The sequence below is a fragment of the Ricinus communis genome, chromosome 5, assembly GCF_019578655.1.
Source record: "Ricinus communis isolate WT05 ecotype wild-type chromosome 5, ASM1957865v1, whole genome shotgun sequence".
In the NCBI taxonomy this organism is placed as follows: Eukaryota; Viridiplantae; Streptophyta; class Magnoliopsida; order Malpighiales; family Euphorbiaceae; genus Ricinus; species Ricinus communis.
This window is the reverse complement of record NC_063260.1, coordinates 31,219,676-31,451,456: the sequence shown is the minus strand read 5'-3', so window position 1 is coordinate 31,451,456 and position 231,781 is coordinate 31,219,676. Positions and strand designations below refer to the sequence as shown.

Below are 231,781 nucleotides of genomic sequence, written 5' to 3'. Positions count from 1 at the left end.
CAACAAAAATTCAAGGGACGTCATAATGTTGGGTGCCAAAAGTTGTATGTCGTTTCTTTATATGGAATAAGGTTCCTCAACTTATTGCAAAACCTCAATTTGGCCCTTTTATTACCTTTTTCAGCAAATCTGACCCAATTGACTGTATAAAGCACTCGACATATTTTTCTAATAAATAATTCACTTTTCAAATAAACCAAAATAAAAAAAGTTTAATTTAAACATAAATATTGATTCATCATCTTCAAATCAAATACACACTCTATATTTATTTTAGAGGACAATGAATCAATTAATATAGGCTTTGGATAATTTTTTTACAAACATTTGAAGTTTAATGTAATAGAGAGAAAAAGATTAATTCAAAAATATATATTATTCTTAATTTTTTATTTAAAAATATATAAAAAAGGATTAAAATGATAAAAATATAAAAATTTATACTAAATTATTCAAAAAAATATAGCAGGACCAAATTAAACTCTTGAACAAGGAGGGTCAAATTAGACTTTGTTCCTTTTTCTTCATCCATTATGTAATGTCGTAGGTTACTTTGCAGGATTCGGTTGAGACCTTTAAGAAGCTTCAGAGGTTCACCTATATATATATATATGTGGGTTTATGCAACTTGTATAAATGGTTGTGAAATGGAAGAAAAGCAAGTTAGTGCATGAATGATTTGGCAAACCAATGTCTTGTTGTTATTCAATGAATCTTGAAGATCATATATCCTATCCTTTCATACTTTCATATCTTCCAATTATTCTTTTACATTAATTTTTTAAAAGTTTTATAAAATATGAGACTATTAAATTAGGTTAGCACATATAGCAAAACATGGTTGTATGTGTAGGCCTTTTCAAGTTACACAAAAATGGCAAATATAGTCCAACAAACAACATGTGACATCCAATTAAGCCTTGGAGCCCCAATCTTGGATCTATAATAACAAAAGTATCAATTGGCGGCTTTAAAATATTCTTCACATGATATGCAAAGGAAAACCATCCAATATCATTGGAAACCCATGATCATTAATTGATAAAATATTCATTTTAAAAGTTTATTTTTTTCTTAAGAAAAAGAAAAAAAGAAAAAGAAGAAACCATTTCAAGATTGAAGGTAGCCCTCCTAGTCCCTAAACATTGGATGACCCACCACATGTGTCCTTATATACCTCAAAAAACATGACAACCCAAAATACTAGTACAATCATAAGCTAAAGTTATACGTCATGAAACTTGAGTTTTTAACATAAACTAACTAATTTTATTAGGGTTTAGACCAAAAGACAATCATTAAAAAAAAAAAAAAAAGACAAGATCTATATGTCTCAATTTTTTTTGCCAGAATCAGAATCTCACCTGCTATTATGCCTATAGCTTAAGCCATAAATCCAACCACTATTACCCTATAACACAACTAGTGTATTTCATGTGAAATCATGCGTTCCAGATGGATACTAGCTAGCTAATTGTACAATGCTTTGTGTAGGAATATATATATATATATATATATATATATATATTTAACTGCAAGTACCCTCTTTGGCTTTGGATGGCTATTCTTTATTTTGCTAATTAGATCCACTAAATCAAAAGCTTTGGTAATGATTGTACTTGGGTGGATTATAAAGAATTCATCCATTCCTATTTTTTATATGATTAATTATTATTAATTTAAAGCCTAATGATTCAAACATTTACATGTAATTGTAAATTTGGTTCTATCTTTTTAATTTTTGCTTAGATGGCATGATTTAGTTAATTAATTACGATTATAACTAAATTAAAATTTCGATCAAAATAGGATGATGTATCATTATCAATAACTTACACTTCACTGCCATATATATTTAGTAATTACACACGAGTTACCAAAGTCAAGTTATAAATGAACAAGTAAATGATAAATAAAAATTATGAATCAACAAAAATAATGAAAGATTGAAATGTGAAATTATTTTTTTACTCACTTTCATCATGATTTTATGTATTCATTTTAAGAGAAAAACGATATTGGTAATGTAAAAAGAGGTCAGTATATAATTTTGATCGAAATTTTAATTTGACTGTAATTGTAATCAATTAGTCAAATTGGGTCATTTAAATAAAAATTTAAAAAATAAATTAAATTTATAAAAAATATATATATATATTTTAGGACTTAGTTTAATTAAGAAAAAGAGAAAAAGAAAGAATCATATACCAATTAAAATTCTATTTTGGAGGGGGATTGTGGTGGAGAAGTGAAAGTATAAGGTTGTTAGGCCCATCCCCATCCAATGAAATAGGGATTCCTGCACTTGCAAGAGAAAGCTACTCCTCCCATCAAATATTGCAGAGAGAGAGAAAATTATGGGGTCCATTTTTATTTTTTTGTGTTCTTTGATTGTTATGATAAGTTAAAATCTTTATCTTATATATATATATATATATATATATATATATAGTGCGTGTATAGCACACTCTCTTCTCCATTTTGACTTCTAGTGATGATCAAAGTTAGTTTGTTTTTGCATGTCATGAAAGGACATAAAAGATAAACCAGTTGATGCAGGACAAGTAAAAGAAAGAAATATCCTCCTAATTTTCTGTATTTTTAGTTTTAAATATACGTATTATTTTGTGATAAATACATTAAACCGTATGATTTTTTTGATTTTCTCAGGAAAAAAAAAAACTAATGCACTGGAAGATAAATGAAAAGCATAATTTGTCTGCGAAAGTCCCATTAATTTGTATGCTATTCTTCAACAGCACACACTAGGATTCAGCAGAACAGAAGAGTCACAATCAGAGAGATAATGTCAACACAAGAAGAAGAGGTGTCCACCACCACTGACATTGAATTGAAATTCTGGGAACAATTTTAGTGGTGGCAGCTGAGGGGTAAAGTAAGGAGGGATAAATCCTTCCTTTCTGTCTTTTTATCCCTTTGACAGGTTAAACAGTCACTATTTATTTCTATTGATTCCTATCTGGAATTGTTACTTTCAGATTGGGCCATCTTTGTGACATCTCTTTGAAGATTGATAATACCTTGAACACCTTGATTTTAGAACACTTATCTTATGTATATAGTTACAATTAGCATGTAAATATTATTCATCTTTCTGCTATTTATGTACTGTTTTTCAGGTCAGAGTTTCATTTCCGCAAGCCTTTCTGCTCATATCATTCTCTCTTAAAAAAAAATAATTTTCTGAATCTGCTGCCTACTTAAATTATTAATAAGTGGTTGGCAGAAGATTCACTTATATAATTTGAATCTAGATATATACTCTTCAGTCTGGCATTTGCAACTATGTAATCTAACTCTAACCACAACAGCAATCACTGTTATTCATTACATCTTTTTTTTTTTTAATTGTTCAGCAGTTTCTTGTTTATTTCAGAGATTCCTGCTAAGAATTGTATATTCTACAATTATATATCTTGGTCATCATCTCTTTGCAATGATTAAAAGCAACTAGAGGGAATCTTGCCCTTCCAAAACTGAAAGGGGATTAGCATTGCCGCGTCCCTATCAAGTTTTTCTCTACCAGCTAAGCATCCATGGCTCCTGCTTTCTTTGGTCAGGGTAAGGACTTGTTCTAGCCAAAACAGGAAAAAAAGAGATGAAAAACAAGAAAAGGGAAAGAAACGCTTAATTCAACAGAAACCCAATTCTTTCAGGTGAAAATTCTTTTAACTGCAAGAATGTTTTGTTTTATTGGTGAGAGATTACTGCATGAAAAGGACAAGTTTATTTTGTTGGCTACTGGGTCAAAAAAAAGAAAAGAAAGAAAAAAAAAAAAAAAAGCTGATGAAGCAAGTTCTTAGATTAGGTAAAAGGTCAGTGTCAAATTATGTAAGCCAACTAATGGAGTGATGTTAATAAACTGTTTCCCTTGGTTTCAGTTGCAGCGAGTCAGTGACAGTTAACAGAAAGCATGATCTGGAGATTAAATGAGGTTATACATAGTAGCAGAAGTGCTTCTCCCACTCTCATAAAATCATACCCTGAAACTTGTGGTTCCAGTTGTTCTTCAGGCCCATTTCTGAGTCAGGTGGGGTTCTGTTTCAATCATGAATTGGCACTGTATCTATTTATGTATATCTCTAGAGAGAGAATGAAAGATTGATATGTTTGGTATCTTTATAATTTGAATATCAGAAAAACGTCACAAGATCCAATTGCAGTCCAAATCAGAGTCACTTTGAAGCTAAAAGGTTGCGTCATTTTCATGATTTCATATTGGTCATAGCTTCAAAAGATACTTGAGAGCATAGACACGAATCAGAAGTAGATATAACACAATATGCATGATTAAAGGCCTTTGTCCAATTGGGTCATCGTGAAAAATTAATATAGAAGAACTGAGATTTTATTGATTAATAATGGTTTGGAATTCTAAATTACAAAAGAAATGTGTATTCTGTTATATACACTTGTAGACTAACGGTAATTTTCTGTGTAAGGAAAGGTAGAAGCAGCCTTTTTTTCTTAGGGGAGAGGTGTTGCTCCTTTTCCTTAACTAAGCCTGTGATGATCTTGATATCTGAGGCCTTGACCAACAGTCAAAGACTGTTGGTCTTTAATGTCGGTCTTTGCCTGATGAGTTTTGCAGGTATTATATGATTTGGGTACTTCAACACTCCCCCTCAAGGTGGGTTCGAATAAATTGATAGAACCCATCTTGCTAAGAAGTCTTTGGTGGCTTGCTTTGTCTGGGGCCTTGGTGAAGACGTCTGCCAGCTGTTCGTGGCTTCTGACAAACGGGGTTGTGATTTCTCCGGATTGGACTTTTTCTCTTATGAAGTGGCAGTCAACTTCAATATGTTTAGTCCTTTCATTAAAGACTGGGTTTGATGCTATGTGTCTGGCTGCTTGGTTGTTACAGTACATCTCCATTGGATCCTTGCACTTTACTCCCATGGCAGTGAGCACTTGCTTAATCCAAATAAGCTCGCTAGCTGTTGATGCCATGGCTCGGTACTCAGCTTCAGCACTGGATCTTGCTGTTACTGATTGCTTTTTTGCTTTTCCACGTTACTAGATTTCCTCCTACAAAGACACAGAACCCATAGGTTGATTTTCTGTCGCAACTGTCTGCCTAATCTGCATCGGAGAAACCAGCAACGGTGTTAGCATTATTATTATTCTTCATCAAAATACCTTGGCCTGGAGTACCCTTGAGATATCTTAGGATTCTGTCAACCGCATCCAGGTGGGAAGTACGAGGAGCATGCATAAATTGGCTAATCATGCTTACGGCATAGCTAATATCAGGCCTGGTGACAGTTAGGTAGATTAATTTTCCTACCAACCGTTGGTAGTGACCTATGTCACTTAAAGGGTCGCCATCCTCTAGATTGAGACGAGTTTTCGTTTCCATTGGAGTATCTACAGGCTTGGCTCCTATTTTTCCTGTTTCTTGCAGAAGATCCAAGACATACTTTCTTTGAGATAGGAATAGTCCTTTATGAGATTTGGCTATTTCTATTCCGAGAAAGTAAGTTAGTTGACCGAGATCCTTGATATCAAATTCCTTCTTTAGAGCTTGTTTTACTACCTTAATCTCCTCATTACTATTTCCTGTAATAATAATATCATCCACATATACTAAAATAATTATGGTGTGAGTGTGAGTGTATTTAACAAACATAGAAGAGCTAGAGGTACACTTGCTGAAATTAATTTTTAAGAGAAACTGACTAAGCTTGCATACCATGCTCTCAGTGATTGTTTCAGCCCGTAGATTGCCTTTTTTAATTTACATACCAGGGAAGGCTCAGAGGCTAATGTATGGCCTGGTGGAAGTTTCATGTATACCTCTTCGGCTAGAGACCTTTGAAGAAATGCATTCTTGACATCCATCTGAAATAAGCTCCACCCTGAGTTAGTAGCAACAGACAATAAAATACGGACTGTGCTCATTTTAGCTACTGGAGCAAAGGTCTCCTGGTAATCTACACCATAAGTTTGGGTAAAACCCTTTGCTACTAGCCGGGCTTTGTACCTTTCAATGGTACCATCATGCTTGTATTTGATCTTATATACCCATTTACAACCAACTAGTTTTTTATTTGATGGTAGGGTAACAAGATCCCATGTTTCATTTTTCTCCAGAGCCTGGAGTTCCTCTTGCATAGCCTTACACCAATTAGGATTGGTGTTAGCGTCATAGAAGGAGGTGGGCTCTGTGTGTGATGTGAGAGTGTTTAAATAAGCTTTGTAGGAAGGTGATACTAAAGTATAACTGATATAGTGATGAATGGGATATAATACCGAATTGGACACATAGTCCTTTAGCCGAGTAGGAGGTCTGGTAGGTCTAGTGGATCTCTGTAGGGCAAGTTCTTCTGTTAGTGACTCATGATTTCCCCCTGAAGAAGTTGCCATGGGGATGGAAGTATCTCCCCCTGAAGGGTTAGGGTCGATGACAGGCATATGAGTGCGCTCCTGTGCAGAGAGAGTGTCCTGAAGTATGCTGTCAAAAAAGAAAAAATTAGAGGGAAACAAATCGGTTGGGGGTGCTGTGGGAAGAGAGGGATCATTAGGAAAGTAAGGGATGGTTTCGTTAAAGGTCACATATCGGGAAATATATGATTTGTAAGTAGGATCATAACATTTGTAGCCCTTTTTTTCTGAGGAGTATCTAAGGAAGATGGTTTTGACACAATTTTTTTCCAGTTTATGGTGACGTCTAATGTGGACAAAGGCAGTGCAACCAAATACTCGAATATGACCTAGATCGATTTTTCTTTGTTTGAGGAGTTCTAGGGGGCTAAGGTTGTTAAGAACGGAGCTAGGAAGCCGATTAATAAGATAGGCTGCAGTGAGGAGGGCATCCGTCCATAAAATGTGGAGAACATTGTTTTGAAAAAGGAGAGTACGAGTAACCTCAATAAGATGTCTATTTTTTCTTTCTGAAACTCCATTCTGTTCAGGGGTATAGATGCAGGTAGTTTGGTGCAGAATACCTTCTTGGGAAGAAAATTTAGAAATTTTTTTGTTGATGTATTCAGTACCATTGTCTAAACGGAAGATTTTAATTTTGGCATTGTACTGATTTTTAATAAAGGTATAAAAATTGAGAAAACATGTAAAAACATCATTTTTCCCTTTTAATAAATAGACCCAAGTAATTCAAGAGTAATCGTCAATAAAAGTGACAAAATAACGGAAGTGATTATAGGAGGTAACGGAAGCGGGTCCCCAAACATCAGAGTGGATTAAATCAAATAATTTTTCTGATTTAGTAGACGATGATGGAAAAGGTAATCTAGTGTGCTTGGAAAATTTATAAACATCACAACAGCTGGAGTCTATTTTAAAATGGAAAAGGTGATTCAAAATTTTGTCTGACGGATGCCCAAACCACCGATGCATCAACAGGCCTTGGTTGGAAAGTTTGGTGGTGGTCAGACACTGACTGGGAGTGGTAAGATAGTATAGGCCATTGTGAAGGTATCCTTCACCAATCGTCTTCCCGGTGATTCGATCCTGAAAAGTCACAGCAGATGGTGAGAAAATAACGTTGCAATTTAAAGTCTGAGTTATTTTACCAACAGATAATAAATTCGATTTAAAATTAGGTAAAAGAAGGATATTTGGTATAGGGTGATTCAAAAGGTTGGAGGAGCCAAAACCAGAAATTTTGGCTCGATCCCCATTGGCAACGATCACATGTTGGGAATTCACAGGAGTAAAATTGTGCAACTGTGTCGAATCCCAAGTCATGTGGTCGGTCGCCCCAGAATCAATAATCCAATCAGAATATGTAGGTAAAAGATTTGTGTAATTGTGAGATACTAAACGTGACCCACGGGATTGCTGAGACTGTAACATGGACTGTAGCTGAGAAATTAGGTGTGAGAGTTGGGAATTGTCAACTGGGCCGGATCCGGGTTGTTGGCTCACCAAGAGGTCTGGTGGTTTGGCTGGATCGCCCAGGCTATTCTTTGGATCACAGGGCTAGGCCAAGACCCCGTCATTGGTCACGGACCGCCTAGGAGCCGCTATTCTTTGGATCGGGGACTAGACTAATGGTCATTCTGGGTTGGGCCGAACGGAGTTGGGTTTTGGCCGGCCAATCTTTGCCATTGGTCCTGGACGTTGGGTCGGATCGGGGCAAACAAATTTGACCCATTAATGAGTCCTCCCGACCCGACAAGTGTGTCATAACCCATAGGGTCAGACACACTTAATCCTACGACGCCACCCACTCTATTCTCCCATCTCCTTTCTTCTTTCTCGCGCCTCCCTCTCCCTCGCTCACCTCGGTGCTGCGCCGGTCGGAGGTTAGGGTGCAGGTGCCAACAACGAGCGGTGGTGTGACCCTGCTTGTTGCAGTGGTGACACTGCTCGAGGTTGATGGGCATCCCCTTGCCTCGGGCTTAGTCTCCCGAGAGTGCAGCAAAGGCTCGGCCTTCATTCTCTTCGGGGTTCGATGCTCCCATTGTAATGTGTCGAGTTTCTTCTTGCTGAACGAGTGCTATGACGGTGTCGAGTGGAGGGAGGCTGCTTGAGAGAAGTATTTGGGACCGGAGAGCTTCGTAGCTCGTATCGAGCCCGCCGAGGTAAGTGTACAATAAGTCTTGTTCCTGTCGCTTGCGTGCTTGATCGAGGTCTATTGTGGGTGGGAGGTAACTCTGTAATTCCTCCCACCGGATTAGTACTTCGGTCGCGTAGCTTGCGCTGGACCTAGTTCCTTGCTTGATGTGTGCTAATTCTTGTTTTAGACTGAAAATGTGTGCGAAGTTGTGCTCTTGTCCATACAGGTTTCTCATCTTCTCCCACACAGCCTGTGATGATGCCAGAAGCATACATAGTCTGGCAATCTGAGGCTCCATCGTGTTGGTAATGAGGGACATGACCAAATGGTCGTTTATCTGCCATTCTTCGATGGTTTCAATCTCCTCTTTTGTTGGTTGGTTCGGATTTTGTATTGTTGGCTTGGTTAGGGTTCCTGTGATGAACCGTAACTTTTTTCTGCCACTCAAGCCAATGTAAACTGCTCTTGACCACTCGAAATAATTCTGATTTCCCTTTAACATAATGTTTGTGAGTTTGGTGAGATCATTTTGTAACATGATGAAAGAAAAAATTTCTGATTGTTGGGTAGATGATGACAGGATCAATCCTGCTCTGATACCATGTGGAAAATTGATTGTAGAAGAACTGAGATTTTATTGATTAATAATGGTTTGGAATTCTGAATTGCAAAAGAAATGTGTATTCTGTTATATACACTTGTAAACTAACGGTAATTTTCTGTGTAGGGAAAGGTAGAAGTAGTCTTTTTCCCTTAGGGGAGAGGTGTTGCTCCTTTTCTTTAACTAGGCCTGTGATGATCTTGATATCTGAGGCCTTGACCAACAGTCAAAGACTGTTGGTCTTTAATGTCGATCTTTGCCTGCTGAGTTTTGCAGGTATTATATGATTTGGGTGCTTCAACAGTTATTAACTCTAATCTGTATTATCCATGAAAATTGTGATTTTTCTTACAAGTTGGACTGACGGGGTTGAAATTACTAACTTTCATAGGGACTGAACCAAGAATCACTGACTGGTAAAATGGCCTTTTACTATTAAGCAGGGTAGTCATGAATTAAAGTGCTGACAGTCTTCCTATCCAAATGTCTCCAACTTATATGGAAAAGATTCTCCTTAATTTGATGTATGTTTTTCCCAACTTTTCTTTCTGATGCATGTGCTGCAATCAACTTGGTGAAAGCTGTGTACGCACTTGCTGCTAGGCTAATTTGCTATGACCTGCCCTCTTTTCTTTTCCGTGATTTGTCAATTCCATTTAAGAGCAAAGCATTTAATAGTACCACTTTCTTTCAAAGGGTTTGATATTCTGTCTCTTTCCTTCATTTTCTTAGCCATGATTATGGCAACTTAATTATTATGGGATAAGCATAACATGTGAATATTTGTAATCCCACATTCTGTAAACAACTGGAGCTAGAGCTCATTGCTATGGAAGGGAGACAATCACAAAACAGTACAGAGTGGAAAGCCCCTTTGGATTCTTGTTTCCAGAACTGTATAGACATGAACAAGCCCTAAACTACTTTTAACACAAATATGGTTCTGGCAAACCTACATACTGATCTATCAGTCCAACACCACCTTTCTCGTCCTTCTTCAAACATGAGCCCAATAATGTACTAGTGTAGTTGGACTTTGCCGAAACTATATGCGGCCTCCAATGATAATATGGCAACTTGTACTCAACGATCTTATAATTGCAGTTAAATTCTAAAAGATTGCTTGATTGGATATCTCAGAGTAAATAATCATGAAAATAATGCACACTTACCATCATCAGTATCTCAAAATCAATACTTCATCACATTTTTTTTTTCATTAGGCTACGAATTGACATATGTAGAACCGTAGTTGCAGAGGTAGAGGGCAATAGAAGTACCCATTTATGTTATTCTTCCTCAACTATCAAGATAATAATCCGTTCTAATGGGTCCAAAAGTCCCAATTAATTGCAACACTTTGTCCTACGAAACTTTAGTCGATGCAAGTGCTTATTAGATAAATACAAATCCAGTTACTTCAAATAAAAAATTGTCCTAAAGGCAAAGGGTACAATACATTTTTACCTTCTTCAGCTGGTGTGATTTCGTTTTCAAGGCTTCATCTCACAATTTAATGCCAAGTTTCATATTAGCTTTCTTGTTTGTGTTGCAAGTGACTGATTTGTTTGGCATCCACTTATTAGACCTAAAAATTTTCTTGCTCGTATTCTGTTGGCCATTTGTCTAAAAGTCTTTTGTCGTCTAGTAACAGTGAAAAAAGACGGAAGAAAAGAGAAAAGGAACTTCCATTTCTCAGGGGCTCTCGATCTTCTTCCTCTCTATCCTTTTTCCCAATTCAAATAGTGTGCAAGGGATGATATGTATTCCACCATCTTTACTTGTCCAGATTATCTATATATATTAACAGATACTTGAGCGACAAATTAGGGTTGGTCATTGAAATTTGTTTATTAACTTCTTATCCGATATCTTAATGGATTATGGATGTTAACCACAACGCCAAAAGCAGCTTAACTTGTAAAAGCATCACCTTCTTTGGTTTTCTTGAGGTTATAAAACATGATATGTTTATGCTTCCAATTGCTCTAATAAGGGGAGGCTTAGATGGATTGTCAAGGGATGTAATAAGGGGAATCAAGTTGGTCATTGCCACTCTTTTTCACTCAGAAGCAACATATTTCTAAGACAACGGTATGCAAAAATACTCATTCCTAAAGAAGGATGTAATTCACTAAATGAATTTTCTTGATTGTTGTATTATGCATCAAATCACTACAAAAGCGTGTTGGAGTTCCTGAGATTTTTGTTTAAGAATCTAATCGAGATTATTCAAATTTTCATGTAATGTTAATCATGTTTCATTGATGTCTCAGCAATATAATTAGTTTTAGGTGAAAAGGAATGGTGATTCTTGTTAGTGTTAGATTATAGCAGGTTTTTGACTAAGGAAAGCTAATCTCTCTCTATAAATGAAGAGGTTGCTGGAACAAGAATGTATATTGGAAAACGTAGAGAAGAAAATGAGTAAGAAAAGAAAGAAAAAAAATGTTTATATTTTTCAGAGTTATAGCTTTTGTTTTTTCGGCAATTTGATTATATTTTCTGCTCCAAATCTTTGTTTAATTTTCTTCTTTTTCTTCCTACCAAATCCAACAAAGGGAAAGTATAATCACTCTCTAATGGATTAAATGGAACTTCAGACAAATACTCCTATGCATTTTCGCATTCGGGATTTATATGTTGACAGGAATTTCAGTAAGTAGTTTGCAGGATCCCTTGCCAGATTCCAGGGCTAGACACGACCTAACAAAGTATAGCAGCTTTATGGTAAAGCGTATTCTGAACAACTCTCGTCTAATCAAACCCTGAATTTTTCTCCACCACCTCCCGCATTTAACAACGCATTCATGGAGTTAACCGCAATTGTTCTGGTCGCGAATGCTGAAAACAATAAACTATAAGAACATATCACTTCGTCTTCTTTTTAAGAGCACTGCGCAATTGAGTTCTCTGGCTTTCTATCCCGTCTTCCAAAATCTTGGCCTTCGAGCTATTCTTTTGGATGCCTTGTGGCCATTTAATGCATCCTTTCAACGTGGATTCACCAATTCCTGAGAACTCCACTACCCCTGCAAGATCCAGGTTTCCAGGCCTACCTTCACATGATTTTCTTTTTCCGATAACTTGTGCTTGGGACAGTAATTTTGCTATTTGAGAGCCTTCCATCACCAGCAGTATCCAATGTTAACTTGCAGCATATGCCATTATTTGCGCCTGATCCCTGAAGCTTACCTATCGAAGACGGCCCCTGCAATGATCGTTCTACCTCTGCTGACCAACCTTACTCATATGAGTGTTCGGAGAATCCTGAACTCTAGTCATCCTACACTCTTTTGCACTCTGCCAAGCAATTTTACTTTGGCTAGGCTCATCAACAGAGGGCTCACTCTCTTCAAGGAAATGACTTGAATCCTGACCCTCAGCGTCATTTGCGGATTCCGAGTCACTTCTGTCGTCATCAAGATGACTGCTGCTATCACTAGAGCCATTTGAGCGACGCAGCAAATTCTGCAGGTCATTATAATGATTTATCATGGAGATAGCGTTCTGTATTTTGGAAATATCACTTGCAGGCCTGTTATCACTGGACGGTTCATTTACCCTCTCTTTAGCTTCAATTTGTCGAAGTTCTTATAAAATAGAGTATATGTTATCTAAGTCGGGAGGCGTATCAGAAAATTCCATCATGTCTTCAATTTTCACTGATTTAGCTGCTCAGCTTTTTGCCTGATTCCATCGCATCCAAGAAAGCACTTCCTGAGCCTAGAAAAGTTTCAAGATCACCTAATAACTTGTTCGTTTGACTATACTTATCTTCCAGAGAAAATGTTTGCATCAATCAGCTCCATCCAGGCGCGTTCTTCACGCCACACCTCAGCAATCTGCAACATTCTCCTCTCTTCTTCTATTTCTTCCTGCATTTTGATTGATGCCATTTTCAGTGCTTCAACTCTCGCTTTATCTTCAGCAATTTTATTTGCTAATTGTTAATTTTTTTGAGAGGAGGAGAAAGAGCAAATGCAAGAGTAAAATGCTTAGAACTCTAGCTTTATATTTAGTGCATATTGCTACATATTGCTCTATATTCTTATTGACAAGATAAGCAAATATATAGTGTTTTTACAATGATTAAACTAAAGCAACTAACACAAGTTAGCCTACTAAATAAAGCAATCTAGTACACTAAACAAGATAGTGTTACACATGCATTGGCTTAACTTAAACATGACATGCTTATCCTTTTCATACTCTTAACCAAAAAATAGATTATTTTCACTAGAATGAGTAATTTTCATGCACCATATGGGACAATGCACATAAACAACAAGAGTAAATTTTTCCATTGTTGTTATGACAACCTAAGTGCCATTTCGCACTTAACAAATTCATTACAAACTTCCTCCATTAGCTCTCTGCCCTTCTTCTCTTCCTCATATTTTTTCTCGAACTTCTTCGCAGATAATTTGGCGTTTGCCAGCTCATTGAGAATTTTCATGCACTGGTGGTTTTTATTTTCCCTGCTTTATTCAGATTTAAAATCCTTTATAACTTCATGGGTGTCCTTTCGTTCTCTCCTCCGTCATAAGGTTCTCTTTTCTCCAAGCTTCCTCAACAAGGATTTGTTTTGCTTCTGAAAGGACCGTACCTCAGCTTCAAGCTCATGCATACGCAATTGGGCTTGCAGTGTTTCAGCTCTAATGCAAGAAGCAACAGAAACAGAAGGGATTTGATCTTCAAGAAGTTTCATGCGGTGATTAAAATAGTAGCCCTCGTTGGATTTCCTTGGATGCGTAGAATAAGGTCCCATTTTGTTGCTCCCTCCTTCGTATGTTCAGAACACGGCGAGCAGAACTGAATCTAAAAACACAAAATGATAAAATGAAAGATTTAAAGCTTGAAATCCAAACAATAACAAGAAATAGTAATTGGGTTTCATGTATCTTCTGATGAAATCCATGCTTCATACTCGAGCTAAATTCAGAAGTCCATAAATAATACTTTCCTGTACCACATTCTCTGGCCAAACAACAAGAAGAAACACGAAATCTATAGACCAAATACCAGGCTGAAGAAAAAGCCTAATTATCATTACATGCTAAGTTGCATGAAAACTTAAAAAAGGAGTTACATTTTTAGTGTCCGATGCATTTTAGATACTGAAACTTTTTTAAAATTTTCTGAATGCGTTTCAAAAACTTAAAAGAACCGTTTCTAATTAATTTTTATATTTCTATTCATATTTTAAAAATTTAAAAAAAAAAATTAAAAATATTTCTATTTAATCGGATTTCCTATTTAGAAAATTTTTTACTGTTTTTTTTTTCTATTTATAAATAATTATTTTTATTATATAATTTTCTTATTATATGAATATATTTAATTCTTAGTTATTTTATATTTAAGAGTTTGTATATAAATGTATGTTTCTTATACATTTTTTTTCTTATTTTATAGTAATTATATAATTGTCAACATAACTAGTTATATTAATTGTATTTAATTTATATCTTTTATGATAATAAAGACAATAATACAGTAAAAAACCTAGAATATATATATATATATATATATATATACTCATTTTCTAATTTTTTTTAAAAATTTGGTATTTTTATATCATGTTGCGTTTTTCATTTGCATGCAATTTAAATTACAGGACAAACACATACAGAATCCACATATCTAAATTCCTTTATTTTAATTTTAATTACTAGTTGTGATTCGAAATGTATAGCAAGAGCTTGTATCATTGAAGAGGCAGTGGGGATGCATAATGATCAATAATTAGACTCGCACTATTGATTAAGAACTTAAATTAAAAAAGAAATTAGCTTCAATAATGGGATACATACATCTAAATGCACCCAAAGAAAAGTTCACGATCACATACTCCAAAATGACAACAAATAGACAATGCATCTTAGCCCATACAACATTTCTATATATCCCTATTTCTCAAATATTTACACGCGTCTCCAATGAGTATAATAAAACATCGCAAAAATAACAAAATTTAAATATAAGCAGAAATGCTCTTGTATATATAATTTTCATGCTTTTACTTTTAATATTATGTTTTAATTAATTAATTAATTTTAGATATATAATTGTTGAAAATATTATTTTAATTTTAATTTTTAATATTAATTTATAAAATATAATTAATTTATTAACTAATATTTAAAAAATACGTCATATTGAAAACTCTATTAAGAAGAATGTTTCTCAAATATAAGATTTGATGTAGGACCATTTATTATATTTATTTAGTTATAATTAATTAGATTTTATACAAGTATTTTAAAGGAAGGAAAATATTTATAACTAAAAAAATAACAACAGTTTATGCGAAAAGTTTATTTTGGGTACTGCTCGTAATTAATATAATTTTTTAAAAAAATTTCTTTCTTTTATAAAAAGAAAAAAAAGAGTTTATTTTCCTGCATGAAATCTAGTAACAAGTTGGAAAAAAATAAAAAGGAAGGGAGCATGGAGTTGGATTTTTCTGGCATCTTGTAATTCAACATCATTTTGGTTTTAATTTCCTATAATGATTGCTGAAATTGGTGTAAGTAGAAGTGATTAACTAAATCATTGGTTGCTTGAACTGTTATTTAATATAATGATTGATATGTGATTTTGAAGTTCAAACTTGTCAGGTAACAAACATTGTTTTTGAAGAAAAGAAAAATAAAATTAACGTATTGTTAGATCATTGTAAGATTTGATCTTTAACATATACATAAATGTGCAGCAGAAAAGAAGTTACAGCAAAGAACAGAATATTCAATTCAAGCCACAATGTTTTTAGTTGATAATTTCACAAAATCAAGCTTCTTCTTCTGCTACTCGGACAAAGTTTCATATAACATTTTCTTGGCATAAATCTGACGAACATTTTCTTTTCTTGTGGCATAGACCGAAAACATTAAATGGAACACAAGAAAAATATGAATTTAAGCATAAAAAGTATTGTGCTTGGACTCAATCATTTTTATAGATCATTAAATCATTAGTGAGTTTCGAAGATTATATCTTGGGCCATGATCGGTCGATTTCTTTCAGGGAAATCAAGGCTCACTTTATAACAAAGATTAGGATTTCCTTTTTTATTAGAACAAAAACTACGTCAATATTTTATGTAAAGATTAAAAAAGACTATGTGATAAAGACTGACTGTGTATTAACATCAAATGATATACATGGACAGCGTATATATATCTAAAGAATCTGGAACCCTCTCTAACCAATGAAAAACAAGAGGTAAACCAAAGAAAGAAACAATATATACAAAAGAGAAAAAAGGAATTGGTTAAATCTACTCTGGAATACTCTGCAAGGCAGGTTTCCAAGACCTGTGATGATGGCACTCCATTTCAAGATTTTTATCAGCTGATGATGAGTTAATCAAACTAGCAAGAACTTCTTCCATTGACAGACCTTGCATGTCAACTCTTGCCATTAATTCTTCAAGCTCTTTCTTCGTAATCTTGATTTTTACTTCCCTAGTTGAAGAAGAACTTGAACTCATAAACCCTCCCATCATATCTAGATCTTCACCAAGCAACCTCTGCCTTTCGGTGATGTCATGATGATGGCTATGATCAGACGACGATATCTTCTCTTGTCCCACCGATCCCCAGTCGTCTCCGGCCCAGACCACCGAAGACGATGAAGATACACGTCTGCAGCAATTTCCCATATATACTTTACGTACGTGTGTAATGAAAGTGAAGAGATTTGGGAGAAGGAGAGGGTGCGCTATATATAGGAGGAGATAGATCGGGAGAGAGAGAGAGATGTACCTAGAAATGAAACCAGGTACACGTAGGATTATTTTGAAGCGGCAACGTACGGAGGATGGCTGTTTGCTGACCAAAACAAGAAGAAGCAAAGTTGCACTACAATGCCGTGTAGGACCCAATATGTCTGAAACCTGGCTTCTACAGCTTAAGCCGGTGGTGACGGTGAGGTGGCAGTCAAAAGCTTGCCCTGGCTTTTGGGTAACAGGACCTGACCTGCCTGGGAGAGAAGGGTCATAGTTTTTTGTGAATAAACAAAAGGTTTGTATTAGTGTGAAATGGATAAGGAGGTGGCATCTTTTGATTAGGTAAGAGTGTGAACTCTTATTTGCATATGGAATCTTATTACAAGACTTAAAAGAAAAAAAAAAACTCTATGCTTGTTCAACTATATATTGAAATATTAATTTTATCAGATTTAAAGTTAATAAATGGAATTTATTATTTAATAAATACTTATTTATTATCAATATTTAAATTTTTTAATAAAATTTGAACCTTTTACTCTAAAAATAAAAATGAAAATATAATAAATTATGTTGAAATTAAATATAAAAGAAATTCAACACATATCAAATAGAGGGTCCTTCTTCCACGAAGCCTATTTCAACCCAACCCCCCACGTGTGGAAATTTGCTTTGCTTACTCCATTAAAATATTGTACGCTAATCACATTCTTTGGTTGTTTATGTTTGTTTCTTACACTAATTAATTCCGTTCTTACTTAGAAAAGTAATTATAAATACGAAATCTACGCTAATTCAATCTTTTTCTTAGCTATCTAATCAATTTTATAGATATATTAACTTATTCACTTTCAATGAATTTAAAATATTATTTTATATTTATATTTAATTCTTAAATACTGTTTTTCTATATTAAAAAAGGAATAGCCCAAGATAACAGGATACCAATTGTAGACGTATGTGTCATAGATAGTCATCTAGTAATGTTTATCTAAACTTGATCCAACATAACTAATAAAATATTATAAGTATTTTATACTTTAATAATAGATTATTAACTCATATTTATTTATTTAAAATTAATAAATATGTATCAATCATCTATCAGTTTGGTGTATATATATATATACGGGGACATACACCGAGTCTAAATATAAATTTTTTAAAATTTAAAAACTATTATCAAATTTTAAATAATAAAGTGAAAACAACATTAATATGATTAGAATAATATGAAAATAGTATCTATAAACTCAATTTGGCAGCAAATGTATATCTTAATTTGAATAAGTGTGAAATTTAAGTCTGGTTTGAATCACTACAAATGCTTGATGATGTAATAATATATCGACTTTGATGTTGGTAGAAAATAATATGCAAACGAGAGCAGTGTCAAGCCCACTGATATGGATAAAATCCATAGAGTACTGATCTGAGAGAGAAACGACGAATTAAGAAACAGAAATCTTATGAAAGGCAGCAAAGACAGAAGGGTTACAGCCATTATCTTTAATGGCGATCGATATAAGAGAAGAGAGTCAAGCTGGTTGTTGAGTACCCATTCTTGCCTATACGTAACAAAGGTTTGAACTTACAAGCCACATCTTCATTATATATCACAATTTTAATTAATTGCCAATATTATTTTCCATTATAGCTGAGCATGAATTTTAATGAGAATCTGAAATTATTAAAATTACAATATAATCGAATTAACAAATAATTTAGCATCATGTTTTATTTTAATTTCAGACCAACACTATATGAGTAATGTATATATAATTATAGTGGCATATAGAGAACAAAATGTATCACTTGCCTGCTAGCAGGCATCATTATAGCATGAAATGATAAATATATTCTTGAATCAGTCAGTGCCGTTTTAAGCTTATATTTTCTAGAAAATAACTTTCAAAAACCAGTCATTTGAATTCCAATTCTATATATCTAATGATGTGAATGAAGAGACACGTGTGAGATTAATTGGTCCAGTCATGCATGTGATGTTCTAGATGCACTTGTAATTTTCTGCTATATAATGTCATCATCATCAGATAATTGAGAAGGTCAAACCCTAATTAAAGAAGCAACTCACTGAATTCGTACTTCCACATCCATGTAATACTTTTAACACTAAATAAAGGCAGTTTGCATATTTTATATGCCCATCTTAATTAATTGTATGTATATCATAGTACAATAACATTATTATATCCATTCATAAATAAAGCAATATTAATATCACTACAATTCTCTTAACATTATTTTCAGCCAAAGTGAAATTCAACCTCTAACTTTTAGATAGCTCAACTGTGTCTGTAAAATTTAAAAAATAGATTATTAGGGCTAACTTATTTTTTTAATTAGTGACGATGGTGTTTATTTTTCTTTATTAAATTGAAGAAACAATATTATTTATGATTTTTACCCATTAAAAATAGTATTAATACTTTCTCGCATATAAAAAATTGAACTGGTATCTTTTAACACCAGAACTAACTAGTCATATGCTGTTGTAATGTGAAATAAACAGAATTAGCTTATTCTATTTTCAAAGTTTAAAAATAAAAGTGAGCTATTTTAGAGTTGAGGAGGGTTTAACTGTGCTTTGACCCTAAATTCAAGGGCTTATTTGGATGTGTTTTTCCAATTTTTTGAATTGTCTTCAAATAATTGCACTCGTATAAAGTCGTGGTCTCTTTTCCAGATCATGGGAAGCATGAGATTCGACCCCATTATTGCGGTTGCTTTCTTTAAAAAAAAAAAAAAAAAAAAAAAAATCAAAAACTGGTTCTTTTTATTATTATTATTATTATTGCGGTTGCTTTAACGATAATATTGGTCAGTAATTTTTATAATTACATAATTTAGGTTGCACCCTATCTGTTGTTTTAAAGATTTTGATCACTTAATTAGGAAGCCACCGTTGATCCCTCAAACTCCCTTTATCTATATTACAATAATAAATTCTTTGTCTCCAGATCAGAGATCTCTCTCTTCCTTTTTAAGTCAAGCTTTCCGCTTAATGAACTAAAAAAAAAAAAAAAGATAAAAAATCTACTTACAAAATCTCACATTAATTTCAGTAAAGATTGCATCATTAAATGGAAACCCAATCACGATTGATCCCATAATCCTACCCCCTGTTTCTTCTCGAGAAAATTTAATTATTTTGAGAGGATTTAATTCCCAATATCCAAATATCTCTTTTTTATATATATTTTATAGAAAATTATTTTTTTATTTTTTTATTATCATGAATAATACTTTTTTAAATTCATTTCAACGGTTATTATAATTTTTCGCGCATTATCATTTTACATATCTATAGTTATAGAAATTGAAATATCAAAAAATTTATTTTAATTTAATTCACTTTTAATCTCCTAAAGGATTTTGTCCGGAGAATTCGATTTCAATTTCACCTGTTTTTACTGATTCAAACTGATTTAGTTCTAGTATTGAACCAGTTTATGCTAAGAGTTAAATGCTAGTAATAGGATTTTGGCACCTTTTTTTTTCTTTTTTCTTTTTGTTTCTTTGTTACTACCTATGATTGAAGTTGACTTTATAGAGCTTTGTGTAGGAATTCAAAGCTAAGGCCAAAATGATGCTTGAACATAGCCTCTCACACCTAAAATCTTAGCAACAACAACATTTGAGCCTGCCTAATTCCTAAATTTGGTGCCCAAAACTCACAACCATAAACAGAACTGAAGCTTGAGTAGTTATAATTCTAAAAAAATCTAATTTAATTGGTAAGTATGTTTTTATTTCCCTGATATATAAAATGTTATAGTAAACGAATTTAATATTTTCTTTTAATAATCTAACCGATAAATTTGTGAACAATTTACAAGTAGCTCCAGTTGTTTATAGGTATAAATGGGAGTCAGAAAAGAAGTGTTATTACCATACATTATAAACAGACAATTAATAAATGAGGAGGAAACAAACACCAGAAAATTTAATTTCATCAACCCACAGTACACCAACCATTCATAAATTAATTTTTTTTTTTACAAACCATCACCCAACTGCCACGTTATCCTTCACACGTGCCAACCCCACCCCACATGAACACGACCCTCACTCTCACGTGCCTCGCGTGCCAAAGCGACCCAGAAATGCCAGGGTAGTGGTGCAAAAGGTCATTGATGGCATTAATGGCACTAGTGCTAATTATATCTCAGTCTTAATGTCTTTGTGTTGTGGGTCCCTTTCTTTCTCTCTCTAAAGAGTTACAGCTGGTCTGGTCTTGCTAGCTACTACTATAACACTTGAACAACAGAAAGGTTTAATTTTTATCCATCTCCTTCTCTTTGTTTCTCCAATCATACCCAATTCCACTTCTGTACTCTGAATTCGAAGCTTACAAACTTTTTTAAACTTGTGCTTTTCTATCATCCATTTCCGGTGTCGTTGTTGCAGTAGTTTTTTTTTTTAATTGTTCTTTTTTTGTTTGGGAGTGATAAAGGTAAAGAGGCATGAATGAAGGAGTGTCTCTCAAGTTGTTCAGTTCAAGTATGGTTCTTATAGAGGTGTTTCTGCTCTTCTTAAGTTAGTATTCACCTCTTATTTACTGTTTCCTTTTCTGTTTTTTTTTTTTTAATTATTTTTTTATGTTAATTTTAGTATGATCTATTAGTTAATTCAGTTGGGTCATTTTCTAAATTGCTCTACTATGGACTATGTCATTGGGGTTTTGGTGAATTTTAGTTCCCTGTTGTGCTTTTATAAATTGGTTTTATGGAATTTGAAAAATTGATTCTTTTGGGAGGGTTATTGAGTTTTATGTTGATTGTTGAGGTGCATTGGCTCTTTAGCTCGTTTCCTACTATTGTCTGGGGCTGTTTTCTGTTCACATGCGACTTATCATCACTGTTTGCATGTAAGTAGTGTATCTTAGGCTTTTCTTTCGCAATGGATATTGTGCTGCTCCTCTTGTTTTACATGTTTAGCATTTACTATTTTAACGAAAATAAGAATAGAAGGCTTTGCAGAGCTCCAGGATAAGGGTTATTTAGTTCAGTCAAACTAGTGATATAAACTTAGACTTTACCGTGAGATTTTCCATTGTTTACTGATTATGTTACTACACTTAGCAATTGCCCAAGGATTTAGTGGCTTGGAAGGAGCACTAAACAATGAAGCATTTCCATTATCGATTTGATACCCTAAGTTGTTTGCTAAGCTACATACGTGCCTCCCTTCATTGAACCTTTGCTCCAGTCCTGCAATACATGGCATACAATTTAATTGTATAGCCAACCTTTGCTCGGGTCCACTCTGTCATATATGCATGCCCAGCAATCCCATTTGTGTATGTGCATTTTCATTCTATGACAGAGTGTCTTCTTGTTTGTTGCATCCTAATCATCTCTTTTGGTAGAACTTTTACCTGGATTGGAATATTGTGGTGCAACAGAATTTGTATGTTATCATTACATATTACCTCTATTAATTTTGCTCATCTTTCTAGGTAAACATGGTTATCTGTGTCTCTTTGAGTGCACTTTTACTTCAACTTACCTCTGAAACTATGGCTATGAAATACATCTGTGGATAATATACATTTCTTTTGGTCAGTAGCATTATAATTTCACTTTTAAGGGTACTCATCATGTTGACCTATTCTTCTGCTATAGGTCTAAATGAATCTTACTTTATGAGAGGCTATGCATTGATCAATAGAAGACTGGATGACTTTCTTCCTGAGATCTCGCCAAATGCAGGTCCTCAGCCATTTCTCCCTATTCTTGCACCTTCTCCATTGCAACCTTTCACAAATGGTTCTATACCAAAATTATCAGGTTCTTCTTTTGCACCATGGTTTCATTAGACTCTCAAGCCATCTGAAATGCCCAATTACACTATAAACTTGGTCCTAACCTCTTTCTTTTAGGACTTTGTACGTTGAACTTCACTGCTGCTGAAAGTTTGATGAGCATGACATCAATTGATTGCTTGGGCGTCTTCGCACCATTGTTGGCTAATGTTATATGTTGTCCACAGTTGGAAGCCACCCTTGCAATTCTTATTGGCCAATCCAGTAAAGAGACTAACGTGCTTGCTTTAAATGGGACTGTTTCCAAGCATTGCCTTTCGGATATTGAACAAATTTTGGTTGGTCAGGGTGCTGCAGATAATGTTAAGAGAATATGCTCAGTCCATCCATCAAATCTCACTGAAGGATCTTGCCCAGTTAAGGATGTGAATGAGTTTGAAAGCACTGTCGATTCATCTAAGCTTCTTGCTGCCTGCATGAAGATTGATCCTGTGAGAGAATGTTGTGACCAAGTATGTCAAAATGCCATATCAGAAGCTGCTACAAGAATTGCATTAAAAGCTTCTGAAATCTTGAGCCTAGGTGGGGCACATGGTTTACCTGAGCATTCAACTAGGATTAATGATTGTAAACATATTGTTCTCCGATGGTTGGCAAGTAAACTTGATCCTTCTCATGCAAAGGAGGTTCTCAGAGGACTATCTAATTGCAATGTTAATAAAGGTAAGTTGGCAAACTATGAATCTAGAACACTAGCTTTATCTTTTATACGATAATCATTGTTGTGCATTGATTCAGTTGCTGAGTCCTGTGCCATTCGGCCATTTTCAGATTTTTAGTTGACTGTTCTGTTAAAGAAATTTCTGAACAGCAAAAACACTTATTTCTCTATTATTCTTTACTGAAATATCAAATAACATCTATGAGCATTCATGTATATCTTAAAAATCCCCACTAGGAAGTCATGTAGGTCATCACTGCCATGCATAAACCAGATTGATGGGACATTTTGGTGTTCAGTTCCTTACAGATAACATCGTCTAAAGCATATTATCTGTACCACTCCATATTTGCATATTGATCCTCTCTGTTTTAATTTAATGTACAATTCAGTTAGCCCCATTGGTTGCTTAATCTGCTCTCAGTTTTTCTCTTCTGATTTCTGCTTCAGTTTGCCCTCTGGTTTTCCCTGACATGAGCCATGTTGCAAAGGGCTGTGGGAATGGAGTAAGTAACACTGCAGGGTGCTGTAGTGCCGTGGACAGCTATGTGTCTCACTTACAGAAACAGACTCTTATTACCAATTTGCAAGCTTTGGATTGTGCTACAACTCTAGGAATGGAGTTACAGAAATCAAATATTACTAGAAATGTTTATAGCCTTTGTCACATAAGCCTCAAGGATTTCTCACTCCAAGGTTAGTGTTCTTATGAAGCGGAAACGTTTTCCTCCTCTTCTCTTTTTCCCTGTTTGCTTTTGGTCTTTTAGTTTACCTTAAAGCAGAAACTAATGCAGATTCTTTTCTCACTTTTGTATGATACTGGTGATCAACAAATGGCATACATCAGTTGCAAAACAAGGTATGAATAAGGTTAACATGCATTGATCTACCTCTCACCCCATTTACCTATTTGCTATTTTACATTATCCTGGGTATAGTTATTGTATACTTAACCAGTGTTCGCATCTGTGATCTAGAGCCATATTATGGACTGGACTAGATTTGCATAAAATATGTTGGATGGCGTTTAGAATTTTGTTTCTACTCGATCTATACTTCATTCTTTGACCTTTTGTTCTGTTCCCCCTCCTTTTCCGGAATAGAATCTGGATGCCTTCTACCAAGCTTGCCTTCTGACGCAACACTGGACAAGTCTTCAGGGATTAGCTTCATCTGTGATCTGAATGACAATATTCCTGCTCCATGGCCCTCTTCATCTCAGTTATCAGCATCATCGTGCAATAAAAGTATATCTCACTAATTAGGGCTATTTAATTGGAGTTACTTTCTGTTGTTTGAAAGGTGTAATTTTTTCTCTTCCATGTTTGTTTTTATATAAACCTGATTTACTGATTTGCAGCTGTGAAAATTCCAGCACTTCCTGCAGCTGCATCTGCTCAAAGTGGTATGATGGTTTTATACTTCATTTTGTAGAAAATGGGTTGAAAATCTGCTTTATGCCTAAGAATTGTGAAAACAAAAACTCTGCTTCACTACTTCTAGGACTGGACACCTGTAGGGCATTTCTTCTCCCGAACTCCCCTGTCTTAATGCAGTGTCTAAACTAGGGCATTTGACACCTGACGAGTGTTCTAGATGAATTTCAGAAATCATTCCAGGCTGTGACATGGGAACTTCCATTTTAAATCCTCAATTCCTCCACTAAATCCCTTGTTCCTGATTTGTTGATTCATAATTGCTTGCATTGAATTTCTCTGCTCCCGGGGGAGGGATTTGCTTCTTAGCTATGCCCCAGATGTCCAAGTTAGCCTAGCTAGTAAAAGAAAATGGGAAAAAGGAAAAAGCAGAAAATTAATCTTGTGTGTTTGTGCCAACTTTGAGTTGCCTCTTCCTGACTCAAATTTCGTGTTTACAGGGCTTTATAATGAAGATGTCGTATTTTATGTGCTATTTGCTGCCTCAGCCACTATGATGATGCTGTCATAGACTTGTAGTGTCTTCTTTATTCGATGGGATCTTGCTTCTTCTCCAAATTGAGAAGGCTCCCATACCTGATACACATTTACTAGTTCTTGTAGATTAAAGTTAATTATCAGATTGAGCTCATGTCAAAAATGATTCACGTGTCTGACCCTTGTTCATCCAAGTGTACCTGGCAGAGTCTGCAAATTTCAACCTGAGGTGAATTTGAGTTTGCCTCTGATTGTAGTAATTCATGATTCTTGCATGCTTGTGTAATAAAACTTTTGTGAAGTACTGGAAGATCAATATCTGTAGAAAAATCACGATATAGTATTGTATGTCCACTATTTGACTACCATGTATATGCGTACTGGAGAGGAATTGATTTCTCTTTTTTTTTTTCTTAGTCAATTCTGGATTAGATTTGTACAGATTAGGATGATCGTGCAGATATATTATAGACATAAATATTTGGTCCCATTTTCTCCGAATGTTCTTTGAATCCTTTGTTTCTCTTGTGTTGCCAACGGAAACCTAACCTAAAATTGGAAGTTAGCAGGCTGCATAATGAGACATCATTATATGGACATAATCCATCACATTATCAATTTAACCAAGAGTATGGGGACATTTTCAACTTATTTTTCCATGTCATCTCATGCATTGTCTTTTGATCAACTTATTAGTAAACTTCAACACAGAGAAATTTTAAATGAGAGCCGAAGAAGGTTGTTAACAGGAGGCCATCGTCAGTTTTTTTTTTCCTCCAGGTAAATTTTTCTGGAAAAGTTTTGGAGGGTGCATTTTATGTGAAGTTCTTTTAAGATTATGTTTGGAAGTTTTTTTTTTTCCTGGATGCACGAAATCATCACTTTAGTTTATTTTAAAGCAGGTTTGGTTATCATGAATTTGTTTCAGCTAACTGTATCAAATCAGAAATAATAAATTTGGGTATTGTTCGTTTTGTTTCTATGTTTAGTTGCCCGGAGTCAACTTTATAATTTCTAAAAGAGGATAGATGGGCTAACATAAAAAAGCAAGTTAAAATTTCTCTGATTCTCCAATATTGTTTACTTCCATTTTTATATAACCCCATCAAGACAAGTTTTAACTTAAGTAAACTATGTAAAAAACCCAAATCACACCGAAAGCAATTAATCTGCAACAGAAAAAGAAGAAAGGGAAGCCATGGCCTTGTGGAGAATACTGGTTTTGGAAGTCTTGCTTCAGTACCCTTCTATCTTTGTCGTACTAGCATCAGCAACAGCAACAGCACCAGCACCAGCACCAGCACCAATACCAGCAGTTTCATTGCCACTTGGATCGAAGTCTACTTGCCAGAGCAGTTGCGGCAACCTTAACATCCCTTTCCCATTTGGCATGGAAGAAGGGTGTTACTTAGACTATAGCTTCCTGGTATTGTGTAATGACACTGGAAATCCAACCTTAGCTAAAAGCATCATTATCCAAGCCAATAGGAACATAAACCTAAAAGTGTTGAATATATCCCTTGATGGTGATCTACGAGTTTGCTCCCAGTTTCTTATGATTGTTATAACAGTTCTTGGAATCAAATAAATTGCCATGATAATCACTTTACATTCATTTTCCCCGTCTCATATACCCGAAACAAGCTTACTGCAGTAGGTTGCGATACTTCTGCATCATTGTATGGTTCGTCCAGCGCTGAAGTTGATGGCTATGCAAGTGAATGCTCCTCCCAGTGTCAAGGATTCTCTGATATTGTTAATGGATCTTGTTTCGGCACCGGATGCCGCCAAATTTACATTCCTAAAGAAATGAAGAATTTCTGGATAACTGCTTCTAGCGATGATGATGAAGTCCATGACAATATTTCTAAATTCAGTCCATGCAATTTTGCTTTTTAGTCGAAGAGGGTAAATATAATTTCTCTTCCTTAGACCTTGTCGATTTACGATATAAGAAAGAGTTTCCTGTGATTATGGATTGGGCAGTGGGGAACACAACGTGCGAAGAAGCTAAAAGGGTTCCTCAGACTTATGCTTGTCGCAGCAATGATAGTTTGTGTAATGACTTTGACAATGGAATTGGTTATCGTTGTAATTGATCTCAGGGATATTATGGGAATCCTAATCTTCCAAGTGGTTGTCAAGGTACACTACTTTATATTATATAATAGTTTTTAACTTCACGTGCGCATTCTGATTATGAATTAATTATTCTGGTCTTAGTCATTCTGTTTTAATTTGTTTATTTATTTAATTTTTTGCAAGTTTTGTGGTTGTATTGGTACTATTTGAGTTTGTATGTCTCTTCACTTTTGGATTGTATAATACCTTGCTGCTGTTTTTTCTGTCCTGTTCTCTCTTTATATGAAATCTGTGGCTTACCAAGAGGGAGAAGGAAAAAAGAAAGGCTGTCTTCAACATTCTGATGTTTGATTGTTCTTTCAGTTTTGGCATGCTGGTTCAGATTCTGCTGTTAACATACTGATACGCGAGTACGCTGCTTTTTGTTGCTAATACTTAAAACTGCTTCTTTCTTGGTTGGCATTTGTATTTTGGCCCTCCTTTAGTATTCTTAGTGGCTGCGTTTTTCTTGTATCTGGTCTGCTCTTTGTTCTTTTGGCTTTCTTTGAGTGTAGCATGTGTTAGTTTCATGCTCTTCTTCCTCTTGCTTAGTGTAAGCGCATTCATTTTAGTATGAAATGTTTGATGAGTTTATGACACATTATTAGCAGAGTAATGGTACTTGATTGCCCATCTCAATCAATTTATTGCACATTGTACTTTTAACTAGCAACCCCTTATTGCCTTTGACCCTTGGTTTTGTTGGTGTCCAGATATCAATGAATGTCCAAACTCAAGCCTCAATCTATGTGTATTATCCGAATTTATGTGTCAACAGAGTGGGAAGTTATGCTTGTTCCTGCCCTCAAGGCCACCATGGAGATGGTAGAAAAGATGGACAAGGTTGTATCTCTGATCAGTGGCCTTGGGCTAAGATTACTATGGTATGTATATAATTGAATTTGCTTAGCAAGTTCTAAATACTTAATCACAGCCAGAATCATTAAATGAAGAAAGAAATGAGAATGTCCTTCTGATTACTTCTAGGTGCGAGTGTGGGCATTCTAGTTGCATTCGTTGCCCTTTCTTATGTGTGCTGCGGAATTAGACAAGTCAGAGAAGGATTTTTTAAAGAAAATGGTGGATTATTGCTTCAAGAAATTCTATCCAAGACAGATCAGTCTAAAAAAAGTAGCCAAGATTTTCACTGAAAAGGAACTCAAGAAAGCAACAAACAATTTCAATAAGAGTGAAATTGTCGGTGAAGGAGGTTAAGGAACATTGCAAGATGGAAGAAGAGTTGCTATAAAAAGGTCAAGAATGATGGATCGAGCTCAAATTATGTTGAAAAGAAAACAAAACAGGGGACATGGTCTCAAAGACTGCACAAGCTGGATTGCTTGTGCAAGCTTCTTATCCCTGACCAAGGGTAAAAGGGAGCAACCTTTCCTGCAAAGCAGGAAAGGTCACTTCTACCTTTCCCTTCCAGAAAGTAGCTGTTAGGACATACTTCAGCATCAGTTCGCATTCAAAAACAATGGCTCACAATGAAACCACCAAAATCACCAATATTGTGCTGCAGGGTAGTCACAACTACTTTGAGTGGTCAAAATCCATTTTCATTGCCCTTAGTGCCAGAAAAAAAATTGGTTTCATCACATGTAGCAAACAAAAGCCAAAACCAGCAATTTCAGAAGCACCAACAAAGGAAGAATTAGAAAAAATAGAAGAGTGGCAATCATCTGACCATTTGGTCATGTCCTTGCTCACCAACACAATGGAAAGTAAAATTGCTCGGCTATATATCCTTATGGAGACATTAAGAGCAATATGGGAAAAAATAAAGACCCTCTACGGCCATCAAAACAACTTCGCACATATATTCAAGCTAAAGCAGGAACTGTCCCAGATCGCTCAAGGGACCAAAAATTCAACAGAATATTCGATAGAAATATTAACCAGGTGGGAGGAGTTACAAAACTACCTCTCACCATCAAATGATCCGGAAGAACTACAGAGGAGAGCGGAGCAAGATTTAATCTATACTTACCTAAGGGGTTTGGATTCAAGCTATGAGGGCTTGCGATCGCAGATCATGCTGGCCCCTTAACTGCCTTCAATCAAAGCCATAATAACTACGATCCAGCGTGAGGAAACAAGAAGGAACTCGATGAACGAGACTCCAGAAACCACCGATAAAGGGGGAGGAGTCAGCGCCATCGAACGATGTGACCACTACAAAAAGCAGGGTCACCATTGTGATGGCTGCTGGCACCTCCACCCTCAGTTGCGACCAACACGGGGGTGGGAAGGCCCGGGAGCATGGAAGAAAGGAGGAAGAAGAGTTGGAGAAAAGAGGGACGAAAACCCTAGGCGAAGGGGTGTGGGTGCTGGGGTGTCATATGCTGAAACGTATATGACGCCCCGACCCGAAACTCGACCCGGTAACATTGGACTCCACCGACCCGAGACATGCTCATGCATCGAAGACTTAGGCATCCCTCCGACCATGTTCTCAACAAATTATTTTGTTTCAACTTGGATTCTAGCCATTGTGATGTATGCAAATTTTCTAAGCACACTCGGCTACCCTTTTCCTTATCTTCAAGCATGTCTGAAAAAGATTTTGAATTAATACATTCCAATGTTTGGGGACCTGCTCCCGTTACCTCTTATAATCATTTTCGATATTTTGTTACCTTTATTGATGATTATTCTCCCACTACATGACTTTATTTGTTAAAAGGCAAAAATGAAGTCTTCTCACGATTTCAAGAATTTTACCACTTTATCAAAAACCAGTATAATGCTCATGTAAAATTTGTTCGCTTCGATAATGGTACGGAGTACATAAATCAAAATCTTTCCACCTTTTTTAAACAACATGGCATTACTCACCAAACCACCTGTGTCAATACTCCCGAGTAAAACGACATCTCTGAGTGAAAGAATCGCCATCTCCTCAATGTCACTCATACTCTCTTATTCCAACATAATGTTCCCTCTATTTTTTGGTCGGATGCCCTCCTAACTGCTACCTATCTTATCAATAGACTACCCTTTGTCACCTTAAATCATATGAGTCCCTTGGAAATCCTCAAAGGTCGGAAGATTGACTTAGGTCACCTACGGGTCTTTGGGTGCGTATGCTATGTGCACGTCACCCGCCAACACAAACTAGACAAGTGCTCGGTTAAAACTCTTTTCCTTGGATATTCTTCCACCCAAAAAGGTTACAAGTGTTATGATCCGTTGACTCACAAAATCTATGTCTCTCCGGATGTCACCTTCCTCGAGATTGAGTCCTACTATACCAACCCTACCGGTGTTGAACTTAATTCTCTTTTTCCGCTTAACTCTAATATTTCTCTTAGCAGCTTTGATCAATGTCCACTCCAGGAACAACCACCTGGCATCTCAAGGCTAATTCCTTCAGGGGGGAGATAACCACTAACAAGAAGCCCCATTTCACGAAGTCACAGAGGAAGCAACTGCCTTGAGACGCTCTAGTCGACAAACTAGATTGCCTGTGAAATTTAGAGACTATGTGTCTCATACGGTGACGTATCCCATTCAGAATTTTATTTCATATAATGTTGTATCTAACCAATATCATAATTATCTATGTCAGATTTCCAATCACTCCGAACCTACAAACTTCTACGAAGCCAATGCCGATCCCAAGTGTTGTAAGGCTATGGAAGAAGAACTCCTAGCTCTTGAAAAGAATGACACATGGAGCATTGTTTCCCTTCCATTAAATAAGAAACCAGTGGGATGCAAATGGGTATACAAGATCAAATACAATAGTGATGGAACTATTGACAGATACAAAGCCAGACTCGTAGCCCGAGGCTTCACCCAAACTTACGGAGTTGATTATCAAGAGACCTTCGCTTCAGTGGCCAAGATGAACACAGTTAAGATCCTACTTTCAGTAGCAATCAATCAAGGCTGGAATCTATTCCAAATGGATGTCAAGAACGCCTTCCTTCAAGAAAATTTAGCAGAAGAGGTTTACATGGCCATTCCCCCTGGATATAAGTCAAACTCAGACTCATCCCTGGTATGTAAGCTCAAGAAAGCAATCTATGACCTGAAACAATCCCCAAGGGCATGGTATGCTAAACTCAGTTTTTTTTATTAAGCATTAACTTTAATAAGTGTGATTCTGATTCTTCCATGTTTGTTAGACACACTCACACCCACACCATTATTCTTTTGGTATATGTTGATGACATCATAATAACCGGGAACGATAATCAAGAGATAGAGAATATCAAACAAAGTCTAAAAAAAGAATTTGACATTAAAGATCTAGATAAGCTATCATACTTCCTAGGCATAGAAATAGCAAAATCCAGCAAAGGTTTATTTCTATCCCAGAGAAAATACACCCTTGATCTATTAAGGGAAACTGGCAAGATAGGAGCCAAACCTGCTCTCACCCCAATGGAAACCAAAATTAAACTCAATATAGAAGACGGAGATCCACTGACCAACATAGGACACTATCAACGTTTAGTCAGAAAATTAATTTATTTAACTGTTACTAGACCTGAAATTTCTTTTGCAGTTAGTGTGATAAGCCAGTTTATGCATGCTTCTCGTACCAGCCATCTAGAAGCCATTGATCGGATCCTCAGATACCTTAAGGGAACATCCGGACAAGGAATCTGGATGAAGAAAAATAACTCTACTAATACAGTTGGCTACTCGGATATGGATTGGGCTGGAAGCTATGATAGAAAGTCAACCACTGGATTCTGTATATTCGTCGGAGGAAACTTGGTGACATGGAAAAGCAAAAAACATAGCGTAATTGCTAGATCAAGCGCCGAAGCAGAGTATCGTGCAATGGCATCCACGGCTAGCGAACTCATTTGGATAAAGCAAGTCCTCAAGGACATGAAAGTAGAAACCATGGAGCTTATGAAAATGTTTTGTGACAATCAAGCTGCTCGACACATAGCATCAAACCCAGTGTTTCATGAAAGGACTAAGCACATCGAAGTCGATTGCCATTTCATCAGAGAAAAGGTTCAAAAAGGGGAAATTGAAACTCCTTACATCAAGAGTCAAGATTAACTGGCGGACATATTTACAAAGGCTCTTGACAAACAGAATTATCGGTCCATTCTCAGCAAGATGGGTTCAATAAACCTATATGAACCCAGCTTGAGGGGGAGTGTTGAAGAAAACAGAATAAGGGACATGGTCTCAGAGACTGCACAAGCTGGATTGCTTGTGCAGGCTTCTCATCCCTGACCAAGGATGAAAGGGAGCAACCTTTCCTGCAAAGCAGGAAATGTCACTTCTACTTTTCCCTTCTAGAAAGTAGCCGTTAGGACATACTTCAGCATCAGTATATATGCACATCACATTTGTAATATGAACTCAGAATTCTCAATCTATGATAAATGTTCGTCACAGTTCATCAATCTAAATTCTACAAATTACACAATTCATAAACGGAGTAATCGTTCTTTCCCAAGTGAATCATCCTAATCTAGTAAAGCTTTTGGGGTGTTGTTTAGAGACACCAGTTCCTTTGCTGGTTTATGAATTTATCACTAACAGTACCCTTTACCATCACTTACATAATGAAGGTAAAGCATCATCGAAATCATGGAAGACGCGTCTAAGAATAGCAACAGAAACTACAGCAGCACTTGCACATATGCATTCTGAGGCTCCCATGCATATTATACATAGAGACATTAAGTCTGCAAATATTTTATTGGATGATAATTTCACTGCTAAAATTTCAGACTATGGGATTTCAAGATTGGTTCCTTTGGATCAAAAACAGTTCTCTACCGCGGTTCAGGGGACTATTGGGTACATAGATCCTCAATACTATGAGACAGGTCTGTTAAATGAAAAGAGTGATTGTTTACAGTTTTGGAGTTATTCTTGCAGAGCTCTTGACAGGGAGGCAGGTTTTCTCTTCACGTCCAACTTCCAGCAAAAACAAAGTTCTAGCTACCCTTTTCACTTCTTCGTTAAAAAATGATGCAGTTCATCAAATTATTGAGGAAAGCGTAAAGAATGAAGGAAAAAAGGAGCAGCTGACTAAAGTTGCTGAGCTTGCAAACAAGTGCTTGAGCAGAAACGAAGATGAAAGGCCAACGATGGAGGATGTTAAGAAGGAGCTTCAGGAGTGATGAAAGTTCTGTTTGACAATTAGTTGAAAGTTCTAGATTTTGTTACAAACAATCAATGCTCTAGATATTATCACTTGAATTAGGTTTTTCATAAGAACATTCTTTTGGTTGTGAGAAATATTATAGCATGAAGTTGATATATGAAATTGTGGTATTATTCTGTATGCTCTATTATATAGCAGATTACCATTCTAACATAGAATTATAATGATTAGGCTTTTCTTTTCTTTCTTTGAATTGCCAAAGGGTTTTTCTTTGGGCCTAAATGAATCGACTCTCATGTAAATAGTTTGACATTCAGCACTTTTGTCTTCTTGCACTTATTTATTTGAGCTTGTAAATATAATTATGTTTATAAATGAATTTCTCTTAAAAAAATTTATAAAATTTATTTGCCAACTCATTTATACTTAATATTTAATTTCTCTTTTTCTTATTTCTTCAACTCTAAATTAGTTTTAAAACAAATTCTATATTATTACATATCACACCACAAACAAAAACAAAAAATCATCTATAAATGAAGTCTGTAAGAAATCTAATTATAAATAAAATGAATTTCTTATAAGGTTTAAACCAAACATGATCTAGAAGGGCATTTGGTGTGCAATTATATTCAATAGCAGTATCCTTCTTTTAGTCAGATTGACGCATGTAACGTCCTCTGTAATAGAATGGATTGAAGTGAGGTGACCTGTTGGATCAACCATGTGATCCTGTGGTATGCAAGTTTTCTTTCCACTTCTTCAGGACAGGTTTTGGGAAATTCGGAAACTTTCCATGATGTATCAGAAAATATCTACTCATCGTCATTTGGTGTCCCGCCTGAGATTGACATTAGATTATAAAGATTTAGTTTAACCTTTACTATTCATATGCACAAACACATACGTAAAAATTCATCAGAAAGAATATATAGAAATTGATGAAATTTGTAGTCAAGAATTGTGGATAATTGTTTATTTCCTAGCTGCCGAATCGTGGACTAAAGAAAAGATTCTTTCTTGCATTTATGAAATCATGGTTCGCAAGCTTCTTCTTCATGTCATGTAATGACTGAGTAGACAAAACACAAAAGTAAAAGTAGTATACATTGGAAGTATGTAATAATTAATGGACAATAAAAGGACGTCTAAGGAATAAATAGAGTGGAGAGAAGATACAAGTTTTGTCTCTTGTAATCTTGGCTGTGCCACTTGCTTTCTTAATGGCATATATATATATATATTGCATTTCATTATCATGCCCAAATAGCAATATCAATCCAAATTCAACAATCCAAAATGTTCTGTTATGATATAGGTAGATGAGGTAAGTGATGAGATATGGATTTCGTGTAGATGTAAATTATTTGGATCAAGCACTTACACCTTTTCCGATATTACCAAACAAATAAAATAGGATCACATATTTATAGACATAAATCCTAAATTAGAAATCTAACTTATTAATCAGTAAATTAATAAAAAATTATACATAAACTTTAATTTTATGTGTCAAAAATAGTACACATGTATCAAATATTAAATACATATATCAAAAGAAATTTAGATCTCATAAAGTAATATATATAGATAGATAGTTGTGGTTACTGCTTTTGATTTTAATAAAATTAGCTCAATTTTCTGTTTTCATTTATATTGGTTAAAATTGAATAATATGGCATTTAACATAGGAATTGAAGTCACATCATTTAATTTTAAACATGAAAAACTGAATTAATTTGACTCAAAAATTACATTTAAATATAAAAGGATGAAAATTTATTAATTAAAATCAGAATAGATAGACTCTCTAGATATACAAGTTAATATATTATTTTATATTAAAAAATAGAAAATCTGTTCTACTGAAATAAGATGAATCTTCACAAGAAGAAAATGCTCAGGGCGAAAGCCAACAATTTTGGTCCCTTAGTTTCTAATTAAACCAAACCGGTCAATATCGTGCAAGTGGCCAGTATTCATTTTCTTCTTTTCAGGATGGAGCTACATTCATATCATAATTACCATTTTTATTTCTTCTTTATAATGCTTATCGTTAATATTTTGCAGAATGTGAACTCTAATATATATATTTTAATTTTTATATAAAAAAATAATTTTTCTTAGTTTTCGTAATAAGTAATAAAATATTCTTTTTTTAAGAAAAGAAAGTGAGAGAATATAATTAGTCAGCATGACATGTAAGAGTTAATATGATTTTTTATTTTTTATATTATTTTATTTAAACTTGAATCATGATGTCTTCTCAATCTTACCCAACCAAAAACAGTGTAGTTTGTTTTTTCTTTGTATTAATTATAGAGATGCAATTGCAAACAAATTGATTTGGACAAAACAGCAAATTGATTACTTGGTTGATAAATAAAACAATTCAGTTGTGTTTTTTCAAGGATGGTTTCTTGAATACTAATCAAATTTTTGTTTTAGTTACGTTTTTAGTCAAGAAAAAACAAACTGGTCCCCTCATTTGCTTAAGAAACAAAAAGAAAAGAACTAATCTCCGCAGCCTAGCATTAATGGAGAGCAGGCCAACCTCATCTGTCGTAGAATAATTGTTTCCAAGGAAAGTTTAGATTCAGATTCTTTTCTAGCGGCTAATTGTTTTATTTATATTCACAATCATAACTTTGTTATAGAAAAAGAACAATTTTAATTTTGAATCGGACGTTATTTGAACAAAAATTAATGGGAAATTTATACTTAATGTAGATAATATATTTTCGATTTTATATATTAAAAAATAAATATATATTATTTTAAATAATTAAATATGTGTGGCCGATTATGCCTGGTGCTGCGTAGTTAAGAAAATTGCGATGATTTGAAAGTTGCAGTAATTGACTATTCCACCGCCAAGAATTGGCAGCTTATGGTTATCGCCAACTTCAGCTTGAACACAAAAATAGAAACGCAGATGCACTTCCTATAAAAACCGAGTTTGCAACAGTCTGATAAAAGGAACAGGAAGAAGCAATACTAGCTATGAGCTCTCAACCCTTGCTAGAAAGCTTCAAATCTGGCCATGAGGATGTGGACTCTGAGCTAGAAGAAATACTATCAGATACCCAATCATCGCCCTTTAAGCGGCTAAAATCAGCATCCTGCGTTGAACTTAGACTGCTATTCAAACTTGCAGCTCCAGCAGTAGTAGTTTACTTGCTCAACAATGTTGTTTCAATGTCAACTCAAATCTTTTGTGGTCATCTTGGAAATCTTGAGCTTGCTGCTGTTTCTCTTGGCAACACTGGTATCCAAATTTTTGCTTATGGCCTATTGGTACGTAATACTTGTACTTTAGTTAATTCTGATATTTATTAAAATTCGATTCTTTCATCTTAAATAAACTTAAATTTTGGAAGAAATAATGTGGTTTTGCTATTTTTGCAATCATTTATTCCAAAACACAAGGCCTAAAAACATGTGTACTGGTCTTCAAATATATGCAGCTTGGAATGGGAAGTGCAGTCGAAACCCTTTGTGGCCAAGCATATGGAGCTCACAAATACGAAATGTTAGGCACATATCTTCAAAGATCAACAGTTCTTCTCATGGCAACAGGGATCCCTCTAACATTGATCTATGCCTTCTCCAAACCCATCTTGATCTTGCTAGGTGAACCAATCGACATAGCATCCGCAGCTGCACTTTTTGTCTACGGGCTCATCCCTCAAATTTTTGCTTATGCTGCTAACTTCCCTATTCAAAAATTTCTGCAAGCACAGAGCATAATCAGCCCTAGTGCATACATTTCACTAGCTGCACTTGCGGTGCACGTCTTGTTCACCTGGCTAGCGGTGTTCAAGTGGAACTGGGGCTTGTTTGGTGCAGCCCTGATACTGAGTTTATCTTGGTGGTTGATTGTGTTGGCCCAGTTTGTGTACATTGTAACAAGCAAGAGGTGTAGGAAAACATGGGCAGGTTTTAGCCTGCAGGCATTTTTTGGCCTTTGGGGTTTCTTTAAATTGTCTGCTGCATCAGCAGTAATGTTGTGCTTGGAGGCTTGGTACTTTCAAATTCTGGTTTTGATTGCTGGGTTGCTGGAAAATCCAGAGATTCAATTGGATTCTCTCTCAGTTTGGTAAGTTATCTACTGATTAAGGAAAGTCTTGGATGGACCTGGAAAACTCATATCAGTTATATTGAGTAGGACTAAAACATGTATGGACCCTCTCATACAGGCACGTTGGGTGAGTCCCACTCGCTTGTGGGAGGATGACTGGCATATATATGTATTCTGTCTTATATAATAACTCCCCTAAAAAAAGAAAAAAATTCCTCTCTCGTAAAAGATAATGTGGTTCTTGTTGCAGCATGACAATATCAGGATGGGTCTTCATGATTTCAGTTGGATTCAATGCTGCTGCGAGGTCCGTTAAATATTGATTCCTATTCTCTATTTTTATATACCAAAATATTGGCTATATTAATGAGTGACCAATTGCATGATGATTGCAGTGTAAGAGTAAGCAATGAGCTAGGAGCAGGACATCCAAAATCAGCAGCATTTTCTGTTATAGTGGTGACCCTATGCTCTTTCATTATAGCTGTAATAGCAGCCATTGTTGTGATGGGATTGCGCGACGTCCTCAGCTATGCTTTCACTGATGGTGAAGTTGTTTCTAAAGCAGTCTCCGAACTCAGCCCTTTCCTGGCTGTTACTCTAATTCTTAATGGAGTTCAGCCTGTCTTGTCTGGTAATACTGTCATATTTCTTCTATCTATCTATATATATATGAATTATGAAATCTAAAAATAGTAAAACTCTTGAAGGGGTGGCTGTGGGATGTGGATGGCAAGCATTTGTGGCATATGTAAATGTTGGATGTTATTACCTGATTGGTGTTCCATTAGGGGTGCTTCTTGGCTTTAAGTTCGACCTAGGTGCCAAGGTAAAAAGATTCATTCTAATTTTTGATTGGCTATTGGTGAAATTCATCCATTTATTATGAGAAGGAATAATTATAAATTTAGTATAAATTTAATAAATTCAAATATTTAATTAAATAAAAGAATAATTTGAATACTAAATTAAAAAAATTAAAACATCAAATTTATAATTTGTTTTTTGATAATGCCTTTTAAAATGGTATAATTTGCAGGGAATATGGTCAGGAATGATCGGGGGCACGTTTCTGCAGACTCTGATTTTAATATGGGTAACTTACCGAACCGACTGGAACAAAGAGGTCAGACTTAATTTGTCTCCTTTTATTGTCTTAGCACTACTCCTCATTTTAATTTTATTGTCTTAAATCACTACAAATAACTTCTTTTAAGGAAATAAAACAAGCCACATGATATATATTCTCAAACAACACCTACCGTTGGATTAAAATATATTTGTGAGAATATTCTCTTTTATCCAACGTCGGTATCAATTTCTTATTACCCTATTCAATTCTTTTAAAGTTTTTTTTTATTTTATATCCTTATATATAAAATATAAAATACTTTTATATTAATATCATTTTATTTATTTATTGTATTATATTAGATTAAATCTAGATTCAATATTTGCTAGGATTTATGGCTATTAGTGATTTAATAGAAAGAACTCACCAGCAAATAGTTTTCAGCCAGTAACTCAGATTTTGCAGGATTTCCCACAAAGATCACTTCATCTATATATATATACCTACTAACCGATCCGTTGATCACAAACAACTCCAGCATTCACATCCCTTGCAGATATCTTTTCCATAAGCTACTATCAGAAATTCTTTTCCCATCAAAAAATTATAAAATGGGTGTTCTTGCTAAGCAAAATTTCCGCCAGTCTGTATTTGTAGCCAGTAAAGCATCTTCAGCTTCTTTGGATGTCTCAAAAGAATTCATAGCAGTTTATGTTGGTGATGCCCAAAAAAAGAGATTTCTAATATTTGTTTTTCTCTTATTTTATTTTTAAATCTTCAGGTGGAGAAAGCAAGACAACGGTTGAATTCATGGGAAGACAAAAAGGAACCACTTTTGGAGAATTAGGTTTTGTTGGGTTGGATAAGAGAAGGTCCAAAGGGATTTGCATAGAATACATTGGACCATTTTTTTCCTTTCATTGCTCTTATAATTTTGGGCCAGCAATAGGAATACAGATTTAAGGCATCCATCTAATCAGAAAACTTTCAGAAAAGGAAAAAAATAAAAAATAAAAATAAAAATAAATAGAAGCAAGCATCTGTTATTCAACTGTGGTTCAAACAAGTAATACAGGAAAGACTTATGTCCTTTGTACACTCTACTGCAAGAATTTGGCAGTGCATATGAAAGCCAAACACAAGTTCCAATATAGAGATTATCGAAGGGAAGAAATGAATGGCTATCGTCTTCTTGGCCATTTCTGGTTAAATATTCATTCAATGCCAAACATTTCAATCGCTACCACTATTTCTTTTGGTACCACTTTTTTCAGCCTACTTTTATATATGGCCATTGATATTTTTAATTAAATTCTCATATCAATAATATCATCTCACTTGGATTTATCTTTAACTCTTTTTAAACTATATATTTAAGAATGGTTATATGTATTTAGCAGCGCTAATGTGGTGAATCAATTAAAAATATTTTATTTTAATAATTAAGCTGAAAAAGTTATAAATACTATAAATTAAAATTAAAATATAAATATTGGTACTAAAAATAAAAAATAAAATATTAATATACTAATTAAATAAAAAAATTAAAAATTTAGTACTAGTAATGGAAAAAATTGTGGAATGCTATCACTTGGCTTTGGAGGCTTTAAAAACATAATGTTTATGAAAATTAGGAAAAAGGAATATAAAGACGTACTTAATCTTTATATACTATTAATAAATTAGTCTCCTGTGTCAATTCTTTAGCTGGAAATTCTATAAGAGTATGCTACTTTTGTGTTATAACAATTAATATGTCAAATTAGTAAATATAAGAAAACTGATAACTCATTTTTATGATACAACATGCACATATGGAGATTTTCTATATCACTTGTGTCTATATGGTATCTCAATTCAATAATCACAAAAAATGATATTTTAAGTCACTATTAATTGAATCAAGCGAAAGTACTTTTATACTTTTCGACCATTTTATGTTGATGCAATAGCTAGATTTTTTTTGTAGTTTACACCGTCGCCACCGGTCTGTACATAATTAATTTTAATAAATCTAAAAATCATAATCCTCTAAATGTAATTGTAAGGTATGAGTTTAAAGTACATGAACTGAAAATATGTTTAATATCTAACTATAATCAGTTATGTCCAAATAAAAAGTGATGCGATAGTTTGTAAAAAAATCTGGCTATCACATTATTATATAATAATTATAAAGTATAATATAATTCATTGTTAGCCGGTTAAATTATTATTTTTTTAATTATTAAGTTGAGATATTAAATAAATATAATAATTATAATTACAGTACCATTTATACATTTTAGCCGAATTTTCGAATTCCGTGAGGAGAAAGCTGGAACAAGAAGAACCACCCTCCAAATCGACTCTAGCAAGTTGATTATGAAAGTTGGTTGTGAAAGATATATGGAATGTTTTTTGTCAGGAGTACGTGTATACATCGGATGATTCACACGTAGTCAATTATTTCGACCAATAATGACAAAGTGAATGCAGTAAAAATAAGGAAAGTTCGTACAAGTGCGGACAGAAAAATAACAAAATTCACAAATTATTCAAGTTCGGGGAAACTTATTTGGTGTACATGTATCTTATTTAAGTAGCTCTTCTATTTGAAGTCGTAGAAGCGAGAGAGCATGGCGGATAATGAGAATTCAATACACAACCTCGAGAACGAGGAACGTCAACCTGAGTTGCTTCGCAAGCAATCTTCGGTGTCGCCAGTGAGCTCTGAACTTGAAGAAATATTATCCAACACAAACTTGTCATGCTTCCAAAGACTCAAAAAAGCTGCCTTGCTAGAGCTAAAAATACTCTTTCGGTTGGCAGGGCCAGCAGTTTTTGTTTACTTGCTCAATAATGTTGTTTCCATGTCTACCCAGATCTTCTGCGGCCATCTTGGCAATCTTCAGCTTGCTGCTGCCTCTCTTGGCAATACAGGAATCCAAGTTTTTGCATATGGCCTTATGGTAATCTCGATAAACATCAAACTAGATCTATATATATGATGAGTTACTAAATTACAAGTTCCAACACAGCTAGCCGGAACCCAGTTAACTTTAAGGAATAATTTGAAATTTTTTTCTTGCAGCTAGGAATGGGTAGTGCAGTGGAAACATTATGTGGCCAAGCATATGGAGCACACAAGTATGAGATGCTGGGAGTGTATCTTCAAAGATCGGCAATCCTTCTTGCGGCAACTGGGATACCACTTACGATCATATACTCCTTCTCCAAACAAATCTTGCTCTTACTAGGTGAATCAAAAGAAATTGCATCAGAAGCTGCAATTTTCGTCTACGGACTTATTCCGCAAATATTTGCCTACGCAGTCAATTTTCCAATTCAGAAGTTCTTACAAGCTCAGAGCATAGTTTTCCCAAGTGCATACATATCTGCTGGAACGCTGGCAGTGCACGTCTTATTAAGTTGGCTTGCTATATACAAACTGGGTTGGGGATTATTAGGTGCCTCACTTGTTTTAAGCTTTTCATGGTGGATTATAGTTGCTGCCCAATTTGTCTACATTGTTAGTAGCCCAAGATGCAAGCGAACTTGGACTGGGTTCACTTGGAATGCCTTTTCAGGATTATGGGATTTCTTAAAATTGTCTACTGCATCTGCTGTAATGCTTTGCCTCGAAATTTGGTACTATCAAATTCTAGTCTTAATTGCTGGACTGTTGAAAAATGCTGAGATTGCCTTGGACTCCCTCTCTATCTGGTAAGAAAATTAAGTTCCATTTATTAACCTTGTATGATTGTAATGAATCTAAGAAGCTAACTATAAGTTTAGCTGACACATTTTGCTGTACGGTTGGTGCTATAACAACCGCTTTTTGATCGACCTACCAGTCATTAAAATTTACGATCTTGTCTGTATATGCGTTTTGACCAAAAAGAGTTAGTTGTATACTTTTGCCTATTAGGAATATATACTTTTCATTTCGGACACTGTCATCCTTTTCTTGTTGTATCGAAAAAGCACATCATGTGTGGAATTCAACTTTGGCATATTATCTAAACCATGGAACATCACATTTCTTAACAAGTTAGTCATAATAGATGTAACCAATCAATTTCTAGCCATTTTCGCTTTTATTATATCAATGTTTGATTATAGTAATTGCACCCGTTTTTTCACTTTAATGATTCACTAAGTATAATACTCATCATTTTTTCACTTGAATGCAGCATGGCTATTGTTGGATGGGTGTACATGGTAGCAGTGGGTTTTAATGCAGCTGCAAGGTTAGTTAGTTTGCATTTTTAACAATTATTTTCTTTCTTCCAAAAAGAATTTAGGGTGACCTTTGCTAATGAGACATGGGTTTCCAACTGTCGTAACAGTGTTCGGGTAAGCAATGAGCTAGGAGCTGGACATCCCAAATCAGCAGCATTTGCTGTTGTGGTCGTGACCTTAAGCTCGTTCCTTATAGCTTTGATATTGGGCATTGTGGCGCTTGTACTTCGCAATTACCTGAGCTATATCTTCACTAGCGGTACAACAGTTGCTAAGGCTGTGGCAGAACTATCTCCTTTTCTTGCACTATCCATCGTACTAAGTGGTATCCAACCTGTTTTATCTGGTAAGATGTTGCTTCACTTTTTACTTTCTAAGTGACTCTGTCTTTAATTTCATAACCTCATGAAAGAGTTTTTGACATGCCACCATCACAAACTATAAAGAGGTCAAGTAATTTGGCTCATGCAAATGCCGTTGGTTGTTATTTTATGAATATTTAATTAGTTGCAACCCCCATTCTTTTCTCCTAATAAAATATTTTGCCAACGAAAAAAGAAATGCACTAACATGAAATAATTAGTTACTGTTGGATCAGTATCTCAACAATAGAATGCCTATTTTAGGCCATGCCAGTTACAACTCTGAGGCACTGACTACTGAGAGAGACAGGCAGTTTCAGACAAAGAAAAAGGCTGTTTGTATTCAAGTTGGATTTCGTATTCTCGAGAAGCAGACAAGAGATTCAGTGATATCACAGTACACATTAGGCTTGCATATATATCCATACTTGACCAGTACTTAATAATGAAATATATATTCATTAAACATATATAATACCAGAAGGCAATGCATCATTTGTTTGAATTATAATTAAAGAGTAAGCAGCACCCATCGGCAATAACTAACAGTCAATTTGTGGCTTTTTGTCTCTGAATTGTAGATATCTGAGCGGTATCCTTATCTCTTACAAGTCTTCTTAATCACATGTATTCTTTGATTGTGACTCAAAATTCTTTTGCTTTGAAGGGGTTGCTGTCGGATGTGGATGGCAAGCTTTTGTTGCATATGTTAATGTCGGATGTTATTATTTTGTTGGTATACCATTGGGTTGTGTTCTTGGTTTTACTTTCGACTTGGGTGATAAGGTATTTAAACTTATCAACACTAATCACCGTAATTTCATTAATTTCCTAATTATATATATTTTAATAATATCCATTTATTTAATATATACAGGGAATTTGGTCCGGAATGTTAGCAGGCACTGTTTTACAGACTCTAATTTTATTATGGTTTACATATCGTACCGACTGGAAAAAAGAGGTAACTAAAATAATCTTTATAGTAAAAAACTAAATGAGGAACTAGCTTATGGGTGAGAAGGGGTCATGGCCTCCAAAATTTGTGAAAACTATCAATATTAGCCTCCTCAAAATTATATTACTTTAGTTGCTCTATTTTTAATTAAGATTTCGTAATTGTTGTATAACATAATTCAACTTTCTCCCTCCAAATAATTAAGTCTGGTTCTGGCCTTGGACGAATCCTCGGTTCTCTCTCCCAGGCCCATGGCTCTGGCAGTGATTAGAACTAACACAAGAAACTGCTTAGTACTAAATTAGTAGATGATGGTGCAATTAATTATAAGTATATTACATTACAATTGACATGATAGAGAAGTTATTGATTAGATATAAAATCAAAATTGATCGATAAGAAAAGATTATGATACTTTTGGGTATGTTGATGGTAGACAAATGTATGCACCTTTCTAAAAGCATAATGATTTTGTTAAACGAAACTTAAAATATTGGGAACTTTTCTGATTATTGTGTTTAAAAACTTTGTTCAGGTTGAGAAAGCACAGAATCGTCTAAAGAGATGGGATAACATTACAGAACCACTTCTGAAGGAATAACAAGAAAAGAAAGTGAGCTGCACTGCACCCTCATTGTGTTCGGGATTTACTTTGCATTGGCATGGCATCAAGAATATCAAGCTACCTGCATGCTGAAGATATCATAAATTTTACCATCTTTCCTTTTCAAGCCCCAACTCAGTAAATCTCACCATTAATTTACTGAAAATGACCTCCTTGGGTTGCTTCTTTTCATCTAACGGTGGAATTTTCAGGGCTTTGCTTCTTCTTTTCTTCTTCTCCTTCTTCTTCCTCTTCTTCATCATCATTATTATTATTATTATTTACCTCTCAGAATATATTTAACAGCATTCTTTACTTTAAATAGTATAATTTCTATAATAAATAATATTTTAAAAAAGTTAAATATAAAAAATAAAATAAATTCAAAAAACTTTTTATAATTTACTTTTAATTTCCACAAACACTAATGGAGTTTAATTTTTTTGTATTCCCTTTTAATTTCAACCAATAGTAAAAATAGAATCAAATATATTAATTAATAAAGTACCAAAGAACTTGTAATGTATTTATAGTAGTCGAGATATAAAATAAAAGTCAAATTAACTTTTTATTTTATATTGTAAGAATAAAAAATTTATTATAGTTTTATTTTATTAGGTAATAATTTTTAAAATAAAAGATTTAACATTAATATATAGTGTTAGAACATAGATGAAGACAATATCTGTCCATCTATCCTGCAAATGTGTTGCTATTATGGCAAATAATTATTGTGCATTCGTTTCTACGCGTACTTGCATACTCGCATCTGAAACTCTCATACTTTCGTTGACTCGCATGATTTATTTTTTCCATTTCATCTAATGGTCAACGGTATTCTCTCCCAAATCAATCAGAATGCTCCATTCTGTGGAACGGGATTGAGTCTCTCCACCACTTTTTATGCCCGGAGAATTATCTGTCGTTGCCATTTTTATGGAGCCGCTATAACTGTTAATGGGACTTAGTATATGTTTAGCCTATTTAAATTTCTTCAGAAATTTTCAGTTTTAAATATGTATTATTCATTTTAGATCTGTCTAGTCTCGAATTCGAAAGAGTATCATTATTATTCAGACAAATATGAAAATATATTTTCTTAAGGTTTATTAATAAATCTAGCTCAATCCAAAATTTATAAATTAAAATTTTTATTTTTATTTATGATGCTCGAACTTGAATCAAACCCATTCCTGCTCGAAATTTAAACAGATCGTCTAATTGTAGATAGAACAGTAATAAAAATTGATTCATTTAAACCTTTTTTATAGAAAACAAGATTATGATTTTTATTATTATTTTCTCTTAGAACTAATACATTTTTATACTGGAAGAATCTTCAGATGAAATAACCTTATATTCATTTCGGCAAAATTAATTCTTATAAAGAAGCAATAGCAAGTTCCAATCTCAATTCCCTGAAAATGAACAATAATAATAAAATAGGAAAACCTGCTGAAGAAAATGGTATTGCTTCTTCAAGATTGGTTTTGCCTGGCATGTTCCATCGATTTGTTGATTTCTCAACCTGAGAAATGTAAGTAGTACTGGTTCAAATTGGTCCTGATAAAGCCAAAGATTATTATTATTTTGGACCAAAAGAATCATTTCCCCTTTCATATATAATGCTTTTCCGTTTTCCATTATTTAGATTCCTATCAAGAAAAGGGGAGATTATGTTCCCATAATAAGAGGGAGACAGAGAGACAAGAAAAGAAAAGATAAAGGAACTAGAAGTCAGGGTCACACCAGCAAAATTAAGTAATTATTAACAAAGCTCTGCGCACCACACGCACAATCTTGAGGCAATTTAAGCTTAAGCATAAATTCTTGAGCAAAGCAGCAATTAGATCTCTGAAAGCACCGAAACTTTCAAATCAAAGCATTACAGTCAAGTCAATCCACAGGGGAACGCCTGTAAAGATAATATTAATATAATATGCATCATCTTCAATGTTTATCTATGGCCTTAATTATTCCATAACTATTTGCGTACAGAATCAGTTTTCCAATCCAAATCACAGTATTACTTTTCCAAGTGCATGTACATCAGCATGCTACGCTAGCTTGTTTACTGTCAAGACTAACCCATGAATTAAACGACAAAATAATGGGAAGTGGAAAGCATGATTCAAACAATTTGATTCTTTTTGGATTTCCAGAGTCTTTTTATACCACATATTGTTGGATCAGTATCTCAACAATAGAATGCCTATTTTAGGCCATGCGAGTTACAACTCTGAGGCACTGACTACTGAGAGAGACAGGCAGTTTCAGACAAAGAAAAAGGCTGTTTGTATTCAAGTTGGATTTCGCATTCTCGAGAAGCAGACAAGAGATTCAGTGATATCACAGTACACATTAGGCTTGCATATATATCCATACTTGACCAGTACTTAATAATGAAATATATATTCATTAAACATATATAATACCAGAAGGCAATGCATCATTTGTTTGAATTATAATTAAAGAGTAAGCAGCACCAAATTAATTGCTGACTGTAATGCTTTGATTTGAAAGTTTCGGTGCTTTCAGAGATCTAATTGCTGCTTTGCTCAAGAATTTATGCTTAAGCTTAAATTGCCTCAAGATTGTGCGTGTGATGCGCAGAGCTTTGTTAATAATTCAAACAAATGATGCATTGCCTTCTGGTATTATATATGTTTAATGAATATATATTTCATTATTAAGTACTGGTCAAGTATGTGGTATAAAAAGACTCTGGAAATCCAAAAAAAAAAAAGTAAATTAATTGAGATACATATAAGACTAACCTAAACATTATTTGGATGTTGATATAAATTTTTTTTTTTTTCTTAAAATTGTTGTGCCTTATAATTATATGAGGCAACTTTGTACTTTATTATCCGATATCGATTCGAATTCAGTGGAGCACAATTTAATAATTAAAAATTAAATAAATAAATAAAAAGATGAATTGGGACCAATGATAAGTCGGTATCTACCTCTATTGCTTCGTTGTGTTTATATGGAAATAGCCCACTGGTAAGGCATACCAGGAATTTTCGTTGCTTCACCCTTCAGAAGGATGAAATCCGCAGAAGAACACATGATTACGTCCTGTGAGAACCCAAAGTATCTTCGTCTTCAGGAACCCCAAATTCAAATAAAAGATTTTATGGTTCCTTTTTTCTTTTAAGTTAATGGGCTCTGACTGGGAGAGATATTTGGGTCCATGTGGTAGCTGTAATTATATAGTTAACCCATAACTCATCAGGATAGTTGCAGGAGTACCACTGCCACACAGCTTGGCACTGCTAGTATACAGTAATAAACCCATAACAATCCTCCTTCAAAAGTTACATCAGTTTATTTTCTAACCCTTTTCTTTTCCCCCAAAGGAGGTCTCTGCACTTCTGGAATAAATTTTGGGTGCATATCACTTGCAATCCCTGACTTTAAAAGTACTAAAACATATCCAAGTTATGATGCCACAACATTTTCAGTGGAATCGAGTTAAAACATTATCAAAATTAAAACTAGAAGAAATCTTTACTATGCAGATTGAAATTTAGATACCAAAAGTAAATTTAGGGATCAAAGGTGAAATTAGGTGAGAATTCTGTCACATTCCAAGAACATTAGAAAAAAGAAATCCATGTCGGCTTTATATATAAATGTATTCAGGAAAATTTTAAGTAATGGGAGGCCCCATGGTTGGACAAACCAATTAGATGAAAGATCAAAAAAGATAAAAGTAATGCATAGCATTACATCTTCCACATAAATGTCCTTGTTTTTTTCATACTATATATAAGTGGGGGCTGTGTGTTTATCTTCTGAGCATAGAAAAAAAAATATGTCATAATAATCATTTATAATATAAAGTATATCTAGTGCGTCTGAAGATCCAAATAAAATATGTCATAATTTATCGTAGGATAGTACATAAATGAAATCATTCTTTATAGTTATTACATAAAAGTATCCATGTAATTTATGTTATTTATTTACTAACAAATATGTATATCTTTTAATTTATTTCGAACAATCCTTTTTATTTTAATAATACCAATATGAATTTATTTGCATTATGAAAAATTATATTATGTGGTTTTACACATAAAATGTTACATCAATTGGCTGCAATTATTATCAAGTATGAAAATTGTCAAAATTAAATTATGAGTTATAATAGTCAAAACACTCAAACGTCTGGCTTATATGATTATTAGGTGAAAAACTTTTAAAGATTCAACACGGCTGCAGATAGATAAACAAATTAAAATAAATTAAAAAGAAAAAGGAATGGCTAAAAAAAATTAAAAAGAACAAGATAATGAAAAGTAGCTGCTTGAAAATATAACAATAATTCCAATTAATTTTAATTTTTTTAATAAATCTGTCTGAAATATTTACAATACCCTACTGATTTAAAAAAAAAAATTGTCTCGGCGTAGTGTATATCTCCATCTATACACTAAATCGATAAATAATAAACATATATTTATTAGTTTTAGATGATAAAATATGTGTTAATCATCTAATACCAAAATATAAAATATTCATACATATGTGTTACTTTTTATTAATTATGGTGTATATACTAACTCTATATAAAAATCACCATTAATTCTTATTTACGAAAAATATGTTTCTAGTACTAATGTTAAAGGGTCTGAAATAATTTAAAAATTTCAAGTTATAACAAAAAGAGAGAAAAAAAAATATATTTACCATAAATATTATTATTTAATCCTCCCTTAACGCTTACTAAACAATGACAAACAGTACTAAAAAGCTATAAAATCTAAACTAAAAGAAAAAGACAAGAAATATATATATATATATTAAATGCAATCAAATCTCAAAATTAAAACACCAAAAACTTAAAAAGCAATGAATTCAATTAAGAGAAAAGAAAGTCCTGATGAGCCATTTCAGATGAGGTCAGTGGACCAATCGATGCTCAGCAAATGTAACTTTCTTTCTTCAAATAGCATATATATATATTATATATATGGTAGCTAGCATAATCAAACCAAGCTGCAACTCAATAATAAAACTTATATATTGATTGTTTTGATATTAATTTTTGTATATTTAGAGCCTCTTTGACTTAGCTGATGGATGATAGCTGATGGTCGATAAATTAAATTATTTGGTAAAATTTTATTAACAGTTGTTAGTATATTAAATGACCATTAAAAATATAACTTATTGTTAAATAAATTATATTATGTTATATTATATTTAATGATACAAATTAATAAAACTAATTTATAATAATTAAAATTTTAATAATTAATTTTTTTAGCTCAATTGTATTTATTATTAAAAATATTTATAAAATTTATTTTAAAAGTAAAAATTTAAATTTAAATTTTATTAGTAAAACCTTTTAATTTTAAATACTATAGTTCTAAATATTATAGTTATTTAATTATTAAAAATTTTAAAATAATAATTATTTATTTTAAAATATAAATATTTAATTATTTAAAATCAATTAAAGTAATTTATTATTGTTAATAAGTTTTAATAAGGATAATAATATCTAAATAAATAAAAAATCAAATCAACTATTAATAATATTAATCACTTGACGTCTCTCTGACGTATAGCTGATAAAAAAAAACTCTAAAATATAGCTAATGTATTCAGAAGCTAATTGAGACTAAATAAGCTATCAACTGCTGTTTTTTAAGTATTTATCAAACGCTTTAATATAACTGCAAGTGAAAAATAACTATCAGCTGTATCCAACCTCTGAACCAAATATTCTTTCAAAAAAAGTATAAAGATGAGAATTAAAAGTTTAATAAAATTATGCTATTTCTTTTCAGGAAAATGAGAGAAAGAGAATTTGAGATTAAAACAAAAGAGTAAGAAAGATAAAATAAATAAATAAAAGAATAAATACTCTCTTTCTTAATATGCATCACTTGCTGGCAAAAGCATGTGCCAATCTTTTAAATCAGGGTGAATCCACCAATTCTGCAAGTATCCAGGGAAAATTGGCCAAGAAAGTTAGTTGGAGTTAATTCGACATCACGTACAAGTTTAGGGGGCAAATTGCTTCTTTAACCTCCAGAACCCTTAATAACGATATTTGTTTCTCCGAGTGATCCATTGAGCAAGCAGGCTGGCGCCAGTTATCTCTATCTTTTCTTACATATGGCGCCTCGAGATGAACTTCAGGAACCCATTTTACCCTCATCTCCTGAACCTGAATTACATGCCCATTGCGAAGTGAACTCCAGGCTTGAAAAGATACTAAATGATACCCAGTTGCCGTACCTGAAGCGCCTCCGATTGGCATCAGTAATTGAATTGAAGCTCCTCTTCCGCCTGGCTGCACCAGCAGTTTTTGTTTACATGATCAACAATTTTATGTCCTTGTCCACTAGAGTTTTCGCCGGTCACCTTGGGAATCTTGAACTTGCTGCTGCTGCTCTTGGAAATAGCGGCATCCAACTCCTTGCCTATGGCTTCATGGTAATTTAGATATAGATATGATTATGTATCACAGATAGAGTTCAGGTGTTTTTCTTATTCAATTTTTCTTTCTTCCTTTCTTAATAGTTGGGAATGGGAAGTGCAGTAGAAACGCTCTGCGGCCAAGCTTATGGCGCACATAGGAATGAAATGCTTGGCATATACCTACAAAGAGCAACAGTTGTGCTAACGATAACTGCCATACCAATGACTGCAATCTACCTTGTATCAAAGCAAATCTTGCTCTTACTCGGGGAACCAACTTCAGTGGCATCAGCAGCTGCAGTCTTTGTTTATGGGTTAATACCTCAAATTTTTGCATATGCTGTGAATTTCCCAATACAAAAATTTCTACAAGCACAAAGTATAGTGAACCCAAGTGCTATGATATCAGCTGCTACACTTGGAGTGCACTTATTGCTAAGTTGGTTAGCTGTATACAAGCTAGGATTGGGGTTGATAGGCGCATCACTGGTGTTGAGCTTGTCGTGGTGGATTATCGTGGGCGCCCAGTTTGTTTACATAGTGAAGAGCAGTCGTTGCAAGCAGACATGGACTGGTTTTACCTGGAATGCCTTTTCAGGGCTTTGGGAGTTTGTAAAGCTGTCCGTAGCATCTGCAGTAATGCTGTGCTTGGAGACCTGGTACTTTCAGATTTTGGTTTTGATAGCAGGGCTACTCGAGAACCCTGAAATTGCCTTGGACTCCCTTGCTGTATGGTAAGAAATGTTTATCTCTTCTTTTTTCTTTTGATAATTTCTTTTAGGGTCATGATAAAGTATATATTATAGCGCTTAAACTGTATTTAAAAGATGAACTCAGTCTTGACAGATTGACTAAGATATTATGTTTTGGCACCAATAGCAAACTGACAAGCATTCAACAAAAAGTTGAAGAGAAAAACTAATATTACAAAGAATTGTAGACTTTTCCTATAATATTTTCTTGTTTTGTTTTCACTTGTGTCAAAGTTCTAACTAACATTCCAGGATATCCATAAATGATTTAGCAGAGAACATTAATTATAACATGAACAAAATGGTTTTTGTTTATCTTTTCTACTCATGTTTTCTTAGCCTTCTCTTCCATAGAGCAATTCAAATCATATCCCAATAATGGGGTATGTCCACACTTAGCTTTTCCTTTCCAAAAGACTTGGCAAATAAAGTTGCTTTTTCTGTTTATTTACTTTTCAGTCTAGATCATATGCATTAAGTTCTCAAAAAGATTCCAGTACAACTTACAATATAATTATATATTATATCACAAATTATGAAGTGAAACAATGCGATCTTAAGTTTTTCTCTGCAAAGCATTTATGTACTAATTGAATTATTAGTTTTGTACAATTTGAGTGTGTACTCCACAATTATTAATGCTTTTTCTTTTCTTTGGGCAGCATGTCTATAATGGCACTGCTGTTTATGGTCTCAGTCGGTTTCAATGCAGCGGCAAGGTTTGATTATAGTATACTTTTTCTTATTCCAATTATTGAAAAATGAATTCTATTCTACAATATAAATAAAAAGTCTAATTAACGAAATGACATCAACTTTTTGTCTTACACTTAATCTTGGAACAGCGTGAGAGTAAGCAATGAATTAGGAGCAGGAAACCCAAAATCAGCAGCATTCTCAGTTGTAATAGTGAATCTGATATCCTTCGTAATCTCAGTGATAGAAGCAGTCATTGTCATTGCCCTACGCAATGTCATCAGCTATGCCTTCACTGAAGGAGAAACTGTTGCCAAAGCCGTATCAGAACTGTGTCCATTATTGGCCGTCTCCCTCGTGCTTAATGGCATTCAACCTGTCTTATCAGGTAATTATTCCTCTACCATCGTCCATTCTTTTTTTTTTTTTTCCTTTTTTTCTTTCTCTATTTTAACTCACTTAAAAAATAATATATCAGTTTATACCAAAATACTAATAGTAATAATATATCAATTGTAGTAATATTATATAGGTAAATATTATTTATTAATGAATAAGATTATTATCTTTCGTAATATCATTTATTTTTTAGTAACTTGTAATACTATAAAATAAATTGTATAATTTATGCAAGAAAATAAAAAAAATTATCATCTTTCGTAATTTAGCAATATATTTCGCGATTACGAAAAATTTAATATTTTTTATAAATTTTTCAATTTTTTGATAAATCATTAAATTTTTTGAAAAGTAATTAATTTTTTATAATATCATTCATTTCTTCTCAACTAGTAACACTTATGAAAAATTAGTATAATTTTTGAAAAAAAATAAAAAGTAATGCCATTTTTCGTAAAATATTAATTGTTTTCACAATTATAAAATTGTAGAGGGTTCAACAGGTTGCGAATCATCTTTACTTATAAAATTTAAAAAATACAACTTAAGCTAATTAAGAGTCAATTGTAATTTACTTTGTTTTAAACTTAGAAAATACTAAATTAATTATATATAATAAATATCTATATTAATTAATCGAATGAATATTCTATAATTAATATGAAATTGATAATTAAGAATAAATATAATTTAAAATGAATAAAAATAAAAGTTATATTTTAAGATATAAAAAGTAACAAGCTTAGATGGAGTTATAATAATAGGTGACGTGTATAATATTGAAGGTGTGGCAGTTGGATGTGGATGGCAAAAGTTTGTTGCGTATGTAAATGTGGGATGCTATTATGTGGTTGGAATCCCAATTGGCTGTCTTCTTGGCTTTAAGTTCCATCTTGGCGCACAGGTCTAATTTCTTCAATTTGAAAATAAATATTTATTATAAAGATAATAGCACGTTTAATATATTTCTGAATTTTCAAATTTTTATTTTTATTTTTTGAAAAGATACAATTATTATTTTATTGACATGCATGAGCGCAGGGAATATGGTCTGGGATGCTCGGAGGTACTACGATGCAGACCATCATCTTACTATGGGTAACATTTCACGCTGACTGGAATGCTGAGGTAATACTTTTATATGTATATATACACACACTTAATTAATTAATTTTGTATATTCTATTAATAGATTTGTTGTATTATGAATATCTTTAATTAAAATAACAAATTAGATTAGATTATAATAAATTGTAAGGAGTTAATGTTGCTAAATATAAAACTACAGGGATTCAATATTAAAAAGAAATATTTAATCCAATCATTCATTCATTGATTAATTGTAACAACATTATTTGAAGATCTTCTTTTTCCTTAATATGATGACATTGACATTTGAGGCTATTGGTAATCTGTCTTGATAAAATATAAGTGCCACTGCACTGCTGACATATATATGTGTTTTGGTATCAGGTGGAAAAGGCAAGGATGCGATTGGACAAATGGGAAGACAGCAAGGAACCACTCTGAAACCTTTTCATTGATGAATTGGGAGGAGCCATTTTATGATATGCCATACCTAATTTACCCCAATTTTTTTTTCCTTTTGTGACATTGACATGCAACTATCTAAAATAAATTTGTTAACAAGGCTTTAATTGGGCGTCTCATTTCAAGTGCCTTTGATAAACTAGCATCCTATTCCTCCAAGCTCTAGTTTTTGAACAATTAAAAGAAGAACTAATATTAAGGGGCCTTCAGACCCAAAACAATAGAAAGCACCCCAGTACAAGCCCAGTCATGTAGAAATCTATTGGACCTAAGGTCCAAACATAACTTAACCTTCAAGGGGTTTAAACTAAAGGGCTTCATGCCTAAAATTACAAAATTACCAGGCTCAAGGCCTGTAGCAAAGTCAGCCCAAAGGCCTACACCACCATCAGCCGGAGGAGAGAGGCAAAAAAATTCACGGTATAGAACAAGGGATTGAAAGCTGGGTTTGAGGGGAGAAGCTTCCAGTTGAAGATTTGGTGGAGAAATAAGTGACATCCATGACACACAGACACACAAAAAGAACATTAATTATTCCAGCTGTTTTTCATTGGTTGGTCTTATTAACAAGCCGACCAATGCCCATTCTGCACACTAGTAGCCAGCAAATCAATTAATGCAAAGAAGAAGAGAAGAGAGGACAGTAGAGTACGGCAAAATGTTATTCAGAATTGGACTCTGGGGAGTGTTTGGGGTGCCACTTACTATCTTTGAAATATTTGCCAATTCCAGCAAGCAAACATCTTTGAACATTGACATATAGTCCATAATTTTCAACATTAAAGTTGCCAAAATTTAGGAAAACCCTAGATGCCACTAAAACCATATATCCTGTTTTTTTTTAACTCTTTTACCACTATATTAAATGTTGATTATTTGCTTAAATTAGTTTCTTGATAATGAAAAGTAACGGTTCAAGCCCATGATGTGCTTTCTGAATCATTGTGCAAAATTAACATTAATTGTTGGATCTTCCTTAGACACCCATACAGTTGATTTCAAATTATGTAAGAACAGAAAAATTTGCACTTACATGAAATTTAACAAGCAAAAATACCATCTTGTAGCATTGATATTTATATCTGTATAGTAGAGGCACACATTCCAAATCCGTTCAAAAACAAAAAGGGAAAGAAAAACTTTGAGAGCTTCATCAAGGTAAAGCTAGCAGGGTAGGAAGAGTGGCAATGGCATCTCCACTGCTAAACAGGCGTTTCAATTGATTGACAATCTGCTTATAGATTCTAATTCTGGCAGCAGAAATGCTCAGCAGCATACTCTTTCTCAGCCTCTTTAATTTCCTTCCAATCTTGACCTTTAACCTGCACATTCTGATCCTCGAGAAAGATGGTTTTCTTCTTGAATCTGCTTGTTTAAGAGCTTTGTAGATCAAAAACTGAGCTCTTCTATGAATTATCTCTTCTGGGTCTTCTTTATCCAACTTGGAGTAGCCATATGATTTCTTCATCATCACGGCAGTACTCATAATTTTCCTTTCTTCCTTTCCTCTCTAAAAAAATTAAAGACTAGTGAAGAAAAAGAGAAAGAGAGAATTATAAGAGGTAATTAATTATAGTAGCTAGAGAAAGGAGGTAATTAGAGTAATGATGATACGAGTTGGGAATGGGATTTGAGTAAGTATTTATAAGGCATTGAAATAGGAAAGAGTTGGTGATGGATGATGGGTGATGTCGCAGTGCATGTGCACTAATGTTCTGGTAAGAAAAATGGTGTGGAAAGAAATGGAGTGTGAGTTGTCCTTACATCTTGAAAACTACAACTACATTAATCATTTTTGTTGCTTAATTTAGGACAAGTACATTGTTTAATTTACTTATTCACAACCAGATTTTCAGAGGACTATATTATTAATCTTAATCATGATGATAATTTTATCCATTTAATATTATATGTATTATATATGGTTAATTATTGATGCAAACTAATATCTATAATTGACAACTTGGCATAAAATATAGAAATGAATGGTACCCAAGTTAAGTTGTGAAGTATGAACATACTTGAAAATGAGACAGCGTTTGCTTTATTATTATTATTGTTTTAAAGTCAAACGAAGAAGCATGCCTTGTATAAAATAAGACCAAATTATCCACCGGCGAGACTGAATCTTTGAAAATGAAAATTAAAAGAAAAATTTAAAATATAAATAATATTAGAGTCAAACATAGAGTGAGTCAGGAGACAAAAATAAAAATAAAATAAAATTATTTTCCTTTTTCTCTTTAATTACTTACCGCATGACACCTTCCTTCTTTCTTCATCAATCCCCTAAATTTCTATTTAAGGCTTAAGAAATAAATAAAATTTTAATTTTTATATTTTATTTTATTTTTACTATTCTCTCTTTTAATTTATAATTCATAAAGGACGGATCACTATTTATTATATTTATTTAACTATTGAAACCATATTTACTTGAAATCAATTCAAATTTCTTTTATTATTATTTTTTAGGAATTATTATCATTAGTGTTGCCTTTATGTTTCCGCATCCATACTTTTGGAAAGTTGGTTTGCCATGACGTAGTTTAGTCTAAAATTAAGTTTTGGCTCTTCATATTTGATTTGCAACTCCAAAAAGATAAGATTATAAAGGATAAGATGTTGTTTTGAGCTTTGATGAATGGTTCAGGAAGGCTAACACAGAAGTCAACTAAGAAATTTCGAGTAACATTAAAAGGTGGCGTTGAGGTTGAGGCTTGCCATTCATAACCTTACACCACTCCTAACTCCACTTCTCCATTTATGGATGATATTTCTGCAAGAGTATTGTTAGTGCTTGATGCTGCTGGTGAGCCATCAGATTCATACTTTAGTTGCGGGGCCTAAATTGTCTGTGTTCTAGAGGTAGGCCATTTAAAGGAGTTTGAATTCTGTAAGCACTTGAAAATTGGTTAGAACTTGGCCTCACCAGCACAGCATGATTGCGCAATTTGTTCTTAGATAGACCATGCAATTTGATTCGTGAATAAATATAAATAGTTTGTCCAAGTGAAGTGATAAAATAAATATATGTCTGCATGAGAGACGCACTTCAACCATCAGTTCTTATGAATCAATAACACAACTTTTGCTTTTACAAATCAATAGAAGCCTCCACCCAGCGTTGACCGACCGAGAGTGAGGATGATGCTTATCTTTATAATGAAGCGCATTAGTCGCTATCTATAACAAATAAATGATTTAAGAATTAAAACAAACTTGTAAATTGAACAAACAAATAGACAATTTCAGGAGTGTAGAGTTGACGTCAGCTTGAATTAGTATAGAACTTACCTAACACACTTGGAAGTTTCTGACATTGTAAAATTGCGTAGAAGACATGGAGAGCACACCTCATGAAGAAGAAGTTGAATTCCGAATACCAAATTAATGGCTTGTGGGATGATGCATTTGGTTGCTTTCAAAAGGCAATTGCGTTTGCGTTTTGCACGCCCCTTTCTATTTCATCATCATCACATCCAAGTATTTGATTATTATAATTCACCATTCAGCCACTTGACATCAACGTCTTATCATCAACATTAAAAAAATTAGGTAGAAAATTATATCCACATGCTTATTATATGTTTCAGCTTTAAGAAAAACATGTAGATAAGTAATTCCCAGAGATGGGAAAGCCATGCTTGCACCAACTCGAGGCTTGGCTTTGTTTTTTTATTACTATTAGTGTTATTTCAGCTCGTGGAGGACCAAGAGCTTGCCAGATACCTAATGTTAAGGTAAAACAAGAGGAGATGTTGCGAAAGGCGTATTCTGTGGAATCCCTTTCTTCCAAACTTAAGCAGCCCATCGCTACTTTTAACAGAAACAATCATTCATTAACACAACCTTCACTCAACACTCTCAAGCATAATGTCAAATCTCAGTATTAATACCATTTATTGCATTTATTATAAATTTACATAAGATTTCCTAATTTTATTTGTCCCTTTTTTTTTTTTGGCTAGACAAATAGTTGCAGATGGTTCATGAGTTAATACGGAACTACCTAGTATACAACTCTTTACCGTGGTGCATTTACAAATCAAACCTTACAAACCTTTTCTCATCATCAAAAAAAGGTCAGGATTTCCAGCTATGTCTCTCTTGCATCTTAACCCACTGATCCTTCAAGCTTCAGGCTCATCAGCTGGTTCACCTCAGCACCAAATTCATCAGGAAGCTCATTGAATACATCCTGACAGAACCCAGAAATCATGGCAGCCATGGCCTTTTCATAGTCAATTCCCCTCTGCTGAAAGTAAAACAGCTGATCTTCGCCAATTTTGGAAGTGCTGGCTTCATGTTCAACACGAGCTGTGGGATTCTTCACCTGTTAAATAATAAGAGTAAAAACCATCAGGCAAGAACCCATGGGAGTTCCAAAATTCTAAATGTAGTTTGTGAGATGAGCATGTGAGGTGATAACACCGTCACAAAATTACATTCATTTACATTCTATTGCCTCAAGTGTTCACCACAAAGTTAAAAGGACTAGTAATGGAGAGTTGCTATTATCATTGTCATAAAGATTTAAAACTAGGGCAACACGACCTTTAAATGCAGTTTCCAAGTAACTCAATCACCATAATATGTCACTTCTCAGTAGAGCAATTTCTATTTTCATATTCCAATCGACATATGAAAGATGTTAAGGGTCTGTTTATTTGTAGAGAATTTTTTCCATTTTCATTTTCTAGTTTCTTTATAAAAACTTGTAACTTTATAAAAAATATTGTGTTATCTATTTAGGCAATATTCTAAGTATGAAGGGTAAACTTGAAATAAACGAAGTGAAAACTCCTTGTTTCCATTTGAAAACAAGTGACTTCTTATATAAAGAAAAACATAAAAAAACACGTTAAACTTGTTTTCAAAAGTTTTTCAAAGTTTAGTCATAATTTTGAAAACATAAAAGTTGTTTCTATTTACATTTTAGAAAAATAGTTCAAGTAAACACAAAATTCTATTTTCTGTTTTTATTTAAAAAAAATTCTAAAAAAATGACATAATTTTCTATTAAGAAAACAGGTCCTAAGCTTCCAAGCAAGAACAGCATTTTGAATTCTTCAACTCTTTAGCTTCCATTGCATGAGAAGCAACTATCTTGCATTGGTAAACCGCTACTGAGGCTCTTTCTTTGATAGCAAAGGAAAATTTTCAAGCTGGCTGCACCACCATGGAGAGATATGCAAAAGCTGCAGAGGGCCGAGAGGGAACACTAAAGGAATTACAACTCCTCTTTTGGGGTTCTAATGGATCAGTCTAAAAAGGGCTTTATGTTCTACCTCTCTGCCTGACAAATCCACTAAAAGTATCTAATCCAGCATTTGATTGCCATGCAAGGCATATGGGTCAAAATTAGGGCTCATTTGAAGGAGAAGAAACATAGATGAAGATAACTGCAATCATCAAGTATCTTGTAAATTAAAAATTCATCTCCATAACTTTGCTAGCTCACGAACAACCAGGATGTCTTAGATAAGGAACATAGATGACAAAGAACTTAATGAAAGGCTCCTCTACAATTCAGCAATTGCTCTTTGTTTGCAACTGCAGAAATTGCATTCGCGTTAGTGGATTTCTCTATTGACAGAGAAATTTCATGTCTAGCAGTCATATGAGGAGAGCAACAGGGCAACCCATCATTACATTAGACTTTAATCACCTCGACTAGATATAACAATTAACAGCCAAACCAGACTATTAGAACTCGTCGATATCGCCAACAATTGCAAATGGCAGCTTCACCATCCAACCATCCATCATGGTTTTTATCACTTCGCTTTCTACATAAACTAAAATGTCGGAGCCAATTGAGCGCCTTCCTGCATGCAAAACCCTCTCTACTGAAAACGAGAGAGATAGAGAGAGGACGGTAAAGTTTGCACCTTGAACCTCTAGACACAAACACCAGGCCCACCATGAGACTCTCTTGTTTCTTGAACCTCTCATAGTTACTATTTTCCTAAGTTTTCTTGTAGCTTAAAATCAGGCAATAGTGACAGCTGACTTTCTTCCTATACTTTTCTTAAGGAGTAAAACTGTAAAAAAGCAGGAGCAGCTCCACATGGACTGGAATAAGACAACAGGTTCTAGACAAGATAGTCACAATTTAATGTTCATCTAAATTGCATATTAACATGGCAATCATACTCAATATGGCAGATGTTAGATAAACTATGCTGAGCACCACTCAAAACAATCAAATGAAGTAAAACCTACATGAAGATAATATTAAAAAAAAAGCCTTTTACTCTATGTAAGAATATTAGCAATTAAGTACCTGAATATAAGGATAGGTATTGGCAGCTGCAGTATCACCGATAAGCATTGAATCACACTGTGACAAGTTGCGTGCATTCTCTGCCTTTGATTGAATCTGAACAAGTCCCCTATAACAGTTTCTAGAATTTCCAGCTGATATACCCTTTGAAATAATTCGACTCCTTGTATTCTTTCCCTTGTGTATCATCTTTGTCCCTGTATCCGCCTGCTGATAATTATTAGTCAAAGCAACAGAATAGAACTCTCCGACAGTATCATCCCCCTCTAAAACGACACTGGGGTACTTCCAAGTAATTGCAGAACCTGTCTCCACCTGAGTCCAGGATATCTTAGACCTATCCCCAGAGCAAAGTCCTCGCTTTGTAACAAAATTGTAAATCCCGCCCCTTCCTTCCTCGTCACCAGCATACCAGTTCTGCACTGTTGAGTACTTAATCTCAGCACCTTCAGCACAGTACAACTCAACTACGGCTGCATGAAGCTGGTTTGTATCATAAGATGGTGCAGTGCACCCTTCTAAATACTCCACAAAACTCCTATCATCAGCAACAATCAAAGTCCTCTCAAACTGTCCCGTTTCCATAGCATTAATCCTAAAATAAGTAGAAATCTGCATGGGACACTTTGTATCCTTTGGTATATAACAAAAAGACCCATCACTGAAAACAGCAGAATTCAGAGCAGCGTAATAATTATCCTCACTAGGCACAACTCTCCCCAAATACTTCCTCACCAAATCAGGATACTCCTTGATGGCCTCGGATATAGAACAAAAAATAACACCAGCTTTCTCTAAAGTCTGCCTATGAGTAGTAGCTATTGAAACACTATCCAGAACAGCATCAACAGCAACATTAGCCAATCTATTCCTTTCATTCAAAGGAACACCAAGTCTATCAAAATACATAAGTAGTTCAGGGTCAGCTTCATCAAGGCTATTCAAAGTTGGTTTCTTTTTAGGAGCTGAATAATAACAGATATCTTGAAAATCAATTGATGGGTAACGATTATCAGACCATTTGGGCTCTTTCAATTTCAAGAATTTCTCAAAAGCATTTAATCTAAATTCAAGCATCCAATCAGGTTCTTCTTTAAGCGAAGAAATTAACCTAATTGTTTCCTCAGAAAGTCCCTTAGGGATTGAATATGAATCAATATCCATAGTAAAACCAAATTTCTTGTCGTAATCACGATTACGGAGAATTTCACGGATTTTATCATCAGAACTAGTTGTTGAAGTTGAAATATTATTACCTGAATCTGTATTTCGGGTCTTGGAATCAAACCCGACATCAGCTCGGATCTTGACAAAATTAGCCGGTTTTGGGGCTTTGTTAAAGGCAGGTTTAAGAGGAAGCGAAAAGGGTTTGTGTAGTTTAGCTGAATCCGAAATGGGTTGTGGAGAAAAGCGAGAAATACCGTTAGCTAACAGAGAAGCCATGGATGATTCCAGTAGAAGGAAGTGTGTGGTCTTTTTCTTTCAGTTTCGTGTTTTAAGGTAATTATTGATTTTTATTGAATTAATATTTTTTGTTGGCCATATGTTCCAACGGTGGCTCGTGTATCCCACACGTACTCTTGTGCTATTAATGTCGGCTTTTAATTTATTAAACTAAATTATAGAGTTGCCAATTTTGAATATTATATCATAAAATAAAAATATATGAAGACACTCTCTTCCATAAATAAAGGCCAAATGTGCAATCACGCCCTTGAATAACTTCTTAACTTTTATATTCAAATCCCTCTATGTTACCTTTATTTTTAACTTGTTCCATAATGGACATATTCATTATTTTAATTGCTTAAATTGGAAATCTCTTTTTTTTTATACCAGTAACTATTTACAGAGGTTTGGGTTTTAAATAAGAGAAGGGTATATATGTATGTCTCATTTTAAAAGAAAAAAGTTCTTATTAGGAAAAAAGAAAAGAAGAGTCAAAATGATCCAAGGGTCATAATTTGAGGGGCTGCTCATAATTCTGGCCATAAATAAATGAACAATTAAACAGGTAGGTGCTATGCTCTAATGAGAAAGGACAGGTATACGGAGCTCAGTGGAATTCGAACCCCTAGACCACTGCTCTTATGTGACATTTGTTTTATTTTGATTATAAAAATATTTTAAATTATAATATTTAACTTACATTAAATTAAATATATATAATAATAATTTAATAAAAAATATATAATTAATAATATATTATACACGTTGAAATTTTTCTATTAGTTTATGTGAAAATCAATATAAATTGATTCGTTTAAAATACAGAGTTGAATTCCTTAAACATAATAAAACACCCATAAACTAAAAAGAAATTATCACCATTTTATATTTTCTTATTCTTTCTAAGGTACTATCTTTTAAATAAAATTTAAAATTATCTTTGATTAATTTACTTTTATAGATAGTAAATTATTAAATTAAAAATTTTAATCCAGCTTAAAATTTTAATTAAATTAAAAATATTTGTTTTTGTTTGAATTTTAAAATCAAAGTTTTCTTTCTAAATAAAACATGGAAAAAGGAGCTGCTCTCAAATTGATTATGGTTTGGGTTCTTATTGGGTCAGGAAAAATGGATTAGTGTATAGAAGCCCAACAAGATTCAAACCAAAGAGCAGTACTGCGCCTGCTTCCCACTTTCGAGCTTCTTCTGATTTCAGTTATTTTTTCTTTTTCTTTCCTTTCTTTTTACACAAACGATAAACTCCAAAGAAACAAATCAAATCTTAACGCAAATAAATGTAAATTAGAATCAAAGGAACACTTTCGAAGACGTAACCGCGTCACTATTTCGGTACGTGATTCTTTTTCGTTTTTACCTTTTAAATGCTCGTTTCACTATGCTGTGATTCTACGACATTCTCATTGCAATTACCTGGATTTTCTTTTTCTTTGTCTTTTTGTTTTTGTTTTTGTGGGATGTGAACGTGACTGATAACAGTGGATTGTAATTTCCTTTTTCCAGTTTGTCAGAGATTTACTTGGATGATTTTTGTAAAATCTCTCAGATGGGTGTCTTTATTATTTTCTTCTTCTTTCTTTTACTAAATTTTCGTGGTTTGAATCTCGATCTTACATTTTTCTACTTTGGGGATTATATGTCTATCTCTTGTTTTTTATTTTGTGATGGGATTAAACTTGGAGATCTTCCAAACTGAAATGCGGCGAAAATTTAGCATCCTGGACATCTGTGCTATGCGTGCAAAATTAGGAGTGAGATATGGAAACATACTAATGATTAAGTCTCAATAAATGTAGGTGTAGAAGTTGGTATACCTTCATATAAAAATATAGATCCTGATAAGGTGGTTTGCTTTTTCATTTTTATATTTTTTGTCTATCTGTGATGTTTGTTCTTTTATTGCTTTGTCAATTTATGTTTTTGCTTAGACTGGGCAAGATAATGATTTATTTTTTTTTTAATTAGTTCACAGGATAAAAAAGGATCATCCTAGGTAATAGAATTGTGGTTGCAGAAATGATCATTTTATTACATTGTGCTATCAAACTGTTTTAACTATTTCAAGTTCTGCCCATATTTTCTTATTCTTTTGATATTTGTCTTCGTTGATCCTTTATCTTATTCTATACTGGACAGCAGGTCGCCTGTTGTCTATTTGTGAATTTAGATAAAACCTTATGAGGTCTACTTGGAGTTGCCTTTTTACTGTAGTCCTGGTTATTTTCTTGTGGATGAATGAGGAAGTTCATTTGAACTTTAGCCTGCAGCCAGTTTAAATAGCATGTGAGATGTATAGGAAGTGTATGATATCGGATGTGCGTGCGAGGCTAAAATTGTGCTCATATGACTATGTCCATCAAAGGAAGTTAAGATTTAATTTTTCGCACCACAAGTTTTGGAAGTAGTAGCTATATGATGTTCCTTCTAATAGCCATATTACCCAACAGGAAAGTCACCCTAATCCAAGTTTATATCTTTTCTAGTCAGATTCTGATAGCCAATGGATATTTTGTAGCTTAATTTTACACTTGAGTTGGTTGTCCCCTTTTTTTGCCTCAGCCACAGTAAAGCAACTTTTATGACATTAGCAATGAGTTGGACAAGTCTGTTCAATATGGTTTCTGATAAAAAGAATCAGAAAACAGAAAAGAAGAGATTTTCTTTAGCACCCAAGAAATGATGGGACCATGAGCTGATGCATATTTGGAAAAAGGCTTAAAGTAGCAGTTTTATTTAGAGAGTGATATCTATGGTTTTCAGTTGAGGAATCCAGAAAAAAATTCAGAAATAACTGTGTTATATGCCACCTTCTTTGCAATGCTCTACTATTACTATATACCCTTTTAACTGCTTGCTTGGCATAGATAAGGGAAGATAACGATCATCATTTTGCTTGTTGCAGAAAGTCTTTAGATCTGTGTAAAATCTGTTATCTTCTGTCAATTTGCAAGATGAACCCACAGAGTCAAGGAACTAGCTCTTCTTCTCCAGCGGACCCCCCGTTGAAGCGCAAACGTGGACGTCCTCGTAAGGATGAGAGCATGGTACAGGGGGAGAACATGCCTGCAACTGCAACTCCTTCAGCTGACAGTTTGAAGAAAAATAAACAGTCTGTGGGAACGGCTGGTGCTGTTAGTGACGAAATGGTAGGTAAAGTGGTTTCTGGTGTCATTGAGGGCTCATTTGATGCTGGGTATCTTCTTAAAGTTAAGGTAGGAGATACTGAAACTCATCTGAGGGGTGTTGTGTTTCTACCGGGCAGATTTACTCCCATCACAGCCTCAAATGATGTGGCTCCAGAAGCAAAAATGTATAGAAGAACAGAAATGCCAATACCAGTACCAACTAGACCAAGTCAAGTCCCTGGTCCTGTTCCTTCATCAGAAGAAAGAGATAAGCAACCTGTTGAGCTACAACACCTTGCACCAATAAATCAAGTCAAAAGCTTATCATCTGAACTTCAGTCCAGTGTTCCGCTTGCTCAGGAAAACCAACCTTCTTCCAATATGCTTCCTTTGATTGATAACCTGCCACCTATGAGTACCACAAAATCTTCCTTGGGAGGTGGAGTTGCATCACAGCAAATTCTGGAGTCAGTAACTGGAAGCCAATCTGCCTCTGTTATGGCAAATATGGGGCATGAAAAAGTAACTGGGCGAAATGATATGCTGAAAGAATTTGAAGCTTCATTAACAGAACTTCCTAATGTGAATGTGGAGGCAACTGAGCAATCAAAAGCAATGCCACATTCTGCGCCTCCTATTCATAGTTTTCCTGGCAGCGGAACTATTAATCCTGAGCAGGAAATCCAACCTCAAATTGTAAGTAACAACTTCAAGCCAAGTCAGGTTTGTGACGGAGTAAAAATTCCTAATCTTGAGCATAACCATGTTCCTGTAATCACTGAACCCGGAATTATGTCCACTGAACCATTTGGAACAAAAGTGTGGGCAGAGAAACAGGCTTCTCCAAAGAAAGTTGAACCACCAGAGCTTCCTGTGAAAATCTTTAGTGGAACTGACGCAACCCAGTTAAATGGGAGGCCTATAAGTCATGCACCTAAGATTACAAATGCAGAAACAGATTCTGCTCCATCAACCGGCCTTCCAGCAATACTGTTTGAGAGAGAAGCTATTCCATCTGAACCCAAGCTTACCAGTGAAGGATCTTCTCTACAAAGGATGATTGAACCCCAGCTGTGTAATTCTGGTGGCCCGAACATCACGAAGGAAGATTCTGATTCTGCACCAGTGACCGGCTTGCCTGTGATGCTGTTTGAGAGAGAAGCTATTCCATCTGAGTGCAAGCTTGGTATTGATGGACCTGTTCTTCCTAGAATGACCGAGCCTCAGTTGTGCATCTCTCCAGGTGTGAGCAATAGTATGGATTGTAACTTAAAGGATGCAATTCCTCCAACAGAATCTTAGCTTATCTATTGGTATAAAATTTGGCTTCTGTCAAACTAAAAGAAAGAGGAAAAGAAACTGATGGAAGTGGTGTATTACATCGCATTTTTTGGAGAATAAACAGGCAATATTGCCATGGTCCAAAGTATTAGATAGATGCTCAAATATAGACTCAGATTACCATCTGCTCTTATGGTTTTGCAATGTAAACTGCTGCTCTCTACCGTTTATGTTAGAAATGGACTACTGGAGGCAGATTTTGATGACAGTTTCTTTGCATATTCCAGAAGCAACTAAGCTGAAACTTTCAATTCTTTTTTCATAAGTCTTCTGTTAGACTCTCTACATCAAGTTGCTTCCATGACTTTCTTACATGCTTAGTAAGCTTAATGTGTTGAATTTCTATTGCTAGAACATTCATACTAACATTTTATCCTTATTTATCCTTTAAAAAATGTTGTTAATCTTCAGCATTTTTGAATCTTCAAGAGAGTTAGATTGTGAAGAATACAAAATAGATTTTCCATGTCAACTTTACATAAACCCAATTGATGGAGGCTTCTGATTGGGAGTCGACCAACGAAAGCTCTTTGTTCTCCAGGAGAAGAAAAGAAAGAAAGACGATAAAGACAAGCATCTGATATATACGTACCTGCACCGCTCTCTTCCCCTACATGTAAAATGGGATTTGGTTTTAATAATAAGAGAATAAAGGAACTCTTGTAGCTATTTGCAAGATGTGCTATGCACTTAAAAAGTTTTACCAAGACTATTTGTGAGGGTCTAATAAAACTGTGCCAGTGAACCAGGCTGTCAATTACAGTCGCAGTAGCTAAAACACATTCAAAACCGAGTCAAATACATAATACAGAAACAAAATAATAGCAAGTTAAGATAGTAATCAACCAAAATTTGGCAAACTGGAAGTTCCTACAGTGCATAAGCTATTAGCACACAGCCTGAATTGGCTTCAGCCTGAAAGGCACACAGATGGAACTAGCACCAATCCATCCAACTAATAATATAAAATGAAGCACGCTTAGACCAACACTTCTCAGCTATATCCCACTTGCTGTTGTTGTTGTTGTTGCTGCTGCTGCTGCTGCTGCTGCTGATAATTCCCATACCCAGGATAGTTCCCGTAGTACATGTTAGGATCCTGTGGAGCAGGAGCATAGCCATAATTTTCATATCCTTGTGCGTATCCATAATATCCGGCATTCCACTGATTGGCATCTGGTTGAGGCTGTATAAGAAGTACTTATCAGTTTCAACCTTCAAGGACTCAAGAGATAATTTCACTGCAAAAACAAAAGCAGGAATCAGGTGACATAAGCCAAACCTGTTTGTTTGAAGGACTGCGTCCCCATGACAGCCGAATACTTTGTCCACTCAATGAAGTTCCATTTAACAACCGCAATGCTTCCTCTGCACAGCTCCTGAGTCATGCACAAAGAAAAGCTAAGTACTCAAGTTTCTAAAAGATACCACTCCAGTTATTCAAGGCATGTATTTACCTGTCAGCAAACTGAACAAACCCACATCGTTTGCCAGCAGGTATCTTCACATGCAATAATTGTCCATAACGGCCAAAAAGCTCTCTCAGATTGTCATCCGTAACATTGGAATCCAAATTACCAACAAATATCTGTATTGAAATTTGTGAGTTGCAAAAACATTGCAGAGAAATAGATTGTATGTGAAAAAATATGAGGTACTCACAGTTGTATTATTTGGGTCGTTCTCGTTCTCACCCTGAGTTTGAGAATTCTGATAGGAAGCTGCATATGAAAAATAATGTGTAATAAAAACACAGGAAAAAAAAGAATCCAAAGAGATAAACTTCTTGCAGAAAGTTACAAATACACAGGTGAAAAGCCAGTCAGCCATTATGGTCCCTAGAGTAAACAAAACATCAGGTAGTTTTAAGTTTTGAGAAATAGGAGCAAATATAATTGGAATAAAGAAAGATTACAAACAGATCCAAGTATTTTGAATTACAGTTGAGCAAAAGTTTAAAGTATTTTAACCATGAAACTAAATGGAACAAGGAACATCTTACTCTTCTTATATAGAGTATCCACTGTCAGAAGCAAATAGGCCACCACCATAAACTTTTCCTTAACATGACTATTATATGTACGAGCATAAAATAAAAACTCTTTCTGGCACAATGCAGGTAGCAAATCAGTCAAAAGTCATATGCGGGTAAGATTGATTTTTCGATCAAAAGTACTATGTGAAATCTTCGGTTTTTTCCTCTTTCACTATCCCTATCCCATAGGCACAGCATTTGAATCAATAAAGAACCTTTTCTTCTATATCTATGAATCGATATTATTACATTCCGATTCCTTCCTGGCACCTCCCAAGGAAAATCCCGAATTGGATCCCAAATTGACGGGTTAGTATGAACTTATCCATGAGGTTATGCACTCTTCGAATAGGAATCCGTTTTCTGAAAGATCCTAGCTTTCGTGCTTTGGTGGGTCTCTGAAATCCTTTCGATATGTAACAGATTTTGGGGACAATGTCAATGTCTGGCAATTCAGTTGACCTCTATTTCCAGCAAGAAAGCAACAAAAGTACACCAACCATTGATAAACATTATGCCATATCAAAATTGGGACACAAAATCTTGAAAAATTGTTAAAATTCATCATCAGTCTTAATGGAGAAGCTGGTGGGTTAATACCAAGAGCCACTAGTAACAATTAATCTAAACAGAATGAACATTTTTTGGGCGGAAATTATACCAAAATAAAAAGAGGAAGTCAAACAGGAAAACAAGGAGCGGTAACTTCCCAAGACAACTATACTCCAAGAATTATGAAAGTGCAAGATGTGGCAACATTAAATTAAAAACCAATCTATCATGCAGTTTCAAACAATACTGCATCACCATTTATACTCCTCAAAGTATCTTGACATTGACTAAAATCTGGAAATATCCACAGCCATACAAATTTAAAATTATTAATTCCTGTTTGAGAAAAATGACGAAAAATAGGCATATCAATGAAATTCTGGAAAAGTGAAAGAGAAATATAAGTAAGACTAAACCTTCTCTAATAAAAAGAAAGACACGTTGCTAAACTGATAGATATTCAGAAACCCAGAGCAGTAACAAAATGCAACTGGACTGAAAGCTCAACCAACAGAATGGACTGAAAAGATAACTTGAAGAATGTAGCATAATAAATGCCACATAAAAACTTAAATAAACGACATGACAAAAACTAAAAACTGACCTAGAAGAGGCACGCACTAAAGGTAACCAATTCAGCTGAAATCAGTTCCAGGCCCATAGATGATAGAGCCTCTTGACGCCCTGCTTCGAGACAACAGGAGTACTATAAGTTTTTGCAATTTTTAAGATTTTAGTACGAGTCTATGGTGTCCAAATTTCAAAGGAAAGTACAGGAAGGAAAGGCTTGGGAAACTGCTGCCTATCTTCAAAAAGGTGTAACTGAAAGAATGCAAACTTAAACAAAAAGTTCAGCATCTAAGCATATCATAGTATTGGAAAAGCGTATACATAACCATCCATTCAAATTGGCAACCAGTACTAGAGAACAGCCATTCAACTAAAGCAACAACAAGAACTTGCAATAACCATACCTTTAGGGTATTGCTGGCCCGTAACTGCATTCTTGTTAGTAGCGAGTCCAATCCGCATAGGCCTTGTTGAACAAAAAGCACCATTCATATCAGTCATAGCACGTACCTGTTCGCTTTCGTCACCAAACCGAACAAACCCATAACCTTTTGTCCGCCCAGTAAGCCTATCAATAACAACCTTAGCCCCCTTAACTGATGGATAATGAACCCTAAATGTATCTTGCAGTATATAATCAGTAACATCAGCAGCCAAGTCTCCCACAAAAATGGTAAAATCTGGCGTATCATCGCGCTTATCACCCCCACTAAAAGATGCCCAATTCAGCCTAAAATTCTGCTCACCATTGGGCATAGGAGTACCATTATAAGTCTGCAATATTCTCTCCGCAGTCCCATGGCTGCCAAACTCAATAAATCCATACCCTTCTACTTGACCAGTTTGCTTATTACGAATCACTTTTACAGAAGTAACCTTAAGAAAAAAAAAAAAAGAAGCACCTTCAGTAACCGTAGTTTATCCCTATAGAATTAACAGACACACACACCACAAAGCAACGAACATTTTTCCTTTATTTTTTTTAAAGAAACCCTAAATTACTCTTTCCGAGTTAAAACAAAATCCTAAGCTTGCTTTTTCTTTTTTCAAATTATAACAAAAGCCTAAGTTTCCTTTTTCGATAAAGAAAAGCAATAAGGTAAGTTTCTTTCTTCAATAAAGAAAAGCATAAGGTTTATATATATATATAAATCAAAACAGAAACCTAAAGTTTCTTTTTCAATTAAAACAAAACCCTAAACTTTTATTTGTGAATTTTTAAAAGAACACGAAGCTTTACTTTTTCTTTTGAATCTTGGTTTAAAATTTTACCTCGCCAGTGTGAGCGAAGCAGCTATTTATATAATTTTCATCCATCCAATACTGCAAATCTCCGATCCAAAGCGTACGGACTTCATCGGCATTAGTGGGTTGACTGGGTTGCTGTTGTTGCTGTTGTGGAGCCGCCGTGGGAGGCATGGAAGCCTGGTGGTGGCCCCACATACCCGCCGGTGGAGGAGGCTGAGGTTGAGGTAACGGAGGCATCATCATCATGTAAGGTGCTGGTGGAGCCTGCTGGTATTGCTGCGGCGGTGCTGGAGCCATTGATGGCGGTTGTTGTAGGGGTGGGCCGCCCATCTGTGGTGGTGCGCCGGCTCCTGGCTGCTGCATCATTGTGTATGGAGAATATTTCAGAGAGATGAAGAGAGAATTTTAAAAACCAAAACCAAAACGAAACCCTAATTTTGGTTCGGAATACTGAAAGGAAAAGTTGTGTACTCTTTTATTAGCTACGATTTTTTTAATCAATTGCAAGGGGACACGTCACTACAACTAACGAACACGTGGCAGATGCTTATTGAAGTTTTCTTTTGAGGGTTTCTTATATTTTGCGGGCGTGCCTTGAATTTATTTCTTGAATCTTAGTTATTTTGACCGTTCGATTCTTATACCAAAACAATCTTATATTTACCTTAAAATACCCTTGTCCTTGTCTTATAAACAGTCTCCGGATTCCACTAGTGTCTTCTGAACTGAGTTCACTGTCTCTCTCGTTTCAAGTTAGCAAATACAATTCGGTATGGAGCAGTGATCGTTTTCTTTACAAGTCTTTTTAATTAATTATCTTTAGTGTTGCTTCAAGTGAATGTTGCCATGTTGTTAATGCTGTGATTTTGAAGATTTCCTCTGGTTGGATTAGACTTGTGCAATGTCTTTTGCTTAATTATTCCTTCGAGATCAAATTCATCGTCAACTTTCAGTTTTTAGGATATATATATATATATATATATATATATATATATATATATATAATTTTTTTTTAATTTATCGCAACTATAAAGGGTAGTGCTTTATTTTGGACTTACTGTTTTAAGAGGGATTTAGAAGTTTCATAAGAATTTTTTACAGTTAGATCTGCTACAAGAGGTCTTAATGGATTTGCATTTAAAGAGCTTGTTTGGTAGATTCCAGGAGCAATTTGGGTCTGGTCCTGGGCTTGGTCCTGGATCAGGGACTTGCTTGATGAAGGTGGAGGGCATTGCTCCTAATTTCATCAAGTCATTGTATAAAGCTTGTGCTGCTCTTTATAGAACTGATCCTTGGAGAAGATTGCGTCCCCCCCATCTTTTTGGAATTCGGGTGGGAAAGGACTCTGATTGGTCTGGCAAGAAACAACTTTTCCCGTGCATTCAGTTCATAGGAGGTGATGGTGGGGATGTTGGCTTCTATATGTTTCGATCTGTAAATGATGCTAAGAAAATGACAGGGTCTAGAGAGACAATTTTGGTTCCTAATGTGGAGCTTTTGAGGGTTACATATGAATCTGAGTCATTGATGTTTCCTTCTAATAGGAAAATGATCAAGTCTTTGTCATTGGAGGTGTCCGGTACTGATAGATTTCCTGTAATTGATGTTGCACGTTTTATGTCTTCTGGTGCACTTCAGTTTAGGCATCCAACTCTAGAAGAATTAAGATTTGTGTATGCATTCATGAGAGCCATCTCTCTAGTGCATACATTGCTTCAGGAAGATAAAGAAGGCGGTCCAAAGTGGTCCAAGTTGATATATTTTGAACCATTTATTGAGACTGTTGATGTCCAGTGGCCTTCAGAAATGGCTAAGGGCTATGATCTTGTTGCGGTTACAATCTCACACCCACCTGGTCAGGCGTACGAGGAAAAGGCAAGCTCAACCGCTAGCTCAACTCCCACCAAGTATGCAGAAAGACCCAGGGAGGAGATCTTTGTTGATATGAGGATAAGCTCGAATTCTGGCTTGAGGCAGTGCACAATGTGTGATAAAGAAGTTCATGGAGAACAATCTCCCTCTTGTGGGCATTGTCGAGCGGTTATCTACTGTAGTTCTCAATGCCAGAAGCAGCATTGGAAGGAAACACATAAGAGCATGTGTGGTCTTTACAAGGCTATGATGGAAAGGGAAGAAGAGCTGGCAATGAATATATTTATGTTCCCTTGTTCTGCTGAGCAGCCTTGTAAATGGCTGGAGTCGTTGGGTATCCATCAGAAGGGAATGTGGAGGAGAAAGTGCAGTTGCTATTCTCACTGCCCATTTGGTCTCCTCCCCGTTAAAGGTGGTTTGTGGGATTCATGGGGTGGGCTGGACGATGAAGACTATCCTTGTGATTCACCTTTTCACAACCATTTAAGAGATGGAATATCAAGCCCAATCCTTCTTTCTGGTTGGTCAGAGTACTATAATCTCAGGTCATTGCCATTGTCAAGCCCTGTTGCTGACATTCTTTCTCATCCACTTACAGTTTATTACATATTGACTACTCTGAATATCAGTTCAAAGAACCTGTTACTCAAAGGGAAAGAGGTGATTCTTCATTACCTGGGGCCTGAAGGGGAGTTGGATTGGATGCCAGCATTTGCAGAAATTAGCCATTTGCTCAATGGATCAGGTAATATACATATTGTAATGGTGGGACCTGAAGTTCCAACTAATTTGTCTGGCACAACTTCAGGAGTAAGTAGTAGGGTGAGGGTGAATCTTGTGAGGGGCATTTATCAAGAGGAAGCCACCTACTTGCCTTCTCCCCATGTTATAGTTGCATTGAACTGTGGATTAGACAACCATACAAGTTGGGGTGGAGCACTCGAAGTGATAAAATCTGCAAATGTTCCAGCCTTCATCACGGAGCAATCGGAAATTTCATGTGCAAATGCAAAGCAAGTCCTTCGTGGGGCAGGATTGCACATTACACATCCCGTGACACCAAATCCTTTCCGTTCTCCTCTGAAGATTCAAAGCACTTCTAGCAATCTTCCTTCATATAGCAACGGCTTTGTGCTTGGAGTGAATACATGAGTTGGAACCCTAGAGGACTGGACTTGGGAATATTTCTGTCATGTTGTAGTAATCAATAATCACATGTGAAGGAGATGGCAGCATTGCAATTTAGTCCGAGGTAGTATAGTACAACTGTTATTGAGTTTGAGCTTCAAGTTTATATTTGGACCTTTATCAATGGCTATTACCATTGTTATAGGCAGTTAATTTATTTCCATATTAAAAATTCCTGGTAATTTTTTTGGTATTGTAATATTTAGTTTCCTTTACAGTAATGGAAATCTGAGTCAGTGAAGCTGCAAAACTAGTATGAGCAGTCATATAGTAGCAATAACTCGCCCTTTTAGAGGAGATCAAACTAGGGGCTTGGAAAACCTTGTATGTGTTTTTAATTGTTGATACAAAAGTATGAAAATGAATATTTTGAACTAGTCAATCTGAACTGGAGGCTGTGAATACTGAATTGGCTTATAACATTACTATTCTTGAGCTGCTTGATTACATAAGACTTCGGTCATCATCTTTTGATTTGTTCCTGATATCTAATGAAGTTTGTGTTTCCAATGTGCTGCAGTACGGAAAGCAAAAGTAACATGTTTTCTGCTTATCAGCCTAGGAGAACGGGGGAAAGAAAAAACGACAATCATGTAAAAGCATGCTTTTCTTTCCTTTTTTACTTTATTCCCAGATGGAACACTTGAGCTCTTTTCTAAATCTTGAAATAAGCTCAACCAGAAATCAAATATCATCTGCAGGACTGCACAAGTCCATCTTTCTTTATATTCCCAAGAAATAAATGAAATACCTTCTATGAGGAGTAATCTTTTACGACTCGATTATTTTATTTTTATGATGTTCAGGATTGATAGAATAGAAAAGTGAAATTCAACAAATATGAGAGCCTAAAGTTTAACCAAATAATTCATGGGAAGTGATATTGAAGGGTAAATTTGTCATTGCAGAATGAGATATTAAGCCAATCAACTGGACCTTACATTTTGACATTCATCATTTTCCTTGTATAGAAGGAAACCTCTGTAATACTAAAATGGCCAATTAACTTCTCAAAAGAAGAAAAAGAAAAAAGGCCAATAACTTCCATGCCCCGACTCCAAAACCCCAAACTTGCCCACTTGCCCTATAAAAGAACACTCAACTTGTCTCTCTTTTTCCTCTCAACAAAAACCAGAACCAAAGTTCTCTCAATTCCCTGTCCACAAGAAATTATCACAAGGCAATGGAGTTCCCCATGTATCAACAACAAGCTTTCCCTTGGCACTATCTTCTTGCTTATCCCTCCCCTTTCTCCTACTCTCTCAGACCAGAAAACTATGTTCATTGGGTCCAGACCCCTGAATCCCATATTTACTCAGCTGACCTTCCTGGTACTCGTACAATTTGTTTTTGTCCGTAACTTCCCTTTAACATTTTCTTTCATTTCCTTTTCTGCAGTTTGGTTGTATTGACAAAAGTTTCTTTCTTTCTTTCTCTCTTGTTGTTGTTGCTGCAGGTGTGAAGAAAGAGGAGATAAAGGTGGAGGTTGAGGATTCAATATACCTGATAATTAGAACAGAGTCTACTGATGAAGCAACTAGGCCGCCTGCCAAGAGCTTCATGAGGAAATTCAGGCTTCCAGGTTCGGTTGATATCGATGGAATATCAGCTGGATACGAAGACGGTGTATTGACAGTTACTGTACCAAGATCTTATAAGAGGGGACTCCTTATTGACCAATCAGCTTTGCCTGAAAGGCTGGAAGTTACTGCTAGGGCTGCTTGAATCAATAGATTAACATGATACATATATAAATGATTTGATTGATCAGGAACGGAGACTTGGGTCTTGATTAATTGTTTGCATGACTACACTATGCCATGCCATATTTGTAAACTTTGATCATTCTTAGTGATGGAGTTGATGTAACAAAAGATATGTACTTGCATGAATATCTACTTTTGTCCTTTCAGACTAGATTTTCAAGATGATCCATGGTTTTTTTATTTTTATTCTCAACTGCTTTTTACAGTTTTGGGCTGCTTTTTTGGGTATCCAAACAGACAGTTGATTAGTTGATAAAATAATTGTTGAAGGTGGAATCTTATCTGCATCTCATTTCCCAAAAGCAAACGTCACGTGCACCGCAGCCATTGAGGGTAGTCCCACAGTCAACAAGAGCCACAATTAATAATACCTAGAAAAATTTTGTTAAATTAAAAGAAAGAAATTCCAACTTGAGAACTTCATCAGAAAAGAAAAAAAAAAAGTGTCAACAGGAAATATACACCTAATATCAGACTAAACTTATAAATTTAGTCTGATACAATACTATTTTCTTCCAATCCATAAGATTTAAAAAAAAAAAAAAAAGCACAAAATGTGTTATATTTTGTTTCTGCATATTCTTTCTTTCTCCATGTTTTCATATTGTTTCAAATATGCAAAGGCTAACCGAAACTATATGAGAAAAGGATAAGTTTGCCAATTTAATAAAAGAAAGCTTAATTAATTGCAAGTTGCCAAGCACATAAATCTTTAAGCTCCATCAGAAAATATATTTTGTCTGGCAACTTGAAAATTAATGGACAATGAATCCATTATTAGCTTACTGTTATAAAGCACAGATCAAAAAGAGCAACTTGCATGATTTGTAGAAATGGGCATTTTCTTTTTGTAAATAGCAGAATATACTTTGTCCATCAACAGATAATCGTTGACAAGCTCAAATCATTCTGTATATCCTCAATACATTCTATTTTCTCTTCCTTTCGTGTACAGGGTTTACACAAATCATACACAGTAAACAGGAAACGACTATAACAAACAGAATCACTTAATTGTCATCAATTTAAGGATTCCAACAGCCTCTCTCAATCTTTTTTCTGTTTTCTCTCTTGCTGCTACACCCTGAGGATTCCTGCAAAAGAAGAAAGATAATGTGGACTTAATCCTCTGCTATCTATCGTTGTTCTGATATTTCTCTTGCATAAAACGTATAGAAGAAAGACAAAAATTTCCAAACGCCTGTATGTTACCTTTTCTCAATAGTTGATTTCCTTGTTAGTTCTTCCACAAGACTATGTAACCTCTTTATGAGGGCGGGTAACTTGCGCAAGGACTGACCACCTTTCTTATTTGAACATATCTTCTTCAGAATCTCTGAAGCGATAAAATAACCGTCTTCCTTGTTCCTGGAAATAGATTATGAAGAAAAACAGAATTTACTTAGAGATCATAAATGAAATGTCTTCTGAATTCTAGTCTAAAAAGATAAGATGCACACCTGAGAAATTCCCAAAAGATGATTTCTATTGATCCATGGCTGTCAATTAGAACTTCAGTCAAGTGTTGATAGCGGGTAAGATTCCTGATAGTTGAAAGTGCATGCTTTAAAATCTCCTGATCCGGTATGCTTCGACTGACTAACCGAATCAGTTTCAATAAAATCCCTATGGCCCCTGCGGCCACAAGCTCCTCGCAACATTTCTGAGAATGTTGTGTAGTCATATCTGCAATTGAGACGGACATGAGTACAAGCCATCTATAATACGATATTAGGAACATAATGGTTCGTTATTTACAGGCCAAAGGACAATCTCATTATAACTTAATCAGGTCGAAAATTTAGCCAAATTATACAGGAAAAGTAAAACCTCTTACCTAAGGTTGCACAAGTATGAAGAATCCCGCTGATGCTTTTCATACTCAGTAGTTCCGAAAGTGCCACTTTGAGTCTGTTAATTATACGCATGCTGTCATCTATATTTTTAGCGGATTTCTGCACTCTCAAGCGCAAATCCAATAGCTGTCCTCTTGATTCTTTACGCACAAGGTAACCTTTCCAGTGAGACTATCAAATTTATAAAATATGAGATATTAAACAGATGAACCAGTAACATTTCGATTCAAGAAAAGGAAAAAGATATACCCATAATGGAGCAAAATGGTGAATTGTATACAAACTAATGCAGCAACAAATTCTCTGGTAGTTAAAGCCTATAAAACCAATGTAATTGTTTTTTCTTGTTGCTCAAAGAACCAATGTAATTGTTTAAGCCATTCATCATCCAAACACTAAGCTAGAGGCCAGCAACTAGACCAGCAGTTTGACAATTTTCTTTTGCAATGTCCAAAAAAGTAGGTAAGAGTTTCTTCAGCAAGAAATATAAGCGATATTCCATGAGGAATATTCTTTTCTTACTTGGATCATAACAGCATATCGCCTTTCTGTATAAACCTTTTGCCTGCTGACCCAACCTCGAAAATAAGACTGTATAACTATTGCTGATCTTGTTCTTAATTTATGCAACAAAACACATCTCCACCACCTTTGCAGCTTCAATATTGCAGATAGTATTACTTTCAATTCTGGACGAGGAAAGCAGCCAGAAGTTTGGAATTTGCAATAAACAGTGGTGCATATATTAAAATGAGAAGCTCCTGTAACAGCCCAAATAAAAATATGTTTAAGACAACCAAATTATGGGAACAAAGAAAGGCAAAGAAGAGCAAATTAAAGACAGCTTAAAGAACTAAATGTTTTGGACACTTTCATGCAATACCTAAGAGCCTTTTTCGAGCGATCTGTCCCCTGACAAACCGTTGAATTTCAATAGCAGCATTCTTTCTGCAATTAAATGCCTTCTGACAATTTAAGCCCCGAATAACGTTTTGAATCTTTTTTACAGCTTCTATTTGGTGCATAAAGTTCCTCCTTATCAGCCAACCACGGCAGCATCTCTGAACTTTTGTTATGAATTCCTTCTGTTTCAAAAATTTCTTTCTCAACTGCCAACATTGGAAATGATGCTGAATTTTAATTGCAGCTAGATGCTGATTGCGAAGACACCTGCCATCAATATAATTCTTCCAAGATAGCTGGATTCGAATGGCTGCTTCTCTTTCAAGATTACTACGGTGCATTTGGCACATGTGTGGAGCATTCATCATCTGAATGACCTTACACTTAGACCTTGTTATCCGAACACGAAAATATTTTTGAATAATAGTGGCAGCACTGACCAGCTCCATAGTGGACATATCATGATTTCTAATACTTGCAGCCTGGATTCTTTGCATCATCCAAATCCTAGCTGCTTGCTGGATGAACACCACTGATTTTCGTACCTTGACAAAGCTATGTCTGTCAAAAATAAAGTTGACATATCTCCAATCTCTTTCTGACTGCTTCCACCTTTCTGCAAAAGTTAACCAATCCAAAAGGATGAAGAAGCTCATTGATCTTGCAATGGAAATTAAATTTAATGGCATAGAAACATAGATACCATAGATAGAGTCCTGAATCATGTCATCACAGAATCTGTAAGGTGCAGATATCCGCTTCACCATAAACCAAGCCCGAATAACTGTTTGCAAAATTAAAACTGCATTTTTCATCTTCAAAAAATGATAACGTGCAATTGACCTTCTGAAGTGCGATTGTATGAGTGTTGCTGCGTTGTCTGCAATGAGCATCTATAATAAGCAACTAGAAGCGAAAATACTGGAAACAGATAAAAGATGCCAATCAACTCAGATGTAAAAAGAAGGGAAAATGCAAAAGCAAATACACAACTGTTGTAATGATGGTTTCCAGAGACAGAAATTAAGCAGGATGATGTGCTACTTCTAATTGAACCTTCTGAAGGGGAAAAAATAACAGAGTTAAGCTGTAACTAGATCAAACACACAAAAGGCCAACTGTTTAATGGCTCAACACTGACATGGAGAACTCTATGCTCAAAATAAAACCCATATTGAAAATTATTTTGTAAATAAGCAATTCAAACAATAATTGCTTTAGTTAACAAAACAGAGGAATGTCATAAGCATTTTATAGCAACCAAAGACAAGGACTTTTACAACTCATGAGCTAGTTAGAATCTGAAAACTGAAAACCCCTCACTAAAAACAAATAAACAATAAAAGTAAAAGGGACCCATGAGATGACCTTTTTGAAAGTTGATGCTGGATTTCTTAGTTGAGCAGTGCTGCAAAGTAGATATTGCAGGCTTTATAACAAAGCTGTTGTTCCGTTCTGCCATATCTTGCCACCAAGCTTTAATAGCGTTAAATCTTCTAGCAGCATCTGCAATTTAAGAGGAAGCAAAACAAGCAAGAAGACAAAGGATCAGCTTTTAGAACTATTATATTTATTTTATCACCTGGAATTGCAGCTAATACTTTGTACCATTTTCAATAACACTACTCATTTTTCATAAGCCAGACATGTTGTCCTTCTATGTGCTTATCTTTCGTCCAAAAGTAATGCTAGGAAAAAATACTTCTCAAATAGGGAAATCACATCATAATCCCTGTCAAATCCTGAAATATGGACTGATTTCAATAAATTGTAAAAGCTTACAACCTTCTATCACATAATTAAATCCAGATTCAAAGAAGGAAAACTGGATGAATCCTAAACCTCAGCACTTTTTATTGAAGTCTTTACTTATGATACTTAATCCCATATCTTGAAATGAAATTAGAAACAATGGAAAGGAAAAATTAGCTGTGTAATAACAAATTTTGCACTAAAAGAGATTTATATCTAAAAGAAGACAATAACCTTCATTACAGTGTTCATCTATTTCCTCTTGGTCTAGCATTGCATTCAAACTCAAGCCACACTGTTCACTGATTGAATGTCTCCTCTCTGGACTTTGACAATTACAACACAAGAGCTTATGAAAATTCAGCTGATCCTAGAAGACAAACAAACAGTTCATTAGATAATTCCTCAAGTCTCATCCAGTATTTTCAGCTCATAGATTCCAACATTACCATAGATTTCTTTGCAGTCAGCTGCGATGCAAGAAATACCAATAGAATCACCACACTCCTTTCACTAATTGCACCACTATGTTCAAGTATGTCACTGATTTGCAGAATCTGTAGAACAAGTTATACTGTTCTCAGAAAATGTCAAACTGGTCAATTTTTTCAGTTGAGGGCCATGATAAGTCAATATCAAAATTATATGAATTTCAATCATACCCTAATACCAGACACATTCTGATCCCTCCAATAAGATTTTTTATCCAATACAGATAAATTTTACGTGTCCAACCTATTTGACCTTTTCTTTCATGAAATACCTGTCAGTACCTTATCAGCTATCAACCAAGCTCTCTAATACTTACCTCTGGAAAGTTCCCCAACAAGGTTATCAGCTTCTGTGATAATATGAAATTATGCACTGCATCTGTATATTCAGAAGCAGACATAATTGATTCTTCCCCTCTAGTATCAGTAGGGTCCTGTGACAAAAAATAAATGTGAGTGGAACAAAGAAGAGAGAAAAATACAAAAGCTAAAGCAAAATATATAGAGGTTGAAAAATAAATAGCACCTTAAGAGAACGAGAACAGCAAAGTTCTTTGCGGAAGTAATAGTCAAGCAAACACCATACAGCTTTCCCATCAACCAAAGAAGAAATATTGTCAACCTTATAATCATACTTATCACAGACCACCTGCAAACAATGCAATATTTTGTGAAGCACATAAAACCCCCACAAGAAAAAGAATAAAGAGGGCGAGAATAAAGCAATTTACACATCAAAGAATGATATTCCTGCTAGCATAACAAAGAAAGGCAAAATGTAACATGAAAGAGATCAAATAAAGGGGAGGGAAGAATGGAGGAAGAATGAGAGAGGTACAAAACACAAAGGCATGGTAATGCAATTTCTAAAATAGCACTCTACCTGGATCCAGTTCAAAAGCAACTGCAAAGAAGCTGAACTAAGATTAATGTTTTTGGAGGTATCCTGCGAAAAAGCAGGGAATGAATGAACCTTAAATACCACAGAAACTTAACAAAAGATAGAAAGAATCTACAGAAAACACGAATTCAAGAAATCAAATCTAGTTAATTCTTTTAAATCAAAGCTTAGCTGGTGCTAAAAGAACTAGGAAACTTCATGGAATACTAGTCCGCCACAATTTTTTTTCTTGATTTTCTGGATAAATGCAAGATCAACAAAGTCAACCATACCACATTGGTTCCATGAATTTTCAGAATCTCCTCAACTAAGATTTTGCTGTTGATCAGGAGTGGCAGCTGCAGATTTAATGGCAAGACAAGTCATTAATTAAAACATAAAGGACGTCAATAACTCCTAAACCAACAATACAGTTTTAGAACTTTCGCAGTAGGAAAGGAAGCCAACACACCTGTAATTGAATAAACATGCTCCAGAGCAAGCTAATGGTTAGTTCCTTGTCTCCGTTAGCAATATCATCTTCCATAATCATCATGCCGTCATCATCACACAGTCTAACACCAGCATGTTTTAGATATTGCAGAGCAATGCCACAGTTGACCAAGTTTTTCTTGCGAGTATCAGATGGAACTACCATTTTCTGCCAGATAATGAGGCTAATACATTAAATTGGCTCCTCTTGGATTTTCTTTTATAGCCAAGACATTTTAAAGAAAACAGGGAAAAAAGAACACCAACCATAAGAATAGATGAGTCACTTCTCAAGAGCTGAATGGCTCGACAAAGACGTAGTCCATCTTGTAGGTCCTCAAATAAATCCGTCACTCTAAAGTCATACTCAAAAAGAGGACACTGCCAATTTATTTTTTGGTAAATTAGATAATTAAAAAATTGCCATGTTTCTAAAACTGACTTTAATTTTTGCCTTATCACAAGAACATAAGAACCAGAGGTTTTCAAGGTGAAAGATCAAAAACAATCTTAAATTTCACTGCCTTGTTAGCCCTAAACACAGGTATGCATGTGCACAATTAGCTTACTATGACTGGAATAAAACCACATACCTGCTGGTAAGAAACTCTGTAACCTACAATCACTAGATGTGCCAGAAGGTTACCTTCTCCAAGCATTATCTCCGATGATAGAAAATCTAGTTTTATATCAAAGAGATAAAAAGTCAACCTACAATGGATAAAGTACAGTCATAACTCAATCTACATAACAATAAAGTGAAAAGTGATACTAAAATTACCATTAATCATTTGACGACTAGACTTGATACTTGACTGCACCACAAATAAAAGAGGAGAGCCCCCATCAACTCCATCAATACCATACTTTAAAGAAAGAGCGCTACTAGATTTTGCTCTATCAAGTATAAGAACCAGCAGCAGAAATCTCTTCAATATTATATTACCCAAATATTCATAGTAACCTGGCCTGTATAACCCTTCAACCATCTTATTATAAGCATAAGCTTTTGCTAGTCCAGCATGAGAGAAAAACTGCTTTTCAATTACCATCTTCAAAAAGGCAATTTCTTTATCAGATTTAACATCCCCGCTAGGCAACAAGGAATCACCGCCAAAAATAATATGCAATCCAATTCGAATCCAAATTGGGTTATAACACATAAGAATTTGGATCGCCTTCTCTTTCATTCCTACATCTGTTACTATGGGGCAATGTGACTTCATTTTCAACCTGCCTTCATCAATATTCTGAGAAACAATATATTAGAAAAATTTAAAATCCCCAATCAAACTAATCTACTCAACTAAACTTGAAAATTTTCATATTTTTCTTCTTTAAAAACAACAAAAAAATTGAACATCAAAGCAGACCTTAACGACATGAGACATGATATCAAAAATCTCCTTGCAAGTAGCCAAGCTCAAATGAAGCCTCATTCTGTGCTTCAAATCATCCAAACTACACACATCTTTCAACGATTTCCTTAACAATTCATAGTTCTTTGAACTTGAAAACCCGTCAGTTCCATTAATCTCCACAAAATCACCGCCTCTCAGCCTCTTCGGACTCCGCCATTGAGCATTCCTCTGTCTCTTCCCCCCTAACTTCTCTGGAAAGCTTCCATCTTGATCATCAATTACGGTTAAATCACAGCCGCAGGATCTCGGGTTTTGGAGGAGGAAATTAAGCCAAGTAGTGAGAGATTTTGAAAGTGACTTAAGAGACTGTTCTTTTTTAGTTTGGACTTTGCGCGAGGATTGTGATTGTTCTAGCTCAAATGCCTTTAGACGACGGGCTGTCGCGGTTTTATGTTTAGGCCGGGAACTGCGGACAGAAGAAGACAGTTTTGGGGTTTGTTTGGAAGCGGTGAAGAACTGAGGATAAGGAGAAGAAGAGGTGAAATTAGGGACACGAGAAGCGCGTTTTGGGGTTTTGAAATTTGAAATGTCTTTGAGAAGAGAAGCAGACGGTGGATATGGCGAGGGAGGTGGCTGATCGTTGCCCTCCATTGCAGGGTGTCTCAGTAGATTCTGAAGAGAGAGCGAGAAGTTTTCTTGGTTCCTGGTCGTTTTTGTAAGGGTTTCGACAGAGAGAGCGGGAGGGGGGTTTTGAATTTGAAATGTGGACAGAACGGTGGCAGTGATGTTATTGATTATGACTTAAGCATAGAAGGAAAGCGGGACGCTGATATTTTCTTTTTTTAATTCAACACTAAAATTTTAATTATTTCGTTGCTACGAAAAGTATTATCAAGGGATTTTATACTAGCCGTCACATTAGGCGACGAGGGCTAAAACTACATAAAATAAAATAAAATTACAGGGGCAGACCAAAGAGAGCTGTCGCCAAAGAATGTGACAATGTTGTCACTCAGTTTAGCAAGGATTTATAAACTATCGCTTTTTCCACTCGCGATTAAGTTTAGAGTTATAAAATTTGATTGAAAATTATTATGCGACCATAAAAATATTTTACTATAAAAAACTAAGATGTACACTTTATAAAATTAGTTTAAAATATAATTAGTAATAAAATATATATCTCAATTAAAAATATGTTTCTTTCTTTCAGTTTAGTTATCCAGCACCGCAGTATTTTATTTTACTGAAATTGTGACGAGCATTGCCGACAACATGAATGATATTTTTAGTGCATTTCATTATCACGTTACCCTCTTCTGCTTTTAACTTTTGTCTTCAGTGTCCTTCTATATTGTTAAGATTGCATATTTATTGGATGCAAATACTTGGATATTCCTTCCATCTTAGTCCAATCCCTAAGGGAAATTGCCCATGTTTCGGTATTTCAAGGTTCTAATCCCTCGTTACTCATGACTGTGACGAAAAATGACAATTTCTCATGCAAAAAATTTTGAGCTGACAAGAAGAACAGACACTCACAAGCTGCTATTTAATGACGATATCATTTAAGGCAAACTCTGTTGCTCCAGTGCTGTCCTTTTTCCATGGACAAGATCCAGGAGCATAGTTCTGATTTTAGCCCTTGCGTTGAGGCTTCTGTTGAAACGTGTAAGAGGCAAATTGATTGGTCTACTAACTAGTTTGCTTAGTCTCTGAGATTAGGACAATGCAGTACTGTTATCTGATGAGGAAATTGTAGATAATGCTACAATTAATATGATTGCAGGACACGACACAACCTCCATCCTCCTTACTTTCTTAATCAGACTTTTAGCAAACGATGATTCTGTTTATGACAAGATTCTTCAAGGTATCCTAATTAATTAATCTGCTCACAATAGAGATGAATATCACACAAACTCTTGGTGACGATCACTAACATTTGAACCTGCAGAACAAGACGAAATAGCTAAGAATAAGGCCCCAGGTGAACTCCTGACATGGGATAAGCAAGAATGCAATATACATGGAGAGTAGCAATGGAGAGTTTAAGGATGTCTCCTCCTGTGTTTTGCTCCTTTAGGAAAGTTCTTAAAGATTTTGAGTATGAAGGATTCCTTATTCCCAAAGGATGGCAGGTCCTTCCATAATGGCTTATAACATTACTTTCAGGAAATGGCATAATCGATCAAAAGCTTGCACTCAAACTTTCATTTTTCAGATAATATGGGCAGCTTGCATGACCCATATGGAAGATTGCATCTTCCCAAACGCGTCCAAGCTTGATCCAACACACTTTGACAAACAGGCACCAGCCTACAGTTTCATGGCATTCGGAGGAGGACCCAGAATTTGTCCGGGAAACGAATTTGCAAGAATTGAAACTCTAGTTACTATACATTACCTAGTGACCCCAGTTCAGGTTGGACCTCTGTTTCTCAGACATGTCATTCTCCAGAGATCCAATGCCAAGTTTCAAGCAGGGACTAGAGATACAAATAGAGCCAAAAATCTCTTCCGAAGTCAACTAAAATGTACAAGTAGGCATACATACTTCAACGAAAGTTGAAAAAAGACATAATTGAATGAAATCATTGTAAATAAAGCTTTCATAATGCACGAAACTGTATGTATTGCATAGAATAAAAACAATGGCTACTGTGTGTTCTTATTTCCACAAGAATTTATGCAGAACAATATGCAGAATACTGCCTGATTTTATTTCACTCTCACAAATTGTGTTTGGTAGCCAACTCTCCTAAAATTTGCTAACAGATAAATTTTCTGCATCATGATTGGTTCATTATTAAATAAAACCTTAAAATATTTGGCTCCAGTAACAGGGATAGAGACTGCATTGGAAATTCCGCCTACCTTAATCCTGCCGTCAAGAAGAATTTGACAATGTAGAAATATTCAAATCCTAATTGCTATTAATTTCTGTTACAAAACATAGAGATATAATAACATGTTTCAGAGTCGACGACTAGAGAAAACAGAAGAATAAGTCGGGACAATAATAAAATCTTAAATCAAGTAGTTCCAATGTTCTTCCCGACCTGACCCAACAATCCGAACTTCAGATTTTGATAATATCCCTCCTGAAATAATAAAAAATGTTACTGATTCCGGAAATTCATGATTCAAAATAAATAATAACAACTGCATCTCTACTTAATTAGAAATTGATCAAAAGTGATAAGATACAATGAAACAAAACTTGAAGAAATCAAATCCAGGTAGTTCTTTTACATCGAAGCCTAGCTGGTGCTAAAAGATTTAGAAAACTTCATGAAATACTTGTCTCCCGCATAATTTTTTTTTTCTTGATTGTCTGGATAAAAGCAAGATCAACAGTACCACATTGTTGATTGTGGCAGCAGCTGCAGAATCTATAGTTTTAGAACTTTGGCAGTAGGAACAAACATGCTCCAAAGAAAGCTAATGGTTAGTTCCTTGTCTCCATTAGCAACACCATCTTCCATAATTATAATGCCATCATCATTCACACAGTCTAACACCAGCATGTTTTAGATATTGCAGTGCAGGGCCACAGTTGACCAAGATTTTCTTGCGAGTATCAGACGGAACTACCATTTTCTACCACATAGTAGTCTAGTTATCTAGTGACCCACTTCATATAGAACCTCCGTTCCTGATGTGATTCTCCAGAGATCCAATCCCAAGTTTCAAGCAGGGAGTAGAGATGCAAATAAAACCAAAGATCTCTTCCAAAGTCAACTAATAAAATGTCCAAGTAGGCAATGCATACTTCAGGGAAACTTGAAATGGGACAAAATAGTATGAAATCATTGTTAACGAGAAATTTAGGCATAAAAAACCCCCTTTGGTAAAAAGAAAAAAGCCTAACCATTCTAATCCTATAATAGAATGATTCTGTTCAGTAGTTAGGGAAGTTTTTATTCTTGTTGTAGACTGTGTATGGATTAAGTGTGAGAGAAGTATTAGGATTTAGATCTAAGATCTTACATTTTAGTTATAACCAATTGCTTTTCCTACCCTAAAACAAGTAGTAAACCAGGAATTTATTTGTTTTTAAAAAATACATTTTATGTTTTTTTTTTAATTTTAAATATATTTTACGCTCTATCTTATTTTTAAAATTATTTAATTCGTAAATACATTTTATGTTCTATCCTATTAGGAGAAAATAATTTTAAAACAAATTATATATTTTTTAATCAATGTTTTTTTTATAGAATATTTTTTTAATTGACTAAAAAGAATTTAGTTTTTTCTAATAGAATTATTCATCTAAAATTTAAAATTTTCATCTCTTCTACGCTTAATCCATATGGAATAAAATTATTGTCATTTTAATGGACAACTAGTGAGTGTAAAACTTAACTAGTAGATTTGAATTTGGATTCAATCATTTTTAAAATGATTAGAACTAATCATTTGATTGAATTTAATTTTTAAATATTATTTATATATTTTTATTCTTTATTGATGTAAGATTTGTAATAATGGAATTTCTATAATTCACGAAGCTGAAGGTCAAAGCGAAATCACACGGAAATTAAAATTTAAAAATATATTTATTTTTAAATTTATTAACTTTTGAAAATAATTTAAAAATTTATAGCTTAAAATATAACAGACAGTGAAATATTATCATTATAAAAATATTTTTATAGTTTAATTCAAAATAATTAAAATTCCTAATTATGTCCCTGCGGATCATATTTATTCTGATTTCCCATATCACTTTCTCTACGGCAGACTTCTCTTTTTTTCCATAACAGTTAAGGATTTTGATCAAATTCTTGGCCTCAGTGGTGGGTGTAAGTCACTCGCTATATCATTCGTGTGGGTTAGTCACAAAAACAAGGGCGCACACTTTTTCTTCTTTTTTTGAACACTATAAAGACCACAGCACGCACTAATTAGATACATATATTAGCTGTCCTGGTAAAATAAAAGTCCCCTTCCTTCCTTTCACTTTTCTTTCTTCGATTATTCCAAAACTCTCCCCTTGTCGATCTTCGATTAAAAAATCCCACTCCAATTTCATCTCAAATCATTACCTTTTCTTTTTAAAATTTTAGCTAAATCGTTTCATTGACGAAGAGACAACAAAAAGGAAAAAATCTATAGTAATATGGCTCAAGCAGTTGAGGAATGGTACAAGCAGATGCCTATTATAACCCGCTCGTATCTCACAGCTGCTATTGTCACCACAATCGGTTGTTCCCTTGAAGTATGTTTATCTCTCTCTATTCCTTGTTATATTTGATGGGTTTTTTTTTTTGTTGATTAGTATTTGTTTTGGAGGGTTAATAAAGTTTTTGTATTGATTGCTTAATGCTTATTGATTCTGTATTTAGGCCAACGGGTAGTCTGGGCTTTAGCTGTTTCTTACTGGGTTAGCGTTAATCTTTTAGATGGTAACCAATTTAAGTTGGGTATTATTAATTGTTGATTTGTTATTTCTGATTAATGACTAGTGCTGGTGAATTTGATTAGTCTATTGGATATCATGTTGGATTTTATTTGTATCTTGTGGAATAATTGTATTTAACAGTGAGATTTCAACTGGATTGCGTGTATTTTTCTTTTTCATGTGATTGGAGTGTTTGAAAAACCTTTAGCAACTAAATCCTTTCCTTATTTTTGTTTTGGCAGATAATATCTCCTCATAATCTTTACTTGCATCCTACGCTGGTGGTTAAGAATTATCAGTTCTGGCGTCTCATCACCAACTTCTTATACTTCCGGAAAATGGGTATCTTTTTGGACTTCCAAGTTATGAATTATGAGTGTAATGGCTTACTGATAGAAATGAGTATGATTGTCCTATAATAGGCAAATGCATTCTTTTTTTCATGTATTTCATATACATCTGTAGTTTTAGTACTAGATAAGTATGACACAAGTGTAGATATGTGTGAATTCAGCTACTCAATTTTGCGTTTTAATAACAAGCATGGTCATGGAATGAAATTCCTACTGAGATCAATGACCACTAAATTTGCTCATTCACTTTTTAACTTTGCTGCATTAAGGTGTGAAACATAGGTTTTGAATCAACTTATGCAGAATTGGCCCTTCTATTTTCTGAAAAGTTTCTCTTTTGGGTTGCAAGAGGGTCTTTGTCGATTGCCGAGGTTCAATAGTTGTTTTTACAAGCGAGGTTTTCACATTATGAATAAACTCCTAAGTCTATCCTTATAAATAATTGTATGCAAGGTCCAAATTGTAAACTTATGTTAAAGCAATTCATTACAACTGTTGCAGCAATATTCCTGGGAGAAGTGTAGAAATGACATATTGTGGTTCTTCCAACATGAGATATATGAATCCCAGAGCAAAGTTTAACATTGAGCCTGTTAGTGTAGCCATTGATGTGAATCTCATCCTTACATCAAGGATGCCTTTATGTTGAAAGTCTTCTCCTTTATCTTCTTGTAATTGCTTAACATTGCAAATGTTGAGCATCTGATTTTAAAATGATGTATATGCATATGTAGAAGTTACCTCTTTGCCACCTACTTCTGTTATTCTTAATGGTGTTCGTCATTATAACAGACCTGGACTTTATGTTCCACATGTTCTTCCTTGCTCGATACTGCAAACTTCTTGAAGAGAACTCTTTCAGGGGAAGAACTGCTGATTTCTTTTACATGCTCTTGTTTGGTGCCACTGTTTTGACTGGCATTGTTCTTATTGGTGGGATGATACCTTATTTGTCAGAATCTTTTGCAAAAATCATATTCCTTAGCAACTCATTGACATTCATGATGGTTCGTAAGTTTGTCTTTCTCCTGCCTAAAACATCATGTTGTTGGTAAGTCCTTTTGAATGAACTCTCACATAACTCTCACCTCTGCATTTTCAACTTTTCAGGTTTATGTCTGGAGCAAGCAAAATCCTTTTATCCACATGAGCTTCCTGGGCCTCTTTACTTTTACAGCAGCTTACCTACCGTGGGTGAGTGGGCTTATGCTATCCTCATTTCATCATATTAGTGCGATCATAAGGAATAAGTCGGAACTATTTTTCAATCCATCTATAACTGCTCTTCTTGATGCAGCTTTCATTGGTTCTAAAATAATGACATCTTCCAATTTCTCATTAGTATAAAATGTTTTGTTCCTCCTTTGGGTTTATGCAGGTTCTTTTGGGATTCTCTGTGCTTGTTGGTGCTAGTGCTTGGGTGGATCTACTGGTGCGTTTTCCTTAGTGCCTTTCATGTCATTGTTTCTATTATATTTTTTAAATATCATAGGGCACATTGAGAAATTCCTAACCATGCACTCCCAAGCCCGGTAATGTTCAAATTACATATTTGTTCTTTTATCATGCGCACCTGCTGAGCAAAATTCTAGATATTGAAGTTTAGAGCATACAGGTGGTAATATTTTAGCCTTTTCTGGGATGGCCAGATGAATGAACTTGGTTACTTCAGTAGTGTATTGTTTTGAAGACGTAGTGCCATTGACAGCTAAAGATTATGAGCAACTTAAATATATACGAGTGAAACTCCTAGTAACTTGTTACCAAGCATTGGCCTGCACACATAATTTCTTGGAATAAATAGGATCTTCTTCCAATATTTTTGGAGTGATCTTCCTCACCTTTTGAGTGTTGCCTAATGTAGAGATAGATTTAAAAATGTCACTAACGGGAATCAATAAGTTCCATCTTCTCTCCATATACCTAATTAGAAGGTCAATATAATTTTTTGTAGTCTATCTGTAGGTTTCTCTCTGCGTGCAAGTCAGGGCTACTTCAGATATAATCTTGTGTAGCATATCAAACATTCTTATCTTTTCATCACGTTATCCGCAAATTGATTCTCACCAGCAAATATCTCATGGTTTCCTTATTCAACAACTTTTTTTGGTTCAGGGAATGATAGCTGGTCATGCCTACTATTTTCTTGAGGATGTATATCCACGAATGACTGGTCGCAGGCCCCTGCGAACCCCATCATTTATCAAATCACTATTTGCTGATGAGACTGTTGTAGTGGCACGTCCAGCAAATGTAAGATTTGCTCCCCCGCCTGCAGAGGAAGTGCACCAAGATTGATGGGATTGGATTTCTGGTGACATAGGCTAGTGAACGGTAGCTTTTGGTTTGAATTTGTGTGCTCTTACTGGAGAGTGAAGAGGGAAGTCGGTACAGCACTTTGATATTGTCTATCCTGACTTGTGGCATCGTTTTAGAGGTTAACTATGTATATGATAATTACTATTACTGGAGCCATGCAAAAGTTGGATACGAGTTTTTGTAATTTAAATCAAGAAAGAAAGCTTCTAGCGGTCTAGATGACATGGCGGCTTTTTTGTGCTTATGTTTCTGTCAATGCAAATATACCAGCTAAGTAGTCATTGATGACTTCTGTTGCCTGGCTAATGGGAGATGTGTTGTATCTTTTTTGCCCATTTGTTAGTAGGATCAATTCAAATTTCGGCTGCATGACAGAATATAACTGTCCTTTCTTTATAACTCCTCTAGAGGACCATTCCTTAGAATAAATTTTCAAGGGAAAGAAAAGGAATAATGGGGCTCAAAGAACAACAAATTCTGAAAACTGCTTTCTGGCTGGATATATCTTTTCTACCTCTAAAGTGTTGTCAACAATAATACAATCGTTACTCCTAAAAAACAATGAAATACCAAGTTACCTTAATAAAATAATAATAGTAACAATATCTATATATTACTTCAATTATGTTGAGCAGGCGATTAACATTAAAGTTGGCCTAAAAACAAACTGAAAGGCAACTAAGCACAAATTACAGAAAATTTTGCTTGCTCCAAATTTTTTGATTAGAGAAGCTACAGATGATTTGTCAAACAACCAATGCCTCAAGCTACATAACACATGAAGAAATCAATTCAAATATCTTCCCTACAGAAAGCTGCAACCAGCTGTGTAATATACATGCAAAAAGAATTGCCGCAATCATGAGCCACACTAGAATATGAAAAATCTGGATTTCTTTATCTGGCCCTGCCCTATCTCCAATATGACCTACTTCGGAAGCATGCAAAATCATTTCTTGGAGGAGAATACACTGCTAGAAAGGATCATTGTGGCTAACGAATTGGGTGGTATTGTGCTGATATTCTCTTGGGAGGCAACTTTCGCAGAATGTAGAGCACCAGAGCTGAGGGTAAAATCTCAACCAGCTGTATTTTCAAGCAACAAAAATTCGACAGAAAATAAAAGTTAAGACATACCATTATGTATTACATGAAGCTTCATTATATGGACAAATATACCCATTTGAATACCATGTAATAGATCAAGTTCAAAACTGGATGATCCAAAACATCAAGTGATGCATCTGAATCAAAAGCCGAAAGTAGAACCTGCAGGTTGAAAATAAAGTTAAAAGTATAATTTAAGCCTATTGTATTTTCGTCTTGAGGCAAACAATGCAATTTTAACTGCTGAAATTCAAGATCTCCATCTTTTGTAAAGGTCTCTCATGCTTAGAAATCGAAAAATCTATTGAAGAACTACCCTTGCCTGTATGCATTTGTGCATTAAGCTAATTTATTCAATCATTTGAGAATTGAATAGTTATTTGCTTTCCCTCAAAAGAAAATAGTGATTTGCTTGATGTTTTACTTATATGATTTAGTAAAATTGAAATTTATTAGAGAAATTATTTAGAATATTGATGTGAAGATAGCATGCTGGAATATCAATTTCTGCTGTCATTGAGGGCTCTTACAGTCATATGGCATGATATGGAAGTGATACATAAATGACCAGCAGTTATTTAAAAGTTTTGCAGCAATTAGTGCATCAAAACATTTCCTCAACATTTAAAAGATAGCTCAATTATTTCAATCTTACCACAAAACATCTTATAAGGAAGCACGTGAAACATATGGCTGTAACTGATCCAACCTGCCATAAAGCAAATATAAAGTCAACCGAACTTAAACTCAGAAATAGCTTTTCCCTTCCTTTTCCTTTTTTCTGTCTGTGCACATGTGTGTGTGTGTGTGTGTGTGTGTGTGAGAGAGAGAGAGAGAGAGAGAGAGGCAATGCATGTGTTTGCAAATTTTACTTATACTTTTATCATAATTTGTAAATACAAGATAATTTGAGTCCCTCTTCAAACTATAGTTAGTACTTTAAAGCTCAAGATAGTTTTTCAGGAAAATCATGTAAACAAATTCGAGTATGGAAATAGATATTCAAATTATATTATCAATGGATGAGCTAATTCAATAGCACGTATTCCCCCAGAGATCACAATTTGCTCCTTCGAATATAGCAAACTTGCAACCAATTATGAATTTCAACTCTACCATCTATACAAACATGAAGGCAGTGATTCCTTGAAAGGTATTATCATAAATAGTTGCTGTCATCTAACAACATTGTAAGTGGCGAAAGAACGGTTGACAAATTTAAGAATATTGACATCAGGGATGCTAGCATTCCCAAAAAAAGCCAAAGTTTGTGATGTTTGGAGAGGCAACAGGTGTTCATTACCGGATCCAACTACTTTATAACAGCAGAGACTTGGGAATATATTGGAAGGGATTTTCTTGTTAATGAAAGCCAAGAGAGGATTGAATGGTCAGGTTCCAGGAGTGGGATCTTTTCTATAGCCAGTACTTCGGAACAGTTGAGAGAATATTTCCCAAAAAGTAGCTGGGCCAGAATTATTTGGAGGAAGAGTCAAGTCCACAGAAAGAGCTTCATTCTGTGTCTAGCACTTAAAAATGGTCAAAACCAGTGATAAGTTGATAAGGTGAGGTATTGTGAATGAGGATAACTGTGTTTTCTGCAATTCTGAAAGCCAAAACATCGACCACTTGTTTTTTCAAGGTAGCTTCACTTCTCAGATTTGGAAACAAGATATGCAAGCCTGTTTAATAAGTAACAAAGAGCTCAAATGAAGAAGAATAGTTAGCCGGTTTTGCAGGAGGCACTGGAGATAAAACGAGATTAGCAGATGTTCACATATCTGCTCTGGCAGCTACAGTTTACTTTGATTGGCGAGTCAGGAATAACAAGATTTTTTATAATAAACAGATTTGAGAAAAAAGAGGATTCTTAGATTAGCATAGATGTTATATTCAAATGCATAGTTACTAATTCTAGTAATATCATTATAAATATTGATTCAAAACATCCAGATACTAGGATTGTAATTAGCGGTCATACAGGGCTTCCCTGAGGTGTACTATTTTCTGGCTTTAGCAATAAAATTGACTCTTTTGGTGAGTGAGCCAAAAAAAAAAAAGCTTGATTTTGTGTGAACTTTCCCTTGATGACTCGCCAGTAAAACAAGAATTTTTAATCTAACATGGAATCCATCATTCCATATTCCAAAATGATAAACATATGTAATTCACCTTCCACGACTTGTTACTATTATAATTTTTAGCCATCAAGAAGGTGTAGAAAGACTAACAACGACAGTGCAAATGTGATAACAATAAAGGTAAAGGAGAGGCATCAAACCTCATGGAGCTTCTTTCTTCTCCCTTTAGACTCAATAGGGAAGCGTCTCAGCATGAAAAATAATCTGAAAACAATGTACATGACAATCTTTTACAGGAAGAAGAGTCAATAACAAGAGAAAAGAAAGAGAGTTTCACATTATTAAACTTACGTGTGACAGTTTCAGATACAATAATTACCAAAACATTTAGCATGATAATACTCACCTCCCTCCATACAACAAGAAACCTAATGCAGCTATAATTGACACCCCTGGGAAAAAGAAAAATTTATTTAATTAAGTATAAACATGTCCAAGAGCTTCAATCTTCAGATATCAAAATCATCAGAATCCATGGGATAGAAAGATTTACCTGCAATAAATATCTTTCCAATGAATTCCACAATGCTGTTGTCATCTATCCAGAGGTATATCCAGATGCAGACCTGATTCAACCCCTCATTTTGATAAGACATTATAGAGAAATATGGCATAAACTATACAAAGTTCCAACAATAAGCCTCACAATGCCTGGTCAGCTGCTTCTGCCAGGAAACCATGAATGGTATCTTTACAAATAAGCTGATATTAAGTCCATGCTAACAAACCTAATCTTTTTCCCAAACCGTTGCATCTCTCCTCCTTCCTATGGTAGGGCAAGAAGGGTTGCACATTTAACCAAAATAATTCAAACTACTGTGGGGTCTGTGAAAATGGAATCCTGCATGTCAAATAGACGGGGGGAACATGTTTGCCCGGACATCAACATAATATATTTGCCAGATTCCCCAAACCCCGTAAAATCTTGAAGTGTTTTTTGTTATACCTTTACCCAAATCATACTGTTTCCACACGCATCCCTCAGCCCATAAACTAAAAATTCACAGAAGCTATACGTACATGGGAGATAAGACTGTATAAGGTGAACACGGCATAATAGCAATGATAATTGCTAATAAAGGTCACAGTAGATGCAGTAAAATAGATGGAAACATTAAGCATACTGCATACCTGTACGAAGTACATTGCAGCATTGACTGAAATGTAAACAATTCTGAGTTTATCTGTTGGCAAACTTCTTGCCTGCTAGTCAAAATAAGGAAAAATCAATTTCCTGAGACTATTTAAAGCCGAAAAGAAGAATCACATGAAGCGAAGACTGTGAGTGAAACGCCTATTGTTCATATAAAACCGAAATCTTGTAGATACTTGCCTGGTGATATATCTCTGCCCAAAATAAGACAAGCAGTGTATATGTAGAAAAGAATAGGAGTCCCGGGAGATCCAGTAATATCAATGTCAGCACCTGATTAGCAATACATTAATATTCAATCCAAAGAGAAAATATTATGCTAAAAGTAAGTAAAATGAACATTGTAAAGCAACTTTTGTTCAAGTAGAAAAACTGATAACAAGGATACCTACTGTATGAAGGTACGTTAAAATAGAGAACTGATGTCTTTCAAAGTTTCATCAACTAACCTTGGGATGCAAAACAAACACTTGCTTGTGGAATCCAAACACAATCGCACGCACTACAAGAATAAGAAATTTTGAAAAGGAAAATTTACAACTCCAATAAAAGTTATTTAAATAAGAATCCAATCCGTCAGAGGGACTCTAAGCATTACCTCCATTAACTATAAAGTTCATCAAGTGGAAAACTTTCTGCGTTGTCCAACCATACTCAGGCACTCTCAATTCAATCCGTATTAATTGTATCTGATAACCAATTAAACACAAAAGACTTCTTACAAACTCATTTGACCAATTTCATGCAGACGAGAACCATAAAGAGTAGAAAGTTCCACAATTAGCACTTGCAAGTGGACTAAAGCTAGGTAAGCAGACTATCAGTTTATTTTACTCGAAATGAACCCTGCGGAGCTCATAAGCACCAACTTAACTATTTCCAAATATTCAGCACAAGAACATCCAATACCATAGTACAGATAAAGAGAAAGAGAAAGCTAACTGACTAGCAAACGGAAGACCTCAATTATTAATTGAAGCTCTGCCAACGTCTGACGTTCTTTTAAAAAAAAAAATGAAGTTATCAGCAATCATTTTCTTCAATTGTAAGCCAATTAAGTACTCCTAACACATCAATAGTTGAAGAAAATTGAAGAATGAATCCAATATTTCAAGCAAACAGAGCTTCTTCTACTTCATTACAATGCCAATACATTCATATCAACTAAAAACACTAGCTTTACTAATCACACTTATAAATCATGATCCATCAAAGCCACTCACTCCATCAAAGACACAAACTTTAGCATAGAACAAACATCATGAGATAAAGAGAAAGAGAAATACCAGAGCAATAGAAGAAACAAGTGCATAAGCAGCGCAAAGAGCATAAAAGATCCCATCTTGCCATTCAGCAGTATCATTAATCTCATCCCACCAATTCCCAACTAGACCAACAATCTCCATAGGACCCAATTCAACTGACATTCTCCTCATTTTCACCATCTCAATAATTTTCCCGAGAAAATGAAAATCCGGGAAATTTTTATTTTTTTTAAAAAAAGAAGTCAAAATCCTTCTTCCCAAACACCCCCCACCACTGCTACTAACAAGTTCAAAAAGAGGAATCCAAAACTCAAAACTGAGAGTTAAGTTCAAAGATTGAGTCTTTTTTGTTTAATTTGCTCGCTTCTCTTCTCTACCAGACGGTCCAAGTAGAGAAGAAAGCACCTAAGCGTCTATTCTAGTGACATATCATCAAATTTGGTGGTTGTGCGTAGTAAAACAATATTTCTTTTTCTTTATTATTATTATTTTTTAAAATAAGTTGTTGATTCAATTATTACTCACACGTGTTACTGTTAATATTTTATAGAGTGAATCTTTTTATATGTAGTAATTTTTATTAAATATCCTCAAAATAAATATTAAACTAATTCCATCAATAAAATTAATATATTTAAAACATTTATAATCATTAACTTAGAAATCTTTTTATTGAGAAAGGTTAAGATTAATATATTTATGTAATATTAATTTTTAAAATTTAATATTTATTTGAAATATATATTTAATTTTTAATATATAAAATGTCTATTTTGATATGTATTTCTAATTTTACATAAAGAATATAAATTTATATTTATTTTTATACTTTTATTAATTTGTTGATTTATAAATTATATTATTAATTTAAAAAATAATTTTAATTTTTGTATTAATTTTAATTATAATATTTAAAATTTAATTTAATTAAAATAGAATAACGGAAAATAATTACTAATTTTTTGTAAATTTATTTTATCTAAAAATAATATATATTAATTATATTTTAATATTATATTTAACTAAATAATAATTTTTTATTAATAATAATAATACTAATTTTATCATAAAAATAATATATTATTTATATTTTAATATTTTATTAATTAATAAATTAATTTTATATTATAATAATTATGATAATTTTAGATTTAAAATAATATTTAAATAATATTTTTAATTATATTTGATGATAAATTAATTTTTAATTATATAATAAATTTTTAATTTTAAAAATATTAATATTAATTATATTGATATATTAATTTATATAATATTAAAATTAATTAATAGATAATTTTTAAAATAATTCTTATATTATCACATTAATAAATCACATCCCGATTCACGTGATGTAGGAGAGAGGATAGATGCTGCCGGAGATTCCTTATTACCTTCGCTTGTGGGCCTACCAAACAGAATATATATAAGAAGTACTAGTTTTAACTGTTTGTGATGCGAAACTTCTCACTGCCTTATGTGGCATTGGGCGGTTGGCCGGTGCTTGTCGTGTTTGATCTGCGAGTGCACTGCCTGGACGTCCCATGTAGCCACGTACACTTTTGCAATAAAACAAGTAAAATATCAATATATATCATTTCATTTATGTAATAAAACCGAAAAAATAAATATATTGACCTTCTTATCACCACTAATTAGAATTTTAGTATTTTTTATTTTTAATTTATATATTGCATAAACTTTTATGTATAAATAAAATCGAATTTAAAGATAAAATTAAGATATATATTTTATAATAAATATATTAATACAATATAATTTTTAATAATAATATATAACAATTAACTGCTATATTCAAAAGATTATACATAATTATAAAAAATAAATAAAATATTTAGTTTTTAATTTAATAAATTAATAAAATATAAGTAACATAATAAAATAATTTTATATTGTCTAGCATAAAAAAAATATTTTTTTTTATTTTTCATATTTCGGTTTTCTTTCACCTCTAACAATTAATAATTATGAAATTTGTTATTAATATTTATTGATTATTGAATGAGATAGCTAATAATCTTTTAAATATGAATGAAGCTATTTTCTTTAGATTTTATCAATTAATAGAAATAATAATTTATTAAATATCATATGAAAGGCTGGCGACGTGTTTAATTATTTAAATTAATGATAAAATGGGGAGAGAAAAGGTAATAGATAAAATAGGGAATTGGTGAGTGGAGGAGGAGTGGCTATAACTAGAAGTACAAGTTTGTAAATGATAGCACGTGTTACTGTACTGTGCATTTGCTTTCAATGGTCTTTGTATGGAAAGGCCGGTGGGGTTAACGATCTTCCTCTTTTATTACAGTGCCAACACTTAAAATCAATTCCTTGTGCAAATTAATTTCAGCACCAATTTTAAATATTTTTATTCTTTATGTTGCCATTTCTATATTTAGAGATGTATCCATATTTCCTTTAAGACTCTTATTCCTAAAATTATTATATTTTTTCTTCTAATAAGATTATAGATCGAATAATTTTAATAAAAATATATGCCGTAGAATATAAATAACATTTTACTTCAAATAGTTTAATAGATAAAAAATATATATATATATATATATATATATTAAATATTATTTATAAAAAAAAAATTCAAAAATAATTAGGGTTTAGGTCACTTGGTTATCTATCCTTATTGATGAGCCCTATTTGCCATATTAATGGATTGGTAGTCTCTCTTTTTCTTTGTGGGATTTTTGTGTTATCTTGTGTCTGAAATATGAAACCAATAAAACACTATTTAACTAAAACTTTTTAGTTTCACCCATTTTTATAACAATGGCAAATTTAGCATTACAAAATATACAATGAGTCTAGCTACATCCACTAATTCACTAAAAATGGAAATTTGGGTTGGCCTAACCAATAATCAATGACAGCTCTAAGCTAGTTTCTAATATTATATAAATAACAACAAAAGAACCGTCAAGGATCCGTGGCGCAATGGTAGCGCGTCTGACTCCAGATCAGAAGGTTGCGTGTTCGATTCACGTCGGGTTCAGTTCCCATAAATTGATCGATTTTTTATTTGTATTCTTTTGCAAATTCTATCAATCACAATCTACAATCACTTGCAGCTAAATTTTACCCTAAACCCTTCTTCTCTAAATCCTTACATCTCCACTCAAAACCCTAACACCTCCATTTATCGACTTAACTACGTTTCTGAAACAAATAAAAAATGGCGCTGTTCTTTCGTCTCAGAATCCATTCTCTAATAAAAGTCCGTCGCGAATTCTCAACAACTCCACTTTCATCCAAAGAAAGAACAAGAGCAGCAATCTCTTTGCTCAAATCAGAAGAAAACCCACAAAAAATCATCGAAATCTGTAACTCCGCTTCTCTAACCCCAGAAGCTCATTTAGACCGTATCGCCTTCTCTGTCGCTATTACCAAGCTCTCCAAATCCAACAATTTCTCTTTCATCCAACAATTCCTCGACGACCTCCGTGTTTCTCGACCGGATCTTCGTACTTCCGAACGATTTGCCGCTCACGCCATCGTTCTATTCGGTCAAGCTGCGATGGTTGATCACGCTGTCCGCACTTTTAAAGAGTATCATACTGATGTCATTGGCTTGGGTAATAATGGGTCTGTTAAAGTTTTCAATGCTCTACTTTTTGCTTGTTATTTGGCTAAGGATTACAGTGAAGTGAAAAGGGTGTTCCTTGAATTTCCTAAAAATTATAATATTGAGCCTAATTTGGATAGCTACAATACTGTTATTAAGTCTTTCTGTGATTCTGAGAGTTCAAGTTCGGGTTTTTCTGTTTTAGCTGAGATGGATAGGAAGCGTCTGAAACCAAATGCGACGACTTTCGGGCATTTGCTTGCTGGGTTTTACAAGGAAGAGAAGTATGAGGATGTTGGAAAAGTATTGGAAATGATGAAGGACAAGTACGGGATTCGGCCGGGTGTTAGTACTTATAATATTAGGATTCAAAGTTTGTGTAAGCTGAAAAAGTCTGCAGAGGCAAAAGCTTTACTTGATGGAATGTTGTCTAGGCAAATGAAGCCGAACTCTGTGACATATGCTCATTTGATTCATGGGTTTTGCAATGAAGGTGATTTGGAGGGAGGAAAGAGACTGTTTAAGGATATGGTTAATAGAGGGTACCAACCAGATTCTGCTTGTTATTTTACGTTGCTGCATTACTTGTGTAAAGGTCAGGATTTTGAGACTGCATTGAGAATTTGTAAGGAAAGTATTGGGAAGGACTGGGTACCAAATATTGCAACTATGAAGTCTCTGGTCAATGGGCTTGCAGGTATTGGGAAGGTGGATGAGGCAAAGGAGCTTATTGCAAAAATAAAGGAGAAGTTTACCAAGAATGTTAGTACGTGGGAAGAGATTGAAGCTGGTTTACCTCGGTAGGGAAGAAAATGTTTTAAGTTTTGTTTGACAAGACCAGGAAGCTAGAAAATCAGGTGAGAGTACTAGAATAGCATATCTGCCAAATTAGAGCAAGTAACAGTTTTACATTTACTTGGTGAATTGTTTCATTTTTGAATGAAAGTGGTATTTAGTTTCAATGTTGCCGGTTTTCATTTTCATAGTCTTGATAACAATAGAGGCATCAAGCTTGTAAAATTATCTGAGAATCTGAGCATTCAAACTTGTTTGCCTGATGGCTGAATATATGCTCTTTCATCACAAGACTTCAATTAATAGCTAGCTGCAATTGAGGTTTCTGTCATTGCAATTAGATGTCTGCTCGATACTTCTTGAGCTTTTGCTCTAGTACTTTATTTGTTCATCTGAATGTTCTATGATAAAACAACTTGATCTATCTTGGTCACCCATTGACTCGTGCACCATGATTCAATATTTGACTGACAAAGAAGCTTTCACTGCCAGTCTCTGATACGAGTGTCTGTCATTGCTTTCAGGTTCTTGTTGGAGCATGCAAATGGAAATTGATTGTTCAGATACTGCCTGCATTTGCTCAAATGTGCACATTTTCTGTTAACAGATTTCCTCAAGAATGATGTTCTGCGTCCACATCTAGCAAGTTTGTAATAATGCTGAACTGAGGTCAAGACAATATGGTCTGCCCTTGAATTCATGGGAATACAATTGTTTCATTTTTGCATGAACTGTCATGGATTAAGCATGAACTTCTAGCAAAAGGCTGAAGCTACTAGAGTGATATTCGGGCAACTTTCGAGTTTCATTTTATAAAATGTCAATCTGCGACAGCGATTGCATCTTCCACTTGTCCCGCGTTTTATTAACAGGTTACTGGTGCAAATGGGATGTAAAAATCCAAAATTCCTCCTAACAGAAAAGGATTAAAAGGAAAAATGAGCGGCCTTTTATAACTAATTGTAAATTGAGTGACGGGAGAAATAAGCAAAGGGCTTCCTTTTACTAGGCCGCCACAAGGAACAAATCAACACTGGAGATGAAAACGCTGTAACTCAAGCTCATACTGTATTATCAGAAAGAAAATAAAAAAGCCTCAAGCTCATACTGAGGTAAATATGTTAAAAGATTTTGTTACTTTTTATGCTTTGATTTAATACTAAGAAAACCTCCCTTGTTTTTTTTTATTACAAATCTCTATATTAGAAAACATGCTTTACAAGTTAGGTAGCTCAAACTCATACGTTATGCAATTGTTCCAGAATTCCCGTCATCCATTTCTTTTCAGCTCAAAATACAGACAATCCAGTTGCTCCTTTCCTTCCAAAACATAATTTAATGTCATAACCCAACTTGAAAGATTTGAGCTGAAAAACCAGAGCTATGATTTACTGGCAAGCAATGAGTATCTATTCTTCATGTATTGTACTCCGTATCCAGCTGTAGAAGCCACTGTTGTGGTAGCCACCAACCAGCTGCACCACATTGGGGGCAAAAATAGACGTGTGTATCAAATATTTATTCACACGGACTATCAGTAATTACTTAGAAGGAGAAATTAAGAGGTACTTAAGTTACCTCAAGTATGTTATGTATGATTGAGTCTCCTCAGTTCCAAACTCTGGCTGAAGGAGGGCAGCAGCAACTAAAACCAACTGGAAAACTGTATTAACCTGTCAATGTCCTGGCCCTTGTTAGAGAACAGAGAAAAAGGTTTTTAACTGGTATCAATCTCACTGACTGTATTGCCATTTCCCTTTTAAATCAATCACATGCTGATGAATAAGAGAGCTAAAACTTTCTTCTCTTGGCCAGTGATAATATATTAAGCACAAACTACTTTTACTTTTTGTTATAGAACAATAGGAAACCATCCATTAAGCCAATGTTATTAGGATATAACAATTTCCACTATCCCTCATGACGCGTTCTAGCTTTCAAGAGCTGCTTAAATTTTTAAATCATGAAAAAATTTGGCCTATCTCAAGTTCGTAAATTTTTAAAAGGTAACAGTATATTACTCTCCGTAACTTCTCCTTCTATATGCACTCCTATATGAAACAAATGCTGGCTCAAATGAAGGGAGGAAAACTGTACCAGTATTCTGGTTCAACTAACATTGTCTAACGGCTTAAACATTTGATTTCCATAACTAGTAAGGTCAAAATTATATGAAACAAACCTTGCTTATGAAGAGAGGTTCGACTTTCTCAGGGCGGGTTCCGTCAAGATTGAAGAAATCATACCAACTATTCCACTGAAAGAAAAAACTCAACAACGTGAGATATTTTAGCCACATTAAAAGAAAAGAAAAAGGATCATGTTCAAGTTGGTCAACTTCACCTTCCAACCCAAGCTATTAGCTCTGTGATATATTGCACCACCAACAAGTGCAATATCTCGCAACACAACCAGTCCAACAAGTCCAGCTTCACAAGGAAAAGAAATAGACCAGATGGATTACCCTCCATATGACTTTTTGAAAATGCAATGCTGTTACTATGTATGTTGATATATAATATATTCAAACAGCTAATAAAGCTATCCAGTAGTCATGTTATGCCAAATGCCAGCAGCATTGGGTGGGTTCCTAAAATAGTATTAAGCTGCTATAATCTTCATTTATTAGTTCGGTGATTCTATAAATCCAAAGTGGCCCTAATATTATCAGTAAAAGTTTGAGTCTGCGAATGCCAAAGTTGGAAGTTAAGAACAGAATATTAGACACAGACACAGGAAAAATAACATGCTTAACCATAGAGACAACTTACGGTGTAGAAGATCCATATGCACCATTGCCAATGCAACAGAACCAATAAGAACCTGTAATTAAGAAAAATAGAATCCACTACAGAATTAATTAAGAACCTGTCATCAACAAACAAGAATTAAGACTTTAGAGCTCTAAAGTTACCTTGTCAGCAAGCGGATCAAGGTAGGAACCCACTACAGAATTAATTCTCATCTTCCTGGCAATAAAGCCATCAAGCTACAGTATGAAATAATAAGAGAATGAAATCCAGTTCAATACATTCTTAATTCTAATAGCTATCAACATAAAGCGTCAAGTTACGATTACCCAATCAGTAGCCCCAGAGATAGCCAACCCCACAAATGCAGAAGAATACATTTCGTTTGTAATCATCCTGCATACAAGGAAAAAAGGATAAATATTCTCATATAACAGATGATGAAAGCTCTAAATCAGAAAGCAAAAGTAAACCAAAATGTACCATCCAATAACAGGACCAGAGACCAGACGAGTGAAAGAAACAAAATTAGGCAAATTGATGAAACTCTTCCAAAGCCCCTCATCTAAATGAGCCTCCTTTAACTCTTCTTGAACACTATCTACCACTCGTTGATTGATCAAACCCGGACCGACTCGACTCCTAAGCAAATTCAAGGCTTCAACTTTCTTCAAAACGACAACGTTTTTTCCCCTTAGGTAAAGTGGGTTTGTAGATTGCAAGAGCTTCCATGGTGGAAAAGATAGAAAGAGAGGACCTTGACCCTGACATTGAAATTGAGAAACCCATTTAGACACAAAGCGAGAGTAATGTAAAGGACTAGTAGTGTATGGAGATGGGATTATAGAGTTTGCTGTTGCTGCTGCTGCTACTGTTACAAAACTTCTATTTCTATTGTTGCAGTTTTTAGTGATTAGGGTTCTTAGTGATTTGTAGATCACCATTGATGGCGCATGTTAATGTTTTCTTTTGCTTTTCCCGGTCTATCGATACAATTGTAGGTTTTTGCTGGGGTTTAGGTTTAGGACTTAAGAGAGACATGTGTTACGTGCCTCGACTTGACACGTGTATAAAAAGCTTGACTTTTACCTGTGAAAGTTTGAGCGGTCTGCCATGGCCTTATAGCTAAAGAAAGAATTGGTTAGTGATGTCTTCTGTTTTATTAATTTGTTAATTTTTGTTTTTCTTGTAAAGCCTAATTTGTTAATTAATATTTCTAGAATCCATTACTCAGATTTTCTTTTATATATAAACTTAGTTTCTAAGGATTGTATTTATAAGAATATACCCTAAATTTATCTTAAGAAATGAACTAATTGAGATGCCTATAAATTTGATTTTGAACATATAATTTTTAGTTTAAATTAATAGAAAAAGCAACACCATTTGTATTTTTATTATTATTTTACTAACTGAATTAACCTCCACAAATTTTAAATTAAAAATGGTGTATGCATGCTGAAAGTAGGATATATTATATATAGCCGCCATGTTAGCCTTACTTATTTTTACCATGGCCAATTATAGAATTGAGTTGGTGAAAATTAGTTTAACCTAAAGAGTAAAAGAGCAATAGAACTACTGGATAAGAGCAAAGGAAGACTTAACTAAATATACCGAAATTCAATGGCTAAAACAAGAATACGTGTAATGGTCCTTGTCAGTTCTTCAGTTTCTTTTAACACATTTCAATCTCAAGTACCATTGATTTTCCCAGTTATAGCATATGCACATGTTTATATATGTATATATTTTTCATAAGGTTTATTTAGTTTAAGGAAAAGGGTGGCGGACATTAGCAAAAGAAGAGTAATGAGTTGTTTTTCTTGCTGTAGATTCGAAAAGAGTAATTCATTTAATCAGAACATAGCCTACTCCGGTAATGCAACCAGTAAGCATGGAAGCACATTTTCCTTCTTCCTGAATAATATTTCGCGTAAAACAGGTACCCTTTTGTTTTTAATCTGTTCAGAAATTTTTCTTGATGATCAAAACCTATCAAATTCACCTTAGAAGCAAGTTTAACGTAATGGAATGTTATATAATGGCAATGGAACCTTGTATTCTTGATGTCTAGGCAGCGTCAAGCAGAGACTTATTACCGAGGAGATAATGAGAGTTGGGAATGCTAAAGTTTCTGCTAAGGTGTACACATTTCATGAAGTTGCTGCTGCAACCGGTGGCTTTAATTCTAGTTGTGTTTTGGGTGAAGGTGGATTCGGGAGAGTGTACAAAGGATATGTTCAGAACATTCATCAAGTGTGTTTCTAGTTTCTCAATGTGGGTATTAATTATCCTTGCATAATCTTGTAGTGATATGTGTTTGTTTCTTGGTTTTGTAGGAAGTAGCAATTAAGCAACTCGATAGGAATGGATTGCAAGGAACTAGAGAGTTCTTTTCAGAGATTCTTATGTTAAGTCTGGTTGAACATCCGAACCTTGTCAGACTGGTTGGTTATTGCCTAGAAGGAGAGCAGAGAATCTTATTATATGAATATATGTTCCATGGATCATTGGAAAATCACCTCTTTGGTATGTCTAAATCAGTTTTGTTCTGTTTATCCAAACATATGCTGTTCTGTTTATGCAAATCTTTTGATGAACGACTTTTGCATTGTCGTAGCATGCACATTAGGTAGACATAGTTTTGAAAGAAATATTGGTAACTTTTTCAATATTTCAGATTTAGCTCCAGAACAGAAAGCATTGGATTGGAATACGAGGATGAAAATAGCAGCAGGCGCAGCGAGAGGACTAGAATTCCTGCACGAAGCAGACCCGCCAATCATTTATCGTGACTTCAAAGCATCAAACATATTATTAGATGAAGATCTCAACCCAAAGCTCTCAGATTTTGGACTTGCTAGGCTAGGTCCAACAGGAGAGAAAGATCATGTGTCTACAAGGGTCATGGGTACTTACGGCTATTGCGCTCCAGAGTATCAACGGACAGGAAAGCTGACGAAGAAGTCCGACGTGTATAGTTTTGGTGTTGTTTTTCTGGAGCTAATTTCAGGAAGGAGAGTCATTGATATTGAAAGACCAACCGAAGAGCAGAACCTAATTCAATGGGTACGTTGATCCTCTTTACAATCTCTTATTGATTATAATTAGTAACTATGAGGAACCTGATGATTGGTTCTGATTTCCAACTTTTAGGCAGAACCATTATTCAAGAACAAAAGTGAATTTACAGCAATGGCAGATCCATTGCTTGAAGGAAACTATCCTTCTAAGAGTTTATATCAAGCTCTTGCCATTGCAGCAATGTGTCTCCAAGAGGAAGCTGATGTTAGACCCTTGATGGCAGATGTTGTGACTGCACTCGAATTCCTTTCCAGGCCAAAGGTTGAGGAGGAGGGACGTGATTATTATGGTGTATCAAGAAGCGCTACTATTGGGTATTTCAACTCCATCAAAGGAGCAGATTTCAAAGGAGACTTAGAAGCTTAATTAAGACCAACTTCGGACACCAATGAAACCTGCAGTTTCCCTGAACCATTCTTTCAGAATTCATGAATGTGCCGGAAGCCGAATTTACTGATGCATTTGTTATATGTAACCCAAAATAGATTAGCAAGACAAACATTTATTCACCATATCAAAATTAAACTTTTGAGTGGGTGAAATATGAAATAATCCTTTGTATATACACAATCTCTATGGAATTGGAAATTAAACATGCTAACATCAAAGAAACCTGCAATTTTTGGAATTAGATACAAGCTGCTAATAGAACCTGTGGAGATCATTAGCAAGCCTTAAGATCCTGACGACATTCCTTTGAACAAAAAGCCCCAATAGATAAGAAATTTGACTACAGAATCTACTAGCACTGAAATAATGGACCTCAGATGAGAATAGAAGTAGTAGCAAAAGCATGGTCCAATCGATCACACGTACGTATATTTACCAGCTTAAAGAGATTAGGAACCATGTCAGGCTCTTTACAGGATTGCCTAAAAAATCATGTTTTTTGCGTCATCCTTCAAGATTCTGTAACTGAATCCAGGAATCCCATTTGGGCGATTGGAATCTGCAACTTCAACAGCAGTACAGATGCTTGGAAGGAATCCATTACTGCTGCCTCTTCTCTTCTTTCTTTTCCAGCTCAGTTTCAAGGACCAGAAGCTAGGCCTCGAGTGACCACTGCTGGAACCAATATCAAACAGCTGTGCCAGAGGTTTTCTGGAGCTCATACATCTCTCTAACTCAATCTTAGTGAAGTAATCAATTTCTTTCCTCACCAGCGATCCTATAGTGCCTCGTGTGCCAATGGCAACCGGAGCAGTTGCTGCAGCCATTTTCGCAGGCAAATTGGTAGCTATAGAGCTGGGTTTATAGTGCATATTTACAGTTGATTTGAAGTTATGAAAGGTTGGCTTGGGGTTGAAGAAAGTAAGGCCCTACTTCTTTTTCTTTTCTAATTTAAATGAAAGGTTTGCTTTAAGGTTGAAAGGCAACTCATCATCCTCAACTTTGGCGTTTTTAAAGTTTTGATTGAGGAAATGCTTTATTAAAGTGGACAGCATGAGATTTTGCATAATTGGTGGGTTTGATAAAGAATAGTCATACCTCATCATTTTCTCCTTGTGATAGCAATGAAATCCTTTGCAAATTTCCTTTTTAACCAAGATTAATTTGCTTTTAACCCTTTTGACTATGTTAATCGATTGTTGCTTTTTCACTTTTGGAGATAATTAGTTCATAGACTGGATCATACGTACTATAATATGATACATAATATGGAAATGGATTTTTCGGTTTATTCTTTTAGCGACCCGCTTATTTAGTCTTGAGATATGAGAGAGTGACAATATATATATATATGTTTTATATTTTTATATTAAATTATTTACACATATTTCTTAATTAAAAATTAATAAATATATATCAATTATCTATATGGGATCTTTTATTTTATTTTTTACTCTTATTTTATACTATTATAAGCAGTTTATCTCGTCTAGAAATATATATTTTTTATTTTATAATATAAGGAATTTATTTAGTTTATATGTATATCCTATAAATAAACTAATCTATAAAACATTTACATATAGATATTTTTTTTATGTATTCTGGTATATAAAAAAAAAAATCTATTTTTAAATTTAATTAGTGGGGATGCTTGAGCAAAGAATCTCTTTAATGTTCTGTATAAAAACTGAAGGGTCCCACTTAGGATTTGAAGGTCAATTTATTTATTTATTAATTTTTAATCTAGAGTTGTGGGACCATTGAGAGGATAAAGTCCAGCACTTGAAAGTTCCTTGAGATTGAAGGGTTATGGAATGCTTTAGTCAGCTCCTTAATTATTGTTTTTGAAGCTTCTACATATTTTGCTAATCAAAAAGCATTGTTTGCAAATTGAATGCCATAATTAGAGTGGGAAAATTGCTAATGAAAGCATTACTTTGCTGGAAAATTTACATAATGCATGAAGGCAAAATCTAGTGGGACGACAATAGGATAATTACTGATCCTAAACATCCACAAGCGATTAGGTGGTATGTCCTAAGCAATTGGGGGACAAATTGCAATAAAGTCATTGGGTTTTATGATGAGTTTGAATCATATGAAGGGCCTGCATGCATTGCACGATAATTTCTATTTGGCATCGGCATGATTCTGTTCCCTTGTTGTATATTGTGAGAACTTGAAGAAGACAAACTAGACCAGTGATTTCAATGAACTCTTTTGTTTTTCTACTATTATAAAAATGTTACATTTTTCAAGCCAAAACAACCATCCACTATATTTACCCATGAGAAACAATGAAAAACAGGATATGATATAGAAACTTGTAAATAAGACGCATAAGTCTTGGTCTTCTCTTTCTATATGCAGTGGAATGGAAGATTTGATAGGTTCTGTAAATGCTAGTGCTTTTGGGGTGATTGGTTTTACAAATTAGGAATAGAGAGCATTTCTATACTATAATTGTGTCTCTACACGACCTGTTTATATGCCATTAACGCGAATTGTGAGCTCTATACTCACCTCTTTCTAGGCCTCAGATTATCATTACCTTCACCTTTGGTTCCTCTCTTTTATTTTTTGTGCATTCTCGTCTTATATCAAATTAGATTAGATTTCATTCTATGCTATCATTTCTCTTTTCCGCTTTTTAGATTTGAAATATTTCGTTTAAAAATTTACTTTTAGAAATTTCTGTTTTCATATTTAAATTTTTTATTTTAAATCTAGGTCAAGAAAACAATTCCGGTTGTTTAGTCGGTTGGTTTCCTCATAAATTTTAAAAAGAATTATTCATTTTTAAAAAATAAACAAAAAAGAATCATTTTTATGATCTGTTTGAATTTGTTTTACTCTTTTTGTTGTTTTAGAAAATAAATATCTTATTAATAATAATTTGTTCTGAAAACTGGAAAAGAAAAATAAAAATAAAAAGGACCAGGACTTTTCTCTCAAAAATAGTAAAACTATAAAGTCGCAAGTCCAAGACATAAAACATACAAAAGATTTAAGTAACGCCAAAAAGGGGAGAACGTAAAACAAGGCCAAAGAAACAAATGAAAAAACAGGATGTATATCATTGAAAAAATTGTCACTGGTACATGCTATTTACTTGTTCTCTCTACTGAATAACAAATATCAGTACTTCTTTTACACTTGAGCCTCAAAATTGAAAATATTCTCTCCTACTTTCTGTAGTTATTCATAAACTCAGGTATGCTAAACCTAATTATAGTCTTCACTTTATATGAATGGGATTTAAATCATTACTGTATACCCGAAAGATGGCAAGAATACCTCAGCCTCCGATGGGAAGCAAGAGCATTCCGTAGAGCCGCATCCACTTTTGCCCCTTCTTGAAATATGGAATCGTACAAATGGCAGACAAACTGTGATAATTCATCTTCTTCGTCATCCCAAAAACCTGTAGCACGCTCCCCATTCTTCTCAAGGTCACTATCTTCCCAATCACTTCTCGGACTCACAGGCTCTGCCTCTTCATCCTCTGCCTCTTCCTCTCCAATCTCAAACCTCCCATTCTCCAGAACATGGAACTCCTCTGATCCATGGGTTGATGTCAGTGGGATTTCTAGCGCATCTGCAGACGGGCATACAACAGCTTTTGCACCAGAATCCAAAAAGGCCTTGATTAAAGTTGGAATAGGCCCATATGTCCCTGTGCAAATTATGATCCTGTCCCTCCAAGCTCCAACCTGGGGTCATACAAGAGTAAGCAGCCACAAGAATCAGGAGTGCCATGTCCAGGAGATAAAAGACCCACCAAACAAAATTCAGGTGGTAAGTACTAAAAACAGAAGGAAAAGACTTCAAAGTTACTGTCAAATAATTTGCTTGTTTTAAAAATCTACTAAAAATGCACAAAATCTCAAGTACATAACCCAGCAGAAGGCTACTACTCCGTGCTGCATTTATGAGAATAGACCAACACCACCACATGAAAACTAAAAAGCTAGTGAAAGACTTTTATCGTATATCAGACATTTCCTCATCCAGAACTCCATAAAATTTAGATAGAGAAACCCGTAGATCAAATCAAAGCCAACTACATACCATCCAGCGAACATCATCAGGTGTTAGATGCATAGAAGGAACTGTTCTGCGAAACATATATGCGCCAATTTCTTGATCATCCTCCATCACCTTTAGAGTTTTGACAAACATTACAGTGGAGATCAATCGTAATAATAATACAATCATCCAAGCAGAATGGAGGAAGTGATTGACACATACCTGCGTTTGTCGTCCAATATAACGATGGACTACGTTTCCAACTTGGAAGTAAGTTTTATATCGAACCAGATCAGCGACGGTTGAAATATTAGCAAAAAAAGATGGAACTTTCCTGCGGCGACTTCTCATCATTGATAACAAGCTAAATTTAACACTTTGAAGAAACTTATTTGCAAGATCTCCAGGTTCAGCAACAACAAATACATCATTCTGCCAACTAGAGAAATAGGCATAGAGCAAGTTAAGGCCATAAACTAACTCATGAAAATATGACCGGTCAATTGACAAAGCAGTATGCTGACCTTATTATCGAACCGACCGAGTCATTTTGAAGGGCTAAATGTACAATTCCCACTTGTGGAGTATTCTGTAACTTTTCATGCAATGACCGCACAGGTAAAGATAACTGTCTGCGCCCTGAAGGAGACCTAGGTGGTGATGCAGCATTCTTTACTGATTGAACTCCATCCAAGCTTAATGGCGGGACCATGTCAATTCTGCCAATCCTATGTGGGCCAAAATCAGGACTAAAAAGAAGTGGGCTTGATGGGAAGCTTCCAGTAATTAACGGTGAGGTAAATGGTGATGGGAATGTTGTTGCTGGCGCTATCTTTGCAATTCCTGATGCCCCAAGCATAAGAGATAATCTAATTCCATTATTGGTGCAAAATGATTCAAGTGCTCGTGCATGATGCATCACCCTTCCTGAATCAGGACTGTGCAAAGCTTCAACAAGTAGCACATTACGCCTCCAACCGAGGGAGGGACTACTCCCATCTTACACAGCAGCAAAAAGAATTTCAGGTTCATCAAAAGGAGAATTCAGAAAGAGGAAACCTTCTAAAAGTTTATGAGAATATAAGCAATAATACCTGAATTTGCTACCTTTGGCTTGGGGAATTGATGATTTCTTAAATTCTCTGAGAACTTATCATCATGTTGATAAGGCAAGAGTAGTCTCTCACAAACATTCTTAAAGGCATCCGAATTAGTTTGGATATATTCATCAACTGCAGCTTCCAACTTCAACCAGACTGCTGGATCAGTCTCATCCAGCTCCATATCACAACGTTCATCAACTGCATACAATATAGGATGCTGGCTTAGTACTTAAAAGTTCTTTCACTATTAAAAAGACACTAATGAAATGAACTTCCTAGACGGAAAAGAAGAGCATTTAAAATATGAAAAACGAAGAAAAAAAGAATAATTGGAGCACCCTTGAAAGATAATATCTGTTTAAACCATTAATAACTCCAAAATATCAACACTTAGTGTACCTGGATTAAAACGATAGTACTGTATTTCAGGAAGCATGGGTAGCAATGTGCTCAGGGCTTCCTCTACTCGGTCCACTGAGCATGCGCTCTCAATCAACACTTGTCCTGTGTCCAGATAACGCCAACCGCCTCTCCTCACCTACAATGGAAAAGTTCATTAATCTGAATAATGAAATTATATGGCAACTTTGAAGACAAATGGAAAAAGAAAAATGAATGTAACTGTTCTAACTAAACTTTCCTCTCAATTTCTCATCTAATAACTACACACAAAAAAAAAAAGTAATTCTAAACTTTAGAGGCTTCAGATTAAATTCTCAAAATATTTATCACCGATACCGTTAGCATCATTATGGTTGCCTAGAGCACAAATCACTGTCAAGCCAAATGAAAGAAGCATTACAGAGCAGCCCTTGTTTAGAAAGGCAATTTCCAAGATCGCCAACTATCTAAAGGAAAAGTAGCATACAGTAATGATTAGTGAAATAAAAATGATCAATGATTATAATATTAGGTTATTACTTGAGAATCTTCAGATTTAATTTCTGATACACTTAAGTTCTTACAAGTATATAAATTACTTTCAAGTGTCAATGCTATATAATATATTAACCACTTCCTTGCTACTAAATCATAATGTCATCCAAATCTACAAACTGAAACCATCAAAGGTTTGTGTGATTAAAGATTGTTTGTTACTGTACACCATGGTAGTCTGCATATTGGAACATCTATTTCAGCAGAACCAGATAACTGATGAAATACAATGAGAGGAATGAGAATCGCTTAATTCCTTAAAAGCCAAATTTGATTAATAAAACCATTATAAAATGAGAACAAGTGGGAAAAATAATAATAATAAGAGAGAGAGAGAGATTCACTTTTGTTGGGACAGAACCACAGCCAATTGAAACCAAGCAGTCGATTTTTGTGTCAGGCCATAGAAGTTGCGCTTCCCTTACAGCAAAGATAGTAGGATTGTTTGCCACTATAGCACCATCTTGCCAACGGTTCACGTCTGCATAATAAAATAAATTGTCAGCTTATTATACTGTTAGAAATTATGGCCCCTGGGCAAGGGGAATCAAACACAAAAGACATCTTAATAGAGTACCATCAGAGAAGTCATCAAGATAATATGGAGCTGCAGATGATGCTCTTATAGCTTGCCAAACATGATGCTTACAACTCCCAATAAAAGCACTGCGTTTATAGCCAACTTGAGCACCAATAGTAGGTGATCCTAACACAGTGACCCCTGAACTTTCCGAATTTGGCATGGGCACTTCAGGTGTTCCAGCAGGATACTAGCATTGATACAGGAAAAATGGTTAAAAGAAACATGTAAAACTAGCACTATCAACAACCATTAAGTTGATATCATTAATTCATCTTCACAGCAGACAAAAATTCTAAGCTTCAAACCTGATAATTACGAAACACATATGGCTGAGCTGGCATCACACTAACTAAAGTTGACACAACAAAAACTTTGGGAATATTTTTCACTGCTGAATCTATCAATAGGTCTCCATCCTCATCAGCACACATTTCTTTTAACAACCTCTCAAACTGATCTGCACTGTGCTGCAAGACAATACGTTATTGTATTCTATTTTCAACCTACTAGGGAAGAGGCATATAATAGAAATAACTAGATATTATCACACAGCTGATAGCTGAACTGGTAAAATGAAAGAATTAAAAACTTCAAATATTAACTAAAAATGTCAATGCATTTTTCTCTTTGCTAACCGAATAACATATAAAATTAGCAACATCTCTAGACTCTATTGCAAAATATGTCCATACATGATCAATGTTATACACTAACAGAAAAATTAGTCATTGTGCATTCGAGTTATTCTGTTGTAAAAGAAATTAAGGCAATGATGATTTAGGAAGGAAAATTAAGAAAAAAAAACCCATACTTTAGATCCATGTACCACAACTCTAAAACTTTGCGATGAACTTTTATAAAGCTGATCCAACTTCTCTCTCCAGCTGGCAGCTTCATTGTCCTTTGGTGTGGGTTCAGCAAAAACAAGTTTTCCTAAAGGAGCACATTTTTAATAGAATAAATAATTGTACAAGAAAATATTCTTGTGAAAAGAGATCTCTCGAAGAATCACACGCACCAAGATTTTTATATATTTCTTCGCACTGGCTCAAGGTCATCAACTTAATACCGAGGGCAACTGCAAGCATCCCACCCGTTGAGGTGCCACATATAAGGTCAAACAACTCATGTATGCGCTTTCCAGTTCCCTTTTCAATTGCTTTAAGGATCTGCACAGTAGCCAGACCTTTCATTCCACCGCCATCCATTGCAAGTATGCGTAAGCCTTGCTTTGCTACTTGTCTTCCTCGAATGGCACGCCGCAAATTTTCATTTTCTCCTAGAGTGGAACAAAATGGACCAACCCTTGTACATTAATAACGCAAACAATCTCAAGCAAAGCAAAAAGTTCGATCCAAGATACGAACCAAGAATTGCCAAAGCACGAGCTGCTGCTTTATTCACAAGTGGCTCAGATGTAACTGTCAACCGCAACAAAAGATCCCGGAGACTTTCAGAGGTAACCAAAATGCGGCGATTCTCCAAGCAGAAGGCCAAATTCCCAACTGCTAATAAAGCTAACCTTTGCACCTGGTCAAAGACGAATTGAAATGTTAAATGGCTCCAGACTACTAAAAGTAATAAGATCAGTATGCATTGATAAGGATGAGAACTTGCCTCTGGGTTTCTATGGGCACATAACATTTTCAATGATTTCAACATATCCTTGGTCAACATCTTCTGAGCTACAGTATCAGATGCAAAGGCCAAGGTGGCCACAACTTGCAAAACAGAAATTACTTCTTCCTGTGCAACTGATTTCAATACTGATTCAATTGGTTGCATTATATCACATTTCATCAACTGCATCGCTACAGAAACATCTCCAGAAAGTGAGGATAAAGCAGAGCAAGCTTGTTCAACCTGCCAGGAATCAGAATGCTAAGGAAGTGCCCAGAATAAGAGATATACGAGCAAAGGTTTGACTCATGATCCAAAAAATTGCCAACATACCACATGTTGATTGTCACTACTTATCATGCTAATAAGTTGCCGCACTGCATTCTCATCTTTACCAACCACAATGCGGTTTCCTTGGTCTTGAATTATCTTTGCCAGTGCAGATGCCAACAAAGGATGATGACATGAAGAAAAGCGGAAAATAAGAGCGAAGAAGGCACTCAGTTTGTGTCTAGATGCACCAAAATAAGAACTGTTCTCCATCTACAAAAGCCAAATAACAAAATTAATTTAAGAGAGAAAATCTAATAGCTTCTGAAACTGCTATAAGTTGCTGTATGATTACTACCTCTATCTGTACATTCACTGATCTTAAATTTTCATCAGCTACAATCCTAATATTAGCAAGAGACAGGTGGCGAAGTTTGTGGAGCGGTAAAATTTCAGGGAGGAACTCCAGAGGATTACCAAATAGCCTAAGAATTTGTAACTCAGCCATAGCCCTGCCATTCAACTGGAGATAAACAATAGACCCAGAGAAAAATTCTAGTGTTTACAAGCTTTATCAAACCAGAAAAGAATAATAAAGTTGGTCAATTTGTTGATAAAATGACCTGAAATCAAGAAGAGGTCTGACAAGCTTGTTGTGTTCCAGTGACAATTCTACCAGTCCCACACACTGCCTCAGTTCAACTGCTTAAAAGTTCAACCAAGATCATAAAACCGAACAAATTGAAAACACATCATAAATAGCCAATCATTGAGCAGTACTCATTTAACATATGCAATGCAATGCAACTCTTACCAGGAACTGAAACTAATGCATTGTGATCAACACTGAGAACTTTCAAAGCTTTTAATTCACCAAGCTCTGGTGGCAAAACTGAAAGCCTATTATTATCAAGATAAAGCTTCTCGAGCAGTGGCAATCCAATTAATTCAGCTGGCAATACCTGTTAACTTGAGGCAATTAGTCACAATCAGACTACCAATAGGCTCAATATCTTTGAATTTCTAGCATTCTAGTGTAGATCATATCCGAGAAGCATATACTAAACATAGTATAAAAGATGTACAAAATTCACACGTTGGGAGCCTGAGAAATAAAAGAATTCAATTCAATTGAAATCCGCACAGTCAATCTCATGTTTGAAAAGGTTATTAGTAGTTGCTAGAGTTCATAACAAGGCATTTCAAAACCATTCAGTTCGACTGAACTCAAAAGAGTATAAAATCCTCACCGACAAACAGCAACCACAGAGGCTAAGCAAGGTAACGTTACGCCAATGTTCACCACAAGTCGAAACAACACCATCAGTAACCAAATTAGACCTTAACAACCTAGTCAAGATCCCTATGCCATCACTTTGTTGACCAGACCCTCCCTTACTCAATATCATCCCTCGTAATGGCTCTCTCCTCTTAACTACCTTCATTTCCACCCCTACATTTTCTCCCTCCTTAACATTCAAATCCACCGTGACACAATCTTGAGGCAACGGCAGCGCCACCATCAGCTGCGACTGCAACCTCAGAGCCACCTGATCTTCGTCATCACCAACAGTCCAATCTAAATCAATCCGTAATCCGGGATCCTGATCATGCGGTGGAGAGGACAGTGATGTTGGAGATGATGAGGAGAATGATCCTGATGATGATGTCGATGTACGGTTAAGATCGTCTTCTGATTCCTCCGTTCCATAGTTTAGCGTTAAACGGAAAATCTCCGACGGCCGTTTCCAGCCTAATCCCCAAGACATTGTTGATACTGTCGATCTGATCGGACGGTTATGGAACGATGATCATGGTGCGGTATGTGATGGTGATGATTTTAATGAACATTTTTATTCATCTTTTTAGAATTAGAAATGGAAGGTACATTGCAGAGAGATTGATAAGCGTAATTGGTAAGTAAAGCAGAGAAATAAAAATGAGAAATTGAACTAAGGAGAAGTAAGAGCGCTGCCGGTTTTGATGATTTCTTGTTGACAACTTGAAGTAATCTTCTGGATTTCGGTATTATTGTTGCGTTGTACTTGTCGCCGGGTAAGGTGTTGTGTTACGATGTCGTTTTCTAGTAAAATGTTTTTAGATTTTGACGCCATAGTTTTATTCTGAATTTATATAAATGTTGCATTGGGCATGATAATCCTTATTATTTCAATTATAAATATTTAATAGTACTTTTAATATTCTATAATTATTTATTACATTATAAAAATAATAATAATTTAAAATAACTTTAGATGTATGATACCATAATAGATTTTCTTAATTTAGATGAGACTTCAATCTTTTAATTAATTTAAAATACTTCAGTCTTTTTAATTTTTATGGATAGAACAGTAAAAATAATAAATATTAATTAATTAAACACTTAAAAATTTATAATATATTTATTAAATATAGACTAAAGAGTGAAATTTGACTCTCTCTACTTTATATTTAATAAATAAATAATATGTATTGAAATATTATTTTATCACATAACTCTTTAAAATAAAAAGTCTAATATATATTAAAAGTTGCATTAGAGATGCACTATGCAGTCTGCAAAATCAAATAACTTAACCAAAAGGTTTCAAGCCACAAAAAATGAATCTCGAAGCTCTATATAGGCGAAACAATGTTTTTATCTGGAATAGCAATATAGAGGTACGCACGCTGCCTAATCACAAATCTAGCTCATTAGCAGCTGAATTAAAAATCTTTATCAGGTCTTGCTTCACTGTAGCATCAGCAAAAATGTACTCCAGCCCGTTTCGTGCTAGCTGAAACATTTCCATCTTTCCGAGACCTTGGAAACATGGAACATATGGTCAATCCAGATTATCCATTAAATCTAATATGTGCTAAATCAACAATGAACAGCATACTTACTGAACGCAGACGAAGCAAGACTATACTCTTTTGAAACGCTAGTGGAGAAAACGCCAGAATCATCAGTGCATAGGACTATAGGATGGTTTGCATTATACAAATCAACTGCAACAGAAAGAAAACAGACCAAAAGTATCAGTAACAATGAGAGGCAAATGCCCCGTCACTAGAAAAGAGAGATTTTACAGGCTTCATTTCAAGAGTGTACTCAAGTGAAAGTTATCAATTTGTTGATTTAGTTCCAAGTGAATTATAAACTATCGAATGAGAAAAGAAGACTAACCAAAATGATGAATATCTAGGGAAGGAACTGATTGAGTCATGATGTTGGATGTCAAACAAATCTCAACCTGTGAATGTAAGAGCAAAACAATGAAGAAGGAATTAGCCTGAGAAATAAATGCACCGCAAATATCTAAAAACTATTGCACTTAAGACAACTAAACAGCCATCGTATATAAAATCATAAAAGGTAGAGTAGAGCCTCTAATGATTAGTGTAAACGGAAACTGATAGTCAGCAATGAATGAATCTAGAAGGTAATCAAATGGCAATTTCTGAGGCTTTTCAACAAAAGCTAAAGAGTTCCACTATATACAGCAAAAATTCTAACTGAACATTAAAACCATAATTCCTGTAGAAGTTGTGATAAAATGTCTCGATAAAAGTCTAGCTTTCTTCAAATCATCATTCTCTTGGAAATTGTAAGTTTTACTTTATTGGTTTGTACTAGTGAAGGTTATTCTCAGAAAAAAGTAAATGACTGTTAATATCAACCGGGATTTTAGAGGATTTTAGCTTTCTCCACTCTTCCTCTCTGAAGCAGCATGCATGACCAATTCTATGGGGGAGAAAGTCGAGCATCATTTGGATCTCCTCCTTGCGATTTGGAACCTATAAGCACTAGGTTACGAAAACAAACCAGTAAGTGAAATTTCACTGTAAAAATATATATCTTGAAACAGAAGCAAGCACTTATCATATCAGCTCACCTCTCCACAGTGAAGTGTTATATAGAGACCTTGCTCCTGGGCAAATTTTAATGCTGGCAAAAATGTAATCCTGTTCAAATAAAATGAGGCTTTAAGATAAAGAAACCAACATTATTTACTAGCAAAGAACTATTCTCAGTAAGTTAGTACCATTCACCCACAACAGGATTTCCAGAAAGGTCAATGCCAACTACACCTAAATGTCTCATTTCCAGGGCAAGCTTAACCTATAAAAGATGAGTTAAAGAAATTTAGATACATGAACCAGTTCACAACTTATCTGCATAAAAACATCCATACAGTTTCCTTAACATACAGTTTCCATTGCAGCTTCTGTGGTCTCACGGCGGTCAATGCTGAGAAGAAGTCTAACATATATCTTTCTCCTTGTACTTTTGCAACAAGCATCATTCACAGAAATTGAATTCATGGAAGCTCTATTATCCAAACTATTAGGAGAAAAATCCACCTCAACTGCAGTAACAGCCCTTAGACCTTTGATCACTGCCTCCATGTAAGAGCATTTGCTCATTCCTTTAGAATCATTTTTCTGGAGTATATGAAAACCACAAATTCTTATTATCAATAAAAACTATGTGCTACACTAATTCAAAAACAAACACCTCATAAAGTTCATGCAAGTACCTTTGGAGTTGTTCTTAACTCCAAATACACAACATTCTCAGAAGCAAAATCTTCTACTACCTGTTTGTGATTGTTGAAGAATCAGTTCAAACAACCCAATTGCCAATCATTTCAGAGATATAAGGAAAAAATACTGCTAGTTATCATACATACTTCTTTTGTGATCCTTGTAACAGTATCATGATCGGTGGTAAGAATGTGAATCAAGTCAAACAACTTGAACACTTCAACCAAAGAACGGTCATCTGAATGGAAGTAAAAGGAACATTACTATGCAATATCAAGGGAGCAAATGGAAGGTAAGCATAAACTTTAAACCACCAGAGCTAGATGTGGATTGTAAAAATAACTAGACCTTCAAACTATAAGTGTTACAGTTCTTTTCTTTCTTTAATTTTTAGTTTATGAACATTCATATCTTAACTTACTAAAGCCACATAATCATAACTGGCACCAGTAACCAATGATTTAGGTTAACCGGGTAGCTTTCCAATGTGTTATTTATTTCTTCTTTAATCAATTAACCAGAGCAACAAGGAAAAAGGAAGCAAGATCTTACTCTTCAGGATAACATGTTCTACATCTGAGAAAACAACTACGCCCTTGTCACCCAAAACTCTAGCAAGTTCCCTGGAAATAGAAAGAATCAAATCTGACTAACTCAAAGCAGAACACTAAAACCTTAAAATTAAAAACTTCCCCAACTATTCCTTTCTCCTGTATATACTTCAAGCATGAAACATAGCAGATAACTACTAAAGACGTAAGATTTACATCTCTAACACAAACAACAAGGTAACAGATTTTCACTGATTACTAACATTCACAGCGTAGATAACCAAGAAAATGAAAAGAAAAGGGGGCAAAAAAAGAAAAAAAAAAAAAAAGATAAAGAGGAAAATGCACATACAGAAGAGTAGAGTTTCTGATAGAGCCATTGAGGTGGGCATGTAATTCAACCTTTGGCATGGACAACAGCCAATCCATTTCTGGTTTTGTGCTAAGCTCTTCACCGTGCATACCGAAGGGTCAGCAGAAGTCGTCCTTTTTTATTTCATTTTTTTTTTTTCTTTCAATCAATTTTACATTTTAGGAATTAAGCATTTGGATTGCAAAGGTACCACTGTAGCCCAATAAAGATTTGACCCATATTTGAATGAAGCCCACGTACTTCAGTTCAAAAAAGTTGGGGGAAACATGTAAATGCCCAATTAAAACTGTGAGGATTCAAAACTTTGCGGTGAATTCTTTTTTTTAATTTTCACTTTTAGGTAAAATTAGGTGCATGCGCCGGTTCTAACAGGCGCAGAAAAATGAAACATACATGCCAGCTGCATGCGTAGCCATGCAGGCTAGATATGTAGCAGGCGTGCATGGTACAGCCCCTTATGAGTAAGTGTGGCTTTATTGCCTGCCCGACCATTTATCTAATTTAACTATTTAGTAACAATATTATTATTATATTTTTTAAAATAATAATAGATAATGTTGATAAAGTTTATAAGATTAGTAATAGAAAAAGATAATAATAATAAAACTAAAACGCATAGGGAATTTATGATAAATTATTAATACTTCTAATAACAATATCTAATATATTTTTAGATTATTTTATATTCTATTTTACTTGAAATTAACTAAATAATAAGAAAATCATTAAGATATCTTTATATCTTAATATTTATAATAATAATAATAATAATAAGATATCTTTATATTTAATCCTTTTGTTCTCTTCTTGTTTTCTTTTTTTTTAATAGTTATCCTTGTTTTCTTTACGTTTTGCTTACCAAATTTAATTTCGGGGGCCGCGGCCGGAGTGGAGGACACGCAGTTAATGCTCCCATAATAATTTATTTGAAAGGAGGAAAGGAGTCCACTTGCCATTATATATATTAGGGTCTCTCTTTTTCTTATTTCCTCATGTTCTGCCATGTCAGATATGTACTATTGCTGCTGCCACCAACCGCAAATTTATGTAGTCAACCAAAATAACAATACTTAAATAAAAGCTTCTTTAAATTTAAAATTTTTAAATTTTTATTATTGAAATATATTTATTTAATATTTTTATTAATTTCTTACGTGTAAAAATAAGAGTGAGAAAAACTCTTTGGAACAGCTACGTGAAAAGCAATGAGTTAGGTGTAAAATGAATGGCGCATAATATTCTTCTGAAATGAATGTGGGAGTCGGGGATTTGGAACAGCTGTAATATATGATAGTAATGGAAGGCTGAAGTCAAATTTTTGATGCCTCTCAGGGGAGCAAAGTCTTCTTTCTATTTTTGACTTTATGTACTCTCTTGATTCTTGTGCTCAATTATATTTGGACCCTTTTAATGTCTACCCATCCCCACCGGTCGCTCATTACTCTCCTCTCACAGGCTTATCTAAAGACTCAGCTGTAAAGTCTTACACGTCCATCACTTTCAATAACTTCTTCTTCTTCTTCTTCTTCTGTTTTTCTTTTGCTTTTTTCAATTTTTCTCTCTGTAATTTAGAAAGAAAAAGAAAAGAACTGCGGAGATAAATAGATATGACTTTATTTTGAAGTTACTGCAATCTACTTCAACTACAAAGGTTAACCATACTGCCTTTTTTAAACTTTAATCATGTTTTGTTCTTCTTTTTTATTTCGTGAATGTGAAAATATTTAGCACGTGAATGTGTTATATGTGATCAACCTTGGTGTGGAAAGTGCAACCCAACATTAATTTAGCACGTACCAGTTCCGGTAATAAACTTGTATATTCCTCGTCAGGGCAATGTCCAAAAGGCAGCAATTCTGAGGACAAAAGAACTCACTGTGTCAAAGAATTAGTGGTAAATGTAGTAATATCCTTATGACTCTAATTTTTCCATATAACTTCCTTCCTGCTCAGCAGAAGACATTATGCTCTGCATCTAGCCATTCATCCAATACATATTGCTGTTGACATTGCGAGTTGTTCAAAGTAAATACTGTAATTTAATGCATCTCTGCCCGAAACGATAGGACTCCTGACCAATGCAAAACTTGCTGCCACAGTTATAAAATCTTTATGGGACCGTCTTTAATGAAACCCTTTTGCTTATTTTCACCAACAACCTTATTTTGTATTCTTAATGTTTATATATTAATAAACTCAAAAGTAATGTTGTATATTGATTAGCTTATCATATCTGTACCATACAGTGCTCCCCAGACTCAGCATAATTAATGTAAAATATAATCTAAGAAGTGAATACTTTTTTATTAAATAATTAAGATAAGAAAGGAAATAATTAAGTAGACACTTCTTTACTTAATTAAAGCAAGCAATATTGAAGTGAAGGCTTCAATTCACCTAGGCAACATCAAAGCCTTTAAAGGATTCTTCATAACAACAGTGAATGCAAAAGTCTCAGTCGGGTCGGGTGGAGAAGTCGGATCCGGTAACCACTTGAAAGCATGCACCATCCTAGCAAGTAACAAATTGACATGTAGCGTACCAAGACTCCACGCCGGGCAAATACGCCGTCCGGCACCAAAAGGCACCATCTTCACTCCACGAGTGCCAGTCACATCCACATCAACTCCATCGCCATTCAAGAATCTCTCGGGTCGGAACTCATCCGGATCCTTCCATACATCCGGATCCTCAGTTACCCATGCCGTATAAAGCTCCACATTAACACCCGCAGGAATTGTATAGCCACCGAGTTGTGTCTCCTTCGTTGCAGCATGAGATAACAAGAAATGGCTCGGCGGATGTCGTCGGAAAGTTTCTTTGACTATTGCTCCAAGATAAGGCATTTTCTCAACATGTTCTTCTTTAACCAGCCCATCTTTACCTACAAAATCAACAATTTCCTTGTACAAGTTTTCTTGAATCTCTTGGTTTAGCACCAAATGCAGCAGAGCCCATTCAATGGTTGTTGCACTAGTGTCAGTGCCTGCACTGACCACCTCTGAACACAACGTGACAAATTCCTGCTCTCCTAATGGACCTCTCTCTGCTGGTTTTAGCTCAAACAGAGAATCTATATAAGCTGCACCAACTGGACTCACCATTTCTGAGTTGGGATTTTCACCTTTCTCTACAAAGGCTCTTCTATTTCTTATTAATGGAACCAGGCATTCCATTTGCTTCTTTCTCAATTCTTTAGCAACTTTCATTTGCCTGCGAAAGAAAGGAGCAAGAACGGGCATGAAATCGGGTAGCTTTGGTGTTGTCATTAGCATAACATCTTTTGATACAGCTTCTATATTCTTGATCCTTTCTTCAGAGATTCTTGCTCCAAAACAAATACATATTAGAACACTACATATGGTAAGCCTACAGTTACTCATTACCTCCACGGAGCCATTTTCAAGAGCTTCCCTTTTTATTCTTTTCATGTGATTCTCAAATGCCCATTCTCTTATCCAGCGACACTGCTTGATTCTCATCGGACTTGTGACCTCACTGACAAAATTCCGGCGAAGAGTACGCCAGAGAGGGCCGTATTCGGCGGAGTTGATGGCACATTTTCCAACACTGAACACTAATCGAATCGGAGAGTCAGGTGGACGGCTAGCGAAGGTAGGACCTCTTTGGACTAGGGCTTCATGGATGAGGCCAGAACTAGTGACAATAACAAGAGTACGTTGGCCCATTTGCATGGTAAAGATCGGACCATACTTTGCACGTAAATCACGTACAATATAGATAAAAGGTCGGCGTTGGAGGATTACTTGGAACAAGTTGCCTACCAGTGGCCAACCTGGTGGTCCTGGCGGGAGATTCTTTGGTCCACCGCCGGTGACCGACCAGTATCGCCACCATATAGGGAGAAAGATAAGCGTAGAACAAAAGATGAGAAAGTCTATCCAGTCCATTGATGAACTCGGGATGGTGCATTCAGAAGAAATATGGTAGGGATGGTTAAATAGAGCATGGAAACGTAGACATACGGTGCTGGATATCTAAAAGTAAATAAAAATTAAGATAAAAGGAAAAGAATGAGTAAATGAGTTGGGCCTACCAACTGTTTGAAAATTAATTTTATTAGTTAAAGATATAATTACTGTGTGTACGGTTACAGATGAAAATATTTATAGGAACTATAATTGTATCATCGAATCTTACAAATAACATGCATTGCACTTCCGCCAAAAGAAAAGGAAATTATAATATATATACGATATCATAATATATTACCCTTATCCAACAATGTGGATCCCGTTTACTAAAGGAAGGAGGAAAATAAAAATTTCCATGTTTTTTATATAACTTTATTAATTTTAAAGACTCCTAATTTATGTATTTTCACCGTGCAATTTTTATATATTTACAGATTTAATCTGTCTAAAAAATGAATAAAAACTTATATTCCGGTTTTATTAAATATATAAATAGAGAGTGAAAGGCGAGTCAGTGATACAGATAGGGTACTGGCTTAGGACTAGAAGCTAAAGAAAATGACATGTAATATACTTTGATTTAGTTGAAACATGTACCATCAATTAAAATCTAATATATATATATATATATATATATATATATATATATATATATATATATATATATATTGTGGGACTATGTCAATTAATTCATTTCCAAATATTTCTGGTACGACAAAAACTGAATTTGGTGAAAAGCTAATGCTACGCGACCAAACTGATTTTAAACAACTGACACAATCAATTGAAAACAAAAAGGAGTAATATTAGAATAATTATTATATGAATTTAATATATAAACCACCGCTAATAGAAGAAAAAAAATGACATGTATTATGAGTGTTTTATAATTTAGTATTAGACTGTTGATGCGTATTTTAAAATTAATAAATATGTGTTGATTATCTTTTAGTTTAGTGTATAGGGAGTAATATATATTAAATCTATGTAATAAAATTTTATAATATTAGTATGGAAAAGATGCAAAAACACCCCTAACATTAGACGTGAGAAGCACATAAATCCTTAAACAAATTTTTAGTGCAATAAAGCATTATAAGCCTCTAATTAAACAACTTTTTTCATCCCAACAAATGGACATCTTTTCCAAGCGGATGCTCTCTTTCACAAAGTCGGTGTACTCCTTCTCTCTTTCACCTTCTCCTTCTTCTTCTTTCCCATCTATGCAAAACTTATTTTTTCAACTAAGTTCTTTTCCCATCGATAGCTAAGTTCTTTCATTTATACAGATGGACTAACACATATAAAACAAGTAATTTAATCAATATATGGTTTCATTTCTAGTGCGAACAATATATTTTAAATGAATAATTTTCATATTTTTTCTATATATAGTAGTGCATTTACTGGAGGATTTTGAAAATTACTATCAATAGTCTCCAGCCACCACCAACAATTGGAGCCAATCACCAAAATTAATAATTTAAAATATAAAGTATTGATATTTTTATAATTTTATTGTGAAACAACTTTATTAAAGTAATTTGTGGTTAAGGTACTTTTATTTTAGGGTTTATAGTTTTTTTATTTATTTTAGTACTATGTGAATATGACCATTAGTAAAAAATAATTAAATTGCACAATATTATTAATACATTCTAACGTGACACGCGGTAGCTAATATTTTTTCAATGGCCATTCAGCACTTGCTAACAATGTTATGTAATTTAATCGTTATTTACTAACGATTATATTTACAAAGTACTAAAGTAAAAAAAAAAACCACAAATCTAAAAAAAAAGATACGTTAAACTACAGCATAATTTACTGAAATTTTACATTATAGTTTTTGTTGAAAACTATATTTTCAATTCCAAACACCAGAGGGCAATATTATTTTGATATTCATATGCAACCAAATTAAAGAAAATAAACTTTTTTAAGAAATAAAATGAAAATATTTTTCCGCAAAAGAACTTTTCAGAAAAATATTTTTCAGCAACAAATTATTTCCTGCAAACCAATGTCTAATGTGAGAATGGACCTCAATCTTCACCATTAGGCGAATGTCTCGTTGAAAAATCGAAATATGAAATTCAATGCAAAAAAAAAAAAGAAGAAGAAGAAAGAATTATAATCAAATTTACTTACAGAAAAAAAATCAAAATGAGCCTATTTTTTGCCCAATAAAACCCAGGTGATCGAGTTTTTTTATTGTAGATTTATGGGCCTTATTTTGAATGATGTCCACCAAAGCAGCCCACTTTCAATAGTTTCCAGGGCTCAGCTTTAAGCTTGCCCATGAATCCAATTCGATTCACAGCCCATTAGTAAAACCCTTTATAAAACGTTGGGAAGCGAGAAGAAGAATTTAAAAAATACGTTATGAAAAAAATAATCGTTAGCTCCTATTTCCGCCAAAAAAAAAAAGAAAATCATTATTGAGGTTAATGGGTGTATATTAAATCATATGGACGTACACTGATAAGAATATAAATAATTTTTCAGTTTTATATGTATCATTTAATTTCAGTTGATAAATATGGCTGCTTAAAATATTAATTAATTACCATTGGGAGGGATCAATCTTAGAGCTATGAACTTGATGATATTCAGCTTAATATAGGAATACCTAAAAATAAATGGACAAATTATTAGGTTCACTGAGGAAAAAAAAAAGGATTTGGTACTTCACTTGGACTTATTAAATGTCCTTACATTCAAGTTATATGTAAAATACAACAAGGTACAATTAATATAGAAATCATAAGCTAATCAAGCAAACAGTGGTCATGATTTATAAAAACAACCAAAATATTATGGCCCGATTGATACTCATGTTGTTATTGACTTTAATTTTTTTTTTAATTTAATTATCATATTGAAGATGTATATTTCAATTTAAGTAAAATTTTTTATTTATAAAAACTATTAATATATTTAACCATGAAAAAGCAATTGAACATTGTGTGAAGTTGCATCTGTCTATTTATAGCTAAATCTATATTTGGCGGTGATTTGAAAATAGAGTTAATTGGAAAGTGACGGTCAAAATATTTTTCTCTTTTCTCTAAGTATCATTAAGATACTAATGATTTGACATTACTGATTTTTAGTTGATATGAATATTTCATTAGGTAGAGAATGTAGATTTAAGAAAGTGATTAGAGATTGCGATTTCTTTTATAGATCCATAATTTGATCTAAACATATAGAAATTAATCGTCTTGCCATCAGCGATGACAGTTTTAAATTTAGATTTTATTATTTTGAATATATTTAATAATAATAAAAAAAATATTAAATAATATATTTAAAAAATTAATAAAAATATATTTATAGTATAAAAATTATATAAAATAAATATAATGGATATTACCTAAACTCCACCAAGCCCTACTTAAAAAGGTATTTTCTATTTCATTCCTAAGAATGTTTAGGAAAATGATATGTGGAGACGAAGCCTGAAAGACCAATATCAACGGTGCTTTTATTACGACTTCTATTTTATGGTTCCACATTCGAAGAATAAGAGCCACCCTTTCCATTATTTGGTGTGTATTATTAACCGATTAATCAATTTATTGTGTCTTTTTGGCCTGCAAAAGTAGCTTTAGGGAGTAGCTCTGATTCTTCTAGAAGCTGTTTTTGAGAGTTGTAGTTGCCACTTGCAAATAACAATTAGGTTTGAGAATGAGGACTTTTGTCTCCAATGCAATTTTCTTGGGATTTTCTGTGGGTATAATAAAGGACTTCTATGAATAATAACTAAAAATAGTATATTACAATGACCAATTACATATATATAAGATATAAAAATATTAATCAAAATCACAGCCTTCTTTATAGAAAAAAAAAAATCATTACTTGGATAAATTATCACATAACTCTTTATAATAAGTTATTACTCCTATTATTACCATCTTCCATTTTCTCCCTCCTCATGAAGACTTGAGAAGCTATAATTAATTGATTAGGCATGACAACATGATAACAAAGTACCTTTTCCATGGATACAGGGATAGTTACTTATTGAAATAGAAAATTATTGGCTAATTTAAATATATTTCATTGTTTATATATTAAATTGATAAATAATTATATATTTTAATTAATTTACATAACTAAATATATCTCTATCATTAAATTATAAAATTTAAAATCACTTATATATATATATATATATAAGTGATTTTATATTTGTCGGGATGTATATTGCCCCAAACACGTAGTGTAACTAATTGTTGGCCATAACTTCCAACAGTAAGCTTAATTAGTGAGTGAATTTATTCTCTTTTTATATATCAATTACAGTACAAATTGCAATGCTAAATTACAATAAGAGATACTCTAACCAAATCTAAAAGACGGATTTAAGAGTAGCTGGCCCATTATTAACAATTAATGGCATTTATAGCATATGCTGAGTAGAAAAAAGAGGCTTGTTGTATATGTCTATTTATACACCAAACTGATTGATGATTGATATATATTTATTAATTTTAAATAATAAAATATCTGTCAAACATCTAATATTAAAATATAAAATACTCATACATATATTTTATTTTTTTATTAATTACGGTTTATATATTAAAATTAGGAAAGAATCTCCTTCAATCATAAATTAGATGAAGTCTTTTTTGGTAGAACATGTAACAAGTTTTACAGCTACTGAGAATTGATAATCTTAGTGTGAATGTAATAATGGCTTTAAAGAGAACCATTACCATGGAATTCTGACTGATAATACGGGATACAGCTAATCTAGAAGCCTGGAATGTATATTAATGCCTGCAATATTATCGTAACCAGCCATGTCAAGTGCAAATTCCAATCTGTGACCCATTGCTGACTGCATGCCATTCCCATTCAGAATTTAGCCATCCGAAAAGTACTCTGAACCTGTTTCAAGAACTGGATTCTTCTTTCTTTGAGCAGAGAGTGTACAGACAGGCATTTCTTCTTTTCCTTTTTTATCTTTTTCCCCTTACCAGTAGCTTAATTAATTTTGGAGCCAACTTCCATTTGCAATAAATAGCAGATGCGAGTAAAGAACTGCAGCGAACCTCCGTATATCGCACATGGGCAAGGGAAGATAATAAATGCTGGACTTGCCAATATTCAACCCATGAACCAGCTCATTAGCGACATTCCATTAATGCTGATGAGGAGGGCAGTTGCATTAACTTAGGGTGTTGAGATGGTTCATCTTCTTTTCTACTTTAAAAAATTATTTTTGCAAAAAAGCAGTTAAATTGGTTTTTCTTCTAAAAATAATTTTTTTTTAAAATTAAGATATTAAATTAAAAAAATTCTAAATTTGTCTTTTCAATATTCAACGCTAAATATGAACACACCCCTCAATTAATTTTAATATTTTTAAAATAAAATATTTACAAAGATTCATTAATTTAACATCTCTAATTCTAATTCTAGTTCTAGGCAACTATTCTAGCTAACGATAACAAATGGTCATTAATCGAATTTCTAACAATATTCAAATCCTGCCAGAACAAAATGCAATTCAAATTGTCAATTTGAGAACCCATTAAATTGTGCAACGATAACATACTCTTTTAATTCCACTAATAAAGACGCAAGACGTAGAGTAGTACTGTTGATTTGTTAACTTGAAATTTTAGGCATAAACTTAACAATTCCTCTTCTTTTTCTTTTTCATGCACATTATCATTGAATGCTCTCACGGTTATTTTTTGTTTATAAATTTAAGATTTTCAGTTTATAATTTATATACTTTAAATGAAATGAAAATTAATTTAGTTTTATAAATAATTAAATTTATGTAAAATTGATTATAATAAATAAAATGTCTAAATAAATTTCATATTAGTAAGCGACACATTTTATAACATCAAAATATTTCTTTTAATTTTTTTTTCTTAAGTGAAATAAATTCATAAAAGAATTTTAATAAAATATAGCAAACAATTTGTGATTTGTAATTGCTATTTTGATTTCTAATTTGATATATTGCTTTTGTATTGTAAAGTTATTATCTTAATTAGTTTGATAAAAATATTTAAAATTCTTTCTTTTTAGTTAGTTAACACAAAATACTTTTTTCTTTTGCCTAAATCTAGTGTATGTTCTCATCTATATACCAAATTCATAGATTATTGACACATGTTTATTAATTAATATTAAAATATAAAATACTTATACATACATGTCGCTCTTCTATTAGTTGTGGTGTATATACAAAAACTTCTCCCAAAAATATTGAGAAATTCCTATAAGCGAATCACTATATTAGTAATTTAATATTAAATTATAACAGAAATTTTTTTATTTAAATTTGGTGTATATTCCACCTATATAGAAAACTGATAAATATTATTTATCAGTTTTAAATAATAATATATATAAATTAATTATTTAATATTAAAATATAAAACAGTCCTGTATAAGTTTAATTTCTATTAGACGTGCTATATAACAATCGATGTGCATTAGAAATGTATAATTCATATATTCAAAAAGATTTTGAATATTTATTATACACACTTTAAAATTGTAGCATTTATATAGTTTCACATTTCTATGGGCGGTGGGGCCGTAGCTCATTCAATTACTCACCTTCATCCTCCTCTGTATATAACCAACCCCGCAAATATATCATAGTTTCATAGACCTTTCCAATCTCTCCTCAATTATGGAGTTAATAGATCTTTTCATCACCAGTTTATCCTTTATTTTTCTCGGCCTGTGGTGGCGACGCTGTTTCTGTTCCGGCAAGTCCAAGAACTTGCCGCCCGGACCGCCAGGGTGGCCGCTAGTAGGCAACTTGTTCCAGGTTATCCTCCAGCGCCGTCACTTCATATTTGTGATTCGTGATTTACGTAAGAAATATGGTCCAATCTTCACCATGCAAATGGGCCAACGCACTCTTGTTATAGTCACTAGCCCAGAGCTTATCCATGAAGCCCTAGTTCAAAGAGGTCCAGTCTTCGCCAGCCGGCCACCAGACTCGCCGATCCGGTCGGTGTTCAGTGTTGGAAAGTGTGCAGTCAATTCAGCTGAATACGGTCCTCTCTGGCGAACGCTTCGCCGAAATTTTGTCACGGAGTTGATGAATCCAGTAAGGATAAAGCAGTGCAGTTGGATAAGAGAATGGGCTATGGAGAATCACATGAAGAGGTTACAAAATGAGGCGTTTGAAAATGGGTGTGTAGATGTAATGGAGCTGTGCAGATTCACCGTTTGCAGCATTTTGGTTTGCATATGTTTTGGAGCTAGAATACCTGAGGATTGGATCAAAGACATTGACAGTGTAACAAAGGATGTTATGCTTATAACCTCACCCCAACTCCCTGATTTCTTGCCAATTTTCACTCCATTGTTTAGGAGGCAAATGAAAAGAGCAAAAGAGCTAAGGAAGAGACAAATGGAATGCTTAAGTCCTCTTATAAGGAACAGAAGAGCTTACGTAGAGAAAGGCGAAAACCCTGGCTCATCGATGGTTAGTGCAGTTGGTGCAGCCTATGTTGATTCTCTTTTTGGGCTCGAGGCACCAGGGCGTGGTCGTTTAGGAGAAGAAGAACTTGTTACACTCTGCTCAGAGCTTTTTGTTGCTGGTATTGATACTAGTACAAGTGTTCTTCAATGGGTTTTTCTTGAATTAGTACTAAATCAAGATATTCAGGAAAAGCTGTACGAGGAAATTGTTGATGGTGTTGGCAAAAATGGGGCAATCACTGAAGATACTGTAGAGAAAATGCCTTATCTTAACGCTGTGGTTAAGGAAACTTTACGAGTGCATTCTCCGGCGCACTTCACGTTGGCACACGCTGCGACGGAGGAGACTGAGCTTGGCGGGTACAAGATTCCGACTAATGTGAATGTAGAGTTCTACATTGAGTGGATGACTGAGGATCCGCAAATGTGGAAAGATCCTGGTGTGTTCCGACCGGAAAGATTCTTGGAAGGCGATGGAGTTGACGTTGACCTGACCGGCACTAAGGGTACGGTGAAGATGCTGCCGTTTGGGGCTGGGAGGAGGACTTGTCCGGGGCTAGCTCTTGGTTTGTTGCATGTAAACTTGATGCTAGCTAGAATGGTCCAAGCTTTCAAGTGGGTGCCAACACCAAATGGACCACCCGACCCGACTGAGACATTTGCCTTCACAGTTGTAATGAAGAATCCTCTCAAAGCAGTCGTATTGCCAAGGTGAAAAGAAATAAATAAAAAAGGAGGGTTCTTTTTGTATTTTCTGTGTGAAATTTTTTTACTTGCAATAAATACAACTTGTTTTAATTAGTTGAAAGATCTTAACTATGGCAGGCCCTCAAAGAAAAAAAAAAGAAAAAGGAATCCTGTCCAGATTTTTATATTATTTTGCAGGTATTATTTGCCTACTTGTAAAATATATTTTCACCCATATACGATCCAATTAAATGCAATTGACTTAATATCCTCATTGATGTTTTAATAAATAAATTGTTAACTAAGAAATATCGTAATTTATTAATAATGAATGCTTATTTTTATATATAATCTCTTGATATTATTTATATTTCTCTTTTATTTTTGTAAAGTCATTGGTCTACTTTCTTTAAAAAATAATTATACAAATAATATAAATAAATAAATAAAAGAAATTAGTGGAAATAAAAGAATGTTAAAGAAGTGAGTGATAACATAAAAATAAATTAACAAAGATTTAAAGTTTTCAAAATAAATAGATTATAAAGATGGAAGATTCAAAAAATTATTGTTTTTCATATAAATTAAAATTAGTTATAAAATATGACATTTATTTCTTTTATCAAATGAAAATAAAAAAAAAATAAACAAAGAGAGTTACTGTCGAAATTTTTGGATTGGCACAGACCACCTGCGATTCTGCAGCGGACATAAATTTTCTGTCATGGGTCATTAAGAAGGGACAATAATTGACAACCATATTAAAAAGTGTTAATATGATCGATTAATAAACTATGATAAAAAATCATTTAATAACAAATTATTAATTCAGTGGTTAAAATTAAAAAAATCCAATTTCCTATACTCCATTAGGAGTCCATTTTTGTGGCTTACACAGAACATCAGTTTTCTTTTGTTTCTTTTCTCCCTTTCTTCATCCTTGAAGTACAACACATTGGCTTCAGACATCAAGCCATGAATGTTTTAACTTAATTAGTACGTAGGCAAAGCTGCTTTACAAAACAACATCAACTTTTTGTGTCATCATATTTCAACAATCAGTCACCTTCCTAATAATTATTGCATTCCTAATCATGTATGAAAGTTACCGAGCATGGCCCTTTTTGGCACCATTTGAGACTTTACAGTTCAATTAATTGTACGATAAAGACAAGTTAAAACTGTCACTTTACAAGTTTAATACCTTTCCCTTTTCTGTTCTAAAGAAAATGATGATTTTCATATGCAGAATGTAAAGACATTATAATAAATTTAAAATTGTATATAAAACTGGGAACGCTCTGAGTTTAAAAAAGCACAAGTGCGAAGTCTATAAGTATTGTTGACGGGGTGGAGCCATAAGGACACCACAAGGAAATTCAGCCTATTGAGGTGGATATTTATGAGGCAGAGACTGTCACAGATATTATGACTGCCCTTATTAATGCTCGCAAGTAACGTCAGGCTACCCCTTTTTAAGTCTTCACCTGATTTTGTTGCTGGAAAGCCTTAAATCATCAATTCTGATACGAATTTTGCTACAATGCCACCGAAAGTTGATAGGACATGGATCAGCTATTAATAAAAGAGACAATGAGTAAGAGATTTTCATTTTGAATTCTTTTTTTATTAGAAAGTATTTATTTTTATAATAAATATAAAAAATAATTATTTCGTAATTTGTAATATATACGGTCTATGTACAAATAAATTAATTACAAGTAGCAAGAAAAAAGTCCTAAGAAAGTAAATTAACCATTAAGATTAGCAAGTTATGATCAGGTATTTATCAAGCAGTCGAGTGATTAGATCCCGACGTCAAAGTTTCTTATAATGTGAAAAATGTAAGCTGTGCTCGTTGTAGAGATCCTAATGATTTAAATATAGAGTTAATAAATTTATAAAATAATATATTAAGTTAGATTTTAAGAACAATCTAGAGATCGGTTAATCGAACGGGAAACCCAGCCCTTTCGGTAGCAATTGGGCTGCATAGAGAGTTGATATTTGTTAATTTTGAGCTAATCGGGCTGGATAGACCCGATTCCAATAAAACCAGCCCTTTCGGTAGCAAACTTTTGACGTTTATCGTACCCAACAATCTAAACTCGGTGCCTGGGCTGAGTGAGTGGAGATGAGTTCTCTGACGCTAGCTTCAATCTTCACCTGTGTCTGCCAGAGTTATGGCGCGCCAGTTTCTCGCCTGCGCACTTTAACGCCAACCCATTCTTATTTTCTCAATAAGCACCACGCTGACAGTGCTTGGTTTTATTCGAGTTCACATAAGAGAACGTTTTGCTCTCAATACTCCAAACCAGAAGTCGTTTTCACAACTGTCACTTCCTGTGTCAATGGGTATTTCGAATTTCAATGCCTATTAAGATATGTATTTTGCAGCTGTTTTTGGTTATTTTAATTGACTTTGAACACGGTGTTTTACAATGTTAATATTTTTGTATCACTCAAACTTTATATTTAAGTTTTGAATATTTACTTTTCTTATGGTTTTATTTGGTTGTTGGAAGAGTTCAGTTTTCAGAATGCAAATGTTTTTAGAGCTTGACATCCATTACTGTTCTTTATTTAGGCCTTTGATAAGGTAGTAGTTATATTCATCAGCTATGGTGCTGCTTAGTTGAAGATTTTTTTTTTTCCTTCTTGTTGGTCAATCTTAATTAGTATTTGAAGACAGAATGAGTATGTGGTGATGGAAAGACACATTATTCCAAACTCACAGATTATTTTCCTAGTTTAGGAAGTACGGGATATTGAATAATGAAAGATGACTCCAGCCACAGAATTATAAATTTGTTTCGATGCCTCAATATATTTGAGCTAGTCGTTCTCTTTCTTCAATGCGAAATTTATTAGTTGTTTCATCAACAAATTTTATTTTTTCATCTCCTCTGGTTTTCAAATATTGAGAGTTAGTCTTTTATCAGCTATTCAGGCTATGATCGCTTGCTTCCATGCCCCTCACAAAATAGACCGCCAAGAGTTGAGCACTTGGTTGTTTTAGAGGAAGGGCCTGTACTTGACTATATATGCAAAGCTCTGGATCTTCCTCCTCTGTAAGTATTCTTTTCTTTCCCTTTAATTGGGTTGACTGATGCTTTGGCACATACAATTATATAAATATGGTTATTAATCAGGACGGAGTGATGCATAGAATATTTTATTCTTTGAAGGTTTGTTGCGGACCTTATCCATTTTGGAGCTGTACATTATGCCCTTGTATGCCCACAGCCACCTCCGACAGCAACTCCAGAGCAGATTAGGTTATTTGAAGAATTTACAGCCCCGTCAGTTCTGAAGAAGAGAGCTTCCATCAAAGGGAAAACGGTACGAGAAGCACAAAAAACTTTTCGAGTTTCTAGCGTTCACCAGTTTCTTGAAGTTGGAACATATTTGCGGGTTTATGTGCACCCAAGGCGCTTCCCAAGGTAGAACATAGAATATGCAGGTTTACTAACATTTTCCCTCAGTAGGTCTGATACTTGAATCTGGTTCAGGTGCTATGAAATTGATTGGAAATCAAGAATTATAGCTGTGACTGAATCTTATGTTGTTCTGGACAAACCTGCTGGTACATCAGTATGTAATTGATCTATTATTTTCTTAATTATTTTGATTTCATTTTTTAATTGATCTAAGCCACTATCTAGACCTGCTAAAGTAAACTAAAGCAATAACTTTATCAAACAGCTGTTGGGGGCAAAACATAATGACCCCTGGTGTCATGTTTCACAGTATTACTTTCAGAATTCATAAATTTCTTCTTCACTCAGGTAGGAGGAACTACAAACAATATAGAAGAAACTTGCGCTACCTTTGCCACTCGTGCCTTGGGATTAACTATTCCATTGAAGACTACCCATCAGATTGACAATTGTACAGAGGGCTGGTATGGAGTCTTTAGAGTTTTGTTATTATTGTTTCAATTGTCTTTTCATAGTCTTAAATATAGCTTTTACTTCATTTGCAGTGTTGTGTTAGCTAGGACTAATGAGTACTGTCCAGTTTTCCATGGAAAAATCAGAGTAAGTTGACGATGCTTGGTCTTGTTGTACATTTGAACTAGTTAGTCCGACTTGTAAGGATGCTGCACTCCAGCAGTATAGGACCTTCGATTTGGACAAGGAAGGATATTTTGAGCTTGAATGTAACATGGAAGACAATAAATACATTTTGAAGGTCTATATATATATATATATATATATATATTAGTGGGCTGAAAAAGGGTTTTATAGCTGTTATATCTTTGGATGGTGCTTTCTTAAAGACTATTCTAAGGGGATTATCTTAAGTGTAACTAGATAAGATGGGAACAACCAAATTTTTCCTATTGGTTGGGTAGTTGTGTTGGCTGAAATGAAGCTACCTAGAGATAGTTCTTGACTAAATTTCTTTCTGACTTGAAGATTGATAGTAGAATTGCGTGGAACATTGCTGAGGGTACACTTTTTCATATTGTAAACAAGCCATTTTATTCATGAAAATCTGATACAACTTAACCTGCATTCATGTATTGTATAATTTTAAGTTCATCTCAAGGCCCTGAAATCTGATTTTTCTCCTATTTAAATTTCTTCAGGAGAACAAGGTGAAGAAGCTTTATCTTGCTCTTGCCGCATGTCCTGTACCAGTGGGAGTAATTACACATTACATGCGTCCTGGTAATATTCCTCCAAGACTTGTTTCAGAAGGTATAATCTCTATCAAGTATTTCATTGATTATAGAAATGCAGTCAGTTGTGTTAGCTATTAAAGTGGGGGCGTCGTGCAATATTAACAATTTTATTTCAGGATTGTCTTAAAGTTAAATTTCTTGGTAGAAGCTACAATGTGCTTTTGGAGATGTTAACATATCGAAATGAACTCCTTTTTATTGCCTAAGTCCTTACTATTTGTAAGCTTTTCTTAACGATTTGTATGATGGTGTATGCTACTTGATGGAAATTAGCGGAGCTCCTTAACTTCAAATTCCACAGCTTCTGCCAGTTCTCATTTATGAATCTTATTAGCTCATTATCATTCTTATTACATGCCTAAGATGGTGCAACTGTTTTTTTTTCAGGAAAGAAGTCTTTCTGCCAATTTTTTTAGTTGTACAAACTCAAATCGTTACTGTATGCAGAATTTATAGAAGGATGGTACTTGTGTCAACTTGAGGTCTTGGAATGCAGAAAGGTCCCTTGGCCAGATACTGTAACTGAAGAGAAATATTCTGTTGAAGATTGCGGGTGGCCGTCAAAAGATTTTGCTTATGAGTGTAAGATCAATCTTTTGACTGGCCGAACACATCAGGTGATTCAACCATCCTTTTCCCTCTTTTCTTAGCTTGGTTTGAGCTTATTCTCTTCTTGATTATTAATTTTGAATGTTAGCCATCGTAATTTTCCTTTTTGGATTCCCAAATTGGAATGTAAATGATTAGCAGCATACCCTCAAATCCTGCATCTTTAATTGTCATGGGATGGTGGAAAACTGCTCCTTTTAATCTTTTAATACTAATTATTTTGGTAGTCTTGAGTTTCATTATCCATATTTTCTGTTCAAAATGAGAAATGAGAAGCATTATAAAGGAAAATTTAACATCTAGTTTGATATCATAACCAGTTGTATCGTGTGATGCAGATTCGAGCTCAATTAGCTGCCTGTGGCGCACCATTGGTGGGCGACTCAATGTACATGCCAGCTGCAATTGCAGAAATGGCAAATCCTGGAGTTAACCCATTTGGCAAACACAAAAAACAGTATACTGGTGAGAATGATGAATCAATGGGTGTTGCTGAGTGGGTTGAACGACATGGAAAGGAACCAAGTATTGCTATTGGTCTTCAGGCCTGTGAAATTTCATGGGGTGACAGCAAGCACATTTACAAGGCTGGACCTCCCTGGTGGAGATGAATTGCTTAGAATAAGCATTGGAGATTTGTGATGTATTACCAAGTTGAGTATTCTTTCTACAGCAGAAGCTTCAGGTGCATCAATCACGAAATTCATGTGTTCAAAACGTTTCTGAATTTCTGTAGCTGTTGATTTAACTCATTTCGAAAGTGACTGTTCTCCCCTGCACCGTTAATAAAAAGATTTGTGCAGGCAGGATGCAGTTCAATGGACAAGAAATTGAGCAGCTTGTCATATGTTGTAAAAGCAAGCTGAGGAAAATACAATTTTGAAGAGAAGATAGTAACTTTTTAGTGCTGCATGATTAGATAGAGCTTCTAGGAACAGTTTTCATGAATTGTAGAATGTATAACTAGGAGCAGCTACTATCTTTGTCAATACAGCATACCTTATATTGTTTTATGTTCTATGTATTCTGTACATAACTTTGGGATGACAAGATGCACAGTATAGTTTGATGAGAACAAGTGGAAAGTAAAATCCTAGTTTATGGGAATTAGATTACTTCCACATCTTGGATTTGGGTATCTTATGGTCAGCTAACCAAATTTCCCATCTTGGAGTTTTCTTCAGCTTTCATTTCTTTTAAGTGTCGGACGCATCTCCGCACCACTGAGTCAAGCCTACTCGTTGCCTGCTCAGGCCCAATTACCGTTTATATGCATATGCTACATATAATGGGCTTGATATTATTCTCGCTCGAACTGGGCCTGGCCCGTCATATGAATGGGTCATAACCCATCTAAAGTTTTTCCATTTTTTCACTGAACTGAAACCCAACTGATTCAGCATCGAAATTCTATACTCGTAACGCTAACCATCACACCGTTTGTACCAAAGCCTCAGTGCTTGAGTGGAGCGAAAGATGAGTTCATTGAGTTTAGCTTCAATCTTTGCCGGTGGCTACCGGAGTTTTGTTACGCCAGTCACCGTCTTGCGCACTTTAGCATCAACACATGCTTATTCTTTCCATAGGCACCATCCCAAGAATGCTTTAGCTCGGTTTTCTTTGAATTCACATGAGAGAAAGTTTTGCTGTGAATCCTCAAAACCAGAAGTTGCTTACACAACTAATACTTCTTGTGTTAATGGGTACTTCAAATTTCATCTTCGCCTTTCTTATCTTTTACGGGTTGTTTAATACTTTGTTTTTCTTTTTTTCTTTTCCAAAGCTTATTATAGTGTTTTGGACTTTATATCTGTTCATGAGTACTAATTACAAATTTTTCCTTTAGGTGTATGTAATTTGTTAGTTTTATCTGCTTTAAATAAGGTTTATTGAACTGCTTTAGTTTTCACTGGTTGAAAGACTCAAACTTGGTAATCCAGTGAAATATTCACATCAAATCACAAATTATACCACTGAAAATATGATTTGTGCTTTTCATGGTTGTTGGGAGAGTTCATCAGGACAGGCATTCGTGCTTGGAAGTGCAATACTAAATCTAATGTTTTCTATACTTGCGTTTGCTGGTGGAACTGTGGCGTCAAATGGTTCTAAAAGCTTGAAATCCCACTACTTCTATTTATTTAGGCTCTTGATAAGGTAGTAGTTATGTTCCTTAGCGAAGTAGCTGCTTAGTTGAAGAAGGTGGCTTATGATTGGTGGTCAATTGAATAATGGTTGTGGACAAAATGAGTGGTTGGTGACCCATAGACACATTGTTCAAGATCACAAAAATGTTCCTGACTTTGGAAATTGGTATCTTAAGTTAATGAAATACCTCTAGCTGAACTATACAAAATTGTCCTAATGCCTTTGTATATTTTATCTTGAATTCTTGACAGTCACTTGTTTCTTCTTCTTCTTCTTCTTGCTAAAATTTAGTTTTATTCAGCAACTCAGACTATGATCGCTTGCTTCCATGTCCCTCGTACAATAGACCACCAAGAATTGAACACTTAGTTGTCTTAGAGGAAGGGCCTGTACTAGATTATATCTGCAAAGCTCTAGATCTTCCTCCTCTGTAAGCATTCTTTTCTTCTCCTTTACTTTGTCTGTTGAAGGTGGACGGTATGAAACACACAATTACAAGAATATGATCCACTCTTTGTTAATCAGGATCGAATGATGCATAGAAAATTTCATTCTTTGAAGGTTTGTTGCAGACCTCATCGATTTTGGAGCTGTACATTATGCCCTTGTGTGCCCACGGCCACCAACAACAGCAACTCCGGAACAGATTAGGTTATTTGAAAAGTTTACAGCTCCATCAGTTCTGAAGAAGAGATCTTCCATCAAAGGGAAAACTGTACGAGAAGCACAAAAAACCTTTCGGATTACTCATGTTGACCAGTATCTTGAAGCTGGAACATATTTGCGTGTTCATGTACACCCAAAACGCTTCCCAAGGTAGACATAAAATTAGGTGGAGGCTTACAATCATTTTTCATTAGCATGGTACTTCCTGACATTTGAGTTTCTTTCAGGTGCTATGACATTGACTGGAAATCAAGAATTATAGCTGTGACCGACTGTTATGTTGTTTTGGACAAACCTGCTGGTACATCAGTATGTGATTGATCCATTATTTTCTTAATTTTGTTATGTGGCTTAGGCATAGATTTAATTCTCTGTCGTTGCCAGCATCAACTTTATTTAATATAAGCTACTATCTAAATCTGCAAAAGTAAACTAAGGCCTTAACTTTATTAGCCAGCTGATGGTATTTAGTCATGGTATTATTTAATTAATTACTTAGAGAATCCATGAATTCTGACTTCACTCAGGTAGGAGGAACTGCAGATAATATTGAAGAAAGTTGTGCAACCTTTGCCACTCGTGCCCTGGGATTAACAACCCCATTGAAGACTACCCATCAGATTGACAATTGCACAGAGGGTTGGTATGGAGTCTTTATAGGATTTTGTTATTATTCTTTCAGTTGTCTTTTCAGACTGATACTAAACTGTGGCCTTTACTTCATTTGCAGTGTTGTGTTAGCTAGGAGTAAGGAGTACTGCTCAGTTTTCCATGGGAAAATCAGAGTAAGCTGATCATGCTTTGTCTTTATGTACGTTTGATATAGTTCGCTCTGTTTGTAAAGAGGCCATCCAGCAGGATAGTACCTCAGATTTTGTTCTCATGAGGCCACTCCTTTAGATAGTAAAAAAGATATTTATTATTATGATAATTTGATACAGGTTAACCTGAGTTCAAATATTATGAGATGTTAAGTTCATCTCAAGACCCTCAACTCTTTTCCTTTATTTTTCATCATCAGGAGAAAAAGGTGAAGAAGCTTTATCTTGCTCTTGCTGCATCTCCTGTGCCTGTGGGAGTAATTAAAAACTACATGCGCCCTGTTAATATTGCTCCAAGACTTCTTTCAGAAGGTAATAATCTCGATCAATTATTTTATTGATCAGATCAGTCTGGACCTTTAGAGAGTGTGGTAGGTGTTGAAGTAGGGAATTGGATTCTCTCGGCAGTTTTCGTACAGAATTGTCTTGATGTGATTTTATTTGGTGGATGCTACCATGTGCTTGTCATTAACTTTTTGCCTATCTGTTTTGTTGTATAAACTAAAAAACTATTACTGGATGCAGAATTTGTCAACGGATGGCACTTGTGTCAACTTGAGGTCTTGGAATGCAGAAAGGTTCCTTGGCCAGATGCTGCAATTGAGGAGAAATATTCGGTTGAAGATTGTGGATGGCCCTCAAAAGATTTTGCTTACGAGTGTAAGATCAACCTTTTGACTGGCCGAACGCATCAGGTTATTCAGCCATCCTTCCTTTCTTTTTTCTTCCTTCTCCTTTTTCTTGCTTGGCTAATTTTGAGCTGTTTTCTTTACGGTCATTAGTTTTGAGTCTCATGTTTGCAAATCATGGTTTTTTCATGTTGGCTTCTTGTTCTGAACTCTTAAGGTTAGCACGCCTCTGATCTTGCTTCTTTTAATTGTCATAGGGTAGTGAACGCTCAGAAAAAAACTGAAGTCTTGTTGGGTTACTGATACAAATATGTTCCTTTAATACTAATTAATGGTTGTTGCCTTGTTGGCTTCTATATATACTCTTGTTTCATAATCAAATAGGAACATTCAGGAGAATCCTTAACTTATGGTTTGATATCATAAATTTGACAATAACCAGTTGTATCATATGGTGCAGATTCGAGCTCAACTGGCTGCCAGTGGTGCACCATTAGTGGGTGACTCGATGTATATGCCAGCTGCAGTTGCAGAAATGGCAAATCCTGGACTTAACCCATTTGGAAAACATAGAAAACAGTACACTAACGAGAGTGATGAGTCAATGGCTGTTGCCGAGTGGGTTGCACAACACGGGAAGGAGCCAAAAGTTGCTATTGGTCTTCAGGCCTGTGAAATTTCATGGGATGAGGGCAAGCACATTTACAAGGCTGGATCTCCCTGGTGGAGATGCAGAATTGCTTAGAATAAGGATTTTTGGATAATTGCAATGCATCACCAAGTTGAAATTTTTTTTTTTTCTTTTTATCCCGTATAGCAGAAGCATCAGGTCCATCAGTCAGGTAATTCGTGTTCAAAAGGTTCTGAATTTCTGTAGGTTCTGATTTAACTCATCTCCAAAGTGATTCTTTTGCTATGCACATTGATAAAAAAAGAAAGAGAAGAAGATATGATGTGCAGGAATGGATTCAATTCAAAGGAGAAGAAATTGAGTGGCTTGTGACATATATTGTAAAAGCCAGCTGAGGCAAATGTAATTTTGAATTGTATTAGTTAGACATCCATTTGTAAAACTCTGCTAGTCAAATATGCCATCTATGGCAGCATTTATAACAACTAAGGAGCTAACTTCTCGAGCGATTAACTTGGTTCTGTTCATCTCATTAATTTCCAGTCTACTGGCAGCCATAATTTTTAGTGTTAAAGGGGCAGGGAATTCTTTAATTGGGAGCCCACACTTCTTGCCCGGATCTTAACTCCACATGAAGTAGAGAACGGAAGCCTTTACTTCCAAGAATAAGAGCTAGGGGTGAATTGGTTAATAACAAGCCTATAAAATAGAAGCCCCTCTTTCACCAATGCGCCAAGAGAATTTATTTTGTTTGGCTTAATAATTTCTGTGCTATTAGCAGTTCAGACCAGTGAAACTCTTATGTCTAATGGGCATCAAGATCTTATCTCTTAATAAAGATAACACAAAAAACTACCATTTGATTATCATGATTATTCAATTCCAATTATATTCTGGGCCCAAGGTTGAGTACTTAATAATTCATATAAGTGACCTACCACGACCAGATATCGGTGCTATTGGTCCACTGCAATCTCTCCATTGCTTCCCTCAATTATTTTGCCTGCAACAGGAATGTTGTAGACAGAAAAAAAGAGAAATGTCTAGGTTTCTGCTTGATCAAAATCTCGTTTCAGCCTTTAGCACTACTTATAAACGTCTAAAGCTTAATATTTTGAACCAAAGTCTTCTAATTCGATACTTGAGAGAGTTCTTTTCAGCCTTTAAAAAGATTCCAGCAGTTCCTTATGCATACGATCTGTTTTTGCCCCAAACAACTGTTGCGTTTTCCATGCATATGATCGCATTCCCTACAGTTTCAGCATCCAAACAAAGTTGAAGATATCGGGGGTAGGAATTTACAATGAATACGGATATGGAGGTATCTTGAAAAGCAAAGGAATATAGTGCCAAGAAACGAAGAAGCAAAATCTTTATAGATTGATATCATATTATTTGTTAAATTATCATACTGACTGGTCCTCTCCACAACTTTTCAGCAAACAGTGATATATTGCTTTGGAATAAACTATGTACAATTCACTTGCATTTGAACATAATTTTAGAATGCCTATTTGCATAACACTTCAGGAGACAAAATATGACATTGAGGGTTATGCTCAGATGCAGCTATTGTTAGCCCTATGGGTGGATATATAGTCCTTGTACCAAGTTGCTGATAGTTTTTGGGTTCTCTTGAGAGTGGAAAAATCGACATGGTAAAGCCCAAACCTTACTGTATATCCATCTCTCCACTCAAAGTTGTCAAGCAATGACCAGGCAAAGTACCCTCGTATATCTGCTCCTTTCCTGACCACATTCGATATAAGCAATTACTGCGCGCCTCAAGATAATATTTTAAGGAATTCGTGGAACAATAAAAGAAAAAAAAAGAAGTAGAGTAAGAGGCTTAGGTGGCAAGTTATGATTCTACCTCACTGCCGTTTCGAGAGACTCCAAGTAGCTGCTCAGATACTCCACTCTCTTGACATCATTGAGTAAAAAATTCATGCTGGTACTATGATTTTCCTTCTCACCAAATCCTACACCAGACAGCGCAGTTATCACCAAGCTTTAAGGATCGAAACACACAAAGAAAAAAGCATGTGTGTTGTGGTAACATATGGCAAGTTCTGCACTTACCATTTTCTGTGATGAACATTGGTATGTTGTTGTATCTTTCTTTTATGTATGTCACTATATTTTCCATTCCTTTTGGATAAATGTATAGCCAGTCAATTGAGGTCTACATGAGTACAAAGCTTAAGTTATTCATAGAAGAAGGAGAAGGAAAATTGTGGGATGAAGATAAGCTGAGGTTACATACAGGTTCGCCAATGAAGAAACCGTCCTTTTCTGCAGTCCGCAAAGCAAAACCTTCTGCTTTTGTTATTCCTGGACCTTGGTTGCAGACAGAAAATATGCAGTCCTTTATGTAAAAACTACTATAATGATTTATGCCGATGAAGTCCAGTGCACTCTTCAGCTTCTCCAGTTCATGGTTTGAAAATGCAGGCAAATCAACTCCTAAAATTTCATGCATTTCTGAAGGATATTTTCCTAGTATAATTGGGTCTAGGAACCTGATGTAGATGTTTGAATAGTGTCAAAGGTAGGATTCACTTGTTTTTAGGAGTTTTACAACCCTCTAGGACTTTAAATGTCATTCTTTCACAGGAATATGAAGGATAGAGATGCTTACCAGTACAAATAGAAAGCTTGAGCTCTCTCAACTGCTAATTTGTCTTCTAAAGAATTGCTGATGGGTTCATACCATATGGCATTCATAACAATTCCTATGCAGCCACCTTGTTCTTTCTGAATATTTGTGCAGTGTCATATTCTAAATAATGTCATATAAAGTTGGGTTCTGTAGATATTGTTATCCTTTATAACACATTAGTGAGTTTCAGTATGCAGAAAGAGAAATCATTCAATCATTCTGGATAAAAGGGAGTCGCAGCTATTTCTGACGTACCTGGTATTTAGTTCTGTAAACATCAACAGCAGCTGCATGTGATAGGATCATGTTATGGGCTGCGATAAAAGGTTCTCTGTCTGAATCTCCACTGCTACAGTTCCCAAATGAGCCGGAGCAATGAGCTGGTGGAAAAATCCCTGATCTATAACCACGAATTACTGCAACATTGGGCTCATTGAAGGTGGTCCAGTATTTAACTCTGTTGCCAAAGGATCTGAAACATACGTCTGCATAATATTTGAAGTCTTCCCTGAGAAGTAAGATTCACATCAATGAAACCCGAGAAGCGGATGCCTAATAATACTGCACAAATACAGCCAGAGTAAGAGAGCACTACTTACAGCACTTCAGGACTTAGCCAAGATCCATATCTATCCGCGAGTTCCTGAGGAATGTCAAAGTGGGTCAACGAAACAAAAGGTTGAATCCCTGAAACCAGAACAAAGAATGTTACGGAGAAAACATGATGGGATCAATCATTACAGGGGGATGAGAGCTACTGATAGAAACAATAATTCTAATAATATGTGTCTCATTTCTATGCTTACTTTTACACTCTTGATAATTCCAGGCTATTCTAGGTGTTTTGATTACTTAATATGAACACTGTATTGACCTTTACGAAGAAGGGCATCGATAAACTTGTTATAATGATGGATTCCAGCCTGGTTTATATGTCCAAATCTCCCCTCTGGTTTCAAGACAAGATTGATAATTACAGATCAATTAGCATTGGTTCAATCAGACTAGTAATTCATTCTCCGATGAAGAAGTTACAACTCACTAGGTAGGACTCTTGCCCATGATATGGAGAAACGATAGCTGTTGACTCCAATATCTTCCATGAGATTCATATCTTCCTGTTTTTTCATGTCATAACGAACCCAAATTGATAAGTTCCCTTTCTACTTAAAATTAGCTAACTGTATGAGGTATTAAGGTGTCCCAGCACTTTAAAGCTAAAAAGTACCAAGGGAAAAAACCAAAAAGAACACTGGTGTGAAGAAAACTTCCACTATATGATGTCTGCATCCAATACTTTAAACTAAATTTTGACATGTTGGCCACCAGATATAAATGACCGCATGTTAAGTGCAAACAAATTGTCAAAAAGTGTAAATGCATATCTCAGGCCCATTCCATAAGTGCTAATAGTATCTCTAGATTACCCCTTCCATGTTCTCACTTTCATATTTGCTGCACTCTTCTTCTTCTCATAGATCAAATCTTATTAGAGACCTGGTTTTCAGATTAAGGCTAACAAAACATGAAAACTAGAAAATAATTTTTTTGATGTCTTTAACTTAACCGAACCTAAAAGATATTTTATGATTAAACTTCTGCAAGAACAATTGAGGAGAAGAAATCAAACTAATGCTGTGGATATCAGATTTCCAAACAAGTTCAATCACTAACGCACACCCCAAAAAGACAAACACGTATCATTTACCAGAAGAATTTAGGAATTATGTTCATATTTATAAATATATATTTATTTATATTTTCCAGATTAAATGGAATGAAAACTCAACAAACTGCTAAGCAGCTTCCTGTACTCCGAGAAACTTAAATTGAAACAAAAGAAAAAGAAGGCGAAACGTGTAAAATGAGCACCAGATATCGGTGATAATGATCCGCAGAGATGTCTCCATTGGTTCCATCTAAGATATTACCTACCAAAACCCAGCATAACTATTATTACAAGAGGAAAGAGATCGCAATAAGATGAAAATTGGAGAGGAATATAAAGCACTTGAACTGTAAACTTTAAGGCATCTAACCAGGCTCGTGAGTGAAATTGTCCCAATTGTTGAGGCCTTTGCCATCACTTAAGTAAGCTCCTTCAAACTGTAAAAGATGATGAATTTATTCATAATGGCATACAGAAAATTTTTAATGTTACTGTGCAAGTATGTGAAGAAGTAAAAGCAACTCAGGCAACAAACCTGGTAAGAAGAAGATGCAGTTCCAAAGAGAAAGCTGCTTGGAAATGGAGAAGCATTCAGAGAGATGGAATGGCATGATATCATAAAAATTGATAGCCAAACCTCAAACAGCAAGAAAATATAATAAACTAACCAAAACTCCATAGCAAAGAACAAGAAGAAAAATATTTGAGGAAAGAGATTCAAAAGCAGAAACACTGTACTTTATACAAGAAATATAAACAGGACACCAGAATCTTGATGTCTTAACCTGCTATATGCTTGTCTGCTTGCCACTAAAGCATGTAGCATTTGGTAACATACATATAACCCATGACAAGAACCAAACATCACAATCTGTTGGTTGTAGTCATGCTAAACCATCATAAAGGCAACCATTTTTTCCTAAAGAAGATCACATATCTAACTTGACATTAATATAAATAAATAAAAAATGAGTAGAAAGAAAGCGATATGGTGTTAACGGTGACAATGAGACATAGACAAGAACCAAAATAAAGGTGAGAAAGAGATAATGAAAAGAAAAGATAGGTTAATTGACAAAAGAGAAAGCTAGGTAATCAAAGTTCTAAGACAATGCAAGGCGGGTTTCATCTTCATTGCTCTTAAAACAATAAACTTCAGCATAGAAATTTCAAATTGGCTTTAGTGACAAATTGGCAAATAATTCAGACATCGCATCAATCATATTCTGTGGACTGTTTAGCAGCGATGTTTCACCAAAGCATAACATCAAATCAAGAACAATCTTTTGATGTTATAGAAGTAGAAAGTTTCCAACCAAGCTAAAGTTACAAGCTTTATAACAGCCCATTAGCTAAAAAGTGCAAAGATTAGGACCTTTCTTCTAAACTTTAGTCATAAATAGTTTTGATGATTAAAGCATGGAACTTTGCTTTTTGATGAAGCTAATAGTTCAATGTACTAGACTTCACAAATCACAAGAACTTAATGAGAGACAATCTTCCCCCCGCCCAGACACTCGGAAATGTCTGAACCCATATGTCTTGTTCTTCCCCGGAAAATGATAGTGGTCGCCGCTTCCGGTGGACGTTAAAGCAATGGGCGGCTGTCTTGTGGGCCACGGTTGATGTGTAGTGAGGCGAACTCAACGGCAGGTCGTTGCGCATCAAAAAAACGAGAAGTTTTATTTTTTTATTTCGAATGGTCTTTTATTGCAAACTAAATGTGATAAAGCCCTAAACAGTCCGCTCTTTAAAGGGTATCTGGTTTTACTGCTAACGGCTCTCTGTTGCCAAGTGCGCGTTTAAACGACAGCTCATCCGGTCGCTGATGTAAAAATGGCATGTCGCAAAAAGTGAACTGCAAAACGACGATAGTGGCTCACTGAAATGTCTTAAAATCAAAAGGGAAAAAAGAAAAAAAAAAAAAGTCTTCCTGTTAATCTTTGTCGATTCTGCCATTTTTTTAAAATTTTGTTTAGTCTATCTCCATAGTGATATTAATGGAGGATCCACAAGGAAACGTCTCTAATTGTATGAAAGATGAGGATACAGTTCCAAAGGGAACAGCTTATTAGCTAAAAGGACTCAAGATTAGCAACTTCTCCTGGAGATTCTATATTTCAACAATCCTGACGAGCAGATTACCAGTTCCATAATTTATAATCCTGGAGGCTATCATTAAACCTTTATTTTGGTGGCGTTTCCTAGTTAGAGATCAATATTGTTTATAGCATCTTCATGTACGGCAAATGATGGCCTGTCAGGAAGCAAAGTATCTGGCGTACATGTAATCAATTCATTGTTCTGCCTCGGTACATCTTTAAGTTTCAGCTTTGCCTCTCGCCTCTTGACTTACTTTCAATTAGGATTTACCATGCCACAAAAACCCATCATATGCAAGTTCATGTTCAGGTAAAATCAAACAAGAGGGAAAATTTATTGGTTCAATTGCTCATTTCTCATAATCCATATATATGACTGCTTATCTGGTTTTCTCACCTTATTGAAGGACTCTTAACTTCCTAAACAAAGGCCAAACAGAAAGAAGTATTGCTGCTTATCAGAGTTTACAACAGAGTGTTGAACTTTAATGCATGCCAAGTATTGTGCCAAGAAGCCCAGGCAAAGATGACACTGTGATTTTCTACTTATATGTATGGAAAAAGTGAAATCCCGCAAAGAGAAAATCCAAAAATCTGAAATCCGTTCTTTTATTGTAACTCTGCATCTATATGTGCTCCAGTCATTTATTTATTGATTGACAGGGCATAATACAGAGGGGAAGGAAACCGAAGCCTACTTATTTAGCCACCAGTAACTATATGATGATGTTAAGCATTATCACTCTGATCTTGACAGAAGAAACTGCCTTGTAACTCTGCGTTAGCTAAGCTACTTCCCTGTGAATTTCCAAAGGCCATCACCAGTGATTGTTTAATGAAAGGCATTGCCAAGTTTCTTTGATCAAAAGCCATCACCAATCATTCAGGCCAAACTTGTATTTTGAATCATCTAAATGTTTACATCAAAACCTTTGGAACTCTGAACTCCTTTACTGCTTTGCCTGCTCAAACATGTATCAAAATAATGTTAGACAACTTCAAACAGTCCAACCTCTTAATAATTCAAAGAACAGGAATAAGAGGAAACCGCCTCCCCCTCCAACAAATAAAGGAGCAAAGAGAAGGATATTAAATCCGACCTTTCTCCTTCTTTGTGCTGGCCCTAAGTAAGATTGAAAGGCCATTTGTCTCCACACAAACAAGTTGCATTAGAAAATGCAAACAGAAAGCAAATTTGCCCATGCATGTTAACACATTTTGGTCCCCCCCCACCCCCCCTCAAAGAGAGAAAGGAATTTTAAGAAAAAAAGAGGAAAAACTCACTCTTCTAACTGTCCGAACTTAATCTTATAGTGGTAAGAATGTACCTGTGAATACAGGAAAGTGCCAAGAATTGCAATGGCAGCTCCAAGGGCATTGACAGGTTGGACAGGGGTGTGGAAGATAATGATGGAGGAAACTATCACTGAAATCCGCTTCATTGTATTTCCTATGCTAAATGTCAATGGAGAGATCTGATCAAGAGACATGTAGGAAACTTGATTATACAAGTGGTAGAAAATACTCTGCGCTGCCACCCACCTGCATCAATTCCAAGCCACAGACATTTTGTTAATAAAATACCAAAAATGCAATAAAAGCTATTTTGGGAAAAAGAAAATCCATAGCACTAAATATTAAAACCCATCACATCAATATCGGCACTTAAACTTTTTAAAACTAAGCAGAAGAGGACATGTAAAAATAGATGACAAGGAGATTTTAAATTTTGAATGACTGATTTAAATCATTATAGAAGATCTTAAATGATATATTTCACAAACTTAGATACTCATCAGTGTCAACAACATGCAAGTGACCATCAGAGACTGAGAAACCAAGTTAGAATTAGCTCAAAACAAGGAATTTCAGTTACCATAATGATAATTTGATCATGTAATGAATCAAACTGTTGATCCCTCATTTAGGCTTAAGTTCTGGGGATAGTAGAGTGTTTATCATCCTGAGTCCTGACATCCCTTATCTATGGTGTTGAAAGTCCTTACTATCAGTTTATTTACTACTTCAAGCTCCTACATAATTCTTTAATCTTATATTCAACGTAACTATGCAATCTCCAACAGTGTGATGAAAGATGGTATAGCAAAGAGAAAACTGAAAAGTTGATGAAAGAAGTAAAGAGTTACCAAACAAAATTGGGTCCAATTTGTGCAACAGCATTCTGCCAGCCGGCAGCCCACATCTGAGGCCCCTCCATAGCGATTGCAAAAGGGGTGAGGATCAACAGAGACAACATAGATAAACAAGCATAGTAGTTCATCCCACTAACAGACTTCCCATTCATCCCCTTCTTCGAGAATATGTTTCGGAAAACAAATGCCAAATTGGATATCATAGCCCCCATAAACCCTGACCCAACAAAAAACAACGTAATCTTTAGATTTCAAACGCTGATACACTACAAAACGCTAATTCTTTTTTCATAATTACATAAAGACAGCAAAGATTTTACTGTGCATTAACAAAAAAGTCACGGCCGAAGCAAAACTTGCTTACCAGTCTTGTTAAAATTGAGCTCAGTGAGAGCTGATAAAGCACAGCCTCCAATAATTGGTAGAAGTGATAGAAAAACTGGCAAAGGGAATGTCTGACCCAAAAGAAACCTTGACACCAAAACACTAAAAGCAGGCTCACCACTCTTAATAATGTGAGTGAAAGAGACTGCAACTTTAGACATACTCACAGTAGCAGCCACATGACCAATTGTATGAGCCACTGCAACCTAGACGAATTCATAAAAAGAAAAAGAACAAAGAACTCCATTAGAACTGCATAAACCCGAATAGTATTTAATCAAAATCTGAAGAAGATTCAAGATTTACTTACAGGAAACAGAGTCTTCCAAAACTCAAAATCAGTTTTGGGTGCATCAGCAACTTTAGTAGCCCAAGAAATGAGCATCATAAGAGACCCACAAGCAAGAGAGAGAGTAGAAGTGAGCCAAGGGTAAGGAAAGGCATTCAACACTTTCTTGTTGTAAATATTGAATACAACATTCAAAGCCCACCAAGTTGCAAAATATACCCCAATCTTGATCTTTTGTGCAGCCTGCTCATCAGGAAGCTCAATGTTAATGTCCAGCGGCCGTGACCGGTCAGCCTCATAGGCATTACAGACGGTTAATGAGTCCCTGCTTTGGTTTTTCTTGGAAAATGTGAAGTTCTCGAGTGAAGAAATGTGAAGTGGCTTATCTGAAGAAAGTGAAGAGTTAAAGATTTGGTTTCTATGGGAATTATGGATAATGGGTAGCGGAGAGAATTGAGGTTTAAGAAGTGAAGTCTTTCTGGGTAGGAAATCAGATGAAATGAAAGTAGTGTGGGTGTAATTTAATGAAGAGATCATGGCGTTCATGTTTCAGTAGTAAAAAAAAGTAATAAATAAAATTGTAAAGAATAAGTTGTATGCTACTTCCAGCAAAAATGTAAAGAATGAGAGAAATATGAAGGGTTTAAGAATCAAGAACTGTGAAGATATGTGGTAAAAGAGGGAACTAATTCTTGATTCCTGGAGAAGAATGGTTTTGGAGGAGAAGGGTTTTTATACAAGGGTTGGAGACTGGAGAAAGGCAAAGCTTAAGAGAGAAGAGGCCGGGATTGACCAGCTGGATTTGCCGTCGTGACCCAAGGAGGCACAGTTGTCATATTTTGACAAAGCACTCGAATATCCTCTTCTTAGATACACTTGTAGTTGCAGCTTGTACTGGTAAAGTAAAGTGTGGTAACTGCCACTAAGAGCCAGCCACCAAAGCTCGTTAATTAATATAACTTCATGCTTAGAGATGATTTCTTACTAAACAATTGTTGTTTGGTTAATATAATAAGGATAACTAAAATTAAAATAAACAGATAATATTGCATGCGTTTGTATATATATATATTAGAGTTAATTTAATTGTGTATATGACGGATGATAAAATATTATTTTAAAAATTTTAATACAATTATATTTTTAAAGTTTGAATTCAAAATTTTAGTTAATTTAAAAAAAATTCTTTTATCATTTTATAAAAATTAGCAAGGAAGGGCGGTAATTTACAAGTTGAATTTTATATTTGTTTTTTAATATATTTGATTGATAAATTGGTAATTACTCAAATTCATTTTATATTTGGATGTTTCTGATATGAGAGATCATAGCAAAATTCAATTGTTATAAATGCTTGTTCATTCAATAAGTTTACTTAATTTTTCACATTTTATAAATGTATTTGTCTCCATGTGTAACCTAGCCGTGCGACTGCAGTAATTGAATTGAACCTGTCAAACTTGGTTTAAATTTCTCTAAAATTTTGGTCAGCTGTTTATTCTTCACCAACTATTACAAATTGATTGATGGAATTGTTGCCAAAGAAATTGCCAATTTCCACAGTGATATTTCCATGCACCTCCACTTCCCCGCAAAAGCATTTCCAACCGTCAATTTTCTGAGCAGAAAAAGACATTTACATTGTTTGAAATGCATATGTATATCTTGGGTCCAACTACCATCAATAATTCAAATAAATACAGATCTCAATATGATTTTCATGATATGAAGCAAAGCCACCCTGGCTAGCAAGGTTTAGATGTCTACAATACAAAAACATTTCATGTCTTTAGCCAATTGTAAATTCTGCACCGCTAATTTGCCTTTGCAGCAATTCCCAAAATTTAAGAATCTGAAAAGGGACAATCATTTTGAGTTCGTTGATTGATTATGGGTTTCAAAATATCCAAGTGACAGAGACATGCACCTGCTCTTGCTTTTGTTAGCAGCCGTTAAACCTTAATATCATGTCCAACTTGGTCTTTAGATGTGATTCCTATTGTTTCCCTTGTCCTTCCAGTTTGTATCCATGAAAATTATTAAGAAAAGAGAAAAAGAGTAAGAAAACCTTCTGAATTTTTTTATGTATCACCCTATACTTGATTGACCATTCCAGATTTAGCTGAAATGGTAAGGACTCTTGTCTTTAGAGGTAGAAGTTTAGGTTAAAAACTTTACTCCATATTCAATGTTATAGTGATATGAAGTGCGAGATGACTGATTTTGTTAGTCATTTGCTAATGATGTTAAAGAGGCCAAATGGGTTAAAGAGGGGCGTGTGACTTTTCAGGCATGGAAGCAAATACTAATTGTCTCTTAGAGATCTTAGGAGGGTGCAGATAATGAGCAACTTCTATGATTGTTTTAGTTTTTCACGACCTGATAAGGTGCTCCATACCTTCTCTTCCCTTCAATGGCCATTTTCTTTTGTTTACTTTTCTTGCTTGCATGAAGGGATACCTCTCATTTTCTAAACCTATTCCCGAAAAGATTCCACATAAACCATTGGTAATTGTATAGCTTATTGGGTTGGAACAATAAAAATTACTTTCAGCTGCGACAAAATGGAGATTTGGTTAATTGATGCAACTTTCTGCTTTCTTTCGGAAGATGAAAATGGAGAAATGGTTGCATCTGCCATGATCTCACAAATAGCAAACTGAACAATAATAACTTATCTTTTTCAGGCAGTAAACCCACACCGATAAAATCATTTAAATTGCTATCTTTTTACAAGAACAAGGTGAACGCAAAATAAGTACGTCATTAACACAATTCTATCAGAGCCGGTTGACATTTGACAATGATTTCACAACTTTGGAACCTTTTGGAATCCCGTGACCTTCTCTCGTAAAGCCCCCGGAATTCTTAGCGCAAAGCCGCAAATAATTGTCATCCTGTCACGGATCAATGCATTCTAAAGAAATGCTTCGTTGCCCATATTCTTTCTTGTTCCCGGAGAAATCGCCGATAAAATTGTCTTGAGATCATTCGAGAGACAAAGAGGCACTGGGTCCAAGATCTCATCATCTTTCTGGGAATCTGACAACATGACTATTCCCTAAATAACCATATCGCTTGCTATACGCTTTAGCAAAAAAAAAAAAAGGTTAACAAGCAACAAAATACTGGATATAATAACAACGTCCATAACATTATCTCAGTGAATACAATAGTTCAGAGTTGATGTGAGCATCGGAGCAAGTACAATATAGCTTCACAATCCCAATTTACCTGCCCAAGTTCCAACTCCAAATGAACTAAACTATGGAGCAGAGTAAATGGGCATGGAGTTTTTCTGCAGCAGAAACAACCCAGAAAAAGACATCAAAACAAGAGTAAAGATTTAGGACTTCGTGACAAAATGATCCAACAAAAACAAATTATAAAAGCATGCTTGACTCAAGAAAATGCAACTTGAAATTGTGAAGGCAGTAGCTAATACACCTGGAATTAGCTTTACAGGCAACCTTTTTCCGATATTTCACCATTGCAACAAACACTTATTCTTGCATTTTCGACTGAGGATGACTTACAAATGCCCTAGCCATTTTCTAGGGCACAGACACCGACACACGTGAAGGACTTGAAATGACTAGTTCCGAAAACTGCAACCTGACAACCATATCTGAACTGCTTGGATTTCCTCGAATTATTGCAGTCTCGTTAATATTCAATTTCTGGAGCATGGGAGACGAGATGCTCAGGCAAGGGAGCTCCGTCTATTTGCATTTAATAAGCCACAACTCCTCCAGGACTGGGGAAACCAGAAAATAGCTTCTGGATTGAGTTATCACGTGAAAAGCTAACATTTTCAAGAACCAAGACTTGAGAGTTGATAAACAGGCTGAAGTACACAGGGTATTTTTAGCCATAACACCGTCAGTGCTGCGGAAGTGCTTAACAGTTCCATATGACAGATATAAGTCTCGAGCATCACCTCCATAATCAGAATTTATGATTTTTTTTTTCCATTAACCACAATTTGACAATTATTCTCATCTTCTGAACTCTCAAATATGTGCAAGGTTTCAAGTGTTGGAATAAAAATGCAAACAGAGTTAAGATTCTCCCACTCGCATTCTTCCATAGTCAACTTTTTCAGAACAGGGCAAGCAGAAATCGCTCAAACATGTCTACTTTGAGCTCAGTTAATGATTCACTTGAAAAGAGGGAAGAAGGCAAAATATACAATAAAGGATCCAAAAGTCGAAGCTTTTAACACTTGATCTTTATGGTCCACTACAGTAGAAATCCAAGTATTGATGTGGGGGGCCTCTACACCTCTTCATGGGCCGGGCCTGGGCAGGCTCGGGCAGGGCCTGATCGGGTCTGATTTGATTTTGGACAAGCCCGAGCCCGCCCAGGCCCAAAATTTTTTGAAAAGCCTGGCCCGGCCAATTGTTAAACTCGTATAAAGAGGTCGGGTCGGACCTGACCCGGTTCTGCAATGTACAATAAGGTTGTTTAGGGTTTGATATTATTAACAACATGGAAATTATAAACAGGAATAATAGGTAGTTAAGTGGTTTATAATACTCAATTATAAGCTGAAGGTCACGGTTTGAGTCCTAGATATGACATTTCTTTTTTTTAACTAAATTAGACCTCGGGCCGGGCTTGGATTTTTATATAAATTCCAAGCCCGGCCCGAGGACTACGGGCTTTTTTCGGGTTCGGACCGGGCCGGGCTTGTACACAAAAATTGTTGTCCAAGACCGGCCCGAGGAGTGCGGGCCTAGGCGGGCCAGGTGGGTACCCTAGGCCCATGAACAGGTCTAGGGGCCTCAAATCCTACCTGACAAGAAATTGACAACTTGCGTAGGTTTGAGGAGTCCCGATGTGAAAGCACTCTATCCACAATGATGTAGATCAAAACTTAAGATTCCGATCTATATACCGATGTTCGAATGGGCTGATTATGGTATGAAACCTGCAAAAATAAAAGCTAGGTGAAGAGTCCTAGGCGTGGCAGCCCGGAAGACGTTAGTATTTAGCCAAAGGTTTGTGGAAAAGTGTTTAAAAGGTGCCAAATTATCTTACCTTGCTAGCGTCTTGCTTCTCGTATTTATAAGGTGGAATGTTGAGATTTTATTGCTTGATGGATAGTGTGTAGTGGTGCTCCAACAGTGGAGAGAGTGAGCTCTTATATTCAAGGAGAAAGTGGCAATCGTGGGTGCGACCAAGTGTGATATGCAGATTTGGTCATTCTGATGTAAGATTCAGAAGGATTGGTCCATATGCCTTCGGGCGAACTTTTTATGCCGAGTTGTATCACATTGAATCCATAAAAGGCTTCCGCTCACCATTATTAGGAAACATGTTTTCATAAAAATGAAGATTTGTGACAGACATCCATAAACGTTTTCATCTTTTGCTAATATGATAGTTTTGACAAGTCTTTTGTTCGAAGAAAGAAAAGGATGTGTACAAGAATTGATTCTGGCAGATCACCTATTTAAGTTCCATTAGGATCAATGTTCCTTTCCCAAATGACTTTCATCATTCCGACAACCCTCTTAATATTCTTTCTTGTGGCTTTACGCCTTGAAGAATTGACTGACTTCATTCTGACTTGCACACAAGACAAATTCACATAGCACAAGCAAACAAGGAAGTTATAATACACCTTAAGAATATCAACAAGGAGACACTGGATCCAACTTCCATTCATCTTGTTCACCAGCCAGGCATGTCCACGGAGATCCCTTATATCGGAAGAAAGGAAAAAGATGTCCATAAGAACTGATTCTGGTGGTAAATCTTCTACTCCAGTTCTTTTCCATGATATCAGATTTACAATGAATCATGGGGAGAGCAGTCGAAAAACTAATCCACATAGCAGAAGCCAAATGGCTAAGAATTGTTACGTTTACTCGTCTCTAATTATAGCTGTAATGGTGATGATCTTTAGCCTTTCATATCCTGATGAAAATTAGCTTATACCGATTCGATCCGAGATCTCTTATTGAATTGCTCATTGAATGAACATTCTCTATATTATGCCTTGATTTTTGTAATTTTTTAATTGTTCCAAAGTTTTATAAGTTGAATTAATCAAATTCAACTTTCTCGTTCTATGTCAGAGTATCCATTTGGAATGGATACACTTGACGATATGAATCATTTAAAAAATAAACGCATTCGTTGTGTAGCGGATCTATTGCAATGTCCAGTCTCAATGTCAACATAAAGTGCTATACAAACTCCGCGCTAAGAAGAAAAGCACGTCAACGCAAACTGACCTTTAACCAAACAACTAGCAAATCAATGCAAAAAAACAAGAAGCCAAAGGTACAATACCCAGAAACAAAACTAAGAATAAAGGTCATGAATTTTGAAGCAAGGAAACAATAAATTTTGTTCACAGTCTGACGTGGTCTCACCATTTAATTTCTTTAACCCAAACAAGAAGGTTCAAGAATCAATCCAGGAACAAGAAATTTAAGCTGATTTTTATCTTTAAGCATAGAATCAAGGACAATATCAAGTATTGCAAAATGTAAAAAAAAAAAAAGATCGAACACCTGCAACAAAAGAAAACTAAGAATATTTAAAAAATATTTGACATATGTGTTTAATTTTTTATATGCATAATTTTTATTTTGACATGTGAATCATTTTTGCCACATATAATTTTTAGAATTTTTTCTATTAATTTATCGATTAATAAGTTACATTTCTAATTAAATACGGACTCTAATCCTAATAAATAATATATTTATTATATTTTAATATTGTGTTAACTAATAAATAGTTTCTTAAATTTATTAAAAAAAATTAATTTTCTAATCAAATAATGATACTAATTCTATTCTAAAAAATAATATATTAATTATATTTTAATATTATATTAACTAATAAATAGTTTTCTAATAAGAATGATACTACTTTTATCATAAAAATAGCATATTAATTATATTTCAATATTATATTAACTATTAAATTAATTATTTAATTAGACAATTATTTTTAATTTTAGAAAATATCATCTTAAATTATTTTTTAATATTATATTTATTTATTATTTTTTAATTATATAATAAAATTTTAATTCTAATAGTAATATCAATTATAGTATTAAGTTATATAATACTAAAATAATTTCTATATTATTACATTAATTTAATTTTAAAATTTTAAAAATTAAGAATATTTAAAAATAATTAGTTTGCTATTATTTTTTAAAGTATTATAAATTAACATTAAATAATTTTTTTATTAAATTATATCTATCAACTTAATTTTATAATTGAAATGATAAAAATTATCATCCAATGCACGAGTAAACGACTAGTATATAAATTTTTTATTATATTAAAATCTTCTTATAAAGTTAACTGCTCTATTTAAAATTAATGTAGTTATATATAATTAATATATTTTATCAAATTAAGATATAATTTTACTTTTAATAGAAGCTAATTTTAAATATCTAATAAAATAATTAATTAACATTTTTTTACTTTATGTAATTCTCTTATATGAATATTTTACAGTAACATTATTAAAAATTAGATAATTTAATTTTAAATTATTATCACAAATTTTAATGAAAATATAATTTTTTTATTTTTTTAATCATGAATTTAAATTAAATTTCATTGAAATTAAAAATTTTATTTGAATTGGATAAAAGATTAGCATTAGACATTAAAATTAATTAATGCTAAAAATAAATAAATTTTATTTGATTTTAATAATAAATTAATCATAATAAATTTTACTAAATCTATATTTTAGAAATTATTGTACATCGTATCAGAACAATGTGCAATAGGAGTGATAAAAGATTTGATCAAATCAAAAAATCAATTCGAAACTAAAAAATCAAATTGATAAAATAGATAACTGAATTTATAGTTTTGGTTTTAATTTTATTTTTTTAGAATAAATTTTGATTTTCAATAATCTATATTATAAAACCAACTGTTCGATTAATTGTCTATATATATATAATTTTTTTAACATACGTGTAATTATTATATTTACTATAATTATTATTTATGTGTAATTTTCATATTTATTATATATTCAGTATTAATTATATAAATATAATTAATATAATAATTAATAAATTACTTTAATGTTAATTTAAATAGACATATTTAATATATTAATTGAAAAATCCTTATAAAAATATAATAAATAATAATAATAATATTATTATTATTTTATTAATTTATTGACTAATTATAAAAGATATATTAAAATATTAAAAAAAATTTAAACAATTTATGAAATATAATATAATAACGGTTCGGCCACCGTTAATTAAATTAATAAATTGTTAAAAATGGCTAACGGTTCACCCATCCTGTGTAGTATTAGGTAGTAACCCCAACATTAAGAGAAAACCTTCTGTCAGATTTTCCCCAAATTTTGTTCTTTTCTGAAGTTAAAGAAAGAATTGGAAGTTAAAAAGCCAGTCCCAGTCACACAGTCAGATTGGTGGACCTTCTTCTTTTGTTTTAAATCATGACCGTAGATTTAACATTCAGGTGTAGACAATGACACTTAAAGAATGATATAAGCGCGTTATATCAATTGCCACGTGGACATGGTGGTTAATCGGAAAACAAAAATCTATACATATCATATCATCCATCTCGATAACAGTCTGAGTCTCACGAGAAAAGTACCCACCGGTTCATAAAACTAAGAGAGGAAAAAAAATAAAAATAAATAAATAATAAAACGATTTGGGTATCGTCTCTCAGATTCGATGGGGGTGACAATTAAAAGCCCTAATTCAGTAATCACCCTCTCATGGTTCTTCTTCAAAACCCTAATTCACACTCATTACTGTTATTTATGTTACTGTTTTCTCTGTGTTTAAATTTAAAATGGATTCGGAGAAAATTCTTCAAAACCCTAGGTTGAATACTAACTCAATCAAGCCTATCATGCCAAGCAATGACCTCTCGCAGAAGCAACCACCGTCATTGCTTGACAGATTCAAGGTTTTATTAAAGCAAAAGGAAGAGCAAGCTAGGGTTTCTATGGAGGATGATGACGTGGCAGGGACATCAACTCTTAGCAGCGAGGAAATAGTGCAGCTTTATGAGCTCGTGCTTGATGAATTGACTTTCAATTCGAAGCCTATTATTACGGATTTGACGATTATCGCTGGCGAGCTCAGAGAGCACGGCGCTGGCATTGCTGACGCTATTTGTGCCCGTATTGTCGAGGTCCGTTGAGGACAAGTTTGCAGTTTTTGTACTCAATTTTAGCGCTTTGTCATTGGGGTTTTTGTATGTATAAAAGAAAAAAAATTGATACTTTAGAAATTCAAAGATTATAATTTTTCTTCTTTATTTTATGTTTGGTTGATAGATACATTCATATATAGTTGGATGTTTTAATTTGTTAACTTTTAACAGGTTCCAGTTGATCAAAAACTGCCTTCACTATATTTATTGGATAGCATTGTAAAGAACATAGGCCGTGATTATGTTAGGCATTTTTCTTCCCGTCTGCCTGAGGTGAGAAAATTAGTACACAATTGGCATTTCAATTTGTGTTATTTTAGTGAAATTGATTGCACTTTTATTCACTTCTGCTAGGTTTTCTGTGCTGCTTACAAACAAGTTCATCCTAACCTGCATACTTCAATGCGCCACCTCTTTAGAACATGGTCTACTGTGTTTCCTCCCTCTGTGCTTAGCAAGATTGAGAGTCAGTTGCAGTTTTCTTCACAAGCTAATAATAATAATCACTCCTCTGGCTTATCTTCCTTGAAGGCATCTGACTCTCCAAGGACAACAAATGTTATTCATGTTAATCCCAAATACGTGCGATTGGAACCTTCACCTTCGGAAAATGTAAGCTTCTCTATGAGATTGCTCTCTTATATGTGGTTTAGACTTAGACCACAAGCTTATGTTAGTGCCCTGCTGGTGAGATTATATGGTTAAATGTTTAGGATCCTTATAATTTTCTATGGGATTTTTGTACATTAATTCACATGCTGCATGTTGTAATTACAAATTTTCTGGACTATTACCACCTGTTTGAGTTTCAGACAACCTTGCTATACTGGAGGTTGTGGATTATTCTGGTGCTATGTGTCAATTTGGCATTTCTGATAACGTTTAAGCCATCCGAGTGGCAGTAGCCTGTCACAGATGCCTGTAAAAGATCTGCATAAACAAATGAAAACCATACTTGTAAAAGCTTACGATGGGCCAAATATCTGGAGTTTCTTTTTGCATATTATATGGACGATCCAATCGGCAAGGACCAAAGGCCTCTAATTCTGCGAATTGCACCAATTCCAATTTTAACTTATTAGCTACTTGTTTCAGAGCTTTAATTTAAGCTGCAGATCTCCGGAAACAGAAATACCCATATTAATAGTGGGCCTGATTTAGCATTGGATAAATTTGTGGATAAGAATATTTTTCTATCTGTAATGGAAATTACATTAGTGAGAATAGGACGATTTGAAATAGCAATACTGTATCCAGTTTCTCCAAAATATCAAGTGTAGTTCTGGTGCCCTCAAATTATAAGTGTACAATGTGATTAAATCCAATTTTTTCTTCTCATATGCTTTCATATCAGAACAGCCAATTCTATAGTTGTATGTAGCTTTTTTGATACATTTGCCTTCCCTGGTTTGGGCAGAAGGTGGGTCTTGGCTCTTGTTTTGTTGATGGATTGCTATATAGAGTAGCAAAGATGCTTAGAAAGATATATTTGACACTAATATGTGCAGTGAGAATGTTTTTAATTGAGTATGCATAAATGGCAGACATCTAAAATGCTAAAATTGATCATTTGCAGAGTGCTCAGCATGTAAGAGGAGCTTCTTCAACTCTAAAAGTGCATGGTCACAAACCTTACATTGGATGTGATGAGTTTGATTCTGATCATGTAGAGGTCACACCCTCAAAGGTTGGAGCCCAAAGATTAAACACAATGGGAAATACTGGTCCTTCATCTTTTGTACACGGGCCTAATAGGCTACATCCACCTTCAAGTTCCAGGCTTACAAGACGCCTGTCACCTTCAAGAATTGGAGCTGAGAGGCCTTTGCCTTCAGAAGTTGATGACTTCATGGCAGGAAATTCTCCTCGAAGGTTTCTTGAGGGGGCTTCTCCATCTCATCCTGTTTTAGATTGTGGACCTCTTAGATCCATGGGCAGAGATGAAGAGACAAATGAATGGAGAAGGAAACACTATTCTGATGATAACCATAAGAAATTTGAAGCCTCTATTGCGTATAATCTTTCTAATGGACATGAACATCAAGGGCCCAGAGCTTTAATAGATGCCTATGGAGAAGACAAAAGGAAAAGAATTCCAAATAGCAAACATTTGCAAATTGAACGCTTAGATGTAGATGGCACAGCCAATAAAGTGGGTCCAAGATCATGGCAAAATACTGAAGAGGAGGAATTCGACTGGGAAGATATGAGTCCTACTTTAATAGATCGCAGCAGGAGCAATGGTTTGTTATTATCTGTTCCACCTTTTGGAGGGGCTGGGGCTAGACCTGGCTTTGGAACAAGAGCTGCTTCCCGATTGGACTCTGATCTTAGGAGCAAACAATCTGGTCAGGCTCAGCTGCCACTGGTAGATGACTCCTCTAATATCACTGATGATACAATGTCACTTCTGGGTGTAAGCTTCCTCAACATGTTTCTGTCACTCTCTCTGATAAGCATTTTATTTGTTGATATTAAATGATGCTATTCTTATAGGCAAAATTGTTGTTAAACTGTTTGGAGGGCTTTCTACTACCATAAGATGGTCATTATTTGTCTAAGCTCAAAGGAAGGGGTAGTAGAAGTCTGATAATACCTTTACTGTGAAAAAACAGTACCTCCCTGATTCATCTACAGCATGGTTCTGTTGTCCATGCTGTTAGAGGATGCATAACTTTGTTTTTCATTTCTCATATGTATAGTTGATCATCATTTCCACTGTAAACCCTTTTTTATTGCCATCTTCTTGGATTAGAAAAGGGTCTTTTATTTCTCAAGTTAGTAGCGTGGTATTTATTTGCTAGATACCAACTTCAACCTTTAGTCTTATACACAAAAGTATTTACTTGTTTGCTGCAGCCTGGTCGTGGATCTGGAGGTAAGTTATCTGGATTCCAAACTGATAGAAATCAGACTATGGGTTCTCGCTATCCTCGAGAAGCTTGGAAGTCGCCACATCACTTTTCTCAGTCAGCAGATCTGATCAATGCCAAAGGAAGAAATAGGGATTTACAGATGCCCTTTTCTGGAAGTGGTATATCCTCTTCAGGAAGTGAGATTTTGGCTTCTCTTGTTGACCAACTTCCAGATGCTGATGCTCAAATTATCAGGCCTCCAACTCTTCCATCAAGAATGAGCTCTAGTACTGCACTATCATCAACAGGAGTATGGCCACTTGTAAATGTGCATAAATCTCACCAACCTCCTTTGCGCCCTATTTTCCCACCACAGATGCAGAGTAGAAGTCTGCTTGATCCTAGAAATGCTAGTAATACTGCTGTAAATCAGGGTTTTCAGAAGTCTTCCTTTTTGTCTGAGCAACAGTTGAATGGTCTTGAAAGCAAAGAACACAGTTTGACAAAGCAGCCACTATTACCAAGTCAACATGCTGCCATGAATCAGCAAAACCAGGGTCAAGTTAATCCTTTTCAGCCACAGCGAGAAAACTTTCCACCATCTGTGGCTTCGTTGCCACCTCACCCGTTGGCACCAACTTTTGATCATAGATATGTTACGCAAGCGCATGGTTCTGCCATGAGTAGGATTCATTCGAATCTTGTGTCTTCTATGCCGTTGCCTTTACCAGTAAACAACATCCCAAACACCATGCATTTACAGGTAGGGGTCCGGCCACCTCTACCTCCAGGTCCTCCTCCTGCTTCGCATATGATACCCATCCCTCAGAATGCTGGTCCAGTTGCCTCTAACCAACCAGCGGGCGGTGCTTTTTCAGGTCTGATTAATTCTCTGGTGGCTCAAGGTTTGATATCATTAAAGCAAACACCTGTACAGGTACTTACTTGAATGGCATCTCTCTCTCTCTCTCTCTCTCTCTCTCTCTCTCACTGTGAATAGATGCATTATAAGTTTGCATCTCAACCATGTGGCACAATTTGTAGGATTCTGTGGGGCTCGAGTTCAATGCTGACCTTCTTAAGGTGCGGCATGAGTCTGCAATTAGCGCCTTGTATGCTGATCTCCCTCGGCAGTGCACAACATGTGGCCTTAGATTTAAGTGTCAAGAAGATCATAGCAGTCACATGGATTGGCATGTTACTAGGAACCGAATGTCTAAGAACCGTAAACAGAAACCTTCTCGCAAGTGGTTTGTTAGTGCAACTATGTGGCTCAGAGGGGCTGAGGCATTGGGAACTGATGCAGTTCCTGGTTTTTTACCTACTGAGGCTGTTGTGGAGAAGAAGGATGATGAAGAGATGGCTGTTCCTGCTGATGAAGAGCAGAATGCATGCGCATTATGTGGAGAGCCTTTTGATGATTTTTACAGTGATGAAACTGAGGAATGGATGTATAAAGGGGCTGTCTATCTGAATGCACCCAGTGGGTCAACAGCGAGCATGGATAGGTCCCAGTTGGGCCCTATAGTACATGCTAAATGCAGGTCAGAGTCTAGTGTGGCTCCACCTGAAGATATTAGATCTAATGAAGGGGTATGCATTTCTGATCAATATCTTTATGCTTTTATTTTAGAGATTTAGTTATGATTTCTTGTCATCTAGATGCAACTGTTTATTTAATCCATACATTAGAAAGCATCTCGATGATTTTTGGCATGTAGAGCAACAGGACATATGAATTCAGATGCACACCCTCACGATGCTCACCTGCATGCCTTGTAGATGCAGACATTTTGCTTGTCAATATAGGTGTTGTTTTTTAGCTTTAGAAAACTCATTAATGAATCTTAAAGCATGCATATGGTTTGTTGCTCGAGATAGGGTTTAGTTGAGTTAGACATGTTTCAATATTATGCGTTCATTTTATAGGTGTGCAGCCATGTTGACATATGCCTAAGTTGAATTTCTACTCGAAGAACTATCTATGTCCACAGTTCTTTGCTTTTCATTTGTGGCTTTTCTGGTACAAACTGAGATATAGTTTCTCTACTTCTGACATATTTTCTACTTGTCTGCAGCCTGACACTGAAGAGGCTAGTCAGAGAAAACGAATGCGGAGTTAAGTATATTAGATCAGCTTCCGAGTCTTCTGTAACTTAGTATGAGTTTAATCATATTGGTTGTATGCTCTGCTTATTTTTATATTAGTGATCAATCTCGCAATACTTTGGCTTTATGCTAGAAACATGTACATGTATAGTTTGCATCTGTACCATGCATTCTTGCAGCAAAGGTTACAAAATTCTCTTCTGTGATACTGCTTTTGCTGTCAAAACATCTCAAGGAATATTCAGGACTTTTTTTCACTTCGAAAACCAGAAGAAAATATTTTTATCAGTAGATATTAGGTTCTTAAATATGAAAAAGGAAAAATAAAAAAAAAAGGAGAAACTTGATATGGTGAACTTAGCTCTGATGCAATATTTACTCCTTGGAGGAGTTTCTGCGATATGTGTTGCTGCCTGTTTTGTGCAGGATTATAATGAGCGGTCTAGCTTCCACAAGCGGATTCTGTTTTGAGGATTCATGCTTCAGTTCTCATCTAAATTGATAATTTTGCGGCAGCAAAAGCGCAATTGAGAACCTTTTCCCTTTTGAACATTTTTGTGGTTTTTCCTTGGCTCAGTGATGTAACAATTTAAGTTTGTTGATGAAGTTTCTTGGATGTGCACAATTATTGTTTTTTATTTAATTCTGAGTAGCTCGACTTGTTAGTCGTAACTCATGTAGTTACTTGTTTCCATGATTGAGTGAGTTCTTTTTACTTTTTTCCTTTCCAGTCCAATTTGACCTTTGACATGCTATAGAGATATGTACTGAACTTTCCTGCATGATATTGAGAGTGCAGTAAATGAAAATTGGTGGTCTTTGGCCCTCCAGACGCTTGTAAGGTTTTTAATTCGATAATGTCTTCTTAACTGCTCCATTTGGTAAATGCCTATGTCAGAGTTAACTGAGGTAGAGATGGTCTTAAAGGTGCTTCTGATTGTAAGGATTCAAACATTCTGTTGAGAATTACGAACAGCCAAAATTCTAATTGACACGAGATAATATGGCATCTTATGTTTTGAATTATTCTTTGTACGCTGACGTCTTACAGGGCAAAGGAATTTCTGCTGTAATCAACAACACCTTTTCCAGACTATGAAAATCTGACTTAACACGTGGTGAAAGTTGAAATGAGAGAATGAGCGCTGGGAAAATCTTGATTGTAAAATTCAGGTTTGATGCCATTATTAGCAGACAAGAAGCTTCAAGTAATATAGAATGAAAAATATAGAGGGATGTACATGCACAATAGGTAGAAGATCACCTGTGGATAGATGGAGATATAGATTTAGAAACTTGATTCATCCATCTAGTTTGATATTTCAACATCTTTGGTTCAGATTCTTTTGTTCTTTAATTTCGATTTGATTTAGAAACTTTAGTGTTTCTGTGTTAATTAATATTATGGATTCTTTCATAAATATCTTTAAAAAGTTAAAAATATCATTTTTACTGAAAAACATTTTCCTTTCATAAATACTGTAACGGTGGTTAATTTAGGATCAAAAATATTTAACACTAAAATATTTTCTTAATCCTTTTTAAGTACGAAATTCTTTTATTAAAAATAAAAGAGTTAATGTTTAATCTCTTATAGTGAATCATTGTTATTTTCCCTTTTATGCTGGCTAAAAATAAAGAATTAGATCACACATAACAGAAGTTTTCCTTTTATGTGAATTTATATGAATTTTTAATGAGGTTATTTAGTGAACAAATAATGTGTGAAACCTATTCATGAAAGAGCTGGGATAATATAAAAAAAAAATATTAATTAGATTAATTATATTATTATTTTAAAATAAAGAACTATTGTTCAATTAGAAAATAAAGTTATTATTTGATCGTTAAAGATAAAGTTAACATTGTGTGTGATTTTTTAATCGTTAAAATAAATCTAAAAAGAAAAAATAGCTTTTCTATGGGTGTATTTGAAATTGACGTTGGGTGTTAAAAAATTGATTTAATTTTTTTTATTTAATATTATTAATTTACTTTAATTTTTTAAATTATTATTTTCAAACCTTCTTTTAGAAAAAAATCTCAGTTCATTTTATTTTTGTAGAATAATTTATAAAATTAAAAAAATAATATAAAACAAAAATTGAGGTTGAAAACATTTTTTCTTTATTTTGGGGTATCTGGAAAAAAGAAATTTCCGACCTTACATCGTATATCTGCTGGCCCACTCGGTCGTACGAGATTAATTAAGCGAGTTTGGCAAGAAATTCTGCTTAGGCAATAAGTGTAGTCCATTTCATATGGTTGATAAAAGGACAATGTTTGTTTCAAGAGATTGTGGCCAAAATTTACTGATTGGATGAAAACGACTGATTCTAAGATAAGAATCTTTCACAAAAAACTACCACATGTCAAACTATGGAGTTTCAGATTCAAATTTTTTTGCGGAAAGTGTTAGAGTAACGCGGAATTCTCCAGAATACTTTGGACTGGTGTAACAAAACTCACGTGACACACAGCTCTGCCGACAAAATGGCTGATTTTAATTTCCATCAAATTTATATAAAAAGACTTAATTTTAAAATTTTAATTAGATTAGAACAGATTTCTATTATATTATTTATACATTATTAAATATTTTAGAATTAATAAATATAAATAAATTATCTATCAGTTTTATACACTTAAATAAGAATTTTCTGAAAAATATATAAATGCAAATATCACATTTGTCACGTTTCTTATTTCCCATGGTGACATGGATAAATATAATGAACATAAGGACAATTTAATCAAATAAAATCAGGCGACAGGATGGACCCAGAAACTTAAAGAGATTCCTTTGGAGTTTATAGTGTATAGTTATCTTCATCCGTACATCCACCTTTCATATCGATGGAAAAATATCTCTTCTGCGTGATTGTTTCAATCATTATGAGCAGATATCATAATTAGCATAAGTAAAATGGGTAAGACATAAAATATAGGCACATCGTCTTAGGCCCAGTTATTTTAATTTCCGCATAATACCAATTATATGTATAAATAAATAATAATAATAATTACTGGGTACGCCTATTTATGAGTCTTGCTTGTAGTTTAAGACTGTGGCAGCATCTTTATCCCCACGACCGCTACAGCTGACAATGACTTTGGTGCCATTGGATAAATTAGGACAAAGTTTCTCCAGAAATGCGAGTGCATGAGAAGCCTCCAAAGCTGGAATTATACCTTCCAATTTACACAGCCTCTGGTATGCTGCAAGCAAGACAAGCCATTTTACATCAGTCTGTATAATTCCTTTTTACAATTGGCATGCATTCATCTTTTCAGTATATACCATTTATAGCTTCTTCGTCGGTAGCAGAATAAAATTCCGCACGTTCTATTTCTTTAAGGAAGCTCAATTCTGGACTAACTCCTGGATATTCCAACCTATAACATGACAATCAGTCAACTAATTAGTAACACTACGATAATAGGAAATAAAAAACTGGTGCCCGGTTGTGAATTCCCTTGGTACAAATACTTACCCCACGCCAATAGAATATGGACCTATAATTTGACCTTCCTCATCTTGCAACAAATAACTCATAGCTCCATGATACACACCCACTTCTCCTTTAGCTAAAGTTGCTGCGTGTTTCCCACTGTTTAAACCAAATCCAGCAGCCTCAACACCTATCAATCTCACATCTTCATCTCCTATGAATTCGTTGAACAACCCTAATGCATTTGACCCACTCCCTACACATGCTACCAGTACATCTGGCTTCCCACCCCATTTCTCCATTGCTTGCCTTCTTGTTTCCTTTCCTATTACAGACTGAAACTCCCGGACCATGCTTGGACTTGGATGAGGACCCACTACAGTCCCTGCCAAGTAGTAGCTCGTCTGTAAATTCCCTACCCATTCTCTTATTGCTTCTGAGCTTGCATCCTTAAAATTTCCTGCCACTGCTTTAACCTAAAAGACAATTAACCAATTAATCAACTATAATGAAAACTGGAAAAGAGTCTTAACCATACTGGAAAAGAAATTGACTTCATTTTGAGAAAATTAAGAAATAAAACCTTTTCTTAATAGCACGAGATTAAAGTATATGAAATCTGAAGTACCCATGAAAGGAATCCATAAAATCTGAAGTAAAGAGATACCTCAGCGCCCAAAAGTTTCATCAGGAGTACGTTTGAGGATTGCCTTTCCATATCCGAAGTACCCATGAAAACAGTACACTGCAAAGAAAGCTTAGCACATGCAGCAGCAGTCGCAACGCCATGTTGACCGGCACCAGTGGCCGCCACAACAGTTTCCATGCCCATACGTTTGGCAATCATCGCCTGAGCAATTGCGTTGTTCAATTTATGAGCTCCTGTATGGTTAAGATCTTCTCTCTTCAAGTAAATTTCAGGTCCTTCTCCTTTTTCATTCTTGTAGTGATTCGTGAGCCTCTCTGCGTAATACAGCGGAGTCTCCCTCCCCACGTAGTCTCTTAGTGCTGTCGCAAGCTCCTCCTACATGCATGCATGCGTTACATAAAACTTTTTATATGGAAGCACTTTAAAGTAAAAGAAATATTTAACCCATGCAAAGTTGAAGATAGCTTTATTATGGTTTATTTAACAAACCTGAAATTCAGGGTCTTTTAAAACAGAATTGAATACAGCTTCAAGATCCCTCAAGCACGTAATGAGAGTCTCAGGCACGAACTTGCCTCCAAACCTCCCAAATTTTCCGGGGCTGGGTAGTGGTAAATTATTTGGAACTAGGATCTTTATCTTTGGCTTTACAACATCCAATTTACTGGAGTTGGGATTTTCACTTGTTAAAGTTTTAGCACAAACTACACGGATATTTGCAGTTCTTCTCTGAGCTGCCACATAACGAACAGCTGACCGTAAATTTTGCAGTTTACCATTAAAGAAAGAGGTTTGGATACTGCAACTTATATCCATAAAGGTACAATTTGTGTGTGTGTATGACTGTATAAACAGATCACAGATAATTAAGAGAAGGTTTATTTGTGTGTATAATGTTATGATAGATCTTGTTGAGACATTGGATGTGCTTTTATATATAGGATTCAAAAGTTAAAGCCCTTCCTGTTTATCAAGTTTCATAGGAAAGTGGAGAAACAATAAGCACGTTTCTTAAAGAAAGTTATCGGACACAGGAATAGTAGTGGTGGCTGATGTATCTGCTTTACTTGCTGCCATTTTGATTAAGAAATTTCATAGAATTTTATAGTACAAAACACATGTTTGTATTACGTGTTATTTTTTTATTGATTGCGGTTGCAATTGCAATTAGCCTGGGTACATCTAATATAATCCCAATTTGTTCTAAGAAAGGTTATTTTATTAGTTATTATTATTATTATTATTATTAAAAATAAAAATAAAAGTATTCGGTGACGTATTGACCACCCTTGTAGAAAGAAAAAAATATATTAAATAAACTTGATTCATATATTACAATCAATAAAAAAATGACACTTATTTATGAGTATTTTATATTTTGATATTAGATATTTTATTATATAAAATTAATTAATATATATTAAGCATTTACCGAGTTTATTATATGGAAGGTAACCTACATTAAATAAAGACAAAAGATTGTGCCCGTGACCGGAACTGTGACTAGAAAACGATATGTGGATTCTAAAAGCTGGAGCATAGTTTGGCCAGCTATGAAGCATAGTTGTGTTGTGTGGAGAAGAATGCATGTGCCCCATTACTGAAGTGGACCAGAGGCTGGCATTACAGTGACATGTTAGGATGACATGGAAATAAAGGGAGGGGATTACCCCTTGTTCGTGATTTTGAATAAAAATAAAATTTTGGATTTATGGGAAATTAAGAATTTTATTAAACCAAGTTAAGTTGAACTTATGGGAAATTGTTAAAAAGGGTTCAGTGAATGATATGATTAAAAGCAGCAATAAAAGGCTTGGTTTTGAAGGTCACTTTTTGGGACGAGTTGCAATTCCTCGTGCCAATTTCTGACTAGGCCTGCATAAGTTTGGTCCGTTTTTTAAAATATATAAACTTTCATTTATATTATTTGCGGGGGGACCAAACTTATTAGACGGTTTCAAATAAATATATAATATTCTTGACAAAAAGATAATTGGGTTTTCTGAAATATAAATTTGGAAGGGTTTAAATGAAAAGTATGTTGTCCTTATGGATAAAGTTGAGGTGGGTGATAAGAGTAATTGAGCTCATAAACCAAAATAAACTCTATTTAAAGCCCACCTGCCTATTAGGGTAAACTCTATTTAATTTTATTTTCTTCTTCTTTTAAAACTGTTGCAAGTAAAGTAATAAATAACTCCTAACCACTGTCTGCTTTTCCTTATAAAAAGGCTCAAGTACATTAACCTAACAAGCTTAAATTCTCACATGAATCCAATGACAAGAAACCAGCTTTTCTGTTTTTATCTTTTTCCCTTTCTTCTTCAACTTTTAGGCAATGCCACAAATGCATGATTGGCTCCATTTCATTGTTAACTTGAATGTGGTACTTACACAGAAACCGAATTGCACTTCTCTCTCTATGTATGCTCCCCAAAAATTCAATGGATACTGAAATACGCATTTTTAATAGTCTACTCAGCAGTCACTTACTCTGCTGTTATGACATCATCTTAATTGTTTCCAAACATCGATCTTTCTTCAATAAGGTAAGCATTGTTTCCTTTCTTTCTCTTTGGATATACAGTTGATTTTTCGTTTTAATCATTTCGCCTTATGAATTATTGATTCTTTGTATGAAGAGAGCTACATATATTTTCTTTGCTATACCTCTTTTATAGTCGTCTATTACTTAGAACCATCACATTTTCTTTTAATTAATTAACAATGAACTGAGAATTACTTAAATGAACGTAATTCTTTTTTAAGTTATCTTCATCTGTTCTTCCACCATTAAATTTTGCAAGAGTTTACGCCATTACTACAGAATTAAACAATGTGGTGCTGGGCAGCAAAGACAATATATAACTGTGGTCCTCCATATCTGGAAATCTAGAATAGTCATTCCAATCCATTGAATTGCATATTATTAATTCATGAAAGCATGACTTTATTGGAGGCTATAATTTCAGTGTGGTAGGATCTTAAGATGGTGAAATAAATTCTGAGCTGCTTTACTCAATCGAGGTAAATGTGGCTTAATTGTTATCAGCTGGTGGCATTATTTTAACATTTTTCCCTTTTAGGCCCCAATTTTTCAGTTTTTATTAGACCTGTTACCTGTACTGTGTTTGAGTAAACAAATGAAATAAACATCTGAGTAGCAGACAATGCAAGCTGTCTATTTTCAGATCCAAAGTGGCTATTAGTACTTTAGATTGTCAGGAGAAACATAGAAAGTAACTAGAACCAAAGATATGGCAGAAGCCAGAAATGTCTCAGGATTCTCAGATATTGGGATGCGGGCAACTCTTTAAGCTTAGATTTTAATCTTGAGATTATTTTTCTTTTCATGAGCATAAATACTGTTCGCAAATTACCAGCCTTTCCCTCCACAATATATATTTCTTGATTGCTCCCGGGGAGGAGTTGAATTGGCCAGAGTCAAGCTAGTTTTGTCAGTTTAAAGAACTTTTGAAGTTTTTAAAATTTAACCTTTAACTATTTCTTTTTTTTTTTTTAGAAATTATTTATTATCCTTTTAATTGAGGTATTTCGAAAATATATGCCTATTCCAATAAATAATAGTATCTCTCATCCTATCCCATATATTAAGTTGACAAAAGTTTTATCCTATTTCCTTTTATGTCATTTTTAGTATTTTGAGATAAGTTACATGTTTAATGTGCATGCATATTACATCTTTAAAAAATAACTTTATTTACAGTTAATTCCTAACTTCCTATTAATTTTCTATTTTCTTATTTTTTTACATTTTTTTTAACCCTTCAACCATAGATAAAATACATTAATATTTCTATTATAAAAATAAAATTAAAAAGATAAAATAATAATACAGCAATATATTAACTATGGTATAATATATATTTTTAAAAATAAATAAAAAATATTATTATATAAGAAAATATTTTTTAGGGTAATCCAAATTGGAAGATTTTATTGCTGTTTATTTACGGGTTAAAGTGAATTTTTGAATTCATTATTATCTTTAGAGTTAGAGAGATTAATTCACAGCACCGCCCTCTCGGAATCACAATCAATGGAAAAAGAATCCGAATTAAATAAAGTAAAACAAGAGCAAAACAATATTTAGAGAAAAAAAAAAAAGCAAGAAAAGGAAAGCTTGTTAATTAGAATGACAAGCAGTCTACTAATGCCTTTGTTTGAAAAGAGAGAGATGAGAGAAGTACAAATTAGATAATTAAGTTGCCTCTAGTCCTACCTCATTAACCCTAACCCTAATCCTAAAACAATACAGAAAACAACCATATTAGAACTGACTCCACTTTCATCTTTGAGAAGCCAAAGTCAATGCCCGAACCTATAACCCTGGCAGGGTGATGAATTGCCTTTCGCCATGTTAAAACACCACGAGGCAAGGATCATGTGAGGTGCGTTCTTGACTTCTTTCATTAAATTTTCTGAATCATCTGGTCTTTTTTTGCATTTTTTCCCTCGTTATATATATATATATATATATATATATATTATCCCTGCAATGACGAAGAAATAGGGTTAATCCTTTTTTTATTTCTTTACTTTTCTTGGGACAAAGAAATAGGGTTAATCATACAACAAATGTTAATGTCAATTTCATTATAACGAAAGGTAGCAGAACTCTACAATTAATGAGAGAAAATTTTCGAATTGGCAAAAACTCCAATTTGTACATAAAAGTCAGTCAAATTATCGAATTGAAACGAAATAAAAACTCAAAGTTAGCGTTAAAACATGAAATTTTGTGACCTTCATAGAATTCATAGTGATTACTGGTATAGTATAACAAAATTTACTCACATTAACCTTCTATCTAGTTATGGTTAAAAAAGAAAACCCTTATATCTTGTAAAAGAAAAGCACAAATTTACTCACCGGAAGATAGGCCTTTCGATCATGCAGTCTCGCATGTAACTGCTGCTTTGATCCTTTCAACTGTGCACTTAATTAGATTGTTCACTGTCGCCACTGATCCAAGAGAGAGTTTTGCAGTTGGAATTGAATCCACCAGGATTTGAAATGCAACAGTGACAAGAGCACCGCCGGACCCAACATCAAGAATTATTCCAGGGCTGAATCCAGGTCCATCAGGAAGTATAGCAAAACCTGAAGGAAGTAGAGCAACATAATCTGGATCCCCACCGCTCAGGACTATATTCATGGCAGCAATATCCACTGGTGCATAGATAACATATGAGCCAGTGGAGTCGGTGCAGCTCTCTTGTAGTGTCAGCATGTTGCTTTGACTTGAATTTGCACTCTACAATACGAAGTTTGATGCGTACAGTATCAGGGATACTAACTAATTTGGAAGCAGATATATGCACAAACACTCATACACATAATTTCTGCAACTTACAATGACACGGAGTAAAGATACACAGTTTCCCGGATCGCGCCCATTAGCAATGTGAGCCATTTCCTCGACTTGACCACCGTTTGAAAGGATATCCCACTGTAAGTGTTTTCAGGACAGCTTAGTGCTTGAGGCTTTCTGGATAGTGCTTGTATAATTTATACTCTTTAACGAACATATTTATAAAATGATTGCACCATTAGCATTAAGACTCAAAGTTTCATTTTCGTTGTATATATTAATTCAAGTCTTTTTGCTACTCTACAAGACAAAAAATGCAAATGTTTAATATACCTCACTTCGATGGTTCTCATCACTTAGGAACTGAAATACTCTCTTCGGAGGAACTGGAAGCCAGAAAGAAGTTGCAGCGCAAAGCACAATACCAGGAGGCCTGCCTGGATCATCCATACTCTTTCTAGTCATGACCCTTACATCATCAGAACCTGTTGCAGATAACGTTGTCCACGCGTGTGCAGTTGAAGCACCAACACCGGAGCAAAAGCTCATTACCATTCTTTCAGCTAGCTTCAACATACTCTTCCTCCCTTCTGGGCTGGTAATCACTGTCCAAGAAAATCAAGAGTCAAGATTCTCTAGTAGAGTAGACCTTCTTGTCTCTGTGCTAAAGAGAAATTAAGATTGATCATAATACCACATAAATCTCCTGCTGGAATATTGATCGCCATGGAACTTGCCAGACGTTCGCATTGTCGATCTAAGATAGCCACCCAACGTTTTGCACCGAAAGCTAAACCCGAATTAATTAGTGGCCTGTATAAACTGTGGACAGATCTATCATCCACTTCGATGTGCTCTATCCATGTCACCTACACGAACATCACCAGATCATAGTTACCAGCCTATTCATCGTAAAAGTGAGCAATCTACTAGTGAAAGTAGTAATTTAGCCTGATTGGAAATCTAATTGCTACCTTTGAGTAACCATTTGGCAAGTCTTGAATCACACAACCTGATAGCCTTCTTCTACTCCTTGCTATTGGACTAGGCCGTAAATTGTCTAAGGAAACATCAACCACTGCCCAAGTTCCATCTACATGCTGCTTACAGTACCTCACAAAGTAATTTTCACGGGTTGGAACCAATGGTGAAGGGACTTGGAATTCTGCTGTCATCTACGATAGAAAATTGACAGATTTGTGTGAATTAAGAAGTTACTGAAATAACTAGAAACATTGTTTTAATTTGATTAGGAGTTAATAGTTCTTCAACTTGTTTAATAAGTACCACTTGTAAGGCTCCATTGTAGTTCCCAGCCACTCCTGTCGATAGGATTTCTAGAGTCATTGCTCTTGATACAATACTACAGAACACAGTAGACCACTGATTCTGGAAACCAAAAATTAAAGCAAGACTCAATAAATAATTCCGATAATTTTTCAAAACTAAGATAATCAACGAGAAAACCCACCACATCCATTAGAATCTCGACAAGATTAACATGATTCATGATAACAACTGCTGATTCCCTTGAAGCTTCCGATCTTAATCCCAAAGGCCTTGGCCCAATTCCTCTAGGGAAAGCTCTTAAATATTCTTCCTCGTTAAGCACCTCAGTAGTACTGTTCTCACCAGGAACCCACAATGGGTCTCCTGCTTGAGCCATTCTCATTAGTTCTTCCATTGCTGCAACAGCAAGTTCAACAATCATTGGCTTCTCTGCTTCAGTAGGCCCAGTGATTGATCTTAGAAAATCAGTAGCTCCATACATTTCTCCTACATAGCCCGATTGCGTTCCGAAATTGCTAACTCCAAGGTCAAGAGATCGTGAAGGTAAATGAGACGAAAGATGGGACAAAGAAGATATGGGTTTGCCAATATATTTGGCTGCAATTCCAGATAACCTATCAATCTGTAATCAATCAAAGACGCAATTCATTATGTGCAATTTTGAAAAGAGACAGATAAAAAAAAATTGAACATGTCATTTCTTGGTAATAACCTCTTCTCTTAAACGAGCATTCTCGATCCTCAAATGTTGCTCATCAAAGGAAATTTCACCAAGGGTTGCTGGTCCACCGCAATTAGGGCATGAGGCATTACTTAAGGCTTCCTTGTACCTATTGTTCTCTGCACGAAGTTTCTCATTTTCAGCCTTCAGAATTGAATTCTCTTGTCGTTCATGTTGAGCCTATAGCGGATAAAGGATGTACAAGAAAAATAATTATATAGAAATGGCTTTTTCAAAAAATAAGGTTGGTTATGATAAGTATCTTACCAAGAAAAAGAGAACTTATATTTAAGTAGCTCTATGTTATTTCCACAAGTAATATGTACATATGTATATGCAAGAAAGAGAAACTTTCCTTTGTTACATTGCAATGTACAAGCAAGGAAAAAAAATGATTCACAGTGGGGCTAAAGTGCAGCAGTTGCGTTACCTTCATTTGTGTGCGCTTGTTCTGAAACCAAAATTTTACTTGCAATGGCTCTAACCCTAATTCACGGCTCAGTTCCTTTCGTTGCTTATCGTCAGGATGAGGGCATTCCTTGAAGAAACTGGTTCAAAAATCCCCAAAAATCAATAACCAAGAAAGAATAAAGCATTTTATATACACATTATTAATCTGAGTTTAAAGAGTAAACAGTGACATCTTACGCTTCCATTTCCTGGATTTGGCGCTGGGTATGGCGGTGGTAACGTTTCTTTTTAGGACGTTGGTTAGGATCTTGATCATCTCCTGAAGGAGCTTCAGTGGTCTCAGTGCCTGATTTGGTTTCATGATCATAATCATCATCTTTAAGATTCCCTAATTCATTTTCAGAGCTCTTGGGCGTCATATCGAACATATGGTGACTCTCAAACAAGGCTGGTTGAAACATTTTGATAAAGCGACAATAAAAATTAGTAGTCTACAAACAGTTTTTTCAATCTGCAATAAGAGGGCAAAGAGTGGGATCACTATATAGAAAAATGAGGCCGTGTAATGTAAAACATGTTAACAGAAATGAGTGAATGAGTTCAGAAGAGACAATGTTATTTAATAATGTTCTGTAAAGAGACAACCAAAATAAAGATGAAATAGGTTGCAGCAAGATGGAGAAAGAAGATAAGTCAGGCTAAATTTTCTCCTAATAAATGTTAGATGAGCTGTGGAAAGCGAGTCATCTGTATGACACTGTCGAAGTAGTTGTACATGTATAAGTACAAGTGAACCTCTCTATCTCTCTCTTTCTCTCTTCGGGATGGAGTACTAGTGTTCATAACCAAAAGGGTGTTTCCTGAAACGTTTCTATTAACCTTGCTTAAAACAATAACTAATCTAAATGACTCTAAATGCATTGTGCATATATGAGATATGAGTTAATAAAAGGATGAGCACATCGAAATAAACCCACATAAAAAAATCCCTCTAAAATGTAATTTCTAAACACCCAAGATGAGGTATAATCTGAAGATAAAAGAAAGGGCAAAACTAAACCTTAACCTGATTACTGATTGCTTAGCTCTGAATTAACTCCTTTTTCCCCTTGAACATCCTTCATGCTTGAAGGGATACCTCACAAACCCTAAACAGTTGCATCCATATCTGTCCCTTTCTCTATTCCTTGAAAGAAAGGCTAAATTATTGGCTATTTAGGGTACGCTACTGTGTGGTTTGGTTTAGGTTTTAAATAGATTCCCTAAGGAAGTCTGAGAAACAGCTAATAAGATTCGAACATGTAGCAAAATAGCAGAAATGACTAATGTTAAGGGCTTTTAAGAAAAGACACAGCCCTTTCTAACCTGACGTGCCAAAAGACTAAAATTAGAAAAAAATAACTTAAGGAGTTGACACTGACTCAACCACCCTTTGACAAACCGATTTCAACACCCACTCACTGTACCAAGTTTATAATGCCTAGTCACAAAGATCTCGCCGAATCCCCATTTCAACTCTGCAAAAATTATAACCGATATCATCTGTAATTTCATGTTAATATGAGATATCATCAGTGAGATAACATGACATCTGGTCATTAAGACTTAAGAAGAGGAAAGAAAAACTGGTCGATATATAAAACTGAGGGTTTTGTAATATAAGTGAGTATGATATGGACTGACCTGCATATATAGAACCTTTGAGTCTAAACCCTCTTATGGTTCCGAGCAGAGCAGCACGCTAAAAGAAGAAGTGGTTTTGGGTCTGTTTCGGGTAGGGTAACCCTAATAAAGGCTTTAAGAGAAATACTGTAATGAAGATGAGAGAGAGAGAAGGAGAAAAACCGAATAGAAAAAAAAATGAAGAGAGATAGGGAGAGGGCTTAGAGGAGGGTGAGAAAAGGGAAAGGAGAAGAAGAGAAGAAGAAGAGGAACAGGTGGAGAAGATGTGGCAAGAAAGGAGTTATTGCAGAGCCTACTGAGAGGTTGCAATAGCATTTATGGAGGGGGAGAAGAGTAAATGCAACATAGAGAAAGATAAACAGAAAGAAAGCTCGATGAAAATTGCGACTTGTATTAAAAATTTTGCATTGCTTCTACAGTGTAAAATCTTTTGCGCAAAATAAAAAAAGATTTTCAATGCTAATTGTTTTAAAAAAGTAATTACATATTTATAAATTAGAAACAGAAATATTTTAGTGGTAATATGTCATACAAAAATTAATTAACTATTATATAATCATTTTTATAATAAATTATTATATCTAATTATAAATATACCGTATAATGGATATAAGGATTGAGCATGTTTAATAAGCAATTATCGTGCATGTTTATATTCCCCTTTATGACTTGCATGCTTGCTTAATTAGCCAAAGCATGAACAAATAGTAGGCAGTACCCTTTTTATTTTGAGGCAAACACTTGCACTAATCAATTGATTATTGACATAGTTCAGGCTGGGTTCCTGTAAATTAGTTTGAAGATACGTTTAATTTTTAAATTATTAAAGAAAATTCATAAAGCATGTGATATTCACTTATTCATTAATATATATATATATATATATATATATATATATATATATATATATATATATATATATATATATATATTCTCCATGTATATAATATATTACCTATATTTCCAACTACTGCTTGAACTAATAGTTATTGCAGCGTGCCAAAGTTAAAATTAAAAATTATAATAGCATGAAATTTTAAATTCAATCATAATTGCCTAGATAATATTCATTGTTCAAAGAGAAATATGATTATATAAAATGTCAAGAATATTTACATTTTTTAAAACCTTACATAATTACATGATTGAATCTTATCTAAAAACTGGAAGTGCATTATAGTGATTAATGTGATGGTTAATGATCTTATTGGAATAATTTCAATGAGTCCAACAATTCAGAATTTGGACAATAACAAGTAGTTGATTAATTGGAGTGCATCTAAAAAGGTCCTGACATTTTTTGTATAAACAATTAAGAGAGAGTGTTTGATTTAAAGATTTGATATAGCTGATAGATGTTTCTCACTTAATAGTTATATTAAAGCATTTTATAAAGACTTAAACAATAATAACCGATAGCTGATTTAGTCCCAATGATTAGTGTTAGTTTTTATTTTTATAAAGAGTTTTTTTTATATATATAAATACACATGAAAAAAGAAAGACAGTCTCTAATCTCAGCTTTAGTGTTCTTTTATTTCTTCTCTCTTTTCAAATTGGTTACTGGTTTTGTGAGACAAGGCAGAAAACTATCGATCTCTTTAAGGATATAATCACGGACATAATCACATAAGGTACTCTATATATATATTAAAATTTTTATTTAAAAAGCTATCTCATAAAATAAAAAAAATGAGCATGCTTTTTATATTCTTCATAAAAGAATTATTATTTTTTATTTTGATAAATGTATTCTAATATTCTATGTATTTTATTAATTAATATTTATCAAATTTATTTTTCTATTGATGAAAAAAAGAAGAAGAAATAAAAATAGAAAATTGTTAAGATTTATAAGAAATAGAAGTAAAATAAAGAGTGACATATTAAAGTCTTTACATTAAAATATTTTTTAATATATAAATGATAATCTTTAAAGTAATAAACATCATTAGGATGCTCTAATATGAACCAGTGATATGCGCTTAAATGGAAACTTGGCACAAAAGAACGCATTAAAATTAGCTGTGGATAGCTTTATTTGGATTATCTTTCCTTTATGTGGGCAAGTTCAATCCCCTTCGGAAACCTAAAAACCAACGGAGTTGGGAATTCATTTTTGGGTGTTCAAATACAAACCTATGGTTGTATTCAGTAATCTTCAAGTTTCTGGGTCCTATTCTCCCAGGAATTTCAAACTTCAATCATCAGTATATTGACTGTTACAGTACTTGGAATAAATTATTTAAGTAAGTATATAACATTTAAATTTAACACTCCATTATACATATTTAATAAAATTAAGTCATAATATTATTACTATTTAAAATGATGGATTTTCAATTAAGCATCTATAATTAAATTTAAATGATAGCTTGATTGTCAATTGATATGAATACATTTAGATTAGATGTGCTGTCTCCGTTACTAGAATCAAACAGAAAAGGAAAAAATATATAAAATATTATTAAAAAGAATGAGATAGAAAATAAAAGTTGCATATAACAAAGGCAGTGGATCCACATCAATAAATTTAGTTTGGTGGGAAGCGATGATGTCACCCCCATAATATTAATATAAACAAAATGGTTCAATTTTTTTGGTCAAGTCATTTAGACTTTGTTTTGGTCGACCCCACTTTTATATCTAACAATTTCAATTTCTTTCAGTTTCCCTTTTTCTTTTTTCTATTTTTTTCCAAGAAAAAAAAAGAATTTTATTTAATGTTATCTTCTTGATCATGGAAAATCATCCATTGAATGAGCATCTGATATCTGCAAACTGTAAATTACTGCAGATTTATTTCTCACTCAATTTGTTCACACTAACTACATAATCTTCAAGGTTTTCTAGAATCTTTTTAAGATTTACAGCCTTCATTAGCAGCTGTTTCCACGTAAATTTTATCTTCTATTTTCTTGAAGAATCTCTTTTTTTATCTTTATAGATTGGATACCTTTATTTATAGAATTTTTTTAATGTTTTTTCTTTGCGTATAGAAAAACCATGCACTCTGAAGCTTTTATATTTAAACAATATAAATTTAGTGAATTATTGATGATTATTATAACTGATAACATGACTCGCAGTTCCGAGAAGAAACAAAAATCTCTTTGAAAATTACTGTTCGAGGTAGCCGCTGTGCTACACATGAATTGGCCTTTATACTGTAAGAACTAATTAAGAGGAAGTTTGTCGTTTAATAATGTTTGTTAGCTCTAAGTGGAACGCAGCAACACTAAAACAACCGACTAATTTTGTAAAGAGAAGAGAAATTTTTAAGTAAATGTTATCCATTACCTCATTCGTAAATATATCAATGAAAATGGTTCACGTCAATTAATAATATCACATGATTTTATATGTTTTTATTACATATAGATCTATTTATAAAACTAATTATTCTAAATAATATAGTATTATTAGTTAATTTAGATCATTTTTATTAAATGGGTCTAAAATGATATGATAAATAATATATATTGGATTAAGCTTTTTAATTAGAAATCATTTTTATTATTGTCATATTCTGCTTCTCAAATCATTATAAGTGCTAAAGCAACGAATCATTTAATTTAGTAGTTTCTTTAACTTTATTAACTTTAGATATAAAAGAATAGTAGTTTAATTTTATAAAGCCATATAAAATATTTTAATATAATAAAAATAAAAATAAATACCATCTGTATATTAGATAAAAAATGAAGAGAAAAATAATAATTATCTCATAAAATTATTCCGAGATATTTATAAAAAAAAAAAAAAAAAAAACTATTGCATTTGTTTGCTTGTTTAGTTTCATAAAGTCTACAGATGTTTTGCTTGCTCGTCATATATTCTAACAAGAGTAAGACATAATCAATAATTCTAGTTACAAATTCTTAAATTCAGAAGCAGAAAACAAATTATTATGTGATGTTTACATATCAACGGGCTGCTCGTGTGGGGAAACAAAATTTATAAATACTGTTAGGCTTAGACATATATATGCATCGGAACAACATTAAATTCCATCGAGAAATCACTTTCAACTGTTAAGTGTTTCACTAACTTATATTTTGAAATTGAAACAAAGGCTCCAAAGTTATTGGTGTAATAAGCATATAGAGATGAAACTGTAGCCAAAAAATTTTCCCCACCTGCAAAATTTTTTGAAGTATCACCATCGTCTGCTATCTATCTTTTTCAACTGAATAACTCGTTTCTATAATTAATCCTACACTTTTTGACCCACAAATGTGTACCCTTTGCTTATAATTTCATCTCAGTTCAATAATTTCAATGCAAATCAATATTGAGGAAGTCCAGGTCCACGGTATTCTCAGCCAGGCCGTTCAAAAGCTGACCTTGGACTTGCAGAAGGATTGAGCATGTTGCGGCACAACAAATAGAGAGATGTCACAAGTGGTGAAAATGGTAGCTTCTACCTTGAACAAATCTAAGAAGCTTGCTTTTCCATGCAACGTTGAAGCTGCAGTAAAGTTCAAGATCCCAACTATAAGAAAGTCGTGCAAGAAATTATCATCTTCGAACAACTTATTAGCAAATATAGTGACAGAAGTACTCGTATCATGCTTCTTTCGAGCTGGAACTGTATCAGCAGGAACTGGAGCTTCACCTATTACATTTCCTCTATAACTGACGTAGGCTGTACTGTTACTATACTTGAATCCTCCATAATTTTTGTTATCAATTATAACTCCAACACCTAATGTAATGTTTAGAAAGAGCTGTGGCCACGCTACCTTGATGTTTTCCAAGGCAACTGATCGAGTGATAACGTTAGGTTCTTTAGGCTTAAAGACTGTGAAGTAGAGGATGACAAGAACTACTGCTATTATGACTGTGAGAATAGCAGTGATACCACAACAGATTTTTAGGCCACGATATGACCTTCTTTTGCCTTCCATGGATTCTTTGTATGATTTTGAGAAATGGGTTGGTTTGAGAATCTGTGTAATCAAAGGGTACTGTATTCATATTTATTAGCTTATGGATATTTCTGTATGTACTTTCTCCAAGTGTGGAGATTTTTCCAATGTGAGTAGCAGGAATGGTTGAAACATGCTGAAACAAATTTTTGTTTGCTTTGACATGGAGATGATAGCAATGTTGTTCAAACAAAAAAGAAAAAAAAAGAAAGCTATGGAAGAAGGACGGTTTGTAAGCATATATGTTTTAAGCATTCTTGTTTTCATGACATTACAATGTATGTTTATGGATTGTCTGCTTCGAACATGTTAGTCGCAGTCGACAGAGACATTTGTGGTTAGTTAGTACACATCTGTAGTAGAACAGCTGTCCTAATTGCTTCCCAACCTAAACACTAAAAAGGGTAAAACCCGATAAATAACCATCTATCTATATTTATCAGTATTAAATAATTCTAATTATTTATAATAAAAAATTTAAACAACACGTTTTGATAGTGTAACTATCATATAATATGAACTTCTTTTCTTTCTTTTTTCTTTTTAAATTTATATTACTATATTATTAGATAATTATATTACAGTTTCTGTACAGTATTCGATTAATAAATAGTACATTTCACATGTGTTTTTTTATTCGGTTAAAGGTATGAATTATTTTATTAATATATAGCAATTTCTACTCATATATTGTAATATATATTATGAATTATTTTAAAATAATTTCTAAAGTTTGCAATTAAATTTCATATCCACAAATTATTTTCAAATAAATAAGTTTAGGAAATTAACATCAAACTCAGATGACTAGTGAACTTTTTATTAATTTAAAGCAATAATTTACATAAAGGCCCATTACGCCATAGAAGCCCACAATTGCCCGAATGGCCAAGTCCAGAAGTCCCCACACTGCAGGAGACTAGCAGTCTGACGCGGTTAAGGCTTGGATAGGACCATGAGTGGATCGGACTGAGTTGGGTTACAGGGTAAATCAACCCAGACCGATTATCTTGTCACCGAGTTATTGAGCTCACTCTCAGCGAAGCTCATCACGATTACGAGTTTCGGCCTGAGTTCTATTTGACTAAATTATTTCAATGAACGTTAATATTTATAATTTTAGTTTTCTAAATGAAATTTATAGACTTTACTTTCTGCATGTATTGACACAAATTGCATTAATTTAAACTGTTTTAAAATGAATTTTACTAATTAACTATAAAGTATATAACTAATTTATAATTGAATCATCTCACAAAAAGTATAAAATAATAATAGAAGATTTGTTTTAAGTAGAGTTAAAAATAGCGTTTAAGGGTTGTAATAGCATTAGTGTTTCATTGGTGTTTTAGATGAATATTTATAGGAATAATGTTATTTATAAATGATACATTTGGGATTAGATCAATAACTGAATGAATTTATTTGAAAATTTTTTAGATATCTGCAGTAAGGTAAGTTGGAGTGTTCAGGTGCAATACTTAAAATATTAGTATTTGAAATAGAGGCTCGGATAAAATGCATAAATGGTTGGAAATGTATTACCTCACAAATGAGACTTGAAGATTGAGTATTTATGGTGCTGTGAAGTCACTAATGAAACGTGGTTTCCAAATGTGACAAAACGGAGCACGTTCAGCTATTTCTTTAGACATCATGGGTCTGCTTGCTGGTGGCTCGAGACGACGATCTGGCTATGATCATGCCTTAGAGCGATCTACATTATTTGAGTTTCCTGTTTCTGATGAGTTCAGTCCCTGAGTCAACGGCGAGATAGTTGTGCCTAGCCTTGAAGATTCCTGTTTATCTCGGTATGTATTAGTATCAATGTTCGAAGTGATCCTAAAAATGAGAAGAGACATAAATTATGATATTTTAGTGGTAGTAAAATTAGTTGGTTGTCTATGCTGAATATGTTGAATGGTATAAGTGAGTTTTTAAGGCAATTTCTTAACTCACTTAGGCATTTGTTTCAATGAACACGGGTCTCCATCAGATTGAATTAGCAAAAGAATTCGATTACCAAATTAAGAATAATCCACATTTCATTGCCTCTGTTACAAATATGGAAATTAAAATTAGAACTAAAAAGAAAATTGCGTCTCACTATGCCAATGTGGCCGATTGAACAATCAATGAATTTGCTTCAGACATTTTCCCACGTACACTTGGTTTCTTTATCTTCCACGATCCATCCATATAATTAATTTACAAAAGTTTTGCTCAAATTTCCTACATATCTAGCTAGGCTCCTGATGCTTGTTGTTCCCATGGAATCCTGAGTACATAACGGGGAACGTCTTACTGGGCACATTTGTGGTCTTTTTCTGACCAATGTTCATATTCTTTTACACCATTTTCTAGACTTGTAAGTTTGATGTGGACTCCAGTTCACGGTATGTAGCTTTAGACTTCATTGCTGCTAGAGAAGATCTTGAAGAGGATGATGATAAGAATGTCGGGGAGGAACTTGACTTCTTTTTCCTTTTAGATTTCTTTGGAATGCTACTTGGAGGATCTGATGATGGTACAATGTTGCTGAACGATTTCGTGGACATTGGTTGACTTCCAATAGACTGATCGAAATCTGTTGCAGAAATATCAAAATAAAACAATTAACTTAGCAGAATTTTATTAGTAAAATTAGTTCTACCCATTGATTTATTATTTACACAAGGCATGAATTCTATGGTAATAAAAATAATGATATCTCTATTCCAAGATCAATAACAAGGAATGACCAGCATCCAAGCCATAATTGGTTGGGATCACATGAGGAAAAAAAAGAAGAATTCTACCAGCTAGCAAAATTGTGTGTATGGTCCACTAGAAATTGTTTTATAGTTATGGCCAAAAACTATAGATTCCCTCGTTACAGAAATGAATTGTCTCGTGACACAAGAGCCAAAGTCTCCATGTTCTTTAAAAAAATAAAATGGAAAAAGGAAAACCCTAAACATCTCCCTGTTTGAAGCAAAGAATCTGATAAACTTTTGCAATACCAAACAAAATTAGCTTCAATAAATTAAAAGAGGCAAATATGTACGTTTTCCCCTAGCATCTGACACATCCCATTCGTTGTCTTCTTATGCAATACTCCACATGGATAATTAAGGGCATTGCTCCCATGGCTTTCAATTACTGGGCAATCTCTCCCGCATAATAATATTTTTATTTTTTTGATTTCATTTAAATAATGAGTTGTTGGTGGTGGGCAAATACATTATCACACTCAAAAGAAATTAAACAGAAATGCAGAATAAAGAATAATAATAATAATACCTTGAGAGGACCATGGGGAGAAGTTAGCAATTGAATCGGAATCTCTTGTATTTGCAAGTGTTGTTGATGAGAAATCAGGAGGTGTCTTGAAATCATTCATCTGCAGTGCCCAATAAAAATTAATATTATGTTTGAAATTAGAATTGTTTAAAGAGACCTTATATTATTTCTAAAAATCCCACCTAACACTTTGAATTGTTAAATGGTATTAAGAAGTTCACCTAATATTTCTTTTTATATTAATTGAGTTCTTCTGAAAATACATTTATTTAGTGAAAAACATGTAGAAGCGTTAATTTGAGAACAACAAAAGAATTTACAGATTACACATACCCAACTGGGTGCACTACCAGAAGGGCCATCCCACCCAATATGTGCCACATGCTTGACATCTGTTGGGTACCCAATTTCCATCTCTCTTTCCTTCACCACTGCAAAATACATAAAACATACAAAAGGACTAATTTTTCATATCATCAAATCATAAGCATGAATACTTATGTGCATAAAATAGTGCTTAGAAAGATTTAAGTTCTGTTTAGTCAATTCAAAATTTCAGAGATTAAGAGAAAGTGGATAGGATTCTTTCAGCTTAAAGGAAATAAATACATTTCCAGAAAAAATAGAATTACCGAAAATTTGGGAGATGAACTTGAAGCTGCCCTTATAGATCCCTTTGATCTTGGTTGCCATGAAGCAAAATTAAAGTAATGAAAGCCAATGCAGCAGCAATGAGAATGAAGGGGAAAAAAAGGGCTGCAAGAAACTTAAGCAACAAATGTACTTATGAGATTGTAAAAATCATTAATATTTTACAGCAGAACGAGTCAAGAACAGATATAAAATGACAAACAAAAAGAAAAGGTACAGCAACTTAGCAGAGAAGAAAATAAACGCATGTGAATGTAAGAACTATTTTCCCTGTGATTGAAGGTTGGAATCTATCCTTTTAGATTAAAATAGTAGAAAAAAAACTGTCTGCAACTTTGCGTTTAATAATTATTCAGAAAGCAGAGAAAGAGAAAGAAAAGTCTGTACCTATAAAGAATGGAAGCAAACAAATGGGAGATTCAAGAAAGAAAGAGTCTCTCCTGGTCCATCTTCTCCGGGAAATATTGTTGCAAGGCACTACCCTTGATGTTTCTGCTATAACAGAAAATCTTGATGATAAAAAGGGTCTTTCAGAACACGGCAAGAATGATCAAGAATTAGAGAATAGATAATAAGAATTAGGAGGCGGCTTTTGTTTTGTTTTCTGGGTTTGGATAATAAGATTAAGAGGTGAGGTGGTGCAAAAATGTGAGAAAATGCTGAATGCTTTATTTGTTGGTGAAGGACAAGGTGAAGGAGTACTGAAAAGCCTGGAAACTCAGGTCCCTTTTATGTCTTATATTAAAGGCTTCTTCTATTAAACAAAGAAAAGTTAAATTAAATTTGAGTAGAGAGCTCTCTTAAAATGAGGAAAAATATTAAAAATTCAGAAGAGAGAGAAGAAGTTATGTTTGTGCAGACTGCAGTGTTTGACTTCTGGAAAGAGTAACTATGCCTCGTTAGTTGGCTCCCTCCCTATACTTAAATCTCTTTTTTCTTTGCTTAATTAACATGCAAAAAAATGTTAAGACATTCTTAAAATGTCTTGAAATTAAGAAAATAGTTTTACAAAAATTTCATGAGTAAAAATTGGAGGAGATAAAGATAGACTGTAGTGCTGTGCTTGAAGTTGAGACCCATTACAAACGAAAATGGGTGTCTATTAGAGATGGCAATTTGTTTCATATCCAACCTAAATGCCATAAAATACTTGTCTCCTATTAGTGATGGGATGGGATGGAATGGAATGGATTTAAGCTTTTCTGTCCCGTAATACATCCTAAACTATGTCCTAAATATTTTTAGTACAACTAATCGATATATGTGATGCATCAAACTATTGGGTGTGATATTGTGTAGAAAAAAATTCCTCTAGAACAAATGTAATGTTATTATATAACTATTTTTATTTTTTGTAAATTATTTGGGTAATTTAAAATGGGTCTTAAAGTTTTACCATATAATAGAAAAAATCATCACTATTTGAAAATAAAATTTAATAAAATTTGAAGTTGTGATCTGAATAGAAACTTGGGATGTTATAGTAGTATATAAGAAGAAGTGTGGTCTTGTTTGGATAATGTCATCTTACTAAACATAGAAAGTGAATGGAATTGAGATAGCAAAGGTGAAATTAATGCTGTCATATCTTTCCTTCCAACTGTTGACTAATAACCATAATTAATACACCTACCTACTTATCACTATTAGATTCTCTGAGTTCTTTAAGTAATTTTTAAATATAATAAATAAATTTAAAAACAGTAACTTTTGTTTTCATTTGATTTTTTTTTTAAAAAAAAAAAATTGATACAGTTTTCTATAAATAAATATGTCAAACTCTCTTTCAATTTTTAACTAAATTTTTACTTTTTTAAACCAACTCAAACGAGTTAAAATAGAGAATAAATCTAAATTAAATTAAAATATTTATATGGTTTTACACCTTTAAATATTATTTATATTGATAAAAACTAAGATAATTCTAAATTATTCTTTTAATATTTATTGTCGATGTTGTAAAACTAACAACAAAAATTAAAAAAAGAAAAGAAAAACTGTCATAACTAATAAGTCAAACAGCAGAACAATATAGAACATCAGTTTTTATAAGCTCGGAAGGAATACCAAAGAAATGGAATTTCATAACTGTCAGATTATTTTTGGTTGATTTTTCGTGCCACCCACATGTATAATAAAATTTTATTTGATTTAGTGTTGTGTTTCTGCTAACTATATTTGTAATATTGGAATCAGATTCGATGTGCTTTCTCATATATAAATATAAGAACATTGTCAAAGTGTATTATAATTACAACCACTTGTTAGATTACAACACACGAACATTGCAATGACATCAGTGAAATGAATGTCTGGCAAATCTTGCAAAAGGGTATTGGTGCTATTGAAGCCACACCAAGTATGGCCAATGGTTGGAGCCACGTTTTTTTGCAGTAGCTGTTTCTTAGAAGGAAACAAAATCTTTAAAATCAAGTTTACATAGTATGAATTTGGACTAGTCACCTTCTTATTAAGACAATGTTTGGTAATGAACTAATATATATATATCTTCACATTTCTTTTATTTTTGTTTTTTCCTCTTTGCCCAGATTTGACATTGGTTTTAAAGTTATGAGATTTGTATGTGGAGATAAATTATTATGTTTTTGCTATTTGTCCCATGATGTCATTGCTTTTGTTATTAATATTTATTGTTCAAATTGGCAATTAGCATTTCTTAAATTAGCAGGAATCATAGAACTAGAGGAAAAAAACTTAAAAGTTTTATGAGATGATTGAACTGAAGCTTTTTCCCCATTTAATAACAAGTCAATGAGGATTGGCTGATATATAGTGAGAAATGAATCAAATGAAGAACTTGAGATACAATTAAGAAAATAGAAAGTATTTAAAACTGTGAGATTGCAAGTTTAAAAATCTGTGAAAGCCCAGTAAACTAGAGAGAATTAAAAAAGAAAAGGAAGCAATATCTTTTTATTTGAAGAGAAACATAAGGCCAAATCCATAAGTTATTCAAAGTCCTTCTGTAAAAGCAACTCCAGTAGACTTCAACCAAGCTCCTCCTTGTATCAGTTCAGCTACTGTAAATTTCTTGGCTTCAGTAGCACTAGTAATCACATGGTAACCTGGCCATTTTACTCTCTTACTAGTACCAGCGCCTGCTCCTTTGTTCATATACTCACCATAATACAATGTCTTCAGTGCAAATTCCCCATCCCAAATTGACCATCCAGCAGGATCAATGTGGTCGCCTATATTGGATTGCATCACCACAGTCCTTGAATACTCCTTCCATGGCCGACCCAAATATGATGGGAACGAGCCCTTAACGGGCTGAAGATCGGAACTTGCTATTACATCACATTTTTGGATTGAAGTTCCTGTATTTTGATTTGGGTCAGTTCGGCCTTGGGCTGTGACCATGTTCTTTTGTCCAGCCATGGGCTTTCTAGCTACTATTTTGCAATTCTGGAACACAGCAGCTGCATTGCCAAATATGAAATCTACTGTGCCTGTGATGAAGCTATCTCTATAGAAATGACGGTCGCTGTGCGCATAAAGAGTGTCTTGATACGCATCAATGCGGCAGCGGTTTATGACCGACTGATCGGAACCGACTCGGAGCGCCACTGCTTGATGCTTTTGTGGGCCGGCGGTGTTCTGGAACCATATGTCTTGGGCAATGAATCCATCACCAACAGCAGCTGCATAGACAGAATATGAGTACCGCTATTTTAGCCGGGAGAGCATTGAGCATATCATATTTGTATTGTTTCGCTTAATCTATAAACCAAAAAAGAAATTAACAAGTAAAAGGAAAAATCTTACCTACGGTTGCAGAGTTAAAAGTTGTTGATCCATCAACAACATTCAAGCTACCAGTTATGATAGTCGAATCCATGCTATCACCAACAAGCATTATATTCTTCTTACTATTTCCAATCTCCACATTCTCTTTATATGTCCCCTTCTTCACATAAATAACATATCTAGTCTTTCCATTATTTGGCGCAGCTGCCACTGCCTCTTTAACAGTCTTGTACTTACCACTCCCATCTTTCGCTACTATTACATCAGCATTAATATTCTTGCCCGAACTTTCCAAAAGTTTTCGATCCTTACTTGTTACCCACGATGGAAAATCTCCGTTCAATGGCGAAATCAGGTCGTTTTTCGCTGGTGATATTGCTACCACCATGGCTAGGGAGGTTCTTGCTCTTGTTATTATGTCCTTGAGACCTGGCTCCATGGTAGACCTGGCAAGACCTTTTAGGCCATCCAGACAAGTGACATGGTTAGTAAGCACAGTACTGAGCCATGAATGAGCATCAGCATGTGAATCAGTTGTCACGTTATCAAGAGCCAATACAGAGTTCTTGATTTTATCTAGAGATAGCTCCATCAAATCTACACAGTCAACTAGAGCAGCTTGATTTACAGGATCATTGATCATGATTCTAACATGGTTGGCTTCAAGGATAGCATTTTGTATATGGGATGTGGATTTTGTTAGCAAAACTTGAAGGAGTTTAACATGGTTCAGTTTCATGGTTGTGTTTGTGGCAATTTCTGAGACCATGGCTTGGCAAGATGCCTCGTCAGTGGCACGATCGCATAGGGTTTGTATTATTTGAGGATGAGAGAGGGTAATATGGTTAAAATGAAGGGTTAGTAATGCAGCTGAGCTTAAGATAGCAGCTATGGAGAGAACTAGATACAGAGTAAGTTTGTGGGGAGAAGCTTTTAGTGAGTCTAGCAGAGGCTGACCGGCAGTTGCCATGGCAGTAGCTAGTTAGTGTTTTATTCCTGTGCTCGCTTGAGCAAGCTTATGGTGTCTTATAGTCCTTAATTAAACAATAAAAAACTTATATTAGTGCATTAATATATCGAGAAGGTAGTATATATGTCATGTATTAAACTCAATGTATAGATCAAAAGATGTCGTTGCCTAAATAAATTAAGGCACCCGCGAATATGCTGTTTCTAAAAATTGTTTCCTAAATAAAAGCCTCATAGTCCGTATTTTTTAATTTGACTTTCTCCCAGATCCCACTTAAGTCTTTCTATAATATTATTTTTTTTTTCATTAACATCATAGTAATCAACCATTAGCTTAGTGGGCAGCACTTTAAAGTGTTCCCCAATTATGAAGTTCATTTTTCATACTTATAGAGTAATTTCCCTCCTCTTATCCCAACGAAAATGACTAATAGTGCCTCGCCACTAGAAAAAAAATGTTACTAATTTTCAAAGATAACTATGATGACCACCAATTGTATTATTCATTGAACTGAATCATGAAATAAATAAGCCAAATGCAAAAATTCTTTTTTCAATAGCATTACTAATGGTGTTTTCTGATCATTTTTCATGGATATTTAGAATCAAATGTTTCCTTTGATCAAGAAAAAAGTTACCTTTTAGGAAAAATGCAATTACTTTGGCTCCATGAACATCTTTCCTAAGTGGAGCAGAAATCGAATGCAGACAGCGCCATTTAGTTGGTGAAAGCCATCATGTGACTCATTTGAAACAATAAAAAAGAAAGTTGGTTTCCTCTTTATACATATGCTTTAAATTCGTAGTTAATACAATTATATGTAGTGGATAATTATACACCATCCTCCATCATGAAGGTTCTTTAACTCTTCTCATTGATTATCACTTTTGTATTTAATTAATCCAGTCTTTCGTTACATATTTTTTAATAGCACAGGGAGGATTATAGATCAGTTTGTCATATGCTTTTTTCTGGCAGTATAATTGTTTCTCGCAGCCAACTGATAAAGTTGTTCCATATTTCTTGATATTTTATAATAATTATGATATTGCTTAAGATGCTTTCATTTTTATGTAATGCAAATTGATTAAAATAATTAATCATAATTTATAGGAAAAAAGAGAGACCTACATTTCATCATTGCTGTGCTGAAACTAGTAGTAAAGACAGATGGGTAAATCAAGAGAGTGGATTCAATTAAAGAAGTTAATGTGCAAGTTTATCAAAATTGTTATTTTTTTAAAGGGTGAGTTTTGAAAGCTTACAAAACATTCATACTGACATTAACTTTTCCAAAACTTAAGTGGGCAATTACCCTCTTCCCTACAATGGGGCTTTGCCACAGGCTGGACCTAAAAGAAGAGAACCCAATGACCCAGCCCCTTGAGATGGCTTGGTATCCAGTCCAAAGAACCTAATCCTTCCTGCTATATTATCTTGCTAGTAAAGTAGCCATTAGTTTGTATAATTATCATGTTAATATGATATAATTCATTACAAGAGGAAACAGACATTTGAATGACCAAATTATTAAACTAAAGCCATAATGGAGTCTTAATGTCACTCCATCATATTAGACATAAATTCCAATAGCATTTCCTGTCATGTTGTAGTCCTGGAATGAATGAATAGAAGGAATACGTGAACAATATTTGTTGTTTTTAACCATGATACAATGGCTGAATAACAAACAGAGGATGAGAAAGCAGAATGTAAAACACAACACAAGAAATTCATTCAAGAGATAATGAAGATTTGATTATTCTGTCTTTCATCACATTGTATCACAACATCAATTTCCTAAAAACGAATTAACCATAATTGAGACGGAAAATGTCATTCTGCACGAAGAGTCCTCCTTGTACAGAGGGAATCAAGTGAAACATCTGCAACATGATAAACGTTCCTGTCAACCACTCATTTTGGCAGTGTCAGTCCTTCTTAATGGCATATTATATATACGTTAGCAAACACATATTTGTTATACATAATATATGATTTGGTTTTTCAAGATTTTGAAACACTCTTAACATAAATATGAAAGATAAGGTTTTAAAAAAAAAAAACTCAAATCCAAACCTGACTAAATCTTAAGGGGTGCTCCTCACCCGCCAATTGGAGGCTGCCACTGACAAAGACAACGATGCCACCAGCAAAAGAGGAGGGCTGTGTATCAATGGTGCTAATAGCATGCTTGCATTGATCAAATGGCAAGTTATTTAGCTTACTCGAGATATCATCAACGCCTAGTATCTTCTGACCTTCAAAAGTGAGCATGGAGCTTGGATGATAAAGAGATGCAAGTGAAGATCGATCATTATCGAAAAGGTTGTAGTAATGGTTCACAAATGCCTTCCCCACCGTTTCAACCTGTTCTTCCATTTCTTTTCTCTCTTCTCTTTTTCCTCTCTCTCTGCGTATTTAGGTTCTCTCCTTCTCTACCACCAAGCCATGCTAATATAATGCTGAAATGAATATGCTATAAAGAAAGTATAGAACATTGGCTTATGGCCGAAAGGAAAAAAGAGTGTTGCATTGTTTCCTTATTTTGCACGACTATGACCATAATATCCTTGCACAGTTTGATTATAGAAGGAAGTGTATCAAAAGGATAAAAGGGCAGAGGGGTAAATGGGGTTGAGAATCAGAACCGCTGTATTCTTACGCAAAGTTGAATGAATGGCGTTAAGAAATATAAAGAAGGAAGGGATCGCTGGTGTCAGACTTGAGGGCATCAACATAGAGCAGTCTTTTGAGCTTTTCGGCCGTCCATGTAAACTTTCTACGTCAGCTTTCTATAAAATGTCGAGTCAGAGCAATCGCAAATGGCAGACATTGGATTTAAGCAGGTTTTTAAAGATGAACACCGCATGAGCGCGAGGAAAATACGAAGCAAAAACTATGGAATATATCCTGAAATTGATGCCATACAGTACTTTTCTTTCCGAAGAGGGCATCTATGGATTCTTCTTATTGTTAATAATCTACAAAATTGGGTTTAAGACACATACATCGATTCAACAATAACCAGTAAGATTAATTGATTACACATAACTTTCCTGTCTCAAAAGTTTTAAGTAGTACCACTACCATGGGAGCATCTGATTGGCCTTTGCTTGCAAGAGGCATTACTTGCTTATACAAATCCCTACTACTGACAGTTTTCTTTTCTTTTTTTTTTCCAAATACTACTGACAGCTTCAACAAAGGAATCACTGGTAGAAAAACTTCAGGTTAGCAAATGAAGCGTCAGCTACGCAAAAATAGTAAAAAGATGATAGCGCCTAAGAGGGTAGTTAAACAAGTATGCTGGACAGACATTAAGCTCTAGTATTGTCCATGATCTGAACTCAGGATTCGATTGCCTATCAGAAGTCTTAACAAAGGCCTTTAATAAGGCCCACAATCCAATAACCCTTTTCCTGTGTTAACAACAAAACATAAAGAAGAGGCAAACACACAAGAACACCTTTAAATTCATCACCTCAGTGCAGTTTATGGAGCTAGAAAATCAACAACTCAACTAAGCCTGATTTCCCATTGAGGTAGTTAAATCCTATCATTTATATCCATGCACCCCATCCAAAAACAACACTGCAGTAAGGGCATATCATAGATGGCCTACTGCGTTCCCCATTCCCAGTAATCATATTGACTTCAGGTGTCTATCATGATCCAATTACCTATAAAATGCAAGTGACTCGACCCAGCTTATCATTGGTCATAATCTTCTCAATTATTAAGTTCATATATAGAGGTCGGGTCTAACAAAAGATCAGAACATCAGTGGAATGAGGAGAGAAGCAAAATCAATCACAAAATAAGAATCTTCTCTAAAAGAACCAGACATGCTGATTCTAGTAAAGGCTTCACTGGGCAACTGACGGAGGGATAACATAATTATTAATTAAACCAATTCTTTTCTAAAAGCCCCGCCGTGATGAAAAACCATATGCAAATACTAGAAAGATACATTTTAAGATTACCATAAATGGACTTTCATCTATTTGAAATCCAATGATGCAGGTGTTAGGAAAAAATTCTTGTGATTTCCAAAACCCAAAACCTAGAATGATGCCAACTTTCTGAATATGATAAAACTCTAAAGCCTTTCAGAAACAAGACAAACCAAAAGATAAGCACAGTTACACAAGTCACCTCCAATGTCCGCATCTAATACACCTTAATTTGGCCAACTGTAAGTCCCAACATCTAAATAAAACTGATTAGCATTTGGTTGATTGCATAAATTCCCTAAGAGTTTGACAAATGAGCCAGCCATGCTTGGGATGATTATTTGCTAATCAACACGCTGATAGAATTAAGACATCTTTACTGCTCTTAATCCAATAGAACCACAATTTTTCTCTCGGTATGTATACCTTAATCTTCATAAATCCGACATGCGTCATACACTAGAAGAATTTTCAGTCTCTAGACCTTGTTATTCCTATAATACAAACAAAAGAAGACCCAAAAATACAAACAAAATTGAGAACATAAGATGCTCCAGTTACCAGGTTGCACTAAAAGTGAGATGGACAAGACAAAATCTTCCGTGCAAACATATGAAATTGACCATTGTCAGCCACTACAACTTAGATATCTCTAGGAGGAACTCAAACAATACTCACAAGAAAATGCCATGAGATTCTCTCCGAGCATAAAGCATTCAGGCCCTACTGGAATAGTCATAAGTTTACAGAAGAAGGATACTAAGCAGGAACTTGTCATGAGGAAATCATTCAAAGAAAGATTAACATAAACAACTTCTTCATGCTATCAATCTCGTAATGTTAGTGTTTACTTCTACCAAATATATCATCAAAGGTAAACTAAACATACTTCAAATCACCAGGTAAAATATCAAATGCATTTAACACATATAACTTTTTGCTAAAAAAGGGGTATCTGTTTGGCAGAAAACATACTAAAGAGTTCAAATGGTGCTATTCTAAGTAAAAGTTATACATTGCAACATCAAATTGTTACACCAACATAATCTCACTAGAAAGCCAAAAAAAAGTCACCTTTTTCACTTCAAGAAGAATCCTCACTTCACTTCACATTACTTCCAACTTGAAGGCCAAAAAGCATGAACTCCATAGCCCGTCTTCCAATTATCCAAGTAAATAACCTTATTGACCGCCCAAAATGAAATCACAAGGGAAACAACCATAACGAATCTCTGAACAGTAACATTCTTAACCATAACAAGGACATGAGTAATAAATGCCAACAATAACCCAACAACTGTATACAGAAACCCAATAGCAAACCCTTCAGCTCCAAGCTGCATACCAGACCCTTGGTAAAAGAAAATCAACTTATTGGGATCGTTGCGGTCAGCCAAAAACATAGGCATTTTACGAATAATATTATGCATAGCACCAGAAACACTAAAGAAATACACAAACACAGCTCCAGACAACCATATTCTCCAATCGTGAAGCAATGTTTGACCAGTTAACAACTTCTTAATCATAAATGGCATCCATATTAACAAACAAACAATCGCAGAAATCATTTGATTTCTAGAAATTGGCGGCGGGCGATGAATAGGACCCACAGAAAGTTTAGTCCGGGACTCGATAAAATCAGACATTGACTCGGCCATTCTTGAAAAATCACCCTGATCCATAGCGTCAGAGTCTTTAGGGTTTTTGACATTAGGGTTAACGAGACGGATATGAGGGAGTGAATTAACGCCAAATAAAGAGAATGTAGACTGCGACTCTTTAAATTCAATGTCACAGAAAAACAGTTTACCGTAAGATGCGGAGGATTGATCGGCGTTGTTGTTGATAAACGAGGAAGCGACAAGAGAGAATTCGTGGTGTAGGTCTTGAAGGTGGAGTTCGGCTTTTTCGTGGAGTTGTTTGGCATCGAAAAATATTAGGAGTGAGTAAGGGCGCGGTGTTTTTGTTGAGGTTAAGAAACGCGAGATTGAGTGGTCGTTTAAGTGGATTACTCCCGTGCTTGATTGAGATTGGAGGCTTAGCAGTTCCGTGACGAGGTCTTGCGGATCAGAAGCGGAGATGGTCACGGAGGTGAAGAGAGAGAGGAATGTTGTTACGAGGAGGAGATGGGTGATTGTTAGTTTTGCAGAGATCGCCATTGTTGGTGGCGTTTAGGCGGAGTGAGGAAAATAATTTTTTGGTTTCTTTTGCCGTTGATTCCTGGGGATGACTCTGTTTCTCCTTTCCTCCCTTTGCATTCGTGTAGTATCCAATGAGAACTTGACATGTAAGCATACGACCCAGCACTTCTTTTACACAGAATACAGGGTGAAACGATGTAGTTTAGCCAATATAAACTACACCTAAGCTCCAAAGTTTCTTGCTTTTAGAAGAAATTTATTCAAAATTTTCTCTAGGAATAACTAATAACATGTGCAGTTACATAACAAGGAAAAAACATTGATTAAAAGCACATTTTACTGCTTGAATTGAATTCCAATATCAATCTTTTGTATGTTGGTTTATCAGGTTTAAGTCCCATATTCAACATTTCATCATGAAGTTTCATTGCTTTCCTAAGTTCCTTTGCACGGCAGAGTCCGCGGATTATAACTGTGAAACTTGCACTATTTGCCAATTTGAGTCCTTTCATATAATCAAATACTTTAATTGATTCTTCAACTCTCCCTTCTTTCACTAACCCACCAAGGAGTAGATTATATGCTGTTATATCCAGGCTTGCTTGCAGTTTCTCCAACGTATTATGCAATGCAAGAGCTTTGTCAGTCTGTTTGCTGGAGCAATAATGCTTGACTAATGAGCAAAAGGATAAAGTATCTGGCAATAACCCCTTCTCTAGAACCATATACAACAGCTCTTCTGCTTCTTTCCATCTGCGTTTCTTGCACAGCAATGTGATATATTTGGACAAACTAGAGGTACAAGGACTGAAACCTCTTCTCATGATGTCCCTCACAATTTCATATCCCTCTGCATACTGATCTTTCTCAGAAAGAAGATCTACAAATGCATCAGAAGCATTATCTTTTATCGTTAAACCCCTTTCCAATATCACTTGGTACAAACCAATAGCTTCCTCTAATATTCCTTCTATAGAAAATGCTCTTAGCATACGCCCATAAGTAGCATCTTGCAACCCAATCCTCTCATCACAAGCTCTCTTGAAAAACAATGTTGCAGCACTCACCTTCCCCAAATCACAGAGCTTTTGGATGATGGAATCATAATCGGATGAAGGACACTTGGAAAGCAATTGTTTTCCAACCATTATTGCCACTACTCTCTCAATCACTTGCAAATTTCTACATTTGCAAGCTCCATCTAGTATGGAGCTATAGGTGCTGAAACCAGGTTCAACTTTTCTATCGTACATCTCATTTAAGCGACAAAATGCAGCTTTAAAATCCCCATTTTTACTATAATAATCAACAACAGCATTATACATAACTGAATTACAAATACCCATATCTAGCAATTTTACAATTCTCTCGAAGTTCCCGTCTTTGCAAAGAATATGAGCAACCAAAGACCAAGTAAACTTATCTGGCAGAACGCCTACTCGAATCATGGCACAATAAAAACACCAAGCTAATCTTATCTCACTTTCTCTTTGCAGAGCATCAAGAAGTACATTACAAGCATGAACAGAAGGAGTACATCCAATAACTCTCATTTTTTTGTACACCTCTAGACCCTCAAGAAACGAACCCTTGTGCGAATAGAATTCAAGAACAAAGTTTAACGTACAAAGGAGAGAACTTTTACCCCTACAAGCTTGAACCATGGTCTCAAGAAACAAATTTGAAGGGTAGGTCTTTATCAGAGAATCCAAGATTTTCTTTGCGGCTCGGGGAAGATCCGACCCAAGAGAAAGTTGGATAACATGGCATTGAGATTTTAGGTCTGGATTGAAATTGAGATTGGTTTTGGCCCAGTTGAAGAAGTTGAGAGAGATTTGAGCATGGGTTTGAGTTTTGTGGAGGATTTGGAAGAAGAGAAAAGGTGTTAGCTTTGAGGAGAGATTGAGGTTTTGGAGAAGGGGGATCCAGTTGTTTCTTTGTAGTAGAATAGTGGAGATTTCAGAAACTAGTTGGTTTTGCTGGATTCGGGTTCTCCAACTGATTTTAGAAGTTGAAGTTGAATATGTTTTGCGAAAAAGAAGCATTTGAGCTCTGGCAGTGACCGGAAAACTGCAGTTAGAACGAGGCAACGAAGACACAAGAAAGGGAATTGTTTGCTCCATGTGAAAACGATGTCGTTTGTCTCATGGCCATAACGGCAAAAACAAAAAACCAAATGACAGCTGTGGGATTTGAACCCACGCCCTTTCGGACCAGAGCCTAAATCTGGCGCCTTAGACCACTCGGCCAAACTGTCGACTGATGGTCCAGGAACTCCTTCAAAATAATAAATATAATAACATGCCTTTCAACCGACATTTGCTCCTGCTCCATGTGACTAATGCTTGCTTGCTTGCATGTGACTGGAATGAATTAATGGTTCATGCATTAAAATAGTCATTTGCACATGATAATACACAACAATGGCCATGGGTATTTTATGGGAATATAACATGCAACAGCTCAATAAAAACTCAACTTGACATTAGCAACTTCACTAAACATTTAATCTTCTTACTAACATTCAGTAGAATGATGCACTTTGGCTTGGATTATGTCAATGTAAAACCTAAAACAATACCCAACTGGAGATGCTCAAGAAGAAGAAGAGATCCCTATATTAGAGCTGGCACTGAAATTGTCTTATCAATCCAAAATATAGGACCCATCTTTGCATATCAAGAAACGCATAGTTGGAAATTGCTTTTTCTCTTACAGCATCAAGTAGTCAATGATAGTAGTATTACGATCGCAATCAGCCCATTTACTAAGCTTCACAATAATGCAAATTGAGTAGGACCCTTTTTCACTCTCATGAATACTTCATAGTTAACTGGCAAATGGAACTGGACCATTAGAAGTCAGTTTCTTCAAGTGCAAACTACTAATCAAACGGCTATTAATTGCTCTTCTTGATAGAAGACTGCCCACATGTACTGCCTATACCTGATCGGTGAAGAGGATAATCTTGTTTATTTCTTGATGATTGTGATTAAGATGCTGGTTTTTGGTTATTACCAAGAAATTCAGTTGGCTCTGTTTCCCAGTAAAAAAGCTCTTATTTCTTCAAGTGTGATTAGCCATATCTTTGCCACTTTAACTCGCAAAAGAGCAGAGCTCGCTAGTAAAAAACATGTAGAGAAAACCATTTAAAAATAACCCTTGCGCCTTGTGTCTCGTGCCTTGTGCCAAAGTGTCTTTTCCTTTTTCTTTTGATTAAGCTAATTTCTAATTTGCAAAGCTGTTTCTTGCTTTTGCTGCCTATGTCGTGAAAGGCTATTAAGCAATTCAACATTAGATATGCTGCATTATTGCGATCTCCAGTTGTACTCTACAAGCCAAGAACTTTCTGATTACTATATGCACAAATCAAAATCAACTCCCTCTTCTCACTCGCAACATGTGGACCCCATCGCCATTTTCATTCCGCTAAGACCCACTGGAATGCAGCCTGGCTTTGCTCATTCCCCTGTTATTTATTTTGTCAAATTCCTAAATTATCCATCTTCACTTCCAAATCTATGATGCTATTTATTTCTATGCTTACTGCAATATGCCTTATATGGGTAAATTTGTACATGTGATGATATCAAGTAATTTAGTTTATATATCAACAACGCAAAATGTCAACTTAGTTTCCTGTTCTACCCTTCTCCATTTTTAAATTGCTGATCATTTACATATTGTAAGAGAAGATCCAGCTGAGAAAAGAAAAAGAAAAGCTCTTTCATACACTGCCTCTGAGAACCTTTCGGAGAAACATGAAGGGAAGGGTTTCCCCCATGGCAGCTCTTCTCTTCACTGCAGCTTTAGTGGCTGCTGTTTATTGCATATCATCTGAAGCAGCTGTTTCCAAAGGATCATTTGAAGACAATTTCAGCATTATGTGGTCAGAGAATCATTTTAAAACATCTGAAGATGGGCAGATCTGGTACCTCTCCTTGGACAAGGAAACAGGTATTTATACACTGACACATGCATTTACGATTCAATCAAAGATATATCTAATGTAAATATTCATAATGTCTTGCTTCATGTTCAAGATTTTATCCTTTCCTTGAACAGGTTGTGGATTTCAAACAAAGCAGAGATACAGATTTGGATGGTTTAGTATGAAGCTGAAATTAGTCGGAGGTGACTCAGCTGGTGTAGTGACAGCTTATTATGTAAGTCTTTCTTGAATCTTGATTTTTCATTGAGCATTCAAGGAAGTTGCCAATCTGTATTATGTATTATTATGGCAATGATGATTTACTTTTGAAATGGAAATATTATTGCAGATGTGCACAGAGAATGGCGCAGGACCAACAAGGGATGAGTTGGATTTTGAGTTCTTGGGAAATAGAACAGGGGAACCCTATTTGATACAGACAAATGTATATAAAAATGGAACTGGTAATCGCGAGATGAGGCACATGCTTTGGTTTGATCCCACTGAGGAGTTTCACACCTATTCCATTCTCTGGAACAACCATCAGATTGTGTAAGTTTTTCAATTTCAGGTTCATTCTACCCATTTGAAAATTCTTAAATTCAGATCTTGGCACTTAATACTGGTAATATGCTAAGACAAATTTAATCCTAAAATTTGATAAGTGCTATAGCCTTACAAGAAAAAAAAAAAGTTTCAGAAGTGGAGTACTTGTCCCATACTACAGGAGATGAAGTTTTTAAAAACCTGAAAAGTCGGGCAATGGGCATGCCATACTGACTCGAATTGGCCATTGAATGACAGGTTTTTTGTAGATAGAGTACCAGTAAGAGTTCACAAGAACAATGGAAAAGAGAACAACTTCTTCCCAAATGAGAAGCCAATGTACCTATTTTCAAGCATTTGGAATGCAGATGAATGGGCAACAAGAGGTGGGCTAGAGAAGACAGACTGGAAAAAAGCGCCATTTGTGTCCTCATATAAGGACTTTAGCGTTGATGGTTGCCAATGGGAAGACCCATACCCTGCATGTGTATCAACAACTACCAAGAATTGGTGGGATCAATATGATGCTTGGCATCTTTCTGATTCACAAAAAATGGACTATGCTTGGGTCCAGAGAAACCTTGTCATCTATGATTATTGCAAAGACACTGAAAGATTCCCAACTTTGCCAGTTGAGTGCTCACTGAGTCCATGGGATTGATAAGCATGAGACAGATTATTAAATATTTTTTGTTTACTGTTTTTATTATTTATTTATTTATCTATCTTGACATGAGTGTATAATTTGTTTTCTTTTGTCCCCATCTTTATATTGCATTAATGGACCTTTATTTCATTTTATTTTTTTAAACTTCTCTTATGTTCACTTCCAAAAAAAATGATGGTTGTTAGTTTTTCTTTTGGAATAATTATAAAAATAATGTATAAATTTGTTAAGATTTGAGAATGAAGTGTTTAAATTTTTAAAAGTTATAATTTAGTGTGTAAAACTGAAAATTATTAATATATAAGTATATAGAACTTGTAATTTATACATAAAAAATTTGATAATTACAAAAATGGTATATAAAATTATTAAAATTTGACAATTAAATATTCAAACTCTTAAAAAATTATAATTTAACATATAAATTTAGTAAATATTTACGACTAAATATATTTAGTAGGTTAATAGTAATTGCGGATTTGTAACTTTAAAATATATATTATGAGCTTAATAGGTTAATAGTAATTGCGGATTTGTAACTTTAAAATATATATTATGAGCTTAAGTAGATTAAAAATAAATAATATGACGAGAGAATCTTTAAAAGATATCTATTCTTAATATATTAATATACCGCTCTTATTATCACCATTATTATATTATTTCATCAATTTTTTTAAAAAAATCTCTATCAAACTTTGAGTAATATATTATTTTTTTCAACCCATCACTACAAACATCTAAAATAAAACTAGTTATTATTGAGGATGATAATCTTGACTATAATGTTAATTATTAATACATATCTTTATGAAATGTGCAGTATTTATTTATATTTTTTTATCTATCTTTGTAATTTTTATTATTTATATTACAAATTTTCCCTCTATATAAATATTATCTTTTATTGTGAAAATATAATAGTATAATTTATCTACTTTAGATTTATATATATATATATAATGATTGATTTCATATACTCAAATATTAATAATTTTTAATTTAACACATAAATTGTTACGTTTTAAAAGTTTAAACACTTGAGTATTAAACTTTAATAAGTTGCCAAACCATTATGAAATTATTTGATATGGATATTTTGTAACATATGGTTGACAATGTTATATACACTCAGATCCTGAATATCTATTAGGTTCATATAATGAATTATAACTTTTAAAAGTTTACACTTAATTGTCAAATATGAACAAGTTCAAACATTTTGTAATTATCCTTTTTTCTTATATACAAAAGAGAGCTATAAATTTAAGAAAAAATAAAACCAGTTGCAACTGATAATTAAATACAAAATACACAATCAGAATAAAACGTGTATCATTCTCCTATTTATTATGGTGTATACACTAAATCTAGTTAAAAATTTGCACTAAGTTCATTCAAGACAATTTTAACATTGTCTTTCAGCATAGGAAAAATTACAAAAAGAAAAGTACTAAAAAGCATCTCCAACTATATTCTCTGTATTTTTTCCTATTATATTATAAATAAATAATTTTTTTATTTTAATTTATCTCAAAATGTGCATGTATTCCAATAATATTTTTCTATTTTACTCCCTACTCAACTTCTTATTAATAAAGTAAAAAGAAAGAGAAATAAATAAGAAATGAGAATAATTTTAGAAAAAAAGAAAAAAACAATATAATAAATTTAAAAGTTAATTTTTCTTTTTTTAAATTTAAAAAGAGAGAATATAACTCTTAAGTCATTTTAAAGAAAGACGATGAATTACAAAGTCTTTTAGAAACATAATTTTTTTATATGCTCTTTATATACATGACTTAATAGCTTATTAAGGATGCTCTAATCATATAAAATACTTCTAGAATAAGAAAAACTTGATTTGTAAGTTAGAATGTTTGATATTTTTTCTTAACGATAATAGACTATCTTACATCATATTAACTTTTTGTACCATAATGTGACATATAATGTTTTATAAGATTACTTTATTAATTAAAAAAATAATATTAAAATATTACAGACAAATTTTATAAATATTACATGTGATATAAGTTAGATAAAAATTGCTATAAATTAAGGTGAGCTACGAAACATTGCTGAATCTTTAAACACATATCCAACTTGTAGAATCTAATTTCTTATATATTTTAATTTAATTAATTCAAATTAATAGCTCCAGTTTTGATAAAGCATTATGAATTTAACTATGAAATTATCCTTTACAGAAAAAGAGAAGGAAAAACGCAAGATTTCAATTAAAAAGAAAAGAATTGCACTGTTTCATCCCAAAACGCAACGTTTAGGATCAGGAAATTATATAGTTGCACGGAGTATATTTTAGTCAGTTAAGTGGGTCAACCGATACCTGAATTTCAATTTTCAATCCCTTGGTCAAAAGAACGCCAATTAGGGTTTTCGATTTCGCCAGGAGAATAACAATCAACATTAACAATGGTGTGCGAGAAGTGTAAGTCTCTTAATTGTTCTATTAAATTCGTTTACACTTTATTTACTTAGCGATGATCTTGAAAGAAACCTTATCTATGTTATGAATTTTTTCTTTTTGGTGGATTAATTGATGGAATATTGGTTTAAATGAATTGTAGGCGAAAAGAAGTTGGCGAAAGTAATAGTACCAGATAAGTGGAAGGAAGGAGCCAGCAACACCACGGAAGGAGGTGGCCGTAAGATCAACGAGAACAAGCTCCTCTCTAAGAAGAAAAGGTTCTTCTTTCGCCCCTTTGATTCCTAAAAAGACTAATTGTTGATTTTTTGATTTAGTTTAGATCGTTTGCTGTTTTGCTTTGCGGGAAGTTTGAGACTTTCTAGGATATTGATTATTGCGCATCTGTTATAATTATGTCGAAGTATTTGCTATTATAAGCTCAATTATCTATTAATGTCGTGTGATTAAAGAGAAAAATCAAATTCATGTTTAAGAAATGTGTTTGAAAGTTGAAACTGCTTCTAAGCAGAGTAATAATGTAGTTCAGGGAAATTTCCTGATTTATTAATAACAGAGAATACGAGCAATTAAGCTAGAAAATCAGAGATGCTTTCAATGTAAAGTTAATCTTTTTGAAGGATAATAAGCAAATAATATGTAGCAATAATAGGTTGTGATTATCGATCTGCAGTAGTTTTGACGTGAATCTGAGTTTAGAAGAGCTATGATTTTTTCAAGTTGCTTATTCCATTTAATTTTGGAATCAGCGTTTGAGGTTCTTTATTCTGTCGTTGTCTTACATCATTGACAGATGTTACTAGTGTTTCCGTAGTGTTTCCATGGTACTAGAGTTTTGCGTTCATGAATCCGATAGTGTTGTCATATCTAATGTATTTGGAGTTTTTCTTACTTTGCAGATGGACTCCTTATGGAAATACTAAGTGCATGATTTGCAAGCAGCAAGTACACCAAGATGCCAAGTACTGTCACACCTGTGCTTATACCAAAGGTACTATAATTGATGTGCTGATTATGGTAGTTTCAACATATTTATTACTTTTGCATCAAATTCTGACACTATTATGCCCTTTTTAGGTGTTTGTGCAATGTGCGGCAAGCAAGTACTTGACACGAAGCTGTACAAACAAAGCAATGTATAATTCTGAGCTAGATGTTATTATTATTTGAGTTGGATGTGATTGCTTATGGACAAACTCTTGACTGCTTGAGTTTAATTATTTAAATATCATGAGCTTGTGAGTATGGAATTGAGGATGTAAAGATCATTAACAGTTATAAAATGTACTAGCAGTTCTTTGCGTTCTTTCTTCCTGATGTAGTAATAACTTTTCTGCGCTCGTTGATTATCCTCGAGGCAAAATGTGCCTTCCCCTTCTGGCACCTGCAGCTGCTTTTTTTTTTTTTTTTAAAAAAAAAAGTTTAATCATTTAATGCTTACTGCATGAAGTAATATCTCTTGAAAAATGTTGCAGAGATTCTAAATTGATTTGCTTGCAAGTGTTAAAGTCCATGTTATTGGTTCTAGAGAATCCGGACAATCTCAACTTTAACTGTGCAACTGATATATTAGGTCTATATCAGGTTTAGAAACTTTACTTGAAGCTACCCATGACAAATTAATAAATATAATATATGGATGTGAGGTGAGAATTATTATGCTCTTAAGATCTATAGAAGCATAATTGAGTAATCGAAAATGCTAATGCAAGAGTCCTTGATTCCATGTTTTTCTTTTTAAAGTTCACACAAATTATGTATTATTATCTTTAAGTGGAGGAGCTGCTGCTGCTGGTCTCGTGAGTAATAAGTATGGTAAGTGGATGGGTGAATTTGCAACTAATGCTGGTGCCTGTGGTGTCCTCGCGGCTGAATGTTGGGGTGTTATCCACGGGTCACGTTTTGGTTTGGAATATGCATGTGCACTTGGAAGTACTTGGCTGATGTAGTGCTTGGCAATACCCTGCCCCCTCAACGGCACTTGTCTCTTTTCCTGGAAATTAAGACTGTGATGGAGAGGGAGTGAGAGGTTTAGATTCAGCACATTTTTCGTGAGACTAATCGCTTTGCCGACTATCTAGCAAATGTAGCTTATCCTTTATCACTTGGGTTGTCATTTTGTTGAAGTGCCATCTTGAGAGCTCCATGACTTGCTTGTGCAATATAGTACTGGGGTCTCAACTCCGACTTTTATGTAATTGGCCCATGTGTTTTTGGCTATTCGGCCTCTCTTGTAAGAACTTCCTTTTATTATTATTATTGATTTTTTTTTAAGAAATATTCGGTCTATCATATCATTCATAAAAAAAATATTAAGTGTATGTTGATGTATTGTGAAATTTATATTTGTTGGTTTTTAACCTGCCCGGATAACCAATCCAAATGCTACACCTAACAAATAATGTTACATATGAATACATAATTGATTTGTTTACAATGATATAATAGATGAAATTTACCTTAGAATAAAAAGTATGATGTTATTTGCCAAGTGCCATTTTTTTTAATTAAGCTAATACAAAGCATACGTTTACATGCGAGGTTATTAAATTTTTAGTATGTTGTAGCATTTTTCAAGTTGCGGCCTAGGTGTGCACGTTGAGTTATACATATATAATTTTCTCAACAAAGAATCCGGCATTTAGTCTCAAGTCTGCTACGTCTTCAATTATTCATGGACGTATTTGTGTCTTTCCTTTTCTTAATCTTACCTTCAAGTTTCTCTTCAATAATGCTCATAAGGATTTGAAAGAAAGTATGTACGTGTGCTTCTGTATTATTGCAGCAAATGGTGCGCTATTTATATACAGTGTCTTGTTGTCCTATTTAGCTGTTCGATCTTCTGTCAGTCTGCACCAGTGCATTTTCTTTCGTACCGTTACCAATGGACAGTGAAAGATCAAAAGTTCATTTTCTTTAATACCGTCGTCAATGGGTGGTGAAAGATCAAGAGTGAAAAGATATTTTTGGTTCTGTTGGTTTTCAGTATGTATTAAAACAGAGCTTTCTTGGCGAAAGTTACTAGGCTCCGGACACAGCCCCAACGCTTGGCAAACCCGAACAAAAAGTCTGAAGTCTGTTCTTTTAACCTTATAGTCCAGTTCTTTCCTTGTTTCTTTTCTCAATAAAGTTAAAAAGGAAAAGAGAAAAAAAAAAAGGAAAGGGAAACACTAGAGTTAAAAAGGAATTTCACTAGCATAGAACAATTTGTTTGATGCGCATCCACATGGGCACTTGGTCCCTAATTGAAAGAGGACAAAGCATGAAATAACTTCGAAATTTAAAGACCAAATTGCAACTAGAAAAGAAGGAAAGAACACTAGAATTTTACAGGAGGAGATTCTGGAATCAACTGGTGCCCTTAAATGAACAGAAGCAGAACATGTTCCTGATAACTCTACAAGTGATACTTGTTCCTGTAGAAGACTTAAATGTCCAGCTTAAGTTCTTGGATTTTCAACTTTCATTCACTAGTTGAGTATCTGGAATTCCAGTACTTCTCGATATCCTCCGCTGTTCTCCCAGGAATCCTCCCAGCAATTAGAGACCACCTAATATAACATTTGTTAGAATTTGAGATAAACTACCATATCGAGTCTAAAGACTAGAAATACTGAAGAAACTGTAAACCAACAAACCTCTCTCCGACCAAATTATACATCCTGATGACAAGTGCTTCCTCATCCTCAGAGAATTCGATTTTCGATTCTTGATTCCTTTCCTCTGCACAAAACAACTCAAAGTTAACGCCACAGGATGGAATCCACCGTTCTTGGAATGGGACAACCACTTTCATTCAAGAACTGCAAAAATCTTGGAAGAAGTTAAGCTAGCCAATAACCAAAATAGAATGTTTGAAACTTGAGTACCTTGGGAATCCATATAAGTCTCATCAGAGGTAGAATGTTCAGAATCAGCCATGTGAGAATGGAGTGCGAGACTGCGGCTAGAACACAGTAGCCAAATAGGAACTGGAACTGTAAGCCAATAATAAGGGGGCAGGCTCGTGAGGGTAATATATATAAATGCTTATTTTATTTTTTTGTTAAATTTTACCCTCAAGAGGTTTAGACTGAAAATAGATTATAATGGATGGGGACTGCCATACAATCATACAATAAATATATATAATAAATGGCGATCCAATATAAACTGACATGTGGAAAATAAATAAATTAATGAAAATTATCTACTAACAGGATACACTTTTTTTTACGGTTTACTTGTTTTACATATTAGTCGTATATCAGATTATCATTTATCTGTTTAAACCTTTAACTGATATCTCTCTTTCTTAACTTTTGTTATTGTTAATACACTCAAATTGAAGAATTTGATTTAGTTCACGAATTTATTACTAAATATCGCATCCAATAAAAATCAATTTTTATAAAAATAGTCCATTTTTATAAAATTAGAATAAACATTTTACTTTATCGTAATTTTATTCTAGGATTTCTAATGAAAATATAATCATTTAGTCTTTCCAACTTATTTTATTCTTTTAGAATAATTTGATTTCTGTATCTACAATTATAATTGACTAATAGTTTGTAAGGATAAGTACAAAAATTCAGTATTTGACAACTCTTATTTGTATGCAATATTTTCTTTTTATATAAAAAGAATATATGATTAAAAATTATGATAAAAATAAATATTTTACTGTTAAAAAATATCAATCGCCAAAGATCTAGTCATCTTCATTTAGATCTTACTGAACGAATGGCTTATCAAACCGTAATTTAATAGTTAATTTATAATAAATAAAGATTTATTCATTTTATTCGGATCTCACCGAATTAATGATTTTTTAGATTACGATTTTAATAGTTAATTAATGAAATTAAAATTTATTAAACTTATCAAACATGTACTTATAGATTTAGAATTTAAATACTTTTTTTTTGTGTTATAAGTTATCACTTTTTGTCCAAAGAAAACCACAAAGATCACATAATGAAAATTGTACAACAGGAAACCACAAAACTTTTGTTTCACTTACCCGTACGTTTAAACTTAAGAAAGTTACTTTTATTAAACATGAGTATATCAGGAATGTGTTATATTTGAATGGATAGTGTTGAATCGCTATCAATCTTAATTACGTTAATCAGCACAGTAATATTTCTTAATGACCTTCCTAAATATAGAAAATAAAACATCTTAAATATATTATGAACATAGATCGATTACAATAATACAAGTGATTATTATGAGTTTTTCATAGATTGATCAAAATAATAGAAATTAAGAACTTTAAACTCACAAACATCTTAAAAATGTTAACGTCGGTAAAAATTGAATGAGTAGACTAATTTACTTGGAGGAAATAGAAATGTAAATTCTACTCAAGTTGAGGCTTGATAATAGATTTACTAAAAAAATATAAATGAGCCAAAGCTGAGAAAGATATGGGTAACCCAAGTAATTAAATATGTTAAAGTAGCAGAATAAAGAATGAAGGTTGCTGGAGAAGTGAAGAATGTTAGTTGTGCAACAGGAAGGATTGCAACCTGACTGGTTTGACCGGTAGTAGAGCTCGGCAACTACTTTCGGAGGATAATCGAGAAACATCCTGTGTTCAAGTAGTTGAATTTCACGATCATCATATCATTTTGGTCCTCAGAATTTGAGGGTATTATCTGAGTTTCACATGGCTTCCGTTCAAATATCTGAACCCTCTTAATTTTAAGGGCAGATGTTAAAGTTGAAATCCATCGAGCTGAAAAAGAAAAATAAACAGCTGTAAACAAGTAGAGGAAAAGAAGAATTCGTGGAGGATAATATATATGTGCCCCACTTCATGTCATTGCAGAGAGGTAATGGACAACTACTTGTTTTATTCTGTGTCGACTGTTTAGTAGCATTAACTGGTTTAATGCCAATCAGTTCCATGGATAATGCAAACAATCAATCTCTTAATTACAATTAGGGAACATTAATCTATTCGGTAAAAGCACATGGATTATAAGAATCAGGATTTGTGCATATCCCTAACTGTAGCAGCATCTTCAGTTTCTTTCTTTCTTTCTTTTGCCCCCCGCCGCCCCGTTTTAGCTTACATTACTGTTTCAAGTTATTGCATTTAATTATGCTTCATTACTGTTTCTCAGCACGCAGTCGAGTTTTGGAAATGAATGAAACATACAGAAAACATCTCTGATGCTACTTGAAAACGACAAACAATGGACTGGTACTTGAAAACGACAAACAATGGACTCGACAGTAGTAGACATCAAATATATCAGGTTGTTATTGCTATGCAGATATCAATATCAAACAAGTTTCTCCTTAGAGCATTGAAAGTTTGTTGCGGCCGTCCACAGACAAAGCATCTCCATCAGTAGTCACTTCTATGGACCCAGTAGGCATGGACTAGGATGCTAGTCCGTATGTTGAGATAACATTTTTCAGAGTATTATTTCGTTTTGTGAGCATGGTAATAATCTTATTTACAAATTTAACAAGCTAGTAATCAATTTTGCCCCCTGCTCAGACTTGAATGCAAACTGAAAGTGATTATAGATTCTTGATACTAGCTCGGACTTCTAAATTCAAACTAATGCAATCAGTTACCAGTTTATAATGTGAAAATTTGATGATCTCAGCTGATAGCCAAAAGCAATGATTCATAATCCAAATTTATAGTGAGACACTTGAATGTCTAACAGTAGAGTATGAAATAGCAGACTTATGATACATGAAGAGTGGGCAGATTCAGTTCATATGTTATGTCACAGAGCTCAACTTTGATGCTGCTGCTGCTTAGAATCCATGAATCTTGACATGCTCTTTCTTTACTATACCGGCCTGTTTGCCATGCAATGTAGTGAATAATACTCAAAAATAGAACTACAGAACACAAACATCACTGAAGTGTAGCCACCAAGGAGGCCAGAACATTCTTCCTTTGATCACCATGGAGTTGTAGAACAATGCACAGCGTTCTAACATGTGAGGCCCAGAAATAGCAGGCATGCGCCATGACAAAAACTAATGCAGCAAAAGAAAAACCTGCCCCAGCTCCGGGTCCTGGACAACAGTTCCATTGCAACAGAAATTTATTTTAAAGGTCCTTGAGAATCATGCTATAGCTGAATTACTTCTTCAAACCTTGGACAGTTGTCAGGCTTTTCTTACCATTACACTGTTGTATGCGAATATGCACATATCCCTTGGTCCCAGCACCTGAATCTGCAGTGAATGGATTTGGCAGAACCATACAAGACAATATATGACCTCCACAAGGAGTACATGCTTATTTTCAGTAACTTGGTGCCAATTCATGACCCATTGACAACTGACTTTATTTTCACTGTAATATAGGGGGGATCTTTTTCAGTATGGGAAGAACATTTGTAAATTTTTACCACTGCTAATACCCATGTTATATTATATTACGCTGGTTACTTTCTTTTTCACTGTTAAAAGTCCCTGTAGCAGCAGCACCAAAGAGCTAGAGTTCCAAATTCTAATTTACAACTAGATAATAGATGAAGAAAAGGCATACCAAAGGCAGTAGGAATTTCGATTTCAAGTTCAGACATGAACCTGGGTTCCATCAGGTGAAGGGAAGTAACAAATATTACTTAGCTCTCAAATAAACACTTACAGCTGCAAAAAGGTGCTATAACAATCAGCCAAGCCCGTGACACGAATGTGTCGAACAATAGATATAGAACCTTACAGAAAAACTAGAAGATAACAAGAAGTGAACATTAGACTGAACACACAACATGATAATGCACATTGATGCTCCACATGATGCTGAATCTTGACGGATGGTAAGGAATCCCTTTTAGCAGATTTGGTGCTCATATAGCTAGTAAGCACTTCCGTTTACCCTTCTAAGTCAAAGTATAATCATGATTAACAACATCCATCATGGCCTTGAGATTTTTCAATTACAGAAATTGTGGACATGGTCTTCAAACATTAGAAGACGGGGGGAAATATTACTCTCTTCTACTCAATTTCTATTCTAGGTCACTGGAATTTCTGCTTTTATTTCTGTATATTTTGTTCATCCGCTTGACATTCATTTCAGAATTAGGGGAAGATACATCTATATGATGTGCAAGGAATTTTATAAAACCAAGTTCGAGAATTAAGAAATGATAAACGCAAGGAAAAATGTCTAACCGCTGACTAAATATCAGAAAGTAGCATTCAAAATGTTTAGACTCCACCCGTTTCACTAAGGATGGCCTCTCTATCGAGCCACGAGAAATAACTACATGGAAAATTATCTGCAACGAAGTACCACCCCATCATTTGTCTAACAATATGGTTCATAAGTACAGCATTCCTTTATTTCCTAAAGAGTGCAGTATTTATTGTAATCCTGAGATGGATAGTAGTTAAAGCAGAAAACATGTGACGGCCATCTGCTTTAAGTAGAGAAATGCACAAAACTCAACTATTTAACATCTCTTGCTTGATAATAATAGTAAAGGAAAAGGAAATCTGGAAATTTTGTTATTAAGATTAATAACCATACAAAAGATCGCTTGAAATGGCTTTATCTTTTATATCCAATATATCTCTCTTACATGACATTGTTTTGAGGCGGGTGTTGCACCATTTGCATAACACAACACAACTGAAGAAACTGTTCTCTAGCAATCAATTCATTTGCATATCAAACATTACAGAACACAATTGAAGAAATTGATTTTGTGATTATCACGAAGATCCAAGTGAAAATTTACACATAAAGCTTCAACCGATTCAATTCAACTACAACAACAATGACGAAGGTATATGAGAATAATAGGAAAATGAGAGGATTGAAAATCAGAAATGTCGAGAACAAAAAATTACCTGATCAAAGAGAGAAGGTCAAAGGCCCTTTGTCTATTTTATATTGCAGAGAGATCCTCTTGGGCACTAATTTAGTCTCCACCTGCCTTTTAGTTTTCATAAATCCAGCTACCTTAGAGTTGACATATATCTCCTGCACAATTCGTTCAATCTTTAAATGAATGGGAATGAAGAACTGAAAATTAGCACAGGTCAAACTCAATTTGCTTAGTTTTGTTCAAATACAAGGAATAAGGGGAAATAATAGAGACGGAGAAAAAACTGCACTTTTTTATTTAATGAACGAAAACTAAAGCATTACATCCAGGATAAACAGAAAGACCAATTAGGCCCTCCAGAAAACAAACACACATAATAGAAACCCCAATCATGGAATTCCAATTCCAATTCCACACTTAAAAACCACCGCGCAGACGCAAGACAAGGTGAAGAGTAGACTCTTTCTGGATATTATAATCAGCCAAGGTCCTTCCATCTTCAAGTTGCTTCCCAGCAAAAATCAATCTCTGCTGATCAGGAGGAATCCCTTCCTTATCCTGAATCTTAGCCTTAACATTATCAATAGTATCGCTACTCTCCACCTCCAAAGTAATAGTCTTTCCAGTCAAAGTCTTAACAAAAATCTGCATCCCTCCACGAAGCCTTAACACAAGGTGAAGTGTTGATTCCTTCTGAATGTTATAATCAGCCAAAGTCCTTCCATCTTCAAGCTGCTTTCCTGCGAAAATCAACCTCTGCTGATCTGGTGGAATCCCTTCTTTGTCTTGAATCTTCGCCTTGACATTATCGATTGTGTCACTGCTTTCTACCTCCAAGGTAATGGTCTTTCCCGTCAAGGTCTTAACAAAAATTTGCATACCTCCACGGAGACGAAGCACAAGGTGAAGTGTTGATTCTTTCTGGATATTATAATCAGCCAAAGTACGCCCATCTTCAAGCTGTTTTCCAGCAAAGATTAGCCTTTGCTGATCTGGGGGAATTCCTTCTTTGTCCTGAATCTTTGCCTTGACATTATCAATAGTGTCGCTGCTCTCAACTTCAAGAGTAATGGTCTTTCCCGTCAAGGTTTTGACGAAGATCTGCATGCCACCGCGGAGACGGAGGACAAGGTGGAGGGTTGATTCTTTTTGAATGTTATAATCGGCTAAGGTGCGGCCGTCTTCGAGCTGTTTTCCTGCGAAGATGAGACGTTGCTGGTCTGGTGGGATTCCTTCCTTGTCTTGGATTTTGGCTTTCACGTTGTCTATTGTGTCGCTGCTCTCCACCTCCAGAGTGATGGTCTTTCCTGTGAGGGTTTTCACGAAAATCTGCATCTGTATTACAATAAAATAACAAACCCTAAATTAGCAATTCAAGAAATTGAGATAGGTCAGTATTAGAAAAGCTAAAAGCAATTAATCAAGAATAAACCAACATCCGATGTTTAATTTATAAAACCCCGAACAACAATAAAGATTGGAACTGAACTCAAAAGTTACCTTGAAGGATTCTTTTTTTTTTTCTTTTTTGAAGCGTTTCAACAAGAAAAGATTGATGATGATAAAAAGGGCGGATTGGATAGGAAGTGAATTTGAGTGTTTAATTTATAGAAGAAGAGGAAGCCGGATTCGTCACGCCAACGCTGGCATCCAGGCAATGGGTTTTGAACACGTCTACGAATGACGTGTCGTGCCCCAGTTGACACGGATAAGGATAGCGTCAAGTAGCCGTTAGGAATCCGCCGTTAACGAGGTTTAGGTGAGCGGCTTGTACGGGACCCATTTCAATTTTTATGGACTGTGTGAGACCATTAACGTCGTTAAGAAAAGCGACGGAAAAGGATTAATGAAAGTTAATTAATTAATAGGAAAATGGGCGATTAATCATTGCTGGTGGGTCACATCACATGGATTGCAATTTGCAAGTTTACCTTTTGTTGTCAAATGGGTTAGTGGGAATCTAATCATTTTCCTTACTTTAGGTTTGGTAGGTTGGGGTTTAAAGTCATGGTCACCATCTATTTTTAAATTTATAATGAACATAAAATAGATTAGACGCTTAAAATATGAAGCAACGGGCCGGGCTTAATTTGGAGCAACTTTTTATGTTTGTATCATTTGATCAAATACGATATTAAGGCTTGGGCCGAGCCGGGTTGTATCACATTCTCCTTTGTCGCTGTGTTCAGATCTTTTAGACGTTGCTGCCAAAACGGATTGCTCATATTATTGGCGACATTGCATCAGCACAAGCGGCTGCCGCATCAGAACAAGCCGATCCACGAATGAAAACAGAGAACTCTGAAGTCGCACCAAGCTTTTATCGAAATATTGCACCTACTTGGTCGTCTTTGCCCCAAGAATTTATGTTTAAACTACAGAAGTTATTTTTGACAGGGTTCTTGAGGAAGCTTATGAAATTAGGCAAAGCCGATGCTGGAGAAACTATAATGGAAAGAAGCGCCACACTAGTGCAGATTCTGATTGAAGGAATAGATAATGAAGAGCTAGGATGGAAGATTTTGGCTGATTCATAGGCAGAATTGATTCTGTTTGTAGCTCCCTCAGATGATGTAGTTGCTCATACAGAGCTTCTAGCCAGGGGTGGAGGGTTTGTGATCTAGCCAGGGATGGAGGGTTTCTTACACACTTGGGCTTTGCTCTCTCATGCTGGCATATGTGCAACAAGTTTTGAACAATGCACGCTTTCTTTGTGCTTGCGCTTGTTCAAAAGATAATGGGTCAATACATTTTGTAAATCTGTAGCCTCCATCTTGTTTACAAGAAGGTTCTGAGACACTAGAGATATTGTCCTATAATAGGCCATGAGATGGTTCTTAAGACAAAAGCTTGACCCAAGATGTGCATTCCATTTATGTTGTATTAGAATGTCTAGGAGACTGCATTATTAAATAAAATTTATATGATATAACTGGTGTTACTGAAATCTCCAATGTATATATAAAACAATGTTAAATATAATTTATCTTCTTGCAGTTCTGTGACCATCCATGAAATTGGTTTTATAAGTTAAATACCAGAAAGAACTACTCATATCCTTAAACTAGATCTTTATTTCATTCTATTTCTTCGCCTCTACTATCCATTTATTCCCCATAGACATAAACTATTCTACTAGTATCAATGGAATGATACTCCAAAGATTGATCTTCATCAAGGAACTCAGCCGAGATATCTGTTGTGAAGTTCAGTTTTGTCTTGTCAAGGCCATATTTTATCTCAAGTTTCTGCTTCACTTCTTTCACTGTCATGGCCTCATGGACTGTTAAGCTGTACTCCTGATATCTTCCATACATCAGCATCTCAAACTTGCAATAAACATTGATAGGATTGTAACCAACATTGTAAGTTTGCATTTTTATTTCATCTGCCATTTCTTTTCCGTAAACCAGCGCTTGGTTCTCTACTGGGATACCAAATTGCTTCTCAACCGCGCTTTTTAGGTTCAGAACAGTTGCCCTGTCAGAAACTTTACATGAGCGAACTTCATAGCCATATACTACCCTGTAAGTCCTAACCTGCCAAACACAAAGGATCAGAAATTATGAATTAGCATAAAATCTAATAATGTCCAACAGTTAAAGCACGGAGAGAGCTTTATGTTTGATAGGTAAAATGAGTTTTAATAGAGCTTGAGGCCTGCAATCCCCAAGAGCAGAGAAAGAAGAAAAAGAAGAAGAAGAACGCTGCGTGTATAAAATTTAGTAGAATGGATGTATTTATAGAGCCAAAATAGTAACAGTTTAATACAACTTTCATTAAATCATTTAAGAGATATCTTCTCCGCTAGATAAACGTTAGAGCAAAAGAATAGGTGATTGAGTTGTTATAAAATACTAAGCCAGCAACAGAATAGGTAATTGAGTTGTTATAAAATACTAAGTCAGTTTTAGGCCCAAGCTCAGAGGAGGGAAATTCACATATTTATACTTGAATTATTACGGGTGCAAGCTCAGCACCCTAGAAAGCCCTGTATAAGTCTAAAAATAAAGTTTGGTTTATAAATTAAAATAAAATCTTTTGTTGAAATATTAAACATATATCCGACAACAGTTTAGAGTTAATTGCTAACTTAATAACTCGCCTTCTGGAGAACCATTGGGCTATCACTATCCATTTGATAATCTTCAACTTTGAAATGATCTTCCAGGCGGTCTCCATCACAGAGAAATTGCTGGTCCTCTTCTGCAATACTTAGCAGGTCCTTAACTGCCACTTTCATGTCATAAACAGTTGCATCTTGCGGAAGAGTCAATTTGTACCACTCACCTTGGTACCCAAATCGGACTTTCATCTGAAAGAGTACAAATAAATATGTAACTGCACAAATCAAAGTTAGCAACTAGCCACATTTTACTTTACATGGAATTCATCTACAATACAATATATTACCTTGACTAGTCTTTCTAAGTAGAGAAGTATCAAATTCGTTGTTTTTTGTTTTTCTTTCCCTTTTCCCAGATTCTAAGCTACTATATAGTATATACAGATGCAAATAACAAAATCTGTTGTTGGGTTTTCTTAAGCTGTGTGGTCATGGATTAAGGATGATTGTTTCAAAATAATTTGAATGTTATGTTTGGTCTGCTGCAAAAGATGTGAAATTCACCACCATCTCATGCACTTTTTCCTTTTGTACTATACACAGCACACCATCAACATGAAAAACTAGTGTGATTGTGTTGTAGGATAATAACTAATATTTATTGAATTTCAATTTATTTTCTTTCAATCATTTAATTTCAATTGTATTTTAATTTGACATGTGAATTTTTCATTGACAAAGTAATTAAATTATTACTAAAATTAAAATTAAATTATTTTTCTTTTGAAAGAAGGCACCAAGAACTTTAATTATTAGATTAAAACAAATTAAAGTCTTATATCATTTATATTAGTTTTCGTGAATTTGATTCCATAAGTAATTGAGTATTCCCTTAAGAAAATGATCTACTGTCTCACTAAAATCATTTTCCCAATTGCATGTTCATTATTTAGCACATAATTTTAGAATGCCATTTGAGTAAAGAGTAGTCACTACAAAGAAACATTAACTATTAGTAGACAAAAATAAAGAAATTTTTACATTATTCTTACACTTATAATACTCATTGCATATATACATATACAAATACACATACATGGTGAGGCGGAATGATTTCAGAGCCTTGTTGAATTCTATAATCATGCAGACTTACTTGATCTAGTAGACTCTCTTCATTGAAATATAGCTCTTGCCAGGCTGTCTAACGCCTAGCAATCCTTCAATGTGATCTTCAAGGTTAAGAATTGTTGGATTTGATTCTGGAATTATTACAAAGAATCTGGCTTCACCACGGACAATGGTCTATATATATATATATATATATATATATATATATATATGGAACAGCAAAAGGGTCAATTAACTATATCAAATGTGAGCTTAAATAAATAATAATAGGAAGAAAGTATGACAGTGAATTCTATATTGCATAATCACCTCAGTTTTACACCCACTTATATTTTGAACTACTGTGTTTTTATAGTTTTTGCCACACCATTTCCTTTATCGGACAGTTCAAAGATGATTGTAATGATTTTCTGTTTCATTCCCTTTCAGAGTTACAAATAAAAGCTACGATATTAGCCTACATTCATATCCTTCCGCTTTAAGGGATGTTTTCTCTTTAGTTTCAATATGGCTGGGCACTCTAACATCACAGATGGATTTTTGTATAGTTCATTCTTTGTATACTAAAAAGACAAGTCGATAAAATCTATGATTTTCTTTTTATCATTTATTGAAATGGTGTGAATTCTAAAAACCTATTTTATCGAATCATTATTTTAATAAATTAAATTTTTTTAAATTTCATATTTCTATATTTCGTACCATAGAATTTAAGTCTCGGCCCAAACAGGCTTAATGTTTTAGTTTAATCTTTATTTTTTTAAAATCATAATGTAACAAAAAAAAAATAATTTATATTTTTGAATATTTTATAATTTTATATTAAATGGTTTATATATTATTAATTATTTGAAACTAGTAAAATCTATGTCAATTCCTATATATACATATATATTAATTAATTATTAATTTATTATATAAATTGGAATATAAAACTTGACTGTTAAATTTTATTTCTTTTGTTAACTTTTGTAAATTATATCACAAAAGATATCATTAACTTTTGTAGGGAATAAGAATTGTATATAAGAATTGAGTAAATTATATTGGCGGTCACTAAATTTTTTTATTTTATAATAAATAAACACTAAATTTTTAATTTATAACTAAATAGTTGTTAAACTTTAATTTTAATAAAATTAATAAATTTTGTAACACATTTAAGGATAAATTATATAGATGGTTATTCAAATTTAGACCTTTTTGATAAAAATATAACATTACTTTTGATTTATTACAAAAAGATACTATTTATTTATCTTTTAAAATAAAAATTTTAATATTTTTTTTATAAAGTGTAAAGTTTGGTGAGCGCATATATAATTTATTCTCAAATTTACTAAAAGAACTCATTGGTATTACTAAAATTATAATTCGATAACCATTTATACTAAAATTATAATTCAATAACCATTTATAAAGTGTATATAAAGTGTATATAAGACAGCATGCTCTAAATATCAGCAGTCCCAAAACACCCAAAGCAAATTGCTAAATAGACTTGAAGGACAAAAATATATTAATTGCTAATGCTGTAATCAAATCAAATTACCCCATGACTGAGTGATATAAGAAAACTAGGATCCTCCAGTAACACTTCCATTAAAGATCTCAATTGTATCCCCTTGGCAAACATGGTGCCATCGAAACGACCTATCGTCATCCATTACATTCTGCTTATATATGAAAAAGTACCCTTCTTGTGGAAGATGAAAATGCAATCTCTGGTGCAACTTCTGCAGCTCTTTTCTTAGCTCCCCAACATTATCTGATGCGTTAACTTCTACTGGTATCTTCTGAGTCCCGCACTTGGTCAACACCATCAGCTTCAGCTTCTTCGTTCCTGCAGTTGGCCCTCCAGACCCTGTACCTAAACCAGTGGGCGATGGCCTTATATTGACACTGATTTCACTGTTATCTAACAACTCAGATTCGCGTAAAGACCGATTATCAAGCAATTCTCCATTGCTTGACTGGAGAACTAACCTGCTGACTGGAACAGATTCTATTTCATGTATCTTCTCTTTTAAACGTAAGATGGTGTCATTGACATCCATTTCTATAGGGACATGCAATTTGGAAGATGGAATCTTGATGCTGAGTTGAATTTTCTTGGAAGGCGGTGATGATTCTTCGGTCTTGATTTGTGGTTTAGTTTCGTCGTTGTCTGGGGCTATAAGGAGCTGAATGTGAGAGTTATGGAGAATCTCACAGTATTCTATATCACGTTCATCTTGAAGAACTTGGCCATTAAAAACTAGGGTTTGTTTGTTGATGGGTATGTCTTGGTACTTTTGTATCTTTTCTTTGATTTCTAGGACTGTATCAAAGTAACCCAATTCAATGGAGAATTGTCTGCCTTTGGGTGTTTCAAAGAAGACATCCATTGAAAGTGGTGACTGAAAAGAATCAGTAGATAAAGAAGGGCTTTTTTGAGTGTAGTTGCAACAGTATCCGATATTGTCTAACTGCAAACCTATTTCAATGGTGAATGATGAACGGTGGTATGTATACATATATATATATATATATATATATATATATATATATATATATATATATATTATATTTATTCCTTCATTAATTTCTGCAGAATTGAACATTTGAAAATGAGATATGAATTTTTGAAAAATGCCATAAAAAAGTGTTCAGATTCTTCTCCTGGCACCAACTAAACTGTGTTACCTTTTGTAATCTGGCTGTCAGATTATCTTTTGTTTTTATTGCAATATATTATTTGATTGGGATATTATTTCCTTTATTTTCCTTTTTCATTTATATCTGGATTTAATGACTGTTATAATTGAAAATTTTTCAAATCACAAAACATGATTTTTTTTTTTCTTGGCGTGTTTAAAATAATTACATAAGAATTCTTCCATAAATACAAAATCTAAAGGGTAAATTTGTCTATAATAAGTATATACATGATATTTAGATTACATATATCTTCCGCAATAAATATAAAAGCAAATATATTCGTTGACTAAATTTGGTAATAAAAACCCACATTACATGCATACACGGCAAAAACTTAAATTGAGATTTTCTTCACATCCTCCTCCCTCGTATTTAAATATTTTATACGTTATAATTAAATAATTAATATATATTAATTTTTTAAATTTAATAAAAATATATATATATTATTTATTTATCAATTTAATATATAAATAAAAATATAAATCTACAAGAGATAAAAAAAAAAAAATTTTAAATTTAAAACATATATCCGAAGTAGAAATTTATTTTAATTTCCCACTAAATAATTATCTGGAGTATAAATTTTTTCTGATTTTCCCAACACTATCATGATCCCATCAAAAGAAATCCTTAATTAATCACATCCTATTTTGTATTGCCGTATTCAAATTTATGATCTTTATTTTTATTTTATTTTATTTTAACTTTTTTCAAATTGGTTTGCTAATCCTTCATCATCTTAAATTGATCAAATTGATGATGTCCGTGCAGTGATTATCGATTTGTCAAGCATACAATCAACAATGGAGAACATTATTGATTAATTTGTTCCTAGCATAATACCTGCCTGTGGAAGCATTTCTCAACTTAATTCCTCCATTTTGAGAAGGAAGACACTACTTAAACGTCGAAAATACAAATAAACAAAAGTCAAAAGTCAAGAATCCAGAGAAGTATAAAGCTGTACAAGCCTAGGCCAAACTTGACCATAAACATCCTTCTTGCTGTATCGCCGGTCCCAAGACCAGGGAACATCTGCAGATAGGATATGAAAGAGTTAGATAAATAATGCAACAATCAATAACGCCACGAGTAATAACAGACCTTCACCTTCGGAAGAGTATGGTTGAGGAGGCAGCTCATAAGGTACAGGCAGTGGAATTACTTGGGATGATGGATCTTTAGGTCCTTGCCACATCAAAGTCACTAGTTCTGTTTTCGGCTCTTCAGAATCTGCTAATAATCCATATTCATCCTGAAATTCAGACGAGTTAGCTATTCTCTTAGCTTCAGTAAATATTAAGTGAAAACACCTGCACATATTTGATAATCCAAAGGCCAAGATGTAGTCACTACCTCTGATCTAGCTCCATGGTCTGTACAAGAAAGCCTACAACCATGATTTTTATAGGAAGATGGTAAGAAGAGCACCCCCAGCTGAGATGAATCATACAAGATGCATAAAGTAAGGCCCCAAGGCTTCCAAGGGCAGAAACTGTAGGATTCCCTCAGACTAAAAATTGTGAGACTAAATAAATAGTAGAATAAAAAGAAAATGGTTCAGCTCCCTGTCTATAATCTCCTGGCTATCGTACATGTAAAACATGCTATTTATAAGATTTATATATTTCATCTTAGTTTTAATGTTCTAGACAATACACTTCTCATACACGTACCTCATAGGAACGAATCATCAACTGAGAATTATTCTTTTGCAAAGCCCCCCAGGCTGCTTTGCTTAGATTTGCTGATGTTAGCAATAACCAACTGTTTGGAGAAGTACAAATAGAGGATCGACAAACAAAGATTAATCAGGCTTCTTGAAGTAATTTTTGCTCTTCTTTTGAGCTAGATAATGCTTCGACAGCAATGCATAAGCATATAAGACTAATAGAATGACATTTGATTCATCTGACAGTAACACTTACGCAAGTTTCTGACCATTATAGCGAGTGAAAGTCTTTATATGTGGCATTGCACGGCTGAAAGGATAAAATTCAGAAAGTAAGTATCTCACCCAGGCACATGAGTTTGCATGTTCACAATTTTTCTTTTTTGCGGGGGGTTGGGGGATCCCATGCAAATGCTAATGTCTTCATTCAGACTTTGCAATGATCAAAGCAAACAAAAGCAGATACTACACTTATCCTTTTCCCTAAGATGATAGAAGTATAGCCATTAATTTCTTCAGTTTAGCTTTACCCCAAAAGAATTTAAGATAAAACAACTGTAATTGACCTCCCATTGACATAACTAAAATGCTGATGGACATCCAATGAAATTGCATGACTCCAATTTGCGTCTTACAATCCAAGAAGTCATGAAAGGATTCCAAAGATGTGTACCAGCGGCCACTGTGTGTAGCCTTCCATTTTGACCAATACTTCTTTAAAATATCTTTCTCCACGTTCTTCAATGGACTTGGGATGGCATTTCCAGCTGCATAACCCTGGATGAGTGTAAAAAGTCAAAACCAGACAACTTCTATTGGCAAGTGAATAAGGTTTGAATGATAAAACTGATACCATTCGTCTCCATTTCATGTTTAATAGAAGATGACATATGAAAGCAAAGAGGACCCTATCAGGTGGAACTTTTCATCCAAACCTCTTTGTTTGGAAAACAACTCAGGTTTTAAGGTGTGAAATTCATTGCCTATTTGTTGTATATGCCATCCATTATATGCATCCCTATGGAACCAAACGTCTAGATAGCATATATTTTGGTTCATCTAAAGCCAACTTTCAAATCTCAAAATTATTTGACACATAATCATAGAAGTTACTTATGGTGAAAAAGGCTCACAGAAAAGACCTGCTTGTTAGTACCTCTAAAGAGCATCTGACATCTTCCACTGTAGGCCATATTATTCTAGGCTCGCCAAGACCAAGAGGTGTTCTATCTTCTGAGAGTCCAGATGACAATGAGGTAGCCAGCTCAGTCATCCACTTTGCATCCAGCGAACCAAGGGAAGAGAACTGCAACAAAGTAAGAATACAGCATAATTTAGCTAAAATATCTTAAAATGGTATTAATATAAGCAGAAAAATCAAGGACGAGGTCCAGAAAAAATCCAATCTAAAATTTTCCACCTTGAAGGATGGGAAGAAGGTATAGACAAAGATGACATATTATTTTATATCAGCACCTGGTCATTACAAACAACTAGCCTTGATGTTCACCTCAATTCAATACCACCATTAACACGGCCAAGGATGAGTCCACCAAATTCATACCTGATATGCAAGAGGAGAATTCTTAAATTCCTTTCTGAAGGTGCATTCCTGGAGAACACTCCGTAATTTCATATGTCCCCACTTTTTCAGGTTGGGCCCAGTATGATACCCAGGAACAGATGCAATTAACCTAACCTGAGAATTAAGAACTCCGTCTATAAGTTACCACTTAAAGGATGGTAGACAGTCTTTGGCATCATAAAGGAAAGAGTACTAAGCATTCAACAGAACATACACCCACTACGAATTAAATGAAAGAGAAAGTGAAAAGATACCGCTGCAGTGCTATAATCAAACTTCTTGAAAAAGGAAGGGTTGATAGTGAAGCTACCAAGGGCTGGTAACTTAACAGTGAATTCTGGCCACTGTAAACATTTAAGTAAAAGCAATAAGTTATCTCAAAAGAAATCCCTATGTAAAATGTTCCTATCTTATTACATATTCAATTTACATATGGTAGTACCTTCAATGTATTAAGATAATCAACCAAGTCATTTTCGAATCCACATCCTTTGGTTTGACTCTTTTCATCCTTCCAGGGAAAATCTTGCATCCATAAGCCTTGGGTTTTGTTGTTCCAGTCGACATATATTAAATTAGCAGTATGTACAATGATTCTCATTCCTCGTGGATAGACAAGAAGCATGGCCTTAGAATGGTGTGTCCCAAACGAAATGGGCAGTGGGGGTTTATGCAGAATCCAATTTGCAGGCTTGGTTCTCTAGAAACAATCAATGCTAACAGAGTCAAAGTCCAGATTCCAATATAAAGTTAAACATGCAAGAATAGAGACTAATACAATCATGAGGATCTAAGGAAAACCTTCATATGTTCAAGTGTACCATCGCCCTCCCCATGAAGAACCAAGACGTTAGGTACTTTTGCAAGTGCTGGACATGCTGCAACAGGTAAAGCAGCAACACAAATATTATTAAAAAAACAAAAAAAAAAAAAAAAAACAAACAATCAATATATGCATTTGATAACAGATATCGCAGAGTTAGAAATACTAACCAGACATCAACCAATCAATATCCACCATGTAATTTGAAAGAACAGCAAAAACAATATCCCCCTACCAAAGAAACCAATTATCATCAGAACCAACTTATCAGAAGAATGCAAATTAAAGAAAGCTCAAAAGGCAAAAAATAAATTTTGCATGACCAATCGGATAATACCTGAATTACATCAGTTATAGAAACGCAAGAAGTATTAGCCCAAGCTGGTAATCCTTTCACTTTCATTAGCCGAAATGTTAATGGCAATTTATCATCATTGACATTAAATTTACCAATTGCCTCCTCACTATTTTTAGCTCCATTACATTCTCCCTCACCCTAGAGAATTAGCGCACACATTATTACAAAAATGTCTCAGTAACAGCTAGCTGTTAATTAAAATAGAGTAAAAGAAAAGTAAGAATTACAATACCTTTGAGCTGCTGCTAGCAACATGACGTGCCTTCTTCCGAGTAGGTTGATCGCTTTCATTGTTAGAATGTCTCTTTGGTGTATTAGGAGAAGATGAGCTAGGATTAATATTGTGATTAGACAAAACCTCGTATTTGAAGAAATGGTGACCAGGTATTAACTCTATAACGTCGCCGCTGTTTATCGACGCTTTCTCTCCAGGACTCAACTTCTTTCTCTGATCACCGGATTTAATGACAACCGGATTGGTACCTTCCTATGAATTTATTTCATTTTCTTTTAAAGTTAAAGTCCGAATGTTTAACCAAAATAAAAAAATAAGTAAAGAGAAAAAGAAATTACGGGAGTTAAAAAGGCAGAGCCATCGACGGACGTGGTTAAAGAGAGGTGGTTGCGGCTGAGTCTTTTATCGGAGACGGACACGTGGCTGCGGCCTATGGCGTTAGGGCCTTCGGAGAGAGATATTTTTGGAATTGAAGTGTCTTCTTCTAAATTGAGTTTAAGAGGAACTAGAAACCCAATCTTCTGAATGTCAAATACAAGATAGAAAGTTTTAGAGGAATGTCGAAGAAGGAAACTTTGCAGAAATTTAAAATTGTAAGAACAAAAACTTACCTGAGAGTAAGACATTTGATTATAGTAGATAGACAGGAGCTTTCCTCTCTGGTCAATAGGAGCTCCGACTTCTCAGTTCTGTTTGTTTCGGAGACCAAGACGAGTTGTCCAGTTGCACTTGCACCTTCCATACGGTGGCATTTATGATCCCGTGAAACAACGTCGTTTTTTAGGGAAAGGATTTTACTTTTCGAGCCATTCTCTTTTTTTGAACTTGAGACCGGAGCTCCATAGAGCTGTTTCACTGAACCAAATACTAAAGTATTTTAGAGCCGTTTTTCTTTTGCTCAAAGACCAAATAAACTCAAATATTTTAGCATTTTTTTAGATTATCTACATTTTCTAATTTTAATAAATTATTTTAATTTAAAAAATTAATAAATTAGCTTATATCTATGATTGATGTATCTACCATTTGAAAAAATAATAATTTTTCTAATTATTTATATTATTTCTGATATGAAAAGTGATAAAAAAAGTTTAAACTTTCTTTTTTATTATTATTAATTTAAAACTCTAAATTTTAGGATGGAAAAAGGAGTTTATAGAGATATCACAAATTGAAAAAAAAATTATAGTAGCTCAAAGCTTCATAAAAAGAGTTTATATTATATGTTTATATTATATACCCTTAAGTAATAATATTATTAAAAATACTTTTTTTTTCTATTTTACAGGCACTTCAATCATACACACGGTTCAAATTCTCAATTTAATTTAGTTAGATACAACTGAAATCAAGTTTTTAATTTATGATGAGATTGTCGAAATTAAGAGATTTGGATAAAATTGAAAAATATGAAAAAAGCTTGGATTCATTTAATAATTAACCTTTTTCTTAATTTCATTTTAAAATTTTGTTTCTTCAAGATTAGAAATAAATACTATTTACTTATTGAATTTGGGTCAATGCATGAGTCGTTTGTATGTTTTTATTTAATAACATTTTTTTCCTTTCACAAAACTAACTGTTTCTTTAAATTAAAATTTAATTCAATAAAACCTAAAT

At 34.4% G+C, this 231,781-nt stretch overlaps 42 protein-coding genes, 2 long non-coding RNA genes, 2 other non-coding genes and 1 pseudogene across 75 annotated transcripts; 20 read left to right on the top strand and 27 right to left on the bottom strand.

Moving 5' to 3' along the window:
- Positions 1 to 16,270: 16,270 nt before the first annotated feature.
- Positions 16,271 to 17,120, bottom strand: LOC8284205. Its single transcript, XM_002518442.4, has one exon. It carries the CDS (start codon positions 16,807 to 16,809, stop codon positions 16,426 to 16,428), a length of 384 nt encoding a protein of 127 aa, XP_002518488.1. The 5' UTR covers positions 16,810 to 17,120; the 3' UTR covers positions 16,271 to 16,425.
- Positions 17,121 to 21,023: 3,903 nt separating this feature from the next.
- On the top strand, positions 21,024 to 25,718 carry LOC8284206 (uncharacterized GPI-anchored protein At1g61900). 7 transcript variants are annotated; one of them, XM_048373843.1, is made up of 9 exons: positions 21,029 to 21,170; positions 21,353 to 21,399; positions 22,524 to 22,688; positions 22,781 to 23,386; positions 23,835 to 24,080; positions 24,232 to 24,243; positions 24,488 to 24,631; positions 24,745 to 24,789; positions 25,261 to 25,718. In XM_048373843.1, exons 2-9 carry the CDS (start codon positions 21,363 to 21,365, stop codon positions 25,329 to 25,331), a joined length of 1,326 nt encoding a protein of 441 aa, XP_048229800.1. In that variant the 5' UTR covers positions 21,029 to 21,170; positions 21,353 to 21,362; the 3' UTR covers positions 25,332 to 25,718. The 7 variants fall into 7 exon arrangements, with proteins under 7 accessions (XP_015574326.1, XP_048229800.1, XP_015574325.1 ...); XM_015718839.3 differs by having other exon boundaries at positions 21,353 to 21,435; XM_015718840.3 differs by lacking the exon at positions 21,353 to 21,399 and having other exon boundaries at positions 21,024 to 21,170.
- Positions 25,719 to 36,414: 10,696 nt separating this feature from the next.
- LOC8284209 (protein DETOXIFICATION 40) lies at positions 36,415 to 39,905 on the top strand. The gene is made up of 7 exons (XM_002518446.4): positions 36,415 to 36,806; positions 36,977 to 37,608; positions 37,841 to 37,897; positions 37,986 to 38,224; positions 38,301 to 38,419; positions 38,630 to 38,716; positions 39,444 to 39,905. The coding sequence occupies exons 1-7, from the start codon at positions 36,513 to 36,515 to the stop codon at positions 39,507 to 39,509; spliced, it is 1,494 nt and encodes a 497-aa protein (XP_002518492.1). The 5' UTR covers positions 36,415 to 36,512; the 3' UTR covers positions 39,510 to 39,905.
- A 1,052-nt stretch (positions 39,906 to 40,957) lies between these two features.
- LOC8284210 (protein DETOXIFICATION 40) lies at positions 40,958 to 45,099 on the top strand. Its single transcript, XM_002518447.4, has 7 exons — positions 40,958 to 41,613; positions 41,736 to 42,367; positions 42,838 to 42,894; positions 42,994 to 43,232; positions 43,916 to 44,034; positions 44,126 to 44,212; positions 44,742 to 45,099. The coding sequence occupies exons 1-7, from the start codon at positions 41,281 to 41,283 to the stop codon at positions 44,805 to 44,807; spliced, it is 1,533 nt and encodes a 510-aa protein (XP_002518493.2). The 5' UTR covers positions 40,958 to 41,280; the 3' UTR covers positions 44,808 to 45,099.
- Positions 45,100 to 50,715: 5,616 nt separating this feature from the next.
- On the top strand, positions 50,716 to 54,774 carry LOC8284212 (protein DETOXIFICATION 40). 2 transcript variants are annotated; one of them, XM_002518449.4, is made up of 7 exons: positions 50,721 to 51,272; positions 51,360 to 51,991; positions 52,672 to 52,728; positions 52,855 to 53,093; positions 53,890 to 54,008; positions 54,146 to 54,232; positions 54,578 to 54,774. In XM_002518449.4, the coding sequence occupies exons 1-7, from the start codon at positions 50,952 to 50,954 to the stop codon at positions 54,632 to 54,634; spliced, it is 1,512 nt and encodes a 503-aa protein (XP_002518495.1). In that variant the 5' UTR covers positions 50,721 to 50,951; the 3' UTR covers positions 54,635 to 54,774. The 2 variants fall into 2 exon arrangements, with proteins under 2 accessions (XP_025012992.1, XP_002518495.1); XM_025157224.2 differs by lacking the exon at positions 53,890 to 54,008 and having other exon boundaries at positions 50,716 to 51,272.
- A 920-nt stretch (positions 54,775 to 55,694) lies between these two features.
- Positions 55,695 to 56,403, bottom strand: LOC8284213. Its single transcript, XM_002518450.4, has one exon. It carries the CDS (start codon positions 56,139 to 56,141, stop codon positions 55,809 to 55,811), a length of 333 nt encoding a protein of 110 aa, XP_002518496.1. The 5' UTR covers positions 56,142 to 56,403; the 3' UTR covers positions 55,695 to 55,808.
- A 2,126-nt stretch (positions 56,404 to 58,529) lies between these two features.
- LOC8284214 (UPF0051 protein ABCI8, chloroplastic) lies at positions 58,530 to 62,473 on the bottom strand. The gene is made up of 2 exons (XM_002518451.4): positions 60,945 to 62,473; positions 58,530 to 58,991 (listed from the first exon to the last, which is right to left on the bottom strand). The coding sequence occupies exons 1-2, from the start codon at positions 62,385 to 62,387 to the stop codon at positions 58,773 to 58,775; spliced, it is 1,662 nt and encodes a 553-aa protein (XP_002518497.1). The 5' UTR covers positions 62,388 to 62,473; the 3' UTR covers positions 58,530 to 58,772.
- A 1,067-nt stretch (positions 62,474 to 63,540) lies between these two features.
- LOC8284215 lies at positions 63,541 to 67,165 on the top strand. Of its 3 annotated transcripts, none has more exons than XM_002518452.4 (2): positions 63,541 to 63,746; positions 65,317 to 67,165. In XM_002518452.4, the coding sequence occupies exon 2, from the start codon at positions 65,366 to 65,368 to the stop codon at positions 66,839 to 66,841; it is 1,476 nt and encodes a 491-aa protein (XP_002518498.1). In that variant the 5' UTR covers positions 63,541 to 63,746; positions 65,317 to 65,365; the 3' UTR covers positions 66,842 to 67,165. The 3 variants fall into 3 exon arrangements, with proteins under 3 accessions (XP_002518498.1, XP_015574322.1, XP_015574321.1); XM_015718836.3 differs by lacking the exon at positions 63,541 to 63,746 and adding an exon at positions 63,801 to 64,206; XM_015718835.3 differs by lacking the exon at positions 63,541 to 63,746 and adding an exon at positions 63,801 to 64,257.
- A 382-nt stretch (positions 67,166 to 67,547) lies between these two features.
- LOC8284216 (polyadenylate-binding protein RBP45B) lies at positions 67,548 to 71,753 on the bottom strand. Its single transcript, XM_002518453.4, has 6 exons — positions 71,310 to 71,753; positions 70,442 to 70,913; positions 68,543 to 68,601; positions 68,338 to 68,468; positions 68,163 to 68,259; positions 67,548 to 68,066 (listed from the first exon to the last, which is right to left on the bottom strand). Exons 1-6 carry the CDS (start codon positions 71,649 to 71,651, stop codon positions 67,875 to 67,877), a joined length of 1,293 nt encoding a protein of 430 aa, XP_002518499.1. The 5' UTR covers positions 71,652 to 71,753; the 3' UTR covers positions 67,548 to 67,874.
- A 109-nt stretch (positions 71,754 to 71,862) lies between these two features.
- LOC8284217 (zinc finger MYND domain-containing protein 15) lies at positions 71,863 to 75,938 on the top strand. Its single transcript, XM_048373993.1, has 3 exons — positions 71,863 to 74,409; positions 74,866 to 74,938; positions 75,802 to 75,938. The coding sequence occupies exon 1, from the start codon at positions 72,411 to 72,413 to the stop codon at positions 74,307 to 74,309; it is 1,899 nt and encodes a 632-aa protein (XP_048229950.1). The 5' UTR covers positions 71,863 to 72,410; the 3' UTR covers positions 74,310 to 74,409; positions 74,866 to 74,938; positions 75,802 to 75,938.
- Positions 75,219 to 76,262, top strand: LOC8284218 (15.4 kDa class V heat shock protein). Its single transcript, XM_048373994.1, has 2 exons — positions 75,219 to 75,676; positions 75,802 to 76,262. The coding sequence occupies exons 1-2, from the start codon at positions 75,529 to 75,531 to the stop codon at positions 76,068 to 76,070; spliced, it is 417 nt and encodes a 138-aa protein (XP_048229951.1). The 5' UTR covers positions 75,219 to 75,528; the 3' UTR covers positions 76,071 to 76,262.
- Positions 76,263 to 76,935: 673 nt separating this feature from the next.
- LOC8284219 (abnormal spindle-like microcephaly-associated protein) lies at positions 76,936 to 84,686 on the bottom strand. Of its 2 annotated transcripts, XM_015718826.3 has the most exons (20): positions 83,859 to 84,686; positions 83,267 to 83,735; positions 83,079 to 83,164; positions 82,753 to 82,866; positions 82,466 to 82,654; positions 82,287 to 82,352; positions 81,997 to 82,059; positions 81,640 to 81,762; positions 81,431 to 81,547; positions 81,072 to 81,179; positions 80,857 to 80,992; positions 80,239 to 80,376; positions 79,574 to 79,750; positions 79,311 to 79,486; positions 78,851 to 79,238; positions 78,490 to 78,728; positions 77,949 to 78,138; positions 77,572 to 77,797; positions 77,324 to 77,479; positions 76,936 to 77,205 (listed from the first exon to the last, which is right to left on the bottom strand). In XM_015718826.3, exons 1-20 carry the CDS (start codon positions 84,495 to 84,497, stop codon positions 77,118 to 77,120), a joined length of 3,888 nt encoding a protein of 1,295 aa, XP_015574312.1. In that variant the 5' UTR covers positions 84,498 to 84,686; the 3' UTR covers positions 76,936 to 77,117. The 2 variants fall into 2 exon arrangements, with proteins under 2 accessions (XP_015574312.1, XP_015574311.1); XM_015718825.3 differs by having other exon boundaries at positions 78,851 to 79,486.
- A 594-nt stretch (positions 84,687 to 85,280) lies between these two features.
- Positions 85,281 to 86,405, top strand: LOC8284220 (annotated as a pseudogene).
- Positions 86,406 to 88,735: 2,330 nt separating this feature from the next.
- Positions 88,736 to 92,263, top strand: LOC8284221 (derlin-2.2). The gene is made up of 6 exons (XM_002518458.4): positions 88,736 to 89,073; positions 89,499 to 89,598; positions 90,402 to 90,616; positions 90,720 to 90,803; positions 90,988 to 91,041; positions 91,725 to 92,263. The coding sequence occupies exons 1-6, from the start codon at positions 88,975 to 88,977 to the stop codon at positions 91,905 to 91,907; spliced, it is 735 nt and encodes a 244-aa protein (XP_002518504.1). The 5' UTR covers positions 88,736 to 88,974; the 3' UTR covers positions 91,908 to 92,263.
- Positions 92,264 to 92,511: 248 nt separating this feature from the next.
- Positions 92,512 to 98,039, bottom strand: LOC8284222 (tobamovirus multiplication protein 1). 2 transcript variants are annotated; one of them, XM_015718833.2, is made up of 11 exons: positions 97,616 to 98,039; positions 96,928 to 97,018; positions 96,779 to 96,831; positions 96,510 to 96,602; positions 96,308 to 96,382; positions 95,670 to 95,742; positions 95,523 to 95,568; positions 95,317 to 95,380; positions 93,691 to 93,744; positions 93,120 to 93,197; positions 92,512 to 93,014 (listed from the first exon to the last, which is right to left on the bottom strand). In XM_015718833.2, exons 1-11 carry the CDS (start codon positions 97,772 to 97,774, stop codon positions 92,922 to 92,924), a joined length of 879 nt encoding a protein of 292 aa, XP_015574319.1. In that variant the 5' UTR covers positions 97,775 to 98,039; the 3' UTR covers positions 92,512 to 92,921. The 2 variants fall into 2 exon arrangements, with proteins under 2 accessions (XP_015574319.1, XP_002518505.2); XM_002518459.3 differs by having other exon boundaries at positions 96,308 to 96,379; positions 97,616 to 98,038.
- Positions 98,040 to 100,553: 2,514 nt separating this feature from the next.
- Positions 100,554 to 100,625, top strand: TRNAW-CCA. Its single transcript has one exon. It is a non-coding gene; the product is annotated as a tRNA-Trp (tRNA).
- A 52-nt stretch (positions 100,626 to 100,677) lies between these two features.
- On the top strand, positions 100,678 to 102,839 carry LOC8267448 (pentatricopeptide repeat-containing protein At1g61870, mitochondrial). Its single transcript, XM_002518460.4, has 2 exons — positions 100,678 to 102,052; positions 102,515 to 102,839. Exon 1 carries the CDS (start codon positions 100,806 to 100,808, stop codon positions 101,997 to 101,999), a length of 1,194 nt encoding a protein of 397 aa, XP_002518506.1. The 5' UTR covers positions 100,678 to 100,805; the 3' UTR covers positions 102,000 to 102,052; positions 102,515 to 102,839.
- Positions 102,840 to 103,107: 268 nt separating this feature from the next.
- On the bottom strand, positions 103,108 to 105,799 carry LOC8284224 (cardiolipin synthase (CMP-forming), mitochondrial). The gene is made up of 8 exons (XM_002518461.4): positions 105,224 to 105,799; positions 105,070 to 105,136; positions 104,905 to 104,979; positions 104,762 to 104,813; positions 104,334 to 104,419; positions 104,173 to 104,247; positions 103,569 to 103,663; positions 103,108 to 103,465 (listed from the first exon to the last, which is right to left on the bottom strand). Exons 1-8 carry the CDS (start codon positions 105,682 to 105,684, stop codon positions 103,372 to 103,374), a joined length of 1,005 nt encoding a protein of 334 aa, XP_002518507.1. The 5' UTR covers positions 105,685 to 105,799; the 3' UTR covers positions 103,108 to 103,371.
- A 753-nt stretch (positions 105,800 to 106,552) lies between these two features.
- On the top strand, positions 106,553 to 108,390 carry LOC8284225 (probable serine/threonine-protein kinase PBL23). Its single transcript, XM_015718778.3, has 5 exons — positions 106,553 to 106,685; positions 106,818 to 106,999; positions 107,083 to 107,272; positions 107,424 to 107,812; positions 107,900 to 108,390. The coding sequence occupies exons 1-5, from the start codon at positions 106,553 to 106,555 to the stop codon at positions 108,191 to 108,193; spliced, it is 1,188 nt and encodes a 395-aa protein (XP_015574264.1). The 3' UTR covers positions 108,194 to 108,390.
- LOC8284226 lies at positions 108,389 to 109,226 on the bottom strand. Its single transcript, XM_002518463.4, has one exon. The coding sequence runs from the start codon at positions 109,087 to 109,089 to the stop codon at positions 108,700 to 108,702; it is 390 nt and encodes a 129-aa protein (XP_002518509.2). The 5' UTR covers positions 109,090 to 109,226; the 3' UTR covers positions 108,389 to 108,699.
- A 2,051-nt stretch (positions 109,227 to 111,277) lies between these two features.
- Positions 111,278 to 118,818, bottom strand: LOC8284227 (phospholipase A I). Of its 2 annotated transcripts, XM_015718776.3 has the most exons (18): positions 118,012 to 118,818; positions 117,576 to 117,723; positions 117,385 to 117,463; positions 117,120 to 117,273; positions 116,825 to 117,034; positions 116,489 to 116,734; positions 116,239 to 116,401; positions 115,890 to 116,150; positions 115,683 to 115,804; positions 115,177 to 115,338; positions 114,866 to 115,058; positions 114,633 to 114,769; positions 113,752 to 113,890; positions 113,344 to 113,550; positions 112,774 to 113,248; positions 112,472 to 112,688; positions 112,292 to 112,381; positions 111,278 to 111,933 (listed from the first exon to the last, which is right to left on the bottom strand). In XM_015718776.3, the coding sequence occupies exons 1-18, from the start codon at positions 118,528 to 118,530 to the stop codon at positions 111,487 to 111,489; spliced, it is 3,969 nt and encodes a 1,322-aa protein (XP_015574262.1). In that variant the 5' UTR covers positions 118,531 to 118,818; the 3' UTR covers positions 111,278 to 111,486. The 2 variants fall into 2 exon arrangements, with proteins under 2 accessions (XP_015574262.1, XP_015574263.1); XM_015718777.3 differs by lacking the exon at positions 118,012 to 118,818 and having other exon boundaries at positions 117,120 to 117,284; positions 117,576 to 117,636.
- Positions 118,819 to 119,263: 445 nt separating this feature from the next.
- Positions 119,264 to 122,483, bottom strand: LOC8284228 (N6-mAMP deaminase). Its single transcript, XM_002518465.4, has 11 exons — positions 122,198 to 122,483; positions 121,847 to 121,917; positions 121,441 to 121,532; positions 121,288 to 121,347; positions 120,959 to 121,192; positions 120,793 to 120,869; positions 120,643 to 120,712; positions 120,428 to 120,544; positions 119,934 to 120,000; positions 119,651 to 119,755; positions 119,264 to 119,567 (listed from the first exon to the last, which is right to left on the bottom strand). Exons 1-11 carry the CDS (start codon positions 122,305 to 122,307, stop codon positions 119,443 to 119,445), a joined length of 1,128 nt encoding a protein of 375 aa, XP_002518511.2. The 5' UTR covers positions 122,308 to 122,483; the 3' UTR covers positions 119,264 to 119,442.
- Positions 122,484 to 124,491: 2,008 nt separating this feature from the next.
- Positions 124,492 to 126,189, bottom strand: LOC8284229 (cytochrome P450 77A3). Its single transcript, XM_002518466.4, has one exon. It carries the CDS (start codon positions 126,127 to 126,129, stop codon positions 124,612 to 124,614), a length of 1,518 nt encoding a protein of 505 aa, XP_002518512.1. The 5' UTR covers positions 126,130 to 126,189; the 3' UTR covers positions 124,492 to 124,611.
- Positions 126,190 to 132,791: 6,602 nt separating this feature from the next.
- On the top strand, positions 132,792 to 134,593 carry LOC8284230 (cytochrome P450 77A1). The gene has a single exon (XM_002518467.4). It carries the CDS (start codon positions 132,830 to 132,832, stop codon positions 134,345 to 134,347), a length of 1,518 nt encoding a protein of 505 aa, XP_002518513.1. The 5' UTR covers positions 132,792 to 132,829; the 3' UTR covers positions 134,348 to 134,593.
- Positions 134,594 to 136,256: 1,663 nt separating this feature from the next.
- On the top strand, positions 136,257 to 140,668 carry LOC8284231 (RNA pseudouridine synthase 6, chloroplastic). 3 transcript variants are annotated; one of them, XM_048374041.1, is made up of 9 exons: positions 136,257 to 136,701; positions 137,262 to 137,390; positions 137,508 to 137,762; positions 137,832 to 137,913; positions 138,108 to 138,223; positions 138,305 to 138,359; positions 138,914 to 139,025; positions 139,457 to 139,626; positions 139,957 to 140,668. In XM_048374041.1, exons 1-9 carry the CDS (start codon positions 136,454 to 136,456, stop codon positions 140,227 to 140,229), a joined length of 1,440 nt encoding a protein of 479 aa, XP_048229998.1. In that variant the 5' UTR covers positions 136,257 to 136,453; the 3' UTR covers positions 140,230 to 140,668. The 3 variants fall into 3 exon arrangements, with proteins under 3 accessions (XP_048229998.1, XP_015574301.1, XP_025012986.1); XM_015718815.3 differs by having other exon boundaries at positions 136,258 to 136,674; XM_025157218.2 differs by lacking the exon at positions 136,257 to 136,701 and adding an exon at positions 136,715 to 136,918.
- A 184-nt stretch (positions 140,669 to 140,852) lies between these two features.
- On the top strand, positions 140,853 to 145,026 carry LOC8284232 (RNA pseudouridine synthase 6, chloroplastic). 2 transcript variants are annotated; one of them, XM_002518469.4, is made up of 9 exons: positions 140,864 to 141,321; positions 142,068 to 142,196; positions 142,328 to 142,582; positions 142,660 to 142,741; positions 142,960 to 143,075; positions 143,163 to 143,217; positions 143,454 to 143,565; positions 143,779 to 143,948; positions 144,343 to 145,026. In XM_002518469.4, exons 1-9 carry the CDS (start codon positions 141,095 to 141,097, stop codon positions 144,625 to 144,627), a joined length of 1,431 nt encoding a protein of 476 aa, XP_002518515.1. In that variant the 5' UTR covers positions 140,864 to 141,094; the 3' UTR covers positions 144,628 to 145,026. The 2 variants fall into 2 exon arrangements, with proteins under 2 accessions (XP_048229999.1, XP_002518515.1); XM_048374042.1 differs by lacking the exon at positions 142,068 to 142,196 and having other exon boundaries at positions 140,853 to 141,321.
- Positions 145,027 to 145,857: 831 nt separating this feature from the next.
- On the bottom strand, positions 145,858 to 150,546 carry LOC8284233 (beta-glucosidase 47). 4 transcript variants are annotated; one of them, XM_015718824.3, is made up of 13 exons: positions 150,220 to 150,546; positions 149,380 to 149,413; positions 149,215 to 149,281; positions 149,048 to 149,106; positions 148,218 to 148,293; positions 148,050 to 148,124; positions 147,775 to 147,862; positions 147,431 to 147,683; positions 147,155 to 147,270; positions 146,780 to 147,035; positions 146,596 to 146,698; positions 146,387 to 146,495; positions 145,858 to 146,262 (listed from the first exon to the last, which is right to left on the bottom strand). In XM_015718824.3, the coding sequence occupies exons 5-13, from the start codon at positions 148,285 to 148,287 to the stop codon at positions 146,073 to 146,075; spliced, it is 1,260 nt and encodes a 419-aa protein (XP_015574310.2). In that variant the 5' UTR covers positions 148,288 to 148,293; positions 149,048 to 149,106; positions 149,215 to 149,281; positions 149,380 to 149,413; positions 150,220 to 150,546; the 3' UTR covers positions 145,858 to 146,072. The 4 variants fall into 4 exon arrangements, with proteins under 4 accessions (XP_015574310.2, XP_048230228.1, XP_015574309.2 ...); XM_048374271.1 differs by lacking the exon at positions 150,220 to 150,546 and adding an exon at positions 149,583 to 150,213; XM_015718823.3 differs by lacking the exon at positions 150,220 to 150,546 and adding an exon at positions 149,630 to 150,213.
- A 247-nt stretch (positions 150,547 to 150,793) lies between these two features.
- On the top strand, positions 150,794 to 151,814 carry LOC125370108. Its single transcript, XR_007215924.1, has 2 exons — positions 150,794 to 151,256; positions 151,354 to 151,814. It is a non-coding gene; the product is annotated as an uncharacterized LOC125370108 (long non-coding RNA).
- On the bottom strand, positions 151,532 to 154,624 carry LOC8284234 (glucose-6-phosphate/phosphate translocator 2, chloroplastic). The gene is made up of 5 exons (XM_002518471.4): positions 153,794 to 154,624; positions 153,464 to 153,689; positions 153,094 to 153,316; positions 152,275 to 152,488; positions 151,532 to 151,908 (listed from the first exon to the last, which is right to left on the bottom strand). The coding sequence occupies exons 1-5, from the start codon at positions 154,316 to 154,318 to the stop codon at positions 151,897 to 151,899; spliced, it is 1,200 nt and encodes a 399-aa protein (XP_002518517.1). The 5' UTR covers positions 154,319 to 154,624; the 3' UTR covers positions 151,532 to 151,896.
- Positions 154,625 to 162,356: 7,732 nt separating this feature from the next.
- Positions 162,357 to 168,667, top strand: LOC8284235 (polyadenylation and cleavage factor homolog 4). The gene is made up of 7 exons (XM_002518472.4): positions 162,357 to 162,963; positions 163,156 to 163,257; positions 163,339 to 163,596; positions 164,561 to 165,400; positions 165,844 to 166,776; positions 166,884 to 167,432; positions 167,918 to 168,667. Exons 1-7 carry the CDS (start codon positions 162,619 to 162,621, stop codon positions 167,960 to 167,962), a joined length of 3,072 nt encoding a protein of 1,023 aa, XP_002518518.1. The 5' UTR covers positions 162,357 to 162,618; the 3' UTR covers positions 167,963 to 168,667.
- Positions 168,668 to 170,737: 2,070 nt separating this feature from the next.
- LOC8284236 (tryptophan synthase beta chain 1) lies at positions 170,738 to 173,052 on the bottom strand. Its single transcript, XM_002518473.4, has 5 exons — positions 172,539 to 173,052; positions 172,068 to 172,424; positions 171,443 to 171,876; positions 171,250 to 171,344; positions 170,738 to 171,167 (listed from the first exon to the last, which is right to left on the bottom strand). Exons 1-5 carry the CDS (start codon positions 172,863 to 172,865, stop codon positions 170,989 to 170,991), a joined length of 1,392 nt encoding a protein of 463 aa, XP_002518519.1. The 5' UTR covers positions 172,866 to 173,052; the 3' UTR covers positions 170,738 to 170,988.
- Positions 173,053 to 176,175: 3,123 nt separating this feature from the next.
- On the bottom strand, positions 176,176 to 181,782 carry LOC8284237 (homeobox-leucine zipper protein MERISTEM L1). Of its 7 annotated transcripts, none has more exons than XM_015718818.2 (12): positions 181,490 to 181,780; positions 180,044 to 180,317; positions 179,826 to 179,943; positions 179,387 to 179,575; positions 178,856 to 179,296; positions 178,672 to 178,773; positions 178,359 to 178,559; positions 178,079 to 178,253; positions 177,718 to 177,989; positions 177,427 to 177,522; positions 176,943 to 177,327; positions 176,176 to 176,563 (listed from the first exon to the last, which is right to left on the bottom strand). In XM_015718818.2, the coding sequence occupies exons 2-11, from the start codon at positions 180,265 to 180,267 to the stop codon at positions 176,962 to 176,964; spliced, it is 2,184 nt and encodes a 727-aa protein (XP_015574304.1). In that variant the 5' UTR covers positions 180,268 to 180,317; positions 181,490 to 181,780; the 3' UTR covers positions 176,176 to 176,563; positions 176,943 to 176,961. The 7 variants fall into 7 exon arrangements, with proteins under 7 accessions (XP_015574304.1, XP_002518520.2, XP_048230742.1 ...); XM_002518474.3 differs by having other exon boundaries at positions 180,044 to 180,254; XM_048374785.1 differs by lacking the exon at positions 181,490 to 181,780 and adding an exon at positions 180,867 to 181,259.
- A 4,041-nt stretch (positions 181,783 to 185,823) lies between these two features.
- On the bottom strand, positions 185,824 to 186,399 carry LOC112534765. Its single transcript, XM_025157231.1, has one exon. It carries the CDS (start codon positions 186,397 to 186,399, stop codon positions 185,824 to 185,826), a length of 576 nt encoding a protein of 191 aa, XP_025012999.1.
- Positions 186,400 to 188,414: 2,015 nt separating this feature from the next.
- Positions 188,415 to 191,226, bottom strand: LOC8284239 (CRIB domain-containing protein RIC10). 2 transcript variants are annotated; one of them, XM_002518476.4, is made up of 5 exons: positions 190,741 to 191,226; positions 190,335 to 190,458; positions 190,036 to 190,133; positions 189,703 to 189,802; positions 188,415 to 189,007 (listed from the first exon to the last, which is right to left on the bottom strand). In XM_002518476.4, the coding sequence occupies exons 2-5, from the start codon at positions 190,393 to 190,395 to the stop codon at positions 188,781 to 188,783; spliced, it is 486 nt and encodes a 161-aa protein (XP_002518522.1). In that variant the 5' UTR covers positions 190,396 to 190,458; positions 190,741 to 191,226; the 3' UTR covers positions 188,415 to 188,780. The 2 variants fall into 2 exon arrangements, with proteins under 2 accessions (XP_002518522.1, XP_015574259.1); XM_015718773.3 differs by having other exon boundaries at positions 190,335 to 190,468; positions 190,741 to 191,224.
- A 2,033-nt stretch (positions 191,227 to 193,259) lies between these two features.
- LOC8284240 (pectinesterase) lies at positions 193,260 to 195,146 on the bottom strand. Its single transcript, XM_002518477.4, has 2 exons — positions 194,143 to 195,146; positions 193,260 to 194,018 (listed from the first exon to the last, which is right to left on the bottom strand). The coding sequence occupies exons 1-2, from the start codon at positions 195,092 to 195,094 to the stop codon at positions 193,327 to 193,329; spliced, it is 1,644 nt and encodes a 547-aa protein (XP_002518523.2). The 5' UTR covers positions 195,095 to 195,146; the 3' UTR covers positions 193,260 to 193,326.
- Positions 195,147 to 196,807: 1,661 nt separating this feature from the next.
- Positions 196,808 to 199,800, bottom strand: LOC8284241 (nuclear transport factor 2B). Its single transcript, XM_002518478.4, has 2 exons — positions 197,174 to 199,800; positions 196,808 to 196,980 (listed from the first exon to the last, which is right to left on the bottom strand). The coding sequence occupies exons 1-2, from the start codon at positions 197,474 to 197,476 to the stop codon at positions 196,906 to 196,908; spliced, it is 378 nt and encodes a 125-aa protein (XP_002518524.1). The 5' UTR covers positions 197,477 to 199,800; the 3' UTR covers positions 196,808 to 196,905.
- Positions 199,801 to 199,945: 145 nt separating this feature from the next.
- Positions 199,946 to 201,345, bottom strand: LOC8284243 (probable dolichyl-diphosphooligosaccharide--protein glycosyltransferase subunit 3B). Its single transcript, XM_002518480.4, has one exon. The coding sequence runs from the start codon at positions 201,210 to 201,212 to the stop codon at positions 200,163 to 200,165; it is 1,050 nt and encodes a 349-aa protein (XP_002518526.1). The 5' UTR covers positions 201,213 to 201,345; the 3' UTR covers positions 199,946 to 200,162.
- Positions 201,346 to 201,511: 166 nt separating this feature from the next.
- On the bottom strand, positions 201,512 to 203,364 carry LOC8268611 (pentatricopeptide repeat-containing protein At4g21170). Its single transcript, XM_002518481.4, has one exon. It carries the CDS (start codon positions 203,315 to 203,317, stop codon positions 201,518 to 201,520), a length of 1,800 nt encoding a protein of 599 aa, XP_002518527.3. The 5' UTR covers positions 203,318 to 203,364; the 3' UTR covers positions 201,512 to 201,517.
- A 7-nt stretch (positions 203,365 to 203,371) lies between these two features.
- On the bottom strand, positions 203,372 to 203,451 carry TRNAL-UAG. Its single transcript has one exon. It is a non-coding gene; the product is annotated as a tRNA-Leu (tRNA).
- A 1,095-nt stretch (positions 203,452 to 204,546) lies between these two features.
- LOC8267447 (probable xyloglucan endotransglucosylase/hydrolase protein 8) lies at positions 204,547 to 206,472 on the top strand. The gene is made up of 4 exons (XM_002518482.4): positions 204,547 to 205,151; positions 205,260 to 205,360; positions 205,475 to 205,677; positions 205,930 to 206,472. The coding sequence occupies exons 1-4, from the start codon at positions 204,956 to 204,958 to the stop codon at positions 206,330 to 206,332; spliced, it is 903 nt and encodes a 300-aa protein (XP_002518528.1). The 5' UTR covers positions 204,547 to 204,955; the 3' UTR covers positions 206,333 to 206,472.
- A 2,157-nt stretch (positions 206,473 to 208,629) lies between these two features.
- LOC8268613 (cysteine-rich PDZ-binding protein) lies at positions 208,630 to 210,088 on the top strand. The gene is made up of 4 exons (XM_002518483.4): positions 208,630 to 208,790; positions 208,930 to 209,047; positions 209,687 to 209,778; positions 209,865 to 210,088. Exons 1-4 carry the CDS (start codon positions 208,775 to 208,777, stop codon positions 209,927 to 209,929), a joined length of 291 nt encoding a protein of 96 aa, XP_002518529.1. The 5' UTR covers positions 208,630 to 208,774; the 3' UTR covers positions 209,930 to 210,088.
- A 1,875-nt stretch (positions 210,089 to 211,963) lies between these two features.
- On the bottom strand, positions 211,964 to 212,866 carry LOC8267373 (MYB-like transcription factor ETC1). Its single transcript, XM_002518485.4, has 3 exons — positions 212,657 to 212,866; positions 212,426 to 212,510; positions 211,964 to 212,338 (listed from the first exon to the last, which is right to left on the bottom strand). The coding sequence occupies exons 1-3, from the start codon at positions 212,706 to 212,708 to the stop codon at positions 212,251 to 212,253; spliced, it is 225 nt and encodes a 74-aa protein (XP_002518531.1). The 5' UTR covers positions 212,709 to 212,866; the 3' UTR covers positions 211,964 to 212,250.
- Positions 212,867 to 214,134: 1,268 nt separating this feature from the next.
- Positions 214,135 to 215,261, top strand: LOC112534762. Its single transcript, XR_003079023.2, has 2 exons — positions 214,135 to 214,609; positions 214,904 to 215,261. It is a non-coding gene; the product is annotated as an uncharacterized LOC112534762 (long non-coding RNA).
- Positions 215,262 to 217,861: 2,600 nt separating this feature from the next.
- On the bottom strand, positions 217,862 to 219,246 carry LOC107261207 (polyubiquitin). Its single transcript, XM_015718808.3, has 2 exons — positions 219,092 to 219,246; positions 217,862 to 218,926 (listed from the first exon to the last, which is right to left on the bottom strand). Exon 2 carries the CDS (start codon positions 218,924 to 218,926, stop codon positions 218,009 to 218,011), a length of 918 nt encoding a protein of 305 aa, XP_015574294.1. The 5' UTR covers positions 219,092 to 219,246; the 3' UTR covers positions 217,862 to 218,008.
- Positions 219,247 to 220,698: 1,452 nt separating this feature from the next.
- Positions 220,699 to 221,906, bottom strand: LOC8267376. Its single transcript, XM_048373628.1, has 2 exons — positions 221,697 to 221,906; positions 220,699 to 221,130 (listed from the first exon to the last, which is right to left on the bottom strand). The coding sequence occupies exons 1-2, from the start codon at positions 221,904 to 221,906 to the stop codon at positions 220,699 to 220,701; spliced, it is 642 nt and encodes a 213-aa protein (XP_048229585.1).
- A 2,270-nt stretch (positions 221,907 to 224,176) lies between these two features.
- Positions 224,177 to 225,265, bottom strand: LOC8267377 (ubiquitin domain-containing protein 7SL RNA1). Its single transcript, XM_002518489.3, has one exon. It carries the CDS (start codon positions 225,170 to 225,172, stop codon positions 224,363 to 224,365), a length of 810 nt encoding a protein of 269 aa, XP_002518535.1. The 5' UTR covers positions 225,173 to 225,265; the 3' UTR covers positions 224,177 to 224,362.
- Positions 225,266 to 226,280: 1,015 nt separating this feature from the next.
- On the bottom strand, positions 226,281 to 230,986 carry LOC8267378 (tyrosyl-DNA phosphodiesterase 1). Of its 5 annotated transcripts, none has more exons than XM_015718719.3 (16): positions 230,773 to 230,986; positions 230,500 to 230,679; positions 230,159 to 230,413; positions 229,906 to 230,064; positions 229,739 to 229,799; positions 229,547 to 229,623; positions 229,188 to 229,445; positions 229,000 to 229,089; positions 228,725 to 228,859; positions 228,317 to 228,466; positions 227,834 to 227,937; positions 227,417 to 227,470; positions 227,165 to 227,255; positions 226,845 to 226,925; positions 226,593 to 226,743; positions 226,281 to 226,523 (listed from the first exon to the last, which is right to left on the bottom strand). In XM_015718719.3, the coding sequence occupies exons 1-16, from the start codon at positions 230,785 to 230,787 to the stop codon at positions 226,426 to 226,428; spliced, it is 1,959 nt and encodes a 652-aa protein (XP_015574205.1). In that variant the 5' UTR covers positions 230,788 to 230,986; the 3' UTR covers positions 226,281 to 226,425. The 5 variants fall into 5 exon arrangements, with proteins under 5 accessions (XP_015574205.1, XP_015574204.1, XP_015574207.1 ...); XM_015718718.3 differs by having other exon boundaries at positions 230,500 to 230,682; positions 230,773 to 230,984; XM_015718721.3 differs by having other exon boundaries at positions 226,599 to 226,743; positions 230,773 to 230,984.
- Between the last annotated feature and the right edge of the window lie 795 nt (positions 230,987 to 231,781).

Excerpts from the sequence above, each read along its gene's own strand:
- LOC8284224 (XM_002518461.4), bottom strand. The coding sequence starts at position 105,684 with ATGGTGATCTACAAATCACTAAGAACCCTAATCACTAAAAACTGCAAC. Across the intron at positions 104,980-105,069 it reads TCTCTGGGGCTACTGATTGG|CTTGATGGCTTTATTGCCAG; the intron begins GTAATCGTAACT and ends TTCATACTGTAG. Across the intron at positions 104,248-104,333 it reads CTAATAGCTTGGGTTGGAAG|TGGAATAGTTGGTATGATTT; the intron begins GTGAAGTTGACC and ends TTTTTCTTTCAG.
- LOC8284215 (XM_002518452.4), top strand. The coding sequence starts at position 65,366 with ATGAACCCACAGAGTCAAGGAACTAGCTCTTCTTCTCCAGCGGACCCC.
- LOC8284219 (XM_015718825.3), bottom strand. The coding sequence starts at position 84,497 with ATGGAGGGCAACGATCAGCCACCTCCCTCGCCATATCCACCGTCTGCT. Across the intron at positions 82,655-82,752 it reads GTGACTCATCTATTCTTATG|AAAATGGTAGTTCCATCTGA; the intron begins GTTGGTGTTCTT and ends ATTATCTGGCAG. Across the intron at positions 82,353-82,465 it reads GCATGTTTATTCAATTACAG|CTGCCACTCCTGATCAACAG; the intron begins GTGTGTTGGCTT and ends TTAAATCTGCAG.
- LOC8284227 (XM_015718776.3), bottom strand. The coding sequence starts at position 118,530 with ATGTCTTGGGGATTAGGCTGGAAACGGCCGTCGGAGATTTTCCGTTTA. Across the intron at positions 116,402-116,488 it reads GTGCCCATAGAAACCCAGAG|GTGCAAAGGTTAGCTTTATT; the intron begins GCAAGTTCTCAT and ends GTCTTTGACCAG. Across the intron at positions 113,249-113,343 it reads GCCAAAGGTAGCAAATTCAG|ATGGGAGTAGTCCCTCCCTC; the intron begins GTATTATTGCTT and ends CTGCTGTGTAAG.
- LOC8284212 (XM_002518449.4), top strand. The coding sequence starts at position 50,952 with ATGGCGCCTCGAGATGAACTTCAGGAACCCATTTTACCCTCATCTCCT. Across the intron at positions 51,273-51,359 it reads TCCTTGCCTATGGCTTCATG|TTGGGAATGGGAAGTGCAGT; the intron begins GTAATTTAGATA and ends CTTTCTTAATAG. Across the intron at positions 53,094-53,889 it reads CATTCAACCTGTCTTATCAG|GTGTGGCAGTTGGATGTGGA; the intron begins GTAATTATTCCT and ends ATAATATTGAAG.
- LOC112534765 (XM_025157231.1), bottom strand. The coding sequence starts at position 186,399 with ATGGAAGGCAAAAGAAGGTCATATCGTGGCCTAAAAATCTGTTGTGGT.
- LOC8284210 (XM_002518447.4), top strand. The coding sequence starts at position 41,281 with ATGGCGGATAATGAGAATTCAATACACAACCTCGAGAACGAGGAACGT. Across the intron at positions 42,895-42,993 it reads GGTTTTAATGCAGCTGCAAG|TGTTCGGGTAAGCAATGAGC; the intron begins GTTAGTTAGTTT and ends CTGTCGTAACAG. Across the intron at positions 44,035-44,125 it reads CTTTCGACTTGGGTGATAAG|GGAATTTGGTCCGGAATGTT; the intron begins GTATTTAAACTT and ends TAATATATACAG.
- LOC8284222 (XM_015718833.2), bottom strand. The coding sequence starts at position 97,774 with ATGGTGAAAATGAGGAGAATGTCAGTTGAATTGGGTCCTATGGAGATT. Across the intron at positions 95,743-96,307 it reads CTGCAATGTACTTCGTACAG|GTCTGCATCTGGATATACCT; the intron begins GTATGCAGTATG and ends GGGTTGAATCAG. Across the intron at positions 95,381-95,522 it reads TTCTTGTTGTATGGAGGGAG|ATTATTTTTCATGCTGAGAC; the intron begins GTGAGTATTATC and ends CATTGTTTTCAG.
- LOC8268613 (XM_002518483.4), top strand. Across the intron at positions 209,048-209,686 it reads CTCCTCTCTAAGAAGAAAAG|ATGGACTCCTTATGGAAATA; the intron begins GTTCTTCTTTCG and ends CTTACTTTGCAG. Across the intron at positions 209,779-209,864 it reads CACCTGTGCTTATACCAAAG|GTGTTTGTGCAATGTGCGGC; the intron begins GTACTATAATTG and ends TGCCCTTTTTAG.
- LOC8284229 (XM_002518466.4), bottom strand. The coding sequence starts at position 126,129 with ATGGACTGGATAGACTTTCTCATCTTTTGTTCTACGCTTATCTTTCTC.
- LOC8267448 (XM_002518460.4), top strand. The coding sequence starts at position 100,806 with ATGGCGCTGTTCTTTCGTCTCAGAATCCATTCTCTAATAAAAGTCCGT.
- LOC8284226 (XM_002518463.4), bottom strand. The coding sequence starts at position 109,089 with ATGCACTATAAACCCAGCTCTATAGCTACCAATTTGCCTGCGAAAATG.
- LOC8267447 (XM_002518482.4), top strand. The coding sequence starts at position 204,956 with ATGAAGGGAAGGGTTTCCCCCATGGCAGCTCTTCTCTTCACTGCAGCT. Across the intron at positions 205,361-205,474 it reads GTGTAGTGACAGCTTATTAT|ATGTGCACAGAGAATGGCGC; the intron begins GTAAGTCTTTCT and ends ATATTATTGCAG. Across the intron at positions 205,678-205,929 it reads TGGAACAACCATCAGATTGT|GTTTTTTGTAGATAGAGTAC; the intron begins GTAAGTTTTTCA and ends ATTGAATGACAG.
- LOC107261207 (XM_015718808.3), bottom strand. The coding sequence starts at position 218,926 with ATGCAGATTTTCGTGAAAACCCTCACAGGAAAGACCATCACTCTGGAG.
- LOC8284206 (XM_015718837.3), top strand. The coding sequence starts at position 21,625 with ATGGAATTTGAAAAATTGATTCTTTTGGGAGGGTTATTGAGTTTTATG. Across the intron at positions 23,387-23,834 it reads TAATTGCAATGTTAATAAAG|TTTGCCCTCTGGTTTTCCCT; the intron begins GTAAGTTGGCAA and ends TTTCTGCTTCAG. Across the intron at positions 24,790-25,260 it reads AGCTGCATCTGCTCAAAGTG|GGCTTTATAATGAAGATGTC; the intron begins GTATGATGGTTT and ends TCGTGTTTACAG.
- LOC8284241 (XM_002518478.4), bottom strand. The coding sequence starts at position 197,476 with ATGGAAGAACAGGTTGAAACGGTGGGGAAGGCATTTGTGAACCATTAC. Across the intron at positions 196,981-197,173 it reads ACCCCTTAAGATTTAGTCAG|ATGTTTCACTTGATTCCCTC; the intron begins GTTTGGATTTGA and ends ATCATGTTGCAG.
- LOC8284217 (XM_048373993.1), top strand. The coding sequence starts at position 72,411 with ATGGATTTGCATTTAAAGAGCTTGTTTGGTAGATTCCAGGAGCAATTT.
- LOC8284232 (XM_002518469.4), top strand. The coding sequence starts at position 141,095 with ATGAGTTCATTGAGTTTAGCTTCAATCTTTGCCGGTGGCTACCGGAGT. Across the intron at positions 142,197-142,327 it reads GCTCTAGATCTTCCTCCTCT|GTTTGTTGCAGACCTCATCG; the intron begins GTAAGCATTCTT and ends CATTCTTTGAAG. Across the intron at positions 143,566-143,778 it reads TCCAAGACTTCTTTCAGAAG|AATTTGTCAACGGATGGCAC; the intron begins GTAATAATCTCG and ends TACTGGATGCAG.
- LOC8284230 (XM_002518467.4), top strand. The coding sequence starts at position 132,830 with ATGGAGTTAATAGATCTTTTCATCACCAGTTTATCCTTTATTTTTCTC.
- LOC8284231 (XM_048374041.1), top strand. The coding sequence starts at position 136,454 with ATGAGTTCTCTGACGCTAGCTTCAATCTTCACCTGTGTCTGCCAGAGT. Across the intron at positions 137,914-138,107 it reads ACAAACCTGCTGGTACATCA|GTAGGAGGAACTACAAACAA; the intron begins GTATGTAATTGA and ends TTCTTCACTCAG. Across the intron at positions 138,360-138,913 it reads TTTTCCATGGAAAAATCAGA|GAGAACAAGGTGAAGAAGCT; the intron begins GTAAGTTGACGA and ends AAATTTCTTCAG.
- LOC8284228 (XM_002518465.4), bottom strand. The coding sequence starts at position 122,307 with ATGCACGGTGAAGAGCTTAGCACAAAACCAGAAATGGATTGGCTGTTG. Across the intron at positions 120,713-120,792 it reads AATCCTGTTGTGGGTGAATG|GATTACATTTTTGCCAGCAT; the intron begins GTACTAACTTAC and ends TTATTTGAACAG. Across the intron at positions 120,001-120,427 it reads TAAAATCCTCTAAAATCCCG|GTTGAGATTTGTTTGACATC; the intron begins GTTGATATTAAC and ends TTACATTCACAG.
- LOC8268611 (XM_002518481.4), bottom strand. The coding sequence starts at position 203,317 with ATGGAGCAAACAATTCCCTTTCTTGTGTCTTCGTTGCCTCGTTCTAAC.
- LOC8284233 (XM_002518470.4), bottom strand. The coding sequence starts at position 149,523 with ATGGAGTTTTGGTTAGTTTATTATATTTTCTTGCTGTTTGAGGTTTGG. Across the intron at positions 148,294-149,047 it reads ATCATTATCACCGATATCTG|GAAGATATGAATCTCATGGA; the intron begins GTGCTCATTTTA and ends ATGAAAAAACAG. Across the intron at positions 146,496-146,595 it reads AATGTTCATCACAGAAAATG|GATTTGGTGAGAAGGAAAAT; the intron begins GTAAGTGCAGAA and ends TGTCTGGTGTAG.
- LOC8284240 (XM_002518477.4), bottom strand. The coding sequence starts at position 195,094 with ATGGCAACTGCCGGTCAGCCTCTGCTAGACTCACTAAAAGCTTCTCCC. Across the intron at positions 194,019-194,142 it reads TTTTAACTCTGCAACCGTAG|CTGCTGTTGGTGATGGATTC; the intron begins GTAAGATTTTTC and ends CTGTCTATGCAG.
- LOC8284234 (XM_002518471.4), bottom strand. The coding sequence starts at position 154,318 with ATGAACGCCATGATCTCTTCATTAAATTACACCCACACTACTTTCATT. Across the intron at positions 153,690-153,793 it reads TTTGGAAGACTCTGTTTCCT|GTTGCAGTGGCTCATACAAT; the intron begins GTAAGTAAATCT and ends GAATTCGTCTAG. Across the intron at positions 152,489-153,093 it reads ATTGGACCCAATTTTGTTTG|GTGGGTGGCAGCGCAGAGTA; the intron begins GTAACTCTTTAC and ends GAATTGATGCAG.
- LOC8284225 (XM_015718778.3), top strand. The coding sequence starts at position 106,553 with ATGAGTTGTTTTTCTTGCTGTAGATTCGAAAAGAGTAATTCATTTAAT. Across the intron at positions 107,000-107,082 it reads ATGTTCAGAACATTCATCAA|GAAGTAGCAATTAAGCAACT; the intron begins GTGTGTTTCTAG and ends TTGGTTTTGTAG. Across the intron at positions 107,813-107,899 it reads AGCAGAACCTAATTCAATGG|GCAGAACCATTATTCAAGAA; the intron begins GTACGTTGATCC and ends TCCAACTTTTAG.
- LOC8267376 (XM_048373628.1), bottom strand. The coding sequence starts at position 221,906 with ATGAAAGTCCGATTTGGGTACCAAGGTGAGTGGTACAAATTGACTCTT. Across the intron at positions 221,131-221,696 it reads GCCCAATGGTTCTCCAGAAG|GTTAGGACTTACAGGGTAGT; the intron begins GCGAGTTATTAA and ends TGTGTTTGGCAG.
- LOC8284221 (XM_002518458.4), top strand. The coding sequence starts at position 88,975 with ATGGCTCAAGCAGTTGAGGAATGGTACAAGCAGATGCCTATTATAACC. Across the intron at positions 90,617-90,719 it reads ACTCATTGACATTCATGATG|GTTTATGTCTGGAGCAAGCA; the intron begins GTTCGTAAGTTT and ends TCAACTTTTCAG. Across the intron at positions 90,804-90,987 it reads CAGCAGCTTACCTACCGTGG|GTTCTTTTGGGATTCTCTGT; the intron begins GTGAGTGGGCTT and ends GGGTTTATGCAG.
- LOC8284213 (XM_002518450.4), bottom strand. The coding sequence starts at position 56,141 with ATGAGTACTGCCGTGATGATGAAGAAATCATATGGCTACTCCAAGTTG.
- LOC8267378 (XM_015718718.3), bottom strand. Across the intron at positions 229,090-229,187 it reads ATTATCTTAATACATTGAAG|TGGCCAGAATTCACTGTTAA; the intron begins GTACTACCATAT and ends AAATGTTTACAG. Across the intron at positions 228,860-228,999 it reads TTGATTATAGCACTGCAGCG|GTTAGGTTAATTGCATCTGT; the intron begins GTATCTTTTCAC and ends CTTAATTCTCAG.
- LOC8284237 (XM_015718818.2), bottom strand. The coding sequence starts at position 180,267 with ATGTTTCAACCAGCCTTGTTTGAGAGTCACCATATGTTCGATATGACG. Across the intron at positions 179,944-180,043 it reads CAAATCCAGGAAATGGAAGC|TTTCTTCAAGGAATGCCCTC; the intron begins GTAAGATGTCAC and ends TTTTTGAACCAG. Across the intron at positions 177,990-178,078 it reads TCCAGCAGGAGATTTATGTG|TGATTACCAGCCCAGAAGGG; the intron begins GTATTATGATCA and ends TTTCTTGGACAG.
- LOC8284218 (XM_048373994.1), top strand. The coding sequence starts at position 75,529 with ATGGAGTTCCCCATGTATCAACAACAAGCTTTCCCTTGGCACTATCTT. Across the intron at positions 75,677-75,801 it reads TTACTCAGCTGACCTTCCTG|GTGTGAAGAAAGAGGAGATA; the intron begins GTACTCGTACAA and ends TTGTTGCTGCAG.
- LOC8284214 (XM_002518451.4), bottom strand. The coding sequence starts at position 62,387 with ATGGCTTCTCTGTTAGCTAACGGTATTTCTCGCTTTTCTCCACAACCC. Across the intron at positions 58,992-60,944 it reads ATACCTATCCTTATATTCAG|GTGAAGAATCCCACAGCTCG; the intron begins GTACTTAATTGC and ends ATTATTTAACAG.
- LOC8284239 (XM_002518476.4), bottom strand. The coding sequence starts at position 190,395 with ATGGCAACCAAGATCAAAGGGATCTATAAGGGCAGCTTCAAGTTCATC. Across the intron at positions 190,134-190,334 it reads GTTCATCTCCCAAATTTTCG|TGGTGAAGGAAAGAGAGATG; the intron begins GTAATTCTATTT and ends TGTATTTTGCAG. Across the intron at positions 189,008-189,702 it reads CTCCCCATGGTCCTCTCAAG|ATTTCGATCAGTCTATTGGA; the intron begins GTATTATTATTA and ends TTTCTGCAACAG.
- LOC8284205 (XM_002518442.4), bottom strand. The coding sequence starts at position 16,809 with ATGGGAAATTGCTGCAGACGTGTATCTTCATCGTCTTCGGTGGTCTGG.
- LOC8284209 (XM_002518446.4), top strand. The coding sequence starts at position 36,513 with ATGAGCTCTCAACCCTTGCTAGAAAGCTTCAAATCTGGCCATGAGGAT. Across the intron at positions 36,807-36,976 it reads TTTTTGCTTATGGCCTATTG|CTTGGAATGGGAAGTGCAGT; the intron begins GTACGTAATACT and ends AAATATATGCAG. Across the intron at positions 38,225-38,300 it reads AGTTCAGCCTGTCTTGTCTG|GGGTGGCTGTGGGATGTGGA; the intron begins GTAATACTGTCA and ends AAACTCTTGAAG.
- LOC8284236 (XM_002518473.4), bottom strand. The coding sequence starts at position 172,865 with ATGGATATAAGTTGCAGTATCCAAACCTCTTTCTTTAATGGTAAACTG. Across the intron at positions 172,425-172,538 it reads TAAAAGACCCTGAATTTCAG|GAGGAGCTTGCGACAGCACT; the intron begins GTTTGTTAAATA and ends GCATGCATGTAG. Across the intron at positions 171,168-171,249 it reads CGACGAAGAAGCTATAAATG|CATACCAGAGGCTGTGTAAA; the intron begins GTATATACTGAA and ends TCTTGCTTGCAG.
- LOC8284216 (XM_002518453.4), bottom strand. The coding sequence starts at position 71,651 with ATGATGCAGCAGCCAGGAGCCGGCGCACCACCACAGATGGGCGGCCCA. Across the intron at positions 68,602-70,441 it reads GGGCCAGCAATACCCTAAAG|CTTCCTATCAGAATTCTCAA; the intron begins GTATGGTTATTG and ends TTTCATATGCAG. Across the intron at positions 68,469-68,542 it reads ACGACCCAAATAATACAACT|ATATTTGTTGGTAATTTGGA; the intron begins GTGAGTACCTCA and ends ATTTCAATACAG.
- LOC8284235 (XM_002518472.4), top strand. The coding sequence starts at position 162,619 with ATGGATTCGGAGAAAATTCTTCAAAACCCTAGGTTGAATACTAACTCA. Across the intron at positions 163,258-163,338 it reads TTTCTTCCCGTCTGCCTGAG|GTTTTCTGTGCTGCTTACAA; the intron begins GTGAGAAAATTA and ends CACTTCTGCTAG. Across the intron at positions 166,777-166,883 it reads TAAAGCAAACACCTGTACAG|GATTCTGTGGGGCTCGAGTT; the intron begins GTACTTACTTGA and ends CACAATTTGTAG.
- LOC8267373 (XM_002518485.4), bottom strand. The coding sequence starts at position 212,708 with ATGGCTGATTCTGAACATTCTACCTCTGATGAGACTTATATGGATTCC. Across the intron at positions 212,511-212,656 it reads GACTTATATGGATTCCCAAG|AGGAAAGGAATCAAGAATCG; the intron begins GTACTCAAGTTT and ends TGTTTTGTGCAG. Across the intron at positions 212,339-212,425 it reads TATAATTTGGTCGGAGAGAG|GTGGTCTCTAATTGCTGGGA; the intron begins GTTTGTTGGTTT and ends ATGTTATATTAG.
- LOC8267377 (XM_002518489.3), bottom strand. The coding sequence starts at position 225,172 with ATGGATGTCTTCTTTGAAACACCCAAAGGCAGACAATTCTCCATTGAA.
- LOC8284243 (XM_002518480.4), bottom strand. The coding sequence starts at position 201,212 with ATGGCGATCTCTGCAAAACTAACAATCACCCATCTCCTCCTCGTAACA.